This window comes from Apteryx mantelli, chromosome 6 (assembly GCF_036417845.1).
Source record: "Apteryx mantelli isolate bAptMan1 chromosome 6, bAptMan1.hap1, whole genome shotgun sequence".
NCBI lineage: Eukaryota > Metazoa > Chordata > Aves > Apterygiformes > Apterygidae > Apteryx > Apteryx mantelli.
In genome coordinates this window covers 32,684,407-32,955,390 of record NC_089983.1, presented here as the reverse complement: position 1 = coordinate 32,955,390, position 270,984 = coordinate 32,684,407, and the positions used below count along the sequence as shown (strand labels likewise).

At 60.1% G+C, this 270,984-nt stretch overlaps 9 protein-coding genes and 1 non-coding gene across 14 annotated transcripts; 4 read left to right on the top strand and 6 right to left on the bottom strand.

The window, feature by feature from the left end:
- Positions 1-6,960: 6,960 nt before the first annotated feature.
- Positions 6,961-23,688, top strand: WNT6 (Wnt family member 6). 2 transcript variants are annotated; one of them, XM_067298570.1, is made up of 4 exons: positions 6,961-7,109; positions 18,043-18,263; positions 22,291-22,592; positions 22,962-23,688. In XM_067298570.1, the coding sequence occupies exons 1-4, from the start codon at positions 7,033-7,035 to the stop codon at positions 23,421-23,423; spliced, it is 1,062 nt and encodes a 353-aa protein (XP_067154671.1). In that variant the 5' UTR covers positions 6,961-7,032; the 3' UTR covers positions 23,424-23,688. The 2 variants fall into 2 exon arrangements, with proteins under 2 accessions (XP_067154671.1, XP_067154672.1); XM_067298571.1 differs by having other exon boundaries at positions 7,073-7,109; positions 18,048-18,263.
- An 11,008-nt stretch (positions 23,689-34,696) lies between these two features.
- Positions 34,697-57,657, top strand: WNT10A (Wnt family member 10A). The gene is made up of 4 exons (XM_067298569.1): positions 34,697-34,913; positions 38,073-38,335; positions 48,475-48,851; positions 56,875-57,657. The coding sequence occupies exons 1-4, from the start codon at positions 34,855-34,857 to the stop codon at positions 57,340-57,342; spliced, it is 1,167 nt and encodes a 388-aa protein (XP_067154670.1). The 5' UTR covers positions 34,697-34,854; the 3' UTR covers positions 57,343-57,657.
- Positions 52,307-52,379, top strand: TRNAV-GAC (transfer RNA valine (anticodon GAC)). Its single transcript has one exon. It is a non-coding gene; the product is annotated as a tRNA-Val (tRNA).
- Positions 57,658-93,399: 35,742 nt separating the features above from the next.
- CDK5R2 (cyclin dependent kinase 5 regulatory subunit 2) lies at positions 93,400-94,673 on the top strand. The gene has a single exon (XM_067298568.1). It carries the CDS (start codon positions 93,491-93,493, stop codon positions 94,442-94,444), a length of 954 nt encoding a protein of 317 aa, XP_067154669.1. The 5' UTR covers positions 93,400-93,490; the 3' UTR covers positions 94,445-94,673.
- Positions 94,674-104,186: 9,513 nt separating this feature from the next.
- On the bottom strand, positions 104,187-110,747 carry FEV (FEV transcription factor, ETS family member). Its single transcript, XM_067298634.1, has 3 exons — positions 110,731-110,747; positions 109,020-109,345; positions 104,187-105,895 (listed from the first exon to the last, which is right to left on the bottom strand). Exons 1-3 carry the CDS (start codon positions 110,745-110,747, stop codon positions 105,384-105,386), a joined length of 855 nt encoding a protein of 284 aa, XP_067154735.1. The 3' UTR covers positions 104,187-105,383.
- Positions 110,748-115,174: 4,427 nt separating this feature from the next.
- On the bottom strand, positions 115,175-118,592 carry CRYBA2 (crystallin beta A2). Its single transcript, XM_013960547.2, has 5 exons — positions 118,529-118,592; positions 117,919-118,089; positions 117,331-117,472; positions 115,671-115,813; positions 115,175-115,380 (listed from the first exon to the last, which is right to left on the bottom strand). The coding sequence occupies exons 2-5, from the start codon at positions 118,074-118,076 to the stop codon at positions 115,233-115,235; spliced, it is 591 nt and encodes a 196-aa protein (XP_013816001.1). The 5' UTR covers positions 118,077-118,089; positions 118,529-118,592; the 3' UTR covers positions 115,175-115,232.
- A 17,870-nt stretch (positions 118,593-136,462) lies between these two features.
- CFAP65 (cilia and flagella associated protein 65) lies at positions 136,463-170,928 on the bottom strand. The gene is made up of 32 exons (XM_013960543.2): positions 170,841-170,928; positions 170,353-170,494; positions 169,560-169,662; positions 167,931-168,097; positions 165,806-166,005; positions 165,122-165,267; positions 163,657-163,879; positions 163,063-163,328; positions 161,932-162,132; positions 161,133-161,495; positions 159,943-160,080; positions 158,812-159,057; positions 158,155-158,379; positions 157,332-157,484; positions 156,229-156,394; positions 154,850-154,978; positions 153,752-153,971; positions 152,710-152,838; positions 152,193-152,369; positions 151,446-151,512; positions 147,359-147,469; positions 146,371-146,562; positions 146,052-146,210; positions 144,571-144,714; positions 144,003-144,119; positions 143,256-143,393; positions 142,629-142,694; positions 140,903-141,117; positions 139,810-139,959; positions 138,934-139,233; positions 138,122-138,259; positions 136,463-137,125 (listed from the first exon to the last, which is right to left on the bottom strand). Exons 1-32 carry the CDS (start codon positions 170,926-170,928, stop codon positions 137,089-137,091), a joined length of 5,316 nt encoding a protein of 1,771 aa, XP_013815997.2. The 3' UTR covers positions 136,463-137,088.
- A 4,129-nt stretch (positions 170,929-175,057) lies between these two features.
- LOC106499078 (motor neuron and pancreas homeobox protein 1-like) lies at positions 175,058-185,873 on the bottom strand. Of its 2 annotated transcripts, none has more exons than XM_013960446.2 (3): positions 185,220-185,873; positions 176,337-176,497; positions 175,058-175,588 (listed from the first exon to the last, which is right to left on the bottom strand). In XM_013960446.2, exons 1-3 carry the CDS (start codon positions 185,653-185,655, stop codon positions 175,271-175,273), a joined length of 915 nt encoding a protein of 304 aa, XP_013815900.2. In that variant the 5' UTR covers positions 185,656-185,873; the 3' UTR covers positions 175,058-175,270. The 2 variants fall into 2 exon arrangements, with proteins under 2 accessions (XP_013815900.2, XP_067154668.1); XM_067298567.1 differs by having other exon boundaries at positions 175,058-175,570; positions 185,220-185,727.
- Positions 185,874-199,578: 13,705 nt separating this feature from the next.
- On the bottom strand, positions 199,579-212,003 carry IHH (Indian hedgehog signaling molecule). The gene is made up of 3 exons (XM_067299185.1): positions 211,686-212,003; positions 205,390-205,651; positions 199,579-201,705 (listed from the first exon to the last, which is right to left on the bottom strand). The coding sequence occupies exons 1-3, from the start codon at positions 211,986-211,988 to the stop codon at positions 201,044-201,046; spliced, it is 1,227 nt and encodes a 408-aa protein (XP_067155286.1). The 5' UTR covers positions 211,989-212,003; the 3' UTR covers positions 199,579-201,043.
- A 5,899-nt stretch (positions 212,004-217,902) lies between these two features.
- NHEJ1 (non-homologous end joining factor 1) lies at positions 217,903-269,610 on the bottom strand. Of its 3 annotated transcripts, none has more exons than XR_010884496.1 (9): positions 269,549-269,610; positions 268,877-269,062; positions 268,033-268,242; positions 265,272-265,410; positions 263,354-263,412; positions 219,029-219,146; positions 218,664-218,767; positions 218,166-218,299; positions 217,903-217,982 (listed from the first exon to the last, which is right to left on the bottom strand). XR_010884496.1 is itself a non-coding variant. In XM_067298566.1 (9 exons), the coding sequence occupies exons 2-8, from the start codon at positions 269,060-269,062 to the stop codon at positions 218,219-218,221; spliced, it is 897 nt and encodes a 298-aa protein (XP_067154667.1). In that variant the 5' UTR covers positions 269,549-269,610; the 3' UTR covers positions 217,904-217,982; positions 218,216-218,218. The 3 variants fall into 3 exon arrangements, 2 of the variants coding, with proteins under 2 accessions (XP_067154667.1, XP_067154666.1); XM_067298566.1 differs by having other exon boundaries at positions 217,904-217,982; positions 218,216-218,299; XM_067298565.1 differs by lacking the exon at positions 217,903-217,982 and having other exon boundaries at positions 218,137-218,299.
- Between the last annotated feature and the right edge of the window lie 1,374 nt (positions 269,611-270,984).

The following is a 270,984-nucleotide window of genomic DNA, read 5'->3' as shown; positions in this document are numbered from 1 at the left end:
GGGACCTGTGGATGCAGATGCCCCTCTGGTCCCTCTTTAGGGCACTGTGCTGAGCCTGTGCTGCTCCGCACCTCGGCGAGGGAGACCCTCACCCCCAGCGAGCACCCGCTGTTCTAAATGCGGCCGCTGGGGACAGAGCAACAGCCTCTTTACGTGACTTGCGCAGTGTCACCCAGGAGCTGGAAATTTTCCCAGGGCTGCATGTGTTCCCTGCCTCGCTCTCCCACAGCCGGGGGGGCAGGACGTCCCACAGGAGGGCATCCCCTGAGTCACCCCCAGGAAAGCCCAGGCTGTGAGAAGGCTGAGGTTTGGCTCCCAGGGACCATAAATAGCCCATGGCTCTGTAGCTGGAGATGGCCCCTCACGCCATGCAGCTGTGTGTCACTGCACTGTCATCACGTGAGTCATCAGCCACCCCAGGACCTCTGACTGCAGAGTGCTGGGGCTCCCCTGCTGACCGGGGGGACATGGGGACACCTGGGGGGGACGGGGACAGATCCCAGGCCCAGGAGTGACTGCTCTCCTCCATCCCAAGAGGGACCCTCGTGCCCCTCTTCGGGGGCTGTCCGGGCCCCAGAGGTCCCCATCCTTGTGTTTCCCTTCATCTGGCAGGGAAGACCCGTCTGGACCTGGGCGGGGACTGGGGAATGGCGCAAGGTCTCAGCAGCGAGCCCTGCTCTGGTCCCCGCTGGTTTGTGCCCCACAGCACCCTGGGGGTCCGGGGCCTTTCTCCAAGGCAGAAGCCGGGTGCTGGAGCTGGCCCGGGGATGCCGGCCCCGGAGCACAGGCGGCTTGTTATCGCGGGGATGGGAGGCAGCCCCGGCCTGCTCTCAAGTGGGCCAGGCTGATTAGTGACTTCAAGTGGCTACAGAGTTATTCTGAGTCAAGTAGGCACGGAGGGAGCTGACCCCGCTCCTGGAGAGCCTTGTCCTGGGGTTGAGACGGGAGCGCGGAGACGCGCGCCTGGCTCGGCCGGGACGTCTCCCCCTCCCTCTTCTCCCTGCAGCTCCAAACAGCCCTTCCGAGGCGGAGAGGGGCTCCCCCACACCGGTCGCTTCCCGCTCTCCCTTACTCCCGCTGCAAATGACTGTTTGCTCCAGCCCAAAGCAAACCTGATTTTATCTCCCGACTCCAGTTCCCTTGGCTGTGGGCCACGGTCGATGCCTCCTACGCAGGACTTGTAAAGCCCATTCGGGGACCCGAGCACAGAGCAGGCTGTGTACGCTCCTACATGACATCATGTTTACAGCCCGCGGGGGCCCAAGGACACCCCCTCCCAGCAGCATCGCTCCCAGCCTGCCCAAGCGATACGTGTCCTTCCCGGTCCGTCACTGCGCGGTTTGGCCCTCAGCTTGGTGTCCTCTGCTCCCTGCGCTGGGCCGACAAATGTGCGAGGAGCTGGAGGGAGCAGGACTGGCAGCAGCATTGCGCTTGCCTGGACCGAGGCAACCTGGGAGGGTTTCGGCTCCACTTCGTTGCAGGCAGGTCACTCTTGGCCTCTGTGCCTCAGCTGCCACCCTGGATAGTGGAGAGCAGATCCCGTGTTAGCAGTAGGTGTGGACTGCTGCAGCCCTCACTTCGTCCCTTCCCTCCCAGGACAGAGCTGGGCCTTGACTTCTGTCTCATGAAATGGAGGTTGCTGGGAAAAGCAATAATATTCAAAGCCACAGGGGCTTGTGAAGGAGTGCTCAGGCCATCCATCCATCCACACATGCATGCATCTTTCTATCCCACACCCATCTCTCCATCCATCTACTTAGCCTTTTATGCACTCACCCATTCATCTATCTTCAAAGGCATCCATCCATCTTTCCATCCATCCCCACACATACCTGCCCATCCATTCATCTGCCCATCTATCCATCCACCCAATCATCCATCCATCCATCCTCCCATCCATCCATCCATCCATCATCATTGGCCTGTCTGTCCCTGAGGGGTGGGTCGCCTGTCCAAGGTGCGCGGAGCCAGGCACAGTTCTCACTGTCCAGACCTGCTGGCAATGGAGGGCAGGCGCCTGCTTTCGCCCCAGGAACAGGGAACTCTGGAGGGGCAGTGCCAGGCTCCCACTGGCACATTGGGAAGCTGTGGGACTATCCCTCCATGCCCATGGGTGACCAGGGCTAGCTTCCCAGCTTGGACCATTTTACGTCCCTTCCTTGAAGACTCCCCACAGCCTGCCAGCATGCACCCAAATCCACAGCACCCAGCGGGGTCCGACCTGGGGTGCCCTGGGGATGAGACCTCTCGGTTATGCCGGCTCTGCACCCTCCAGGGCGTTTGACCCCAGGCAGCATCGCTCAGCCCCGGCCACCAACCATCCCTTCTCGGGGGGGTGCTGTGTGCACATGCACGTGTGTGTGTGTGTGTGTGTGTGTGTGCGCGCGCATGCGTGTGTGCCCGCGTGCCGTGGGACACAGCGGCTGCGTGTGTGGTCGGGGCATCGCGGGCTGTGCCTGGCCGTGGTTCCGGGCCGGCTGTGGGGCCAGCCATGGGGCAGGGGCCGAGGCCGCGGGAGCACGGGGAGGCGGGGAGGCGGGGGACCTGTCTAATTTAAGAACGGCCCCGCGGCCGCTGTCAGCGCCGGGCGGCGCTCTGATCTGGGGACAGGTCCTCGTCAGCTCCGCTCGCCGCCCACCCGCCCGACATGAAAGGGCTCTGCGCCCCGATAAGGCCCCAGGCACTCAGCCCCGGCGGTGGGCAGCGCCGTGGCCGAGCCCCCTCCTGCCCCACGAGGGACCCTGGGCCGTGAGCCCTCATGGGTCCATCTCCAAATGTGCTGTCATCTCAGCGCCACCCAGCCCAGTCCCTGCCCGTGTGGCAGGGACCGTCTCCCTGTTTGCACACCAAATAGTGCCACGCGTCACCGCCTGCTCCCCGGGGGACACGTCTCCTGGGGGGGGTCTCCATGCCCATGCAGTGTCCCTGTGGCACGTGACCCCGCGTGCCCCACACGCAGCCCGACCCCGCCGCGGCGTCACCCCCACCTGCCCCGGTCCCGGCTCCCGCCGGCCCTGCCGCAGCCTTGCCCGCGCCGGAGCCCCCGTCCGCCCGCCCGCGGCCGCCGCCGGGGACTGTGTTGTTTTAATAAGATCATTCTCCTCCTGCGGCGAGGTCGCAACCCTGCGCTGATGACATCACAGCGCGCTGCCATGGGGACGCCGGGATGTCACAAACACAGCTCGATGACCTCACTGCAGGAGCGGGAGATGGGGCCAACGCGGGTTTGAGCGCCAGTGTCCTCGGGAGTAGAGGAGGGGAGGGACGCTGGGAAAGTATGCGGCTGCTGAGCGCCGGGGTGTTTGCGTTGGAAATCGCCGCGTTTCCCCGCAGCGGGAAGGGTCCGCTTCCTTTCCTCCCTGCGCCTGCACGGCCCTGCGAGAGGGCGATTTCCTCGCCACGGCCGGAGCCCCCAGCTTGCGCCGCGGCCCCGGGGCTGGCGCTGGGCTGGCGGAGCAGGACGCCCCCAGCCCTGCCCTGGGGGACGAGAGCCGGAGGTCCGGCGCCCTGCAGCTTCCAAGCCCGGACCCTAACGCACCCACCCTCCGGCCCTGCCCTGGCACCCGTGCAAAAAGCCCCGATTTCCCCAGCCCAGAAACAGCCCCCTCCGGGGCAGTCCCCTGCCAGCACCAGCTGCCCGGGTGGCCCTCGCACCCCACAGCCCAGCCTGTCGTCCCCTGCCGTGTGTGGCCAGCCCTCGCCACATCTGGGTGCGAAACCACATCTGGGTGGGGGGCACACCTGGGCCCCCCTGTCCCTCCCGCAGGGGTGCAGGGGTGTCCGTGGCCCTGCTGTGCTCCCCATCATTAACTTCCATTGGTGGCCGAGCGGGGCCGGGGCCGCCCAGGGGTGGCCGAGGAACATGGCGCTTTCCCCTGATAGCAAAAATAAATACATTAAAATTCTTGCAGGAGGCAGAAGAATGCGGGACGGCAGGAAAAAATTGTTTTATAATTTGTAATAACACAAAAGCCGGGGCGGGGGGTGCTGAGCTGCGAGAGGCGAGGGAAGGCAGAGACAAAGGATCGGCTGCAGCACGAAGGCTGCTTCGCGGTGGCGGCGACAGCCCCGCTGCCCACAGCCCGGGCTCAGCACCCCTGCCGCAGCCCGGTGCCCTGAAGGATGTAGCCCTTGGGGTCTCTTTGCAGCAGCGGGGCGAGCAAGGCTGGTCCCGGTGCCCTGAGGGGCAGGCGATTGCCCCCAGGCTCCCGTGCAGGTCTCAGCATCACCGTGCCTCAGTTTCCCCTCTCTAAAGGGGGATCTCTGTGCAAGTGGGGCAGGCAGGGGCTGTCCCAGGGCGTCCCTAGGGCAGCCCATCTCAGCTCATCTGCCGGCCACACGCGCACCAGCGGCCGGGAGAGCCGACCTTTGCCCGTCCCTCTCCGTCAGTCCCTCTTCCCGGTACGTGCTGACCCCCCCGGCACCGCTCCAGCCTTGCGAGGGGCTCGTTCCTCCTCGCGCCCGGCCGCCTCCCCCGGCCGCGGCGGCGCGATAAGGCCAGCCGCCGAGCGCCAGGCGCACCTGCTCGCCGCGGCTCCCCCTCCCTCCCCGCTCCCCTCTCCGGGGCGAAATCAAAGGGATTTTTCTGCCATTAGGAAATCAGATAAAGGGTTCTCACCTGCGCCGCGCTCCCTTTGCGGCAGACACGGAGCTGGCTGAGCGGCCTGGCCGTGCGGGGCGGGGGGACAACAGGCACTTTGAGCAACGCGGCAGATGAGCCTCACGTTTCAGCACTCGGTGGCGGCGCGCTCTGCCCGCGGGGGCCGGGCACAGTGTCGGCGTGTCCCCAGCCTCGGCGCAGACGTCCCCTCCATGGAGTGGCAGTGGGGGCCTTGCCCGGTGCCGTGGCTGAGGAGGCGAGGCAAGGGGGGGACCTGCGTCGCAGAGGGGGACCCGGGCATGGATGCCCCTTGGGGCAGCTGGGACGCAGGCAGATACGTGATACGTTCCCCGGGCACCAGACCTGATGCTGCAGCCTAGTGTCCCCGTGCTGGCACCGGCCGGGGCCTGGCTGGGGCAAGGACAGCTCTACCCTGGTCATCATGTCAAGAGCACAGGCTTGGATCCCAAAAATTCTGTGGGATGGCAGGGTAGGAGCAAGGGGGAAATGTCAAAAGATGGTGGGAGTCTCTTACCTTCCGTGCCCAGGATGGGAGAGGAGAAGCACGCCAAGCCACAGACAAAAAATGAGTCATTCACCACCAGCACTACTGCAGGACGAAAATGTGCCCAGGGGAAGGGGAAGACATCGCCTGCGATGGGGTCAGGGGAGCGCTGCTGGGCAGCCCAAAGGCTGCAGAGATGGGCAAGGGGTGGAGGAAGCAGTACTCTCCCAGGCAGGGGAAGCGAGCCCAAATCTCTGCTGGAGGGAGGGGGTGAGCTCATGGGCAGGGAGGATGCTCTGGTTTGCCCATCGCTGGTGGCTGGACCCCCTGTTTCCCCCAGGTGACCCTTCTCCCCTGAGCCCAGCAGTGGGGTGGCAGGGTGCTCAGTGGAGGGGGTGACAGCCATGGGGGCAGGGGGTGCATCGTGGCCCCCAGGCGGCTCTGTGCCAGCCCTGCATGGAGGGATCCCTGGCCCTGGGCTGCATCCTCTAGCTCTGCCGTATGCCATGGGCCTGTGCCAGGGCACCCTGTGGTGCAAGAGGAAGGGCAGACCCAGGGCCCTGGGCTGAGCCCAGGGAAACTGCTCCTGTTGCTGCTCAGGGTGCAGAAATGGGTGTAGGCAGCCTAGGAGCACTGGTCCCTTCTGTCTCTGGCCCCCCCAGCCCCGGCACGTCACCCCCGTGCATCTCCCAGGCCCCTCAGCTTCCTCCTGCCCCAGGCAGCTCCCTGCTGCCTGGTTTGATTCTGTGCTGGGGGCTGGGGATCCCTTCTAGGTCCCGGCTGCACCTGAGATGAGATCACCAAAAACAACCTGGCCCTCCCCACACCCCTCTCCTGCTCCTTTCACTGTCTGTTTGTTCCTGGGGCTTGCTCCCATCTCTCCACCTGTGTCTCCTGCTGCCCCAGGAAAATGTCCCCAGAGCAGCGCAAGTGAAGCTGCGAGGGGGGGATGCTTGGGGGAAGGGGGAGGTGGCTGGGGTCACTTCTCCAGGGTCCCCAGGGCAGCCTACTCGGCCAGGTTGGGCTAGCCGGGCTCCCTGGGCACAGCCAGCCTTGCCAGCTTGACCACTCATGTGCGGCCAGCCCAGAGAGGCTGCTCTGGGGGGGAGGCGGAGGAGAAGTGGGAGCAGCCAGGCGGGGACCAGTCGGATGGCTGGGCTTGTGCCAGGTCCCCGGGGCTGTGTGAAGCTCCATGCAGCCACGGCCATGGAGCCAGGCTTGTGCCAGGTGGACCCCGATAGAGACGGGGACCGGCAAGGCCGGGCTGGGCGGGCAACGCCAGGGACCCCGAGCCTGGGCAAGGCTGTGCCAGGACCCCGCCAGGCACCCCAGGGCTGTGCCAGCACCCCAACACCGGGCACAACAGGGCTGCGCCAGGCAGACCCCGCTAAGGGCCTCCAGGGCTGTGCCAGGCGCGCTGCCAGGGACCCCCAGCCGGGCAGGGCTGTGCCAAGCGCGGTGTCAGGAAGCAGGGCCGCGCAGGGGGCCGCAGCCGCCGTCGCCCCGTGCGGAGCCCGCGCCCCGCGGCATGCCCACGCCGTGCCCGGCGGCAGCGCCGTGTCGCCGGCTGCACGCTCGGAGCTGCCGCTTGGCATCCAGGAGTCCCCCCGCCCGGCCCGCCCTGTCCGTCCCCCCGGGCTCCGGTTTCCCTGTCGGAGGCAGATGCTTTCGCAGCCCTGTCCCTCCTCCTCCTTCTCCGGAGCAGCCTCCGCGCCGCGCTCCAGCCGCCCGCCGGAGGTGCCTGCCCAGCCGGCCCGGGTGCCCGCCGGCCACGGCCTGGCGGAGGGAGGCAGCGGGCACGAACCGCCGGGGGCACCGGCCAGGCCCGCCGGCCGGCGAGCAGCCCCCCGCCCCGCTGTCCTCGGGGAAGCAAGGAGGGGGCTCAGAGGGGGCTCGGCTCCCTTACCTGCCCCCCACCGCTGGCACGATGTTGCCCTCCTCCCGGACCCAGCTGGGGCTCTTCTTCATCCTCCTCTGCCCCGCCAACATCATCGGCCTCTGGTGGTGAGTAGGACATCCTGGGGCTGGGTGCGAGGAGGGCACGCGGGGATCCTCGCGCTCCGGGGACAGACCCCCTCTTCCCACCTGGCAACCGAGTCTCCTATATCCGGATACCCCTGTGGTGGGGACCACTGCCCCATGCTGGGGTAGATCCAGCTGGGGCTGGCAGGCTTTGCCCCATGCTGTCAGGGTTTGCCCCGAACAGGGCTCACGCATGGCCAGGGAAGCTCAGCGCGTTGGAGATCGGCTGGGGGGCAATGCTCTGGGGGGGCTTGGGGAGACACACCTGGGCACCGAGCACGGTCCTCAGCATGGCTCTGGCGGGGTACGGGGCACCCAGGTCCTGCAGAGAGAGCTGCAGGCTCCGTCTCTGCACCCCAAACTCGCAGCCCGGGAGGTTTGTGCACGTGTGGGGCAGCGAGGGGGAGCAGAGCCTCCAGACTTCTCCAGTAAGTCAACTTTAATTAAAAGCCTGAGGGTCCCCACGGTGTCCCCTCCTGAGCGGTGCCCCTGGACGCGGCGGGGACAAAACCCCTGTTTGTAATGGTGCCTTCATCAAAGGCAGAAACGGTGCTTTGCAGGATACCGGAGGGGGTGGGGGATTCATTACAGGCACAGAGCTGGGACCCAGCCTTGGAAAGCCCAGGTATCTGTCGAAACATGAACTATTTAAATCTATTAAGAATTTCACCCAGCCTGTCTTTATCCGGTTTTAAGTGCTTAGATTCCAGCTCCCCGGCGTGCTGTCCGGGCTATCATTCATTATCTGAGGCTATTCGTCTCCACATTGTCACACTCTTTTGACCCCTAAAATAAAGCTCTCCATAAGCCTTTCCCCTCCCGTTCCCCCGCCTGCCCGGCAGTGATTTATTCTGCGGCTCCATCTCCTTCACTAGCTCCAGCTTCAGGGGCACGGGGCGAAGGGGGGCCTTGGTGGGCAGAAATCAGTGCCGTTACAGTCGGCTTTACATCAGCGGGGAATTTGGCCTGGCACTAAGTGATGTGTTTGTTGCCAGGGAAGGGGTTAATGCAGGTCTGAGAGGGGCTCGCGCTGGTATTTTGCCAGAGGACAGGATAGCGAGAGCATGTGTACGGTACCACAAGCCCTGGCCAGGGCAGGGTCTGGGTGGAAGGTCCCCTTGCTCCCCACCACATGCCTCTGGATACCTGCGCTATCCCGGGGCATGGTCCCTCCTGATGATTGACAAGACTTGTGTTTTTCCCTGGCTAATTCTCAGGCTGTCTCTTGATCTGCCCCTGTTATCTTTGCCCCATCCTCATCCATAATTGCCTGGCAATCCTGCGGTCCCCAAGCTCGTGCCCTGCACCCCAGTGTGTCCCCATGCTCGACCAGCTCTGGGAACAGTGATGCCATCTGTCCCATGGCCAGAGCGGGCAGGGATAAAATGGGAGCTTGCTTTGCCTTTGATGTGGGGGCGGGTGGATGGGACCAGCATGGCCAGGGTGCTGGGGGCACCGCTGCCCCCTGCTCTGGGTGCTCAGAGCCACTTCTCACTGTCAAACACAGGTCACATTGGTGCTGTGACCTTGCCGTGCGTGTACTGGCATCGCTGGCTTGGGGAGATTAGAAGGATTTGGCAGAGGAGGGCAAGGGGTCAAACTTGTTTTTTAAAAAACTTAAAGAAGTTTTAAAAGAGCTTAAAAAAGAAAAGAAACCTTTAATTTAAGAATAATAACTCAGCTGCAAACAGCATGGCTGAATGCACTTGGGCAGCATAGTGGCTGCAGGGGAATCACCAGCACGCACTGTCCTTTGCTCTGGAGCCTGGAGCAAGGGAGCCCAGAGGAGGCGATGCACAATGAGGCCAGCCAGCACCACCAAATGGACATGCCAGGCATCCTAGGACAGGGCACTGTTTCTAGCCCAGTGCAGAGTGATCGGCTGATTCATGAGTCGGTTCCCCCTGTTACTTAGAGCTCAGGATCTTCTGCCCCTGGCTGAGATCATCCCTCATTTCCAGGGAGCTCTTCCTGTGCGGGGGAGAGAGCTCCAGGCAGTGCCCGGCCCTCTGAGCCATCTCAAGATGGGCATCTTCCCACATGCCTGCACCTGGTGCCTGGCCCCTCAGCCAAGTTTGGGTGGCACCTGGCTCTGTTGGCTTTGCTCTTGCTGAGAAGTGGTTTGGGATGAAGCTATGTGTTGCACCAGGCTCCCTGGGGCCCCAGGGGCTGGTGGCATTGGTAGACCTGTTTCTTGCTATCTCTGTCACCTATGCATGGGGACTTTGGTGTCATGCCTTCATCTCTGTGTCTCCATCCACCCTCCTGGGGTTGCAAGAGACTGCAGGGGCACACATGGGTGCTTAGACAATGCAGGAAAAGAAGGTGTTCCCCTCCCACTGCACCATCTGCGGTGCATTGGATGTGCAATGGAGGGGGACCCACGGGGCTGCCTGTCCCAGGGGGCTGTTTGAGGGTTTTTCCCCACGATGGTGACAGAGGAACTGATCTGTGAGTAGCATGGCTGGGTGACAGCCACCAGCTCAGTCACACAGCAGGGCTGGGTCCCAGCGGGGCATGGTCCCCAGCCGGAGACAACAGAGCTTAGCCTCTCACAGATGATAACTGCTGGTTGGGATCCTGGCAGAGATTTGCATTTACGGAGAAAAAGAACTCTGGTTTGGGTGTGATGTTAAAGGAGTGACTTCATGCTTCTCTGATGACGTTGTAGCCTGAGGAAGAGCATCCTCATTGCAGCAGTCCCCAGACAGGTTTCTGAAGATGCCACTACCCTCCTCCTATACCCCCAGTGCCCCTGTGTTTGAGACAAGTCAGAGGATGGGGACAGGCAGACACATGGATGCTCCGTGGTGGAGGGGAAGCTGGCCACGCTCAGCACCGGCAGGACACACGTGCCATTCGTGGCTACAGGTCCCTCGGTTAGCGCCAGGCTGCAGGGATTAGGCCTGTCTTGCCTTCACAGTCCCTGAGAGATCTGCTTCTTTCTCCTCCCTTCATTGTTTCTTCTCATTTCCCACCTGGCTCCCCGTGCAGTGGCGGTTCCTCCCCAGGCAGAGCAGGTAGGGACCATTTTGGGCTTCCCATCTAGCCTGGATGGCGTAAGGACATGGGGCTGGCAAACCCAGCGTTTCAGGAGCCCTAAGGAAAAAGAAGTTGGTCCAGGGCAGGACTTCAGCAGGGTTTCACCTGAGATGGTTTGTGTTTGGGGTCGCTTGGCCCGCACAGGCATGGAGTCATGCGTGGCTGGCACGGGAACCTGGCCCCTGCTGTGCACACGCTTGTTCCTGCTGGCATGTCCCCACCACACTCACCATCCGTCCCACGTGCTGCCGTGCCCACACGCTGCCAGCACAGACGTGCGGGCCCAGTGGCCCCACTGCCATGGCCAGTGGGTCACACCACACTCAATCCCCCGACTCTGTCCAGGAGCTGCAAGCCTGGAGGGAAGCTCTTGCAGGAATGTGGGGTGCCAAGAGGGAAGGGAGAAAGCAAAGCTGGGCTTCCGCCATTGCCCGAACGCCCATCAGCTCTCCACAATGCTGCCGTGCACGACTGAGTGCCGCGGTGGTCAGGAGGTGGAAGAAAGAGCTCCGGTGTTAGAGCAAGGAAGAAGCGGGGAGACGTGCTCGGCTCCAGCCATGGATCCGATGTGGGCTAGAGGGATGGAGCCCTGCCGGGGCACCTTCCCCATGTTCCCTTCCCACATATGCATGCAAGTGATGTGCATTCCCCAGTATCTCTGACCTACACTGCATTCCCACCTGTGTCCACAGCACCCCAGACTGAGCCCCTGCTCTTCCAGCACTCGTTCACCTCGGCCTCGTCTCCATCCAGCAGGCAGGTCTCAGGAAGGACCTGGCTGCTGGCATCCATGGGCCCTCCCTCACCAGGGAGCCGGCTGCGCTGCTGCTTGGGAGAGCAAAGAGGCTCCCAGCCCCGACCACCCTGCAGCTGCGCTCTGGCTAGCCCAGCACACCCTGGCGCAGGTTTCACGCGCCAGTGGACTCCCAGTCTGATCAACACCCGCCAGCGACCGCAGCCCGCCGCCGAGCCTGTAGGGACAGGCTGCTGGGCTGTAAAGCCCTGCCTGGCATGCCTTTGGGGCGAGCGTCGTGAGTCACCCGCCAGGCTTGCGCCAGCCTTCCGCTGACCCACACCTGCAGCCCACGGCCCTCCACCTCCACCGGTGCCCGGCGGGCTGGGACCGCCCCGTCGTCCCGGGCATGCCCTCACCCCCGCTGCCCCAGTGCGGAGCAGCGGGATGGGCTGTGAGCTGTGGCAGGCAGGAGAGCACCTTGCAGAGCTCGTGCCCCTGGCCTTGCAAACCCTGACTCCCACCCCTGCCAGGCAGGCATCAGAGGGTCCCCTGCTCAGGCTGGAAACGTTTCCCTCATCTCCAGCCAAAATGGCCATGGGAGGATTTCGGGAGGCCAATTCCCAGCCAGTTCAGGAGGGTTTCCGGATGCTGCCTATTTGGTGCTCGTCTTTGGGAAGGGCCTGGCTCTCCCTCTCCCTCTGTCTCAGCCAAAACATCCCTGTGTGTTCCTCCCTCATGCCATCCCTTGTCCCTGCTCCCAGTTTCCCCGACTCTCCTATGGTGACCCCACAGGGTGCCCAGGCGTGCCCTGTGCATGCACCAAGCTCGAGGGTTCAGTCAGGCTCTGCATCTGGGGCTTGACCCCTCCAGATGCCCTCCCAGGCCTCCTTCCCATGCAGGAGGGTGCCAGGTGCTGGCCAGAGCACCCCAGTATTTGCTCAGGTGGGCTTATGGGCACTCAGGGTCCTACAGCCATATGTGGCAACTGTGCTTAGCAATACATGGACCAGTCTTTGCGCCACCCCAACTCCAGGCTCTCCCAGCGACCGAAAGAAGGACACAGCGTCCACTAGTGGCAGACAACCCGGTTAAACTCCTTTCCTCTTATCCCAGGGTTTTCAGGGCTTGGCCACCGCTTTGGGACTGCCGCACTGGGGCAGCTCAGTCTCAGCATCACCCTGCAGCAGGCAGCTCTATGAGTTGATGCCACGCCATGCAAAAGCCTCTTTCCTTTGGGCAGCTTTCAGTAAATTTGTGTCCCTTTCTTGCCATATGCCCCTGGTCCTCTGAGGAGGGCAGGGAGTGGGGTGCCCCTGCTCTGCCCAGCCCCATGGGGACTTGCAGCTCCCTCCATGTCCCAGGTGCTGCTGGCAGCCGAGCCGTGGCCATGCCCCCCAGGCCTGTGGCTTGCTGCTTATTCACTCCCCTGCGTTCCTGCTCTGCTTTCAACAGCCGGCTGCCCCGGTTAGCAACGCCCCTCCAGCGGTGCGCACGCACCTCCCCGGGTGAGGGCCCGGGTACCCGCCGCACGCCTGCAGGGGCTGAAGGGGAGCTGCGCTCTGCCAGGGCTTGGACTGGCAAAACGTCATGCCCTCCGCCTTGCCCCATTTGCACATCGTGGGCAGAGACGGCCATGTCTGCAGGCACAGGGAGAAGGAGGCAGCGCTTGGCACCCCGGCTCCGGGGTTCCACTTTCTCACAGGGATGTCACCGGGTTTGCGGCTTGTGGGCAGCCTGAGCACGTGCCTGGCTGCGGGGCAGCGTGGATGGGGATTGCGGGGTTACCCACACCCCAGCTGTGTTGGGCTGCCGGGAGGTGCTGCGATGTCTCCCTGGGGTCTTGTGTCTCCGGGGCCCATGTCCTGTGGCTCTCACCTCTCTGAATGAGGGTGCAGAAGTGTCTCTGGTCTCAGGATGGGTGGCTGTGCACCTTGGAGCCCTGCATCCCCATCGTGAAGGCACCCGGAGGCTTGCGTGGAGCCCAGCTGGGAGGTGAGCGGGGTTCGCCCGCCATGCGGGAAAGTCCCGGCAGCAGCACACAGCAGGCACAGCTGCAGCTGATCCCACAGGGAGCTGGTGCTGCACAACCAAAACCCTTCTTTGGGCAGCTCCGGCTGCAGGCAGACGGCAGGCCTGGGAGCGCGGTGATGGGCAGAGAGCATCCCTCTGGCTACTCCCCCTCTCCCTTGCATTCCTTTCCTCCTTGCATCCAGGCCTCTTCCCACCGCCTCTCCTGCCCCACCTCTGCCAGGGGCCCCGTTGCCTGTCGGGACTGAGACACCCTCTGACTTAGCTCACATCTCTCCTCCTCTGGAGCACACCTGCAGAGATGTCCCCAGGCCACAGCTCAGCTCCTGGCCACCATGAGATGGCTGCCGCTCCATCCTCCAGGGCTGCTTGCTCAGAAGTTTCAGGAGAAACATCAGCAGCAGCAAAGGAGGCATTTTTCCAAGCAAGGTACAGGAAGAACATGTTGTCCTGCCTTCTAAAACTCAAAACCCTGACAGCAACCTCTTTGCTAAGAGAGGTTGCTGCTTTGGGGGCCGTCCCCACAAGCTGGCAGCAGGGCGAGTGGGAGAGAGACGTCCCGTCCGTTCGTGTGGGCTGAGCTGTTGCTGCTCCTCATCCCGCCCTGCTGCAAGGATGGTGGCACAGGGAACATGGGCTTTGGAGGAAGGAGCGGGGAGAAGGGAAGCAGAGCACATAGTTAAATTGCACCTTAGCATCTCTGCTGCCAGGAGCCCAAGCACAGGTATATGGGCAGCCTCCACCCAGCCGTTTCTTCCTTTTGGGAGGATTTAGCACACTCTGGGAGCCAGAGGCTGTGGCTTGTGGTGGACCTGCCACTTTTCTCTTGGGCTACCTCTCTCTCCTGCATGGCCCATTCCATGCAGATCTGTTTTCCTGGCCTTGCTTAAGGTGCACGTGGCATTTGGGAAGGCCAACCATCCTCTTCCTTGCTGCATGGCTCTGCCAACCTACCCGGCTGCTCCCTACAGACTGGGACCCCAGCTGCTCCCCTCACACCGGGACTGCTGACAGCAGCCAAAAGAAACCCTGCTCCACACCATCCGTGGTGTCCGAAGGGAAGATGGGGATTTGTGCCAGACTCCTTGGTCTATGATTTCGACTGGGGACTAGGCTGGGACCTACTGGAGGCTCCGTGACCCTGAGCTGAGCCGGAAAAGCCTGCGATTATGTGTCTTATGAGCCCCTGGCTCTGTCGCAGCAGAGACCATGTCCAGAGCGCAGGGATTGCATCAGAAACGGGAGCGAGTCTTCTTTCCCGTATGTCATCGGGGCCGGGGTCAGGCTGCGGCTCCAGGAGCCAAAGGGCTGCGGACAGAGGGTTGGCGGGGCCACGGCTTGTGTTCCTGGTCCTGTCATTCCCTGAGCAGCCCTTAGGGCCAGTCCAGACCCTCTTCTGCGCCTCAGTTTCCCCTTTTGGCAATGGTTTTTCCCTGCAAAGGGAAACAGGCAGGACGGGGGTGGTTCAGTGCCAGGTCCTGCGAATCACTGTGGAAAGTGGGGCTCATCGTCCCGGCTCCTTTTGGGGAGAGGGAGATGGGGCAGCGACCCAGCAGGCTGTGCCCGCCCGTGCGCCCGCGGCAGCCCCGTTTTGGAGAGCCTGGCAGCCCGGGGGAGGCCGGAGGGCTGCTGCGAGGGGCCTCAGGGGCGATGGCGGCTGGGGGCAGAGGTGCTGTGGCCAGGCACCCGGGCGGGCTGGGGGGCCGCGCTGGCGACCCGGCTCCCCGAGCAGGGCAGGGGGAGGAGAGCCCAGCGGCAGAGGTGGGGCACCTTAATTGTAGATGCGGGAGGCCTTGGAGCAGGACAAGCTCAGGCAGATCTGGGCCCCGCGCCGGAGCCCTTGCCAAAGCAGTAGCAGTTTGGCAGCATTTTTCTTGCCCTTGTCCCCCCCCCCCAACCCTACAAAGCAAAACAGCTCGCGGGCTCCCAGCAGCCTCCCCGCGCGAGAAAGCAGAGCCCAGCGGAAATTAATATTGCGCCGGACTTAGGCAGCCCTCCCCGCGCCTCGCCAGCGAGGCCGGCGGGCTCCCCGCGCAGCCCGGGCCGTGGGTGGGGACCACGCGGTGCCGGCGAGCCGCCCGCGAGCCCCCGGGCCCTCCGGGGCTGAGCTCTTCCATCCTGCCGGCCCGTCTGATCCGGCGGGCTGGGGTGAGCCGCAGTTCAGCATTTGATCTGACGGCCCGAGGGCTCGCTCCTCGTTTTTATAAGAGTACAAAGAGTCTTCTTTTAATGAAAAGTCCCATCCCGGCTCCCCTTCTGCCCTATCCCACCGGATCAGGCGGCCAAACCTCGCCGCGGCCGACCTCGGGAGCGCGCGGCCTGGGCAGACCCCCCGGCCGGCGCTGGCCGGGTGCACCGCGGCGGGGGTGCGTCCCCGCGGAGGGGCGGCCGGGCTCAGGGTCGCTGCTAAGGCTGGCGGCGCGGGTTCGAATGCCGACGCGAGCGTCGCGGCGTGGGGCAGGCTTGCTGCCGGCTTTCCCCACGGGCCTCAGTTTCCCCACCTGCAGGACTCTTGGGCCGGCGGCTGGGCTATTTCTCAGCGCGGCCCCGCAGCGCGGAGGGGTGCTGGAGCTGGGGGGCGCTCCGTGTGCTCGCACCCCGCGGCCTGCTGGGGTGGGAGAGGGACCGCCGTGGCGTGGTCAGGAGAGCGAGGGGCTGGCGCTGCTGGCAGAGGGGAGGGCGACGGCGTCCGAGGACGCTGCCCCAGCTGCGCCTCCGTCCGCAGGGCTGCTGTGCGGCGTGCGGCGCTGCGCATCCCGGGCACAGGGAAACGGAGCTGCGGGGAGCAAGGGAGGCGGGCGCTCCCCTGCAGCCATGTGCGCTCGCCTCCGTTTCCCCGCTGGAGGTCACCTTTCCAGGCCGCATCTCTTGACTGAGCCGTTTAACGCTTTAGCCCTCATCAGGGCTCTCCTTGCAGACGGGTCCTTCCCAAATCCAGCCCCGCTCGCAGACGGGTCCAGCAGCTGCTTGCCGGGCTGCCGGGCAGGCAGCGTCCAAGCGGGATCTCCCCATCCCAACACCCTGTCGCTGCTTGTCCCGTGTCCCCTGGCTGCCGTCGCTGTGAGAGGCTCAGAGCGGCTGCACATGCGGTGACAAGGCTTGGTGGCAGCGTGCCCCAGCCAGCCGTGCCTTCCCCGTGCGACTGCTGGATATGGCCCGGCCCCCAGGCAGTCCCGCACTCTCCATCAGCCCCACATCTTGCAGGAGGGGCCCTGTAGGCTAGTGTGGGGTCTGTGCTGGTGGGGAAGGCCGTGATGCTCCATCAGCTGCCCCGGGGAGGAGATGGGAGCTGCACAAAGCTCAGCCTGGCCCTGACTCTGCTTTCCCTGGCTTGGATGCCGAGGGATGGCTCCTGGTGCAGGGGAGCGAGGGATGGGTTTGCTCAGTTCAGGCTCGGGAGCCTGACGTGGGGCAGGGGGCCCCTGGCAGGTCCTTGAGCTGGGAGGGGGCTGCATGCTGGGTGGGTTTGCAAGCAAAGCCCTAGAGGCTTGTGTCCCAAACACAGCCAGAAAACTGCAGCCCCCCCCAGCTGCGAAAGAGAAAAAAGAAACTCAGAAGATGTTTAAACACAGAGATTCATCTTGTGATTTTCGAGCCTTTGGGGCTTGGCCAGGCTATAAAGGCTTGTCGGGGTTTGGAAGCTGCGAAGCGCCCTGCGCTCGTCCGCTGCGAGCAGCTCAGGCGCCTGTCCCTGGGGGACCCTTGGGAGACATGGCCAGGAGCCTCTGCTCCCGGGAGGGGAGAGAGGCTGCAGCAGGGCCGGTGTGTGAGATCCGCTCGGTGCCGGAGACAAGGCAGCTCTGGCTCTGCTGTCCCAGCCCCGGTGATCCTGGCATCCCACATCCTCAGCAAAGCATGCGGTGCTCTGAGAGGCCGGGAACGCGACGGTGCCCTGTGGCAGGGCATGGAGAGGCTGGGGGTTTGCAGCATCTCTGGGCAAAGGGGCTCCGGTTTGCAGGGCAAAAGACCCTCAAAAGTCCTGCAGGGTCCAAGCTGGGCTCCAGCCTTCTTGTAGCCCTGGGGGCCACGCTAAATTCGGGTTGTCCGCGGTCGTGTGCCGGCTGAAAGCGTCTCTGAGCTGCAGGACGGGTGGCGTGGGCAGGAGGCACGTGGCACGCGGCGCGCCCGCCCTCTCCCTCCGCGGCTCTCGCGGTGCCCGGCGGCTGAGCGGGGCCGTCGCCTGCCCGCCACGGGGCCTCGCGCCGGCTCCGGCGGCTGCGCAGCTGGGACGAGCCACGCTTCGGAGGGCCCTCGAGGCTGAACGAGCGGGGAAAGCGGGGAGTTTCTGCAGCCAGCGGCGTGCCAGGGAGCGCGCCGTCGTGCTCGGGCTTTGCCTCCTGGCCCGGAGAGCCAGGCACCTCGCTGCAGCTGTGCTGGCGAGGCGCTGCCTCGGGCGCGGGCCCAGGCTGAGGCTTGCCCTCCCGCGCCGGCATCGGCAGGGCTGGCGACGCCGCGCGCGGCCCTCCCTCCGCGCACGCGGCAGCCCGCGGCGCCGTCCCCCGAGGCCGGTGCCTGGGCAGGGGGAGGCGAGCGTGGGAGCTGGGGAGGGACCTGGCCCCCAGCCAAGGGGCTTTATCTCCGGCAAGGTCACTCGGCTCGGCTCCCACGGGGAAAAGCAGCGCGGTGCCCCCGGCGTGGGGGGAGACGGTGCAGGAATGCGGCCCGCGGCCGGGCTCTGCCCTGTGCCGTGGCATCGTGCCCGCGGGGCGCCGGGAGCAGGAGCGGACCCCCGTATCGGTCACCGCTGCCCCTGCACGGCCCACCTCCCACGGGGGCACCTCCGTCACCCCCCGGGATGTCCCCAGAGGGGAGCGCGCTGGGAGCAGGGCCAGCGCCGTCCTCCAGCCTGCCCGGCCCCTGCCCCCGTAGTGGGGTGTCTCCCCCGCTCCCCACCTGGCTGGGCAGGGCATGGTGTCCCCATGGGTGCTGGCGCCCAGGTGCCACCCACACCGCCTGTGCTGCCCTCCCCCCACACGCGCCCCGGCTCCTCAGCGCCCACGCTCAGCGCTGCCCTGCGGTCCCCTCTGTCCCGGGGTGCCCCCAGCGCAAGCCAGGGCGCCTGGCCCGGCCCCGGCGCTGCTTTTGCTCTGCTCGCTGTCCCTCCTGCAGGGCAGTGGGCAGCCCCCTGGTCATGGACCCCAACAGCATCTGCCGCAAGACGAAGCGGCTGGCAGGGAAGCAGGCAGAGCTGTGCCAGCTGGAGCCGGAGATCGTGCAGGAGGTGGCCAAGGGCACCAAGCTGGGCGTGCGGGAGTGCCAGTACCAGTTCCGCTTCCGCCGCTGGAACTGCACCAGCCACAGCAAGTACTTCGGCAAGATCCTGCAGCAGGGTAAGGCCACTGCCCCGGCCCCGCCACTTCCCCAACCTCACAGCTCCTGAAAAGCAAACCGCAGCCTCCGGCCACGAGGCCGCAACCCCCCCGGGACACCTGGAGCAGAGCCCTGGCGTGCATCTGTCTGTGCGCACGCGCGCGCGTGTGTGTGTGTGTGTGTGTGCGCCTGCAAGCTGCACTGGGCCGGGTTTGCAGCGGGAGCGCGGGTGCGATGCCTGGTGTGTGGCCGTGCGTCCACGCTTGGGTGTGCAGGTGTGTGCGTGTATGTGTGTGTGCGTGCACATCCGTGGCAGGGAGCTGGATGGCAGCTCAGCCCCTCGGGGGTGTGTGTGTGGGGGTGTGTGTGTGTGTGTGTGTGTGTGTATGTGTGTAGAGGGGATTGCTTAGTGCTCCACAGCGCAGTCATGCTGAGGTTTTACTGCCGGGACATGTCTCCCCGTGTTGTAATGAAGCAATTACCGATGCTCCCAGACAGCGCGGGGCTTCACAAAGCCCAAGAATGCACCCTCGTCTGGCAGTGATTTACTGCTCCCCCAGGACCCCACTGCGCGCTGGGGGAAGGGGTCTGGGTGGGAGGCAGAGTGCAGGCACTGGGAGCTGCCCCTCGCCCCACAGGTGCTCTGCAAATCCCCTCTGTGCTGGCCCTGGAGGGAGCAATGGGGAGGAGAGCTCACCCGTGGTCCCTGAGCCCTCGAGGTGGGCACCCAGACGTCACCCCTGCGTGCCCTTCCCGTGCCCAAGGGAAAGGGGCTGGCTGTCAGGGAGGGACAAGCTGGCCCTAGGCAAATCCACGGGGATGCCCAAAGCTCCTTGCCTGTGCTCGGAGAGCTGGTGGGGCCACTTGCCTGCTCTGCCAGCACCTCTCCCAGCTGGCCGCGCTGGGCCTGGGCGCGTCCGCCAGGCGAAGGCAGAGTGGGTAAGCCCTTGGGCCTTGCAAGGAGCTCGGGGTGGCTGTGTCCCGCCGGCGGGAGGCTTCCTCCCTCGGAGGCGCTGGCAAGGGCAGAGCGCCCTGGGCACCCCCCGGCTGCAGGCACCAGCGGGGGGCAGAGCAGGGGCAAGATGCAGCTCCCCAGGAAACTCTCCCCGCGGCACAGAGATGCTTCTCATTTTTGTCGAGCCGGGAATCTGCTCCAAGAGCCGCCCGCCAGCGGGGAGGGAGCAGCGTGCCACACCTGGGCCCTGGCAGCGCCGAACACGCTGAGGCAGGGGAGAGCGGAGAGCTCGAGGGGGCCACCCACCGCTGTCCCATGCGCAGGGGCACGCGACCACGGCACTCCCCTGTCCCCAGGAAACTGGCCCGTCTCGGGGCGGCGGTGGTGCTGATTTGCAGCTGTGGGTTCCCCCTGATCTGGAGAGACGTATTCAGTCCTGGGGCAGAGAGCCAGGGACACCCGGGGGACAGTCCTGCCTCCGGAGTAACCTGTTTGAACGCCGTCCTGGCAGTGAGGCAGGCAGGATCTGTGCCAGGAAGGGCTCCAGGCTGGAAGCGGGATGTGCTAGGCTGCCAAAGCCAGACCAGATGGCGAGTGGGTGATGCTGGCAGATGAACTGTCTGGTACCCGGAGGGAAGCTCGGGTTGGAAGAGTCACAGACACATCCGGCATGGGGATGCTGAAGGAGCTGCCAGGCTCTTTTGACCCAGCAGCATTGCTGGGGTCGTGGATATGAGCAGTGTCCTGGGGACAGTGGTGAGTCTGGGAGTCCCTGGCCCTCTTGCAGGAGAGAGGAGAGGCTGAGGGTGCGGGAAATCCCAGCTGAAGGTGCAGAGCTCCTCGGGGCTGTGGCCGTGGGCAACAAGCAGAGAGCATCTCTGCAGGCAGGCACCAGCCTTGCTTTAGCTCTGCACAAGCCATCCCGGGCTTCCCAGCAGCCCTGGCATCTCCTGTTCAGCAGCCTCCTCTTTCCAAGCAAAGATGCTGCAGCTAGCCCTGGTTTCCAGCCATGGCCTCCCTGGTGCCCCATGGGGAGCTGGTCCCATCCCACGTCACAGCCCCGCGTCCCACCTGCCGTGTGAGCGTGGGGCAACCCAGCTGGTTGCAAAGTGCCGTATCATGGCAAGCACCCCCCTCCAAGATGTGCCTTCCTCCTCCGCGGTTCACTTGCCACATGGCCCCGCTGGACGGGCCCCATGGTGCGCTGTGGTGCTGCAGTCGCAGCCATTCCCCTTTCCCCCCCCTGCCCACTGCCCATGTGTGCCAGGCACAGGGCGCCCATAAATGCTTGCTTGGGGGCAGCCGCATGCCTGGAGGAGCCGTCGGAGGAGCGGCGTTCCCGCCAAGCACCCTCTATGCTGAGCAGCCCAGCTAGCTGGGCAGGACGGGCAGCTCCGTCGGCTGCAGGATGCCATGGAGGATCCTGCTGGCCCCACACGGGACTGGTGACTTAGGGGGCAGGAGGGCACCTGCTGGAATGGCACCCATGTGCCCAGTTCCCATCAGACCAACGGTTGTTGAGTGCCACGTGGGCAGGCGGGTGGGCAACCCATGGAGCCCATGCCAGGCATGCCAGGAGCCCCCTTTCCCCAGAAGCCCCCCAGCTCAGAGTGCGTTTCAGGGCACGTGGTGGGGAAACAGCAGCCCTTCTGCATGCCAGGGCCCCGTCCTTCCAGCTCCAGCCCATCATCCCCATCACGCCTGGCACGGCACTCCCCCGACACACTGCTGGGACATGTCCCTGGACCCACAGTGTCCCACCGCCTGGAGGCAGAGTGACAGCAGCTGGGGATGCCCCCCTTCCCAGGACCCCTCTTTTGAGAGCTCCTGGGGTGCAGGTGTGCACACGTGCTCCTGTGTGTGTGGAGACGTGGTCAGGAACCTATTTGTTGCACATGTTCACCGCACGTGTTCTTTGCACGCGTGCACGTGCCTTGCGGTCCCGCATGGGCTGCCCGAAGCCCAGAGGTGCACGCGGGGTTAGGATGTGACCAGGGACGCATGGCAGGGGTGCTGGGCTGCTTCTGGCAGGATGAGGCCCCCAAAAGCTGCCATGGGGCTGCGGGAAGGGGACGCTCAGCCCATCCGATTCTGCATTTGGGGCCTACGGCTGATCCCGGTGCCAAGCCGGGGGTCTAGCTGGGGGTGGATATCTCCCCCCAGCCCCCTCTGTCCATCCCTATGTGGGCTGCAAAGCCCCCCCATCCCCTCCTGCCATCCCTCCACGGGCCGTGCCACTGCCCTGCCACGTCCCCCTCCGTCCCCATGCCACAGGCACCCTCTGTGTGTCCCCACCCTGGGCAGGAGCCCGCCTGGCACGGGGGGAGCGCAGGAGCCCCCCGAGCAGGGCGCTGCGCTCCCACTGCCAGAATCCCCCGCTGGCTGCGGCTGCGAACGGCAGGTCCGGGCAGGGGAAGGATGCTTGGAATTTGTGTCCCGGAGCAGAGAGAGACAGGAGCAAATACTACTAATAAATAATCCTGCAGGGTGGAGGCTGTGCTGGCGGAGGGAGGGGGGCAGGCATCACCCCATGGCAAAGGGGGTATGGGGGGAGCCCAGGCAGGACTGCTTCATCACTGGCACCCCGCAGAGGGGCAAGCAGCACCCACAGGGTGTCTCCCAGTACCATTGCCCTTTTCTCCTCTCTGTGGACCAGCTTGCAGCTGGGGGTGGGATTTTTACAGCTCTGGGGGATATAGGGGGACAGTGAGGGGGCAGTTACCCAGCACCCCTCCTGCTTACCCCACAGGTGCCCCAAGCTGCCCTCCTGTCTATGGGGCAGCACCAGTCCTTGGAGAGGGAGGCGTGAGGTTTGTTGCCCTACTGGTAGCCCCGAGGACACCACTAATGGGTGGAGGATCAGCCCGGCTGCCCCCCAAATCCTGCCTTCCTGCAAACCTGCTTGCAAGAGGCAGCCCCTGTCCCATGCAGCCGGCGCTGGGGTGGGCGCATCACCCAGCGAGCAGCTCCTAGCGCAGGGGAAGGGGCAGAAGGGAAGATCCAAGGACCTGGGAGATGCAGGGGGGTTGCTTTGCTTGCAGGGTCTTTGCCAGAGCTGACCCCGCATCCTGGACCTGGTTGTTCCCCTGCAGATATCCGGGAGACAGCCTTCGTGTACGCCATCACGGCGGCCGGGGTGAGCCACGCCATCACGCAGGCCTGCAGCATGGGCGAGCTGCTGCAGTGCGGCTGCGAGCTGACGCGGAGCCGGGCTCCCCCCTCGCCCACGGCTGGCCCAGGCGCCGAGGGCACGGCCTGGGAGTGGGGGGGCTGTGGGGACGACGTGCAGTTCGGCTACGAGAAGTCCCAGCAATTCATGGATGCCAAGAGCAAGAAAGGCAAAAACGACATCCGGGCCCTCATCGACCTGCACAACAATGAAGCCGGGCGCTTGGTAAGGACCCCTCCGCTCCCTGCCCTCCTCTGCGGACGGAGCGGCTGGAATGGGATCCCCCCATCGCCCCCCACGCTCCCCACCCAGCTCGACCCTCATCGTATATCTCCCCCACAAAGCAGCTCTCCCTTCCCACGCACTGCACAGGCACCCACGGTGGGTCCCCTGCCAGCTTTCTGGAGGAAATATGGAGCAATATATTTAAGCAGGCACTTTGGAAAATCCCTCTCCCCCCTGCACCCTCCCCTGGGCCAGGGCAGCACCCAAGAGCCAGGGGTGTTTGGATGGGGGGTGCCGGGCAGGGGATGCGGGTGCCCAGGAGGTGCACAGAGGGGACATCCCGAGCTGAGCGTCCCCATGTCTCCCCAGGCGGTGCGGAGCTACATGAGGACAGAGTGCAAATGCCACGGGTTGTCGGGCTCCTGCACCCTGCGGACCTGCTGGCGGAAGATGCCCCATTTCCGCGAGGTGGGGGACCGCCTGCTGGAGCGCTTCAACGGCGCCTTCAAGGTGATGGGGGGCAACGACGGGAAAACCCTCATCCCCGTGGGCGACAACATCAAACCACCCGACAAGCAGGACCTCATCTACTCGGCCGACTCACCCGACTTCTGCTCGGCCAACCGCAAGACGGGCTCGCTGGGCACCCGGGGCCGCGTCTGCAACAGCACGGCCATGGACACCAGCGGCTGCGACCTGCTGTGCTGCGGGCGAGGGCACCGGGACGAGACCGTGGTGCTGGAGGAGAACTGCCTCTGCCGCTTCCACTGGTGCTGCGTGGTGCAGTGCCGCAAGTGCTCCGTCCGCCAGGAGCTCAGCCTCTGCGTCTGACAGCCCCGGCCGCGCCGCTGCCTCCCCGGCATGCCCGGGGCCAGGCCGGGACGCTTTCGGGGCCACCCCCAGCCCTGTGCCGGGGCGCCGGGGCTGTGCTGCGGCCCCAGGACATGGACAGGTCACCCCGGAGAGCAGGCTGGGCTGGTGGCAGGGACAGTGCGGGGAGCCCAGCTCTCTCCTGCATCGTCCAGGGGACACTTGGGGGCTGCCTGGCATCCCCACGGCCCCTGCGGTGGGGGCTGCGGGGACAGAGCTTCCACTAATAAAGCTATTTAAACCCGCGGTCCTGCAGCGCTTGCTGGGGAGGGCTGGGAAGCGCTGACTGCCGTACTGGCAAGGGCAGAGCCCAGAGAGCCAGCCAGCCCCCTCGGCGAGTCCAGCTCTCTCCAGCCTCCTGCTCGCACTGGCCGTGCGGCAGAGCCAGGCTTGTTTCTCATCCACTGCCTGCTCTTCTCCATGGTTTCAGACCCAGCGTGGCCCAGGAGTGTGCTGGATGAGGCCAGGTGCTCTCCTGCCCCGCTCCGCAGCCCCCTTGCCGGGCTGGTGCTCTCCTCCCTGCATCCATGGTCACCCTTGCTCAGAGATGCCAGTTTGTGTCCCCGCTTCACCTGACCTGGGATACCTGTGATGAACAACCTCCTGCAGTCCGTGGTCCCCTCCACGCGCCTCCATGCAGGAGGTATTGCTGGCCACCTCTCGAAGATCTCCTGTATTTTTTTCCTCTCCATCTTCAGCCACTTTCGTTGCAGTTCCTGCCCCGGGGCTGGGCATGGAGGAGCGCTGTGCGGCGCTGGCACTGCCTGGGTTGGTGGCATGCGAGGCATTCGCTTGGCATGCCGTGGGCCGTGTGCAGCCTCACCTGGCCGGCACCACGCCAGGCATGTCTCCGTAACCTGATCAGCCCGTGCTCCCCCGGGCAAACATGAGGCTCGCAGCAGCGATGAAACCCACGAGGCCAGGGTGAAGCTCACGGCGCTGCCCACGCCGCCACGATGAGGGGTGCCACGCAGCGGGGCGGAGGCGATGCCCACGGCTGCCTGCTCCCCGGGCGAGAGGCAGAGCCCCTGGGGGTCCCAGCTCGCCCGCCTCTGCCAGCGAGCGGGGCAAGGCAGGGCAAGCAGGGTGCTGGTGAACGATTAACTTGGCCCGGTGAGCGCCAGGGCGGGAGCCTCTAAATCTGTCAGCTGCAGCTTTACAGCTGGAAATTCCCTCCTGGCTTGCCCAGAGCAGCGCTTGGAGAGGGGAGGCACGCGGGGCTCCCGGGAACTCCCAGCCACGCGCACGCGTGTGCGAACACGGCAGTGCGTGCGAGCAGGGCTGGGCGGCTGCGTGCGGAGGCATCTGTGCATGCAGGCAGCTTGGTGCGTGTGTGTGTGAAGGTAACGTGCCTACACGTGTTCGCAACGCTGTGTGTGCAGGCGAGTTTGCGTGTACCCCTGTACTGGTGTGTGCGAGCCTCTCGCATGCGGGGGAGCAAGTTTGCCTGTGTGCCTGCGTGCATGTCTACGAATACACTGCAAATTGTCACTGTGTGTTCGCAGGTGACCCTGTCCCCATGTGTGTCTGCACGAGCATGTTTGCTCACACGTGTCTCGATGTGTTTGCGCAGGTGTGCCTGGGACAGGGAGGACATGCATGGGTACAGGAGGGCCCTGCAGCAGGGGAGCACTGGGGACGCGGGGCCTGTTTGCTGGGAGATGGGGGAGCCTGTTTGCTAGGCTGTGTGAGCGGGGCCCTTAGAAACACTGGCGCGTGTCTCAAGCCCTGGGCTGCCAGCAGGAGGGTTCAGCTCAGGCAGGTCCCCTGGACCTCTGGGTCACCCCAGCTCCCTCCCTGAGCCACCCTGGACTGTGGCCCTTGTGCTGGGGTGACTCTGAACACCTCTGTGAGACGTGAGAGCACAGGGGTTGAACCAGGGGCTGGGAACCCGTTTTCTGGCTCCGTCCCAGCTCTGGCCTTCAGGAGCTCCTTCCCCGGTGTCTGCCTCAGTTTCCCCACAGCGGGCAGCTCTCATGCTCCTGGCTGCATGGACCTGGCTTTGGAGGTCTGGGTCATGGATAAACCCTGGGCAGGCCAGGTTGTTTGTGTGCATAAGGGGTCAGGACCTGTTCCCAAGCTGTCCCCTCCCTGCCACTGCCCCAGTTCTAGCTCCTGGGGGCTAGATGCCACAAGAGCCAAATGTGGATGAAGGAAGGTAGAAAACAGAGCCAGGGCAGGGCCAGGAAAGGTCCTGCCACTCAGAGAGAGGCACCCTCTGCATCCCCCAGGTGCCCTGCTTGACTATGGAGGGGGGACGGCGGTTTTGGGGGGGGGTGCTGACTCCTGTCACTGCCGGTCCTGAGCTGGCAGAGCCAAACCCTTTCCCTTTGCACCCAGGGGAGGCCCTGGCACAGCCCGGCGATGCCGTCGGCCAGGCAGGGAGCAAGCCCGGTGCGGGAGGCTGGGGCAGGCTGGAGCAGGCTGGGCAGCCCCCCCTCCCAGCCCCCTAGCGGCCCTCCAGCCCCCCGGGAGCCCCTCGGGAGCCCCTCCATCGCTCTAGCAGCCCCCAGCTCGCCATCCCCTTAAGACCCCCCCGCAGCGCCTCTGCATCCCTGGCAGCCCCTCAGCCCGCCAGGAGCAGCCGCCGCGCCCCGCCGCGCCCGCGCCCCGCCGCGCCCGTGCCCGTGCGCCCGGCCGCCGCCAGGGGGAGCCGCGGCGCGGGCGCGAGGGGGCGCGAGGGGGCGCGAGGGGGCGCCGCGGCGGGCCGAGGGGGGCCGTGGGGGGCAGCCCCATCCGTGCATCGGGATGCATGCACGATCGGGGGGGCTGCATGGGAGGGGGCATGGATGTGTGCGTGCGGGAGGCCGTGGGGGCTGTGCATGGAGGGCGCGCATGGGGCCTGGCCCATCGGGGGTGTGTGTGTGGGGGGGTGCCTGGCACAGTTCATGGAGGGCCATGGGTCGTTCATGGGGGCCCGCGGGGGTGCAGAGAGGTGTGCGCATGGCAGGACCATGGAGGGGTGCATGTGGGTAGTGCACGCGGGGTGGCAGGAAAGTGTTTGAGGGGGCACGGGGCTGTGTGCGTGGGGTGTGCCTGGGGGTGTCTGTGAGGCTGTGTGCATGGAGGTGTGCATGGAGGTGTGCACGCCGGTGTGCTTGAGGGTTCATGGTGGAGTGCTTGGCGGGGTGTGGGTGTGTGTGCATGGGCGTGCAGTGGTATATGCAGGTGTGCATGTGGGTGTGCACAGGGGTGTGCATGGGCATGGGGGCAATTCATGCCAAAACGCACGAGGAGATGCCAGGGCAGTGCAAGGGAGAGGGTGCCACAAAGCCTCCAGGATCCTGCAAAAGCATCAGGGGTCAATACTGAATGGTAGAGGAGATCTCCCAGCTCCCCTCACGCTGTTGGCCCTGTGCTCTCGGGAGCAATGCTCAGGCGTGACCCATTTCTCACGGCTGCGGTGAGCGAGGGGTACATGGTCGCGGCTGTGTGGGCTCCCTGAGTAGCCGGAGGTCCAGGGAGCACAGCTGTACATGCGTGTGTAGCCCAGATCCCTGGTGCTGGGCAGTTTCCATTGCAAAACTTGGAGCATCTTCCCAAGGGAAAAAAAGGAAGTTTATAGTATTTGGGTTTAAAAAAAAAAAAACCCAAACCTCTGTAACATTAATGGCTTAATTTTTTTTTTTTCAAATGGCAAGAGCACAATTTTCCCTTCAATTGCCCAAGCTGAAAACAGCCGGACAGATTAATTCAATCAAACTTTAAAAAAAAACAAAAACAAACAAAAAAAAAACCCTCTCTGGACTGAGACCAAAACCAGACTGTTTTAGCCAGAAAAAGAACTTTTTTAGGAAAGTTCAGAGTAATGTAGATAGGCCTGTAAGGGGGAGGCTGAGAAACCCAGACAGCATCTCAGTTGCGGGAAGGCTCCGACGGCAGCACCCGGAACCTCTGACGAACCCATTTCTTGAGGTCGCGGCGGAGCACTGCGGAGAGCGCCGCGTCGCGCTCGGAGGGGTGCGGAGCGACACGGGGCCGCGGCTGTCGCGGGGGGCAGAGGACAGCCCTGCGCTAAGGCGCCAGCAGTGCCGTGCCCGTCCCCCCCAGCAGAGCTGTGTCCCGGAGCAGAGCACTTCCCGAGTGGCAGGGAGCTCCTGGGCCCCCGGGCGGGCGAAGCCCTGGCGGCTGTGTTGTGTCACCCTCCGGCAGGACCCTGCGCTCTCAGGAGAGGGCCTGGTCCCGGCCCTGCACCCCGCACGGGGACGCGGCCTGCTCTGCCTTGTTATTCCTGGCTGCTTAGCAAGGTTGCAGGCAGCCGCAGGGCGACGCCGAGCTGGTGGAGCTGGGCCTCGGCCAGGGCTCCCAGCTCCCTCCCCTGTTCCATGGAAGGGCTCCGGGCAGCAAAGCCCAGCAGTCCTTCCGCCTCCCTGCTCCAGGCTTTGCTGCTCCCTCCAGAGCTGCCTGCAACCATCCTCCTCTGACCCCACTCTCTCTGGTTCCTGGGACATCCATGAGGGACCGGCTTGTCCCTCCCTGCTGCGGGCGACCCTGGGGGGCTCTGCCCATCCGCACCAGCCCTGGCTGCTCCCAGGATGGCTCTGGTGCCCACCGTGGGCATGGCTGGCCCTGGCAGGGGGGGATGAGCCTGCGAGTGCTCGGGGAAGCTCTCTCTCGTCCTGTAATGAAAGCAGCAACGATACTCTTTTTGCAGGAAGGGGGCTGTGACGCTCCTGGAGGTGGGAGCTGTGGGAGAAGGTGCTGCTGAGATGGCTCCATGCCCTGCTAACCCCAATGGGGACCAGCACCCCTCCGCCCATCCCCGGGGAAGTGCGTCCACCCTGCAGGGGAGACTCACCTGGAGACGCGCTTGGTCAGCCCCATGTTGGCCACCTCCCCGCCGCCCCAGCTCGCAGCTTGGCCCCAGGCTGGCCCTTCTGGGAAATGCTCTCCTTCCCAGCAGCCCCAGGGCTGCCGTGGTGTGCGAAGGCTTGGGGTCCCCCTTCCTGGTCGTACCAGCATCCGGACTGTCCTCCTGCCCCGCCAGTCCCCGTGGTGCCGGGGAGGCTCTGCGCAGGGCAGCCCAGGGAGGCAGCGGAGGTGCCTGCACGAGCCCAGCCCATGGGATGGTACCCACAACTCTTCCACCCTTGAAAATCAGTGGGGGAAGGCAGGAGAAACCTGCCTGGGAATGCAGGAGCCAGGGAAGCACAGCCCTGGGAGCTGGGGCAGCACAGAGTCTGTGGGTCCAGTGCTGCTGAGCATCCCTGGCTCCTTCTATGCCCACGTGCCTGTGCCCCGGCCATGCCCATGCCATGCTGCCCTGGGGCCTCTGCCCTCTCCTCCTCAGGCATGATCCCAGCTCCTTGATAAGCCCTTTCCGAGGGGCGATTCCTCCGCACATGTCAGGGTCTGGAGGGCTGCCCTCCGTCCCCGCACTCGGCATCCTCCTCGGCTCCGCTGCTGACCCCACGGTTTCTCTCCCGCCTGAGATGGAGAGGAGGGAATAACAGTGCCTCTGCTCCGTGAGCTGTGACTGCTCCCTGCCCAAACCAGGGTGCAGCGTGGCCTCGACTCCCTCCCACATCACCAGCTGATGGGTGCTGGGAGGAGAAGACGAGCTGTGGAGCTGCGCGCTCTGCCCCACCGCTCCAGCACAGCCTCGCTCCAAGGATGCTCCTAGGGGCGGCCGGAGCCTGCTCCTCCACCCCGACGCGAGGGGCAGTGCGGCCGAGGGACAGTGCCGGGGCTGGTGCTGGCGCTGGCGCTGGCACGCACCCGCTGCCCCGGGCCCTGCCTGCGCCCCAGCCCAGGGCAGCCAGGAAGACAGGCCCGGCCGGCCGGGGTGGCCGTGTGGTTTGCACCTGACTCACGGCAAGCAAACTCAGGCAGGTCGCCGGGTGTGAGACACCGGGAGGGCAGAGATGCTGGGGGCTCTGATGCAGCTGGGCTGGTGCATCCTTGCGCGGTGACTAACGCTGCCGCAAAAGGCAGGGTCGCCCTGCTGACCCCACCCCGAGGCCTGACTCAAGCAGCCGCCGCTCCGGTCCCGTGGGCGCTGCCGGGCAGGGACAGCGAGGAGAGCCTTGCTGGAGGACGGCGAAGGCTGAGCGTGAGGTTGGCTTTGCGTGCTCTGAGCAAACCTCTTCTTCCTTCTCCTCCTGCCACTGGGCTTGCGGGTCCTGCTGCAAACTGCCACGCAGCTCCCAGCACCCTTCCCCACCAGGGCTGCCAGCGTGGGCTGCTAGTGGAGGTGGTCCCAGGGCAAGTTGGGGCCCTCATGACCCCTTGGTGCACAGGAGCTTGCCGGGCATGTCCCAGAGCTGGGGATGCCCAGACGGGAGTGAGGTGACATCCAGAGAAGGCAGCCCATACAGCCCTGCCACCAGCCCTCCTGGGTGCTGCCAGGTGTCCCTGCTCGACTTCGCCCATCGCCCTGCAAGCTGGGTGCCCGCAGCACACAGCTCCCCGCCACGAGCGCTTGTGCTGCAGCGTGGGCATCTCTGAGGGGAGGGTGAAGGACAGACAGCACCAGTGGCCTCGAGGGGCTGGTCTCTGCGGGGCAGGGCTAGGTGTCTGTCCTGGTGCTTCTCCATCCCTGTGCATCCTCCTGCTCCCCAAGCTCTGGGGTTCCCCAGGGCTTCCCCCCTTCTCCCCACTCCATGTTAGCAGAGCTGCCCTGACCTCCCATGCCTAAACACAGACTAGCCGGCCCCAGTGGCCCTGGGGACCGTCACCCCTCTGCAGCCATGGCATGGCCTGGGCTGCTTTCGGCTGCAGGAGGGAAGCCTGGAGCAGGCTGCAGCAGGCCGGTCTCTCCTGCGCCACCCACTGCTCTGCTCCATGGGCCAGCAGCCGGTCTGTGAGACCAAGCGTGAGCAGCACAGATACAGCACAGAGACTGCAACCCCTGTCCCCACGAGATGGAGGTGACAAGAGATGAGCCAGCCCTGCTGTCCCGGGGGGGTGTGGGGTGCTAGGCAGGGCAAGGTGGGAGCAGCCAGCAGGATCCCATCCTGCATGCGGGAAGGGGAGGGGAGCAGGGGAGGTGCAGGCGGGCTGGGAGCTGGGCAGGGGGATGTGGTGTGTAGATGGAGGGATGGAAAGATGGAAGGATGGCTGGAGGTATAGAGGGATAGAAGGATGGAGGGCAAGAAGAAAAGATGGAGGGACAGAGGAGAGGGATGGATATTTTCCCAGCCCCCTGCACAAAGCACATGTCCAGGTCCCCCCTAAGCAGCTCTGGAGAGGGAATTCCCTGGTCCTTGGCCTGGGCAGGGGAGTGCCGAGAGGGTCTCCCCACAGAGACCTGTGCCAGAGACCCACACAGGGACCCTCAGCACCTTTCCTGCCCTGCGTTTGGGCAGGAGCATCCTTCATGCCGGCTCTGAGTTTGCTTTTCCGCATTGTGGCTGGTTGCTGGTGAGGCAGAGCCTGGGGCTGGCAAGGGGTACGAGGGACTGGGCTCCTGCATGCCCGACGGAGCTGATGATGGCTGCCTGCACAGGGCTAGCCCGAGCCCCGGCCTGGCACCACCCACTGTGCCAACATGCTGGAGGTGGCGGGCTCAGCTCCATGGGAGAGAAAAGTCGCATTCGCTGCATGGGAAAGGAGATGGGAGAGAGTCTGGGGACCGGCAGGTCCCACAGCCCCACGTGTCTCAGCTGTGGCACTGTGGCAGTAAGTCCACCTGGTGCTCGCAGGAGGTTTGGCTCCTCCAGCCCAACCTGCATTCATTCCTGCTCCGAGGGGTCGGATCCTGTCCCTTATGCCCCTGGCAGTTGTCCACAATTTGTTAGACCACTACAGATGCTTAATCATGTGCTTTTGGTCTTCACTGGGGTGATGCAGAGGAAAGGCTGAAGTAAAGGGCTCTCCTAGCCCTTTTCTGGCCCAGGGGTGTTGCTACAACATGAGGAAACAAGGATCCTCCTACCTGTCCCTCCTGCAAGTGCTGAGACCGTGGGACAAGGCTCCTGGCCCACTCCCTAAGCCAGCAGGAGGGTGCTCTTGGAAGTGATTATGTCATTAAGGGCTGGAGGAACATGGAAGCGTTTCCCCCTTATTTGCCTTGGCATTTATTTATGTGCAAGATCCTAATGAACACACAAACATCTGCCTTCCCCGAGCCCGGGTGCTGGGGACCTCGGAGCTGTGGAGGTTGCTTCCCGGGTGGGAAGGAGCCTGAAGGGAGCCCCGAGGGCACAGTCCCAGCCCAGTTCCCTGCTGCCGGGTGCAGGCTGAGGGCATGGCGTGCCTGGCGGAGAGGGGCTCTGCGTGTAACCCTGGGGTGGCCTGAGAAAGCAGGGGGTGGCAAAGAGCCGCTTGGCGCACACAACTACCTCCCGTCTGCCCGCCTGCCGCGGGGCATCTCCCCGCTCCATCATTGCCGGGCTCCAGCCAGCCCACACCGGGGCTGGGAGGACCAGGGAGAGCCGCAGACATGGGGGGAGTGGGCTGGGTCCTGGGGGGCTGCTACACGAGGGGCCTCTCTTGCACTCAGGGCATTGCCTGGGGGGCAAAAGGGTCCTGGACCAGCCTCCCGCCAGGCCGTGTGGGCAGGAGTGCTGGAGCTGGCCCCTGGTCCCCTGCCCGTCCTCCCACCTGCCTTGCTGGATGAGCCCACCGGGGAGAGGCGCTGGGCACAGGAGAGCAAACGGCACCCCCAAAACCACAAGAGGGCATTAGGGGGATGCCACCCCCCAGCTCCAGGAGTCCCGGAGGGGACAGCACAGCCTTTGCGCCCAACCCCAGATTGCAGTTCATTTCCCAAAGGAAATGCATTTTCCTCCCTGGTGCAAACAGGAACCGACACGCACGCGGAGCTGGCAGCCCCCACCAGGGTGGCTCTGCGGCGCCCGCCCGGGGGGAGAGCACGTTGCCAGCTGCCGCACAGCCAGGTGTGGTGCGGACGCCAGTGTGCTGTGGGCCGCGGCTGCAGGGACACCAGGGCCAGCCACCAGCACCCGCTGGCTCCCAAGAGGAGACCCCCCTGGTCCTAGGGCAAGGAATCAGCTTGCTGCCCTGGGCTTTCCCAGGGCCACCCTCCTGTCCCCAAGCCAGGCCCAAGGGCCAGCGCAGCAGCGGGACAGCCCACGAGGCAGGACGCCGAAACGCCACTGCACGGCAGGCTGGCAAACGTGATCCCCCCCCCCCCCCCCCCAGCACTGGGGTGAAGGAGCCCAAAATGGGGCTGCCACCTCTAGCTGCCGGACCCAGGTGCACTGAGCCCTCCCCATCATACCCCCAGCACGTGCCCTTCACAGCCACACCCCGTGCACACCCTCCTGCCCTCCCCCCATGCAATCACACCCCTGTGCACACCCCTAGGCACCCACGTGCCTTGTGCCACCCCCCACGGACACCTCTGCGCACACCCCCAGGCCCCATGCACACCCCACGACACCCCTGTGCACACCCCATGTGCTGTGCACCCCCCCTCACATCCCGTGTACATGCTGTGCACGCTTGGTCCATGCACACCCCACGCCACATGCACACTCACCCCACACCCCATGCACTTACCCATGCCGTGCACACTCATCTCATGTCCTGCACACCCCCACTGAGTGCACACTCACTCCACACCATGCCCTTTCACCCCACAAGGGTGCACACTCACCCCATGCGCCAGGCACACTCACCCCCTACACTGTGCACACTCACCCACACCACACACAGCATACCCTGGACATGCACACTCTCCTCACACCCCATGCACACTCACCCCGTGCTACCTACACACTCACACCACACCCTGTGCACACTCACCTCATGCGCTGTGCATGCTCACCCATGCTGGGCACAATCACACCATGCACACTCACCCTACACCCTGCACGCTCAACCCCCCCATGCACATTCACCTATGCCCTGTGCACACTAACCCCACACCATACACTCACCCCGCCACACACACTCACCCCACTCCCCATGTGCACACACATACCTGCCACACACACTCATCCACATCAAGCACGCTCACTCATGCTGCTCACACTCACCCACACCCCATGCACAATCACCCCACACCCCATGCACACTCATTCCATGCCATGCACACTCCCCCTTACTGTGCACGCTCACCCATGCACCATGCACAATCACCCACACCACGCACACTCACACTACACCCAGTGCACACTCACCCCACCTACTGCTCACACTCACTCATGCCCCATGCACACTGAGGCCATGTGTTGTGCACACTCCCCCACACTGCACACTCCCCCAGACTGGGCACACTCACCCTACTCCCTCATTCACACTCACTCACTCAGTCCCCATGCACACTCCCCCATGCTGTGCACACTCACCCTACTCCCTGTTCATGCTCCCCCAAACTGGGCACACTCACCCCAAACCTCAAGCACACTCACTCACTCGCTCCCCATGCACATTCGCCCGGCACTCTCCCACGCCACTCACTTTCACCACACGCCCTGCGCACTCACCCCCGCCTTCCACACTCACCCCACGCACCGCACACACTCACGCGCGCTGCTCACTCTCCCTGCGCGCCCCGTGCACACTCCCTCCCGCCTTCCACGCTCCCCCCGCGCCCCCCGCACACCCACCCCACGCCGTGCAACTCCCCCCACGCTCCTTGCACACTCCCCGCCGGCTCCCCGTCGCCGCGCGCCCCCCACGCCGCGCCCCCCCACGCCGCGCACCCCCGCCCGCTCCTTCCCCGGCAGGCTGCGTGCGACACGCCGCCTCCCCGCCCCGCTGCCACCCTCTGCCCCGGCCTTCCCCCGCGGGCTCCTGTCTGGACGTGTCGGGACTCGGGCTCCGGGCGCTGAGTAATGCGCGGCGCAGCGCGATCCCAGGCAGAGCCGCCGCCGCCGCCGCTCCGCGCCCAGCGCTGCCGGGGCGCTCCGGCCGGGACCCTGCCCGCTCCGCCGGCGGCCCGGCGACACCGGGGGGCGGCGGGGGGGCCGCGGCCGCCCATGTGCCTGCGGGCCCCGCGGGAGCCGCAGCGCCGCTCGCCCGGCGAGCCCCCCCGGGCGCCCTGCCCACGCCCGCCGCGGCACCGGAGCCCCGGGGCGGCGCGGGCGCCCTGGGGAGCGGCGGCGGAGCGCGCCCCGCGGGCCGGGGGCGCGGCGGCCGCCCCCCCCGGCCCCCCGGCGCGCCCCCCCATGGGGGGCTGAGCCGGGGGGCTGCGCGCGGCGGGGCGGCGGCGGGCAGGGCGGGGGGCGCGCGGCCCTCGCCGGGCTCGGCGGGCGCTGGGGCGGCGGGAGGCGGGGGGGGCATCCCGGGAGGATGGCAGAGCCGCCCCGGCGAGCCGAGCCCCGGCGCGCAGGGAGCCAGTGAGAGGGAGGAGAGGGGAAAACACAAACAAGCAAACAACCCACAACAAACAAAGCGGGCAGAGAGCAGCGCCGAGCCCCGCCGCCCCTGCCCCAAAGGCGCCCGCCCGCCCGCAGCCCGCGCAGCCGCTGCCCCTGCGAAGATGCGCCCGGCCCTGGCCCACGGACTCTGCTCGCTGCTGCTCAGCCTCTGGGTGCCCAGGTAGGAGCTGCCCCGCCGCCGCCGGGCCCCGGGGGGTGCTGCCCCGGGGGGAGCTGCTCCGCGGGCCCGGGCCGGGTGGGGGGAGCGGGCCGGGAAGGGGGATCCGAGGGGCCCCGCTGCCCGCCGCGCCGGCCCGACCTGGCCCGGCCCGGCCCTCCCCAGCGGCCCCGGACGCCGGGGTCCCCTCCTCAGGGCGCTGTCAGGGCCGCTTCCCCCGCCGCCACCTCCCCGTCCCGGCCGGGCGCCGCCGGGATGCGCCGGGAGCCGGAGCCCGGGCGGGCAGCGGCGCCGGCTGGCGGCAGCGCCCGGGCCCCGCGCCGGGAGGCCCCCTCCGTCGGGGGGACGGTCCTGGCTGGAGCCACCCCGGCGCTGGCCCTGCCTGCCTCAGTTTCCTCCCCTCCTGCCCCGGGCTGAGGACGGGTCTGGCTTTCTCGGGGCGCCGCGGAGGGTGAGGGGATGTGGGGAGCACCGCCGGGTGCTGGTGGCGCCTGTCATGGGGACGGGTGCTGCGGGATCAGTGCCTTCAGCCTCGGCACCGGAGGGACCTGCATCGGGGTATAGGAGCCCCTGGGTCCCTTTCCCAGCTCTGCCGTTGACAAAGGCGAGGCGGAGAGGTGGGAGCCGGCTGCCTTCCAGAAACGGCCCCCCAACGTTCACCACCTCCTTCCGTCTCTGTCTGCCCCCCTCCCCGGTGACTGGGAGCTCCCCTCTGCCAGCGCCAAAACTTGTGCACTGCAGGCAGCCAGGGGTTAATTCTGGTGCTAGTGTGGGGGGGTCCCCCGCCCTTCCCCCTCCCTCCAGCCCCTTTAAATATAATTTGTTAACGTTGGGACTTGTATTAATTAAAGCAGCAGCCGCTGCAGCCTGTGACCTGGGGGCTTGTCACCGTGAAATCAAGTTTAAATCCAGATTTCAAGGGAGGAGAGAGCTAGGGGGGAGTGCTGTGTCCTCCTAGGGAGGGTGACAGTGACAGTCCCTTGTGAGTCCCTGGCCCCCCTGAGCCCTGGGTGGAGGAAGAGGGGGGCAGACCTGTGCTCCGCTCTCTGGGGTCCTGGAGAGGGCGCCCTGCCTCAGTTTCCCTGCTGTGCAATGGGAAGAATGACCATATCATCCCCCTTTAGGATACCCTAGGAGCTGGTGGGTGAAGGTGGCAGGTGCCGTGGCTGGCTCAGGACAGACAGAGGACGAGGTCCCTGCAATGCTTGGGCCAGGAGCTGCTGGGCTTGGGGATGCTGGCAGCCAAAGAGGTCTGCAGGGACTTGCTTCTCCTCTCGCCTCAACCAGGGCTTGCTCCAACAGTGTAAATGATAGCAGGAGCCAGGCATAGGATTTCCCCTCATGTGTAGGAGCTTTAGAGGGATGAACCTCCCCCTTCTCCCTTCCACTCTCCTCCTCTCTGCTCCCACCTTTCTGACTCTCCCTGTCAGAGTCACTCTGCATTTACTCTGGAGCAGACCCACAGATCTCCCCATGGAAGTGATGGGATGAGTGAACTCTGGGTGTAAACACACATGGGGAGTTGGAGAAAGCTTGTCCCTGGTGACAGGATGACCGTGACAGGTCCCCTTCCCCCCCCTGAGCAAGCTATAATTCAGCAGGGACCTTGGGGCTGAACCCTTCCTCCAGAGCAAGGGGAGCACTGGGGAATTCAGTCCCTGGCCCCCGAGCTGCTTCTGTCTGTGCACCTGGACCAGGCTTGCAGAACCTGGGGGAGCAGAGAGAGAGCAACCCTTCCTCCCAAGGCCTGGCTGCTCCATAAGGCAGCTGCAGTTCCTCCTCCAGCATCCTCCTCCAAGTCTCATTTCTGTGATCGAGGTTCAAAGAACTCCAGTTCCCTGCTCCTCCCAGGGACCCAGCCCCTGGCCGGCAGAGGGAAGAGGGAATCCTGCCTGGAGAGAGCTTTCAGCAGGAACTGAGCAGTCCTCAGCAAGGAGTGCAGTTGTGCTGAGCTCCTTGTGGACTCTGCTGCAAGCTGCAGGGTGGTCCTCAGCATCCTGCTGTCTGCTGCTTGGTTTGCGGGTCCTCTGTTTGGATGCTGTGGGTCCAAGGGTCCTTGAAGCCACACCCTTGTCTCCTGGATTTGGGAAGGCTCTTTCTCCTCATCCATCTCCCTCCCCACATCCATCTGTCCTATGTATACCTCTCTCTCAACTCCAGACACCTCTCTCTGGGCACAATTTATCCATCTCCCCACACTCCATCCATCTCCTGCTATCCCCAGACAGCATCTCCACTGTATAAACTGCATCACCTCCTTGGACCGTGCCCTGTCCATGTGCCTCCCTTGCACTCATCCATCTGCTGGTCTCCGTGCTTCTGCTCTCTGTGGTGACAGACATCAGGTCCAATGCGGCTGGGTTATGAGTGTGGACAAGGCTTTGGGTCATTGCTAGCTGAGCATAGTACTGGGAGCCTGTGGTGGAAGGGTGCTTGACAGGGTGCTCAGCTCCTAATTTACAGGAAAAGGGTGGTCCCTTTGGTTACATCCCTTGTTCAGCAGTGCCAGGGAGAGGTGGGAGAGGCAGGGAGGGGATCACCCAGCAGCAGAGATGGAGCCACATCTAGGGTGGTCTCCTGCTCCAGGGTCCCTGTGGCAGGGGAAGCCCAGGAAGAAACCCATGCCGTGTGGGGACAGCAAACCAGGGCAGACTGTGTGTGAGACAGTAGCCAGGGCTGGAGAGCTCTAGAAGAGCAGGTGGAGGGGTGCAGCCCTGGGAGTTACTGGGCTCTGGAGGCAGGAGGGCCAGATTTGGCTGCCACAGGGCACAGGCTGCCTGGCTGCCGGGGCTGTGCTGAGGTGGCTGGACAGCGCTGCAGCTGCTGGGGAATCTCCGCCCAGCTGAGCCTGCAGGTGTGACCAGGGGTTTCGGAGCCTCCACTCCAAGCTCCAGCTCAGTGGGAAGGAAAAGGGGCAGATCTGGCCTGGGGATTCCCTAGCCTTTGGGGCTGACCCTTTTCCAGTGCCCCTCATCTTTCCTCCTCCCTCTCTGCAATTCCAGCATGCCCTGGTGTGTCATCCTTGCAGGCAGTGGGCACAGTGTGGGGAAAAGGGTGTCTCCCCTCCCATGTCCTCCCCAAGCTCTTCCTCCTCCCTGAAAGGGAAGCAAATGATCAGCACTTTGCTTGCTCTGAGCTCACAGGCTTCCCTTTCCCTCCAAGCTCCTGCTCCAATGAAATCCTGGGCCTGAAGCTGCCATCAGAGCCGGTGCTGAATGCCAACACAGTGTGCCTGACCCTGCCGGGGCTGACCCGGCGGCAGCTGGAGGTGTGTGTGCGCCACCCTGACGTGACAGCCTCGGCCATCCAGGGCATCCAGATTGCCATCCACGAGTGCCAGCACCAGTTCAGGGACCAGCGCTGGAACTGCTCCAGCCTCGAGACCAAGAACAAGATCCCCTACGAGAGCATCATCTTCAGCAGAGGTAAGGGCCAGTCAGCCTCCTTTCTCTTCCTTCGCCCAGCTGCCGTTCTCTGGAGCCCATACAGGCTCCTCTTGGGCCCTGAACTGGTGCCCACAGCTCTTCCTTGGCTTATAGGACCAGGCCAGGTTTTCAGCATCCCCCTGGGTGAAGGCAGACAGTGAGCCAGAGCTTGAGAGACCTTTGGGTCTGCCAGACCAAGCAGCTCATCTGCAGCAGTGTGCTGGAGCACAGCTGGCCTCTTCACCATGTGCCTTTGTACCTACTCTTGCTCTTGTCCTGAGCTGTTCCTCCATGCCTGGCCCCAGCTGTGCCCCAGGCTGCTTCCAGACCTTGCTGCTTTCCAGGATCTTCCCCCATCCTGAGTAGATCAGTGTTCAGAGCAGTGTCATGGGGAGACTTAGGAGAGGATGTGTAGCACAGCTGTAGAGTCTGAAGGCAGGTGCCGTGCTCTTGGGATTTGGTTTGTTGGACGCTGTGAGCTTCTTGGCTCATTCACATCTTGTGCCTATGGGGATGGCATTTCAGTGCATCATGGTGATGAGGCACCCACCTGGCTAGTGGGACATAGCTCTGCGAGCCCATCACCGTGGTGTCCTGCCCTTATGTTGGGTCCCCAGTGCAGAGATCTGAGGCTGTCTGTTTTGTGAGACCTGGGACCCTGGAGCATGGTGGCATGGTGACCTGGGGGGGGCACAGAGATGGGCTGTGCTGGGGGCTCACCTGCCTGCAGATCCCACAGCCAGCACGACTGGAAGAGGTCTCCTGCCCAGTGCTTCACCCCAACTGCTTCCATAGTTTGCCAAGCCCAGGTGCCAGGTTCTCCTCATCTTCCTTGCAGGCATGGTTAGCTCTGGGCATGTCAGAGCCTCCCTATAGACCTCATGTTGATGCTCTTTCCCTCAGCAGTAGACTCTGTGGGTGCAGAGGGTCTGCCCTGCACGGGGTAGGTCAGGGTCCTGCAGAGGTTGTAACCCAATGGACCTTCTACAGGACCTGGTCCTACTTGTAGGTCTTCTCATCTAAAAGTACCCTGCACGAAGCCTGGGCCTTGGCACAGATTGAATCACCCATGTGCCCCAGGCCATGGGCAGGAGAGGCCAAGGTGGTGCCAGTGCCAGCCTGACAGGGTGCTGAGGGCAGGCAAGGTGCCCTGCAAACAGTTTGTTCTTCCAGCTTCTGAGGAAGGAGAAAACTCCCAAAGACCCCACTCATCTGCCCCCTCAGGGAGGTAAGCTAGCCAGGCGCCCAGAGAAGAGATGCCTCTGTCATCCCTTCCCCAAACTTCCCACTGCATCCTTCAGCCTCTTATCTCCCTGCTGCAGAGGGTTCCTGGGGAGTCAGATCTCAAGATCTTCATTTTGGCAGCTTGAGGCTTAAATGCCTTTGAGGGGGATGCACTGGCATGAGCCCCCAGACAGCTGTGGCAGATGGGGCTGGTAGGGAGATGGCTGGGGAGGGGAGCACAGCTTTGGTGCTTGTAGGTCCTGTGTCCAGGATAGATGAGCCATACTTTTCTGGAAGGGCTGTTTCCTTGGAGCAGATGCAGTGCGAGGGCTGCAGGCCTCTCTGCGGAACAGCTGTGTCCCCCTTGACGTGGAGCCCATCAGCATGCTGGTGCCTTGAGAAGGGCAGCATCTCTTCCCTCCGCGAGCTGCATGGAGGTTAGGGCCTGGCAGGGAGGGTGGGGACTGTCAGCCCTGATAAGCATCGCGGTATTTCCGGGTCCTCTTAGGAATGTGGTTCACTTCTAGCCTCCTCAGGCATCAGGAGACACGAGCTCACTGGCTCACGCCACTAACACACCCAGGCTAGCTGTCCTCCTCCCTTTGACAGAGTGGGTCCCATCAGGCTGTTAGAGAAGCTTGGTCAGCAGCATGGCAGTGCAGCGAGTGGTGGGGAAGCCAGCGGCTGGGTAGCAGGTACCCACACAGGCTGCAGCGCCAGGACACAGCAGAGCGCAGGGCTCGGCAGGCTACGGGGCTCTGGCTTCCCCATAGCACTGTGCAGCACAGCCCCTGCTCCGTCACCAAGGCCAGGGAGGCTCCCCCAGTGCATAATGATGGGTGAAAAAGCTGGTGGAGCCTTGCCCAACACGTGTGAAGCAATTGCTCCATCCACAGGGGCAAGGGGATCCCTCCATCTCTTGGCACGACTGAAGATCAGGGTGTTTACTAAAGGCAGCTTTCGGGATGTTGATGGCATCTCCATGGGAGCCTCTGCAGTGACCCCTGGTTCCAGCTCTTTGAAATGATTTGCTGGTTTGGAGAGAAGGAATTGGATGAGGGATGACTGGAAATGGTAATGAGAGGAAAGGAAAAACTTGCAGGCAAGGAAGGGGCTGCTGATGCCCACAGTGCTGCAGGGCAAGGTAGCTGGGCAGAGGACAGAAGGGTGCAAAGCCCAACACTTGTGTGGTGCCTGCAGAGAGGGCAGGGAAATGCCAGGGGCTCCCACTGCTTCCTCCTTGCTGTGCTCCAGCACTGACTTTCTGCATCTCTCTCTGAGCCCACCAGGTCTGGCTGTGGCTGGTGACGAGGGGCTGTATCCAACCCACCTGCCCTTGTGGCTCTCTTGTCTCCCAGGTGCCACTGCAGCCCTTCCCAGCTGTCAGGGCTGTGACGGACGGGTGCAGGACCCCCTGCCTTCCTGGACTGTGTGTCCGGGCCTCATGGTTTGTGTGGCGGCAGGGAGGAGTTGGGCTGGTGTGCCTTGGGGCAGCCCCATACGCCGGCTCCCGGGAAGCTTGTGGGCATGGCTCAGCCCAGGCATCCAGCACCGATGGTATCCCACCTCCTGGCCACACCTGGCCAGCTGTGCTGGAGTCCAGGGCCCAGCACTGGGCATGGATGGAGATAGGGATGGAGAAGCAGAGCAGATGGGCACCTCACAGCCTTCCTCTTTTAGGGGCAGAGGGTGCAGGATGAGTCCCAAGCACTCAGGCCATCTTGCGCAGTTGCTCAGAGCTGTTTTGGCACAGAGCAGGCCCCAAGGCTGGTGTCCTGGCTCATTCCCAGCCCTTCCATGCCCTTCAGTAAGGGAGCCAGCGCTGTGAGCGCCGCCTTGCAGCTGTTACGGACACAGACAAACAGACCAGCCATTAGAGCAGGGATGCTGGGCATATCTCCCGAGCCCTGGAGCCGGGAGGAGAGGGAAGCGGGGGAAGCAAGGGGTGCAGGCTGCAGGCATTAATGCATCTGACCGTGGGGGACCAGGTCTCTGCTCCGCACCCTGCCCCATCCTCCCCATGCCTGGGAACGCAACGTGCTCGCAGGATCATTGTTTGTAACCCGAAGTGACAGACGCCTTTAATCTTTCATTCCTTTTCCCACTTCTTCTGCCATCAGTTCAGCCATGCGTGAATCTCACTTTAAATTATTTGTAGCTGGCTTCTCCCTCCCGCTTCGCTCTGCTCCCGTCCTCCTGCATCTTGCACATCTTCCCCAGCACAGGCGGTGAGCTCTCCCGTGTGCCCAGCTCCACTGGCCACCCGCCCCGGCTCTGCCCAGCAACCAAACGCACGGCAGAGCCTGCGGGGACCCAGCCACAGGAACTAATTGAACCTGAGAGGCAGAGCAAATGACAGTGGCGAATGAGTCCCCATCTCCCAGTCCCACTGAGCTGGTCCCAGTAAGTTTGACTGCAAGTCCTGGGTAGCTGGAAAGGAGCTATGAGGCTTCAAATCAGACAGGGGTGGGAATCTGGGGGGGGCTTTGGGGAAGAGCAATTGGGGGGAAAGGGATTCTGATAGCACCCTGGACGCAGTGCAGACTTCCTGGATGTGGCAGGACGATGCAGCTGTCTCTGGGGTAGGGCACAGCAGCTGCAAGGCAGAGGTGCTCAACGGGTGAGCGGTGGGAGAGCAGAGACGCAGCCCAGGGACTTAGCGCCCCTGCTCTCACAAGCAGAGCCCCTCTTCTTGTGACACCCCCGTGGGCAGGGCTGTGGGTTTTGGAGCTTCAGTCTTTTGATGTTGCACCTGTGGGAGTGTGGGGTGTCCCTTGTACCCCTCGCTGAGCCTCCAGCACCATCTGCACCCCGTGTCCTCCTTGGCACTTGTTGCCTCCATGTGCATCCAGGCTCAGCTCTGCCATTGCAAATCCTCCTCACAGCCTTCCCGGCTCCTTGGCCAGCTGCCTCTGTCCTTGTCACCCTTCCTCCCATTCCTTGAGACTGTCACTCCCCTGCTGACACCCTCTGATCTTGTCCCTGGTCCCCTCCATCCCTGCAGTCCCTCTCGCTCCCTCCACATAGTGGCCTGGCCAGCAGAAATGTCATCTCCTTGACCACGGGGCCAGTGTGCAAGGATGAAGTGGAGAGATGGATGCAGGTTGCTGCATCTGCACGAGTAACTGAGACTGTGCCCTTTCTCTGGCTCTGAGTGCAAGTAGCATGGTTGCATCTACATAACTAAACTCCTCCCCACCACAAAGAAGGTGGCTGCATCCAAACTGCCTGTTGGGAGCAGCCCCTGGTATGTGCCCCCCCTGCCTCCAGCCTCCTGGGGCTGCTGGGCACCATGGGTTTGGCTGGGCTGAACTGTGTCAGGAGTGTGCCAACAACAAAATTGTGGATGGCAGTGGGTCACTGAGCCCTTGTCATGGCCCTGCTTGTGCATCTAGTGCAAACACGCTCCCTGAGCTGGGTGCAATGCCAGCAGGGCCAGGACTGTCCAACTGCCAGACAGAGGCTGCTGGAGATGTGGCCGAGGGATGCAGCAGGTCCCTCTGCCTGGAGCATTACCCCTTGCTCATCCCAACCCTGTCCCCATCTCTTATGGAGCTGTGAAAGAAATGGGATCTTGGCTGAGTGGCTGGGCTGCCTTGGAGGTCCCTGAGGCTGAGGGGCTGGAGGGGATGTGACTCTGGTGTGCAGGATCCCCCTAGCTGTTTAGAAGCCTTTGGTGGGATGGGTGAGGTTTGCAGGCTCTGCTTCTTCCTTAGAAGGGCTCCCTGGGGCAAGGGGGCCCATGGGTTCATAGCTAAACCTTGATTTCTTACAGCAAGAAGGGGGGAACTCCCTGAAGTGCTGGGAAAAGCCAGGTCCTGGGGCTCAGCCAGCTGTGAGCCAAAAGTTGGGGCAGGTTTTGCTGTGTATGAGTGAGGCAGGTGTTACGGCTACCCAGAGAGATGCTGCCGAGCTCAGGACCCTGGTGCCTGGCTCTGCAGTGCCCCAGCCAAGCCCTGGTGCCCGCAGACCACAGTGCCTGGCCCTGTGCAGCTGCAGCTGGGCTCCTGGCAGGCTTTTCAGCATCCCCAGGCAAACTGCAGGCTTAGCTCACCTGGCCCCAAAGCACAGGCAGGTGCTGTGGAGGAGCCCGCCAGATGCTCAGCTCCATCCCCATGGGTGCCCGCATCTCCTGGACTTTCCCCCAGTGGATGGGCACAAGTGGGGCCCCAGGGATAAGGCAACATGTGGAGATGCAGGGGTGAGCCAGGCTCCCTGCAGCCCACAATGCGGCTCAGGCTCCAGCTCGGAGCGCTGTGGGCGGATGTGGAGCCACGTGCTTGGAGCAAGGGCTCCAGGCTGTCCCCAGCACACTCGGGAGGCGCAGGGAGGCAAGTCGCGATCTGCAGAGAGCCGTTTAGTGCCTGGCGCGGGGCCAGATCCTGGCAGGTTCACCTGCAGTTTAATTAGGGAGAGGGGAGGGAGGGAGCAGGCCAGGGGAGAGGGAGCGTGTTGGGACTGGCTGGCTGTGCAGGCGGTGCGGGAGGCAGTGGGAGAAGCGCTCCTCCACCTCACCAGCCAGCAGGGCTGGGGTGCGGGGCTGTGGCGTGCCCACATGCCGGGTCCTGGACTCGCTGGCAGCAATCCCCAGAGTCACGGGGGCACTGCCGGGCAGAGGGTGGTTGAGCATCCCAAGGGTGCCCCAGGGCACCCCCGTGCCAGGGTCCGAGAAGGGGCAAGGCCTGTCCTGATCAGGCCCTTAATGCCACTCCGGCAACACGTTGGCAGATGCAGGGAGGGCTGCAGGCAGCGGCGCTCCCTGGGTGCGAAGGTGAACTGTGCGAGGAAGCTCATGGCTGGGACAGCTGGAAAGCGACCGCGGTCCAGGTGGCCATGGCTGGGAAGGACATGTGTCCAGGCAATCGCTTCCCTCCCAGTGGGCAGGAGGTCTGATTTGCTCCTAGGATTTGCTTTACTGTGTGGAGGTGTGCAGCTCTTGCTGCTCCGGCAAAGCTGGGAGCCCCCACCAGCACCTGAGCCAGGTCCGCTACCTTGGGCCCGCTGCAATGTCCCCGGGAGAAGCAGGGCCAGCTAGATCCTGGGGTCCTGCTAAATGGCCCCCCCATCTCCTAATTGGGTGGATGCCTGGAGGGCAGTAGGTGCCTTGACAGGAGACGTTTTCCCTTGCTAAGAAAGCTGCTTTGGGATCAGAGCTGGGGCCAAGATTTCAGACCCAGCCTCCTTGTCTGAGGGCCATAAAGGTCTTTGGGTGGGTGTCTGGTGCAGTCTTCAGTATATGGCAAGCTGGACCCAGGCTGTGGTGTTGGGGATGGTGTCCTCCTTTCCCTCTTCCCAGCAGGATGCATTGCTTCCCACAATCCTCCTCCTCTCATATCCTATGTCTGCAACATCCTCTGTGGTCTCTGGAGGGATCCAGTGACTCAAATGTCGCTGCTGAGGTCTTAGGTGGCTAAGGTGAGCAGACAGCCTCCCTCCAAAGGGCTCGCTCCAGCCGGTCACTGGGGCCGTCTGATGCACGCCACGCTCTGCCATGGTTCCTGGAGGTTCCCACCCTGCCGAGACCATGAGGCCAGCAGTTGTCATCTGCAGCCATGTTGCTCACTCCGTCGCTGTAGTCCTCTGGGCTCTGGCATGGCCTGGGTAGAGCAGGGAATGTAAACTGAACCTCGAAGCAGCAACATGCCGGCATTGCTGCTGCGGCCCCGTGGGGCGGCTGTGCTCGTGGGAGCCCAGTGCTACCCTGGCCCCATCCTCCCGATGATTGCTCGCAGCTCTCTGTGGAAGCATGGCGGGGCAGGAGGGAAGAAGGCAGGGAGGTGTGGTGAGGCCAGGCAGAGAGGTACCATCCCCAAGCAGGGCCACGTCAATCCAGGAGGTGATGCTCAACAGGATCCGTGCCGGGAAATGACCACATGGAGTTGGGAACAAGACTCCCAGAGCTGGGAGAGGTCAAGTCCTGGGGGACCAGACCATCCTCTGCCTGCCGTGTAGGGGATGGCAGCTCCAGGGACAAGGACCCGTGCTGTGTCCTTGTTCCTGGATGGCTGGAGAGCAGCAGAGGAAGGAGTGCTGGGGCCTGACCCCAAGAGTTTCCCAGCTGTGGAGGGCCCCAAGCGAAGCCGGCCTCTTTACCTGTAAGGAGACGGGTTTGCAAGACAGAGTGGGTGGGGTGGAGCTTCTGTCTGGGCTCCAGAAGGGATTTTAAGGAGATGCAGCTTGGGAAAATATTAATTAGGCTGGGGAAATGTGTGAGAAAGAGGCTAAGGCAAAGGCAGGGCTGGAGAGGAGAGCGTCGCCAGGTGGAGGGTTTGCTCCTGCCGTCCCCGGGCACCGGCCGTGCAAATAGCCTGGGCACGCAGCTGGGGAGCTGGCCTGGGAGGTGCCGAGCAGGGCTGGTGTGAGCGGGGCAGCATGAGCGGCGTCGGCCCTCCCAAGGGTGGCAGGCCGGGGACCTCGGGGGCCCCACCGGCCTGGGGAGGCCGTGAGCTGCCTACACAGTGTGCTGCTTCAGGAGGCAAAGAGTTGCGCTGGGAGGCGTGCAGAGGTGTCAGGGTGTGACGTGTTCCTGCCTTCGTGCAGGGCCGTGCTCGGGTCTGGCCCCAGGCCGGTGAGGGGTTGGAGCTGGAGCAGCCCCAGAGAGCAGGAATAGCCCAGGAGAGCTGATGGGGCAGCTGGGAAAATTGGGGATGCCGGGGACTCCCTGTGCTCCTTCTCCATCCTGCAGCACTTGCTGGGGGCTGAAGTTCCCTGAGTTTGGACTGGGGTGAGTGTCATGCCACAGATGCTTCCCGAGTGGCGATGTGGGTGTGCTGCCGGCGCTGCATCCCAGTGCCTCGCCAGGGGAGGCTGCGCGGTGTGCGCGTGAGCAGCCCCATTACCTGGCTGGTGAAAAATGTTGTTCAACTTGTGCATGGAAGGAGACAGGCTCAGAGCAAGCTCGTCTGACACTGAGGGGAAGCTGGGAGAGGCTCCCGGTTGCTTTTAAGCAGCACCTCGTTAATTTTTTAAATGCACTAGTGTCAAATTAACACACAAAAGAGCAGCATGACTTTAAATGCAGGTTCCCGAGATGCGTTTCATTTTCCTTTAATAAGATCATACCATTTGCTCAGCAGGCGGCAGTGAACCATTGAGGAGACATGCGTGTTCGCGAGCGCTGCTAATGACAAGCGAACACGCCGGGGAGCATTTGCGCGGCGCTGGCAGAGGGCTCCGAGCGAGCGCTTTCACCTCCTGTGACTCGTGGCGCAGGCTGGGGTGGGTGTGTTGGGGCGCTACCCAAGCCCCCCGTTTGCCAGCAGGGAGCTCAGCCTGTTGCAGGGCCCCAGCGCTGGGGAAAACGCCCCAAACCTCTGATCCGTTCGGCTGCAGCAAAGTGAAGGCTGATCAAGCAGCTCTTGGCCAAAGGAGGGTGGGAGACTTGCACATTTGATCTATTTATTTATTCACGTGTGAAGCCGTGGCAGCAAAGCTGGCCCTCCCTCCTTCCCCTGCACGTGCTGGGGCTGTTCGCTGAGTACCGAAGCGAAGCGCACTGCGGGTTTCCTGCTTGGCCCAACAACAGCAGGAAGAAAAATATTAGTTTGCGTTCAAGAAAAAGAAGGTTCCCAGGTAGGGGAGGCTCCTTCCCTGCCCTGGCCGTGCTGGCAGCAGCGCTGGAGGCCCCGGGCAGCCCCTGCTTGCAGCCGGCAGCAGGGTTGGCAGCGTCCTGCAGTGCCCGGCGCGGCCCTGGCCCCACTGCGGGGAGCCGTCCCTGTCCCCTTCCAGCCCATCCGGCGCTAATGACACTGTTGCTAACGTCCTCGCTCCCCGGCATTTAACGACAACCAGCTGCCGGCCCTGGCAGCGTGCGGTGCGGTCGCGCCACGCTCTAACTAAGTGGGGATGCTCGATTTTTCCAGCTCGGTATCACATTTACAAGATGTTTTAGGGCCTTGCGACAGCCGGCGGGGCTCGGGGAGGGAGGGGGCCGTGCAGACGGATGGGGCCAGACAGGCGCTGCCGCATGACCCCTGTCATTACGTGGTCCTGAGCCCTGCACCTAAGCAGAGCCAGCTGACGGGGTTTCCCACCGGAGGCGGTGGAGGGGGAACGGACGCATGCTGCGTGGATGCAGCCTGGCAGCTCCGGCTCCCGGTGCCGGGATGGCAGGTTGGCTGGGGTCCCCAAGGCCTGGTGCTGTGCTGCGGGGGGACCTGGGCGGGTGGGGAGCAAGGCATCCCCCGGCCGGGCGGCAGCAGGGGCAGAAATCCTGCCCGGCACGGTCCTTCCCGTGGTGTGACCCAGGCAGATGTTCACCCCAGCAGATTGCAGTGCTTCAAGTCCAACTGCCCTGCTGGGGAAGCCTTCTGCATGACTCCCCCATGCTTCCCGGTGCTGAAGAGGGCTCAGGAATGGGACATTTCTCAGCAGAACTGTTCCTCAGCCAATGATTTTTTTGATATAGTGGGAAACTCTGAGTGGGGAGGAGGGGGCAGGAGATGTTTCCCTCCCCGTCAGACCCGCGAGACTCCTGCTGGGGGCCTGAGCTCTGCCCTGGTGCTGTCTCCGCAGCTGGGTGTGAGTGCAGCGTGGGGCTGGGAGCAGCGAGAGCCCTGCCCGGGGCCAGGCTGGGGGTCCCAGATGCAGCCAGTGCAGGGCAGAGTCAGCAGAGCTGGGATTCAGGCAAATCCAGAGCAGCAAAGTGCCCCGGGGAGAAGGGGGCCGGGGGCAGGAGGTGGTGCAGGGCACCACCGTATGAGGATTTGCTCGCGGTCCAGCACAAGCTGGTGCAGCAGGACCAGGCAGGGCACAAGCGGGGCCTCAGGCTCTCATCCTGACCAGAGCCTCCCTGCACCTAGCGCAGTGCTGGGGCTGACTGGCCAGCAAGCACCAGGGGCCGAAACCCAGCCGCTGCATGCGGGTGGCCATGTTCCCGCCACCCCACCTGATCCCTGCTCTCTCCTTCCTCGCAGGCTTCCGGGAGAGCGCCTTTGCCTATGCCATTGCCGCTGCCGGCGTGGTGCACGCTGTCTCCAATGCCTGCGCCCTCGGCAAGCTGCAGGCCTGCAGCTGCGACCAGAAGCGCCGGGGTGATGAGGAGGCTTTTCGCCGCAAGCTGCATCGTCTCCAGCTGGAGGCCATGAACCGAGGCAAAGGCATGGTGCACGGGGTGCACATGGAGCACATGCCGGCCGAGACCCCCGGCCTCCAGGACTCCTGGGAATGGGGAGGGTGCAGCCCCGATGTGGACTATGGGGAGAAGTTTTCCAAGGACTTCCTCGATTCCCGGGAAACCTACAGGGACATCCACTCGCGCATGAGGCTGCACAACAACCGTGTGGGCCGGCAGGTAAGCGGCGCGGGGCGCTGGGCAGGGTTGCGCAGGGCAATTGTGGCATGGACAGTGTCCCTGCGCCTGGGGCGCACACAGGATGTCTGTGAGGGGCTTCTGCTGAGACATTCATTGCTGTTTTTTTCTCTGTTCCCCTTTGCAAAATTCTGCAAAGCTTGTGTTTCTAGGGGAGGGAAAAATCCATTTTCTCCCCTATCTTCCCAACTCAAATTGTGCCTTCTCTTTCCTTCTGTACCAAAACAGGGATCATAGGGAAATATGTAAAAGTGACCATGTCCCCTGTTCCCTGCTGATGGGAACACAGCGTCAGAGCAAGGCGGTGGAGCTTGCTGCAGAGAGCCTGACCATGGCCAGGGTCGCATTTGGGTGGCCCATGTTGGCTGTGGCAATCCAAGGGTGCAAGGCTACATTTGCCCCAGGCCTGAGACATCCCCTCTCCCCAGTTTTGCAGCTGGGCAGCTCACCTGACTGTGTTGCAGCTGGCAGTACGGGGATGTCACTGCAGTAAATCCAGCCTTGGCCATTCAGGGGACAGCCGGCACCTCGGGACCCAGGGACTGTGTCTCCTCTGGATGAACTCTGTGTCGGGCAGGCTGTAGCGGGAGGGTGCTGGAGCACAGCTGCAGGCTTTGTGGACAGGGAGGAGACAGTCTCTGGTGCCGCGTGAGAGGGAAGGGTGCTGAAATGCTCTGGTCTCTGCGAGGGGGCACAGTGTGGGCTCCCAGCACCCGGCTGCAGCCCTGCCTCCGGAGAGGGAGCGAGGTGGTGCCACGGGAGCTGCTGCCCTGTGTGAGCAGGGCTGGGCTGGATGGGGTGGGCTGGGCTGAGCTGGGCACCTGTGCCGGTTCAGCCGTGTGGCATCCCCTCGAGAGCAGAGGCGAAGGCTGCCAGCCTCATCCCCCAGGCCCACGAGGTGGGGGGCTGGAGCCCGCCCAGCCGAGGGGAGCATCCTCCCCTCCATCCTTATGGTGTCGTGTCTCGTTAAAGGTGCTAATTAGGAGCTTTCTGCTTGGAAACCGATGTTTAAAAGCAGCCTGACATTGGAGATGACAAGCGTGCAGGCAGGACAGCTGCATTTCCCTACCCAGCTCTGCCAGAGCAGGTGCTAGGGAGACCTGCACCGCTGCTGGGTGCAGGGGAGACCCTGTCACATGGATCCAATGTGACATTTGTCCCTAAGATCCCTGCCACACACTGCCAGGACAGCACAGGGAGGTGTGAGGTGGCTATGCATGGTCTGCGGGCTGTCCACACAACAGAGGGGTGGCAAGGCAGACCCCCAAGCTCAGGCAGTTGTTGCTGACAGCCCAAAACCAGACACACATCTGGTTTGCTCAGTGCCCCCTTCCCATTACCTCTGCGTCTTAAGATGGGGGCAAAGTGAAGGCACAGCCTTCCTTGGAAGTGCTGGCCATTTCCCAGCAGAGAGAGGTGCTGGGCTCAAAGCGGAGCAGTTCCCCAAGTACCAGCCCCTTGCGGGACCCCAGCGGGGCTCCCAACCCGGCAGCGCTGGGTGCCGCGCGGTGCCCCAGATTGCGCCACCTGGCTGCCCTTGTTCAGGCTGGGCGCAGCCCTGTTTCTCCAGGAACATTTCCCTGCGGAGACGGGGCTGCCGCAAGCTCAGACTCAGTTGCTTTTGTAAGGTACATTTGACTCATTAATCCCGGTCTCCCGACAGCAGCAGCCAGGAGTTTTGCTGCTACAGAGCTGCGCTTCCTCCTGAGACAGTCGCTGGTGCTCACAGCACATCGCTGCTTGTAGCCAGTGCAGAGCCTGCGTTGCCAAAGTCCAGTTTCCCCAGTGCGGGGCATCCACCCCAGTGTTGCTGCTTGCTGCCTGCAAGCAGAAGGGAGCTACACTCGACCCAGGGCTTGCTCCTCCTTGCCTTGCCATGCCGACCACCCCAGCCTTTGAGGTGCTGATACACACAAACCCTTTGGGTTGCTTGGTGTTTCCTATTTAAAACCCTGCTTTCAGTTGTTCACAGTTTTGCCAGATTTTGACCTTTGGGGTGAGCATGTCACAGGCCGCACGAATAAGTAATTAAAGATCAGAATTACATAGGGAGTGTTTCCCTGGGACGACTCAGGCAACTGGATGTGCCTCTTGGTCTGAGCATGCTTAAAACTGTGAGCTGGGGACACTGCAGAGCAGGGTATTGATGTGTGCCTTTCCCTCATGCTAGAGCTGTGCTTTACTGCCCCGAAAATCTGTTCCAGTTTGGCCAAGCTGTGAATGCGTGGGGAAACCCAAAGCTTTTTGCTTGTTTTGCTTTGTTTGTTTGCACATGGCTCAGCACTAGACAGCTAAATGCTGCCCAGGCTGCTCTGCCCCAAGCCATGAGAGACCCCCATCCCTCCTCTGGCTGCAGGGCTCGTCCTGGCTCCCCTCCAGCTCTGTGTGTCCTGAGCTGCCATGGGTTCTCGGCAGTGCTCGGAGATTTGGGACCTGTTTTTCCATCTCCCGAGGGAAAACAGACCCCTGCAGAAGGAGGGGATGGTGGGAGCCAGGTCTGTGCAGAGGGGAGATCACCATGCAGCTCCTTTGAGGTCCAGCAACAGCAAAAGTGCACCAGGTCTGCTTGTCCTCGAGTGCAGGAAGGAGGTGGCACGGGACTGGCAATGACATCAGCTCTTGGTGGCTTCAGAGGCAGGAGCTAGACTGAGGCAAGAAGCTTAAAGGGTGTAAGTGGAGGGAGAAGAGGACCAAAAGGATATCGCAGGGGCTTCCCCAGCCTCGGGCAGGGAAGCGTTGGCTGGACAGGGTGCCCAGCTCAGGGACCCTGTTGAAATGAGGGTGTGAGCCAGTCTGTGGGTCAGCTGCCTTCCCGACATTGCCTTTGCATGGGTTGTGATGGTCGTGAGCACCGTGCAGGGGAGCAAGGGTGGTGACACAGTGCCTGGCCTGTGTCCTTTGGTGCCGGGGTTATTGCCAGGGGCCGAACCCAGCCTTGCACATTACCTGGGGATGGGTTCTCCCAGCCCGATCTCTTAGCTGCGCTGGGTGTCCCACATGCACCTAAGCACTCCTCACTCCTAGGACCTTCTTTCTGCAATAACAAGGAGCAATCTCCTGGGATTTCCCAGAGGGAACCTGTGAGGAGTGGCCATTCTGGATGCTGCTGCTCCATGGTGCTCTCCCCACACGGGTCCCTTGGTTGGTGTGCGAGCCCTGAGGTTTGGACCCCTCCAGCAGAGCAGTGGTGCGGCCATGCGTGCTCTGCCCTGCCGCACACCTTCCCTTTCCATGCACCAGACTTAGTTGCAGTGCCCAGAGCTCTCCAGCATCTTGGTGAGATGGTGCTGAGCACCCTCTCCATGTTCCATGAATGTCCCAAGGGTGCTCTGTGTCCAGATAAGGCCAGTGCATGCCTGGCTCCCAGTTCAGACACTGCAGCACTAGAGGAGGTGACAACCACACAGGTGGCTGCTCACAGAAACCATGGGATGTGGGTTTCTGTAGTGTAGTGGTTATCACGTTCGCCTGACACGCGGAAGGTCCCTGGTTCGAAACCAGGCAGAAACACACTGTCTTTCCCCTTTTAAATCACAGCACCCTGCCACAAACCTGGGAAGGGGGGATTGCATGCTGCAGGCTGCATGCGATGCAGAGCACCCTCTCGCCTGCCTCACTCTGATCTTCCCAGCCTCCTCCAGGCATGGGGCAAGTCAGATTTTCTCTTCTCTGCTGCCCACCCCAAATCCCCTCTGATGCCAGGCAGTGAGAGCAAGTCACAGCTCTGGGTAAGCAGAAGCAGGTTGCGAGACTTAAACCTCAGATGTCCAGCCCTGCCCCACACTGGCTGCTTGGGTGGCTGCTGCCTGCTCTGCCAGGGCAGCCAAAGGCTTGCAAGAGTGCATGCAGGTGGAGAAGCGACAGCAAGGAGCCAAGCAAGCACAGGGATCCGCGGTGAGTCTGGCTGCTCCTGGAGCGAGGACATGAGGTCTCAGCTCTTCCTTGTGACACAAATGACCCAAAGCTCCCCATGACTGGTGGGGCTGATCCAGTGAGTGAGGAAGGACAGCCCAGACAGGCGCTTTACAGGGACTTCCATCGCCAGAGCAGAGCTGGCTTCAGGTCTGAGCCTTTCATGTGTATTATAAGGAGCAGTTAGATGGTCGGACAGGACTTTCCCAATGTGGCTTTGCTCAGCCTGGCTACCCTAGCATCCATCCTGTGTGGTGCTGAGGGATGGCGATGAAGTGTGGCCCTGCAGAGAGCGGAGGATGCCTGTGGGGATGCCTGGAGCTGTCCCCCACCCGAGCCCCGCTCCGAACATGTAGCCAGTCTCCAGCTCTGCTGAATGCTTTCTGCAGGGACTCAAGGAGGGAGTTTGCCAGGCTGGTGGGGGTGAGACGCTGCAGTCCTGGGCAGGCTGGGGACAGCCAGCGCTGATAATGCCTGCAGGAGGCTTCAAAGCAGCCACTGCTGCACCAGGGGAGGATGCACCCCGCCAGGAGGGTGTCGCAGCACTCCAGGGTGCCCTCCCTGCCCTCCCCAGCCCCGTGGGGAGGAAGGGGCTCCACACAGGGGCTGATCCCTGGCGAGGAGCGGCAGGCTGGGATGGTGGCGAGTGTGCAGGAGGCTCTGCAGGTCCTCCTAACCTGCCAGATCAGAGCAGGAGAGGATGAAAGGGAGCCTGGAACTACCCATTACCCTCACAACAAAGGCCTCCGATAAAGCGCTTATGAGCGTGTCTGGGAGGAGCTGGGAATGTGTGAAAGAAAGCACCAGCGAGTCCGGGCATGTGCCGAAGCCAGTGTCTGTGAGATGGGGAAGGATGTGGCCAGGTAGGGGTGAGCGGAGGAGCAGCCCGGTCCTCCCTGCATCCTTGGTGCCCCCATGCCTGGCCTGCCCTGGGAGCCACGCTGGACTAGCAGTGGGGTCCCATGCTCCCTGCGCCAGCCGTGGGTCATGCCGTGCAGCAGTCTGGAGGCGCAAGCTCGGCTCTTTTGGTCCCTCTGCATAGGAGGAGGGAGAGCAAACTGTCTCTGGGCAGGGATGGGTGCTACGGTGCCAGGGCTTGGGATGCCCGTGGTGAAGGGTCGGCGCAGTCTGTGCCGGGTGATGGGGACAGCATCCACACACTACCCTCTCCGGCCCTAGCTGAGACCATCTGTAGCCCCATTTGAGCTGCTGGCTGCCTGCACTGGCTGCCACGCCATGGTACTCTCCATCCTGACGGGGATGATCCCAGCCGCAGCCTCTGAGCAGCGCCACAGGGATCTTCCCTGCCGGTCCGGCAACCCTGGAGCAGGGAGGGGACGCGGGAAGTGATGGGATCCTGGTGCAAGTGTGTTCCCGTGGACTGCGGCAAACAGCCGGTGTTCCCTGCTGGCACACCCAGGGCATGGCAGAGAGGGCAGGCAGCTCATTACCTGCGAGGTGGAGGCTGTTCCCAGCAGGAGACAGGACTCTCAGCAGGATGAAAGCCAAACTCCAGCCCAGCCCAGACCTCTTCACCATGTGCCCCAAGCTCCAGGCGTGTTTTCCTGACCTGTCTTCATTAACATAACTGCTTAGCAACGACAAGATTTACTTAAAAACAAGAAAACAAGGAGGAAAAAAAATACCCATCCCTACCAAAACAAGGCACTCCTTGCACACTCATTCCCCCCAGGGAGGGGGCAAGAGCAGGCAGCATGCGTCAGGCGCTAAGCCGGGCAGCTGGGCACGGCTGGCATCATGAACCGAGATCTTGCGGGGGGCTGCGAGTGCCCCGGGGCTCCCCCGGAGCCCCAGTGGGTGCCTCTGGGTGGTATCAGCCTGCAAGAGCGTGGTTTGCTCTGCTCCAGCCCCAGCTTGGCTTAGCCCCACTCGGCAGCCGGAGGGTGCCATGGGAAGGGGATTTGCTGGAGCCCGTGCGAGTGCGTGGGCCCCGGGGCACGCGACCCAGCAGGGAATCCCTGTCCCTGCTCGCAGAGGCCAGAGCCAGGCAGGAAATTGTCTCCTAACCACCACAAAGCTGATGGCAAAGCGCTTCAAAGGGCCTGCTGCCTTAAATCTATCCACGCTCTGTAATTTGGGGCTAATTTCCCTTATTACGTTGTTACTGTCAGGCAAAGGGATGCTAAGGAGGAGGACGAGGACAGGCCTGCTCTCTTTCTTGCTGCTCCCTGGGGCGGCTTGGAGGAGGCCATGTGTTGCCCAAGGCAGGGACCTCTGTCCCCACGCGGGGACAGAGCAGAAAGCAGCTCCCTCCTGGGCCATGCACAGATATGCAGCCGCTCTGTGTCCCTGGAGAGTGCTGTTCCCCTGGGCACAGCCAAAGCAGCATCCTTTGCAGGGACAGGGGAGCTGGGATACCGGCATGTGGGACCCACCTCGTCTGCCCTGCAGTGTGTGTGCGCTGGGGCTCAGCACCTGCCAGCAGCATTGCTGCGGTCACTGACAGCCTGTATCTTTAGCTGGGAGAAACTGGGTGGAGGGAAGGGGGTGAAATGTGTAGACCATATCATATTGCCCTAGTGCACAGGGACAGCAGCGTCTTGCATGCTTGGCTTGCTCATGGTGATGGGATGAGGCCTGGATGGAGAGAGCAGGGCCCCCTCTCCGCTCTGAGTGGTTTCAGGTACCTCTCCACACTGGGAGGGAAAGCCGTGGCCAACACTTCTCTGCCTGAGCCCAGGTGCACAGAGTCACACAAGCAAATGTCCACAAGCCGCACGCAGCCCGGCTCCCACTCCAACCATTCAGCACCTGCCCTGGCTGCCGGCACCCGGTCCTGCTGGTGTGCCGTAGTCCCCTCCTCCTTGGCCTCCTTGGCACGGCTGCCTGCCCAAAGGTCCTTCTTGCCCGCGCACTGGCCATGTGCCCCTGTGCAAATGGCGCTCTCTGGCCAACACAAACCACAGCTGCGGCCAGCCCACGTGTGCTGCCCCTTGCAGAGGATGGACGTGTGGCAATGGCCTTGCTGCGGCCTCCCAAAACCACAAGTCCAGGCTGCGAGCATCTCTGGTCCCTGTTTGAAATTCAGCTCTCAGTGTGACGGCAGGAGACAGCTCTTCAGCCCCCTGGCGCTGCACCCAGGGCTCACTCAGGAAAACAGGCAAGAGTCAAAAGCCAAGATGCTCCTGAGAGTCCTGGAGCTTGGGCTTTATGGGTGGCACCTGAGGTCTGCAGAGCTGCCAGCACCAGTCACTATTGGAAAACCCTAGAAGGTTTTTATTGGAAAATCGAGAAGGGGAAAAAGATCATCCCCCAGCTCACAGACCAGTGCACAGAGACCCTGCCACAGTGCTGGGCTGGGAACGGGCAGAGCTGGTGGGGGCCAGCGCAGGAGAGCAGGAGATGGGGCTGCTGAGGAAGGAAGAGGGGCTGGCTTGAAGGCAGCTACGTACATGCATGGAGAAGGTGGTGGTTTGGGACTTTCCTGGCCAGGAGAGGGTTTTGCAGAGGTGAGCTCTGCCACTTAGCCGATCAGGGCTGCAGAGAGCAGCTCACTCACAATCTCAGCTTCCCCTGAAGCCCAGCCAAGGCTGGGCTTGTAGCACAGGGCAGAGAGCGCTGAGGCCAGGGTCCCCAGCAGCAGGTCCTGGCTGGCAGATGCTTGGGAGACCTCTGTGCTGGTGCAGGAGGGCTGCTGGGAGCCCAGGTGCCCCAGGTGAGCTGGCAGAGATGTGGTCAAACTAACTTTTACCTGGGTTTCAGGGGCTGTGTTGGTGCTTCTGAGCCCAAGCAGGGTTGAAAACTGGGTCCCAGGCTCCTTGTGCCTGTTGCTGCTACAGGCAGGGCTGGGCAGCAATCGAATAGCTCACCTCTCCTTTAGGGGTCGGTCCCATGCTGGAGTAAAAATGCAATTTGGTACTGTCAGGATGAGTAGGAAGAGAAGCCTGGGGTCTCGGTCGCACTGGGCACAGCCGTAGGGTGCAGCCTTGCTGGCTTTGCAATTCTGGGGTCTGGGAGCTGCTCATGCCAGTCCACGGTGCTGACACACAGTGAAGCCACAGCAAGTGCTGGGCAGCTTCTCTGGCCCCCATGCACTGTTTCCCCCATGCTAACCCCTCATCTGCTCTCCCAGGTGGTGATGGACAACATGCGGAGGAAGTGCAAATGCCATGGCACCTCGGGGAGCTGCCAGCTGAAGACCTGCTGGCAGGTGACACCTGAGTTTCGCCTTGTGGGATCCCTGCTCAAGGACCGCTTCTATGGGGCAACCCTCATCCGGCCCCACAACCGCAACGCGGGGCAGCTGGAGCCGGGCCATGCTCGGCACCGCCGCCGGGCCAGCATCAGTGAGCTGGTCTACTTCGAGAAGTCACCTGACTTCTGCGAGCGGGAGCCGGCCCTGGACTCCTTGGGCACGCAAGGGCGCCTGTGCAACAAGACCAGCCCGGGCATGGACAACTGCGAGAGCCTGTGCTGCGGCCGCGGGCACAACATCCTGCGGCAGACCCGCAGCGAGCGCTGCAACTGCAAGTTCCACTGGTGCTGCTTCGTGGCGTGCGAGGAGTGCCGCATCACCGAGTGGGTCAGCGTCTGCAAGTAGCCCGGCAGGGACAGGCGCCCGCCCCAGGGTGCCCGGGACAAGCACGCCTGCCTGGGGCGGGAGGGAGACGGGGACCAGCGCTGGGAGGGAGATTGAGCCGCGGCACCCGCTTCCCTCCACGCCGGGCCAAGGCGAGCAGGAGAGGAGCTGCTCAGCACGAGGGCGGCCTGGCCCTCCAAAACCAGCACTTTGTCCTCACCCAGGGAGGGCAGGGCTGCCCACTGCCCGCCCAGCCTCGCACCAGAGCACCGGGGCTCCCGGCCGGGGGAGCGCACGGTCATGCTATACAGACCGCCGACACCAGCACCACTCGGGGGGCGGAGGGTGGGCACGGGAGGGGGTGACTCACTGACACCCAGCGGGATGGGGCAGGGTGGGGTGGGGACCGCAAGGCATGGGGAGCCCGGGGGGAGGGTGGGGGGGGACACTCTGGCACAGTGCACGGGCTCCTCCGACCTCGCGCAAGGCCGTGCTCCAAGCGGGATGGGAATGGAGGACAAGCATCCCATGGGACAGAGACGGGGCACAGCACTCCGTCCTGGAGCCCGCCTCGGCCAGGGCACAGCTGGGTCCAGCTTGGGCTGCAGCACGGAGGATTTCCACAGGGGCTGGAGGGAAGGGTGCCCGGGGCCGTGCTGTGTATGCCTGTGTTATTGTATGGTAAGTTATTTCCTGATTGTGAATAAAAGTGGATTGGAGACAGCACGAGGTATTTCGGGGTGCAGCACCGTGCTCTTCTAGCTCGCCAGGTCCCTCCACTCCTGCAGGGTGCCCAAAGGATGGAGGGGGACCCCAGGTGCTGCCTACCCAGTTGTGAGACTTTCTCCCCAGTGATCTGCTGCCATCCCATAATAACAGCCCCAGGTGCTTTTCACAGAGGGGCAGGAGGTGGGGACCCCTGGGGGCCTCCCACACCCTTGCAAGGTGGCTGGCTGAGAGGGTCCCTGCCCTGCCGGACACGTGCTGGACCTGATCCAGCTGGTGGAAATCCCAGCTTTTGGCCCTGGGCCCGTGGCCGTGCGCTCCTCGGGGGGACAGTCGGGCCAGAGAGCACGGAGAGGTGAAGGCAGTGAGGCCGGACCAGGCGGTGGGGACCCCCGGGCTGCAGCCTGCCCTCCGCGCCTGGTGCCCAGCGCCCAGCGGAGGGGAGGGCGCCCATGCCGCTGGCAGCCTGCGGGGGCCAAGCAGTGAATCATGCTGCTGGTATCTCCCGACTGATAACTTTGCCACTCCTCCCACGGCTTCGCGCCCCTTGGGGCTATGCAAAAGAAAAAGAGGGGAAAAAAAAGAAGAAGAAAAACCGAGGAGGAAAATACCAGGCTGGAAGGAAGCAAGCACCTGGGGCCCAGCGGGGAGGGGCCCCTTGTCCTCGTTTCATAACACTTCTCCGGGCACCGAGGAGCTGCCTCCCTGCTCCGCTGCGCGCCTGGACGTGGCCAGGCCATGCCTGTGGCCCAGGCATCGCCCCCCTCCCAGCCACCGGCTCCAAGCTCAGCCTGTGGGAGAGCCACTGCACACTGAAGCTGGCTGGGCTCCAGGCCCATGGGTCAGACGGCTGCCAGCTGCCTTTCGCCACCTCCATGGCCACCATGCTGGGTGCTGCATGGAGGCAGGGCTTGATTTGCCTCTCCAGGGTGGAACTGATAGATGTCGTGCTTGCCCCCAGCACCAGCTGTGTTTCAGGGGGTCAGGAGAGAAGGAGGGTGGTGGAGGTGATGGAGGGAAGCATGGGAGCTCCCAGAGCTCAGCTCGCATGTGGCCTTGCAGCATCTGCATGGTTCTGTCCCTCTTGCCTGCCACTGCCTGGGCCCCCACTGGGAAAAGTAGCCTTGGTGGGGACAGCAGGGCAGTGAGCTGCAGACACAACTCTGGGGAGCAAGGAGAGACCTGCAGCTGGTGATCTCGCAGGGATGGGATCTGTGCTTGGGACTGAGGATACCTGGGTTCACCCTGGGGGGCATGAAAGCAGCGGGGCTCCCACAGGGCATGTTTGCTCTGGCAGAGCAGGTTCCAGCATTTCAGTGAGCCCTGTTTCTGCCTGGGGTCCTGCTTTTTCACCCCCACAATATCCATATCCAGCATCCAGGCCCTTTTTCTAAATCCCCAGGCTCCAAGCCCTTTGCCTTTCACCCTTTGTCCAAACACCACACTAGGATACCCCAGTATCCCTGGCCACCCCATCTCCCCCTTCCCTCCCAAGCTAGCCAAAGCCCTGTGTCCCGGGGCTGTGCTGCCCGAGGCAGAGCAGTGGGTCCCTGCACATCCATCATGCTTCGGCACTTTGTACACGGTGTTTGCTTCCCACCTCAAAGGGGCTGCTGTGTTGGAGCGTGTGATCTCAGGGCTGCCGCAGGGAATGACTGACTCACCAGTGAGATCATGCCGCATGGGTATCTTCGCTCCCTGCTTGCTAATCCCAGGTCAATTGTGCTGCAGCAGCTGGATCCTGGTTCACATGGCTCACCTGGCTGGACAGAGCCAGAGAGGGGACCACAGCAAGGACAAAGCATCTTTGAAAACATGGCAGAGGTGATATAGGGCAGGGCTGTTCCCTCCAAGCACAGCTCACATCCTCCAGGGAAGGACCGGCCTCTGAGCATCCCGGGGCTGCAAATGGGGCAGGTCATTCTCTGCAGGCTCAGCCACCTTCCACCATTTTGGGAACAGAGCTTTGCAAAACTATCCACCATTAATGCCAGAACAGCTGGGGTGAGATTTCCAGTGTGACCTGGCCGTCAAGCTGGGCGTGCCACAGTGTCCAGTGCTGTGCGATTCTGCGGAGACCTGCAGATCTGAGACCATGAGAGATTCAGGGGAAAAAATAAGAAGGTCCCTTGATCTGGGGGTCTTCCAGCTCTGTCTGATGGCTCTGCAGGTAGCAAGGATGCAAACACCGTGTGTCCGAGGTACAGGCAGTGTGCACCAGGTGCAGGCAGCGTGCTCCAGAGCACAGGCTCCTTGGTTGTAGGAGTTCATTCCCTGCTGCGGCCAGCTGGCTCCCAATGCCACACCAGCATTCAAGATCTGCTCTGTGGCTTCCCTTGCTGAATGCCTGGGAGCCACAGGCAAGATGTCAGAGTGCCTGTGGTTACAAAGAAAGTGTCCCCATGCTTCTCTAACTGGTAACCAGCCACCAAGCAGCCATCCTAACAACCACTCCACCAGGCAAGAAAGTGTGTGGGGGATACCTCCTATCTCATGACTACTGCTCAAGCCTTGACAGCCCGTTCCCAGGCAGGACTCAGCTCCCCAGGGTCTGTGCATCCCAAACCTGCCCTTCCCACCTCTCTGCCACGGAGTTTGAGTGTGGCCTCCCTCCTTCCCCAGGAAAGAAACCCTCTGCATGTTGTGCCATGGCCTGGGGAAGGAGGTGATGTGTGGCTTTGTGTGGTTGTGGCCATGGAGGATTACCAGGGAGGGGAATTCACACCCTTTTGGCTTTGGGCATTTGATGTAACTGGCTTGTCTCTGGGGGCTCCTTCAGTGTCCCTCTGCCTGGCTGACTCGCATCCTTCCTGGTCCACATATGGGATCTGTCACAGTCCCACACATTTGCATGGAGGGACTGTCCTGAGGCAGCCAGCCCCGCTGAGCTGCGCTGGCCTTGCAGCTTCTTGTGCATTATCCCCCTGCCTTGAGAGGGACACCTCCATCCCACAGGGCATCACATGCAAGGCCCAGTGCTGAAACAGGAAGGTTCAAGATGCTACGCCCAAGAGAGAGGTGTGAACATCAAGGTGGAAGAGCCCAGGCATGTGATGGAGGAGGTTTCCAGCAGAGGTGATCAGCCTTTTCCAACACTATCCCGTCTCCCCTCAGAGAGAAAAATGGCTAAAGAAGTTCCAAAATTAAAAAAAAGGGGCCATTTCTTTCATGCGCTTGCCATGAAAAGGGGAGCAAAGTCTTCTAAAGCCAGCAGCAAAATTCATGCTGGCAAAAACAGGTGGAATTTATCACAGTTTCACCAAGAACTTGGCCCAAGCTCTAGAGTCCTCCATGCCCAGGTGTTCCTGCTGCAGAGGGGAGCCCCACCAACCTAATGGCTCTGCTAGAGCCATGCACGATTTGATGATTTTCTAAAAGTTTGAACTCCCCAGTCCCAGGAGGAGGAGAGCTTTTCAGCTCCTTCAGAAAAACAAAAAGTAAATCTCACTTCTTGCCCATGTGGCTGTGGGAACCGATGGGAAAACCTGGCCTGAGTGTGACCACCAGAAAGGCAATAGAGAAACCTGAGCTGGGCCGATCATCATGCACTTCTCCAAAATATGAAGCCAGATGCAAGACTGTCCAGATATGGATACCCTGGTCTGATGCCCTCTCAATCCCTGACCTTGCGCCCATCACCAGACGCAGTGTGGAAGAGCCAGGGGATCCCCTCCAGCACAGCAGGTTGCTCTGGTCCTTTCTCCTCTCTCCCAAAGCCCCAGCTTGTCTCCTGCTTTTGGAAAGCTCCAGCAAGGGTGGGGAAGGTCTCTGGGGGTGGCAAGGGGGATTGGGGGGGCTGGGACTTTCCCCAGGAGATCACAGGAGGAACTTTGGCTGGAGGGTGGGGGGAACCAGCAAGGAGTTGCTACATCATGCCCTAGTGCGCCATGAGTAACTCCTCTGGTATTTATTCCCCGCTCAGAACAGTCATCAGAGCCAGATTCTGCCCGAGGGAATCTCTATATGGGAACGCCCAGCCCCATCCAAATTCCATTCCTGCTCCCAACAGAGTCGATGTGAAGCAGAGTCATGAGGGAACGTTTCTCTGGAACCCCCTTGTCCCACCCGCCGGGGCTGGAGGTCAACATGGCCACCAGCAGCTCGCTAGCCAGGTTGCTGTTGCTAGCAGGCAGAGCCTGCAGAAGCAGCCAGATATACCTGAGCTATTGGAGTCACTGGAGAGCAAAGTCTTGTTGCATTTTCTGATCTGAGGGGAGAATGAACACAGACCCTTCCTTGCCTTCATCTGGACAAGTCACCCCCTGCCCTCCTAGTGCTTTCTTTGGTTGAGAGGCAGGTGCCCATGGTTTGAGACCCTTCCCAAGAGCCTGACTGGCAAAATACTACAGCTTGAGCTCCAGAGCGGTGCTCAAAGGCTTTCCTGAAGTTCAGTCCCAACATGTCATGCTTGGCACCAGCACCAGTTCATCACCCCCACCCCACCCCCCCAAAAAAAGAGTTTGGCCCTAACTGACCTGCCTGGCAAGGCAAAGTACCTACAGCGAGGCAGCAGTTGACTCAGGACAAGAACCCAGAAGTCCTGTGCTCACCCCTCCAGGCCCAGCTCCCTGCCCATCAGCACCTGGCACAGTGTCCTGATGACATCACCCTGCGTGAAAAGAGTCAGGTTGCCTACCCAGCAGAGAGCCTGTAACACCACCATGTTGAACACATTGAGTGACCAAACATGCCGGCAGCAGCCTAATTCAGCAGGACTGCCCCCGCTGCCTGTGAGGACTTCAGCCTCCTTCCTCAGCCTGCAGTGGCACCAGCCCTTGCTACTGCACGGCTAGGTGCCCAGGACACAGGGCTGCTGTGTGCTTGCAGAAGGTGTCTAGAAATGGGTGGGACATGACTACTGAGCTGCTGGATACAGCAAGCAGAGGGGGGTGCTTGGGCTGAAGGCTGTGATGGGGCTGGAGTGGCTCCAAGGGCTGGGGCAGGAAGAGCAAGGGCTGGACTGCAGCAGGGCATGGGGAAGGTAGGCACCTGATTCAGTGGAGGGGTGCTCTGAGCAAGCATGAAGCAGAGTTCGGAGTGCCCTGAGCCTCTGGGCAGAAGCTCTGGGTGGAGGCAATGGGTGCAGAGGAGCAGGGTGGGTACACTTTGGTGTGAGAGCAGGCAGGGGAAACACATTAAAAAGGGAGTTGATAATGGGGCCTTGAAGAAGGTGATTTGGAGGCCCTTCACAGTCCAAACCCTTCACAGGGCTGAGATCCCAAATTAAACAGATGGGCACTAAGTCTCCCCAGGGAGCCTGTGGAATCAAAGGAAATGCTCTAACCATTAGACCACCTCACTTGCAACATGCACCCACTGCAATGGTTGCTGGCAGGTTTGGGCCCAAACACTCTCGGCTCCATCAATCCTGTGCATGGTCCTCTGACCCCCCAGCCCTGGGCAAACACCAAAGAGACCCCAGACCCATGGTGATCATGCAAGGGACACCAAACCCTGGCACAGATCTGTGACTCAAGGGAATGGGGCACCCACTACTTTCCCTCATCCCTTGACCAGGGGTCTTCCACTGGTCCCTCTCAAGGGGGATGCCTGACCCCAGCTGCTGCAGGAATGGGTGCTTTTGCTCTGCCCCCCCCAGATGGAGTTGAAGAAGAGGAAGGTGGATGTCAGGAAGAGGGATGGGTCTACCAGCATCTCTAGCACAGAACCTCCATGAAGCAGATGCACGGGGCAAGGAGATGCCTGGCTGTGAGCGTGCAGGGCACATACAAGGGTGGGGTGGCGCTGAAAGCAGCCTGGTGGGGACAGCAGGGAAGATGAGGGAAAGGGGATGTGTGAAAAGCTCTTGGGATGGGGAGGGAGAGCACCAGTGGGGGGACTTTGCCTATGCCACCCTCTCCTTCCCCCCATGGCAATGAGAGGTCTTGGGATGGGGAGGGAGAACAAGGAGGGGCAGGATCAGCGTCAGATGTGGGGGGCAGGAAGCCAGCGCAGGGGAGGTGGGACCTGACAGCTCCCAAGGCCAGGGGATGAAAGTGCAGGGTCCTGGTAGGGGGGGACAGGAGAGGTGCAGAGGCAGCCAGCACAGCCAGGTGCAGCGGTGAAAGGGGTGGGGGGAAGGCAGGGAAAAGAGGCCAAGTGCAAAGAGAGCAAAGGCAGCGAAGGAAGAAGAAAGCGTGGCCAGAGAGGCAGACATGAAAGGGGGAGTAAGGCAGGGGAGAGATGAAAGGGCCACGGTGCGGGTGCTCCTGACTCCTCCCCATGCTCCCAGGGCTCTGTAATCCCTGGGGAGCTGGCTCCTCTCATGTGGTGGCCCGCAGCTGTGTGCGGTCGGTTCAGCCCCACCGCTCCGCACAGGGACTTTCCAGGAGGGGGAGAAACCCAACACAAAACACATGACTTAACCATCGCCTGCGAGGCCCTGCACATGCGGGGACTGGGGGCATCTTGGCACAAAGCCTGCCCAGGGACACCATGGCCTGTCGGGGCCAGGACCTGCCCTCAGTCATGCTCTGTTCTGCCCTGGGGAGAGGTGGCCTGGGAACACCAGGGCAGGGTGAAAGGGATATGACCCCAAGCCAGTTGATGGGCAGAGATCCAAGGTGGTTATGCATGCAAGAGCCAGATTGAGATGGAGAGAGCCTGAATCAAACACCACCCATGGGGATAGAAGCCTGGTCCCTTCAGTGCAGACCCTTAGGGGACAGAGGTGGAAGGGTGTACAGGTCCCGTATACGCTCAGTCCATCTGCTCACCCTGTCAAGTGCCATATCCCACCCCCTCCCTGCTGGGTTTGGCACTGGGTATCAGGGATGCAGCAGGACTTGGCAGACGAGCTTGGCACCCATCCCGCTGGGTTACTGGGTCACTTGTTTTATTGCTCTAAAGCAAACCAGGAACCCAGGTCACAGCAGATATTGAAGCAGGACTTCCAAGACATTCATGACCTGAGATATCTCTATTCTCCATGCCCAGTTAAGGCCACTGGAGGGGGGCTGTTTTCCACAGGAAAGGATTTTGCTGCTGGGCAGCCTCCTTTTTGACGCTGTTCATTTCTGGCAACCCAGTCATGGGGCAATATCTGGACAAAATATAGCTGCAAGGCAGGGATGCAGGTCTCTGAAGGGATGTAGATCTCTCTCCTTAACTTTGGGGCTGGTTCCCATAGACAATCCCCCACACCACTCCCTTCCCCCTCGTCTCAGGTCTGTCTGTGCCAACCACCTCTGTATGTCCATGTGTGACCTGGTGGGCTCAGCTGGAAGTGGCTCTGACTGAACCTGGGCAGGTGCTGCCTCTACCCTGCTGTTGCAGGGCTCTTCCCCTTCCTGAACCTGCTTGCAAGATGAAAGGGGACGGGCACTTGGCAGCACAGCCAGGGTGCTCCATTGAGCCGCTGGGGAGTCTCACTCTCTGCAGGACTTTCCCATTCCAAAGGCTCTCAAGGATCAGGGTTGTGTGATCTCCTTGGGTATCTCCCTGCTAGGGAAATCCCATCTAACTCCATCTTTTTGGGTACATCTGGAAGCGTTCTGGCTTCCTCCAGAATACCCCATCCCCCCCCCCCCCCCCCCCAGTCTCATCCCCTGCAGTTAGGAGCTAAGAAGGGACTCACTGTGAGGGAATGATGTCCTGCCCAGCCCCAACATGATTTCTCTGCCCCTGCCACATCCAGGGGCAGCGGGGCAGGTGCAGCATGTGCCCCCAAGCCCTGTGTGCACAGCTCCCACTCTGCACCTGCCAGGGAGGGTCGCACCACCCTTAGCCACATACACATGAAAGAAGGGGTGCAGCTGTGCTAGGGTGCTCTGCACGCCTGCACAGGCGCCCTGAAATCGGTCCTGGGAACCACCCCCCATGCCAGCTGGGAGTGCTGCAAAGATGCCAACCTCCCCTTGCAGTGCCCTCTTTGGCAGCAGCAGGCCTCCACTGGAAAGGCTGGACTGCAGAGGGTGCTGCAGTGGGGAAGCACCCGGGGAGCAGGTGTCTGGCCAGCCGCGGCCCCCCAGCCCTCCCAAAACGAGCCAGCCCTCCCCAAAGGAATGCTCCAGGACGGTTGCAGCTGCAGGGAGGGGAGGTGCTTGCAGAGTGCCGTGGCATGAAGGCATGATAGGGCATGCTTCACCGGACCATGAATACCTGTCCCAGGCGGTTAGAGGCACCCAAGGCGTGTACGGATGGCGCAGTAACACACACCTCATCAAGCCTGGGCGGTGGTGCTCCATCGAGAGAGGAGTCCCTTTCCAGTTTGCCCTCCCACTCGTGCTGGTGAATGGTGAGCTCCCCCCACCAGCAACCCGCTTCCCCATCACACTCTGCACGTAACGCACAGGCCTTGCGGGGTGGGGAATACCCCTTTGCTACCTGGCAAACGGAGTGCAACTGGGCCTGGCCTGAGGCTAGGAGCTGGGCTGGGTGGCCTCACTGGGTCCCTCTAGCCTTAGCATCTCTGCTTATATGAATTCCCAAGGAAGCCGCCAATGGAAAGCAGGCAGGAGATGTGCAAGGCAGTAAAAAGTAAAAAGAGAAGCATAAGTAGAAATTCCTGGTGACTAGCCCCCATTTTCTGCTTGCAAGAGTGCATGGCTACCATGGTCAGCATGCTTGTTGCATGCACAGGGTCACATCCACGTGTCCCTCGTCTCTGCTGCTTGCTCACACCTCACTGTGCCCCTGCTGCTACAGGACCCTATTGCCTGAGGCTGACTGCACCCCTCTGCCAAGCAGCCCCCCGTGATGGAGCTTTGCAGGTAGAGGTAGCACTGACAGTGTGGAGCTGGTGTCTCTACTGCCAAGTCCACTTATTCACACTCTGCACCAGAACAGGAGCAAATGTCATCCCAAGAGATTCCCAGACTCTCTACTCGCTTGCTGCCTCAGTCCAAACACCAATACACATATTCCTGGGGTCATCCTAAAGGGCTGACTCAGAGCTGAGTATGAGGAAAAAAGGCAAAGCCAAATTCTCCAGCTGTTTGAGAGAGCTCCCTGTAAAAAGTGCACACTGCAGAACGACACTGTTGGTGAAAAGCTTCTGCCGTGACCAGAGCTGGCTTGGGGGCCACCTTCCTGCATGACTCCAAAACAGCCTGCTCCTGAGCAGGGACGCATCATCAAATCTGAACTCAGCGAGGAACACAGTACAATACCATGGGCCAGACAACAGCATCCTGCAAAGAGCAGCCCTCAGCAATCACAGCCTTTCTCTGCTTCCCCCAGCCCTGTTGCCATCACCCCCGTGACGGGCAGGAGTCTCCCGTCTTGGTTGGTGCAGAGCCTCACAGACTGCACCAGTGACACTGTAGGCACAAAGTCTCTGGTGAGAGCTCCCCAGGACTCACCGTCTCCTGCCTGGCAGCAGCCTGCTCCCTGGCTGCATCCCAGCAGGGTGAGGCCTCTGCTGATGTTCTCCCAGGAGGGAAGCACTGAGCGGCCTGTGAAGATGCACGACAAGATGGGAGCAATGCAGCCACAGGGAGAGCTTGTAGCCCATCGCCAGGTGTCTCCTCTTGCTTGCACTTCCACAAGGTGAGCTCCTTTTCCACTGCTCTGCCCGAGCACAGCTGGTGAGTCCATTTGGGCTAGAAAGGAGGCGCGTTTCTAGCAGTGAGAATGATTTAGTGCTTTGGGCTGAGTTGTCTAGGGTTGGGGAGTGGGAAGTCTGCAGTGCCAGCAGGGTTTGAGTCAAACAAGGCTGTATCCTTTGAGACCTGCTCCAGTCTGCCAGGAGGTTGGGGCTGGTGACAGGAGAGGTGTGAAATTAGGAGAAGAAGGCTTCTGCCATGTTTCTCCAGGCTGGCCAAGACAGGGTTGTTGGATGACCCAGAGCAGGCCCAAGTCAAAGCCTTGGGGAGGGGACATCCTGGACTGACTTTGATGTGGCTACCTGGTAAAACCGCTCATGCATGGTCCCTGGACATCAACCCTTCCCAAGGGGTGGACACCTGCAGACACTGCAGGGGCTTCCCTTCAGACTGCATTGGTGAGGCTGAAAGGGGACCCTGGTGCCAAAGGGAAAACCCGAGATGTGCTGTATGATAAGCAGTCTTTCACTGGAAGCATTTCACAGCTGGGAGCTCAGCCCTGCAACCTGCCCACAGGATGGATGCTGTCAGCTTGGGTGCCACAGCATGGGTGATCCCACAGATAATGCATCAAGAAGTGGCTAGGCTGGGAATAGGACCCAGGAGTCCTGCTCCCACTGCTGGACAGTGCCACTTCCTTGCCGCATGTCAAAGACTAAGAGGAGCCTGGTGCCTGTGGTGCCTCTGCTGCTGCTGGAGGCAGCCAGAAGAGATAGATTTCTTGAAGAGATGTCCCTGGAGGCATCTCAGCCTGTAGTCGGGAAGTGCTCGGGACTGGTGCACCCCAGAGCAAAGCCTAGCACTGAATCAAGGCTGAATGCAGGCAGAGAAGTGGGGCATTTTTGCCAATTGACTTGGGGACCAGAAGCTGGAGAAGGGACTTATGATGGAGTTTGTCCCCACTCAGCCCATGCACAAGGCATTGTGGGGCGTCCAGGCCGCAAGAGGCTGAGCCACAGCCACAATCAGCCTGTGTGCTGTGCTTGTGGTTCCTGGGGCTGCCACTGGTGCTAGCAGTGCTGGCGCTGGTTGCAGTTCTGCTGAGCACCCTGCCAGCAGTCAGCTCTGCTTCGGGACTCTGGTGGCCTGTGTGCCCCTCGCAGCCTTTGGGAAGCGTCCCCTTGCCCTGATGCCATGGGCAGACACTCTCTCCCATTGCTGCCCACTCAGCACTGCAAAGGGAGTGCCAGGGACTCAGAGCTGGTCACAGCCATCCTCCACGCAGACAGTATAGGCCCATCGCCGTAGGACCAAGACCTCAGGAACGAGGAGGTCCACGGCATGTGAGGATGACTGAGCCCTTAGAGGGTTGGAGCAGGAGTGACTGCCATGGCTAGAAACCCCCTGTGCCCATGAACGCTCACTCCACATGCAGGGTCTCCCTGGAGCACATCCTCCCGGTGCATCCCAACCACGCTGGGTACCCATGGCGGGATGCCATGGGCCACATCCACGCTGTGCTCCCACCTTGTCATTGCCATGGTGACGGGACAACTGCAGCTCCCAGCTCCCGATTGCCACTGTGTTGCCACGGTTACAGCACGTCAGGATTTGGGCATTTGGCTCTATCCCTGTCCTTGCAGGGGAATGAGGGCTGCCATTTCCCATCAGGTGCCGGTGCTCGCCCACTCTCCCAGCCCCGACAAAGCCCCAGGCTGCCTTCACTCCATGCGTACACAGGGACCCGCAGGCTGCACAGCGTCCCGCGGCCCTGGCAGCCCTGGCAGCCCACGCCACGTGGCAGGAACGAGCCAGGCTCGGCGGGAGCCCAGGCTCAGCAGGAGCCCAGCTCTCCAGCTGCCTTCCCTCACCAGCTGCCTATGTCTCAGGCTGCAAACAAACAAACAAACACCCAGACCCAGCAACTCATCCCCTCCTGATGACTAATTATGGCAAGGCAGCTGGTGAGCGGTGCAGCGCTTGAAACCTGGTGTGTAAACACGGCGCGGCTTTCTCTTCCACTGCTCCAGCAAAAGCAACCTCCTTCAGGGGAGCAGTAATTTCAGGGCTGGCAGGAGGGGATCCACATCACTGCGGTGAGGGCTGTGGCTGGAGACTTTCATCTTGGCCTTCTGATGCAGGGCAGGAACAGAAGATGGCAGCCGGCAACAACATACTTACTGCGTTGCCTGCTCCAAGCCATTTTCCACCTACTGGTGGGTAGCCAAGTGTCCTGGCCCTTCCCAGCCCCAGGGCCAGCTGCCAGCTCCCTCTCCCTCACCAAGATGGGTGAAAGTGGACAGGGACTCTTGCTGAGCCTGGACAGGGCTGGTCCCAGTGGTCCAGGAGTGAGAAAAGTCAACTCATGTCTGGAAGAGCTGGTGGCCTGGAGGCATGAAGTGGTGGCTGAGCCACGTTGCTGCCTTCCTGGCTACCTCACACCACCACTTCCAGGACTGTGGCTGTTCTAGAGCCAGCTAACCAAGAGTGAGTGCTCAGACATCTCAGTGATGGGCATCCTTTGAGACCGACAGGATCTTGGTTGCCACAAGATGAGGTGACTAGAAGCCCTCCAGTGATGTCACCTCTTGCAGAGTGAGCCCAGACTGTCCCCTGTAAGATGGCCAAGATGCACAAGTACACCACACCCCTGCAGCATCCCACTGTCCTGTCCCCTCCTCCCAACTCTCAGCCCTGTCTGGAGGTCCCTTGGGCACCACTGGAGAGGAGAGGAGGTGCGTGAGGAGCAGAGTGGAGGGAATGGGGTTTGAGGAGGCCATTTGGAGTGGCTGTGAGGGGGAGGAAGGTCAGGAGAGGTGATGGAGTAAAGGAGGGCTGTCTTGGTTGGAAGACGAGGCTGCAGTGAGATACCTTGTTCACTGCTTTGCCTCCCAGCCCCTCCATTGTTCCCTGATGCTGCCAGGTCAAAGCTTTCAGTTGTCTTCTAGCATGCCAGTGCCCCCTGGCCATAGAGGGGTTCCCAGGGGAGGGTACGCACCAGCAGCCTGGCCGGTCTCCTGCTCTGTGACCTTCCCTTCCCTCAACTGAGGGAGCGTGTGGCACTTCAACCAAGCACACCGGACACAGGAGAAGACTTGGAGGCTCTCTGCCTGAAAGCCCCCCATGCCTTCCCACTGCCCAGCACCATGCCTCATCTGGAGATGGTGGCCATGCAAGAAGGAGCTCCGCCACGAGGCATCAGTGGGGATCTAGCACCTTGCCCTGAGTGCCCAAGCCCTCGAGCTTTGGGGCCCTCGGCCCAAGCACTTGCTCACCGTCATCGTGTAGCTCCTCTGCTGTCCTCTGCGCTCCGCTCCTGCCGCTTGCCCAGCCTATGAGCTTGCCATGTTGCTGACGTGAGACAACTCCGGTGCCCACCCGAGTGCAATCGGGTCCCTCTGGGAAAGGAGGCGGCACACGGCTGGCCAACATCAGAAGGAGTGTTGTTTTCCTCCTGCAGTGCCAGCTGAGTGTCCGGGCTGGAGAAGAGGGAGGGACGGGACAACCGGCGCTTGCAACAGTCGCCTGACAGCAAAGCCAAGCTCAGCACTCATAAAACAAGTGCCACATGCCAGACGGGCTAGGCTCCGGGCACGGCTTTCACAGGACACGCGGTGCTGTGACTGCTCCCAGAGATGGTTAGTTTTACAAGAGCTGTCCATAAAGCCCTGATAGCATGTGCTGGGACATGTGCATGCAGGAGCAAAGGGACAGCCCTGGCACAAGGGTGGTGGCTTTCAGACACCTCAGGGATTTTTGGGGCAGTGATACATGCCTGGCTGTTAGCTGAGGGTGGGCAGGAGGCTCACAGTCCTATGGCTGGATCAGTCTCCCCCAGCATACCTTGACAAGGACTCTGACCTCTGGGGGTGGTTACTGGCAGTGGTGGTTATCGGATGAACGCAATGCGAAACCCTGCCTTATGCAATGGTGCCTTGATGCACTTGTACATCCAGAGCCAGGGTGTTAAATCCACTGCTCTGGACTAATTCCAGCTCAGATAACTACACCTGTTAGAAACCCCTTCCTTGCAATTTGAGTTCAGGGCACTGCTTTTCCTTTGCTGGAGGAGAGAATCTTTGCCTTTGCTGTTGCTCTTGGGGGGTGCCTAGCTGCGACACTGATGCCTGGGGAGGCACGGCATTAGCCCTGGCAGGACCAGGGGAGGTGCCGGCTGCTCCCAGCCTGCCGGGCGGGCAACGCTGCCAGGCGGTGCGTGGAGGATGTGCGTCCAACTCCCCGCTGACGTAACTCCTGGGAGTCAGCTGGGACTTGCCAGCGGGGAATTGGCCCGCACCACTTGGAGCACTTGGGGAGCCATGCAGAGAGGAGGTAATTGTTAAATGCAGGCTGAGATAGGCTGAGCGCAGAGGGCAGAAGGCCAGGGAGGTGGCAGACACCTCACCAGCGCTGGCTTCATTTACACAATTTGGGCTTTGTTCATTATCTCCCCAGGCTTTCATGGCTGTGAGTTAACACCCCATGCTGCTGTGATTACAGGGAGCCAGACGGCTTCTTTGCAGAGCCTTGCAAAACCTTCCCTAACACCCTAGGCTCAGCATGAGAGGAAGGGGGCGCAGCGGGGCTGTGTCAGGTGTATCCCAAATGCTGGCACTGACGTGCCCACGTGAGCAGAACCCACTGCGAAACCACAGCGTTGCTCACCGCAGGAGGGCAGACCCGCAGCAGTGCAGGCCAGAGTGCAGAGCGGTTCTTGCAGGGATCACATGGGGAAATGTGGAGCCTCCCCACCAACACTGGGGGTGGTGGGCATTGCCCAACCGTGTCCTGGGCCACCTTCACTTGGAAGTCAGGATGGGGGAGCAGGACCAGGCTGGAAGCTGTGATGCCCCCAACTCCGGCCATGGCCCTGGCTTCCAGCAGTGCCAGCCCCCTGGAAAGGCACTGGGCAGGCGAGAGATATCCCTGGTCCTGGCTGAGAGAGACAGGCCCTTTCGCTTTCAAGCCTCCGTATGAGGAGGAGTAAGCTTTCCCACTAGAGATGATGTCCTGATGGCTAACAGTGCTGGGACATAACCTCTCCCTGCAAGGGGAAGTGTTTGCTGTATTCACTGCTACCAGCCAAGAAGGGCATACCCAACACTGCTGCCTCCCTTGGACAAACAGACCGTGCCAACTCTCCTTGGCACTGGAGTACGGCAGACATCTGGATTATGCACCAAGGCACAATTGTCCCCCATAGGCAGCCTCGGCTCCCCTGTTTTTCCAACAGCCATGGTATGCCCCTGCCTGGACTGTGGGTGTCACCTGGCTCAGTGCAGCGCTGGCTCCTGGACACCTGGGGCCCTTTCCACAGTCGCACATCTCCAAAGTGGAGCCTCCTGTCCCACAGCTATAACCTGCCTTTGTCCTCCCCCCAAAGCTGCCTCGCACACGGCCATGGTCAGAAGTGGTAGCCGGGCTCTGTCTTGCTCACTTGCCAGCACCCTCCAGTCCGCACATCACCTGCAAACCTGATGGGCCGTGACACTACCTTCCTCCTTGCCAGTGCCTCAAGCAAACCAGCAAGTGTCTTCAGCACTCACCAGCAAGGGGTTCATATCCCTGTCCATGCTGCCTTGCCTTCTGCCTTGCAGACTTCCATCCCCAAGCCCCAGGCTGCTGCACATCCCCAGCACAGCCCTGACACATCCCCGACACACCCCCTGCCACGAACCAGACACAATGCATGTGTCTGCACTAAAACCCTGCAAAAAAGGCAGAGAGCACAGAGCTGGCCAGCCTTGCATGCTTACCCCCGCCAAGCCAGGCTGGGTCTCGTTTTCCCAGCAGCACAGTTCCCCTCCCACCCTGCGACCTTACATGCCAATGCAGCCCCCATCTGCTCCTCAGCTGTGCTGGGCACAGCAGAGGTCCCAGTGCGGGAGAGATGCCTCTGGGCTCTTCCACTTAGCACGCTCCTGCGCTCAAAGCCGGCCTGAGCTCAGCTCCTTGCTTAGCTGCAGGGGAGTACGTCAGCACCTCCAGGGCTGCATGGCCTAAGGCATTGCCGGCTCACACGGGGGAGAAGAAGCAGAAGGGTCTGGCTAGCACTGTGCAATGGCCTCACAAGCTGCAAGAGGCTGCACAGCATCTCATGGCATCCCTACACTTCCCCCCAGGCACCGCCTTGGACTCTGGGGTCTCTCTGAACATCCCCGCTCTGCAGTGCAATGCAGCCCCCGCACCGGGCCATCCTCCACCCCAGCACCTCGGCCTCCTCACAGCTTGGTGTTTGTCTCTGTCTGGGCTCCCCAAGCTGATTCCTGACCTGTGCTGTCTTTTTGCCAGCCTCCTGCCAGCTGATCCTTCCCAACAGATACAGACCCTCACTTCTGGGCTGCCTGCCGGCTGTCAGCAGGTCTCCTGTAGACCCCTCACCCACACCCTCATCCTCCCCACTGACGAGCATGAGGCATGAGAGCCCCAAGTCTGGCAGGCTGCCGGGCTCACTCCCCTGACCCTGGTGGGCAGTGAACAATAACTCCTTTCCAGGGCAGAGCTGAAAATCTGTTTTCCTTGTGATTTGGGGCAACCTCTTCCCCTCCAGTACTGCAAAGCCCTCCATGAAAGGGAAAGATGAGGAAAAAATACATCCACGAACAGAAGTCTCTTGCGCTTTCTGCAGTCAAGTAATATCTGGCAGAGCAAAACAAGGAGCCTGGGAACGGTGGGTCTGTACCTGCTCGCTTCCTCGGCCATGGCTCCTCAGCCATTTGGCTCCCTGGCCTGCCTGAGCCCAGCACCTGCCTCTCCCAAAGCCTGCAAGCCCTGGGGCAGCGTGCAAGGAGTGACAGGTGAGTTGGCAGGAGCTGGGCTCTGGGTTCCCTCAGCACTTCTTCAAAACCAAGCCCTTCACACGCAGTGTTTCTGCCGTGACAAACCAACAGACATCAAGGAGAAGTAATTTGCTGGAATTCTTCTGGCCAGGCATGTCCCAGCGCCCACACACTGTTCTCGCCTGTGTGGACAGGAGACACGTGCTCTGATGTTTCGCGACACCCGGCACTGCTTCTAGCTTGTGGTCTCTGGAAACATTCACAAGGGGGGTTCGGTTTATTTCTATCCACACGCCAGCTGTGAGCTGAGACCTTGGAGTCTGTGTGTGGGTATTAGCTTGGGGTTTGCTCTTCCCAGGACAGGGGTCATGAGATATCAAACATGCAGGCTTTTTACAAAAAGTCCCAAGCCAGGTACGCTTTACTTCAGACAAAACAAAACCAGCTCTAAAGACAATATTAGTGCTCTGACCTTCCCTTGCTCATTGACCCCACAAGTCTTGAGCATCCTTTGGCTTTTGGCAAGTCCTATCGCATATCCAAGCTTCCCTTCTCTTATTGTTGCTCCGAATCACCGAGTTTGTCTCTTGCTGCCTCTCTGGTAGCTGATATCCTTCCTCAGCAGAGCCAGGAATAAGCCCTCTGTTCTGCCTTCCAGGTTTCCCCGGTTTCCCTGGTCCCTGTAAATCCCTCCGAGCTTTTAATTCCTGGTCCCAAAGCCAAACTGCTCTGTTGTGCTTCTTGCATTCCCTGCAGAGGTAACAGCCCTGTCCCACAGCGGAGCTCTGGGTGGTGGCCACATGGGGCTTGTGCAGCAGGTCCCAAGGGAGGGAGCTGGCAAGGGGGCTTCACTCCCCTGCATCATGGTCCCTTAGCTGGGAAATTGTCCTTTGAGGCCTGGTGTCAGCTGGGCCCATTGCAGAGGTGGGCTGGCACTCAGGGCATGCCTGGCTCCCGCTGACCCAGCAAGACTCAGCACTGGCCCAGATCTGGCCTGGGAAGCAGTGTGCAGGGACAGAGCATGTCGCACTCCTGGCATGGAGTCACCCAGCACCATACCCCATCGTCTCCCCTCTACCGTGCATGGCTGCGCAGCCGGGGTGCGTGGCCGGGGCTCTCCCACTTGGCCAGGGCCTTGTGGCAGAGGGCAAGGGTATCTCCCTGGATAGCTCTGCGAGGCAGCAGCGCTGAGCCTGGCTCCTCAAACAGGGCCTCCCCAGGATGGGCAGCCAGCAGCCTCCTTTGGGCTGGGCTGGGACTCTCTCCTCCAGCTGGCGCTGCCACAAGCTTCTCCCGCGGCCCAGGAAAGCCGCGAGGGGACGGCTAGTGAAGGCGTGCATACCCCAGCAGCTGGCGAGGCTCCGGCACGCTCAGCCGTAGCCTGGGCTTGGTGACAGCCGGGCTCAGCCCAAAGTGCTGAGTTGGCTGAATGCAGGCCAGGATAGCTCCTGCCCTCCTGCAGCACGCGGAGAGGCTGAGAGCTACCCAGCCGCAGCCATCGGGGATCAGATGGCAGCAGCAGCATCCCACCCGCCCCCCGGCTCCCACCACCCTCCTTGGGCCCAGGCTCGGCTGCAGATGGGGGCGGTGGGGCTGGGGGCTGGGGGCTGGGAACACCCTTTCTGCGGCTTCCCTCGTAATAACGAGAGGATGACGCCATGTGCGCATGCTGTTCCTAAGGGAGGAATGTCCTTTTTTCCCGTGCCATGTCGTGGCCAGATAAGTACAGGCCTTGGGCTCAGCAGCCTCCACATGGCTTGCCGTCGCAAAGTGTACCTTCCACATCTGGCCTGAATGCGCCACAGCTGCCAGAGCTGCCCCCTCCCTCTTCCCAGCACATCTGGGCTGGCCAGCACAGGGGTGCTGAGGCCGGAGGTAGAAGGGCCAGCAGGGGAGAGGCCGGGATGTGCTGGGAGGAACCGGGGTGTGCTCTCCTGCAGCGGGGCGCAGGCGTGGGACAGGAAGCCCTATAGCTAGTCTGAGGTAGCTGACCCTTCTGCAGTCTGAGAGAGGACCCTCTGGCTGTGTCACGTGCCTTATACCGCAACAGATCCCCTCTTACTTGGCTATATTGCCCTTCTATAGGGGACCAACCATAGGGGACCCCCCACACACACCTTTATATAGCTGTAGGGGACCTTCTTATCCTCCTATAGGGACCCTGCCTTTTACCCAGTGGTCTTCAGACCTTTCCAATTCCCTGCATGGAGAGGGTCTGCCCCGCTCCATGTGCCTGCATCTCACTGCTGGCGGCAGAGCTCTGTGGCCCCTCTCCTGGGACCCCACGTGCAGACGGGTCTGAGCCTTGCGGGAGGCTGCACACGTGCACATAGGCTTGGCAGGGCTCATGCAGCGGCTGCAGCCTCGCAGCATGCTCAGGGCTCTGCCAGCTGCTCCCCCACTCCCCTGGGGAGAAAGGTGCCTAAGCCCTGCCAGCCCTGGCCTGCCGTGAAGACATGTCACCTTCAGCAAGAGCAAAATGTCCCTGGCTGAACCTGCCCCGCGAGGCCAGTGCAGTGGCAGCACACGCTGCACATACAGGTGATGGCCAGGGGAGTGTCTGCTGCCAAGTCTCCCCCTTTCTCAGTGCTGCCTACACAGGGGTCCCACTTTAACAGCCCGCAGCATCGCGTGGCCCCTCTCCCTGTATCCCCTGGCCTCTGTGCTGCCTTTTCTAGCATGTCTGGGACTTAGAAGCACTGCCATGGTAAATGTGCCATGCAAATCAGCCACTGGGCATCAGGCGAGGGGAGGGAGAAGGCCTCCAGCATCCCTGACGTGCAAGGAACCCCAGAGTCAGGCAGGGATCTGCAGCTGGCAGCTAGCTGCAGTGTGAGCAGGTCAGCAAGGAGCTCACCTCCCTGGGGCTGGAGGCAGCCTGCCATCCGCAGGGAGCAAGGGGAAGGAAAGGGAGCCAGGCCAGGATCAGAGGCGCGGCTGGAGCATGGGAAAGGCAGCACTGGACAGGGCAGCTGTGCATGCGTGCCGGGGCGTGTGAGGGTCCATGCATGCATGCACAGGTGCGGATATGCATGCATGTTGAGTGTGCAACACAGGGGTGTGTGTGTGTGTGTGTGTGTGTGTGTGTGTGTGTGTGTGTGTGCATCCACTGCCCCCTGCTGAGTGAGCCTGGGCAGCTCATCCGCAGCTGGTCTCTCCAGCACCTGAGCTGAGCCCCGCATCCCATGTGTGCTGCCTGTTGGGGCCAGGTTGGGCAGCTGCACATAGACTGTCCTGGGCACAAGCAGGTTTATTATGGTCTGGTTTTTGCCTCCATCCATCCCATGTTCCACTCCTGGCTGCTTCCTCTGTGCCATCCAGCCACGCTGCCTTCTGCTGTGGCTAATGTCCCTCCTGAGATGTCCACAGACCTGGCCTGTCCTGGCCTCACCCTGTGGGCTGCATCTCCTCCCCTGGGCCCTCAGCATCTCAGGGGTCCTTGGCTAAGGGGGTAGCACTACCTCTCAGCTCCAACTGGAGTCCTGTTCCCAGGGGACACCTAGTCCCTCTGGGTGGGCTCTGAGCTCTTTTCTCCATGCCACGGGGTTCCCATCTGATCTCAAGCCTCCATCCCTGTAGCTTTTCCAGTTCCCCACTGAACTGATCCCTCTCTTTTCCCCTTCCCATTATTTGCTGTTGGGGAGGCAGTGCAATTATTCAGTCAACTTTGATTTCTCCCAGCTCCAGCCAAGTTGATCCATATGAATTAATAACCAGGAGTTGGGGGGTAACGATGGGCTGGCTGTCAGCAGCCACATGCAATGGGATACCAGCATACCTGCCCAAGCCAGCTGCACTGAATGGTGCTGGAGAAAATTAAACCACTGCCTCCAGCAGCCTGTGCTCCCCTCTGCCATGTGCCAGAGGCTTGGTGCCCAACCTGTACAGCCTTCAGTCGGGTTGTGCCAGCGGGGTCCAGCCAGGCACAGTCCCTGTGTGCTGGCAACCACAGCGATGCTGAGACAGGGCAACAGGGAGGCAGTGAGCCCGGGGCCAGCCTCCCTTCACTGTTCGCCTGAGGACTGCAAGAAAACACTTTGCTCCCTGAAGGGTCTCTGGCAGGTCTTGGTGTGCATCTAGCTGCCAGATGGGTTGGGGAGGGGGCAGACAGCTGCTCCCCTCCCCACATGCAATGTATTCCCTTGCCACCTCTCTGTAAATGGTCCACTTAATTCAAAGCCTCTGGAGGAAAGGAGGGGGTAATCTCTGGTTACATCTATGCTTACAGAGCAAACATCCCCGGGCATTCCAAGGCACGGCAGTGTGACTGTCCACATGGGATTTACTAGCCCTGCCCTGGTGTGATTTTGATTTGGGTCAATTAGCATTGATCCAGGCAATTCCAGCTCGTGGTTTGAGAGCTAGCCTGAGTCAGGGACAGTCCCCTGCCGCACAGGTTTCCTGTTTGCAGGATGCATTTAACAGTCTGGGGGTGGGCTGGTCCCTGGCAGAGGGCTTTGGGGCCAGGGAACAGTCCTGGGGCTGTTTAACTTATTGTGCGGCTGTAGCCTTTGTGTCTAGAGCATCATTCTCAGAGACCCTGGTGATGGGCACTCTGGAAATACAGACCCAAGGATCCTGCCTGCTCCAGGCATGCAGGTGGGTCTGTGGGGAGAGGAACTTTTGCACAGGGACAGGAGAGGGACTGTCTATCCCCGATCCTATGCAAAGTCAGGGATGAGATGAGGGTTGAGGAGCTGGGCTGCAGGCGAGAGGACTCGGGAAGGGCTTGGGAAGAGACCACCATGGGTGGGATGGGGTGGGGCTGGCCTGCCAACATGATACACAGGGTACGAGTTCCTCCATCCAGGATATGGGAGAGGCAAAGCCCATCTCGTCCCATCCCATCTCCCCCATCCATCAATACCAATGAGGCTTAGTCACGTATTTAGTGGAACATTGCAGCGTCCCCAGAGGGTTCACACTGGGACCTTGCCAGGCATCGTGGCCCTCTCCCACTGTGGCTGAACATTAAGGAGCATGCTCGCACAGCAGGGCGGGAGGACGGGTGTGTGCGCGTGCCTGTGCACACGCGCCCGCGCCGGGATGACTCCCTTAGCCTGCCACGCGCCTGTGTTTGTGCTGCGCTTGCCATGTGCACTGCAGGGCATGTGTGCTATCTGGCAGCCTGGCGTGAGTGCGTGTGCTTTGCGTGGGCTGGGTGTGTTTCGCTCAACACATGCCTTCATCTACGCTTGCGGTTTTGATGCAGAGACAGACCGTTCTTTTGATGCCTGTGTGTGTGTGCGTGCTGGGCTCCGCAGGTATTTCAGACACGCTGTGCACCACCTGTGCGGTGCAAGCATGTGTGAGTGCACATGCATGTGTGTGCACACGTGTGTGAAGCATGAGATCAGTGTCTCGGCCGGCTCCTGGAATCCCTGCCTCCCAGGCCGCGTTATAGATGACTACACTTGAAAGCATTTTTTCCCCCTTAGCCACCAGATTTCACTCTGAGAAGAAAAGGAACTGGGCACTTTATCTTCATTAGCAGCTGGGAGCCTCTTGGGGCAGCTTTTGTCTGGGCGATGCTTCCTCCGCCCCTGCTCTTAGCCCGTCCTCACTCATTAGCCCTTATGAGCTGGGAAAAGGGGCTGGCTGGCAGGGTCCTGCGCTCTCCTGCTCTCCTGCCACCCTGGTCCTGGTAGCCACCAGCATGCCCAGCCCTGTCAGCTCCTCCAGCCCCCTCCAGGCAGCGGGGCTGGGAAGGGGAAGGGAGATTACCTTTCCCTATCTACTCTGAGAGACCCTGGAGTCATTTTCAGCCTCAGGAGGCCTCTTTAGTTGCAAGCTGATCCCATGTCTGGGTTTGGCCAGTGCTGGCTGGGGGTCTGGAGGGGCTGAGGGGGGTGAAGGTGGCTCCATGGCCATGGGAGGACTGGAGAGGGGTGAGCCAAGGGCAGCCCTTCCCTTCAGGAGCTGTTCATCACTGGGAAGCACTCATGCCCTCATCCGTTAATACCCAGTAACCATGACAACTGGCACGGAGCTGTCATCCTGTCCCCAGGCTGGCTGCCACAGGAGTCCGAGCAGAGGGGAGCAGAGGGGTCTCAGGGCAGCAGAGGGGTCTCAGGGCAGCAGCTTCCCTTCAATTGCTGCTACGTGCGGGGTGGCGTGTGGGTGGCATATTGCCCCGCTGCTGAGGCTCGGGGCAGTTTGTGGCAGATGCAGCACCACTCTCCGCAGGGTGCTGGGCATCCCCGGGCTGGGCCAGGGTGGCTCCTGCTGGGGCCAGGGCAGGGTGCTGCGGCCGTGGGGAGGGCTTTGTGGGAAGGTGGGGGCCGAGACGGCCTCCACTCCCCTCCCGCTAGCCCAGATGCTGGGGGTTCAGCAAGACTGCGAGGCGGGGGTGTCGGGGGGCCGCCTGCCTTAGGTAACATTCCTTCCCACTTAAAAGGAGCCATAAATCACTCACTCTTTATTAAAAGCCCTGCCCGACTGGGAGAGAAACGTCAGGAGCATAAATCAACTCCACTGCTCTCTTGCAAGGGTCCTGGCTTGCCAAGGGGGTGCAAAGCAGGGACTGCTCCCTCCACTGTCCCAGGGAGGGCACGGCATGGTCCTGCTCTTTGTCCGCATCCCCATGGACAGGGGAGGGGGATCCAGCCCAAGGCCAGTGACAGGAGCTTTGGAAAGTCAGGCCTCCCTTTGCAAAACCTGGCCTTAACCAAGGGGTAGTATGGAACAAAAACAGAGCCCACAACCCGTCCAAGGGCCAAGGGCTGTCCTTTTGGCCCAGACTTGCACCCTCTGCTCCCTCCTGCCTCCCTGGGCACCCGCAGAGGCTGGGCAGCATCCCAGCCAAAGGAGAGGCAGCGGGGACCCGCGTCCAGGGGTGCCGTGTCCAGGATGCTGCGAAGGTCGCAGTGCAGGTCCTGCGGTGGCGAAGGAGTCCCAGGGATGGGAATAGCTGGGAGGCTGAGCCGGCGCAGCTGCAAGCAGAGAGCACCCTCTCCTGGGGCCGCGGGAAAAGAAATCCTTTCTCCCTTCAGCCTTCCCGGCCAGCGAGTGAGCTGCCAAGGACCAAATGATTGGTGATAAGAACTGACTTTCCCCAGCCACTTGGCCTTTGGTCAAGAACCAAAGACCCCAGCTGAAGCCAAACAAACACAACCCGAAAGACCATGATTTCTTGCTGTCAACCAGGATTTTGGCCTAAAGGACAGGGACTAGACTCATTTTGTCATTTCAGCAAGCTCTTCTGCACATCCTAGGACCAGGACAGAGCTGGGGGACCCTGGGCTGCGACAGGCAAGGCTGGAGATGGAGAAAAAAAAATAAAAACACTGTAGCATCCCTTCCCAAGGACCAAGGACTGGATACGCTTTGCAGGGATGCCTGTGTCTGCCTCCTGCCTGCATGGAGCAGTGCCAGGTCTGGGGCAAGATGGCAGGACGGAGCCTGGCCAGCAGAAGGACTTGCTTATGCAGCATGAAAGCAGCCTGCACAGAGGTAGCTGTACTTGCTGTCTCCTGTTTTTCCAGTTAGATGTGTCGCTTAATATAGCAGCACTTATGTTGTAAAACATCACTCATAAAATACACAGGATGTGCTGTGTGGGAGCATTCGCAAGCCAATCCCCAGCTGCTTTTTGATGTCGGCTTGGAAATCTCAGCGTCCTGGCAATGGCTGCTTTCTGGGTTTTACGTGCAGCGGGGCCAAATCTTCCCTGGGTGTAAGTCTGCAGAAGTCTCCCAGCTCCAGCCGAGCTTTGAGGATTTGCACCCACCCTGAGATGTCTGCCCAGAGCAGAGAGACAGAAGTGCTGTTCCTGAGTGGTGCTGGTGCCAGCCTGCCCGCTGGTGCTCCGGCAGGAGCAAGGCAGAGCACTCTCGACTCTCCCCTGCAAGCGCTGCAGCCTTTGGGAGCTGCCGCGGGCACTGAGCCCATTGGAGCAGCCCGCAGGTGGGATCAGCCCCGTTTCCAGCACTCTGTTTTCCTTCTGTTGCCCCATAAGGGCCTGCATGGGGTGAGCTTGCCCTTGGATCCACAACAGCATCTTTGGGGCATTTCCACAGGTGTAACCACGCTGCAGTAGGATGGCTGCCGAGCCCTGGGGCCATGCTGTATACAAAGGTGCAGAGGGTCCAGGCCTCAGGACATAGGAGATGGTTGGTAATGGGAGCTACTAAGGGGCTCCGGGGGACTCAAGTCCAAGCCACTAGCACATCTCAGCCCATGCTGGCTGGGAAAAGGCAGGGCTGGTGCCATCGGAGACTTTCTTTAGTGAGCAGCAGCAGGTACAGCAGACCACAGGGCCCAGGAGATGCTCGACTGGGAGGACAGGCAGCACCCAGGGCAACTACTGGCACAGCCGGCACTGGCTGTGCATGCCGAGGACGCAACAAGTGTTTCTGTGATGGGCTCAGTCTCTCCAAAGATTCAGGCCCATGGCCACACGCTCCCATCCTGGCCCAGCTGTGGCAGTGGGGGAAATCACTGTCCTTGCCTGTTCCCAGCCATGCTGACCTTTCTCACAGGACTTCCCAGAGAGGGAGGAGGCTGGTTCAAGAAAGTTTCCTGGGCAAAATCAGGACACATTCAGGCAGTTTCTGTGCGGTCAGGCATCCCCACGTGTGGATGCTGAGTGCTGGGGGCCCCATCCCGCATATAGAGGAGGGCTTGGCTCTGCAGGGTACCACAAGGCTGGAAAAGAAGAGGCAGCCAAGGAAGGCTGATCTTCCTACCTCAGCCCCAGCCTCAGCTGGAGGGCAATGGGCTGGGGGGAAAGAAAGGGGATGAGGGGGAAGGAGCCGAGATCTTCTTGCTTGGGAAACTGCCGGGACTCTTCCTTCAAAGGGAAGGAAGCCCTAGGCGAAGGGCTGCAAGCTTTCATGAACCGCTTGCTGCAAACCCCGGCCCCCATGAGTCTGTTTTTCCTGGCACAGGATAGCCCATAAACTGCAGCCCTGACCCAGCCTGTGGAGTGTGGCTTTCCTCTCTGCTGCAACCCAGGCAGCGGGGCTGGGACGCCTGCCGGCCAGGGCCAGGACGCTGCAGGGCAGGCAGGGGGGCCACGAGCAAGGCACGGCTGCTGGCTTGTGGCCAGTCCGTGGTCAACGCCCGGCTGGGGTGAAGGGGCCAGATCCACAGAGCTGTAGCCAGCAAGGAGCCCTTCTGCTCCCATCTACCTCCCTCAGCTCTCCAGATCCCCGCTTGATTCTCGGTCCCCAGACAGCGTCCTTGGAGCAACTGAGGGTCACGGGCGGCAGCAACAGCCCCCAGCACCACGGGGTTTTGGGGTCCCATCTCGGCTGCTCCAGTGCCTGGAAGCAGGTCCCAGCTCCAGGACAAGGGAGAAGGAGTCGCGCTGGGCGCCTGTCGCCACGGTGGGCTGGCTCACACCCCCAAAGGGCCTGCCCACCCCTTTTAGTGTCTCTCGCAGCTGAGCTGACCCAAACTGCCCTGTAGTTTCCCACGTTCTCTCCTGCCTGCCACCGTCATATTTTGGATTTCTCCCTCTATCTTATCTCCCCGCCGGCTCACCCCTTTGCAGCTGGGCTCTTGTTTTCCCTCTGCCCTCTCTCTTGTGCCCCAGCCCCACCTGCTCCTGCTCCAGCCCAGCTCCCGTGCTGAAGGACCTCGAGGCAGGCCCCTGATAAGGGCCAGACCAAACAAGAACCTTTTGTGCCACACTGAGCTCATCCGGAGGAGCTGGGCAAAGGCCTGGTCTGGGCAGAGCAAGAGCGATGCAGGAAGGACCAAGCAGCGTGGTGCCTCTGCACAGTGTCAGACATGCAGCATGATGTCGCAGAGGGCTGCCTCGGTTTCCCTACTTCTCCAGCAATCCTTCCTCTGCCCGTGCTCCCAGAAGCATCCCTCCAGCAGGGGAGGGAGAAGGGATCTTGCTGAGGGCTGAGCCAGGGGAGGGGGCCTCGGCAGGGCCCTGGGAGCTGTGTGTTCCACTGAGAGCTGCTGTCAGCGCTGAGCCCTGTGTGCACAGCGGATCTGGCAGGCAGCAAGTGCAGGGAATAAAGTTCTCCCCCCTCCCAGCCTGCTGCTGGGTTAATATTCCCTCTAACGACAGACGGCTCCTTTTATCCCCTCTCGCACTCCCGCCAGTGATTTAATCTTGGAACAAGCCGTGATTATTTCCTGTACAGCTGCCTCCCTCGCTTCCAGGCCGGACCAAAGACCCAGGCTTGACAGCATCCCACCGGGCAGGGAACAGACCCTCCTCCAGAGCCCCAGCCCAGGCAGGACCGAGGGCAGGAGAGATCCTCTCCAGCTCCCTGCCTGCTTGGTCCCCTTGCCCTTGGCCCCCTCTTCCCTGCCTGTCATGCACAGCATGGCCAAGGGCCCAGAAGCCTGGACCAGGGGTGCCACGAGGGGAGAGAGGAGGGGCAGGCTGGGCTGGGACCCCTGCATGGGGCTGATGAGCATCTGGGGTGCAAAGGGGCCAGGAAAGTTTGTGGGTCACTTGAACAGAGTGTCTTCCGAGTCCCAGCAACCCAGCTTCATGGGCTGTGAGAGGTTGAAGGCTGCAAGAGGACAGTGGTGGGTCTCAGACTGGCTCCCTGGAGTCAGCACAGTGCCAGCCCTCACATCACCCCCGTCATGCTAAGAGCTGTGGAGACCAAGCCAGCCCCTGGATGCTCAGCACAGGGCCCACTGAGCCCCTTGGCTCCAGAGCTGGCGGAGGCCACGGGCATTGGTCTCCAGCAGGAAAAAAATGCTGCTCTTAGCACAAATGCAGCAGCTCTGCCCAGCCGTGGAGGCTCTGCCCAACAGCCCAGAATCTCCCATGTGCCGATGCCTACCCCAGGACCCCCCCAGATGAGCTCTGTTCCCCAGAGAGAGATGCACCCGCAGGCAGCGGAAGCAGGGATGCTGCAGGTTACCGGTGGGGTACAGGGCAGCTGCATCTCAGCCACCCAGTCCTGAGCTGCCCCAGTCTCAGCCAAGGCTCACAGAAGCAGTGGGAAGGCAGGCGAAGGATTTACCACCATGCTTCTTTGCATCCCACAGGGATGCGGTGCTTGAGCAGAGCAGATGAGCCCCAAGCTCAGGAGTGCTGCATAGTGCACAGGCTGGGACTTCCCAGGTAGCCCAGCAACATCTTTCCTGGCTCTGAACAAGTCCCAGGAGCACTGGAACCTGATTTTCCTGCAGAGAAGTAACTCAGCACTAAGCAAGCTTGTATGACCTTATGACCTGGGGTAGGGACACCGTGAGCTTCTGGCTAACTCCTTTCCTCTGTAAGCTTCTCCTGCCCCAGGGAACATCAGGCATCCATCAGGGCATCATAGCAATGGCCACAGAAGATTTGCTGGCATAGCCTGCAGCAGCCTCGACAACCTCGGATGGTCAGGGCTCCTCGGGGACCCATGCACAGCTGGAATAGGCAAAGTCTGCTTTACACAGAGAGCTTAGCAGGGGCTGGGGCTGACTCCATCCTGATCTGTGCTGCAAGTGTAGTGAGCCTCAGGCACTGGGAAAATGCAGGACCAGAACATCACCATGGGCAACTCTCCCAAGTCTCTCTCTGCCCAGGCTGTTGGGAAAAAGTGTCCCAAAATACTGGGCCAATATCTGCTGTCTACCTGCAAGCAGGCAACTTCGCTATGCTGCTGAGCAGATGGAGCTAGTGGGGGTCAGCACTGGGGACTTGTGGCCTGAGCATCTGAGCAGGACACACATGCTTCTCCTTTGCCTGTTCACTGCTGAGAGGGCTGGCAGGGGAAGGTCAGGATCCCTCCTTGCTGGGCAAGGAAAGGCAGCCTGAGAGAGGGCTGGCCCAGGGCCACCCCAGAAGCACCAAAGCACAGGGGTGCAGCTCCACCTGGTGGGCAGCAAGGGCCCCCCCCGGGGTCCCAGGCCCCCCTGGCCACAGGTGTGGGGACAAGGCACCTCGATAGCCAGAGCCCACAGTTCTTCCCTTGTCACCACTGGGAAGCAGAGGCAGGGGACAGCAGCCTCACTGTCACCACTGGGAAGCAGAGGCAGGGGACAGCAGCCTCACTCTGGGATTTTGTGCAGCGCCAGCCTGCAGATGCATGGGCAAAAGCTGCTGCACGCACACACACATGCATCTCTGCACCCACAGCCTGTGCAGTGCACAGCTGGGCAGCGGGTACAGAGCCAGCCATGCACCTGCGACCTGGGCTTTGCAATGCTCCCCCCAAACTGAGGAGGAGGTCAAATGAAGGGAGCTGTCTTCATGTTTCAGATCAATGGGATAAAAGCTCCAGATGGGAACAATCCTCAGGGGCTGGACTGCTCAGCTCCTGCTGGCCAGGATGAAGGGAGGTGTGGGAACAAATCTAACCAAGTACCCAGGAATCCTGGACTCAGCACCCAGCCTCCTATCTGATCTTGGACATGCCCCCTACCTGATCCTGGTCCCTGCTCCCTGCCACGAAGGAATATTTGCACACGTTTCTTGTCCTACTCTTCCCTCTGCCGTCTTCATCAAGCTCATTCATTCCAGCACAGCCCAGCAAGGAGGCCTCAGGCCCTTCACCCATAACCGGAGACATCCCCCTCTTCTGCACAGGCCACAGATTGGGAGCTCCTGGATCCTGACAAACCACCGCCACCAAGACAGCAATCGAACGCTTTCCCTCGGACATGTGGCACCTTCTTCCAGCTGTGCCGGTGCTTCTGACTGCCAGAGAGCCTCCACAAAGGGGGAGCAGAGAGTATCCACTGCAGAACTGTCCCCAAGGACACTGGGGCAGAGCTGTGGTGATGGGCTGGGTACGGGGCCCGGAGCCCCTGGGCCCAGTGTGTGCCCAGTCTCAGCCTCAATCTGGGAGGGGGACCCACAGCAGTGCAGGGCCCCCATGTTCTGCCGTCTATTGGTAGCAGCATAGCCAGGGCCCCCGGGGCCATCCTGCTCCTTTGACGGCTGTGACGACACATCCCCCGGCTCCCACAGTCCCTTCTCTCTCCCAGTGGGAGCCAGGTATGTGTGACCCCCACCAGAAGGGAGCCCAGCTGTCCCCAGCTCTGGGGCTACTTCTTTCTGCGCCGCAGTGAGGCAGGCAGGGCGCAGGGAGCCGCTCGCAAGGCAGCGGCACTGCAGATCCGCAGTGCTGCACCAGAGGGGAGCCCTGTCCCCGAGGGGGACACTGCAGTGCCACCTCTCCTCCCAGGCTCGCCCGGGTGCGGAGCCCGGGGGAGCCCGGCTCGGCCTAGCCGCGGAGGCGGGTGGCCGGGGCCCCGCACGGCTCGGCAGCCGCGAGAGGGCAGCACCGCCCCGGCCTTGGGCGCCGCGGGCAGCCCCGGCCCCGCCGCCCGCTCCGAGCGCCTGGCCCGGGGCGCCGCCTTGCACCGAGGCCCCTGCCCTGGGCTCTCTGCGGCATCACAGCGGAGCTGCCGGGGCACGGGGCAGCCTGGCACCACGGAGGCGCGGGAGTCCTTGTCCTCCTCCCTAGTCCTCGGCAGCCACCCCCTGCCTGGCTCCTCCTGCACTGCACGCCAGGCAGCCCATCACCCAGACAAGTAACGGCGCTGAGCATCAAGGACTGGGGAAGGGGCACGAGCAGAGTCCCAGAGGAAGGAGCTGGGCACCCACAGACACCTCCTCCCTGTATAAAGTCTCCATTACCACTTGCGTAATGGGTCCTTCCCAGTCCCTGGTAGGGATGGAAGGGATCTGGGCCTGCTCCACACCTCCCAGGGGCCAGGCTGAGCCCCCATAGCAGGTTCCCCTCTGCTCCAGCATAGTCCTGCCACCCCTGTCTGCCCAACGAGCACAGAGGCTTACAGGACCCAGTTTCACCCCCTCAGGGGTCTCCAGCCCAAGGACCACCTGCTGTATCTCCCCTCCATCACTGCTGCCACCAGCACAGGTCCAAGGGCTGTGTCCCAGCCTGCAGCACAGCCAACTTGGAGGATGCTGGTTTCATGGAGGCTGTCCTATTGGAGCTCTGCCTTCTAATTGCTTGCAGCAGAGATCATTAGACCCTTCATTAACCTCTACTGAGCTGTAGCTGTGTGGACTTCACCACCACAAGCTCATATGAATGTGATGACAGACATCTGAATGGCTCAGGGCTACATGCGAGCCTTCCCAGTTATATCAAACTGTCCCACTCAGAGCTGAGAGCTTCTCCTTCCCTTGAGTGCTTTGGCAGCACAGTCCTGGGAGGGATGCGGGCTGGGGACATGGCCCTAGGAGCAGTCCCCAACCTTGCCCCATGCCAGTGAGGGGTACTCACCTCCCCTCCACAACCCCAGGGGCTGCCCAGCACTGTCTTGCACTGTGCAAGGGCCCCTCTCTCCGCCCAGGGATCAGGAAGTTGTAATGTGTTTTCTTGCCGATTCAGGGCTGGCTGTATCTCGTGTGGTTTCCACCCAGAGGAGCTGTGTACCTCTGGCTCTCAGAGCCATTCCTAGTGCTGATGTTCAGCAAATGGGAGGACAGAAATAGCTTCTCTCCAGGGGCTGCAGCCAGGCCACTCTGCTCGTCTATGCTCTGCTGTACTCTGCTCTGCTGCATGAACCCAGGACTGACCTCAGAGCAGGGACTGGGTGAGCTCCCATAGACATACAATCTCCCCCCACCCTGAACCACACTAAGGCACTGGGTAAACCCAGATCAGCCACAGGTGTAGCCCCTCTCCCTTGAGAACCATCCTGATAAAAGGAGGGTTAGAGAGGGCCCACTTGATGTTTAAAGGAGAAGAGAGGAGTACTTGAGCTGAGGTCAGTGGCTGTCAGGGTACTCTAAGGCACAAGCTGATTTCTCCTCCCTGAGCTCTGCAGAGCATCTGTCAACTGGGCTTCCCAGCCCCAAGATCCCAGCTCAGCCCGAGGTTCAGTAGCTCTGCTGCAGGCTATCCTGCCCACTGTGTGTGGGGGGTGGGTGTGTTGTGGATACCGGAGCTGTCAGTCCTGCTCATCAACAGCTCCTGAGAGGTGGGCTGAGATGGTGAGCTCCGTTTCTGTGGGTGAAGCAGCACAGCCCAGGTGCTGACTGCCCAGCCACTGCTGGGGAGATGCAGTCCTTTCCCTGGCTACCTGTGCTGGTGCAGACAGGCCAAGGCACAGCAAGAGAGCCTTAAAAGACTAGCTCCAGCCAGCAAACACGTGCTTATTCCTCATTCCGGAGTGGGTAGGGAGACATGCCAGCTGCCTCCAGCCAGGAACCCTTACAGGTCTCATGACCAATAGCTCTACAGCCTGGAAGGGAGCTGGGATCAGAACAGGAGCCCCAGGACCCTCTATGCCTGGGGCTTTCCTGTGTCCTGGAGGAGCTGTCCGCCCCCAGGCTGTGAGCTTATGCATCTCTGAGCTGCAGCCCCGGCACGGCAGCATCATGCAGAGACAGCTTGGAGATGATGTAAGAGGTGGCGCAGGCCTGACCTCACCCCATATGCCCACCTGCACGTGGGCAGACAGAGCTGCACAACTCTGCCATGAGTGTCTGAGTCCTTGCTCAGGGCCTGACCCTTCTGCTTCACCCAAGGGGAAACTCATGCTGCACCCAGGCCCTAACAGGAAGAGCGATTTGGTCTGAAGCAGTTTCCTGGAAGTGAACTGGGCTCAAGGCTGGCCTGAAAAGAAGCCCCACTCTCTCTTCGCTGCTGTCTGTAGCCTTGTCATGGGGAGTAGGGTTGGAGACTGGCTGACAGGCACCTGCAGATAACTGTGCAGTTCCCACAGGTAGGAACTAGCTCTTTCAGAGCCTTTTGGTGATCCTGGATGGTTTTTACCCCCATTCATTTTTTACCCCTCCCAGTGTTGCACTCTCCCTTCCTGTCTCAATCCCAGAAACCCAGTCACAACTTTCCAGCCTGCCACACTGAGTACCAGAGTGCTCCAGCTCCCCATGTGGAACACCCCTGATTCAATACCCTTTTACACAGTCCAAATTAGGGACTGGACCAGCAAGCCATCCCATTACTGGTGCTAACATGTAGCTGACGTGTGTGTTATCCCAGCTACGGTGACCCTTAGGAGCAAGGCTCCTGAGTATGCCAACAGTATCCCAGCAAAGTCAAACCATTAATGGCTGAAGATTTGGCCAAGGGCAGGTACCTGAGAACAGCTTTGAGACTGATGATGGCTGGAGCTCTTCTCCTTTTCTCCCTTGCATCCCTGGATGTATTGTTCCAGCTGCCTGGGGCGAGAATCCCAATTCCATGGAGCATGGAAAAACTGCCTTTTCCTCCTCCTCTCAGCCTTCCCATGCTGCTCAAAGCTGCTGGGAACTGAAGAGTTAAACCAAGGCCGAAGGGAAGAGCCAAGCAGAGATGGCCCCAAGGCTACAGCTTATGCTGTATCATTGCTTGTCATCCTCAGGGCTGGGGCCTGAAGAGTAAAATTGAAGAGGGGGAGAAGATCCCCCCCCTCTTTCACATGGTGGAGCAGCTGGCACTCACATAAGCTGCAAAGCTGCTTCTTTACCTGTGCAAGAAACACCCCCCTGTTCTCATAAGAAGTGCATAACCTCCTAGTCCCAGAGGCCTTGCAGGAAGCCTTCACCACCACCAGCTACCTCTGAGGCAGCAGCACTGGCCTGGGGAAGGACTACGTACCCACCGACCACCTATACCCCAGAGCTGTTCCTTCAGGACATGATCTGCTCAGGAGAGACAGCTACAGGCAAGAAGGGAATACCTGGCCCTGGAGCTCTCATGCTGCTCACAGCTGGGGCCTTGGGCTGCATCTCTGAATGGCTCTAGGCTGGATTTTTAAACAGGCCTTGGCCAAATCTCCCCTCCTGGGAGCAGTAGGAGACTCACACACACTGAACTGCTCAGTGCTGGTAACCGCAAGCCCAGCTGGGGGAGGCAGGGGAGCTTTCTGGCTTGGTCCTCTGTGTAAATGGCTGCAAAACCCAGCTCATCTCTGCCGAATACAAATAGCCCTTCTTAATGAGTTCAGGGAAGCCAATTTGGGAGAGCTCACACAGGGCGGGGGTGGTTTCATCTATTTCAGATGAAGCAATTTGAGAGCAATTTTGTTCCAGCAGGAGGAAGCAGTATGCAGGAAGAAGGTCTCAGTTTCCTCACCTGCAAAATTCAGCTGTGGGTTTTTGCTGAGACCATGTTTGTGCATCAGAAAACCAGTCCATCCTCAAACATGTGAAGAGAGCAGGCTTCTTCCCATCCCTTCCCTAGGGCCAGGGCTCCTCCATCTTCTTGGTTAGGTTGAAGCCAGCTCTGAGTCCAAAAGAGCTCATTGGGCTTCATCAGGAATCTTGTCCTGACTTCGTCCCTTTGTGTTTTTATCCCCTTTATTCTGTATTCCTCTTCTGACCTCAAATCCTACTGGATATTTCAGCCCAACCCTTGGGTGGGTGATGCTGGCCCAGATCTGCTTTGATTCTGGCCACCTGTGACCTCTGTGTGTGTTTGTGTGTATGTTCTGTGCAGAGGCCACTGAGGCCTCCTGCAAGGAAACAGCAGCACTTGGCTGGTCACAGCAGAGGAAATGCGGGAGTGGGACTTTGCTCCTCTTCTCTGCTGGCGCAAAGAGGGCACAGCCTCTGTCCTGCCCCCAGATTTGACACTTCAGCCCCAGGCACTGGGAGGCTGGGTGGAAGTATGAAGCCCAGCTCTGAGCCTGCGCTTTCATTTCAGACACCTTCAGCATCGGCAGTGCAGGAGGAAGTGGGGGGGCTGGTTTAGCTCCTCCTGGCTGATAATTCATTACTGCCTGTTAGCCCAGATCCATCCAGCATCAGCTACATCCTGGCACTGACATGTGTTAATTTCACACATAAAATGCTGTATCAAAATGCATCATTGATACATTCTCCCTGAAACATTTCCCAGCTGCCTCTCCCTGGCTCTCAGTCACTTTACATGCAGGAGCAGTCCAGGCAATTGGGGCATTTTGTTCCTAATGGATGCCTGGCAATAGCTGTAGAAATCAGAGCTGCAGGATCAGTCCTCCAGCTCATCAGAAATATGGGGAGGGAGGGGTGTTCTTGCAAGGGGCAGGGGAGACAGCAGGCAGGGGGTGCAGATTTTATCAATGACGTGCTCAGATCTGGAGAGGCAGAAGCAGCATCCGGGCACATGGCTCGTTTAATGCATACCATTTTGCAATGATGCAGAAGTGTAGCATCTCTCCCATCCACCCCTGAGTGCTCGGGGAGCCTTGTGCAGGGGGACTGGCTGGGGTTGTCTCAGGGACCCAGAGGAGGCCCCTTTCCCCTTCTCCAAGGTCCCTGACTTTTTCCCAGCACTGATAATTGTCAGCATAGTTGTAAATCTCCTTTCCAGGGCTGAAAATGCAGGGGGGGAACAAGAAGGGTGGGAGGGGGAAACAACATGTTTGCACAGCATGTGCTGGGGCTGCTCTCCCCAGCTTGGAGCAGGCCATGGAGAGCTAGGCCTCACCCAGAATGGGGGCAGCAGGTTCCCTGCAGAGCCATTCCCAGGGACCATCTCATTCTCAGGAGAGCTGGGGGCTTCCCACCAAGACCAGCCCCTCCTTGGGGACTATTGAGTCATCAACCAGCCTTTCCCCAGCCCCAAACCCTCTCCAACTGCTTCCCCCCTGATGAACACCCAACCAGTTCTTACAGTTTTCTTCCTCATCCTCCCCTCGGGGTTTGCCCAGGGTTCTGCCCCACTCCTGTGGCCTTGGCCGCCTCCACAAGGTGCCATGCACCCCTTTGGGGTGCTCTGCAGGGCTGGAAGGGTTCATCCTTCACCCTGTGAGTGATGCAATGCACAAGCCTCCCCTCCAAGGCCCAGCCAAGCTCAGGAGAGCTTCCCGACCCCCCCTCCTCCACAGCTCCTCTCGGTCCCCTCGCCAGGCACCGCTGCCTCCCCGTTTCCCTGCCAACAGGGCTGAGGGTCTGTGCCTTGCGGTGCTGCCCCGGCCCCCGCCTCCCCCCGCCGCGGCAGCCGCCCGGCCCCGAGCTCCGGGCGCAGCCCGCCGGCGGGGGCTGGGCGACGGCGGCGGCGGGGAAGGTCACGCCGGGGCGGCGGCGGAGCCGAGTCGGGCCGGCCCCCCCCCACCGCCCACCGGCGAGGGGCGGGCCGCACCGGGCGCCCGTCGGGCGCCGATTGGCTGGCGGCGAGGGGGCGGGGAGCGGCGGGGCCGCGGCTGGCTGCAGCGGCGGGCGCGGAGCCCAGAGCGGGCGCGGCGGAGCATCCTCGGGCACCGCGGCCCCGGTGCGGGCCGCCTCCCCCGCAGTCCCGCGGCCTCCTATGGGCGGTGCCGGCGCCCCGGCCCCCGCGGCGCTGCACGCCCGTCCCGCTCGGCCTTAGCATGGGCACGGTGCTCTCCCTGTCCCCCGCCGCCTCCTCGGGCAAGGGCGGCGGCGGCGGGGGGCTCCTGGCCGACAAGGCGCCGGGAAGGGTGCCGGGGAAGGGCGAGAGCCGGCTGAAGCGCCCCGGGGTGCTCATCTCGGCGCTCACCTGGAAGCGGCTGGTGGCCGCCTCGGCGAAGAAGAAGAAGAGCACCAAGAAGGTGACGCCGAAGCCCGGCGGCGGGGCCCCGGGGGGGGCCCCGGGCCAGCCCGACCCGCTGGTGGTGCAGCGCAACCGCGAGAACTTGCGCAAGTCGCTGGGGGGGCCGCCCGACGGCGCCAAGCAGGGCCCGCTGGCCGTGCCGGTGCCCACGGTGCCCTCGGCGCCGCAGGAGCTGCACCCGGGCTCTGGCGGGGGCAAGCCGCCACCGCCGCCCGGCAGCCGCGCCCCGGGCTCGCCGCGCCGCGTGGTGGTGCAGGCGTCCACCGGCGAGCTGCTGCGCTGCTTGGGGGACTTCGTGTGCCGCCGCTGCTACCGGCTGAAGGAGCTGAGCCCCGGCGAGCTCATCTCCTGGTTCCGCAGCGTGGACCGCTCGCTGTTGCTCCAGGGCTGGCAAGACCAGGGCTTCATCACCCCGGCCAACCTGGTGTTCGTGTACCTGCTGTGCCGGGAGGCGCTGCGGGGCGAAGACATCGGGAGCCAGGCCGAGCTGCAGGCCGCCTTCCTCACCTGCCTCTATCTCGCCTACTCCTACATGGGCAACGAGATCTCCTACCCGCTCAAGCCCTTCCTGGTGGAGGGCGACAAGGGGCGCTTCTGGGAGCGCTGCCTGGGCATCATCCAGCGCCTCAGCGCCAAGATGCTGCGAATCAACGCGGACCCGCACTACTTCACGCAACTCTTCCAGGACCTCAAGAGCGAGGGCGAGGGCGGAGACGGGGCCAAGCACTGGACGATCAGCCTGGACCGCTAGGAGGTACCGGGCCCCCGGCGCCGGGGGCGGAAAGGGCCGCGCACCGCGGGGCGGGGGAGGCGGAGGACTGCCGGATCCTTCCCCCCGCCAGCCTCCGTGCCTCCCCCCTCCCCGGCCGCCAGCTCCGCGGAGACGCTGCCTGGACCCTCCCTGCTCTGGATCCGGCCGCTGCCCCGCTCCCAACCCCAGCAGGGGGCTGCGCTCCGGGACACCGAGACGGCGGAGAAGACCGGAGTGGGGTGGGGTGGGGGGTCCCCTTCCGTCTGCGCGATGGGGAGGGGGGGAGGCTGGCGGGGAGCGGAGGCTCCTGCACGTGTTTTCTCTAGAAAAATGGCGGGGGGGGGGGGAACTGCAGCTGGGGGTTTGGGGCACGCGGAGGGCCTGGCTGGGCTGGGGGAGAGGATGAGGTGGGGGTTCCTAGGTGCTTCCCGGCGGGGCGCAGCCCCTGCATGTGAACATGCCCCCGCCGGGGCGGGCGGCGGGCGCGGCCCCCTCCCCGCCCCTCCCCGCGCCGCGCCGGGGCCGGCGGAGCTGTCCGCGGTGCTGGAGCCGCCGCGCCGGCAGACAAAGGCGGCCGCGGCCGGGGCGCCCCGCCGGGCCCCGTGTGCCACAGGCGCTGCCTCCGCCGGCGGCGGGGGAACGGGGCTCCTTCACCCCGGGGGTCCCACCGAGGCAGCCGCCCGGCCCGGTCCACCCTCGCCCCTTTGTTCGCGGCCGCCGAGGGGGGCGCCCAGTCCCTTCCCGTCCCCCTCCGGGTGTTGCCCCCCTTCCCCGGAGAGGGGCCCGTGGGGCTCTCCTGGGTGCTGGTGATGTTCCCCCCGCCCCCAAGGGCCGGCACACAGCCCCACTGCCTCTGCCTCACTACGGGGAAAGGTGTCTGTGGCAGGGGAGGCTCAAGGGGCCGGGAGGGCAGGGGGCTGCTGGGTCGGGGTGGGGGGTTCCTCTCCTCTTGCTTTGCTTCACTGGAGAATAAAGAGGTGGCCTGGATGGGCCTGTTGGTGGCTCCCTGGATTTGCTGGGCTGAGGGGTGTGAGAGGGAATTGGGGGGGAGTCTGAGTCATGCCCCCCTCCTCCCCCAAGGGACATGGAAGGAAAACCCTCTCTGATAATCAGCCCCCCCAAGTGTAAGTTGGGGTCAGAGGTTTGCTCCCATTTGTTGTGCATGAGGCCAGTCCTAATCCACCCGGGTGCCTCTCATTTGCCCTGTGAGCTCCCCTTGCCTCCTCCATTACAGCTAGAAATGCCTGCTGTCTGTCTGCTGCACTGATCTGAACTGGGATCCCACAACCTGTGTTAGCTTTGGTCTCGTTTCTCCCTGTTTCTGCTCTGCAGGGTCTGGCTGTCTCCTCCAGCAGCAGCAGGCTGCGGGAGCTATGTTGCTAGCCCAGTTACCAGCCCTGTGCTTCAGCAAACCCCAGGGAGTGGGGTGGAGAAGGGGAAGGCTTTGCATTTCTCGTAGCTGGTTGCTATGCTTCTGGCTATTGAGTTTCCTGGGGTTTCTTTAGCAGGATCTGCAGCACATGCTCTCCTGTTGGAGTCTGTGTTCAGTGCTCCTCAGCCCCTCTGAACCAGACAATCAGGCTCCCTTCAGCCAGGAAGAGCTGTGCTGGCTCTGCAGGTCACGAAGGGTAAGCTGGATTCTCTACCTTTGTGTGCATCAGCAGAGCTGCTAATTAGGCCCAATCTGGCTCATTCAGGCAAAGCTGTGCAGCCAGGAAGACAGCACAGATGTCCCTGTGACAGAGTCTGATCTGGCAGGGTGCTGTGCAAGGCTCTTCTGTGTCTAAACCCAGTGCATAAACCCACTCAGGCCTGTGATACTCCCATTCTCCCTGTCCCTAATGTGCGGTCTTGTTCCTTCCTTGACATTTGTGTGACCTTGTGATAAGCTGGTCTGGAAGCTGGGTGGGCCAAAACCTACTCACTCCCCCCTACATTTGGATGGATCCTTGTGAGGGAAGGCAGCATGTAGCAGTTCTGATTCACCCTGGCTTAAACAGAGGTGGAATTGGACCCTTAAAGCCACCGTAGTGCTGCAGAGGGGCTCTTTGGCTCTTCACTACTGGTATTTTGCAGACAGGGAGGCTGAGGTACAGTGAGATGAAGCAACATGCCACAGCCTCACAAGAGGGGACCCCAGTCTGCAGCACTGCAGGGTAACACCCATCCATTGGTGCTAGCTGTCCTCATCCTGAGCCAGGCATGTTTGCAGGCCCCAGTGACCACTATGCCTCATAATGGGGCTTTTCTGCCTTTAGAGTCTCTTTATCAGAGCTAAACATCTGCAAAACTCATGGAGTATTCCCACCCTAAAGACCCCCTGACAGACACTCTCAGGGTCCTTCCAGCCCCAAGGCTCTGCCTTTTAAAATGCTCCCAGCTGCAGAGAGGCTGTGTCCTTTCCCTCCTTCCCTCCTTTCATTGATTAAGAGTGCTAGGCCTCATTGGGGGATTTAGGAAGAGCTAATTGCAGACTGGTAGTTGAAGACAGGCTGGAGTCTCTGGAAATGTCAAGGAATGAGAGACGAGCTCAGATGCTCCCATGCATTTAAATATGCATCACTGGCTCAGCCAGAGCTTTACTGAGGGGAGAGATGTCTGGTTTCCCCTCTCCCAGAGGAACTGTGCAGTTCCTTGGGCAGTTGCTAGGATGAGCCGGTGGGGAGCACTGACCCTACCTTGCCTGGGTACCTCCTGCTCCCATGAAGGTAAAGGGGAGGAGGGAGGACAGAGCACAGATGGATGCTGAGGATGGGAGTCCTCAGACATGCTTGTGAGTTTGGTGTTTTCTCCTCTTAAAAGCTGAATGCTTTAACCTGCTAGACCTCATCTCCAGTGTATGATACCACTGGAGTCTGGGCTTATCCCACAGTGCAACCTTGGCAGTCCCAGAAGCTAGCTACAGGGCAGCAGTGGAGGAATGGATAGAGCCCGTCCCCAAACCTGTGAACCTTGCAGCCATGCAGCACTCCCTGAGGAGCGGTGAGGGGCTTAGACTGGGAAGCCCTTTCCTCTCAGCTGCAAGGCCCAGGAGCGTGTGGTCTTCCAGGGATGTTGAAGTTGCATCAGGTTTGGGGGTCAAGGTTGTGTGGCAAGGTCAAATTCACTGCCACAGGGCCTTGATGAAGGTTCCCAGCTCTTTCCTAGTTTGAAATTCCTCTAGCATCAATATCTCTCCCCACTATGCCTTACAGTAGAAGCCCTGTCCACTACACCCCATGTTATACCAAGGTGGGCGCAAACTGTGCAGTTTATAGTGGGCTCAGGCCCTGCTGTCTGTGGGATCCCCCCAGCCCTGCTGCTCTGCTGGCAGTGCAAACGACCGTTGCTCCATGTGCTGTACACGCAGGCCATGGCAGTGGGGCATGGAGCAGCAACGGGTGGCTGCACCAGGCTGGCCTGGCAAGCTGTCCCGCCTCCTGCCGGATAAACAGCAGGAAACCTGTGTTTTTGCTATTAGAAGTTGGCAGCATCCCCCAGAGTGACTTGGAACTACTCTGTGGGGAGAAAACATCTCCAGATTATGTGGGCCCGATGCCCATGTGGATGTACTTATGGCTGGATAAGGACCTGCCTCAGCCCAGCTCTGCACACAGGCCTTTTGCCTCGATTCAGCTGCGGAGGTGATGGACAATGTTCCTCAAGACAGATGGAAGCAGGACGTCTCTTCTTCTGCCTCTGTGTGAGCTGCCTGGATGCTGGCTCTGTCATAGCTTCTGGCTGCTGCTGCTCTGGTGGTTTGGGGGCTATTTGTTCCATCAGGTTTCTGGACCCCTCCCTGCTCCATGGTACACCAGTCACAACTGCAGGTGGGTTGTCTCGGGAGGAGACATAGACAAAGTGACCCAGGGAGACATGAGCAAATGGCAGAGAGCACATGAAGGGCTTTAGGCCAACTGGCTGATGAGGAGTTCATGCCTGGGGAGGAGCAAGAGCGCTGCCACTGTGTCTCAGTTGATGGGGGCCACATCCAGGCTGGGGAGGTAACCTGCACAGAGGCAGGAGGCTTTGAGCTATGATGCACATGCCCCAGGACAGTCCTGTGGCAGGCAAGGGAAAGAGGGAGGTGGGATGGCAGCCAGTTTTGTCCCTGACATAGCCAAAACATGGCCTGTGGCATTGCCTGGATGGTGGGCATGGGACTGAGGAGCACAGGTTTCCTCCGCTCCCCGGGGACAGCGCTGAGCCAGAGAAGCTGGGGAAGGTGGTTAAGGGGAACCAGATGCTTGGGAGCCCTGCTGTGGTGATTAGGCACTTCTGCCCTGGAGCCTTGCAGAAGAGATGGCCTGGACTGGCAGAGGAGAGTGTTACCTCCAGCCCACTGCCAACTGAGGGCTGAGCGTGGGGGCTACTGCATGCTGTACTCCCAGTGCCATCTGTCTCATGGGCCTGTGTCACCCCTGAGGACCGAGCTCCTTGCAGGACAGGCAGACAGTGCTGAGCTGCATCCCAGGGAAGTCTGTGGGAGCCTGTCTCAGGGAGTGCCCCCAGGACCAGGCTGGGGCTGAACTGGGTGCTGCTCCCTCATCAGAAGCTCTGTATTAGTGTTTAATCTGGCATTAGTGCATTAATCCAGTCCTCCCTGCTGCCCAGACCGTGCCCTCAGCAGAGCCCAGCCCAGGGTCTCAGTGCTGCAGCTGGGCAAGAGCAGCACTAAGACACAGCCTCCCCTGACAGCCCTTACCTGGACACCTGAGTCCACACAGAGTCTGGGCTGGTCTCTATCCCCCTTTCTTCTGGACGCTTGCATGGGAGATGCACTGAAACAAGGCTTTGACAGGCTCTTCTGCTGGTGTACTGGGCCCATGAAGAGGCTTTGGGAGCATGGGAGAGGTTCGAGATAGGAATGGCCCAGGCCTCAGCCCTCGATTTAGATCCCATTTCAATGCATGGGTGCTGAACATGGTCTCACACCCCTGGATCTCCACCCCAGAGCGTAGATACCTCCCCCCCCAGGGTCTGTGCCCAGGCTGGGGGGTGATGACAGCAGGTGGCAGCAGGGGCATGGTTTGGGGATCCATCCAGCACAGCCCTGTGTCTGGTGAGGGCAGTGAGCAGGGAAGAAATCAGAAGTGCACAAACTCCTCCCACACACATCCAGGACCTGGGGGAAGAGAGTCCCTGGCAGTTACCCTGGCAGTACAGCCATGGCAGGAAGAGGGACAGAGCTGAAGCCCCGTCTGCAAGGGGCTGGAGGTGGGGGGCACTGGGAGCCAGCTGGCTGAGGGAAGCCCCTCCACCTCCTGGCACAGCAGCTGCCTTTGGCTTGCCTTGCTCTTGGAGATGGACTTGAGTAGCTGTCTCTCTGCCCAGGGGCTTGTGGCCCTGCTCTACCTGCCCTTCTGGATCTGAGCTTCCCCTGGGCTGACAGGGTCAAGGGTGAAAGGAAAGTCAAGCTGTGCTGGATGCATTGGGCACTGAGGAGGAAAGCTGTCCCCCCTTCCTGGCCAGGCAGGGGTGAGGCTGGCCTGCCAGTGCTCTGGGGCTGCTGGGTGCTGGGATGCCGGGGGCTGTGAGACAGAACCTGGTGCATCCACTTCAGGGATCAAGACCACTGGAAGGGAGCAATGGGGGTGAGTGGGACAGGAACCAGAGCAAGGTGATGCTCTGGGAAGGAGTGCATGAGCCCTGCAGCAGTGAGTGCAGACCCCAACTCCCACCTGCTATGGAGAAGGGCAAGAGGTCAGGGCTTGCTGATGCTGTCTCCCCTCAGTCCTGGCAGTCCAGACAGGTACCAGATCTCCAGGGAGCCTCTGGTGTGCCCCAAGCCCCAGTACTTTCGCAAGGGAGAAAGAAGCGTCTTAGAAGCATTGCAGCTGGTTTCCTGGAGGACCTTCACACGGGGGTTCAGAGTCTGGCTGCCTGCACCTGCAGGTCCCCACTGAGCCACACTAAGTCACGAAGCACTTTGCAGGGAGCCAGGCCAAGGAAAGGTGGCATCTGGAGAGAGGATGTGAGTCAGCAGCTTGGGGGTGGGGCGCGAGTAGAAGAGTCAGCGAAGGGAAGATGCGGAGAGGAGAAAATAGGTGGGAGCTAGGAGAGGTGGAGGAGAAGAAGGGGTGGGCAGGGAGACAGCCCTTGGCCCCTCAGGGCAGGCATGACCTGGCTGTGCTGCAAAGGCTCTTCCCAGCACGAGAAATCAGGCTCATGGCAATGTGGCTCTGCAAAAATAAGAGAGGGACTACACCCCCACTCAGATCCCTTGCTACATGGCTGGGAGTCTCTGGGGGAGCTGGAGAGGTCCCTCTGCCATCCTGTCAGGGGACTGAGGCGAGGACTGGGTCCATTCCTGCCCCTCTTTCCAGCTAAACAAAGGGAAAGAGAAGCCAGACAGAAAGTTTTTTTTTTTTTTTTTTTAAGTAGGAAAAAAACCCTTCTGCCTTTAATCACAAAGCAGCACAAAAAGCTCCCAGGCCACGTGCTCTGCTTCCTGGCTCTTCCCAGCTCAGCGCAGGCTGAGGCTTTTTGGGACTGCGTTTCCCACCCCATCTCACCATTTACAGGGCACCCGGCAGCTGGGGGGGCATTCTGGCTTGCAGCAGAGCAGGGTCCTGCAGGTCATTGCAGCCCCCCAAGACCATGAGGTCCTCTCCACCTCACTGTCTGTTTCCAGGGAGCATGTTCCCCTCAGCTGCCAGAAGGCAGCTTCACAGGGTCTCCTTTTAGCCCTGGATCCACTAGCCTCACACAGCCCTGACGGGGGGGAGGACCAGAGGTGCTGGGAGCTTGCTAGTCGTGTGCAGCCAGGGATCAGGCTGGGTACATCTGACTGGTCCCAGCACAGGACCCCACTGTCTCGAGACCAGCCATCCCTGTCCCCTCTGCAGAGACAAGGCTAGGCAGGGACACATGCAGCCCCTGGGAGAGGAGTCCTGTGGGGGGACAGGGTAGCCTTTCTGTCATGGCCATGCTGCAGAGAGAGTGGGGGAGGTTCAGGGAGGGCACAGCAGGTTTGTGGGGTCTCCTGAGATGGCTGTACCCTTGGCCTTAGGGGTCGGTTTGGGCTGCACCAGTTCCTGCTTCTGCAGTGCATAGGTGCAAAGTGGAGCAGGGCTGCCCAGGCGGCAGGGAGGTCTGGAGCCTGCGGGTGCTCTAAGCCCCGGCACCCACTGCCAGCCACCTGGGGTGTGCTTCCGCATCAGCAGCCCAACCTTGCACCCTGCTGCTGGTTGCCAGGGCTGGGCACTCCCCCATCAGCTGCCAAGGCTGTGCACGCACCCCCGTAGCCCCCCCCCGGGCTGGGCACCCCTCCCGCCAGCTGCCCTCCCCATGCACCCCCTGGCAGCTCCCTGGGCCGAGCACCCCCCAGGCAGTTGCCGGGACTGTGCTCCCCTGCGCAGCCGGAGCAGTGCCGGGCTCAGCAGCCCTGCTCACCCATTGGCAGGATTTTGCTGCAGTCTGCTCGGAGCTGGTGGTTTTGGTGGCTGAAGGGAGCAGCGCTGCTAGGGGGCTGGGTCAGCCTGGGGCTGTGGGATGAGGGGGCTGTGCTGGGGGGTGATGCTCTGCTCCCCCCCACAATGCTGCCAGGAGGCTGCTGCCCCTGGGGATGGAAGCATCCCGAGTTGCCATGGTGACACCAGCTGCATCCTTGGGCAGGTGAGAGCATCACCGCAGTCCTGCATGGACATCCCCTGCCTGGTGTCCCCCAGGCCATGGGGGAGCACAGGGCTGACCCCCTGATTTGGGGTGCCACTCTGGGGACAGCGTGGGGGGATTGTGCCAGGACATGTCAGAGGGGAGCTAAACCCTGAGCTGCAGCCTGTTGCATCCTGCCACAGGGGAATGGGGTGCATGTGGTGGTCCTCCCTCTCCTGAGAAGGTAACTGCCCCCCGGCACGTCCGGGTCTCTGAGCCAACAGGGATCTGGGCTTACAGGGCTGGGGGATGAGTGGGAGCCAGACTCACCTGAGATTTCCCGGTGCAAGCACTGGCAGAGGGATGGGAGGCACAGGATTGGGGGGGGAGGCCCTACTAGTGACCCATATCTCTTAATCTGTGTCCTGCCCTGCGTCATGCCATTACCTAAGCCCTGAAGCAGGCTCTGCCAGCAGGGATACAGCCCCCTGCCCTGGCTCTGTGGGGCCCCAATCCTGCTGTGTCCAACCCTCCCTTTGCCCTTGCAAGGCCAGGCACAGGGGGTCTCCAGCCTGAGCGGTGCCTGCTTCTGGCACAGGGGTAACCAGTCCTCCTCTCTTCCTTCCCCTCCTGCAGTCTGTGGGGGCCAGGCTGTGCAAGGTGCAGGGCCCCTGGAGGAAGGGAGACCTTCCCACCTGCAGCCTCGGTCTCCCCCTCCCAGTGCACCAGCAGGATCTGCCTCAGTGCCCCTCCTGCCCTGCAGCCTGAGCCCTCCCTGGAAAAGGCATCGACATCAGCTCCCCCTCCCTTAAGCCGATTAGGGCAGCAAGAACATGGCCGAGCAGATGCTGCCGGGGCCATGAAAGCGACTGGACCACAGAGGGATGTGGAAGGGGCAGCATGGAGCCACCACCCCAGGTCCCATGGCTGCTCTGATCTGGGGGGCAGAGAGAGGAGCTGGGGGCTGCCCACCCTCTCCCTGGTCTGCGTAATTGTATGCCACCCCCCTACACACCCTATCTCATCCCTGGCCTAGGTCTAGCCCCCAGCCCTGGCACCTGGGCCCCAGATGGGAATGGGATGGGGAGCACTGCCCCAAGGACAGAGCAGGCACAAGACATCCCCAGGCACAGCCCCTGTGCCCAGAGGCCTGCGTGCTGCAGCCTGCTTGGCGGACACTGTGCGCATGTGGCCACGCTGCTGCACCACCAGCCCCAAGGTGCCAAGGGACCCAGGCTGCACCGTGCGCATGGAAACACGTTCTGGCCTTGCACTAGTGTCCAGCACCAAAGGAGCCAGGCTGAGCCCCAGGACAGCTTTGAGAAGGTATGCAGGACTCCTTGGCCCCCAGATTGGCCCTTTCCCTCTCGCTGGGGCAGCAAGCAACCTCAGTGGCCCTGCAGGTTCTGCTTTTACTCCACTACACAGCAGAGCCTGGCTCTTTGTCCCAGACCCTGCCTGCCCAGTTGACTGCGAGCTGGGCTGCCCCCCCTGCACGCCCTCAGGCTTGGTGGCCATGCCTGGGGCCAGAGGACACCTTGTGGCCTGCCCTGAGACCACACCAGGGACTGCTGGCACTAGCTGGGCATGCTCCTGGAGCTGGAGGAGGGGTGAATGTCTCACTGGAGCCTGGCTGCTGCAAGCACCCCTGCTCCCCCCATGGCCCCATGCCTGCCTGCTGTGCCCAGGGCAGAGCTGCTGATGGTCCGGGCCTCCCTACTCTAAGCACAGAGCAGCTCAGGAGGCCACTCGCTGCCAGATCAGGCCATGGTGGTCCCAGTGCATTGCCCTAAGCTAGCTGTGCAGTGCTGTGGGGGTCAAAAGAGATCTGGCGCCTGCTCGTAGGATTGATCCTAAACTCCCCTGGACACTGGCAGGGTGGTGGATGTCTTGTCAGTCCAGCTGTGTCTCCTCTTTTCTTCCAGCTGCTCTAGCCCCTTGCCAGCTGTGAGACAGGGTGCACAGATGCTCTGAACGGGTGGGAGCTGTTTCCCAGGTGCCCAAGGGGTTCCCAGCTCTGCAGGGAAAAAGATGGTGTGCAGGACAAGGCAGAAGAGCAATATTCTCCCCACCCCAGGCCTGCAGGTGCTCTGGCTCAGGGTAGCAGTAGGTTGCTGGGTTGTTCCACCTCCTCTCTCCACCCGCTATGGACACAAGCAGACATAGGTTGCAGCACCTCTCCATTTTATTGAAGATAAATCACTCCCCCCAGCCTGCGCAGAGCCCAGCATGACCAGCTCTTCTGCCACTGAGCCACTTTTGGCCACTGGGCCAAAGTCCTACGCTGGAGGATGGGGGCGCTTCCATGGATCCAGGGCGAGAGACCCAGGCCTGCGCCTCAGTGCCTGGGGCTCACAGCCTGGTATTGGCCTCTCTCCTGTTCCACTTCCCCCCCGGTCTTGCACCTGGGGAGTTCCCCATCCTTGGAGGATCTCCCACCAAACCCTGCATGCAAGCGGCTAAATCCACAATAAAACAAGCATTAACTTTATCTGGAACAGAACAGCAGGGCGAGGGCTCACATGCAGGATGTCTGGGACCGCCCTGATCTGCAGCATGGGCCTCATGCACTTGGAAGAGGGCAGAGTAGCAGCTGCTGGGCTCTGCTCCCTCCAGGCTTTGCCCTAGACATCAGTGCCCTCACACCTGTCCCAGCACCTCTGCCCCAGAGCACACCCACCCCGGGCAGCAGTTAGCTGGTGCAGAGGACCTGCTCTCCAGACCAGAGGCTTCTCCCATGGTCTAGGGGAGGAGATGGAGCAGGAGGTGTAGGAGGGGTGGCAGCCTACGGGAGGAAAGGAAGGGCTTGGAGACAAGGGTGAGGGACCACAGAGCTGCAAGGAGGATCCCCTCCTGTCTTTGCACAGTGGGACTGTCACCCACGGATAAAGCTGTCATGATGCTCCAGCTCCTGACTCCTGTGGGTTCAGACAGCCATGAGGGTCTCTATGGGGAGACAGGAAGGCAGGCACAGGCTGAGAGCAGAGCTAAGCATGAATGGGGTTTATGGGGTGAGGGGGATGTTGCAAAAGAAAGGGGAGGATCTGGGTCCCTGCTGGGGGAAGGTCTATGTTTTTTCCTTTCATTCATGCCCCGTTTTGAGGTGTCTTGCCCACTCCCAGGGTCATGGATCCCTCCTCACCCTTGATTTAGATGCCTTTTGCCCTATGACCACCTTCATAGGAGAATAAGCCCAGCTACCCTGCAACCACCCAACTCCTTTCACGCCACTCTTCAAATCGAAGAGGGGGCAGCTGAGAGCAGGGCATGATCCCACCCCCCCATCCCCTCCCAGTGAGCCCCCCAGCCTGGCACAGCCCCACGTCACCAGGGACAGGGAGGTCCGCTTGGCGCAGCTGTGCCTCTAATGGTAATGGTTGTTCATGTTGTTGAGATGGGAGGCTGCCATGGCACTGAAGGGGGCAGAGGGCTGGAGGCTGTGCCCAGGGTAGAGGGATGGGCTGGAGCCAGGCCAGTAGGAGAAGCCGGCCGGCGTGACCCCAGATGTCATCAGGTTGAGTTTGGAGATGCCCGAGAAGGGCAGCGGGGCCAGGTTGCCCTGGAATTTGTAGAGGGTGTGATCAGGGGCGGCTGGCTGGCACACCTGCGCCAGCCCGTGGAAGTCGAACTTGTAGGCATAGCGCTTGCCGTGGACCTTGGTCATGATGTTCTTGTCGTAGTAGTAGCGTAGGGCCCGGCTCAGCTTGTCGTAATTCATGTTGGGCTTGCTCTTCCGCTCACCCCAGCGGCGTGCCACCTCGTCAGGATCGATCAGCTTGAATTCTCCATTCGTGCCTTCCCACGCGATGCAGTTCAGGTTGGCCCGGTCCGAGAGCAGCTCCAGCAAGAACTGCCACAGCTGGATCTGCCCGCTGCCTGCAAGGCCATGCCCCGGAGAGGTTAAAACTCCCTGCCAGGGCACGGGGAGTGGGGCAGGGTACACCCCAATTCCCCCCCCCACACACTATGTTGCCCTCTCCTGGCCCCAGCTCTCAGATGCCCCTCATTGCATCTTACACTCTAGAGGCAGAAGATGTTAGTGAGGCTGTGTCTCTTTTGCGACACCCCTACTCCATAAGTAAGAGAAGGAGAGGAAAGCAGAGCTGGGCCCCTTGGACAAGGGTAGGAGAGCCCACAGGCGAAAGCAGGTTGCAGTGGTGCCTTCCCTAGGGACTTGATCCATACTCCACATGTCCCTCCTGCCCTCATTCACACTGCGCTGAAGCCAAACACTGCTCACTTGCTTTGGTAAGAAGCTCTGGCCTGGTTGTTTGATCTGTAGCCCCAAGAAGGAGGTATCATGGCAGCACCTGGATCCACCCCATCACCCACATTCCTCACCGCCACCTCTGCTTGAAGCTGGGCCAGTGTCCCTAGAGAGCCCCTGCCCATCTCCAGGGATACCATGGCCAGCAGGGATCTCTCCACAGCGAGCTGATGGCTGGGACAATGCTGCTCTCACCTGGACTCCTGGCAGGCCCAGGGCAGATGCAGGGAAAGAGACACCAGGGCACTGAGCACTTGGCAGGACCTACTGTGGGTTTGAATCGGGCACCAATGTTCCCCATTTCCATTGGAAAACTGTCCTCTCTGAGCCATCCATGGCCATTTCACCTGCCAATTGGACTGAGCAGCGCCCATGGTAGGCACCCAAGGTGCTGTGTGTTGGACTGGAGGTGGCCACACACAGGAGCTTAGCACACCTGGATATGCCCATGGTGAGGTACAGGTAAAGGGTCCACCAAGTCTGGCCAGAAGTCACAGAAGAAAAAGGTCCCTGGGCCCTAGGGTGACTATCAGTCCCATGTCTGTGATTCCCCACCCTGCAGAGCAGCCCTGTGCTTACCCTGGCAGAGCCAGACACCCCCAACTAGACCTCCACATTCTCCCATGGGAGCACCCTGGCATGGGTGCACCCACTGCACATCACTTGCTCCCAGCCCCAGCCTTTGCAGCACAGGGACTTCCTGTGACAAACTGTCTTTGCATTTCATCCTCCTCCCTGCTTTCTTCTGCAGCTGTTCTGTCTAATGGTGCTTGGGGTCCCATGTAGGTATTTAGCATCCACTGCGGCAGACAGTTCCACAGCTCAGCTGTGTTTTGCTGGAAGAAATGCCTGCTCCTGCTTGTTTTGCACCTGCCTTTTTCATTTGACCCCCCCCCCCCCCCCCCCGGTTCTTGTCTTGGAAGAATCAGTGAATTACCACACACCTTTGCTCTCCGCAGTGCCCTTCTCTGCCCCTGTCTCCAATTTTACTATGTTCCTTTAGGGATGTAGGGGAAGAGGGACTAGTGCGGCACTCAAGACACAGTGCACCCATTTAGTCACTCAGATCAGTGACCCAAATTCCCACACAGAGGCGTGAGCTGGTCTTAAAAACTCTAGGAGTTACCAGTTGGCCTGTAACTCATAGCCACTTGCTTTCACTTCTCTCCTTCCACTGCAGCTGAGGAGTTGTCACCTCCAAACCAGCCACAGCCAGGCTGTTGGCAAGGTAAGGACCCCAGCTCAGTACCCAGGCAGGTCCTATTCCACCATCTTATACAACTGCTGCTTTGTTGGCCCTATCTTCACTGTCTGGGTGGGGGCCACAAGTGCCCCCATCCTTGGACTGGGGTGGGGGGGGATCTCCCGTCTTTATGGCGTATTCACAGCCCTCATCCCACCTCCACACATGCAGCCTCCACCCTGGATTTCTGCAGGAGACTGAAGCATGCTATCCCCCCATCAAGTGCGAAGTGTGCTCCCCTCCACAGGCAAGGAGGGCACAGAGGGGCTGGGCAGGGGGCAGCTGCCTGATGGGGCACTGAGGCTCAATCCTGCCTGCTGCATGGTGCTATGCTACAGGTCTCTGCAGCTCCCCAAGGAAAGCTCCAGTGATCAGGAAAGCCCCTTCTTATGCAGCACAGTGCATAGAGTACAGCCAAGACAAGGTCCATGATGCAGAGGCACAAGGGCCCTTCCAGTCCCAGCTTTGCCCATAACCCCGGCACTCCCCTTTTCCTGCTCGGAGCAGCCCCTGGCCCCATCTCCTTGCCATATAGGCAAGCTGCATGGCCCAAGCCCCATGGTGCTGGCCCCACACTGCGCTCCCCAGCAAGCTCCAGGCTGCTCCATGGCCAGCCCTCGGCACATCCCCCTGGATCCCTGGATGGCTTTCCCCGGACCGACGGCTGCTAGCTCCTGATGGATCCATTGTCTCCGAGCCGACCTGTGCCCCTGCCCGAGCTGCATCCCTGCACCGGGAGCTCCCTCCCGAGGGGCATCTCGCCCCCTTCCTTCCCCTCTCCGGGGCACCCAGCCCGGATTGGCCCCCCTCAGCTCCCGGGCTGGCTGGCAGCTCCCTCCCCGTCGGATCTGCCCGGGGCGCGGCTCGCTGGTGCCCTGCCGGGGCTCGCTGGGGGACCCGGGCTGGGACTCCGCGCCCATCCCGCAGCCGCCCGCCCCGCCGGGGCCGCTCCCCGGCCCGGGAGGGAGGAGCGAGGCCGCGTCCTGCTGCCCCCGGTGCCCCGGCTGGCTCGGCCGCTGCGGGACCCCGGCGGGCCGCGGGTGCCGGCGGCCCTCGGCGCCCCGCTGCCCCTCCGGTGCGACGGGAGCGCCGCGCCCGGCGGCGGGGTCTCGGCCGCTTCCCGGCCGGGCTTGGCTCGGTCCGCTCCCAGCGCCGAGCCGGGCGGAGGAGCAGGCACCGAGCGAAATGGGAGTGCGAAGCGCCGGGGACTCGGAGGCACCGTGCCACGGCGCACCGGGGCCGGAGCTCCGCGGCGGCGCCTGCCGGGTCGTGAGCGCTGCGGGGCCGCTGCGGGGCCGGGGACACGGCAGGGAAGCGCGTCCCCGACGGCGGCGGGAGGTCCGTGTCTCGCCGGGCGTCTCTGCTCCGGGCGAGCCTGGGGGCCGGCAGGGGCCGGGGAAGCGGAGCCGCCCCCGGGGGGCGCCGGGCTGGAGGGCCCCGAAGGCGCCGTCCGCCCCCCCGCTGCGGGACGGGGGCAGGAGTGCTCTTACCTTTCTGCACGCCCGGACTGAGGGACCCCCACGCCTGGCTCTTGCCGTCTTTGAACAAAGTTTCCCCGACTGGATCTGCGGGAAAAAGGGGCGCGGGTGGGGGGGCCTGGGCCAGGCGGGACCGCGACCCCCCGGCGCCCGCCCGCAGGCAGCCTCCCCGCAGCCCCCGGCCGCTCCCCCTTGCCTGCCCCGCCGCCGCGGTGAAGCCAGGAAACGCGTCCAGGAAAAAGGAAATCCGATTTCCGACAGAGCCGGGGAAGCTTTTAAATAGGAATAGAAAATCCCGCGGGCTGGGGTAGGAGAGCAAGAGGGAGAGAGGGAGAGATCTGCAGGGCAGGGGGAGAAGGAGAGGAGGCGGGCAGGTTGGAAGGATGGATGGAAGGACAGGCGGATAGAAGGAAGGATGAATGTAGAAGAAGTGCTGGTTGTGAGTGGACAGATGGAAAAAGGAAAGGATAGTTGGAGAGATGGATGAAAGGAAGGAATGATGGGTGGACAGACGGAAGGATAGAAGGAAGGATGTGTGGATGGAGGTGGAATGACAGATGGAGGGAAGAATAGGAAGGATGGGTGGGAGGTAGAAGAATGTAGGGAAGGGCAGGTAAGTGATAAAAAGGTGGAAGAATGGATTGATGGAAGGAATGGTGGATAAATGGAGGGAATAATGGGTAATAGGGGTGGAAAGAATGATGGACGGATGGGTGAGTGGGGGTGGAAGGATGGATGGAAAGACAGGGGAAGGGTGGGTGGATGAGGGGTGGAAGGAAAGACGAAAGGAGGGGTTGGTGGAGTTGGAAGGACAGAAGACTGGCTGTCTGGATGGAAGGACAGAGAAAGGGTAGGCAGATGAAGGACAGAAAGAAGGACAGAAGGATGGATCTGTGCGGGTGGAAGGCTGGAAGAGAGGCTGGAAGGAAGGATGAAGGGATGGGTGTGTGGGGGGGTGGAAGGATGGAAAGCAGGCAGGAAAGGAGGATGGATGGAAGGACAGGGGAAGGCTGGGTGGGTGCTGGAGGAAGACAGAGCAGAGGAAGGGCCCCAGGGCAGCAGTGGGGCAGGGTGGGTGGGGGCTGGGGCCCGGGGTGCTGTGCAGTGCGCGGTGCGGTGCGCAGTGCTGCACGGTGCGGTGGGGCAGTGGCCGGGGGGGTCCGCCCGTACCTGGCAGGTACATGTTGAGCAGCAGTGGCACCGCTCCGGCGCCGTGTCTCATGGCAGCTGTGGGGGCGGCCCGCGGGCTGCATGTTTTAATATTCCTGCCCCTATTATTATTATTATTATTCCACTTTATCAGGGAACAGCTGATGGCGAATAAATGGCAGCGGGACGGGCAGGGGACGGGCAGGGGCCGGGGGAGGCGGGGGGGGGAGTTTCCAGGCAACTCGCAGGGGCTCGGGGCCCCGGCTCCAGCAATTTCCTCCGCTGTAATTAAAGCGGGCGCTGCCCCCCCTGTCCCCCCCCCCGCTATCGGGCCCGCATCAGACTTTAATCACGGCCGCGGGTTTCTATGGAGAGCGGCTCGGGCCGCTTCCTGCCTCTTCCGCCTCCTTAACTCTTCGCAAACACGGCGCTGCCATCCCAGCTGTGAGCACGGCTCGGACAGTGCCTGGAGACCGCTTGGGCCTGGCCTCCCCACACTCCCCGCTCCCAGACTCGCATGGCTGGCCAGCGGGCACAGCAGCCCCTGCACTGCCAGCACCCCTGGGCTCTCTACGTCTCACCACACGGCATCGCCCCGGCTGCCTCTGTCCCCCCAACCCACTTGGGTTGCTGGCCATGGAGATCTCTGCCTACATCCTCACCAGCTGTGAGGGTCCTCACCCCAGTCCTAGGGCCCCTTCGCAGTGCCCAGAGCTCTGGGTTTTGTAGCTGGGTCCCTGCTATATCCCTACAGCTCTTGGACCCCCGGTGCCATGGTCTCTTCACAATATCAGAGCTCTGGGTTGGGTAAGTTGGGTCCCCATCATGTCCCTCCAGCTCTTGGACCCCTGGTGCTGGGGTCCCTTCACAGTGCCAGGGCTCTGGGTTGGGTAAGTGAACCAGGGGTTCAGGGCACTAGGACAAACCACACATCTGTCCCCTCCCTTGCTCCATGGTGCCCAGCTGGACAGTCCCTGCCCTCGGTAGGTTTAGGCCTGTGGCCTTCCTGGGGTCCTTAGCCCTGTCCCTACCTCTGGCCCAACTCTATTAGGGCCTGTGCAAGCTGTGTGACCCCACACACCTACCCAAACCCACATGGCCTCACATCTATCAGCCCCTTCCAACCTGGATCCTGACAGCCTCTTCTGGCCAGCCCTGAGCCCTGCTCCCCAACAGCTCCAGCCCTGTGTAGTGCAATACTGGCTCCTGAAAATGCCAACACTTGTTGGCCAGGTGCAGTCCAGTTTGGCACTGGGAGAGAGACCTGTCAGTAACCATAAAACTCCACAAATGTTTTGAAGACAGGGTGAAGACAGGAGGGCAATTAGGGAACAGACTTTTAATGGAGAAAGGGTCTGATGCAAACGCAGCTCCCAAAAGAAACAGCTGGCCACAGATCTGTCCCCACCACCCATGGCCACAACCCCAGTGTGACAACCTCCCCTGCCCTCTGGACAAGTAAATAGCTACAGCTGCTAGGTCCAAGCGCTGTCTCCGTCCCCACGGGTAAGACCTGACCCTGTTGTGACACTGTGCAGCTCAAGGCGGTCAAGCTAGTGTGACAGCAGCAGGCGCAGGGATTTCCAGCCCACTCCTGCCCTGCCTGGGTGGGTGACCAGCCTCCCAATGGGACAGCAGGGCCAGAGAGGGGAGAGTGCTGGAGGCCAGAGCAGCTTCCTGGACAGGAGGCACCTAGCCCTGAAGGTGCTGGTGTCCAGCTTGCCCTGTGCAGAACATGAATTCAATGCCTTAAAAATACCAGCCAAGCTGCTCCTCAACTAGCAACCTGGTACTGCTTCATTTCATTGATGTCTAGTAAAAGGATGAGCTCCGGTCTTAGGAGAATCTGTTTAAAGCATTCATCACGAGATGTGAATCCAAAGAAAACCAGGATATGTTCATGCCAGAACCATGGCTATTATTTATACTGCAGCCTAAATGTGCCCTGCATAAAAAGAAGCCACAGCCCTGCCATACAGTGCACAGGGCACCCTGCGGGGAGCTGGAGAGGGCGAACACCGTGTGCATGCACTCCAGGTGCAGGGCTGGGGCGTCCCATGGCACATCCCTTGGCCAGGACATCCTGGCTCCTTCTGCCCCACAGGCCAGCAATGGGGCTGGCGGTTCCTCCTGGCAGGGGAGCCCTGCGTGGAGATGCCCGATGGGCTTAGAAATGGTGCTGCCGGGAGCCCTGCTCTTTCCAGGGTGAGCATCTCTCCCCAGTGGTAGGACAGCAGCAGTTGCCATAGGTGCTGAGCCCGGCCCCAGGCTTGCTGCCCACGCTGCCCCTCTCCGAGGGCCCATTTGGATGTAACAGCCCTTGCAAAGCTTTTCTTTTGCCACCTTGTCTCCTGAGCTCCTCTGACAGCCAGTGCCACAGTGTATCACATCTCGCACAGTCCTCCAGCCCCCTTGCTGCAGCCACGAATGGTCCTGGCTGTTCCTCCCGCTCCCCGGCCCCCCGAGTCCCCCTGCCCACAGCGCCACCTTCCCCAGCAGCCTCTCCACAGCCTCCCAGACTTGCTTTCGCTGCCTGAGTCACTGGAACAAACCTCAGGCAACGGAAAACAAGCCCCGGACACAGTGGGGTGAGAGTGAAGAGGGGGCTGAACCCATGGAGCCCTCTCCCCTGGCAGCCCCAGTGGCCGGGCTGGCTCCCCCTGCAAACCTGTATGGCACCGGGCTGGCTGGTGGGGCCTGCATGTGCCAGGGAGGTGGGCTGAGCCCAACTCATCCAACTTGGTGGGACTCCATGCCACCTGGAATGGGGCTGGCGGTGCAGGATTGGCCTGAGAAGCAGTGTTGGGGCTGTGGGAGCTGGGGATGGGGGGCATTGGGGATGGGGACTCCTGGGTCCCTGGGAAAGCCAGTGGGTGGGGGGTTGCAGGTGGCATGGGATGTAAGGGTCCGGGGGGGTGAAGGGTGCAGAGGAGCAGGGAATGTGGGGCACCCAGGTGATGGGGAGCCTGTGTCCACGGGGAAGCTGGAGGGTGAGGGACTGTGTGGACCCAAGGAGATGAACTCGGGTGCATGGGAGGCTGGGGCATGGGGGCTAGGACAGACCAACGCGATGGGGGCCCCGGGTCCATGGGGGATCCAAAGGTGGGGCCCAGATCCACGGGGGATCCAGGGGATGGGGCCCTCCATACATGGGGACCAAGCTGGCAGCAGCAGAAGCTGCAAGCAGGTAGCTTCCCCCCACCCCAGCCCAGCACCCTCCCCTCCTCCCCCCCCCCCCCCCCCAGGACAGGGCAGCAAAGGCCCTGCATTTTGCTGTGCCCCTCATGGCTCCCCCCATCCCAGTCCCGCGGGCTGCTGCCCAGGGCAACTTCACCTGCGTGCCAGCCGCGCGGAGCGGAGAGCCGAGCTGACGTGGCCTTGGGCTCGGCGCAGCCCAGGCCTGTGTGCAGGAATGTGTTTGTGCAGGGGGAGAGGCCGGGCTGCTGCCGTGGGGCCGAGGCGGGGTGGGGCCAGCGGGCTCGGAGGGGACAGGGAGGGCGTGGGGACGGCCTGGGCGCTGCCAGGCAGCGGGGATGCCCTGCAGCCTGGCACGGAGAGGCTGCACGAGGTGCCGAGGCGTTTGCACAGACTGCACGAGGGAGCGTGGGGAGTGCTTGTGCTCACTCCTGTGCACGCTTGTGTGCGAGCTCGTGTGTGCGACACACACACACACCCCCACACCCACACACACCCCCACACACACACACCCACACACACACACACCCCACGAGCCAGGACTTGGACCTCCCCGGTCTTTGCACAGCCCTGGGTGCAAGGCAGGCACACGCTGACACTGAGGCGAGAGGGACCCCCAGCTCAGTCCTTTCGGGACTCCCACCGGGCCAGCACCCCTCCAAGGTACCCACAGCCCCCAAAGCCATGTGTGCCTCCAGCACGGCAGGCAGCCGGGCACCCAGGTGTCCAGGCCGCACGGTGTGCTGTTTCACCTTCCTGTGGCTTTAGAGGCGACACCCTGAGCGCAGGGAGCACCTTGGGGTGGTGAATGGGGGGGCTGTGCCCTGATGGCACTGGAGTGGGACGGGAGAGGAAGAAGAGGCCGGGAAAGGGTGCTGGAGGCCGAGGAGGGAGGCAGGGTGGGGCTCCGGAGAAGTGTGTGCCCGGGTGGAGCCGGAGCCGGATCCTGGCACGGATGTGCTGGTGTGGCCAGGCCGGGGAGGGGGGGCAGGGGGTGGACCCTGGAGGTGCTGGGAGCAGTGAGCCAAACCCCCAACCTGCGAGACACTGCCCCGAGGACCCCTGCCCCTGTGTGTGCTCAGAGAACAGTCCCCTGGGTTGTGCCCCCCCGAATGTCCCTCCTGTGCACCCCCTCGGGCACCCCCTCCTGCCAGCCCGTGCTCCCTGCACCCCCCCTTACCCCCTCTATAAGCCAATGCCCCCAGCAACCCCTGGTACACCCCCTTATACACCCCCTCCTCTCGTGGTGGCCCCCCGGATTGTGCCGGACACACGGACACCCAGAGCAGCCTGTGCCCCTTCCACACGCACCCCCTGGGAGGAGGACCCAGGGCACAGATACCCCCCGGCTCCGGCCCCGGGTCCCTCGCTGCCTGGGCCCCTGCCCAGTAAGGCCAGTATGTTCCCATCTCCCTGGGCAGAGCATCCCCTCTGCTCCCTGCGCATGGACCGGGGAGCCCAGCCGGGGCGCAGAGCGCCCAGCCTGGGTGGAGGTGGCCACCTCAAGGCTCCTGGGAGGCCTGCAGATGACCCCAGACTGCTCCAAAGGGGATGGGAACAGCCCACTGGCGTGGGCCCCCTGGGCAAGAGGAGGCCGTGGGTCTGACCCCAGCTGGGGAATAGGAAAAAGCCTTTCCTGATGCCAAGAGCTGGGATCACTCCCTAGGGCCTGGGGCCAGAGGGATGGGGCAGGAGTGACCCTGCCCCCAGCCCCACATGGGGACCCCAGGCCCTGCAGCCCCCCAAGCAGGGAGGAAGAGGAAGGAGCACCTTTTCCTTTTTTTCTTTTTTTTTTTGACAAATGCCTTTATTTGCTACCGGATTCAGGTCTATTGCACAGCAGGCCCCGGAGGCTGCGGGGGCGCGCGGCCCTGCCTCTGCTCAGTGCTGGACGCGGCGGATGGATTGGATCTGGTTGGTGTGGGCCTGGCTGCTGTATTCGTTGTACTTCTTGAACTCGCCGTTCTGTCTGTCCCGCTCCAGCACGTACTGGTAGCCCCTGTATCCTGGGTACTGGTATGCCACCCACCTGCAGGGAGACCCCCCCTGGCTCAGAGCCCCCGGCCAAATCCTCCCCCCAGGCGTCCCCTCTTCTCTGTACCACTGTCCTCCCCAGCCCCCAGCCCTCCGCACCCCCTTTTGGCCCCATGTTGGGGGGATGGAGGTGCCCCATGGCTGGGGGTGGCAAGGGCAGGGCAGCAGGCAGGGTCCCCTCCCTTTGGGGGTGCCCCTTCCCCATCCCTGCGGGATGCCAGGGGCTCTCTGGGAGGGACGTGCGTGGCCCCTGCCACCCCCCCCCCCCCCACCGGCGGGACTCACGCTCCAGAGTTCACTTTGATGGATGCCACCTCCTTGTTGCCCCAGCCCATGGCCTGCAGCGAGGGGTAGTCGTCGCTCAGCTCAAACTTGCGTCCCTGGAAGTTCTCCGCCTCGTAGAGGATGGCTTTGCTGTCGTTGTGGTTCTGCCGAAGGAGCGGGGAGCGGGGTCAGCTCCCCTTGGCCTTGCAGCCCTCCTGCACCCCGCTCTGCTGCCGCTCTTCCCATGCCGCGGGGCTGGTAGAAGGAGGGAATGCAGCAGGCCGGGTGGAGGAGTGAGGGGCCAGGGAGGGAATGGGAGGGGGCGCTCCCCAGGGGCAAAGCCGGACATGGAGAAGGGCAGCAGGAAGAGGGGGAATGGGGCTGTGGGAGGCTGTTCAGCCACTGCTCCCACGGCCCTTCCCTCTCCTCTGGAGCCCTGCACAGCCCCACAGATCCTGCCCCGCAGGCAAGGAGTTGTGGAGCCAGGGGGACGTGCCAAGGCACCGAGGGAGGCATGGGACTGTGGCCGGCTTTGGTGCAGGGCTGCGAGCACACAGGGGAGCCCTTCAGCCTGGCACCCCTCACCGAGATGCCCCAGGGCTCTCCAGAGGATGCTGCTCCCGGTGTCCGGGTGCTACCAGTGCATGGCTGCACAGGGGTACCAGGCTTGGGCAGGGGCCCGGGATGACAGCGGCCAGGTCTGCAGCTTCCTCGCCGCCGCTGGAGGTCGCAGGGCAAGGCAGGCTCCTGCAAGCCCCATCCAAGTGGTCCCCCCGGCTCTGCAGGGCTTTGCTGGGTGCTGGGCACCGAGGGGTTAATTGTTGGGACACTGAGCGATGCGGCACTGTCCCCCCATGCCCAGCCCCCACACGCATCTATCTGCACCGAGGAGCAGTCCTGCCAGTGAGGAGTGATCTTATCGCGTCCCCTTTATTAAAGCCCAAGCGTATCTGCCTGGTGATTATTAAAAATTGGGGGGGGGGGGACGGGGGGGACCCTGCTCGGAGGCGCAGACGTGCCGGTATTGCAAGCACCAGTGTCTCTGCAGATGGAGCGATAGAGGCCGCGTCTGCAGGGGAACAGCGTGGGCACCCCAGGCCGGGGGGCGGGGGGACAAACCCCCGCAACCCCAGGCACCCCTTCGGCCCTCCCTGGCACCTGCCCACCAGCTCCTCTGCTCGCCCCATCCATGCGCAGCCAGGCTGGGCTTTCGGCTGGCTCTGCCAGCGGGGTGGGGGAGGCAAGGCATGGAGACCCCAGCCGGCAAGCTGGCTCTCGAGTGCATAAAGCAGCCAGTTTATAAAAGGAATCGGGATGGCGTTTCAGGCTAAATTTTAGCCCTAAAGAGCATCTCAGTGTCCTATCATTGCAGAGAAGTGAGAATCAGCTGGTCCATCCACTGCACCTCTAGCCCTCACTGCACCGCTCTATCCCACAGCAGCTCTGTGCATTCCTCATCCCTCCATCCTGCAGCGCTCCTCTGTCGCTCCCTCCATCCCTGCACCACCTCTGTCCCTTCCTCCACCCCTCTGCCCACCACCCATCACTCCATCTGTCCCTCACCCACCCCTCCGGCCCCAGGTCGGCAGGCAGGATGGCTGCTCTGGCTGCCCAGAGCTCGGGGCCCGCGGTGGGTGCTGGCCTGGCACCTCCTGCTCAGCCATGGGTCCCCGTAACTCACTGCGCACTTGATGGGCCGGAAGGAGAGGAGGTGCTCGGTCCTGTAGCCGCTGTTCCCGCTCCAGGCCTCCCACCGCGGGTAGTCGCCCTTCTCCAGGATAAACTGCTGCCCCTGGTACTCGGGGTACTCAAAGCCCACCCAGCTGGAAGGGAGAGGAGGAAAGCGCTCAGGGACGTGGGATGCAGCCCCGGGGACTTGGAGCAGGCCTGAGACATCCTGGCAGGGTGGGGGGCAGCCCTTGCCCACGGGGTCTGTTGCAGAGGTCAGGTTCTTGCTAGCAGCAGAAGTCCCTTCTGGATGCAGAGCAGGAGCCCCTCTCTCCAGGGCCGTGCCGTTGCCTCCAACCTGCACCCCAGCTCAGCAGGGTTTCCCTCTCTGCTATGCAGATGGGGAAACTGAGGCACCGTGCAAGCAGCGCAGAGGGGGAGGTCAGGCAGTGACACTGCGGCAGAGCTGAGGAAGGACCCAGGTGCCCTGGCTCCTGGGCAGCTCCCGACAGTCTCCGGGGAGCAAAGGGGTTTGCAGGAGCAGGGTGCACCACGGGGAGGGTGCCCGGCGCTGGGGCCATGAGGCTGGCGGGGCACTTACGGGCCGGACTCCACCTTGATGGAGCGGATCTTGCGGAAGCTGCGCTCCATGATGCTGGGGCACTCCATGAGGAACTCGCAGCGCTTGCCCTGGAAACTCTCTTCCTCCCACACCGTGATCTTGAACTGCCCCAGGGTGTCCATTGGTTCGCTGGTCATGCGGAGCGCTCCGCTGCAGGCAAAGCCCACACGTCAGCCCAGCGGGAGCTGCCGCCAGCCCCCGGCCTCCCCTCTGGCTGCCTCTGCGCACCCCTCCCATATCCCATGCCTGCTGCTGCTGCCGCCAGCCCCTCTCCCTCCCATGGGATGGGGGACACTTCCCCGTGCCCTTCTCTTGGTGCCGTGGGATCTCTGTGTAGTGTCCTCTGAGGCCTCTCCGCTTGCAGGGGGCACTTGCAATGCCCACGCTCTCCGTGTGAGGCGCCCAGTGCCTGGGGCTGCCTCAGTTTCTCTGCTCCCAAGCCTCTGGCAGCATCTCCTGAGACCGCGGCACTCGGGAGCGTGCCCCTTCCCCAGGGCATGCACCATGGGGGGGCTTCGTGGGGGGGCAAAGGGAGCGTGGCAGCGGCTGTGCAGCGGGGGCGTTTCGGGGCACACAGCCTGGTACTTACTTGGTCTGCAGGGCGCGGAGACGAAGGTGGCAGTGCTGGGAGCGGGTTCGCCCCGGGGCCTTTATAGGAGGGCGGCGAAGTGCCGATGGTGCACAACGGCGGGGCGCTGTGTCAGCAGCCCGGGGGGGCGCGGGCCGCGCGGGGCCGGGGCGGCCACCCGCGCCAGGCTCCCGCTGTCCATTCCACTTAGGCAGCGTGGCGAGAGCGGCCCCCCCGCGCCCCGCGGGGCTCACAATGAAAGTGCTGGGCCGTGTTTGCGCAGGGGCTCAGGGCACAATGGGCAAAGGCCCTGACGCACCGCTTTCCTTTCTCCCCCGACAATGTCCCTGCTTGGCCGGGGGATTAGGGACGCCGCCTTTCCCAGGGCACCCGGAGCCTTTGCCAGGGTCGCTGCTGGCTGGAAGGAGGTGCCAGGGCGAAGCAGGAGGTGTTGCCAGCGGGGAGCACCAGGGCGCCGATGTCCTTGGACCGGGTCACGGGGCTCGCCTGGGCCCCCGCCTGCCCCGTGCCTGCTGTGCTGCCAGCACAGGTCCCTCCTCTGGCCAGGCCCTGCCTTGCATGTCCCAAGCTGGCAGGACACGGCAGGGGCTCGGTGCACCCGGGCAGGCTGCACGCAGGCACAGAAGCTGACTATGAGCAGGTGAAAAGAGAGGGATGGAGGAGGGCTGGGCACAGCCACAGCTTGGTGGCTCCATGCCCTCAGAGCCGTGTGCGTGGTGCACATCCCTGTGCTAGCTCTGGACCAGGCACTGCTGAGCCCTGGCACTGCTGAGCCCTGGCACATTACATGCTCCTCACTTGCAACCCCCTGGGCATGCCCCTCTCCAGCAATCTGCCCCCCACCCTAGGGAATGGTGCCCCCTCCTTCCTGGGGGGACAGCTTTGGGGCAGGGCTGTGTCCTACCTCTGGACGGCGGGAACAGCCCTGCCTGGGATTGCACCATGCCGTGCAGATATGCCCCCCACACACCCCCACCACCCCCGGGCTGGATGAGGCCACGAAGGCTGGAAGGGAGGATGAGTGCAACTGCCTGTTCAGGCCATGAAATCCTGGGTCTCCTGGTGGCAGCACTTCTTGCACTGTCCCTGCTTAGTCCTTGGTGAGGCTGGGCACTCCCCAAATCCAGCTGGGCAGGAGTCGCCTGGCCTCCGGGCAAAGGATGGCCCAGAGCAAGCCAAACCCCCCAGGAAAACCCCGGTCCTCTTGGGGTCCTGAGAACAGGGTTGGTGTCCAAAGAGAGCCTGGCAGTGCCGGCGGTGGACGGCCCAGTGCGGGGACCAGGAGGCAGAGGCCTGGTGCTAGGATGCTGGGCTCTCAGCAAGAGGGACATAAGGGGTCAGAACAGGGCAGGGCTGGGGCCAGGACACCTGGGTTCCCTCCCACGCCAGCCAGCATTTCCTTCCCGGCTCTGAGACTCAGTTTCCCCAGAGAGACGCCTCCTCCTTTGCAGGGCACTTGGAGAGCCCCTGCTGACCCCGCTGGCCTCCTCCGGCCCAGCCTGCCTCAGGGCAGCGGTGACATTGCCAGGAGCAGTCACGGCCCTGGCCTGGCTGTCCCCTGCCCAGGCAGTGTCACCTGGCTGACTGTGCCGATGCCTCGAGGTCCCAGCAGAGGGTGCAGCCTGGCAGCGATTGGAGCTGGCTCCAGCACAGGGACGCTGGTGGCACTGGCAGGGGACAGGCACTGGGGTAGGAAATCCTCTGCTTGTGACCCCCTGGGTGCTCTGCGCAGGGGGGTGAAGGAGCAGGGGCACAGCGGGACCCCTGGAAGTGGCTGCAGCTGCCGGTGGGAGCAGGGGATGGAAGGAGGGATGCAAAGTGCTCCCGAGTGGGATGGAGGGCAGCAGCTGGGGCAGTGGTGCCCCATCCAGCAAGCCCAAATCTCAACCCCCCCCTTGACAGCGGCCAGAGATGGCACGGCCTGACTCCATCCACCTGCCTGTCCTGGCTGGTCCCCACATCCATCCCACCATTTCCCCTCCATGCCTTCCCCCCCCACCTGACTGAGTCTCCTCACTCAGCAGCTGTGTGTCGTGGCCATGCCCTGGCCTCTCCGTTGGGTGCACCAAGGACCCCCGAGCCCCTGGAGTGTGACACCACCACACGGGACAAGGGACATGGCGTGAAGATGCTGTCCTGCTGGCAGCCCCCTGCCTTAGGGGGGCCTGGGGTCATGCCCGAAAGGGTCCCCCCAGACCACGGCTGCCCCTCGCCTGTGCTGTGCGAGCAGAGGCATGGGGCAGTGACGGATGCGGGGCAGCGCAGGGTGTGCTGAGGGTGTGGGGGCAGTCTGGGGCTCTGGGGTGTGGGGCACGGCGGGGCGTGCTATGGGGTGTGTGGGACTGTTACAGGGTATGCAGGGGCACTGTGGGGTGTGTTAGGGAGTGTGGGGGGTGCTACAGGGTGTGCTATGGGGTACAGGGGCACTGTGCGCTGTGCTATGGGGGGCAGGCAGGTAGCTCTAACAGCCCCCCATACAAGCGTTGGGGTGAAAGCACCATGGGGGGGAAGAGGCACAGGGAGGACCCCCCCCCAACACTGGCTGGACCCCATCCTTGCTGCACAGCCTTGTGCCAGGCTGCCGTGTCCTACGTGCTGGCCCCCTGGGCACGTTGGGGACAGCTGCATCCAAGCCCCAGCCCAGCCCACACCTGGGGACAGCGGGGCAGCCCAGGCTGCCACAGTGGGGCTGTGCCCAGCGCCCTTCCCCGCTGCACCCCGGGGTGCTGATGCAGCTCCCAGGGCATCACCCAGCACCTATGGGCTGTCCCTGCCGCCAGCCGGCATCCCCGCGCAGCTCTGTCACCTGCCAGCCCACAGGCACACCTGCCCGGCCGGCTGGGGACACGGGCAGGGGGAGGCCGGCGGCGGCAGGGGCAGGCAGCAAGTCTGCTCCAGGGCAGCTGCTAATATCGGCTCTGCGAGCTGGTTAGCGCTCGCCCAGGGCCTGCTGCATAGGCTAATTTAATAAGGGCCCCGCGTTGCTCCCGGCTCAGCCTGTTCCCTGCGCTAGCAAAACAGATCGGGTTTCACGGTGCCAGGCCCGGGCATGGCGCTCGAGGCCGGGCGGCCGGTGGCCCCGGGAGCCTGGGCACGGTGGCAAGACGGGGTCGTGTGAGCACCCTGTGCCCAGCCCAGACCCTGCAGCGGATGGTCCCCCACTGCCAGCCGGGCGTTTATGCCCCTGCCTTGTGCTGGCACAAGTGCTGGGGCTGGTGTGCGGATCAGGGAGCTGAGCAGCCTGAAAGTCAGCCCCAAGGGAGGGGACATGGGCACTGCAGGGGCATCCTGGTGCCAATGCCACATCTGGGGCACATCTGTTACCCTGGGGCTCAGGGCAGCACGTGCTCTTCCCCACGAGTGTCCAGGTCAGCACAGCAGCCTGCGGTCCCGGCTCTAGCAGATGCTGTGGCTGAGCCCTGGTCGCCTCCCCGAGCCCCGCAGGCCCCCTGCCCTTGTCCCCGGCCCCCATGGGGGCTGTGCTGTCACCCCAGGGGGCTGGAGGACCAGGGCCCCGGCTGAGCGGGAGCAGATGGAGCTGGTGCCGGGCCCTGTTTGCCTTTCTCCCAGTTGCCTGGTGCTCTGTTTGTTCTGGGGATGGCTTCCTGCTGCCAGGGTAGAAACAGGTGGCTTTTATTTGCAGGGTCTGGCTGATTAGATCAGCACGTCATTCCCCCCACCTAGCCCCACAGCTCCCTTTTCCCACCCCCCCTCTTCCCCCAGCCTCATTTCCCTGGGAAATCATCCTCGGCAAGGATGCAAATAACCCCTTTTCCTCTCCTCTTTGGGACTGCTCTGAATGTGGCCACAGAAGGATTGGCAAGTCCCAGGCAAAGGCCACACTACCACCCCCTAGACCCCCCAAATCCCATAGCTGAGGGGCTTGCTGGAGTCACTGCTACACCCCAGTGCCGCTTGTCCCCACACACGTGTGCAGACACACACACACGGCCAGCCGCAGGGTGTGCGCACAGGCACTGCAGGAGCACCCCTGGCTGCTTCCCCCCAGCGAACGCTCCCTTGCACTAGGAGCCCCGCACACGCCAGCCGGCCGCACGCACATGTTCACTGCACACACCTCCTGCCCCCTTCCCGCAGCCGGAAACTCCTGGGATCGCAAACAGCCTGGCAGATGTTGCCAGGATTAGCTCCCCCGCACGCACGCACGCACGCACGCTGTAGGCTGCGAGCGGCTCCGTGCCAGGAGATGCTGGAGAGGTCCCAGCCACTGGGACTCCCAGCGCTGGGGCAGAGCTTGGCTTCGCCAGGGCCCCTGTTCCCCTGCCCTTCTCCCAGCCCTGGTGCTGCGTGCTGCTTTTGTGTCCCCCACCCCACGCGAATGCCCCCTGCGGGTGCTGTGCCCGGGTACCCGTGAGAGCTCCTGGTGCAGGGCAGGCTGGCTTCTCCTCGGTGGGCACCACACACCTTGCCATGCACCAAGGGCAGGGTGAGTCCCAGAGTTAGGAGGCAGTTGGCAAGGGGCCGCAAGAGCCCCACCAGCTGTGGTTTGCCAGCTAGAGCACAGCTGGGAACCACGACCAAGACACCAACTGGTCCCTGGGTGCTGCCAATAGCCAGAGAGGAGCAGGGACCCCATGGCAGAGAGGATGAGCGCAAGGAGCACCCAGGTTTCGCACGTGTGCCTGCTCACAGCCAAGCCTTGCAATCAGCCAGCCGAGGTGACCGTCCACGCAGCCCCACCAACGCAGCCTTCGCTCCCCCCACGCGCACATGGCCCACAGCCAGCCACTGCTACTCGCCCTGGCACACTAGGTCCAGCCACCCACTGTCCCCATCGGCAGGCGCCCTGGCCACCCCTCGGCACGCTGATCTCCCCTTCCTGTGGGACCATGCATGCCCGCTCTGCCCCGTGGCACCCATAGCCCCGCTGGAGGTGCACCCACACATCCAACAGCCCCTCACCTCGCCCCATCCACAGCACTCCCTACAGCATGCACGGCTGGGGGGCATGGGGGGCTCCCACCAGCCACTGCTCACACCCCCCCAGGGCTGGGGGCTCCCACTAGCCACGGCTCACCATTGCGCACTCCCCACGCTCCCAGGGACACATGCCCACCCTCTACCACCAGTCCAGGAGCTGCCCTGCGCAGCCCCTGCCTGGATCTGTTTGCCTGCTGCCCCCCAGCCTGGGGCGCGCTCAGGGCCCCCAGCCCTGCCAGCCTTGCTCCGGTCCCCCATGCTGCCTCCAGAGCAGTGGCCTCACCTGCCGGCTCCCCGCTGTTCCCATGGGGACTAATCCCACCTGAAGGTCAGGGAGGCTCCACCAGCTGCTCGCCTCCTGCCTGTGGATTACAGCCTGGGTGTGAGCAGCTGGCAACCGCCGTGTCCCCAGGCCCTGCCCTGGCGTGGGACTGACAGTGCGACAAAAACCTGATGGGCTACTCAGAGAGGGGCCCCAGGGCAGCAGGGCCCTCGCAGCCTTGGGGAGGGCTCGGGTGTCCCCTCATGTTCTTCTCACCCTGACCCTAGGAGTTGTCCACAGGTGGGGATGCTAAGCACTGGGGCAGAGGAGCAGGTGTCTGGCACTGAGGTCCAGATTCTAACTTAAAACTGGTGCCAACTGCTGCAATCCCCTGCCTATTCCCCCAGACGATCCCAGTCCGGCATCCCCAAGGCAACCCCACAGCTACAGCATCCTGGAGAAACATCCTGGTCTCCCCAGCAGTGCCCAGTGCAGACCAGTTCCTGGGGAGCAGTCCCAGAGCCTGGGTCCTGGTGGGATGGCTGGAAGGAGGCTGCCTGTGACCCTGTGCCAAGCTCGACCTGGATGTGGTCCCAGGTGCATCTCCTCCAAACATCACAGCATATTTGGAGGGGTGCTAGGGGGTGAGCACAGCTTCCCAGGTCCCAGCTTTGCCTATAGGTGCAGCCTGCCCGGGGAGGGGCAGGGTCCTGGCAAGGGGCAGCTCATGCCTGAGCGGGAGAAGCGGGCAGCTAGAGACAGAGACGGGCCGTGGACAGCTAGGGAAGAGAGGACGGGGTCAGTCCTGGCTTTGCACCTGTGCTTTGAGTAGATGGAGGGTGCCTGGGGGGGCCGCGGGACAGAGGCAGGGGCACCACCCCAGTGTTGGCAACACCTGCAGAGTCAGGCACCCGAGCCAGGGCGACGCTCGTCTCGGAGACGGGAGAAAAGCCTGGCAGGCGGCGTCTGCCCTCCTCCAGCAGCTATGAGGCCCGTGCAGGCGGGGGCCGAGCCAGGCGCTGCGGCGAGAAGAGAACATCCTGCCTCGGGGCTCCCGAACCGGCAGCAGCCGGGCCAGGAACGGCAGCCCCAGCAGGTGCTGAACCCACCCGCGGGCAGGCTGCCCGCACCCTCCCCTGCGCCGCTGGCTGGCCCAGGAGGGGGCCTCCCCATCACGCACCCCTTCCCTGGGGGCAGCGTGGCGCCAGGATGGGGTCGAGGCACTCCGAGAGGCAGGGCTGGGGCAAGCTCTGGGTTTTATCCCCCAGCCTGGTACCTTGAGTCCTTGGGCAGGTCCCCCCTGCCTTGATGCGTTTGCTCACAGAGTGTTCAGAGGCTTCTGCTAGGGGCGATGGGGAACCCGTCCCCTCACCCAGGGGGCTGTGGGTGCGGTGCGGGGAGGGTGCCAGGTGGTACCCACACTGCGCCCGATGGAGTCTGCCACATGGGAGGCTACTTCTCCCCACGCACACGAGCCTTGTGGGGGGGAGCATGGGATGGACCCACTGCCTGGGGAAGTGGTCTGGCCCTGTAACCCGCTATGGGGAGTACAGCACCCCAGGACAGAGCCAGGGCAGGTCCCTTGTGCTCCCTGTCCCCATCCTTGCCTTGAACAGGTTGGGAGGCCAGAGAGAACGGGGAGCATCAGCAACCCCCCGAGCTGCCACGACAGCCCAGCCCCGGGGGTTTGGGTAGCCTCAGGGCTGGCATCTCCTTGGCCCAGATGTTATGTGAGCTGGCTGGGCACCGCAGCAGTGCCAGCGCGGGATGGAGTGACCTTGCTGGGACAAGGAGTGCCTGCTCAGCCTGAGCGTCTACTCTAGGAGGGACAGAGCCACAGCAAATATGCTGGGCTGGGGAAAGGTGGGATCTAGGGGATAACGCTCAGCCCCTGGGGTCCCCCCGTGCCTGCTGCCCCCACACAACCCCAGTGCCACCGAGGGCAGCTGGCAGGTCCCCAGGCCGATTCCCCCCAAGTGGCACTGGGGTGCAGAGGACAGCCTGCTGCCGCTGGCACATCCTGCAGCAAACCACTGCCTGCCCTGGGAACAGTGCACCACAGCTGGGCTGGCTGGACAGGACACACAGCCCACCAGCAACACCTCCCACACAGCCAGCAGCAGCCCAAACCTCTGCTCACACCCGTATGTTTGTGGCACGCACAAACGCTAGCACACGGAGCTGCAAACGTGGCAGGGAAATCACCAGCTCCACATGTTCAGCCCAGTGGGAGTATAGAGACATAGACACATGCACCCACACATCCGCACCCACAGACACACACACATGCAAACACACTCATGCGGACACACACACACATGCATGCACACGCACACACACACCACGCAGAGCAGTGAAAGCACTAGCAAGATGCACCAGCTCCACACTGCATGCCTAACCCAGGGAGAGCACAGACTCGCATGCACAGCCATGCACAGCTGTGCATGCACACACACGAACACACATGTATATGCAAATACACATACATATGCATGTGCACACCCATGCACATACACACACACACACACAAACACACATGCATACATCCATATGCATATGCACACACAGGCACACATGCCGTCTCAGTGCTCCTCCCGCACCTTGCTCTCCCCATGCAAATCCTCCCTGTGCAGAGGTGCACATCAATCTCCCTGTCCTTCCTCCATGCAAATCCCCGGCCCAGCTCCCCAGAACACAAAGTGATGCAAATCCTCATGCAGGGGCTGGCCGGGTTAGGGGGAGACACCAACACACAGCACAGGCAGCAACAGTCTCCCCTACACCTCATCCCCTGCCAGCTTGGCACAGACCTTGGCACCGGCACTGGGCTCTGACGTGGGAGCCAAGGTCTGGGGATGGTGCATGAAGGGAGAAGGCTGAGAGCCAAGCAGATCCCTGGTGCCTAAAGCCCCAGAGGTGACTTTCTGCAAGATTTGAAGGGGAGAGCATGTGCAGGCCCTGAAGGTGCCCAGCAAGTTTGACACCCTATTAGGGCTGTCTGGCCTTGGAAAGTGAGCCAGATGGGCTCAGGGACCGAGCAGGATTTCTATCTGCCCAGAAACCAGAAGACAGCACAAGGCGACGGTTTCCCCCGCTCTGCCAGGTGCCGGGATCAACTCGCCCTGGGACCTAGCCCTCCAGGCTCTTGGGTGCTAATCCTGATTAACGGCCATTCCCCTGGCAACACAGCCCGTAGGTCATCACGGCTTCCCATGGCCACCCGCAGCATTGGAGGATGTCACAGCTTCCCAGTGCTCCCAGCTCTGCTGCCGCTGGGCTAACAGGGCTGGGACAGGGAGAGCAGGCTGGGGAGATTGGGGTGCGGGGGACAATTCCTGGCACCTGTGTCCCCAGCTGCTGCCAGGACACCCCGAAGAACCAGAGAGGCTTTTCTGGAGCACCTGGGATATCTGCAGGCTGCAATGTGGATCCCGTCAGGCTCTACCAGCCCCAGGGGTGCCAGGCTCTGCTCAAGGACCACGCAGCCCCGCAGCGCGTGGGGTCACCAAAGGAGAGCAAGGCACAGGGCGGCATGTCCCCCGGCCCTGCTCGGCAAGATACCATCTACCGCTGGGCTCTGCCCCTGTGGGCAAGCACGTGCAGCGGCTAGAGCGGCACAGGCAGGAGGGTCTGGCTTTGCTCAGCATTATTAATCTTGCTGTGTTTGATCCCAGCCTGACTGGGGTGGCTGCAGGGGGTTGTGTGGATCAGGGGATGTGTTGTGCTTGGCTTTTTAACTTTGTTGGGCTTAGTGGCAGGAGACAGAGCCCAGAGGCGTGGTCCAAAGGGGCCTGTGGCTGTGTGACCATGACAGCCAGCGCCGTGAGGCATCAGTGCACCATGCAGTTGCTCCTGCTGGGCTGGGACAGGGCACTGGGCTCCTGGGAGACATGGGGAGCTCGGCACCCCCCAGAGATGCTCTTGGAGTTTGGTGCTTTTCAACACCACCTGTTGGAAACTTTCCAAGCATCTGCCCAGGCAGGGAGCTGAGAACGTGCCTTATCTCCATCCCTTGCAAAGCCACTGCAGGGATGAAGTGGGGCTGTCCTGCTCTGGGCAGGGGCTGCTGAGCCTCGTCCTGTGCACGGATCAGCTGCAGAGGAGAAGGTTGCTCCAGAGCAAAGCGCAGCAGGAATCATCCCTTCCCTCCCTGGCCTCAGCACACAAGCGCTGCTGTTCCCTCTAGAGCTGTGCTGGCTGCACAGCCGTGGCAGAGGGGAAGGTCCTGAGGCTGGGAGAGGAGAGAGTAAAGGCACTCACAGACCCAAAACATCTTCCCTTAAAATTCCATTTCCCAGGTGTGTCTTCTCATGCCACTCTGCCCAGGTTGCTGGGGGACACCAAATGGCAGAGGGGAGAGTGAGGGAGAGCCAATTCTGCAGAGAAGAGAGACACAAGTCTGGCTTTGCCCATCTCCTGGGCTCCTTTGCCTCCAGCCCCTGCTCCGCACATGCTCTGCGGGACTGGGCTCATCCCAGGTTATTCCACCCTGGCAGCATTTGCAGAGAGGCTGCAGGAAGGGCCCAGGGCTCTCCTGCAACCTTGGAGCAGCCCGGCAGGGCCTGGAGCTGGCCCCGCTGACCACAAGCTGCAGCCAGTTCCTGTGCTGCCGGAGAAGCACGTGTGCCTGCCGGGAGCACCTGGGAACAGAGCATCCTCAGGGCAGGACAGGAGCGTTCCCAGGGCTATTGGAGAAACCACAGCAGGAGCCTGGCATGGCCGGACAAGGAGGCATGAGGCACTTGGTACCCCCCAAAAGACACTGGGCTCCTAGGGGTGGAAAGCAGAGGGTACATCGCTGTCTCCAGGACTCCCCGCTGTCTGCACAGGGCGAGGGGCAGCCCTGGGCTCCGAGTGCCTCTGCCCTGGCCAAGGGGGATGGGAGTCAAGCTGGCACCCAGCTGCTGGCTCTGCTGGCTACACTGCTCCCAGTAGCCCCAGTTGGCCCAACAGCCCTGAACCCTGAGGTTCTGTAGTACTGAGCTGATCGCTACACTGCTCCTCGAGAACAGGACGGGGCTGTCCTGGGATAGACCCCCTGGCTCACCAGATTCCCCCGACCCCTCCACGGCAAGTGCAGGCAGCAAGGGACTACCACCAGGAATGGGTACCTGGCCTGCACGGCAAGGGCGAGAGGCAGGGCACTGCCTGGCCCAGGGCAGCCCAGTGCACGGACAGACGGACCCTGAGAGGGCTGGGAAGTGCAGCTCCTCATTCGGCTGCCTGGGCACAACACAGGGCAGAGGTGGGGGGGTGCCAGAAAGTATGGAACCCCCCAATTCTCTGCCTTGTTCACCCCCTGCCCACTCCCACTCTCCCTCCCCATTTCCTGTGGCTGTCAGCAGCTAATGCTGCCACAGCGCCAGTGGACCGTTGAGACCTACCTGGGCGTTTGGCAGAGCCCGGAGAGCTCCACCCCGGCCAGCCCTGTGCCAGGGTAAGGGAGCGCTGCCAGGGCTCCCTGTTGCAGCCATGTCTCTGCAGAGCTGCTGGGGTGCAAAGGCCAGGCTGCCCCTTCCCCACCAGGCTGCTGTAGGCAGAGGTGACAGCCGTGTGGGATGTGTGTCCCTAGGTGTGATGTGTGTGGGGCTTTCCTACCATGCCAGGGGCACATATACTCTGAGTCCTGCGTGCCACAGCCTGTAGGGCATCAAGGCAGCGTGTGCATCTGCTGCGTGTCCCAAATGCCATGAGCGCAAATGCCACGTGGGTCCCATGTCCTGTATGTGTGCAGGTCCCATGTCTTCATGCATGCTGTGTGCTGGTTGTATCTTCTGTGTGTGCACTGCCTGTCAATCGCTTCATGCATGTGCCGTGCACAGGTCACATGTCATGCATGTGTCTGAGTGAAGATTGCATGTTGTGTGCATGTCCCCTGTGTGCCCTGCACACAGGCTGTATATTCATCATGTCACGCAGGTGGCAGGCCAGGTTGCATGTCACGCATGAGTGCTGCATGGCCGACGTGCTCTCAATGCATGAGCTGCGCGTCTCAGGTGTGTGGGACATGCAGCACTGGTGCACGGCTGGTGTTGCATGTGTGCATGCCTGTCACATGCTTGCAGACGGGCTGGACCTGCCTAACGCGAGCCGAACGAACAAAACGTTCAGGTCAGGTCTTGCACGTGGGGCTCGACGCCAGGCAAGTGCAGAGTTGCTCCGGGCTTGGACGGTGTGGGCTGGAGGGTGCTCTGTTGTGGGCTGCTGGGAGCCCCTTCCCCATCTTTCCTACCGAACTGGGTCCCTCCAGTCTGGGGAGCAGATGTCCCAGCTGCACCCGCTGCTCTGAACTGGCTCCTCCAGGGGTAAAGTCCGGAAGGTGGATGCTTGACACCTGCTGCCTGGGAAAGCCAAACAGAGCAGGGGCGGGTTAAACTGGCACAGCAGGGTGGGGAGGGACCATGGAAAAATAGAGAAGGAAGGAAGAAAGAAAGAAAGAAAGTAAAAGGGGGGGATAGAAAGGAAAAGAAAGACGTGAGAGAGAAGGGAAGAGTTAAGGGAAGGGGACAGCTGGGACAGCATCCCCTGAGCCCACCCTGCTCCCTCCCAGGAGTTCAGTGGGTGCCACTGAACTCCCCATCCTGGTCCCCAGGGAGCCCCAGGGTATCCCCAGGTAGGAGCCCCGCATCCCGGCACCCTGCTCCCAGCCAGGCGCGCAGGACCCTGGTGCAGGTGTGTCAGGCTACAGCACCTCACCTGACTCCGGTGACACGTTGGCGGCTCACAGGTGAGCGGCTTCGCCTTCTCCCTCCGGCTCACGAGCAGAAAATGAGGGTGACGCCGGCTGGATGGGGCTTTTATAGCCCTGATAAAAATAGCTCTGGCTGGCCAGTGATCGGGGGGCCGGAGAGATGTGAGCGAGCAGAGACAGGCGAGAGGGCTGGGCTGTCCGCGGCGAGCCTTCTCCCCAGCGCACCTGTCACGGCTCCGTGTTTGCTCAGCACAAATATTGACCCAGGGAAGGCAGGCTGGGCAGGGGAGGCGATTAGCCCACCTAGATTAGAGGCAGAGCAGGTCTCTATGCAAACTCTCCAGGGCTGCCTTTGTTAATGGGAGCCTGATGGGCTGATAGGAGCCAGGAGCCTGGGTGCTGGGGCGGGCGATGGGGAGGAGGAGGAGGTGGCGGGGGGGAGAGGAGGAGACATTCATTAACCTGCACTGGAACAACACCAGCTGTCACTTTTCCACCCACCTGCCTGGCTCACTTTGCAGCCAGGGGTGAGGGGAGAGCAGGCTGGCAGAGGAGGGGGGCCAGGGGAGGCAGGTGTGGGGGTACCCCACCTGGGCGGCTCTGGGAAGGAGCCTGCTCATTTGCAATGCTTTGGACTGCTGAAAGGTGAGGGAACAGCAAGATCCTGGAGCAGGAGAGCAAAGGGGGAATCTCTCTGCTACCTATCCCAAGCAGCCTGACACTGAGTGCCAGCGATGGCAGGGACCACCTCGTCTCCCTCCCTGCTCATGCTGGGGACCCCTGGGCACACTGGGGCGATGCAGACTTCATCAAGAGGAGCCCACAGACCTCTGAGCCAGGCAACAGATCAGAGCTCCGCAAAAACACCTCTGCTCGCTCTCTTCAGGAGTGTTTCCAGCACAGCCACGCTGGCCAGGAGCCAGCTCTACCAATGCATTGACAAGAACAGGATGTGTTTCACTCTGTGTGCACACACCTTACCTTGGGGGCACTTCATCCCAGAGTTACACCAGTCTCCAGCATCAGGGATGTGTTACCTGCCCAGCATGGGGTAACCTGTGCAGACACTCTGAACGTTGGGTCTGGGGGCAGTGTGCAGAGCTCACAGGGCCAGGAGCAGGTTAGACATGTTCTTGCGGCACCCAGCCACACCACTCAGTCCTGACAGTCCCCAGCTGATCTCACCCGCAACCAGCGCAAGCCGGGATATCTCTCTGGGTTACTCCGGCACCCGCAGCTCCCTGGATAACAGAGCATGAAGTGCCGTTGTGGTGGCAGGAGAAGCTCCTTTGTGCGAGTGCACTGATGTGTTTGTTTGTGTAGATGGGTGTGTTTGCGGGTGAAGAAAGGGGTAACACTGCTTTAACCCCCACCACGGACACCTGCAGGGCTCCTGGATGCGCGTTAGAAACTGCCACTGTTGCCCCTTCCAGAGGCAGAGCACGCCTGCAGGTTGAAGTAAATGGATTCCCAAATGTAAGTGGATATCCACAGATCCTTATCAGGCACTGCCACCCAGCTCTTCTTCTTTGAAGCCTTGGCCCTCTCAGAGTCAGGATTTTGAAAAACAGGCTCCATCCCTCCTCCTCAATGCCTGCCTGCTGCTGTCTCTGGGATCCTGTGTGCCCCTAGCCCAGCCCTCTGACCAGCCAGGTCTGGCACAGCAAGAAGCCAGAGGGATGCCAGCATACCGTCATTTATAGCCCTGACCCTCTTTTCAAGTAGTTTTGCCAGCAAGGAAAATGCAGAACTGCTGCTGCCCTGGGTTGTAGCACTAAGAGGAAATGTGATGTTCCTTCTTCTTTTGATGCTGCACAAGCCTGACACTTGGATTTTCCCACTTCTGTTTTCCTGGCATGGGAAATGTGCTGGGCAGGACTCTGGTCTCTCACTGCTACTCCAAGATGAGCAGCAGGTGCCCACACAGGCTGCCTGGCTGTGCCTGATACAGGAGAGGTCTGGCCACCCTTGGTTCTCATGCCCTGGCGAGGTGGAAAAAGCTTTTCCCTTTTCTGGAGAAGCCAGAACCCCCCAAGCAGCCATGATTGCTGCTCCAGCTCTGGCAGACTTCTCCAAGACACTGCTATATGCTCTGCCAGAAATGCCTGCACCTCCATCTCTTCCCAGCAATGACAGGGCCCCACCATGCCCCAAACAGCAGCAAAGAGTGCCCTTGCAGGGCTGCCTTATGGAAAGCAAGAGAAAAGCAGGTGCCTCGAGCTTGCAGAGTGCCCTGTGCCAGACAGCTATGCCAGGGAACATCTTCCACCTGTCCTGCCCAGGGGAGCAGGCTCCAGGGCAGCATTTTACCTGTGTGTGCTCTTCCCTAGCAGGCAGGCAGTGCTGGCAACCAGCCCTTAGGCTCTGGACTGGGTTGGCACCAGCAGGGGCAGGCCCAGCCTCCTCTTGCAGCATCCAAGGGTTCATGCTGCATTACTGTCCCACAAGGAATGACTAGCCCATATCAAAGCACCTCACAGCTGTCAGGAGAATCCTTTGGTGTCCTGGTCTGACCTGAGCATGGAGTAGGACGTCTCCCAGCCCAAATATCAAAGTGATGCAGGTGAGCCAGCAAAGTCCGGTATCTCAGATATGGGAGACCAGAGATGAAGGGTATTTGCCCACTTCTGCCATGGGCCTCGGAGAACTCTTTCACCTTTTTGCTCTCTGGCCTTTTCCCTGCCTGTGCAGACACCACAGGCAATTCAGGGCAGGGGGTCTCCTCATGCCTGCCTAACACTCAGTTTGGGGGGAGAGTGGGGGCTGATCTCAGCCAGGGGCTGTGCGGACCTGGGGCAGGGCATCCAAGGGACTGTCCCCTAGCACTGCTGCCTTACCAACATGGACAGAGGGTCGCACCAGAGGTGGGGTGCAGTGTCTTTGCAATAGGTTCAGGCTCCCCTAGCTAGGGGACAGCAGAACCTTGCAGACACCCTGGCAAAGAAGACAGCTTTGTTCTCTTCCCTTTATCTCCCAGACAATGGCACGATTCAGCAGGTGTTAAATGTTTTAATGGGATTCAGGATAGCTTCTGTTGCCCACCTGCCCCAAGGCCATTTCACCCCTCCCTAGAAGCCAGGACTAACAGCCAAGAAGAAAAGGCCTGTTGTGTGTTGCATTAACTACCTGATGACTGAGCTCTCCTGATAGCTAACACAAGGAGGAGGGGAGTCCCATTAGCTTGGCAAGCTCACACTCAGCCATTCAGACTCTGGCCATATACCTGCAGGCCACCAGTCTTTGCCATCCTGCCCCCCAACCCCAGCATCCCAGCCCCAAGGGACCATCACCTAAACACCAGTGAGAAGGAGCTGGACCCATATCTACAATACCTGTCTTAGAGAAACGTACATTACAAACATGTATGGTGCTGGGGCAGGTCTGCAGAGTGTGGGCTGGGGCCCAACCCAGCTCTGGACACTAGTGCAGCAAAGCTATGGCTGCCGGCTTCCTCCTGCTTGAGACCTGAACATGGTCAGCAAGAGATAGGGCTGCTCCCCATCCCTGGGAGTTGGGCTGTGGGTCTGGCACTTCTACAGTCCTGCTCCCTGGAAACCTGCAGGGCTCTGCTTCATGGGCTAGCCAGGCTCGTCACAGCCTGCTGCAGGGGGTAAAGAAGACAGAGCCTCTTGCTAGGGCCAAATCCTCCATGCCAGTGCTGCACATCTCTATCCACCCTTTACACTGCTGCTGCCCCCAAGATGCGAGTGGGGAGAGGAGCAGTTGGGGGCAGTGAGACAGCAGCAGGGAAGCATCAGTGGAGTTGTAGCTGGGGCCAGGGTGCAGCCCTGGGGCAGAGCCCCCAGGGGTCAGTTGGTTGTGCTGGGCTCTCCACCATCCATAGCTCACCCAGAGCAGTGCCTGTGGGTGCTGCTGTCTTCTCCTCCCTTTGCAAAGGAGGACAGCAACGGGGACTCAGTCACCAGGTCCTTTGTCACCCCTGGGCTGACTCCACAGAGCCCTTGAGCTCATAGAGCTGGCAGGGCACCTGCCGCAAGCCCCACCAGCCAGACAGCCCACCATGCACTCCAGCCTGCCCGTTGCTTTCTGCACAGCTGGGCTACAGGTCACTACCTCAGACCCAGGGCTTTAACTCCTGCTGAGCCAGTCCCAGACTGCAGGGACCAGCTCTCCAGCAGACTAATAGCCTTCCCCGCCCTCCTGCAGGTGCACAGCTCTGCCCAGCTGTCCCCAACACACAGGGCTGTGCACACGTGTCTTCCAAAACCAAGGCCCAGATCTGTTCCCAGCTTGAGAAGATGAAGTAGGATTTTCCCCAGTCTGGGGAAGGAACTGTCCCATACCTATTTTTAAGTTAGGATGAGGATAAAAAGAAAAATAGGTGGCAGCTACTAATGGCTTTGCCTAGTGCATGCTGGGTAGACAGGAACTGGAGAAGACCTAGAACAGAGGGGACACACAACCATCTCACACTTTGTACAAAGAGCCAAGAGAAGAAAGATTTAGTCCTCAGATCTATAGGTGGGTCTCAAAGCTCTTGTTCCCTGCTGACTTCTCCGACTCCCCCATCATTGATGGCACTGTCTCAGGGCTCTCTCTCCTACTAGAGGAACTCTATAATCAGAGAAGTGAATTCACCTCTGATACTACTCCAGCTGGCAAGCACACTGCCAGTTTCCTGTTTCCTCCAGGTCCCTGTTGTGTTCAGCCCTGGTGAACAGGGAGAGGGGAGAGGATGTGAGTTTTAATGACAGGAAAACCATTCCCTGTACAGGTGCCTGCATCCAGGCTACATCCACTTGTTGTTACACCAGCACGACACATAGCATTTCACACATTGACCCATCAATCCCGTGAGGCAGAGGAATTAACAGTGATGCAGCCCAGATAGGAGGGCATCAAATCATGCAGCAAGTCTGAGGAGGGACACACTGACAGGCCCCCATCTCTGCCGCTCCAGGCTGCCCTGGGCTCCAACAGGGAGCTGAACTCAGCCTGCTTTAGGAGGATGGTGAGGCTCCAGCCGCTGCCTGTGTTAAATCGGTGACACTATCAGCTCGGAAAGTCTGTCATGGGAATACAGAGCATCTGGATTGAACAAATCCCAGTGAGGAGCCTGAACTGGGCAGAGTTACCTCCAAAGGGACTGAACAGCCAGTCCCTGCTCTTAGGCCACTGCTCCCTGGAGCTGGGGAAGAAGGAGGCGATACCCCACCGTCTGCTCAGCACGATCCAATGTCCAGAGAAAGACAGAAAAGCTGCCATCAGAGAACTGCAACCCAACATGTTGGGGAAGGGGGAGAGGGGCTGCACTCCTTGTGAGATGGATCCGGGACCCACGTGGAAGCCCAGGCACCCAGGCTGAGCTCCAGAGCCAGCAGAGCCTTTGCTGCATCTCTGACAACAGGAACAGCTCAGCCCTGGGGCTTAGCAACAGTTACGCACACAGGGCTCCTGCACAGAGCAAAGTGCTGGGATGGCGCTGGGAGAGCTGCAGCACTTCCAGGCACAGTGGGCATCCGCCCCTGCCAGGTAGGGCAAAAACCCTCTGCAGTTCCCTATTTTTGGGCTGCAAGGGGAGAAGGTGCAATTCCCATCCTGGCTGGGTCCTGGCACTGGGAACACAGGGCAGGAGGGTTTGGAGGGGAACGCCAGACACATCAGTGTTGGGCACACACCCTCCCCAGAGCAGGGTGCCCCAGGTGAGCCCCATCTAGCAGAGCCCACCAGGCCTGCACAAGAAGGGAGGCACGCCAAACCCAGCCATGCTCCCTGGCATGGCCAGCCTGCAGCCCTTGCCAGCAGAACACACAGCCCCTGTGCAGCACCAGCCACAGCCCTCAGCTCCAGCCTGGCGTGTGGGATTTCTCAGAACTAACACTGCCACCTCCCGGCAATGACTAACCCTGCTTATTCACAGCAACACTCCTCCCCACAAGGCCCCTGCACTGGGCACACATTTGGGCCAGCCTGTGGGCACTCAGATGGCAAGGAGGACAGACCGACCAGCATGCTGGGCTCAGGCTTGAAGGCCTCCCCCTTCCCCAAGTGAGAGCCTTGGAGCTTTAAAAGGGGAGAACTGGGGGGTGTCTCATCCAAGGTGCTACCAAACCAAGATGCATCAGCTACTTTACGCACTGGTGTCTTTGTGCCTAGAGGCCAAGCTCCTTTTATTGGGCTGCTGAGTGTGCTGTTGGGCTGCTGAATGTGCTAGATGTAGTGCTGCAGCTGCTCGCTTTGGCTGGATTGCTGTATGTGGGACCCACAGGGCTGCCACAGGAGCAAGGAGGGAAGGAGGATTCAGTACCTGCTTCCTATCAACCTCAGCAGGGGCTCAGCACTGCAGTGCCAAGTGTCAGTTCTTCCTCAGCCACATTTTAAAGCAGACTCCTCTCCCAGCCGTGGGCAGCAGGAACAAACACATTTGCTGTTCATATGCTCCCTGTAGCGTAGAAAGGTGCTTCTCTGATGATGTGGCCAGCTACAGAGGGGAGAGGTTTCACAGATTCTGCTGCAGAGTTGCTGGAGGATTTAAATTGGAGCTGAGGACACAGCCAGGACCAAACATTCCTTGGAGGCAGCCAGTGTGCTGAGTTCAGGTAGTGGCCTGTGAGGATCAGGGTTGGTCTGGATATCACAGGGGCAGGATGAAGAGTAGAGACCCTTGATGTGTTTGCAGAAATCAAGCAGCACAGAGTATAACAGCTATGCTCTTGAGGGTGGGGGCGTTGGGTTGGTATTTCTGAAAAAGAAGATATTGCCTTTGGAGCAGGGAGAGTACAGCCTGCTGCCTCTCCCCAGGACACCATTCCTCCCCAAGGGATCACAGGGAACAGCCACCATCTGGACAAGATTCCTGCAGCTCTGGGAAGGATAGCTCCATCCAACAACCCTCCCCCTTTCTCCCTCCATCCCATTTCCTTCCACTTCTCCCCAAACCTGGACAAATCCTCATGCTGTAGCCTCAGCCCCAAATCTGCCTCCCCACGTATGGCCCTTCCCGCAGTCTAACTAGATGGTCTTGACATCTTCTGGCCACACCATTCTGGAGGCCAAGTGGGCACTGGTGGGGAGAGCTCAGGCCATGTGGAAACCCAGTCACACTCTCGCACTTCCCAATGGCAGATCTTTGTGGATGGGCTGTTCCTGGGTCAGACAGATGGACAGCAAGGTCTCCCCTGAGACTCTGCAGTAAAGCACAGATGGCCCAGAGGCTGAAGCCCAATTTGCAGTTTGGCATACCTTCAGCAACTGGGGGCAATACCTCCATCCGACTCCCCTCGAATACATAGCAGAGGCTACTCAGCAGTGTGGGATCAGGAAAGCTTTTCCCCTTTTCTGCTGTCAAAGGCCGTGCTGCCTGCACCCTGAATGAGCTCCTGCCTCCTACTCCTGTCCAGGGAGCGGGCAGCATGGAAGAGAGCCTTCTTGGGCTGGGATCTCCAGTGCTAGCATCCTCTGACAGCCATTCACTCACAGGACTCTGCCCCAGAGTCTGCACACTAGTGTCTTGCCCACAGGAAGGCTGCAGTGTTACTACCTCTGGTCTGTGGCTCAGGACAAGCCAAGAAAGGGCAGAGGGGCTGGAGGTAAAGGATTCCCCCTTTCACACAGACAGCTTTGTCACTGATAGGCAGCAACCCAGCTAATCCATGTGGTCTAAAAAAAGGGCTCTGCTGCAGCAAGACTTATTAAGGACAGGTTCTGTCCCCACCACAGTACAGATGCACTCCAATACCTCTGGAAAGGGCTGGGAGGTAGAGCAATGACCCTGGGCCGGGCTGTCAGCACCACCTCCCCACGGCTGGCTTCGATGAGGATATTCTGCAGTGTGTTTTCCAGCACCAGCTCCACCAGGTTCCCAAAGGCCGGCTGCCTAGAGGGACAAGAGCATAGATGGACGACAGTTATCAGAGAGCCGATAAGGAAGGCTGCTTGCTGGGACTCCTCCCAGCACATGTCAGACAGAGCAGTAGAGCACCTACTGTTTCCTCCATGCTGAGGCCAATGAACCAAAGATTTGAGCAATGTGGTGCTGACCCTTCTCCTAGAACTGCCACCAGCTGGGATCAGACCCTGACCTCAGGCAGAGATGGGTGACTGTGGTTTTACTGGTTTCTCCCTCCAAGCTGTGCCACGGTGAATATTTGTGCACATACTTGCGGCTTGTAGCAAAGTGCCGGGATATAGCCACAGCAAATACGAAATAATGCTACACTGACGTAAAAATAAGAGCTAAAGTAAGCGCACACTGCACTCTAAGGTCTAATGGCCAGGAGTGCACCAGTGCAAAGCAGGCTTCACTCACCACCAGCATCCTGACACCACCCAGTGCTCAGCTCAGGACACAGCAAACCTGTACCCTTCACAGACTGCACTTGGGAGATGGTGGCTAGGCAGGCTAACATGGATTTCCCCACAGAGCATGAGAGGCAGTCCAGCAGAAACACCCCAGGGCAGAGGGAGAAATGAGTTTCTGTCCAGGCGGTGTGCTGCCATGGCTGTTCTGCCTGTGAAGCTCTTCCCTTCTCTGTGTGTGCTCTTCCTCACCTCCTCATCATCTTCTTCTGCTCCCTTAATTTCTCGTGACGAAAGAGATCACTCATCCTCTCCCAAGACACCAGTGAATCATTGCTGGAGGAGGTTTCCTGCCTCGTTTCTTTCATCCCTTCATCCTCCTTCTCAAGGTAAAGATCTGTGGAAGGAGAGACCCTGGAGGGGACCCTGGAGCTCTGTCCCCTGTCCTGGGGCTCTGCTGACTCTTCACACCGCAACTGGGAGAAATATGGGATGGGCTCATCCAGACTTCTGCTCACTGTATCATGGAACTGGCTGTCCTCCAAGAGGCCCCTGGGAGGGAGAAAGAGAAAATAAGGAATGAGACCTGGTAGATCAAGTATCGGTCCCAGGGGACCACCACAAGCCAGTACAAATCAGAGGAAAATCCTGGCTGATGTCAATGGACAGTCTGGCCCTTCTTGCTTTCTGGGCCTAGAGGAGGCAGAAATATGGGTTGAAACTACATTTGCCTCCTCAGCATTGCTTCCTTAGATATCTGCAGCTGACAGACAAAACAGGTGAATCCCAGAGCAGCCTATTCCCAAGGTGCCTTGCTGGCTGTCAGCAGGGCAAGACCGTGGCAGGGAGAGCACCCTGGCTCCCAGTGAGAAACACTGATCGCTATGCAGAGATGGACCCAGTCCCTAGCTGGGGAACAAGACGCTGCCTTTGGCTGTTACACCAGGACTCCTGAGCTTGCAGTTCCCAAGGCAGGCTCCTATGCATGCTTTTTGCAGGCTGGATTCCCTGTTTCAGCACAGCATGAGTGCACAGACTCCTTTGGGATTAGCAGAGGGGCTGGCTGTGCTGCCAGCACTCCGCCAGGAGAGAGGGGCTCAGAACGGGTGAGGGTGAGAGGACACACACCTGATCACACCTGTGAGTATGTCCGTCAGTATCTGCATCTCCTGTTTGGAAGCAGCAGCCAGGGACAGCCAGTTGGGGTCCATGACTATCCTATCTCTGACCCTACTCCCATCCACAGACTCGCTCTCTGATAGCTGGTCCTTGAAGGAGCTGTGAAACAAGGAGTTGTTCCATGAGTGGCAGAACTACTGAATTTGATTTATTTCAGATTTGAGGCCTATGTGCCCCAAAAGAGCCTTGTGACTCCCCCAGGTCCTTCCTGTGTCCCCAGGAAAGGAAAAAAGTAGGCTGAGCTGTGGCTAGCTAGGGCCAATGGACCAGCTAGGTGATCTCATACCTATCAAGTTTTTACTTCATCCTCCCCCTGGGCAGGGCAAGTCTACATCACACTCTGGGGACACACTGGGAAAACTGAAGGAGAGAGCACTTTGTGTGCCACATGCAGATGTGGGCAAGGCAAGCAGTGATGGTGTCCCACAATACAGCATGACCAGAGCATCATTATCAGCAGAGGCACCTGCATCCTCCTGGCTGAGACTCTGAACAGCAGCACCGCATGCAAGTGGGGAGCTGTGCAAATAACTGGTGCTGCAGCAAGCAGGGGGAGGAGTGAGAGTTGATGCACACACGAGAGCAGCAGGGACACTCTCACAAGAGAGGAACGCTCAGCTATCTGCTGGTATCTCCCAAAGGGCTACTTCATCTCACATCCCTCTAAAGAGCCACTCCTGGTTCACACCAGCGTCAGCAAGTGGCTACAACATCCCATAGAGGCTTTCCCCAGCTTAGTAGTTTCCCAGAAGAGCATGTTGTTAAATAGTCCTGCCCTCCCCATGTATGGCACCGCTGACAACAATTTCAGCTTACACTTTGTCCCATAAGTATCAAGGCCTCGCACATAGGACTGTTCCCCTGAGGGAGGGACAGAAATAGGTCCTGTCAGTCAATGCTAGGGAAAGTGAGGCATCTCTTGCCTAATACCAAAGCACTGGAAAGGAGCAGGGCAGAGCTACAAGGATGTGGCTTAATGTGTCATAGCACAGGCAGCCCTAGTTTGGATGAAGATGCCAAGCCAAGGAGCTGAATGTCTTACCAGTTCAGGAAGTACTTGGGGAACTCTGAGGTGAAATTGCTGAAGAAGTCTTCAATGGAGTGGGACCTGGCTGTCACACCAAGGTGTAAGAGGATGGGCTTGGGTGGCTCTGGTTTGTCCCACAGCCTGCCAGCTTCCTTGTCCAACAACTGCCTCCTCTGAGAGCGGCTGGCAGGTGGATTGGGCACAGGGTGGTTTCCAATAGGGGGCAATGTCTATTGGAGAGAAGGAAATAGAAGAATGTTTAGTTCCTCCTTTGGCCCAAGTAGTCTAGTGTAGGTGTGAGCACAAGCATGGGAACTGGAATGCCAAGCAGTCGGAGCCACCAGATCCTGGACAGGAGACAGCATCAAAATGATCTCAGCGCTGAAGTGCCCTGACCAGGCATGAGTAGCCACACTGGAAATCAGGCCTGCTCCCTCCCCGCTGTTTAGCGCTGCACCAGCCCTGAGCGTCAGCAGGGCCTCAGGGTGATCCCCAGGGCCCTCAGGGCTGTTGTGCTTCAATCTTTCTCCAGGGAGACTCCAGAAGATCATCTTTGCTCTTCTGAGCACACTGGGAAGGCTGTAAGAGACCACACATGTAGGATACATGCTTAAATCATCCCCTGAGTCTGGCCTTCAACACCTCTGACACAAACACAGCAGGCCATTTCAGGCTTCAAGTTCTGACCAGGAGCTAAAAGCCTAGAGCACCAAATGGAGCTGTCTTTATTTTTCCCCAGCCATCCTTACGTCTATCCCAGCCTTGACCTCACAGTCTCACATAGCCCCTGCATCCCTGATCAAACATAACAGCACAGTGCAGACAGTCCAAGCTAGAGTTGTCCTGAGCTGATACATTCACACAGCACAGTGCAGGACATGCATGGGTACTCTGCAGGGTCCCAGAAGCACTGCCACAGTCCTAGCATGGTGGCAGACCTGAACTAATAAGTTGTGTCTCCTGGCTGAATTAATCTGCTCAGACTCAGCCTCACATCCTTCCATGTCTTGAGTTAGCTTGCTCTCCACAAGTTCTGTCATTCCTGCCCCACATACTGCTGAAGACTGTATACACAGCATGGTTCTGCCTTTGGGCCCAGACAGTTCTGCAGAGCATTCGCTTGGACCTTTCCTTACACCTTGCCACCAGTGCTGGAAAAGCTGTCAGGGCAGCTAATGTGTGTGTGTGTGCACATGTGTGTGATCTGAGGGGAAACACAGAGTAGGCTCTTTAGTGCACCCTAAGATAAAGCTGGCAAACTGAGCTTTAAACCTCCCCTGTGCTCTTAAATCAAGGCAGTTCCTGCCTGCTGCTTCTCCCGAGGCACAGAGCACAGCACTTTTAGCAGTCTGCACAGCATTACGCCAGGGTCCTGCTTGCTTTCCATCATGGCACACAGTCCGTCGTGGCCTCAGAATGAAAACAGTTCAGGTACTAACTGCCCTGCCCATGTGCATCCTTTCTGCCTATTTGAAACTTTAGCCCCTTTCTCCAGTCACTGGTGCATGTTTGGTTCTAATTTCACTTCCCATTCACCTCAGCTGGAAAGCTACTGCCCACAGGTCACAGCCAGACTGTCTGATTCTTCTGGCTCATCCAAAGAGTCTGTCTCCCAAAGCCTTGAAGCTACAAATCCTGCTGTGCTCTCTGTCAAGGCTCTCACACCATGGTATCCAGCATCTGCCTCTTTCCTTAATGCAGCCAGTTTGATTCCAGTATGGGTGAGACAGCCCTGACTTACCTTGTACTTTCTGATCACAGCTGAGGACTCAGGAAGTTTTTCCATCTCAGCAGAATCTGATGACCTCTACATAAAGGAAGAGAAATCACAATGTAGGAAAGTTGAGAAGCAGAACGAGACTCCAGGATCTTGTTTTACATTGCCCCAGCTGAGAGCCAATGATCTCATCCCCCTATTCTTTACTCAAGGCCAAATTCTTCATGGTAGTTACACACTTAGCTCCAGTGTTTACCCATGCTTAAAAATCCAGTCATCAATTTCCAGAGCCCCTGGCTTTGCTTTTCCTAAGGTTTCTCATGCACTTCCAAATTTCAGATGATCATTAGCAAATTTGAAGTTTGTAAGGTGACCAGAAAAATCATTTTCATTCCAAGTTTCCCATCTGCCATCTCTTTGCTAGACATTAATAAGAGAGCAGAGGATTCTGCTCTTGTGTGTGAAGCACAAGGCTAGAAGCTAAGCTCTCTGTTTCCACTATCCACAGGCCAGTTGTGAGATCTTGAGTAGATCAGAGCCTCATGTTCTCCTATGAACTTACCTGGACTTTCTTAAAGAAGGTTTCCTGTTGACACCTGACTGCTGTTTCTGAACTGAGCTAAGCTGGTGTAAAGTTCTGGCAGCACTTACTCTTGCAGGTGACTTTGGCTTCTTCTCAGCCCTCAGGTCCTTCTCCGTGATGGTGAACTCCACAGCCTGCTGTTCCTTCTCCCTTTCCCACTCCTGTAGGCCCCTCTCATACTGAACCAGGGACTCCTGAATGTACACCTACGAAGAAAAACTGCAATTGCAGGGAGCAGGGCAGAGAGGAGCAGCAAATAACACAGAGCATGTCAGACTCACCCCCTGGCCCAGCTCCATGCCTGTCACTTATTCCTCCATTCCAGGAGGTCCCAACCAGAGTCCTTTCCATGTCTCCCAGTTGCAGGAAGGGAGAACAGTGTTATAAGACTTATACACAGAAGATACAATCTCCTACCAGAGAACACATGGAAAGTGTCGGCCAGAGGGAGAGTACCACAAGTCTGTGCTGCCACTGGTATTAAAGAAGCAAGACTTGCTTTTTATGGATATTTAAGTCTCTGTTTCCCACTGAAAGCTACTCCCATTCAAACCCTGGCTTCTAAAAACCCAGTTCAACTCAGAAAGCCATGTGTTGCACGAATACATCTCATCTAATGAGCCACAGAGACAGACACACACTTCAGGCATCAGCAGAGATGAAGCTCAGTATTGTTACCATTGAGAAGTGCTGGCCAACATTGCAGAGCTAAGAAGGATTCCTTCAGCTGGAAGTTAACTGTGGGGGCCAGCCATTTGGGAACTGCAGTGACATGCCCAAGTGATGATAATACACAAGTACCTCCTGGGTCTCACCTCACACACCAGATCTATGCTGTAGAAGGAAGCACTTCCTGATGCTTGCAGCATGATGAAGCAGGGGGTGCTCTCTCCAGGCTGCACAACCCCCAACTCTGGAACAATCTGCAACATCTGGAATAAAAACCCATGGAGGATCTGTTTCTCTGTTCCGTACCCTTGCTGTGTGTCCTCCCCAGCAGGACACACAGTGTTGTGGGAATTCCCAGCTCCAGCCCTTTACAGAGGTATGTGGCATGAGAGAGATGCAGTCCCCTTGTCCAAAGAATGACCATGAACTTCACTGGTAGATGGGATCCTGAGGTTCATTACTGCATGCTCTAGTTCCAGGTTCATGTATCCTCACTGGAGTCTACAGACTTCCCTTCTGAATTTTTTGTCTTTTCCTTCCATCCAAACCCTTGCCTTCACTTTTCTCAGCCCTTTCCTTGCATCTGCTAGTACAAAAGCCAATTCCCTAGGATTGTTTTCTTGAGAGTCCAGATGGAAACAGAGAGGAAGCTCCTCTCATGGCACAACAGAGATAGGCAAGAATGCTGCAGAGGAGAGAGAAGGAAGAACTCACCCCACTGTCCTTAGGAGTGCCTACGTGCCAGGCAAACACAACAGCCTTGCTCTCTGAGGTATTGTTCAAAAAGACAAGTCGACTAGCCTTGATGCAGTCTGGGATATTTCCGAGGCAAATCCTGTGGTGTGATAAGGTGGCTACCTGCAGGAAGCAAGTAGAAAGCAGAGGCTGCAGTAGTAATGAAAGATGGGATCTGGCCCTTGGGGAAGGGCAGTCACACAGCCATCTTCAGGATGCACAGCAATTCAAGGACAATATTTAGCCCATTACATTTACTATAACAGCTTGAGGGGGTGTTTTACTTCTCTCATTCTTGCTCTGGTTAAAATGTCTTTTTGCTGTAAGAGGACAGCTGGGCTGCAGTGGGGTTGAGAGTACAATGAATAGGACATTATGCTGATGCTGGGGCAGGAGGGGATCTCAGGAGCACAGAGGACTAGTAGCACTCAGCTCCTCTTTGCAGCACTTGCTGTTCAGGCCTTTTCCTCACTTCAGTGGGCAAAAGTGTAAGCTCTGTGCTTGGGCAAAATCCCCATCAACTTGACTGTGAGTTCTGGGAAACTGCTGCCTAAATCACCTTGCTACTAGTATACAGCCTGTCCCATTCTCCAGGCACAGCACAAACTCTAATTAATTACACTGATCATTAGAGAAGCTAACAACTCTTGGTTACAGACATCAGAGCCCTAAGGAATGGCATCTTCCTTGGCAGTCTGAGACAGGTTTTTAATCATCTTCTATTTGCTTTTCCCAGGAATGCAGTCTGCCCTGTTGAAAGCCAAAGAGCATATGAAGCCGTTGCTGGGCTCCGGAGAAGGCATGCTAATGTCACTCAGGATGAATCCCTTACCTGCTTGGAGTATGCCTTCACTCATGCTGTTTAATGCTGATTCGCTACTCTTGGATCTGTGACTTGGGTTTAATAACAGATCGTCCAGACTGGCAGGCCAGTTCTAGCCAGGCTAAACAAACTTCTGCTGACCTAGTGATGGGTCAGACAAGTGCATTCCTCTTGATATGCCTGAGCTGGTGATCATCCTGCAGTCTGTGTTCAGGTTATGCATTGCCTGGGTTTGGCTGTGAAATGGATGCATTCAGGCCCTGACAGGCTATGTCATGATTATAATGTTCTTTTTGTGAATAAAGTACCAAGGAAAAAGTATTTTAGCTGAAAATCAGAATGACAGCTGTGATGGGGAGTAGCTTTTAATGGGAAATTCAGAAATGAACAAACCTCAAAACTTTGGTTCTAACGGCAGTGGAAGCAGCGGGCTGGGAGAAAGGCATCTTTCAGGACAACTGCTTTTATGAGTTGGGCTCTAGCTGATCTGCTGAAAGGGAAATATATTGCCCTATCTCATGCCAATGAACTCCCCTGCAATGCAGGTTACTGCTAGAAGGGGCCACCTGCATATTTCAGTCCTTTTCATGCATTTCTGGACTGATCATATTGCTCATATCACTATATCTGGACTTACCTGCCCAGGAACAGTTAGTTTGTTAGAACCTGGAATGACTGAAGGAGACAAGACTTTGTTGAATGTGGCAGTCTCTCCCATGATATTCGGGTCGTAGCCTACTCCTTGGAAGGTGACCAGAGCTGAGTCACCCCCCAGGATATGGATGGGAACATCAACCTGCCTTGGACAAGATAAGAGGATTAAATCCAGAGTCATATTTGATAGTGTATTTGCTAAAGGACTAAGGGACTGAAACTGGACCTGTCTCACAGGGTGATCTGCTGCACACTCTCCTATGCCCTCAGAGTCTCAGAAGTCATGAATAGAAAAATGTTACCGAGTACATTCTCGCTTCCAGTGGCGAGAAGATCCACTCAATGTGACCTGTTGTGCCAGGGGGAATCTCTCCTCTGGGAGTCAGGCAGACAAACACAGGATGCTGAAAATTCTCCTCCTGAATCTTCTCAATGTTGTCCAGCTGGACCTCAAACATCACAGGCACAGAGCCACCATTGTACAGCTCATAAATCTGGGAGTGAGTCAGAGAGAGCGGTGCTTGTTATACCATGCACAAGTTAAACTAGTTAACACTTCCCAGAGGACTCTGATAAGCACTAATGCTTAATTAATTAGTCAGCTTGTCTGTTAAGAATGAAGATACCTCATAAAGTCAGGATTTATCACTGAGGATCTGATAGGAGACTGTACTGAAGGTTTATCAGCACACATGTACATTGATGCCTATACTGCCTCTCCAAATAGTGCCTGGTGAATTCAGTCTTGGGAAAAATTAATACAAATTAGCTAAAGGGATCACTGTAAAGTGGATTACTTAAAATGCAAAAGCACTTTTATTAAAGCGCTCTTAATTCAATTCAGACTTGTTCATTTCCCAACTAAATTAGGCTGAACAGAATCAAAGCCACCTTTTTTGCTGAATAAGTGTTTAAGGAAGTTTAATTAATTTACTAATTAAGATTTATTTCCAGAGTGCCTGAAGCAGATAGACAAGTCTTCACTGAGATCCAATGTAAGAGAATAGGGGAACAGCCTTACACACCTCATAAGGATTCTGGCTAGACTGAATGCCAAATCTTGTACAATTGGAGATAAGTGCTACTTTCCCTATTACCATCCTAATGGCCACCTCCAGGCTTTGCCTAGTATTAGTCTCAAGGTTTTGCTGTAATGGGATTCCCATAACTTCTTTGGGGAGACCATTCTGCTTCTTGGGAAATGCTTCGGACACTGCCTGTCCTTGGGACACAATGACATTCTAGCTAATTCCCTCTGCTTGCTGCTGTTTTTGGCCCCAGGCTGCTCACCTGTGTAGGGGGGTGAGGGCTCCCAATGGCAATGGGCGTGAAGAGGTGCTTAGTGGATGTAAAGTGAACATATCGCTGCCCCTGTTCCACTGTCACACCGCTGAAGTTTAGCTACAGCAAAAAGAAACACAGTTACATTCTCAGAAAGTCTTGGCCCTATCACTTACAAATACACAAGGAATCTGAAGAATTTTGCAAGCTAACTGTATGCAGATAGGTGCAGTAACAGATTTAAATTGGTTATACCAGGGGAGTGTGTCCTAAGACATAAGCAAGGAGATAGAGAGCTTACTCAACTGTTAGCTCTTCTCTGAAAGTTTTCTTTCTTGTATCAGGGAGATGGTACATTACTCCTCTCTAAGTCAGGCACCAGTCCCAGTGTCACATGCTTCCCTTTGCAAGTATATGATAGAAATTCTCCATGAAAGAAGGTGTCTGCACTGCAAATGGGAGAGTGTACAGCTGTGACAGCCAAATCCTTGGAAAGCCAGGATTTTAGGTAAGCAATGGCCTCTTCTTAGAAGGGACCATCTGGATGTTCTCACTCTGGAGAAGACCCTGCTCCAAGAATGTGTCTAAGAAAGATCCCAAAAGCTACAAGAAGATCCTAGCTGAATTTTAAGTGATCAGCTAATGATCAACAGTGTGCTGTCAGCAGAGCAGCAGCCAGGCACTTCAAGCAAAGCAGAGGGATTTATAGAGGTATTTCATGGAAAAAGAAGAGAAACAGGAGTCTTAATTTGGAGAAAACTGGAATCAGGCTGGAGATGTGTCATGTTGCATAATTTCCTGCAGGAGCACCCCAAAACACCCCTGAGGTGTCTGCTGCCTGGAGAGAGAGGCTAAAAAGCAATCTCAAAGCCAGTAATGTCTCTGCCTGGGCCGTAGGGAGCGAAGTCACTGCAATTCACAGTTAAATAGTTAAGTCTCAAGCATGGCCACATTTTTCAAGTGCAAATGAGGAAGGAGAAGATGCTTGTGATGGTAAGCTGGGCAGACACCTGTAGGAGATACTGTGTCAGCTGCTTAAACAACAGCAGAGGGTGCCGATTCCTCCAAAGCAACTCCTTTCAAATTCAGCTCCATAAGCAAAGTAAGGAGGGAGAGAGGACTAGAAAGACAGTGATACCAAAGTCACACATAGGATATCACCGTTTCATCTTTTCAGAGCGCTACATGAGAGTTCAGCCTCCTGAGGGCCTCAACAGACCAGATACAATGCAAATAGAACAGGAGCTGACAATTTCAAACAGCAAGGGACACAGGAACAGGATCCTCCTTGAACTTTGGGAGTGAGACACCTGTTTATATTACTGGAGTCAAAGAACTGAGCTTACAGACTTGTGATTCCACTGGACCACAATTGCTGAGGAAAGACTGTTATCAGCTTCCTTGGACACAGGATGCTATGACTAGAGGATTATCTGATAAAGTGAGACAACTGGAGAAACATGAAGACCTGCTGCAGTCAGTTCCTCCAGTGTGCACAGACATCATCCCATAGGAATGACTTAGAGCATGAGAGGATGGGGATGTCAGAGCACCCAGGGAGAAGAGCTGCCTGGAGAACACATGCTCTGTGTGACAGCATCTCGCAATACCTAATTAGCAGCTATGAAGTGAAATGCAAACATATCCATTTTATGGATCTTGTGTGCTAGGGGATTCTCCCTAGGATCCAGCCGTTCTCTCCAGTGAGTTCTGGGAAGCAGCCTGCAGCCACCTCACAGCCCAACACCTGCAGCCTGCTGGGCTTTTCCTATTGAAACTGCTGAGGGCTGCAGATTCTGTCCAGCCAAACTATCCCCAGGCTCTGAGAACAAGGTCACAGCTGCACTGCTACAGAAAGGCTGTGGTGATGAGGCAAAGAGCAACCTGTGAAAGCTTTAGACAGCAAGAGGCCCTGTTTCCCTCCTGGACAAGAAAGTGGGCAGCACACAAGCTGCACAAAAATTTGCTCCTGCAGCCTGAGGAAATTTCCAGCAGGAAATTGGTTTGGTTCCTTCAGAGCACCTATAAATCTAGTCATCTCAGTGCTGAAATTAGGCCACTGAGTGGAGGAGTAAGGAAGGGAGGAATTTTGTCACTGGGCAGGGGGAGGAGCACAGAGAAGTGGGAGGTCAGAACCTGTTCACATGGGTAGATCCATCACAGAGCTGTGATGGACCCCAAAAAAATCATGCATTGGCCTGCAGCTGGCTAACATCACCAATCTGAAGCCAGGCAGCCTGCTTTGCAATCTGGAACTGGATAGAAGCACCAAGCAATACCCTAATGGTCTCCAACTCAGCTTACTGATGCTGTTCCAGATTTCCAAAGCTTAACTTTTGGGGTGGCATTACAGCATTTTCTTCCCTTAAGGTTAGCATGTATTCTGCAAGCTTCACTGAATTTCAAGGGGATGCCCAGCCTTGCTGCTCAGCCCTACCCTGCGAGTGCACTTAGAGCAGTCTCTGTCACACGGACTGGCAGCTCTGCACTCTTCATGCCTTGATTGAAAGGGATGAAGGCACAGTGTGCAATCCTTGCCTGCCTCTTCTGCACAGGAGGAGTCTCTTCAACTCCTACTTTCCAATAGTAGTATTTCAGTACTGACACTGTGGAGCCCAAAATGCAAAGGAGAGGTGACCCCTACAGGTCACCACCACCAGGTCTCTGGATTGGCCTCTGCAGCTCCTATTGCCAGAACACCAATGGATCCAGGTGTCCTTTAGCATCCTCAGGGCCTCCCGCTCCTTTTTAGCCCCTTCTGCAGTGATAGTGCGGGGTAGGGTGATTGCCTCTGGTAGCCACCAAAGCCATCAGTTACTTAGCAAGGGAGGGTATGTGCCCCACAGGCTTCTGGTGCTCCAAAGCCTAATCTCTCACTGGCCAGCTGGCAAAATGCTTGCAGCCACTCTCAGGATTGTGCCAGGCAGGCAGAGCACAGGGAGCCCATCCAAGGGCTTTGAGGGAAGGCACAGTTAAGCCACTGTTTGAACAGCTTGGTCAACGGGTTGGATTTTCAGCTGACAACAGTCCTGAAAGAAAAGAAAAATAAAAGAGATGTGTGAACACAATGGTCTCACAGGAAACTTTAGAGACAGACAGGAAGGCTCAGCTGGGCATGAGCTGTGCCCGGCAGAGCACAAGGTGACTGACTCTAACTGACAGTTAGAGAGAGGGAGGGAGAGAGAGAGAGAGAGAGAGAGAGAGAGAGAGAGAGAAATTAGTTCCAAGCCTGAGGAAATGCTCAGGGAAAACACAGAGCAGGACCAGCTCTCAGATGCTTTAGTAAGCAGCAAAGCAGGAAGAATGAGTGGGAAGCTCCTCAACGATTGGCAAGGAGAAGGAAATGGGTGGACAAGGGCATCAGGGCTGCCTGGGAACAGCCAACCAGGAAAGCAAGGACTACCTTCTGGGCTTGGTGAAGCAGCTGCCTCCACACCTCCAGAGCCAGAGGATGTTCTGGCCAGTCCTGTGCCAACATGTGTGTCCAAGAACTGCAGCCAGTGCAGGTGGTACATTTGGAGAAAAGTACATTCCAGGGGATTTTGAAGAGAGGGGAGAGGTGATGAGATGGAGAGATTCAGGAAAGCTGGATAAGAGAGAAGTAGAATGGGCTGCAGAGCTGAACTCTGGGATCATTGCATGGAAGAACTTCACTGTGAGGCAGAGAAAAGGAGGGAAAGCAAGCAAAGAAACTCTATCCATGAGATACATTCAGGTGTGGAAAGCATGCTGGGAACGTAGAACCCAGGAGGGCTGTTTTGGAGTTGCTTTGGAGGAGGAAGCAATTCTGCACTAACAGCATTAATAAAATACACAGGTTAAGAATCAAGGAACTGGAGAAACCAGTGGATACTACATCCGAGGGGGCATTTTGCCAGTGCGCTGTCACATCATACTTTGCTAGAACCATGAGTTTGTCAGGATGCTGATTTTATGTCTCTGCTTGGCCCCATGTTACTGCCTGGTCAATGCAGACTCCTGGGGAAGACCACAGCTTCCTGCATGCCATGCAGCTTCTGGGGAAAACACCTAGCTGTAATTCAGTTCCTACCTGCTGCTGCTCTGTAAACGGAGCAAGACATGCATGCTACCTTACCAGAATCTCACGGCCATGGGAAACCTTCAGCAGAACAGGGAGGTGATCGGTGCCAATGAAATCATGTCTAGCAAAGCAAGAAGAGAGAGAAAAACATCAAAAACCAACCTTGTGCCCAGGGTGATAGAATCAGGGTCACACGGTCCATTAGAGACAATTCATTTCCCTGCTAAAGAGTCAATGTTGCGTAAGGGCCACTGAGACAGGGAGGGGAACAGTTGTGTTTGGGTGGGAATGAGTGATGCAATGTTGATTTTAGTCACACAATGATTTAGAGACCTGAGTTTATAGGCCAAAGCCATTTGAAATACCAGCACTTCTCAGGTCAGGACTGCTGTGAAAGTAGAGCTGGTTAGATTCCTTTATACACTCCACAGGCACTCAAGAGCTAGGAGCTCTAGCTGATGACAAAAATGACTAGGTCTGTATGGTCAAAGCCACAGGAAGTGCAGTTTCTTGTTCATCTCCTCAACTGTCATGTCAAAGCAGGCCAGTGCTCCCAGTATGTCACCCTAAAGGTCTCTTGCAATCTAGTGTTAAAGGACATTAATAACATTCCCTGGAGGAAGAGAAGGTCTGTGGGGCCCAGAAACAGGACAGGCTCAGAGACTTTTTACTTACCCAGTCTCTGCTGGGCAAGTGGCATGAGAGGGGAAAGGGTCTGCCACGGAAACCCAGGGGGTTCCACTGGCACGTGTTGTCCTGGCACAAAGCACGAGGCTCTGGAGAACAGGTAGTTGCTGTCACCTGTGTGAGAGCTGGACCGATTCCTCCTGTCCTGGAAGAAGTTTCCCCGACTTTGGGGAAATGCTGAAGAGCTGGTTATCCTGAATTCTCATCTGGTGCAGCTCATGGGGGCTAAACTCAGCATCCTCTGCCCAGTGCTCCATGTCCATCTTCTGATCAGAAGGGAACAGGAAGACCCTAGGGATCCAGCCAGCTGGTGAGCAACAGGGACAGAAAACCTCCCCAGGGACACAGTAAGCATGTTCAGTCCAGGCAGGCTTAGCACAACAGGACACATGACATTGCATCTCTGACTTTCTGCCAAGGCATGTCAGGTCCGACCTGTACAACTTTCTGCCTTCTCTTGCTTGCTTCCCCACCCAGACTCACCAACAGATCTCAGTCACAGCCCAACAATACAAGCCAGACCTATGAAATACACCCCATTAATCTGAAAATGCCCCATGGCCCTGCGAGCATTTCTGTATCCCCAGACAGACCCCAGAGGGAAGGTTGGGCTCCAGCAATCACTGCTTACCACTCAACTGGCACCACACCCTTGTTCACCACCAGGAGCATCACAAGGGTAGGTTCTGAATTTATCGGGGCAGCTCCAAAGTTGAAATCCAGCAGGACAGGGGTGTACACTGGAGGGATCGAGCATGTGCTGGTCACAGGAGAAAAAGAAGAGATTAAATTGAGACAGGAAGAAGAGCCAGCAGGGCATGACCAGGGAAAGGGTCATTCTACATTCGCTTTCTTCCTTATAAATTTTCTCTGACCTTATGTTGCTGGGTCTTGTTGGAGAAAGGACACTGGGTGGAAGGAAGACCTTTGGGTCTTCTCCAAACTATCTTTTATATATGCCTAATGGGAATGAGTGGCATACATGTAAGTTCAGAGTCCTGTTTAGTTCAGTTTTGGGTTCCCCAGTAAAAGAAAGACATTGGCACACTGGAAGAAGTCCAGTGGAGGGCCATCAGGATGGTCAAGGGCTGGAGCACTCTACAAGGAGAGACTGAGAGAACTGTGTTTGTTCAGCTTTAAGAAGAGAGGGCTCAGAGCAGATCTTATTGCTGTCTACAACTACTTGATAGGAGGGTGTAGAGAAGATGGAGCCAGACTCTTCTCAGAGGTGCACAGGGACAGGATGGGAGGCAATGTTACAAGTTGCAACACAAGATAGATATGTTAGATACTAGGCAAAAAAATTCACAATGAAGGTGGTCAATCACTGGAAATGTGGGCACAGGCAGGTTGTGGTTTCTCCATCCCTGGAGACACTCAACATTGAAATGGACAAGGCCCTGAGCAACCTGACCTAGTTGGCCCTGCTTTGAGCAAAGGGTTGGACCAGAGACTTCCAGATGTCCCTTGCAATTAAATTATTCTGTGATTCTGTGGCTTCTCTCTAGGGAGGATAAGCAGAGAAGAAGAGGTGAACAGCTACCTGCACAGGGTTGGGATGGTATAACAGAATGCCAGGCAGCAGTGAGCTGCAAAACAAGCTAATAGTCACAGCAACTCTGTCTGGCTTGTGCTTGTGTTGAGGCTAAATGCAAACCATCTCCTCCTCTCACCTGTGCCTTGTGGGAACTCTGTAGGTGAGCTCCCTGGGAGTTGGCTCTCGCTCCAAGTATTCGTTCAGTGTGTCCAAGGAAAAGAGCCTCCAGAGCTGCAACTTGCTGATACCGCTGGCGCTCCCTTCTGAACAAGCATCTGTGATGCAGAAAGTTGGGTAGACGCCTGTTGCTACTATGCAGCAGAGGGGTTGCTGTAACTCTTTGGTGCTCAGAAGATCTGGAGAGAGAAAGAACAAAAAGTAGTCATGCATCATTAAGGGACAGCTATCTGGGACAGCAAACTGGAGAGCGGCCCTACCTGGGCCAAAGAAAGAATGAACAGGACTCATACACAACAGCTTCTGAAAACCTCTAAAACACTGATTTCTAGCTGTACCATGACTTCTGATTTAAAAATCACCAGAAGACTATGAACATAGTCCTTTTCGACAGTATATTTCCACAGTTTAGTTCTGCACTGTGTGGAAAAGCCTTTTCCTTAATTTAAGCCTACAGCCTAATCATTTTATGAAGCGCCCCTTGTTTTCACACTGAAAAATAATGAACAATTGTTTATACCCCATCTTCTCCATATCATTCATGTGTCATTGCCCTTCTCCACTGTTCAAGCTGTAAACTCCTCGTCCAACTCACCCCTTCCCGTATGGATGTTGTTCTCTACCTCTGAACGTTCCTGTTGACCCTCCCTGTGCCTTTTCTAGTTCTATTGTATCCTTTCTCATACAGGCACTGGTCAAGATCTGCAAGAAGGATTCCAGCTGCCTAGAACTGGTTGCATGAAGCTCTCAAATATGTTATAAGGTACATCATAGGAGGCTATGATCCTGCAGAGGAGTAGGGAATCTTGTGACTAGAACAGCAGGAAACTTGGAGTTCTCCTTGTCTGTGTCTCGTGGGTCAGTCCTATCTAACACAAAAACAGCATAGGAAAGGGAGACAGCAGGCAGGACTGGTTCTGGTGAATTGCTCAGCACAGATATTTCTGCAGGCAGGACTCATACACTGGGAATTGTGCAGCTCAGCCTGTTATGGCACAGTCTGCTTGGCTGGAAGGGGATTATTTTCTCCCCTTTCCCCAAAATAGCCATCTCTCACCTGTGGGGGTGCAAATAGCATGTTTGATTGACCAGGTATAATGCAGCTGACGGGCTGGCTTGACTGTTATTCGGACAAAAGCTTTTGACCTTGCAGGGATTGTCCCTTTGGAGTGTTCCAGCTCTAAGGCTGCAGAAGAAAGGAAGTGGCATGAGCTCTTGGCACCACTGATCTCTCTTATACCACACATGCATTCAGCACACCGCTCCCCAAGCCTACCTCCAGTTTAGTCACTGTCCCCCCATGCCTAATTCTTTCAGAACTTCAGACACCTCGACTAGGACCACAGGCAGCTCTACAGGAGTATCCAGGCTGCCTTCAGCAGGCAACAAGTAGGGAACTTCACAGAGGGTTGGATTCCACCAGTTCTTCTGGGAAGCTACTCCTTTGTTTAACTCCCTTCTCTGCTGGGAAATCATATCTTATTCCAAGGTTCAAACTGGTCCAACTTCAATTGCCAAGCTCTGGGTGATGTTTTTACCAGCATGATAGAAGAGTTACCTTTAGCAAATCCCTAAGCAAGGATCAGACACTTCTCAGTCATCAAGGGACTTCTTCCTTCAGCACACACACAAGATGGTGCAAGTCACACATACCACCAGCTGTGAGTGTGCACGCCCTGCCTGCACTATTTGAGCAACTGTCCTCTGCACTCCTGTGCATCTCTGCACAAAAGCACCTTCACATCCTTTGTGAAGTGCAAGCAGCTACATTGCACTCAGAATTATAGTTGCCATCTTACCAGTGCTGTGCTTGGTGGCATGATCCCCTTTGACTTCTCACTGCGATGCTTCGTTTCTGCATCCCAGAGTCTGGGTAACCTTTTTCACACTGGATCACACAGGAGGCTCATGTGGAGGAAATTCTCCCCCTGCTTCTTTCAGCCTCTAATAGTAGCTATTAAATAGTTTTGAGTTGGGTCTTTACAATGCAACAAGCAAATAACCAAAGAAAACCACTTTCTTCTGTCTTTAGTAAATGTAAAAAAATCTTGCTGCATTGATTTTGCTCAAAATTACACACACACAAAATAAACTTTGAGCAAAAACCCAGCACAGACATTTTCGACTCATTAAGTGATGGGAACAGGAATCTACTTATGTTTTCATAGAAAGATTTTGCAAAGTTAACATGATAAAGTAATATTTCTAACATTTACCCAGTACAAAATAAGTTGCTTGTGTTGTACACACACACTGATTGTCTTATGTCTTCTCAAGCATATTTCTATCATATAAAACATGGGTAATTCAAGGTGCCCATGAAAATAGTTACAAGCTAGCCAGCAAGCAGCCCAACCTTTGAGCTCATGCTAGAATTATTTTGCAAAAAAGAGAGGAGGCCCAAAGTCCCATCCCATGTGAATCTCCTCACAGTACCCAGTGGATCACTGCAGACTTCCTCAGGATCACAAGGCCCTGTGATCTGTTGTTCCACGCTGAGTATGTAGTTTAGAGAACAGATCCCATCATTCAGCAGTACAACATCGCAGCTTTGCAGGTCACCAACCAGAATATTTCCAAGGTCCAAGTGCTCATTTTGCGCCTAGAATAAAAACCCGCCATGCAGAGGTTGCTGGTATATGTCAAGCGTAGCAGTCGAGTGTAGTGGTCACTTATCTCAGACTGTTGATTCCCTTGGCACGCACAGTGCAGTGCAAAGGGTTCCCTACTTTTTATGGGGCCCTACATGCCCAGGGGGACATTGGAACATTGTACACTGGGAGCAGGACAGGACAGGACTGCAAGGAGCTCAATCCCTCCTTCCAAAGCCCCTCTCCTACTGTTATCTGAGCTGTCAGCTGGGTAAGATTCAGCTCATTCAGGGCTGTGCATATACTAGCTGGCTAACTGTGCTTGGCACAAGGGCTGAGCTCTGCCTGCCTGTCCTTCCATGACTGTATTAAAAGTCCCCCTCCCTTCTGGCTAGTCACCCACTTCATGCAATTTATAGTGACTAAATACCTCTAAGATCATTCTACCCATCTGTTCAACATTGTTGACACTGAGCAATGACTTGTAAAGTATTATTTTATTTAGTTCAGGTTCCTTAGGAACCATGCCTAAAAAATAAAGGCAGCTGCACAGATCTGCAGATAATAAGAGAAAAGGCAGGTGGATGTATGCTGGCCACGTAGTTAGTTAATAGTCAATTCTGCTACATTTAGAAATAGGACTGACTGCAGAACAAAGGGAGAGAGAGAGCAGACTGAATGATGGAAGAGAGTTGTAATTCCCAAGAAGCCAAAGAGCTTGCTCATTTCAGTCTGGAACAGAGCATCTGAGAGTGATCCTGAAGGATTCAGGCAGGTTATAACTGAACTGACAGGACCCTTAAAACATGCAGTTGCCGTTAGGCTACCAGAGTCAGCTCTCCCACCTCTGGGAAAAATAAAATAGTCTAAGAAAAAAAAGCCCCCAAAGTAGCCGAAGTTCCCCATCCCATCCCCTCTTACATTACCTAGTAGATCCCAGGTCCTTACCCTGATGGTGCCCAGTGCTCCTTCTCCAACAACCCTTAAGGTGTAATGGACACTTTCGGGAGACATAGGGACTGGGCTTTCCCTGCCCACAAACACCACAGCTCGCAGGAGATACTTCATCTTCTTGTCAGGGGCAAAAGTCCAAGCCTGAGCCTGAAACCACAAGAGAGAAGGTGAGCGCTCAGGAGCTCCAGACCAGAGTCAAGCCTATACACAATAATGGTTGCATTCAATGCACAGTCCCTTCCTCCATCACAGCTAGCCTACACTGGAGACACTCTCCCACTTCAGTCCTCCACTGTTGCTACCCATGTCAGAGGTTCATACTGGGAATACATATTCAGACACTGAAATCCAGGCCTTGGAGATGTGCTGGTCCTTGCCATTCTCAAAAGGCACTAAGGGAATGCAGTAGAGGTTTAGAATAGGCATGAATTTACAGGTGGGAGAACAGCAGGAGAAGGCCATAAACTCTCTTGTACTCTCACTTCTCCACCACCTATTAGCATTTCCTGGTGCACAACCCAGTTGCTACTGTGTGATCACTCAGAGTCATCCAGGGTAATCAGTATCTAATCCTTGTTTAAGACACCTTTGGTCTTGGAGTCAAGGAGGATGTGATCATGTTTGGGCAAATCCGCATTATGGTCACCAGCACATTTGCAGATGCTGGCTAGCAACCCAGCCCGAGACAGTGACTGGTATTTTCCAACCTTGGCATTAATGGCTGAATGACTGCAGTCCTCACAGTTCTGCCTCAAACACTCCACAGTTGCATCATAGAGAGCAAAAATACAATGATTTTGATAGAACACAAACTTGCCATGGCTTCGTAGGGCTGGAGGAGCCCTGTGGTGGGGGTGACGGACAGGATCTTGCGATCAGATTGATGGATCTTCCATGTGAAGACCATGGGGAGCCTTGTGCAGTTCTTTATGGTATACATTCGAGTGGAAGAGGCCCCTATATAGGTAGGCTTGAAGTATAAATTTCCATCACCTTCTAAGAGCAAGTGAAGGGACTCCCCACTGCTCCGGATGGCAATTTCCTGTGGAATTCATGGAGAAGTAACAGACGTTAGAATCCTCAACCGACCTTTGGAGGGACATCACGAAGATGTTGCTCCTTCCAAAAGGGAAGCAAGAACAAACTGAGGCTGAAGGAGCAGTGGAAGGACCTTGGATTGGGCTGTCAAGGTGCGGTAGACAGTATAGTGCCTTCCAGGAGATGGAGACCCAGAGAAACAAGCGGTACAAGACTTCTGGCACTATGATGAAAGTGCACCATGATGCACCTTCAATCTGCAATGATGATCCCACCTTAAATGTCAAAAATATTATTTCATTGCTATTTCTAAAGATAAAAATCTAGACTAATCATTAGGAGATATAATAGGGGTCACAATGAAGGTCACTACAAAAAAAGAGAAGAGTACAAGGGAAGAAACACTTCTAACTAGCTTCTACTTCCCTCTCCTTACCTGGGTGTAGCCAGGACAGGAGTTCAGCTGCAAGGGCAGGACATGCTGCTGTGAGTCTGTGTTAACTGCATGAGTAGAGAGAAAGAAAATCTGGTGACCTCCTGGAATGATGTGTCCTGAGCGAGGCTTGACCAAAACAGAGGGACAGGCAGCTTGGTTCACACTGAAGGTTATCATTGAGGTGCCTGTGTTCAAGAGCAGCATGCTGCAGTAGGTATCAGTATTAGGAGTCACGGCAGGAAAAGTCTGGCGGAGACAAGCAAGAGAGTGGTGTTTGCAATGAGTTTTGAAATCAAGCTTAAAGAAAAATCATTTGCTATGTTGAATCTGAGTCCCAACAAGCACCATCCTAAGCCCATGGAGAACTCTAACTGTTTCTCTTCAAGGAAAGGAAGAAAAATCACCCAAGGGTACACAGGGTATGGTCCTTTCCCTTCTCACAGTGGCCCTCCCCTACCATAGGCTCACGGGACCAATGAAACTACTTTCCATTATGCAATGCTCTTCCTCATCCAACAAAGAAGCTGCTTACTGGGGCCTGCAGTTTCTGCACATATAGTAAACTCCTGGATTAAGGACAAAGTGAGCTGGAATTTGCTCTGGTTTATGCATACCAGGTATAGGTTTTGTGCCCTTAACTAAGCGAGGAGGTTTTTTCTGAGATGTTCTGGAGACTTCCTTACTTCCCTGGGTCACATCTCACTTTGCCTCATAGGAACAACATTCTCTTATGCTACAGAAACAGCTGTGAGAGTCAGGGAATAGCCTGGATGCTATTTGCTGCCCTCCACTTGTCTAAGTACATGCAGAGAATCTGAGGCATCTGGGAGGGGACTAAGCAACTCTTGCCAGTGCCTACAGCCACTTAGAAAGGAGGGAGGTCCCAAGAGCTTTCCTCTCAGAGCTAAAGAGATCATCAGTGCAACCTGAGACATTGCAGTCTGGGAAGCTAATGCAGGAGAAAGGGGATCCTACAACTGTTCTAAAGCACGAGTCTTCATGCCACTAGAAACTCCCAAGACTCTGTGTCTCAGGATGGTGCAATGGGAGACAATGTAAAAATTTCAGAGATAAATCCAAGCATCTCTGCAAAGATCCAAACCACCTGAAGTATGTCAACCAGTCACACACCTTGGGGACATCGAGTAGGTACTGTGGGATGAAGTGTTCCCGTTCTGCTTCATATGTGTGTGCCCTCAGCCTGATGGTCAGGCACCAGGATGGGCAGATGGTGGTGTCCTCCTCAATGTTGCTGTAGTGTCTCAGCACCTGCAGGCACACAAGGGACAGAACAGAGCACATTTGGGAAGAGAGTGTGGCAATGTGCCTTCAAGTGTATGTACCATCACAAGCTGCTATTTGTTTCAATGACAACCCTGGGGCTGGGGAATTGACTTTCTCAGGGAAGAAGTACTGACCAGTGCAAGATCAGGAACAAGAGTGAACTGTTTTCCCAAACAGCTACACTTCAGATGTGAAAGACAATGGAGTGATTTTTAAGCAGAAAGATGAGCTAGACAACCTTTCTCTGTCCCTTCCAACCCAAATTATTCTGTGATTTTACAATAGCTGCCTTAGGGTAGAAGGGTCTAAAGACACTCTAATGCAGTTTGAGATCCTGCAGATCCTAAACTAAGCAAATAACTGTGGAGTTACTGAAAATAATCATCTATCCTTTACCTGAGCCTAAGATACTGCTAAGATTACTCTCAGATAACCTCCACACTGTCTTAGATGGAAAAGACTGCAAATGTAAGCAACAATTTAATCAAGATATCTCTTGCTTACCAGGAAGTTTCAGGATGCTGAAACTCCTTCAACTGAAACCTCATGTTGTATGAATCCCACACCATGTTGGGGGAGAGGCTGCAATGATGTACAGCACCCTTATCAGCTTTACTTATCGGGGAACAGAAACAAAAACAAGTTACTGCCCATCACCCAGACCACAGCAACCATCCTTGTGCAGGATCCCACATATAGTAACGGTGCAGTAATTCACAGTAATTCCTCCTTCAGAGAAGTGTGAGTTACTTCACATTCACTGTGGCATAAGAGCAGCCATAGACGTGCAGATGCACGAGCAGCCAGTCTGTGGCTTATTTTCCTGATTTATCCTTGCCAGGACAAAGATGAAGGAGGAGAAATTTTAACCTGCCACTGTACCAAAACCCTGGCCAAAGGAGTTAGTAGAGATGTAGGTTTGCCAAATTCAAAATATAGAGTTATCTTTGAATTTTAGGTGCCCCAAAAGCTTTTAGCTTGCAGACAGGGTTTTGCTAGGCTTTTGCTGGGAACTGGTCCCACTAATTCCTACTAACCTTGTAGAAGGCAAAGCCTTCCAGCTCCGCTGCATAAAGACTGTTTAGCCGAGTGGGCTGAAAAAGGACACGGAAGGCCGAAGACTTCAAAGGCGGGATGTCGCAGACTTCGGGGGTCACTTGGAAGGCACTGCCACGGCTTGGAGTCCAGGCAACAGTGATCTTTCCTTTGGTATGATTGGTCACACAGAGAGGAAGCGGTTCTACTTTGTGGAGTGGCACACAGCAACCAAAATCATACTCCCTGGGGCTGACGCTAACATGAGGGGGAAACAAGGCCAGGTCGCTGCTTGTGCCATCATGGAAATATTCAGTCATGGAGCTGGCCTCAGAATACTCCTCGGGGGGCTTGTCCTGAGGAATCTACAGGATGGAAACATCTCAGTGTGAGCAAGGAGAGCATGCCTGTGCAAGATGCCAGGCACTGCAGCCCTGTCTGCCTACACGAGCAACAAGACATGCAAGATGCACCTCAGTAATAGTCCCCAGGACAGCTCAGAGTCTAGGCTTCAAGGATCCTCTTATTTGCAGCCAATCCTCCATCTGAAGCTGAACATGGCATAAGAAGACCCAGCGATTGAGCTAAAGTCACAAAGCAGAATAGTGGCTGAGTCTGGGTAAAATCCAACTGAGGCAGAGAGTGTTGGTATGTGCTGGGCATATTAACAGCAGAGTTACTAAAGAGATCAGGTTGACACCTGCAAGCTCTCCTAGATCTCTCTGGCCTGTGCAAGGGCAACCTGACATCTGCAGAAAACAGCGCCAGGGCTGCTTGGACTCCAGTAAGGTCAGTTCATACCTCAGGGGGCAGCATGAGGGCTCTCTTTTCATCCATCTGCAGCTTCCCATCCTTCAGCATCATGCTCAGGATGTCTGGGGGGTAGAAGGTCAGTCCCCTCACTAGGTTAGTTCGGTACCAGGAGAGATGTCTTGCCCGAAGAATGGCTGGTTTATCTGTGTCTGAATGGCAGGTACCAAATAAGTCCACATATATGGGTTCCTGGGAAAGCACCAGAAAGGCTTGTAAGAAAAAGCTGCCCTCCTGTGATTCCTTTGCCAATTACACCATCCTAGCACCTCACTCCCAAAACCACACCTGGGAACACCTTAGTACTGTGTGACCTTAGACTGCTGTTTATTTTATGTGTCGATGTGGCCCAGGAGCTTTGCTGAAACTGGAGGGGAAGTAGAAGGCATTCAGTACATTGCTGCGCAGCTAACTTTTAATCAGAGATCTACATGGGATCAGATGGAAACAGCTGAGAATGGACCTTGCCACCCTGCAGGCATTACTGACTGTCCACATCAGACCTGTACTGTTGAACCTGGGAGAGGGCACCATGGAGACCCTGCTCAGCAAGAGCCCAGGACAGGAGTCACTAGAAAAATAGTGATAACAGATTTCCAGGGCCTGCTAAGTGATACAGGCCAGCCAGAGTGGGTAATACTGGGAGAACCGGAGATGGGAGAGTCCTGCAAACCAAGCTCCTAGCATAGGAGCAAAGCTGCAAGTAAGACAATATGCAGCTGTAGCATGAAATAGCTACAAATAGAGGTGTGCTAACAGAGCCTAGGTTTGGCATGCTGTGTAGGTGTTTAAAAGCTCAGAACCAAAATCTGTACTCAAACAGGAGTTTCAGTACTGGGTTTGCTAACTGACTTTTGTTTAAAGCTGCCTTTGAAATAAGGTACTGGTGCCCACTGCAGGTGGCTGAGGCAAAGCCATAGCTGTACACATACCAGCCAGCACATCAGCACTAGGCATCATCCTTCATCCCAAAGGCTTCTTGCTTTTAAGGAGACACGGCGCCCAAATCAAGCAGGGCTGAAGTAGTAATATTTCTTCTTCTTAGATGCAAGATCCCACAAAAAGAAAGTTTCCTTCCCTCTCAGCTACCACAGTGGTGATACCACCCTTTGCCTCTCATACCTGATGGTGGACAAGGCACACCACTCTGCGGTAATAGCTGATGGGGTGAGTAGGCCGAAAGGTCACCTTCAGTACTAGTGTCGTTGTGCCCTCCAAGACTCCACAGGGGCGATCAAAGGAGAAGACACTCCCTCTGCCATCAATATCGAACTGGTAATAGGCAGGGGCATCCGAGTTGTTGCTGATTTCCAATGTCTGCATCAAACTTTCCCCGAGATTGATCCAGTCAAAGTCCATGGAAAATTGATGCACGGACACAAATGGACCTAACACAATGCCAAGTAAGACAGAGCTGTCACAGCTGTTTCTGTCAACATGCCACAAGCCACTGCTGCACTTAACTGATCTTCCCAAACCAGAAGCACCTCATCTGCAAACACACCAGCCCTAGCAAACAGCTGGACATTCACCTCCAGCAATCTCACGCCTGTCAGGAGAAAGTGTTAAACCCCAGCAACAGCTAGATGCCAGCAGAAGTTCAGTCCCTGGCCAAGGGCTGTGACAGTCTCTAATTCTTCCCCTGGACCTACCCCTTCTCCTACAGTGCTGAGAAGAAGACAGAGAGAAACAAGGAAGGCTTTCATTGTTTGATACCTTTACATGAGCCAACCACCTTCAGGACAGTTTGCAGGAGGCACCCAGCAGATATGACAGTGAAATAGTCGGTACTGTGCTTTCCTACTGTCTGCGGCTGAAATCGCATGCACAACACCAGCTTCCCTTTGGCAGGGACAACACCATTGGAGATATCACAGGAGAAAACATGATCTTGAAGCAGAGGGTCTTTTGCTCTTTCTATCCTAAACGGGGCATCAACCTGCAAGTAGAAAAGAAATAGGTTAACAGAGGAGCAAACAGAAGTGAGGATGGCATGGCTCTGAATACAGTCCCAGCTGAATTGCACTAATCAGTGAAGAACTGCACTATTTCCAGCAGAGCTGACCACCACCAAGAACTCTGAGGCTGCTGCGGCCCAGCACAGAAATGCTGTGCAAACCAATACAATCCCATCCAGCCAGGAAACTGAACAGCAAGCTCCCACCATATGCACAGAACTCTGGGCTGCAGCAAAATATCCTGGGGATCTCTGGGGACAGAGTGTCCCTCCTGGTAGGACAAGGATGAGGCTGGCTTGAGGTGCCCCCAAGGGCTAAGGTAGTCACAGTAACCACTGTGACCAGGACAGGTAGGCAGATCACTTATTTCCCTCCATTCACTGTTCCACCTTGTCTGGGACTTGTCATTCCACAAAGGGCAGGACTGATGCTCTGACTCCTTCCTCAGTTCCCTGAAAGAAGGTCCCAGTCTTTGCCTGGGGTTGCTGGACACCATTGTGGTTCAAGGAATGACAGTGCCACAGTTGAGTCTCTGCTACTCCCAGGCTTTAGCGCCTGCAGGGGACTCGGAGCTGTCATCATCCACGTCAGCAGCCTCCGAGCATACCCAGCCTTTAATTGGGCTGGGATAGGCTGAGCTGGCACTGAGGAAACAGTGCTCAAATGCAGCCCAGTTGACATTAAGAGGAATACACCAGCTTGCAGTCCACTGAGGACCACCACAAGACCCATCAACTGACTGGGATACGTGAAGGCCAATTTGGCTGTGTATCCCGGTCAATCAATGGATCTTCTGGTGTCCTCAGCAGTTTGGGGACAAGAGGCTCAGGCCTAAGGTAGCAGATAGCAGAAGATCTGCTAGTGAATGACAGAAGGGTGTTTGTGCACCACACACATAGGACTGATGGGCATTTCCATGGTGAGCAGGTGAGTTGCAGGATGTGAAGAACCACAGTGGCTGCCTGATCTGGACCAAGCGCAGTAGGAAGCAGGCAGGTATGACCCCACTGTGCTGCAAATGGATGATTTGTTAGTACTGCAGCTAGAAGGCAGGGAGCAAGGGCAAACAGACTGTCTGGCAGAGGAAGGCTCATCATCTTTATACACGCTCTCCCACTTGGGATATTTTCACAGCATTAAGGGAGAGACTCAAGACTACATCGCACAGGGAAACATGCTAGCAGGCCAAACCCTCACAAGCAGCAGTCTACTTCTACACATACCACGGACATGTTGCAGATTTCTACACACTTCTCCACAGTTGTGCCCGCTGGCACTGATCCAAAGCACAGCACATCCCGAAAGTTCCTAGGCTGCACATCTTCACACAGTTCCCTTGGCACATTCACCCGCAGGTAGGGGTATTTGGCTGTTAAAAGGGATAATATTACTGGGTCAAGAAAGAGAGGTGGAATCTCCATCCTCAGAGATATTTAACACTCAACTGGACAAGCCTCTTAGCAACCTCAGCTAACTCTGAAGTTACTCTGAAACTGTTGTGGTTATTCTAGATCATGGCCTGCTTGGATCCAGAAAGCTTTAGAAACCTCCCTCTGGCAGGGACAGCCAGGAGAAACTGAGTGCAGACAAGACCAACAGTTTCTGGAGGTTTTTCCATTGTGCCAGTGAACTCATCTCATTTCTTCCTGTCTGTCAGCTTAACTAGGGAGCAGACGTGCCACTCTGGCCAGAGTATGCCACAGGCCCTGCTGTCTCTTCAGACCATTATTTCCAAGTTGATAATAGTATATTAGAGAATTTCACAGGCCACTTTCAACCCATCAGTGCATTGTGCAAGCTGAAGCATGGCCTCAGAGCACAGTGCATTGATGTATTTCTGTGGAATGAAACTTCACAGTTCTGGATGATACACATTTCTTTGAGTGCTAAATGCAAAAATGACTCACACAGGGCTCTTAGCTGAATAGTCCTCTTTTGTTCCTCTTCCTCTCCAAACCAGCACGTTGCTGCCACATCATACAACACAGCTGCCTTGGGCTGGAAGACCACCTTTACCATGCACTCAGCACCTGGGTTCAGCATGCCACAGTCAGGAATCATGTGGAAAGGGCTTGGTGTCTTCCAGGCAAACACAGTAGCAAGATCACTAGAAAACAGAGATATGTTTTAAGCAGATGAATGGATTCTTTGCTGCTTGTGCAATCATACATAGGATGGACATTTCTCAATGAGTCATTCATGAAGCAACTAACGTCAAATGGCAGAACTCCTAATGCCCCTGACCAAATATAGGATGCTGGGAAGGAATTTGTCTCTAGTCTCAACAAATGCTCTGTTCATACTTTAATCAATCTTAGTCATTACCTCTAGGAACCTTATTAATGGCCATAAAGTTTCAGTTTCATCATATGACCTTCACAGCAGATAAATCAGTTCCAGAAAGAAGTATTTGCTTTTCCTGTATCTAAATTTGCTGCCACTTAATTCCAAATGAACATTTGTTCCTCTGTTACAAGCGCAGGCGACAAGAAAGGGCTGAGCTGTTTTCCTTACACCTCAATTCAATTCTTCTCCAGAACAAACTCCCTTTACTTGTTTGATTTGTGCAAAGAACACGACATATCACCAGCTTTTTATATTTTATTGACTCCAAGCTGAGCACTACTTATCATCCAAATCCTCCACCACCCCAGATCCATCAGTCAGCACAAGTTTCTCAGACAGGAGAATGAATCACTTGAAACAGTTTCTGCCTAATACCTTGCTCTGGTGAAGGTACATGTGCCCTCTGACATTTCCACCTTTCTACCTCATCCCTAGCTGGCTGCATTTAAATGCACAGGCCATTTTCCAAGTAGTAAAGACCATTTTGCTCCCATTATCACTGTCACTGCAAATGGCTTGAAGTACACCTCCCTCTTACCTGGACATTTCTCCATTGCTTTCCTTTATACCATACTGCCTGGATTCCTCTCCTTCCATTACTAAAATAAGACAGTCCTTGGTAACAGGGAACAACCTTGCTCCTAAATGATGACTCCAAGTCACAGAATCCTGCCACTGCTTTGAACAACTCCACGAACCTCCTAAGAGCAAGCACTTTAAAGACTCTTCCTTCTCTATTTTTGCCTCCAAATCAAAGAGGTCAGCTCAAGGCCTGGCAACTCAATTGCTGTCCCCATGGCATGCCCATGCCAGGTGAAGAGAGGCCAAATCACAGAAAGGCTAACATGTTTTCTGCTGTCAGGGGGCAGGTTGCCTCTGACTAACTAGAAGCCCAGGCCTTCTCAGTGGACTTGGGATGTTCTCAGTGGGAGACAGTGTCAGTCCCTGACTATTTCCTCTGCATGAATAGGTCTTAGAGTATGCTGTCAACAGACAAAAGTCAAGTGCCCAGAGGTGCCCACAGTGAGATCTGATTGGTCTCTTTGGTCAATTTGATCTGTTTTGCTACCTTTTCTGCTGTGAACTCAGAGGCAGCAGAGACCAGCTCTTAAGGCAGCCAGCTGAGCCTGGAAAGGTGAATCCCAAATTGTACTCAGCTAAGCACTGAATAATGTGGCCATTTCAAGGAAGGACATTGTTCTGGAGACAAAACACTGAATTACAAAATCAGTGGCTCACAAATATATCAGGGAAAGCTCCAATTCTAGTGAAATTTATTCTACAATAGCTTTTCCAGTTCCTTCATGTCTTCCCTGAAAATTCTTTCAATGCAGACACAACTCAGCAGAGGGCCCATTACCTAGCAACTTTGATTTGGAAGGTTGTTTCCCACTGTCAGCTCCCAGATGCAGGCAGTCTGCTTCAGCAGACAGGAATGTGGCAACAGACTGCTTCCTCTTGATGGAACTGGGATCTTAACCTCCAGCGTGCACCCCTCTGAATCCTCCCTGGGTGTCTTGACAGACTGGTGTGGAGATGGGATATTTCTGGAAGGATGATATTAGCCTAAGATCAAGGCAAGATCTAATAACAACTGAAATGAGCTGTATTCATCTGAGGGTCCAAGGAGGTGACCTAACACCTGACAAAACAGAAAGAGGGTCTACTCAGCCATGTCTCACTCACCCGACATTTCGCAGGGGGAACATTGCCTCCGTGACATTGTAGACAGCACAGATTGGCAGGTGGATAGCAGCTGGGAAGAACAGACAGTGGCGGGGGAGTGTGGCACGCAGGGTAACAGAGAACTCACCCTCAGCTTTCTCAAAGCAGATGCTGTCTTCATACTCCCTCTGTACAGAAAAGCAAGAGGAGACAACAGTTAGATGGGCTCCCAACTCTCAGGGACTGCGGCTCCTCCCATGAACCCCATCACTCAAACCTTGTCTCTGGACAAGTGTTGGGAACAAAACATGTGTGATGAAGGCACCAGGGAAGGCATCTGTGCAGGACAGAGAACATGAAGCGAAGCAGTGAGTAAGGTACTCAGGCATACTCCTCACTGTCTCGGGGAACACACAAACACTCAGAGAGCGCAGTTTAAGAGTACAGTTGTTTCACCTTATTTGTTTTGATGCAGAGGGATATTTTTCAGTCTTTTCAAGATTCTGATTCAGCTTAACTGAAGCATGCACAACCTGTCCTTGTTCTCCATGAGCACAGAAAAATTAGTCTTTCATTAAGTGCTTTGCCAGCTAGAGGCTTAAGTGGATAACACACCACTTAAAGATGCAGTGTTGATACCACTGCACACAGATAGCCCCAGGATGTCTGCTAACTTGCTAAGGCAGAAGGAATTGTAAGATATGCATCTTCCGAGCTCCCCCATCCTCACTCTTGCTGAGTACCACTTATACAGGTAAGGAAGGACCTTGGGCACTGCAGCACATGCAGTCTTTGCTCTCTCTACCACAGGGAGCCTCCTGCTCTAGTGACTGATGGGGTGCAGACAAACTCTTCACTAAAAACGGGACAAGGCCATCAGCTTATTTCATAAAGGGAACACTGAACAGTCATCAGAAAATGGTGATAATAAAAGACCAGGGCACAGGAAATCTACCCAATGATTACATCCTACACCTAGGACAGAGATACACATCAAAGACATGGAGCTGTGGATAGGAGCCAGAGATCAAGACTCAAGGCCAAGACAGACACCAGAAGCAAGACGAAAAATCAAGGGAAGAGACTGGGTAAGAAGAATTGTTGCTGTCAAAAACGAAGCTTAAATGATCCCACTCCATTCAAGAAAAGGGAGGGCCTTGACATACCCCTTATAGAAAAATCAGTAGCCGTTGAATGTACCCCAAGGCAAGCAGCTTTGTGCTGTCCTGTGACAAAGCAGAGAGCAAGTCCCTCAACAGTTCTGTACCAAAACCACCCAGTACGGGCTTCACAAGATCAAAGCTGGGGTGGGCAATTCAAGTTCTATATCACAGTCAGAAGCAGCGTGTGAAAAACAGAATGCTTTTTGTGAGGATCCCTCTCATAATTACTGACAAACTCTGCAGAGAATTCAGGGATTCTGGCTCCCTCAGCTGTTGGAGGTGCAGGGAAAGCAGGAAGGCCATGCTGTGCCTCCGTTCAGAGGACAAGCAGAAGCTGTCGCTCTCCAGTGTTTCCATGCTAGAACTTTCCCTAAGGACAGATTCATTGAAGTGAAAAGAGAACACAAATGACAAGACAGACAGAGGCCAATCACCCTCCTGGAGGCCAGCCTGAACACTGAGAGCAGTTTTGATGTTGCTACCTTACCTTTTCAGTGGGACGGAAAATGATGGGCAGAGTTAAGGACACACCAGGGCTCAGAACAATCGGCTGTGGAAAAACAGTGATGAAGACTCGTGTGGAAGGACATCTAGAAAATGAGAGCAAAACAAGAGATTTTGTTTGACAGCTTACAGCTGTTCTTATGTTAGACATCAGAAAAGAAAATGCCAAGGAGAATCAAAAACTCCAGGCCCCCACAATTAGAAGCAACTTACAAACCTAACCCTGAGTTTACCCAGCAAATCCCATAGGAAGAGAACTCAGGTGTGTTGAAAACCCATTCCCAAGCCTAAATACGTATTCCTTTTTTGAACAAAAAGGAATTTTACATTCCCAAGTCATTCAGCATGAGCCAAACACTTATTAAGTTCAGAAACATTTGTGCTTCAGAGCACAGAGGGTCACAGGGAGTGCTGGAGTGGCTCAGCATCCAGTGGGACTCCTGGGAGCAATGGTTTCAGGATTAGTGACTGGCTGGCATACATCCACAATTAAAATCTCACTAGACTGGAAATGGCCCACAGACAAAAGTATCAGCAAAATAGAATTTTAAAAAGGCATTTCGTTTAAGAAACTCCTGCCAGAAACAAGGGCTATGTGACTGAATTAGCAGGTTTCTGTCCTGTGCAAGTGTGTGCGCACTGTGTCCAGCACATAGCCCAAGGGAGAGGGGGTAGACAAATCCAAGAAAGCATGCTAAGGTGATTGATATAGCAGGGGGGATAAAGATGCAGTGAGAGAGGAAGGAGTACAAAGGAGAAGGAAACTTTCCACACACCTGTAGCTCAGCTTCTGGGTTTTCACATGAACATTTTTCAGGATTAGATGTTTGATCATCTCTTTTCCAAGTTCCCAACCATGCCAGCTGAGTGTTTCTGCCACCTCAATGCCCCAAAATATGCCCTTCTTCTCCTTGGCCTTTCTTGCAGATTGTTTTGGAAGTTGCTGAGGGGTCACTAGCCATTTCTGAAAGAGGAAGGAGAAATCACTCTTTTGTTTCTCTGTGCCAGAAGTCTCTGACTCTGGCAAAGAATAGGAGGAGACACCCTGTGGCAAAGCTCCAGGAGTCAGGCAGAGCACTGACATGAACTCCAGATGCCCTGGTCCACAGTCACTGAGGGGACACCTCCAGGGCACAGCCCAAACCCTATACATGCTAAAGAATGTCATGAACTAGGGGAGCAGCAATGGGAATTTTTTTGAAGGTTTTTTTTTGTTCCCCCCTTGCTCTGCCAGTAAACCTACCCATGACAATGGCATCCTTTGCTCTGCCACTCACCTTCCTGGTGCGGCCACAGCACAGCTTCCGGAAAAAGCCAGAGCTTTGGTGCTCCCAATGCACCTGAGCAAGCATCTGGAAAACAAGAGGAACAAGTCCTCACACGTGCTGCTCCTGTGTCGCTGGGACCCAGGAGCTCCTGGAGACCTGTTCCAGTCCCTCCTTGGGGCTCAGGGCAGCACAGCAATCTGCAGGGCACATCCACACTGCAGGGTCCCCAGCAAGGTCCCCACTTTGCCAGCTGAGGCCAGCCTTTGCCACAGACCAGGCCATCCCCAGCCTGGCACAGCCCTGCCTTCAGCAGTCCCTTGGCACAGCCCATGGCCCCCACCTCACACCACCTGCAGCTCAGCCCCAAGTAGCAGGGCACTTCCTGGGCCTTTATAGCACAGCCCTCCCCAGGCCACTATAGCCTCACCCAGTCTCCTATAGCAAAGCTCTGCCTGGACCCCTACAGTTCGTCTGGCCCCTTATAGCCCCACATAGGTGCCTGTGGCACAGCCCTGTGCCCTGCAGCAAAGCCCTGCCCAACCCCCCGTGGCGCAGCCTGGCCCCCACAGCCCTGCCGCCCCCTGTAGTGCAGCCCTATAGCATGGCGCAGCCCGGCACCCCCTAGCACAGCCCCGACCCCGACCCCGCAGCCCTGCCTGGGCCCTGCGGTCTGGCCCGGCCCGGCCCGGCCCGGCCCGGCCCGGCGCGGCCTGGCTCCCTGCAGCCCTGCCCGGGCCGCTGGAGCCCCCGCGGCCGCGACCCCTGTAACGCGGCCCCTATAGCACAGCACAGCCGGGTCCGTAGCCCGAACCCACCCCTGTGGTCCGGTCCGGTCCGGCCCCACCTCCTGCCCCGACCCCGGCGGCGGCCACGAGGCGGCGGCGGCGGCGGCGGCGGCGGCGGCGGCGGCGGCGGCGGCGGCGGCGGCGGCGGCGGCGCGTGTTGCTATGGGGACCGGACGCGGCGGCATCTCCCGGAGCAACGACGGCGGCCGCCGAGGGTCAACCCGCGCACCGGGCGCAGCGAGCGGCGGCGGCGGCGGCCGCCAGGGGGCAGCAGAGGGACGCTCAGGGGGCGCGGGGGCGGGGAGGAGGGTGCAGGGGGTGGGGGCGAAGTGGGAGATGCAGGGGGAGAGGGAGGGGTGCAGGGGATACGGGGGGAGATGGAGGGCTTCGGGGGAGATGGGTGATGCAGGGGCAGATGGGGGTGCAAGGGATGCAAGGGCAGATAGAGGGGTGCAGGGGCAGATGGAGGGGTGCTGGGGGGCAGGTGGAAGGATGCAGGTGGAGGGATGCAGGGCAGGATTCAGGGGAAGGGGGTGATAGGGTTGGGTGCAGGGGGGAGGAGATGGGGTGCACAGTTGGGTCAGCGAAGGGGGTGCAGTGAAGTCCTGTGGGTGTGAGGGATGAGTGGAGAGGAGGCCATGGGGCTAAGAGATGGGGTTGCTTTGAGGGCAAGGGCACGGGGTGCAGCAGGCTGGAGAGTGCCGGGATAGACATGGGGTGGCACCTTGACGGGGCTGGGACACCCCCCCCTCCCCCAGGCTCCTTGGAGCGTCAGTGACCCAAATAACAAGCTGTGACCATTGCTGAAAGAAGCTATGGGGCCAAGGCTGGTGAAGGGGTAGGGGCACACAGACAGGCAGCTGGGGCTGCACAAGCCAGTCAGGCGTCCCAGGTGTCCCCACCACCCCTGTGGGTCACTCCTGCCTCTTCCAGTGGTCCCAGATGTCCCTCAAGGAGGGGGAGACCCTTGTGTCCCCTGTGGGAAGGGCCAGCAGCATGCCTGGGGGGCTGACGGAGAGCAGGGCTGGCCTCGTCCTGCAGACGGTGGGGGGGTGAGGGCAGAGGCACGGACGAGATGCAGCTTTAATGGCATTTGTCTATGTTTACAACATGAGTCATCCAGCTAAGCAGCTGTAAATCAGCCCCCCAACTCCTGGGCATCGCTCATGCCCCCTCCTCTGCCCCCCCGGCTCCTGCAGAAACAACCTCATAAATAACAGCAACCAAATAAACCCTCCTGCAGCCATGCAGCGCCTGCGTGTACCAGACGTGAGATGAACGCCCCCCCCGCCCCATCCATCAGTTTAATGGTTGTACTCTGGAAATTAAACCTGTCATGGCCCATCAAGGTGAATGTTTTAAAACTGTGACACCCCTTCAGCTCCCCGCCTCCTTCCTGGCACTCTCGTTTTCTGCTCTCCCTCTCTCCTTTTCATCTCTGCCCCTGCCTTCCCTGTCCTTCCGTCTAGCCACCCTCCCCAGCATGGCATGCCCAGTCTGCGGTCCTCCCATGGCTCCTCGTTATTGTAAGGTCAGGTTGGACATTGGATGGGAGATGTATTTGGTGTGCAGGCTCCTGCAGCCACAGGATGGCATCTGCCACCGTCTCAGGAGTCCTGAGCACCTGCCACGGGTCCACAGCTCCCCTGGGGCAATGGGTCTCTCCTGCCCCACTGTCCCTGCAGGGCAATGGCAGGGCTTTGGGTACCGTCCTTCCCTACTTCACCCACCCCTTCCTCCTTTCCTTCTCTTTTTTTCCCCCCCTCCTTGCCCTCATTTATTCCTCTCCTGCTCCACACTACGCCAACCATTGCAGCCTCCTGGCATCTCCACACTGGGCACGGCCACCTGGGGCCGGGGGACCCACACCCCGAGGACACCCAGCCTCCAGGCCGTGCACCCGGGGGAAGCTGCTGAGCTGCCAGCAGCCACTGCGGGTCACTGTCACCCCGCGCAGGATCGTCGCCTGCCCGCCTGCCCGTCCATCTGCCCGTCTGTTCCCACGCTCCTCTCGCCCTCAGCATCCAATTCACGCATCCGTCCTGCTGCCTGAGTAGCGCCCATCTCCTGGCACCCAGCCCCTGCCCCCCCACCGGCAGGGCTCGGGCAGAGCCTGAAGGCAGCCCTGGGGCTCACCCAGCCCTGCAAGGGGTGCCAGACCCGCGCCAAAGCATCCCTGCCCCGTCCCTGGGTGACCGCCTGCCGCGGGGAACCTGCGGCTTCCCCAGGCTGCACCCCAGCTCCTGCCCCACGGACGTCTCCAGGGGCAGTGCCGGCGGGGAGCAGAGCCCCGGGGTGCTGCTGCAGGGTGTCCCCGTGCTGCGGGGGTGCTGGGGAGGCTGGGCATTGCCCAGCTGGGTCCTCTGCCTGGACGGCCAGCTCGGGATCCCCTGCGACAGGCCCAGAAAGCGTGCAGGAGGCAGAGGAGGTCTCCAGGACCTGCTGGGACCCTCCAGCATCCTGATGGCAGGGACAGCCTGTCCCCGAAGGGGAGCAGACCAGGGGATAAGCCAGGGCTTCTGGGGAGGTGGCAGAGGGGTCTGTTGTCATCTTGACAGCAGGGGTCCATGTGAGCCCAGCCAGAGCGAGCAGGGCCCCGAGCGGGTTGTGGCTTGAGCCCAGAAAGGTGCTGAGAGGGGTCGGACAGCCCCATGGGAAAAGGGGGGCTGGCCGCAGCACTGATCCCCCACAAGCACCACCCGAAACCCAGGTGGGCTCCAGCCCCAGCCCAGTGCCAGCCCCTGTTTCGGGGTGATGCCACACTGCTGCACCCGGGCTGACTGCGACACCGCAAAGGGCGGCGCTCGTTGGCCAATTAGCTACCGAGCTCTGCTCTGCAGGCCCGCAGCCTCCGGCCCCGCTCTGTGCTGGCGTGGACAGGCAGTGCTTCCTGCTGCGGGGCAGAGGGGCTGCATAACTGGGAGCAGTGGGCAAAGGCGTGGGTGCTAGGTGTGCCTGGCACCCCACGAGGCTGGGAGCAGGCTGCTGCCCGCTCCCCATCCCCGACCCCCTGCCCATGGCCAGCGCGGCAGCACACAGGGAGGCCCCGCACCCAGAGGGCTGCTGCTCCTCGCTGCCTGCGCCGGCACCATCCTGCCCTGCGAAACGCAGGAGCCACCAGCAATGCAGCAGCTGCAGGAGGAGGCAGGGCAGGGCTGGCACGTGTCCCGCGGGCATCCTCCTTCCTGTCCTGTCATGCCTCCAAGGGGAAAGGTGGCTGGCACCACGTAGGGCTCAGGGTGCCCTGCCCTGGGGACAGTCACATCTGCAGAAAAGGGGCAGCGCATGGTCAAAGCCGGGGTCTGTCCCCTCCAGCTGTGTCGGCACGCTGCCAGCTGTGCAGTCTGCTCTACCCGCCCTGCTCCCTGGGGCATCGTGGTGGCAGGAGGGGGCCAGAGCCTCCCAGCCCCTAAGGAAGAGCACAGGCATCCAGATAACAGCTTTATAGGGGAGGGATGTGGGGACTCCCCCAGATACACACAGAGGAATAATTACGAGTTAAATAGGATCCAAACACACATAAGTTAAAGGGGGGGCAGGAGCCCTGCGGCCTCCCCTGCTCTGCCCGGGCACAGTCCATGTCTGCCAGCAAAGAGGCCCCCGAAGCCTCAGCCCGGCCCCGGCCAGGCTCCAGCCGCCTTTCACAACACAGAGCCGATCTTCCTCTCCGTGGCACCCATCTCGTCCTCCTCCTCTTCCTCGTCCTCCTCGCCGCCCGAGCAGGAGGAGTCCGGGCCATAGCCCAGCTCGGCGGTGCTGCGGTGCAGGAAGCCGGAGCCGGCGCTGCGCCCCACGAACTCGGGGCCTTCGCCTGCCTGTCCCCGGGGCTCGCTGGGCAGCAGCTTCTCGCAGGCTTTGCTGAGCCCTCGCTGCTTCTCGGCCTCCACCTGGGCCACCTGCTCCTTGGCTTTGCGGCTCCGCTTCCACTTCATGCGGCGGTTCTGGAACCAGATTTTCACCTGCCGAAGGAGAGCCCCGGGAGGAGAGCGCCCACAGCATGCTGGCACACGAATGCCCAGCGTGGCCCCATCCCGCAGCAGGGTGGGCATGGGGGAGATGGATTGCTGGCACCCAGGAGGGGCTGCGTTGGACCTCAGCAGCTCATTGCTGTGTTTCAGCAGGTGCACAGAGATTGAGCAGTGGTCCCAAGGGGAGAGCATGTCCCCCCGTCCCCATCCTATCCCCACTCACCACCAGCCTCCCCTGTATCATGGACCCCCACGCAGCTCTCTGTCGCAGGTGGTCCCATGGTGCCAAAGGTGTGTGCAAGGAGGCTGAGGACACCACAAGGAGAGATGTACCCCAAGGGGCTGCTCCCTTTTCCCCTTTTTCCAACCTTGCTGGTGGGGGGGATGAAGAGGACCAGCAACTGCCCAGGATCCCAAAGGACTTGCGTGGGGTCATCAAAAGAGGGACACTAGCTCCACAAAGAGCTCCATCCCACAGTGCAGGGAGGGACAGGAGGGATCTGAAACCCGGTCTGGGGGCATCAAGGAGAGGAGCAGGTTTTCTGGGGTGCTCTTTGCAAGAGAGGAGCAGGTTGATGCCCTGGAAGGGCTGCCAGTGAGGGCACGGGATGAGGGCTGATGGAGTAGAGCCAGGAGGACCAGCGCTGCCCGTGGCCTTGGCACCCCACCGCCCAGCTCAGCCCCCCACCTCCCCGGCAGCCAGCTGGTGCCATCCTCCACCATCCCAGGACCCAAGTACCTGCGTCTCGGTCAGCATCAGTGATGTGGCCACCTCAAAGCGCTTGGGCCTGGACAGGTACTTGTTGAGCTTGAACTGGTTCTCCAGCTCCAGGAGCTGCTGGCTGGTGAAGGCCGTGCGAGGCCGGCGGCATTTCCCCATCAAGCCGGACTGTGGGGTGGCTGCAGGGCAGACAGCGGGCTGGGGTCAGGGAGAGCAGGGCCGGGGGCACAGCCTGCGGGGACCCCTTGCAGCAGGCCCAGGGCGAGGAGGAAGGCGAGTGTCGCCTCCATCGCCTCCCGCCCCAATAATGGCTTTATTGCCCGACTGATACGAACCAGTGAGATACGTTATCAAGCCTCGGTCTGCAACTGGGATCAATCCTGTGACTGAAATTAAACCTCCTTTTATTGCTGGGACGCGCAGGTGGCTGCCCAACTGCCAAGGTCTGCGACGGCAGGAGCAGCAGCGGAGCCCGGCTCAGGGCTGCTATCTTGCCCTCGGCCCTTGAAGGCAGCGCGGCGCTGGATCGGGAGGCAGCACGAACAAAGAAGCCTTTGAGAGTCCAGCGCGGGGTGGCTACCACGCCGTGTTTGATCCCCGCTTATCTCCTCTCCGCTCGCTTTATTGTCCCCCCGGGTTCAGCTTTTCCTGCTTCTCCCAGCACCGCAGCAGCAATCAAACTCAGAGGTTTGCAGCTGGGTGTAAAGTGCAGGAGCGCCACAGGGGCTTTGATGGGAAAAGTCCTTGGCACGTCCCTGCCAAGCCAGCCCACTGGGCCACAGCTGTGGAGGGGGACACGAGCTGTCTGGAAACCCTCACCGGCACCCAGCCTGGCTCATCGGCAGCCACCTCGAGCCTGGGCATCAGCCCAAACCCAAAGCAGGGAATTTCCACCCGACCCGTGTCCAGGAGCTGGATGAGGAAGGGGGGACTGACGTGCCAGAGCATCAGGACAGAGCTGCATGGGGTGAGACAGAGCTTGGCCACTGGCCCTGCTTGGCCGTGCAGGACCAGGGTAGGGCTGTCCATGAGGGAAATGTTTCCAAAGAGCCTCCTGTTTCCCACAGAGCTTTCAGCCAGCTGCCAGCTCCCCTGGTCCATGCAGCATCCTGCTCAGCAGGGTGGGCGAGGGTCGCTCCAGCTCACCCTCTTGGTGGGGCATGGGGCACCATCCGCGTTATCTCCCTCAGATTCCGGCTTTGATCCCGACCTACCCATCTCCTGGAGGTGTCCACTGAGCCCTTCACAAACACAGCAGTGACGCATCATGAAGGAATTTATGAAGGGGACATTAACCGAACGTGATCCAGGTTTGATCCCCGGTACCTGGACACTGGGTGGGAAGGGTCAAACAGGCAGAGCTCAGGCTGGGCTGAGACTCTGCAAACTCCTCATGAGAGCAGGGCTGGACACAGCCCCTCCTGCTCTTACAGCTCACCAACCCACCATGCAAGGAGAGAGCCCATCAGCCATCTGGGACCTGCCTCACACGTATGGCAGCTGCTGCCTTGTTAAATAGAGACCGAACACAGAAACACTGTGCCAACAAATTTAACACACGTACATGCAGAGTGTGCCGACTTGGGGATCTAACATACATGCACATAAAACAGTGCTGCAGGAATGTCAAGGCTAAAACCAAATGAAAGGCTCGAAACATTACTGGGACAAATACAAATGTCGGGTGAAAGATGGCATCAGCTCTGCAGAGCTCAGCTGCTGTCCAGTCTCTGACCAGCCATGGATGATGTTGGAGACCCAGAGCTTAGAGCTGGCTACAGATCCCTTCTCCTGGCCCTTGTAGACCCCCATCTGCCACATCCTGTCTGCACAAATTGTCAGCATATATACGGTGACCAAAAGGACTTGGGAAGTATCCTTTCTGCTAAGAAAAGGAGGTGCTGTGGAGACTGGCTCTCTAGGGGTATTAGTATCCTCAAGGAAGGGAGCAGCCCAAGCTAATGACCCCTCAGTTGGGGGGAAGCCCAGAGATGTGTCAGAAAGCACCAGTGGGAAAATTCATTTGTTTGCCTTCAGCAGGGAGCATAACACAGCGCACCTCAGGCAGTGCCCCACAGGCTGTCGGAGCCAAGGGAGCCCAGCTCCCACCAGCCCATCTCCAATGCTAGAGATGGGAGGGTACATGGGGCACCCAATGCTTCGGTCCCTCCCTGAACCCAGGGCTGCTTTGCACAGGGTGTCCATACCAGGTTGGGGAAAGGTCTCCTTGAGCAGGTCCTCTTTCTGGGCATAGTCTGTAGTAGATGCTTAGGGGAAAGAGAAGGGAACAAGGTGCACCACATCCCAGCACCCCGTAATCAGTGATTTTTCAGAGCTGGAGGTTGTACTGCTGGGGCAGAGGAAACATCCCGTTCCCAGTCTGAATACCGCCCCCCCCCCCCCCCCCCCACCACCAGCAGAGAGTGCAGGGCCCAGCCCTTGGGGAGCACAGAAATGGGCATGTGCCTTCGGAAGCACAGAAATCCTCCAGACGACCCCAAAAGGCTCCTCTGTGCCTCCTCCTGCAAGGCCAAATGTAGCCAGACTATAAACAGATGTGGGAAGAGCGCAGCAGAGCAGGGGCACAGGAATGAGTCTCGACCCCAAGAGCTGGGGGACCTCAGTTTGTCCATACTCAGAGGAGACTGAAAGGCAGTTTGCTTTATTGACAGCCCCTCCAGGGACCCACTCTCCTCCAAGTAAGATGCTGAAGACTCCTTGGTCTAGCAGGGAAAAGCAAAACAGGAAGTGCTGCCCAAAAGCCAGATAAACCAAAATGGGAAGTAGCCCAAATTGCTACCAGTGCAAGGGACTGAGCACTGGAGCAAGGTCCTTCTGTCAGTGCCAGGTTCATCAGCTGTGTCCCCAGTTCAGGCGTGGGGCTCAGTACAGTGGTGCCCATTACAGACCATCACTTCCCTAGAAACCCACACTTCCTCCTGTTCCAGGGCTAGCAAAAATAAAATAAATAAATAAATACCCCCCCCACACACACACACAAAACTAAAATCTCTCTGATGGTGTTATCATGCAGTTCAAGCCACCTCCAGTCCAAAGCCCAACCATGATGTGCCTACACCAGTATGACTGGCCACCAAACCTGCAGCCTCCTCTAAAAATACACCCAGTGCACCACGGCAGCTGCTATTACCCATCACCACTGCTCCTCATGTGGCGTGTCCAGGCTGCAAATGTCTCTGGCCTCAGACCTGCTAGCAGCTTCACTGAAGGGTCCTGGCTCCTTTATGCAGGGAGGGTGCGGGGGAAGAGCGTCTTTGATTTCTGACTGGCAGAGCAGCAAAGAGAGGAGGAAAAAGGGGAGTCTGATGATATGAGACAGTTTCCAGCGCAAAGAGGAAATGATGCCTTGCGGCTGCCGGCAGCTTCACCCTGTCCTGTCAGTGTACTTGGTGGAGTCCTGTCCTCCCCTCTCTGTGGCTGTCCATCACGCAGCACACAGTCAACATCCTCCCAAAAGACACAGAGGGAGAATGCCCCAAGGACTCACCTCCCACTGTCTTGTGCCAGCCAAGTTATGAACCCATCTCCACCACAACCAACGTCCCAAAACAAAGAACAACCTTTCAGGAAGGGTCTTCCCTTTTCCAATTCCCACCAGGAGACCAACGACTGCCTCAGCATCACAGCTTTGCTTGAGAAATGACTTCCTATCTGCCCAGCCATCTCCTCCAGTGCCACATTTGAGATCAGAACTGTTGTCTGATATCCCTTCAGCCTGGCAGAGCTTGGACCTTCTGATGGGTGCCCAGCATTTGGCTGCAATATCAGTAAATAAATTGATTGGCCTGGAGCCGGGAATCCCCTCCGAGTTTGAGGCCAGGAGCGCTACAAGACAGCTGCTTCCCAGATAATTAGATAAAGCTTATAAGCAATTATTGGTTTATTTGATACAGTTCCGTCTACTTGATAACGAGGCTAATCCATGGGTTGATATTAACCCACTTGGTTTTAATTTGGTTTGCTTAGCCATAGTTCACTTAACTTTGTGGGCTGGCAGATAAAGGAGAGGAAATTAGCACCCTGTCTGCACCAGAGGTGTCTCCCCAGATGTCAGGACTGGGAGGAAGGGAGAGGGTATCACCAACACTCGGGCCATTACAAGGCCTTTCTTGGCCTGCTGGCAGCTGTGACCATTCTCCATGTGGGCTAGTGCATGTAAGGCACTTCCCACCTCTGGTAACCTCTTGGTTGCTCCACCATTGGCTCCTGATTGCTCTTTGCCAGTCGGTTTCCAGCTTCCTGGTGATGCCAGACCACTGCACACATAGTGAGCCCAGGAAGGCATCAGCCAGGGGCAGTCCCCAGCAGCTCAGGGGGAGCAGACCTGGTGGGTGATCGCTCCCCGTGCTCCCTCCCTTGGTCTCTGCAACCCAGCTTCGCTGACAGGAAGCCAAGTTCATTTTTTAAGCAGGACAACACGATACTCAGCTTGGCTGCCTTAGAAATGCCTGGAGCTGTTCTGCCTACATTGCACATCTTGCAGAGCCAAGCCTGCAGCCTGTGGGAGAACAGGAACACGTTTGATATGACTTATGCCCAACGGAGCTGCACCACCCAACAGCCTGTCATCCTCACCCAGCACAACCCATCAGCAAACTCACCACCATGGAGTGGCAGGGTCCAGCTTGGGCTCACATCCCTGGGGCCTTGTTGGTCTGAGTAACTCTTTCCTTTCAAGCAATATCCAAAGGCCATCTCCAGAGTCACATCCCCACCACTGCACACATTGTAGAGCTCCTGGCCTCAGTAGACAAGATGCCTGATGTGGGGGGGATGCCCACAGAAGTGCTGCCCAACTCCCTCAAGCCAAGAGCAGGCACCTCTCTAATCTCCATCAAGTTGATGAGCAGGCAATGCATACAAGCAGCGTCCCAGGGAGACAGCTGGGCACCAGGTCCCCAGCGGGGAACGATTCACACCTTCCCGCATCCCCCACTCTGCATCTGTATCTTACCACTCTCCACTTCTACAAATCTTGGACATGGTAGGTCTCTGTGCTTGGCTCCCACCACCACACTGCATTTCTACACCGCTAGCCAGGGCAAATAAATCACAACTCACAGAAGCACCGAGACATACAGCACCCCAGTGCCAAGTGCTCCCCACACACAGCTCAGGAAGGCAGACACATGCTCACAGCAGGCCTGCAGCGCTAGGATGCAAATACAGCTTGGGAGCGGAGGAGCCCTGGGTGGGCTTTGCCCCCCCACCAGCTGCAGTGAGGCAATGCTTGCTTCGGCACACTGGCCTTGCGCCCGGCCCTTTCGCTCTGCATTGCAGCAGATGCACAGAGGCCCTTGCTGCAGCTCAGTTAAGCAGGAAAGGACAGTATCTGCTTATGCTGCAGCGGTAGCACTTGAATAACCCCCAAACCCAGGCCAGGTTTGTAAGGATAACTACTGCCTCCCACCACAAGCATACAAAGGCAAGAACAGGGCAAGTGTGTGCAACACATCCCCTCAGAGCTCACTGTTTCAGTTCAGGGGGTGTCCTCCTTCCTCATCCTGACTGTCCCCAGGAGAGCAAACAAACCATGCCTGCAAAACATCTCTACACATGCAGCTGAAAAAAATGTTCAGGATTTTGTCCTGGTGCCTCCCATGAATAAACCACAAGGATGACCTCCCTCTGGGTTGCCCCAGAACATGTCCTAGGAGGAAATCATGGGCTTCCAGATGTGTCTCTCCCAGATATCTACCTACTGCTATCCAGAGAGCTAACAGGACCAGCACACAGCAGTATGGAAACTTGTGCTCAGTCACCCTGGACACCTCAGCCAGGCAGGGTCATCCACCTGAGCTGGGCAATGGGACAGGGCAGCCAGGAACTACAGGCAGCCTAAGGGCCCCTATGCCAACAACGAGATGCTCCTGCCCAGCCCACCACCCTCTTTTCAGAAAGCAGGAAGGGTCATGCAAGTAGTGTGCCCTAGGCAGGACACAGACGCCCCTTCCTGTAGGGACAGCTGTATCCACACTGCTGTCCCCATCCCCATGTGCTGGCCAGCACAGTGGGGAAACATGAGCCCAGACACAGCCAGAACTTGCAACTAGGCCCAGTCCCAGTGACTATGGGGGCTGGGCAAGCTGGAAAGAGACCTGCATTTGAAGTCTGCTGCAAGCCCACAACAGACAGGGCTGGGGCACAGCTGAGAACCCAAATGATCCTGACTGAGAGACAGAAACAAGGGTCTGAAGAGAAACAAGCTGGGATTGAACAAGGACCAGGGTCTACATGTCAGCAATGTCTGTAATGGGACAGAAGGACGAGAGGGGCAGGAGCCCTAGGAGAATGGACACAGAGAGGAGAGCAGACCTGAAGCCAAGTGAGAGCCCCCCCAGGTCAGAAGCAATATCCATGTGGAGGATTCAGGCAGGGGAGCAGCTGCAAACCCACAACTCATCATCCTTCTGCTCCAGCAAGGCCTCGGCTGGAGCTCTGTGTCTAGCATCGGTCTCTGTGCTTCGGGGGGGGGGGGGGATCACTTTTAAGGAGTTTGGAAGAAAGCCTTGAAAGCATTCAGGGTGGAAACCCAACTTGGAGGAGTAGCTGGGCTGCGGGGAAGGCTGGTAAGGAGCTGCAGACCCTCAGTGTGTGCAGGCCAGGCAGGAAGACCAGAGAAAGATTTGCTGTGTTCAGGGTGAGAAATCTTGGGAACAAACTGTAGCAAGAAAAGCCTCTAGTAAGAAACCACTGAAGTATTAAAATGGACAGCCCAGGGAAACACAATTCTCCCCAGCAAAGGAGTCTCCAGAACTGTGAGCAAACACCTTTTGGGGAGAATCTGGGTTGGGGCAATGGAGTGGGTGACTGTGATTTATAAATCTACAGTTTTGGCAGCTTCTGCTCTCTCTTGTAACGTCTCCATGTCTCCTTAGCTCTGCATGGATGCAGTCCACCAATACTTGGTTCAGAGACTGTTTTTTCTCCCTGAGCTGTCCCAGGAGCCCAGCTCATTGTTACTCAATGCTTTCCACAAGACTCGCAGGCACATTGTTCCCATGCATCCTGGAACAGCTAAAATACTCCCTCCACAGATCATTCTCATGCCCATGATTTAGGATCCATCTCCTTGTAGCAGGGTTTTGGAGACAAGCACTGGAGCTGATCCTGCTCTTGGGAGGGATGGGGCTGTTGAAGCACAAACATCCCTACCTTATTCCGGCCAGAAGTTAAGCTCAGAGCATGGGGCAGTTGCAGCGGTGTGATCCCACCCTGGTGAAACGCACCCCAGCACAAAGCCACCGGATGCTGAGACACCCCGACAGACCTAGACCCTGCAAGGACAGTGAGGCCTTGACTCCCCTCTGCAGAGGGGCAGGAGGGCATTTTGCCACCCAGAAGAGAGGCTTTTTTTTTTTTCCTGCTCTCAGTGACCCACTTGCAGGGTGCAAACAGAGCCCCTCAGCACTGGAAGCATATTCTGCACCCCTAGGCACCACCAGTATTTCACAGCCGGATCTATCCTGCAGCCCGGGGGAAAGCCAGGGAAAAGGGAAAGTCTAGATAAGGGAACAGACCCTTTTTCTTCAACCTACCCAGGTGTAATTTGAGGAAGGAGCAACGAATCAGATGTTTCATGTTAACTCTCCATTTTTGCACTATTATTCTTCTGGCCAGTTTATTAATTAACCACCTTATCCAGCCATATTTTTTGTAAATGGGCTCCCAGGTAATTAGGACACTAAACTCGGCTAATAAATCCGGACTCTCCACCAGCAGCTTATTAACACACCACGCTCATTTTAGCACCCATCTTTGCGATGACTAGATCTCCATTCACTCCAGTCCCAGCCAAGCACAGGGCAGGGTCCTCCAGGGGAGCCAGCGACGGGTGCTCTGCTCTGCCGGGGACCATGGGGGGAGTGGGACAACAGCCTGCACCACTGATGTGCCTGGAGCTAGTCCTTGTGCTGTCCGTGCCCTGCAGTGCAGGATCCGGTCCCTGCCCATCGCTCTGGTGCTATTCCCTGAGCAGTGTGCGCTGTGCGGGGCCCCCGGGCAGGGTCTGGGCTCCAGCCCGGGGCGACTCGGCGGCACTAGCCGCACGGAGCCGGGCCCGATGGGCTCCTCGCACCCCACGAGCCGAGCAGCCGGGACCCCCAGCCCGGAACCGGCCGCGCGTCCCTCCCTCCCTCCCTGCCCGTCCCCGCCGGGGGGAGCCGGCCCGGTTCGTTCCCAATCGCACCGAGCGGGTTTTATTCGTTTCCCGGCGCCGGCTCCGCTGGCCGCCTCTTTATTTTCGTTTTCTTCCCGCACCGGCGGAGTCCAACGAGCCCGGAGAGGCGGCCCGGCGGCGGGGTCCCGGCAGCGCGGCGCGGCTCGGCCCGGCCCCTGCGCCCCTTCAGGGAGCGGCTCTGCTCTCCCGGGACCGGGAAGGGAAGTGCCCCTCGGTGCGGTCCTGCAGCATCCTCCGGCCCCGGGCCGGCGGAGGATGGGGGGGACCGTGGGACCTTCGCCTTGCGGCTCGGGTTCCCGGGCTCCCTGCAGCCCATGGAGGCTCCCGGGTCGGGAATCTGCCCCCTCGGGAATCGCCGCGGGACGGCCGAGCCTCGGAGAAGGGGGACGGGGTGTGCAGCCCTCTGGGACCTCGACGCCAAGTCCGAGCAGGGAGCGGGCCGGGGCGCAGCGAGCCCCGCACTGGGGCCAGCCCCGAGGACTCACCGCCACCTCCCCGACCCCGACGGCCGCGGTGCCGCGAAGGGGCGGCCTCGGGGCGCCTCAGCCCCCAGCTCCAGCCCCGAGGGGACCCCCGCCCCGAGAGCGCAAGAGCCGGCCGGCGGCCACGAGGGGCAGAGCCCTCGGGCGCTGGGGGTGGCAAGGAGGCGAGTGCTGCGTCCCGCCCGACGGGACGGACGGTCCCGCTCCCGGGTCACTCACCGTGGAAGTCGGAGAGCCTCGGCACCAGCATCCCGGCTCGGATCCAGTGCTCCAGCGGGAAAGAGCCGGCCACGGCCGCCTTCAGGTGCTCCGAGCCGGGCGGCGGCAGATGGGGGAAGCCGGTGTAGGCGAAAGCGGGGTGCTGGCTCCCCAGGGCCGGGAGCGGGTACACGGTGGGCGGGTAGAGGGCCGGCAGGGAGCTGAGTCCGGGGCCGGGCAGGTGCAACAAGCCGGGCTTGGGGACGAAGCCGGCCGGGGCCAGCGGCGCGGCTCCCCGCGGCGCCCGCGGAGAGGGGGTGTCGGAGCGCCCGGCGGGGCCGGGGCTCCCCGAGGGGCTCCCGGGGCTCAGCCCCGGCGGGGAGGCGCTCCGCGCCGGCTCTTCAGCCAGGAGCGCCTCGATGCGGAAGTTTTGGGACTTCTCCATGGGCTTGTGCATGGCCCGGCCCCGCGCGGAGCCGCCGGGGCCCCCCGGCGCGGCACGGCACGGCGCGGCTCGCCCCGCCGCTCCCCTGCCAGGGCAGAGCCCGGCCGGGCAGCCCCGGGCCAGCCCCGCCGCCGGCACCGGCTCCCGCACCGGTGGGCATCCACTCGCGGGGCCCCGCCGCGCACTCCGCGGGGCTGCCCTCGGGGGCAGCCCTCCTCTCCGCTCCTCCTCTCGGGCACTCGCTCGCCCGCCGCCTCCGGGGGGGTTTTAAACCCCCCTCCACCTGCCCCAGCTCCCCATTGGCTCCGCGCCGGCCCCCCGCCCCGCCGCCCCGGCCTGCCTCCCCGCGGGCCCCGGGCTGGGCTCCCTGCCGGCCTCCCTCCTCCGGCTTCCTCATCCCCCCAGCCGCAGCGGCGAGGGACACAGCGGGGTCCCACCCGGCCGGTTCTGCCCCTTCCCCAGGCTTTCAACCCGGCCCAGCCCTGGCCTGCACCCAAGGGGTCCTCCCAGGGTACAGGACTCACTGACCACGGCACCGAGCCCACCGTCCTGATCCCCAGGCAGTCTTGCTTTCGTTGGAGACTCAGTGGGGAAGCAGTTCCATGGCCACACTGACTGGAGGGGATATGGATCTGCACAGGCAGGGAGAGACTGGAGGGACTTGAGTGAATATATATGAAGCCCTGATAAGCTCCGTCGCTGCCCTGGCTCTACAAAGTCCCCCAGCACTTCGGGGCAGACCACCTGGCTGGGAAGGCAGCAAGAGGCGCTTGCTTGCCTACTGGCTCCTCTGCACCCCCATGCACTGGGGAGCCCCATCCAGGGCCAGTCACTCTGTTCCCCATTACACCCCTCCACACTGGGGGGAATCAGCAAACCAGAGCCAGGTGCACATGGGGACCATCTTCCTGCATCACCCATGTCTGTCCAAGATGCCAACAGAGCAGACACCTGCCAGGAGGTTTTCATGTGTCTGGTCTGAACTTTTCTGGACAAGACGTAGCTTGGAAAGCATCAAGAGGACAGGGCAGATAGGAAAGCCTTCACTGATCTGGGAGATGTAAGTGAACAGGAGCGGAGCTGGCCCCAGCCCCCTGGCACTGGCCCTCAGAGAGAAGCAGAGCATGCACACAGGAGCATGCCTCTGGTCTCCAGCACAGGGGGTCTGCATCTGTCAGTCTCTAGGTCCCACCTTTTTGTGTTATCCTAACGCAATGAGACAAGCCTCTGCTTGTTCATGTCTGAGGATGGGTCCTGCTCTTTGGAAGGCAAGCAAGGCAGCTACTGTTGTCCTGTTTAAATATTATAATGGCTAGAGGGATCTCCCATCTCTGTGTTTCTTCCCCCTTCCCCATTTACAACACTGCTCAGTCCCCTGAGGCTTTAGAGCAAGGGACAGGTCCATCCCTCAGTGTCTTGCCTCCCACAGAGGCTGCAAGCAGTCACCCAAGGAGGAGGAAGGCAGGAGTGTATGGTGATACTGAAAGTGGAGCCAGGTAACCCTTTCGCTCCCATTACCCTGTGCCTGCCTCTAGATCCTCTCTCCACCATCAGGAGAGAGGAGTAAAGAAGTCCCCAAGTGTCCCCAGTCCTGCCCCCTCAGTGCTCCTGGGACACAAGCCCTTGTCCTTGCCAAGCAGAAGGACTCTAAGCCCTCTCCCTCCCCTGGAGTAGCCAGCTGTGCCAAGGGAGGGGCAGGACAGGAATCGGTGGGGGAAACAGGGCAGTCTGGCTCCCCAGCACAGGAAAGAACTGCAACAGGTATTCTGGGAACAGAGGGAAAAAGAGAGACAGGACAGCCCTATCCCTGCAGGTGAGCAGCCTGCAATGGTGACAGCAGCAAGGGAGGAGCCACCCATTCCTTGTCATGGTCCCCAGGACTGGCTCCAAGGATTGCAACGGCTTATTAGCTTTATACAGGGGACATCTCTGTTGTGCCCCAGGTATCAAGGTAAGTCAACACCATGTTGCCTAATGTGGGGTGGAGGACAGGCAGCTGGCCAGCCAGGAGGGTCAGGGTAACTGCTGCCAAGTCCAGGGCCTGAGCAAGTGGCATTAGTGGCTGTCCTGACAGCAGCTCAGGCAGTGGGAGCAGACCCTGAGAGGGACATGTCTGAAGGGAAAGAAGAGCTCAAGCAATAATGCACAGTGAAATGAAAGTGTACCCTGAAAAACATTCCCCTGGTGTCCATTTTCCAGTGCTTTTTATCCCCCCTCCTCCCCCAGCCACACACACTTCCCCCCTCCCTCTTTTTCCTGCTTTTTGCCCCTATTTGTGCTTGCTATTTTTGAAGTTAAATCCACGCCACCTCATGTTTTCAGAGTGAGAGCAAAGGCACAGCTCTGGCCCCTGCATGTGTTGCAGGCACACAATAGAACCTGCCCCTGGCTGCTGTGCACATCTGGCCACAGTGCACATCTGGTGACATGTCAAAGCCCCACCAGCCATAGAGCATGTGGTGGCCAAAGGGACCAGTCCCATGTGCTCATATCAAGACTTCCCACACTGGGTGCAAGGATGTAGCAGGAACTTTCCCAGCTTGTTGTGGTCTCAATGTTTTTTTTTTGTTTGTTTTGTTTTTTTTGGGGGGGGGGGGGGGAACAGATTTTAGTTACTTTGTAGGTGTCCTGCTCTCAGGGTCTGGGCTGTAAGAGACTCACTGCACTGGGTCACATCCTTGGTCTCTTCAGGGAAGTCCCCTGCATTACCCCAGGTGGCTCTCCAAAGAGAAGCAATTTCTTCAGGGATCAACAGCCCAGGATGACCCAGCCCGTCCAGTCCCATTCACCTTGGCCGCTGATCCCATGGAAAAGCAAGTGCAAGAAGCCAAGCTACTGCCATTGCACTGCATAGGTGAGAAACAGTTCTTTGCAGACAGTAGCCATAAAATCTGGTTGGAAACATCCCAATAAAGACACCTGGGAACAGCATGGCATAGCTCCAGCCTAGAAGCAGACAACCTCCTCCAGGTTGGCAGAGATGAGCATTGCCCATGCTAACACATCCCAAATGAGGTCCATGGGACCCCAGCAAAAGGGAGCCCCCTCTTCCAGGTGAGTCAAACCTAGATCCCAGGGCCTGTGGGGAGAGTTGCCCAGGGGTGGAGGGGCCAGCGCACAGCCCACACCAAGCAGGGAGGAGAGCCAGAGCCCCAGGCCTGCACACAGGCGAGCCGCACCAGGCAGAAGGGGCGGGATGCAGGCAGTGATAGATGCCAGGGTGCTGATGAGTTCACAGTCTTCGGGGTCATTAATCAGATCAGAGTTGGATTAAGGTGTCCGAGGTCTGATTAGCTTCATTTCCCGCCTCAGGAAGGAGGAAACTTGCTTCCCCATCCATCAGCCCCACTGCTGACAGCTCACCTGGTTGCTAACTAGATCAGAGGACTGTAACAAGTGAGTGCAGTTGTGGCCTGGCCCCTCACCTCTGCCCAGGGCCCTCCCTCTACAGGAGGGTTTTCACACAGGATCTGAGGCAATCCTGAGCATCATCCACAGGCAGCAGATGCCAGGATATCAGCTAGAGAGACAACTCATTCCCATGGCCTGGTGGTACAGGGCACTCTGCAGATGAGAGAGCAAAAGCCTCCTGCCCCAGAAAATGACTCCAGTTCAGAAGATGGAGCTTGAGGGATGATATTCTCAGCCAAAACCATATTGCCAACAGTCCTGGCTCCTAATCCACGCACAGCTCACCATGTGCTGTTACTGCAGGGCCTCTTCTGCTTACTCAGTTGTATCAGACCCCCACCAAGGGGGCAAGCTCTGTGAAAAAGGCAGCAGACACTGCCTTGCTGCTGTAGAAGATCTTGGGCACAGCCAGGTCAGACCTCTTGAGCTGGATTCAGGGCTACATGCACCAGCTCTAAAGCCCTGAACAAGACAGGGTGCTTCTCCCACCTTCAGATTTCCTGCTGGTCAAGCCCACCCCACTAGCACCTGCAGCTCCACTTCATCTGACCCCTGCCTGAGGCACCCCATATTCGTGGGGAACAACTTGGCCCTAAAGGTGCTTCTACTCTTAAACACCTCATCTACTCTCATCCAGGAAGCACAGCCCAGCTCACATTGCCAGGGAGGTGTGCACTGCCCAGGCAGCAGCGAGGTTTCTCAGCTCCATTGCCCCTCGGCAAGAGCTGTGCCCACAACACACCTCGTGCAATGGATAGCGCCAGGAATATTCACACAGTCCACTGCTTCCTGGGACTGGTTCATTTGCCAGATATTTTGTCAGGGATTTTCTAGAGGTGCTTGATGTTTAAAAAACACCTCATCTGGACATTCACAGCCCTTCCTTCTTTCAGCCACCTAAAACCACCAGTCACAGTAGCACTTAGTGCCCAGCTACATAAGTAGAGCTCTCCTTTTGCAGTGTTCATAGCCCCACATGAATTTTCTCCATGCAACTTCCAGCCACATGAGGCCAAGCAGCAGGAAAAAAACTAGAAGAACAAACACCTACATGGCCCCCAAGGACACCCAGGAGCACCCAGTCTCAGTGCACATAAATCTGTAGAAACCCACAATACTATATCCAGCAGTTCTCATACTTTGCCAGATCTAACCTGCCACCCACAGTGCCTTGGCTCCAGCAATGAGCCATGGGGGTCACAGGTAGTATTTGGGGGCACAGTTCAGTTTTACAGCCCTGCCATTTCCTCAGTGTCACCTTGGGCAGCAACGTAACATCCCTCAGCAAATCCAACTGCCCCAAGATCAAAGCCAAGGGTGCCGAGGAAAATCCACGCTCTGATTAAAAGTTGCCAACCGGGACCAGACTTTCGCTTTCCCAGGATCAAGTCCTTATCCCAGACATCATCACTGTGTGAGGACACAACACATGCTGGGGCTGTGTCTTGATTTCCAGCTAACGTGTTGCTTGGCTATGTCTAGACGTAAGATTTAGCATCAGGCCCTTCTGGTGGGGCAGGGTCATCTCTTGACTACAGTCAATGGAAGTTGCCTTTAAGACAGGGGGGTTATACAGGGATCAGTCCCAGAAAGGTGGCAGGCACCCAGATTTCTGGCCTCTTGTTCCTGGCAAAACTCAAGCTTTTAAGGCTTGCAGTAGCTCCCCACAATGCCACCATCCCAGGACAGCAGTACACACTTGCGAAGGTAACAGCCCCCAAAGCCTCCCACCTTTGGGAATTATTTCCTTGTCAAAGGTCTAGGGAGAAATCCCTGTTTTTAAACTCTCTACCAGGGAGCAGCAGTGGCAGACCTGACTGCTCTGTCCCTTCTGCCAAAGGTCATCTTGCAGCACCCAACTTGTAACTCCCAAACCACCCAAAAAGGCTGCAGGCTCCAGATGGAGAAATACGGCTGGGAAGCACAACCTGCACTGGAGGTATGAGCCATAACCGTGCCTGCAGGTGTTTTCCCAGCCATACTCCCATGCAGGGGGTCATAGAAGTGCCCCACTGCCATCTGCGCTTCGCAGCCCCTGGCCCAGAGCAGGCTGCACCCCTGCTGCAAAGCACTGGGTGTAAAAGCACCCTGGACCTGCCACGTACAAGGTGCCCCAGGCTTTGTGGGAGCTGTACTTACAGCCCCTCAGCAGGATGCTGCCCTTCCCTTACCCCTCGCAGCAGGGCCACCCGCTATCTTTGGAGTCTGGGAAGCCACAGGAGGCTGGTGGGGAAGGTAAATAAACTGCCAGCCCTGTGGTGATTTGTGACTAAATGAACTGTTGAGAAGTCACCTGTGAGCAGCCCAGGCCCCGTTGACCAACCAGATAATGGCTCTTAATCAGCTCTGCAACGGTGGGAGCTGGACCCAGCTTGTGTCATTCCTGGCACAGCCCAGCTCCGGGGTCCCAGGCTGCGTGGCTGCCGTTCCCTCTGCAGAAACACCGATAGAGGCGGCACCTTACCTAGCTGGCCTTCACGCCTCCCTCTCCAAGCACCTGGTACCTGTCCCAAGCGAAGGGGTTAACAGGCAAAGCAAACACCACACAGTCCCTCTTAGGCAGGCCTCCTGCAGGGATTTCTGAGCAGCTGTTTATTTAGCCAAGCAATTCCTCAAATAAGCAGCCCCATCTCTAATGGGACATGGCGTGCTAACAGCTACGATCCTGGAGCAGGGAAGGGATGGCAAACCAGCACAGGAAGGCCTGGAGGGCAGGGAGGGTGCCCACCCAGACCAGAAACAGAGCAGCGCTGAAGCATCGCACCTGATCCTGCCCAGCAGACAGACATTGCAAAGGGCTGTGGCACCTGTGTCCTGCAGGGCCAGGCCCGTGCAGTGACCAGGGACAGGCAGGGGGCCCACAGGACTCCCCTCTGTCAGCAGCTGTTGGCTTGCAGGGCTGGTTTGGGGTCCCGGGGTGCAGTGACACACTGCGGAGGCACTTGGGCTTGGGGGAGAGCTGGCTGGCACCTGTGTAAAGGCAGGACTTGGAGAGACAGGGAAATGCAGACAGCTCAGATGCATTTCTTGCAAGGACCCAGCATCTGGCTGCTCCAGTTCCATCCCCATTAGCCCTTGACCCCTTTCCTCTTAGGTCCAGAGACACTATGAGCCCACAGCACCCATCCACAGGTCATCTCCAGCCTGGTGCCCCAAATAAGCTCTGGCAGGACCTGGGCTCAGCCTCACTCTCCATCCTAGCTCCAGGCATTGGCTCTTTTGGGAAGAGGCTGAACAACCAGCACCTCTGGTAGCCCAGCATCATTTAAGAAACCTGGGGAGTGGCTGAACTCAAAGAGCATCAGGGAGCATCCTCCTTTTACCCTCCTGTTCCTTGGGCCCCTGCCCCAGCACAGTGCCCCAGTACACTCTGCCCAGTGCCACAGCCCTGGCACTGCCAGGCTCTCCTACCCCACTGCACCCGGTACCCCCATCACTGGGCACACTGGAGGACTCCTTCCCCTGATTTTTCACACCAACTCCAGGATCCTCTTATTTTGTTTTGTTGGGTCTTATACCAAGGCTGTTGCCTCCAGGGCCAGGACCCAGGGCTGGGCTCTGGGGCAGTGCAGAGAGGTGCAGGGTGACTGCCCCCCCCCTTAGCATAGCCTCACCTCTTCCCTGTTAATGGACTTTCCATGGAGTCGGCTCCTAACCTGCTCCCAGGGTGACCGGATAAATCAGCTGCTCCTCCCAGGACCTTGGGCTCTAATTAATGTCAGCTCATTAACGAGATAACAGCCATTTATTACCTTGTCTCCCTGGCTGCTGATTAACCCTTTCCCAAGGTGGGGGCAGGGGGCAGAGATGGTGTGGGTCAGGGATGGCAGGGAGCTGGTGATATTTCTGCGGTGAGACCTGGGGGGCACCTCAACAAGGGGGGACAGTCAGACAGGACCTCTCTCAGGACTGCAGAAGGGGCTAAGGGAGGGGTGGATGGGAGAAGGGGGGGTCAGGACACCTGGGCTCTCTTCCTAGCAGTGGGAGGGACTCAATGGACTGAAGCCTTGAAGGAGCTGCCGGGACACCTGGGTTCTCCCCTTGGTTATCACCATGGCTTCCAGCCCGTCCCTGTGCCTCAGTGTCCCCAAGCAGCCCTACCTCAGCCCCCTGGGAAGAGTGGGTCTGAGCCCCTGGGCTCACATGAGACCCTCCAGGCAGCCCTGGCCCTCTGCCTCTTTTTTAAGGGGCTGCCCCCCACAGTCCTGCAGCCTGGCCAGGGAGGTCACGGAGGTGCTGGTCCAGCCAGGCTCACTGGAAACCATCAGCATGTCCTTGGTGCAGTGGAAAGGAAGGAGCCAGAGGGTCCCCAGAGGAGGGACATTAATCAGCTGAGTGCCAGGCCCTCATTTGCCCATCCAGGCACCCGGACGACAAAGACACCCCCAAAGCTAACCAGCAGTGCTCTCTGCCCCTTGCCCTTCGGCGGGCTGCGCGCCCAACCGGGTACACCTCACTAAGCTGGCGGGCTGCGAGGCTCTGCACATCCCACGTCCTGGGGGACAAGGACAGGACAGTGCTGGGACAGAGATCAAGAAAGGCATTAGGTTTTCCCCCACCCAGCACCAGGGCACAGTGGGCCTGCACAGGACTGGGAAGGGCTGTGGATACGGGTGATATGGGGCGCTGGCATCTATAGAGGCAAAAGCAGCCGCAGCTCCATTGCCCAGCCTGCACCCCTGCGGCAGCCCAACACCACAAAGCAGGGGACAGGATGGTCCCCCTCCCCGGGGAAGGAGGGAGCCCTTGGCTTGCCTTTGGCCTGTGCCTGGACACGGAGGGCAGGAGCAAGGGCCTGAGGCAGGCACGGCACCCGCTACGGCAGTCCAGCGCCAGGCTGCTCCGGCTAATGCTCCCGGTATATCAATCATGCTGCTCGGCGGCTCCCTATTAGGGGGAGCAGTGGCTGGTTAATCAGGCTGAGGGCTTCGGCTCGTTAAGCTGACACCTTCGTTGCGAGAGTGAGACATGGGGGCACGCAAGGTGCCACTTATTTATTTTCTTCTTTCCCAGGGAATATATTAAACAAATTAAATTCCTGGAGTGTTGGGTCAGCACAGCCCGCTCTGCGCCTGTCCCAGCTCCACCTAGCTCAGCCACGGGGAGGGGACTGCCTTCCCCAGCCTGCTGCAAGTCCCCCGCACCACTGCACAGCCCCAGCCCCCTCCAGGCCTGCCCCAGCCCCTTGCAATAAGATGCAGCCCCCCCTTTTCCCCCTATTTCCCTCCCCATCCCCCTCCCAGGGCACTGATCGGAGCCTGCTCGACAGTGCTGAGTGCGGTTAGTGCATGGGCAGGAGATCTCGTAGAAATGTGGGCCATGGGGTGATGTCCCACAGGGACGTGGGACAGGGAGGTGCTTGTGGGGGCAGAGCACCCAAAGTGTGTTTTGGGGGGTGAGGGAACACCCTTCGCAGCTGATGCTCTCGGAGGAGCGCAGGGCTGCAGGGCTGGTGCAGATGCTAGTCTCCAGCAGCCTGCCCCCTCCCACTCTGCAGCGGGGAGTTTTTGCCCTTTGGGGTGAGATACAGCACTGTCTTGAGCCTCACTGCTGCCGTTTGGCCCTGATGGTGACGGAGTCATGCTGCTATAGACTGCCAGAGCCCTGAGTTGAGAATTGAGACCCTCCATCACAGGGATCCGGGAGTTGGGTATCCAGAAAAACACTGCTCATCCCAAGAATAGCTTTCAAACTGGGAGCATTAACAACACGGGCATTGACCCCAAATCACACAGGGCTGTCCCTGCTCAAATCCCCTGGAGGGTTCAAATGCCTTTTCTTTGCTGCCAGGATGCTTTGCTCCAGCCCAGAGCTGGCTGCATTTCAGCCCAGCTCCAGGTCTGATTAGGATGACAAGTATGGATTGGACACTTGGTACAAAATTAGTCATTAATCCCCGGATTGGTCTGTTTATTGACCATTTGCAGCTCTTCCTGCCACCATCACCTTTCCCCTCTCCATCCCTCTAGCACAGCCAGTGGCAGCCTCTCCCACTCTGCTTGTCCCGTCTCATCCCATTTTGTCATCCTCATTCCTTCACAAGAGACCAGTCCCTTCCACTTAGCCACAGTCCTTCAAGTGCCTCTTTATTTCAGTAGCGGACCCGTCTCTTGCTGGTGGAAGGGTGACTCCCTAGAGGTTAGTGAAGAATTAGAAATAATTTAATTTACCTCCCTGTTTGGGCACTTTGATGAGCTGAAAGGCCCCTTGTCAGGCAGCGAATCCATCTTCCTCCAGCCTTACATCAAATTTCATTCACTAATTAGAAACTCCTGCCCTGGTGCGTGCTGCCCCCACCCTGGCCACCCCTTCTCCCCACCAGCACCATTATGAAAATAAATCGTTCCATTAGGCGCATTGTTGTGGCGGTGGGGCCCAGCCGCCGTGAGTTATTAGAGCAGGAGGGAGGGCGTTGGATTAAGAGGAATGATTTATTAAGGAAAAGGGCCCTGATTAGATTCTTAGCTGTCCCCTGCGTGCATGCGCGTACTCACGCCCCCGTCCCGCTGCCTGGGGCACCCCAGCGCCCAGCGCAGAAGGTCACCGCGGGATCACAGCAAGGGGACGCAGCCTCCGCTGGGCTTCCCCCAGGGCAGTGCTCTGCTGGGTGCTCCTGCAGCACCGGGACCCGCAGCTCCCCGGGGATCTTGGGATCTGGGACGTGCAAGATAACAGCCTATGCCTGCTGCCGGGCCCCCTGCACGGTCCCCGGCCGTCCCCTCATGTGAGGAGGGGGGGGGACACCAGCATCACCTCTGCCTCTGCAAGCCCTGCAGCCGGTGAGCAGGGACCCACAGCGGGTGCTGTGTGGGCCCCGCTGCCTGGAGAGGGGCTACGGGAAGGGGAAGGGGGGCTGGGGGCAGTCCGTGAGCGCTGCACCCCGCGCTGCAGGAGAAGCTGCTCAAGGGTGCCCTCTGGCACCAGGCCCCGGGCTGGCAGGGCTCTCCGGGCTGGGGGGGAGGATGTCAGCCCCGTTCCTGGGACTGGGGTGCTCTCTCCAGCTGGGAGGCAGCGGGTGGCTGTGGGTGCTCAGGTGGGTCCTCACAGTAGCCGTGCTGTCACCATGGGCAAGCCCCTGCCTGTCCCCAGAGGGAGCGGGGCAAGGTGAGGGCAGGAGGCAGAGCCCTGGGGAGAGGGGGACTCCCAGGTGCTCTGGACACCACTTGGGATATAGCACCTGGGCTGGAAAGCGAGTAATAAGAGTGCTTGGACCACGATGCTGAGAGCCGGTCCAGTCTGAACATCTCCACCCCCGCCCAGGGGAAACTGCGCAGAGCCCTGCCAACAGGAGCTGCTGAGCCCAGCTAAAGCGGCTCTGGGAAGCGGCAGGCAGCCCCTGCTATGGGGAAGGGGCTCCCAACACTGTCCCAATCTTGGATGCCATGCAGGGCTGGGAGAGGGGCAGGAGTGGAGGGCTCGGGGTGGAGGAGACCCTGGCTGACGTGCTGCAGCACAGGGTGGGCTCTGCAGCCCGCACTGCTCGCCCTCTTGGGGCTCCCGTTGTCCCAGGGCCAGCACCCTGCCAACGGTGGGATCCCCACCAAGTGCTGCAGACAGCAGGGTCCTGCCCCTGGCTCCCGGAGGAGCAGCTCTCAGAAAAGTCATTAAGCTAAATTAAGCTAATGAAATTGGGAGCAAGAGGTTGGTACAGGCTCCCTCTGTAGGCACCTGCAGCCTGGCAGCACCAGGAGGCTGCCCAGGGTGACCAGGCTGGGCAACCTGCCCTGGGCTTTCTGGGGATGCTGATGGCTTTTTTTGCCCCCCTGGGAGGGGGCATCCAAGCAAACTGCTGTCTGCACGCCTGCAGGCCCGGGTGTTTTGAGGGGGCCCTCCTCTGGAGCCAGCGCAGCCAAGGACATGGGGTGCACCCGGCGCACGCCAGGCTAGAGCCCGGAGGGGGGGGAGCTGGCGCTGCCACGGCAGAAGGCCCTGGCGCGAGGGACAGACGGGAGAGGCGGGGATGGGGACGGGGTCCCCCCTTGTTAACAAGGCTGGGCTCTGTAGCCTTTTCAAGGCTCTGAATAGGGGGTGGTACTGCTCCTCCCCTGAGTTTGGGCCTTGGGGGGTGTTGGCGCTGGTTCAGCACACCCAGACAGGGCTGGATGGGTGGGGGGGAGAAGGCTACCCCAGATGGGAGCATGTGGGGGGTTTCCTCTCCCTCCCACCCACTATTCGCATGGTAATGAGGACAAATTGATGGAGAGACATCCATTGTGGTGCCCCTACCAGCCCGGCCCTTCTGCCGGCCACCCACTGGCAGCCCCATCCATCACTGCCCAGCCGCTTGGGGTGGGAGGGGGCCCTGGTGGGACCCCCCTGCCGTCTGCAGAACATGACTGCTTCAGGTGGCTGGAGAGAGGACCCCCGTCCTGGTGTCACCGAAATCGGGCCTTTGGTAACACTGGGAAGCAAGAGCCCCCCATGAGCCCTGTCTGTCACCTGGGCATCATTTTGTCCTCACTATCCCGGCTATGGGGTTTATGGGGCTATGGGGGATCCAAGGGGGCTTCAGGAGGGGAGAGACCCCAGAAGCTCTTTTATGAGTTCCTCACTCCCTCCCACTGCCCTGGGGCTGGCCCAGAGCCAGGACCCCCCCTTGCCCTGCTTATGCCCCAAAACAGCCCCCCCGTGACCTGCAGCAACCTTCTAATGGGGCAAAGACCCATTGCCCCATGCCCAGTGACACCCCAAAAACCTAGGCCTGGAGACAGGGCACCTCACAGCACCATGGGGCAGCCCCAAAGGGCACAGCTTCTTCCCACTGCCTGGTGGCCCCGCAGGGCCACTGGGGCTGGGATTTCCGGAGGGCCAGCAGCGCCCTGCTCTCCTCTGCGCCCCGCAGCCCCAGCAGCTGGGGTGCCGCTGAGCTGCGAGGGGGCAGGCCCCAAACTGTCAGGGCACGGCCAGAGCATCCCCTCTTGACGGGAGCCCATGCCTCGGGCTCCCCTGGCTGCAGCGGCAGCCTGATTCAAATTTCACTCCACAAAGTGCCTCTCCAAGGCCTGACCCCACGCCCCCCCCAGGGACCAATTTGTCCTTCCCTGTAATAAGAACCTAATTAAATTAGCCAAGCCGCCTCACAGAGCCCTTAAATTAGCCATGGTGACGAAGGCCCTCACTGACAACCTGCTGCTGGGTTGCTCCGCACTCGCTGTGCTGTGGGGTCTAGGGAAAGGCCCTGGGGGGGTACCCCAATCCCAGTCCTCCGGAAAGGTGGGAGACTGGGGCAGGACAGTTGGAGACGGAGCAGGGGTGCAAACAGGGGTGCGTGGAGCAGGACACGTATGGTGGGGGGCTGTGTGGGGTGCTGGCTGGTGGCCTCCCCCCAGAGCACAGGACACACAGACAGGGAGGTGGAGTGGGTGGGGGGACAGACCCAGCGGCGGCTAGCACTTGGCTGATGTGGCACTGGAAACCCAATGTGCAGGGTAGGGGGGGTCCATCTTAGCTGGGAGCACTGAGTTAGTGGGTGTTGTGATGATGAAGAGGGTGGGGAAGGGTGTCCCAACCTGCAGGGAGCTGGGGTGGTGAGCTAGGACGGCAGACACGCTGGGCAGCACCAGCCTGCAGGGACCTGGCTGCGGTCACCAGCAGCCTCTTGGTGGCTGTCATTCCCGTGTCCAGTCCCTATTGCCCTCATTTCCAGGTGGTGCTGGTGCACAGCTTGGTGGCACAAGTCCCACATAGGCCCCTGCGCAGACTGCTGGGGGGCTGGCTACCTCCACGGGGCTTGGAAGAGTGGGGAGGAAGATCTGTCCCTTAGTGGTGGCTGGCATTGGGGTGGCCAAATCCTGCCCCTAGAGAAGAGCAAGACGCTCTCCCACCCTGCCTTCCCAGTTTCTGACGGGCACTATGTGCCCCCCAATCCCTGCCTACCCTCTGCTTTATGGCAGCCACGGGAGGTGCTGGCCCAGCTCCCTCTGCTTGGACAGCGGGTGCTGATGCCAGGAGTAGCATTTCAGCCAGGCAGGACACCCCAGCGCCTTGTGCATTGAGGCGATGGCAGAAAAAGCACTGCCAAAACACTCTGGGGCTTTTCCAGGGAGGCGGGCAGCCTTTGCGTCCCGGTGCCTGCAGCGCCGGTCGCTGCCGGAGGGTGCTTTGCCTGCCCAGACCATGCAGCAGCTCCCAGGCAGCGAAGCAGCATCGAGGAGGGCTTTCAGCCCTCCAGCGAAAAATGTCCAGGCCTATGGCTGCACCCTGGGGACCCCCTCCATGGGCACCCTGCCCTGGGCTGGGGGCAGGAGGCGGAAGGTATTTCCCCCCCCAGGTCCAGGCTGCCCGCACACCAGAGCTCAGAGCGCCCACCTGGGAGAAGATAGATTTATTGGGCCGTGTCCCCGACCAGGAAAGATACATCCAGTGAAGAGACAAAAAATACACCTGTCCTCGACTGCGCTCACACTCTTTCTGTGGACAACAATCACTGTAAAAACTGTGCTTTAAAATAATCTTTAAATAATTTCTGCTTTTCTTTAAAAAAAAGAAAAATCCCTCCCCCCCCCCCCAAATGAACATCTTCCCCATCCCACCCGCTCCCATCTTACCCTGCACGCGCCCACGATGCCTCCTGGCTATGGTACATACAAAGAGCAGATAAATAAATAAAGACACGTGATGCTGCAGGGGGGACGTGGGTCACAGCCCCCTGCCTCTGCTAATGCGGAGCCAGGGGAGGCTGAGGCTCTAACTAGGGTTTGCTGTGGGGGGCCGCGGCTGCAGCTCTGTTGGGACCCCCGTTGGCCCTGGGAGCCGGTGAGCAGCAATGAGTTACCCTGAGGGTTTGGGGGGCCGGGACAGGGTAGGTCAGGCCAGGCAGGGCCCTGGTCCAGCGTCTGGGGAGTTTCTATTAGCTTTGGGGTGCACAGGGAGCAGATTTGGGGCTGAGCCATCTCAGGGCCTGATGCAGCGAAGGCAAGGGAGGAAGCACATTCTCCCCAGCTGCCTTTCCCTCCCCTGGCTCCAGCGGGCTGGGGTCGCATCCCTAGGTCTCCCCATTCCTGCTCCCCACAGTGACACTTGCACCTTCCCGCCTGCATGCCCACCCTCCCTGGGGTCAGCAACCCCCTCGTGTCAGCCAGGGCACCCTGGTGAGGAGAGCAGTGGGAATTCGCTCTTTGCCACCTCCCGGAGCAGCCTCCTTCCCATGCTGTTGGGCCCCCCCCCCAGGGGTACACCCGGCAGGGTGGCTACATCCCAGCCTCACGGGCTCGCTCTGGGCTGGCTTTGGGCAGCAGGGCAGAGCTCGGGGTCCCGCTTCCCAGCCTCACCACTCTCCTTCCACAGGCACCAGCACCACCGAGCCACGGGCCTCGTGCCAGAGCCGTGCCAGCCCCTCCGGCCCTGCCCGTCCCAGGCACCCCAGGCAGACCAGGGGCTGGCTTCTGCACCCGCTCTCCGGGCTTGGTCCCAGCACCTGCATCACTCTCCTTCCGGCTGCCGCGTCCCAGGGTGGGGAATGGCATCGTGCTCCCTCACGCCCTGGCTGGCCAGCAAAGGGCCCCGGGGCTCCTCTCCCAAACCCTCGCCACTGCGTTCAGGCAGGCTGCAGCTGCCAGGGCAGCCGGACCCCCCGGGAGCTCCCGGCAGCAAGGGATCCGCTCTCCTCCGCTGCCTCCCCGCCACCGGCCGCACTCCCCCTCGGCTCTCAGACCTCAGTCGTTAGCTAGTTCTGCACACACACACGCACATCACGCACACACGCACATCACGCACACACACACACACACACACACACACACACACAAATAGCAGCATGTGGATCCAGCTGGAGGCACCCCCAAGTCCGTGGGGGCCCCTCGTGCCGCGCAGCCCCCAGCCCCGAGACAGACAGGGCGGCCCCCCAGCCCCGAGCAGGCAGAGCAGGTGGGCAGCTGCTCCGGCGGCTGCTCAGCCCCGTGGCGCGCTGACCCCGCCACCCGGGCACCCAGTGAGCCGCCCAGCGGCCACCGCCGCCGCCAGCACCGCGGGCTCCCACCGCCGTCCACCCTCAGCTCTCCACCTGCGCCGTCCCCAGCGGGTGGAAGCTGTCAGGGGGCAGCAGCAGCCTGCCCAGGCGGTAGAGCAGCCCCGAGTACCAGTGCACGCCGTCCGCCTGCGCCCCGGGCCACCCCACCAGGCTGTGGTAGAGCCGGAGCGGCCAGAAGGCCAGCTGTGCCAGATGTTGCTCCTGCACCAGGGCGAAGCACGAGGCCACCACGTCGTCCACCACCAGGGTCCCGTGGCGCGTCAGCGGGGCGTAGGCCCCCACGTCGGTCCGGCTCCGCACGCCCACCACCTCGGCGGGCTGCAAGCCGGCTGCGCCGGCGGCCACCAGCACGAAGTGTCCCGGGCGCACGCGGCTGGCGAAGGTGGGGCGGAAGCGGGCAGCGGGTGCCGTGGCGTTCTCAGCCACGAAGAGCAGGTGGGTGGGTGTCAGGGCCAGGCGCCGCGGTGGCTCCCGCGTCTCGATGACGTGGAAGGTGGTGAGGGCGCGCGGCTGCTTGTCCAGGAAGGCCAGGAAGTCACTGTAGGTGGGCCGGCCCGCCCCATCCATCGCCAGCACCCGCTGGCCCGGGCGCAGGGCCCACAGCGGCGTCCGGGCACCGTTTTCCAGTGTCGCCAGCGCCCGCCCTGGGAAGCAGCCCCCCGTCTTCGCCGCGGCCGAGTGCTCTGCGTGGGGAGAGAGAGGAGAGGAGGGTTAGCGGGCTGCAAGAGCCCCAGCATCCCCCACCAAGACGCATGGAGACCCCTCCACCCTGTGCTGCCGGTCTTTGCCCGCCCCAGGCTGGAGAAACAGGGAATAACCCTGCTCTGGCATCACCGACGTGCACGGCTCTGCTACACACCCCACCAGTCACGGGTTCAGCACAGCCTCCCGGGGCACCCCGCGCCCCCAGCCGCGGTGGTGCTGGGGGGTGGCCCTCGGGGGTCCATCCCTCCCGGTAGCGCCGTTCACGGCAGCGCCCGCTCCCCGCTGCTGGGCCGAGCCCCAGGGACTGCCAGGCCCTGAAAGCCGGCACCAGGAGCAGGTCACAGCCGAAGCCTCTTCCCCAGTGCAAAGTGCAGGGCAAATACACAAGACGGCGACGGGAGGCACCCGACACTCGCAGGAGGGGGGGCAGAGCCCCAAGCCCACAGTGGCTGAGGGGAGCAAAGTGCCGGCTCGCTCTCCATATGCCCAGGCACGTGGGGACCTGCCTCCTCGTCCTCTGCGGCGCGGGGACTGCGGCGTCACAGGGCAGGATGCTGCAAAGAACAGCTGAGGGTGCAGCGCGCCCCCAGCACACACATCCCACTCGGTGCTGCTGCAGCCCCCGCTGCCTGCTGCTCACTGCCTGCTCGCCCCAGCGCTCCCTGGAGCGCTGCTGCCAGCCAAAGCCCTCTCTGAGCCGCAGGGGTGTGCTGCGGCCCACGGCCATCACCAGGCACAAGCCACCAGCCCCCAGGTCAGGGCTTTGCCAGCAGTGGCCACAAGATAAAGCACCCAAGCACTCCGGGGCCTGTCCCCTGGGACGGTGGCACAGCAGTCCTGCCCCGGCCCCAGGTGAAAGCATGCAGGCAAGTCACCTGGTGCCCCCACATCCAGCCAGGCGCTGGCACCCAAAGGCTCGCTCAGCACTAGCGGGGAACCCTGTCTTCCCAAAGAACGGCACTCAGCTCCCACGGGAGCCCTGGCTCCCCTGAATCTCAGCCTCCCCTGGCCTAGGACCTATCTGATGATCTCCCATCTCCTGCCAGGGGCATCTCTGCTTGTCCAGGCTCCCTGCTCCCAGCCCTGCATGGCCCCAGCCCTCCCCACGGCTCCTCTCCCGACTCCCCCACCCGAGTCACAGCCTCCCCCCTACTGGGACTCCCCCCAAAAAGCAGGGCTGCAGAAGAAGGGTCAGAGGATCGCACTGCCCCCCATTCCTCCCCAGTTTCGGGCAGAGCCAAATCCCAGCCCCAGGCCCCATGAAGAGAAGCATCCAGCTTCAGGACAGAATTGTTTTATTGCTCAGACGAGGTGCAGTGTCAGCCCCATCCCTGCCCTGGAGGGCAGGTCCCAAATCCTGCACCCACATCCCCTGGCGGGTGGCAGAGCCATGGGGAAGGGCTGGCAGGAGGGTGAAGGGGCACCCGGCAGAAGCAGGGGCACAGGCACCGGGCATAAAGGGGTGCACGGGTGCAGGGGGAACCGAGGAGACGCAATACATACAACAGGCCACGTGGCCATCCGTACAAAAATAAAAGCCATTTACTAAGAGGCAGGGGCAGCCCGGCTGCCCTCTGTAGACAGCTCTGGGGGGACTAGGAGATGTGCCCCACAGCCCCTTCCAGCCTTCGCCACGCACCCCCCGGCTCCCCGTGGCCACAGGGTAAGTATGGGGTGCCAGAGCCATGGGAAAGCCGCTGCGGATGACTGAGCCCTGGCCAGCCTCACGAAGCCCTCCAGGGCCTCGGGAGCCGGTCTGCAGTCTGGGACGCGGCAGCTCTCTTCAGTCAGTCCAGGGGGGTGGCCCAGGATTCAAGAGCCTTGGTGCTTCTCCGGGGGCGCAGCCCCACTCCTCTGGCCAGCCCCAAGGCACCGGGGTCTTGCTCCTTGCTTTGGGGCCTGGCCCCACTCCTCTGGCCAGCCCCACAAGGCGCCCCGGGGCACGGGAGCCCTGGTCCTTCGCCCATGGCTTTGTCCCTCTTCTTCGGGGGCGCGTCGCTCCCTCTCTGTGGCGCGGTCGCCCCACGTCCATCGCGGGCCGGAGTTGTGCCCGTCCTGGCATCGGCACAGGGGACCGGGTCAGCGCGGGGGCCCAGGCTGGCGTCTGGGGGCGTCAGGCCGCTGACTGCGGGCTAAGGCGGTAGGACAGGCAGAGGGCGGTGGGAACGGAGCCCGGGCACTATCCGCAGCGCACGGAGGCAAGAGACGCGGGGCAGCACCGGTGCACCGACCCCGGCGCCACCCGGCCACTGCAGCTCCTCTGGTCTCTCCACCCCGAAACACCTCCGTGCAGCCCCAGCGGCACGCATGCAAGCGCACAACCCATCGCTGCACGGGACAGTGTGCATCTCTGTGTGCATGCGTGTGCGCATCTGTGTGCAACCCTCTCCCGGTGTGTGTGTGTGCACGCACATGTGTCCTCTGTGCGCAGGCATGGTCCTGCACTCACGTCTGTGTGCAGCCACAGCCCTCTCTCAGCGTAACTTTCTGGGTGCGCGTGCATGTCCATGTACCAGCACGCCCTGGCGTGTGTCTGAGGGTGCATACACATGTCTGTGTGAAAATACACCCATCTCCTGGTGTGTCTGTGCATGCACACGTGTCCATGCATACGCGTGGCACTCTCCTGGCGTGTCTCTGCGTGTTCATGGCCCTCTCCTGGCGTGTCTCTGCCTCTGCACACGTGTGTCCCTGCGCGCACATGTGCCGTGCATGTGCCACTGCTGCCCTCTACCGCACACAGCCAGCATGGCTGCCCGGACACCTGGGCCCTCACTGCTGCCTTTGCAGCCCAGAGGGGTCCGGGCAGGCCCTGGGAACTGTGCAGGGCCCTTGGCTATGGCAGCCGGGACTGTCCGAGTTCACAGCCAGGCACAGCCTCTGCCCTGGCCGGGGAGGTCCCTGGCACCGGCACCAGCAGTGCGGCACCCGCACAGCATGGCACGGCTGCGGGCCAGGGCTGAGAGCAGTGCTCACCCCTCACAGCACCGTGTGGGGGGAGTCAGCAGGACCAGCACCCCTCGCTCTAGTCCAGCCTCCACCAGCCCAGCCCACGGCTCCTGCTGCCCCCAGCTCCCCACTCCGGCTCTGCTCCCCCAGCTCAGCTCCCCTCTGCAGAAGGCGCTGCCGAGCAGAGAGCTGATTCTGGGGCGCTCTGCCCCGGCCCTGCCTGTCCCCGGTGCACAGCGCCCCAACAGCCGCAGGAGACCCTGGACCGTCAGGGCTGGACGGACACTGCTCTGGCAGTGGGAGCTCAAGAGCAGCCTGCGGCGGAGGAGGGCAGGGCTGGACGGGGCTGTGTGTGGGCGGCTGGGGACTAAGGGACTGCAAGGGCAGGAGCAGTGGAGACAGATGCCATGGACAGACTGGGGGGACAGGACGGGGGAAAAGAGGGCAGAGGTGGGGTGGGAAAAGTAGGTGGGTAGAGAGGTTGGCTCTGGATATGGGTCTGTGGGAGAGGACGGGAGAATTTGCCCCATGGCACTGCTATTCCTAGACATATGACTCCCTCCCCACTGCGACTGCCTGCCCCAGATAGGGAAATCAGGCCGCGAGGGCCAGCACCCCGCTGGGAGTACTGCACCCAGCCCGCCGGGCTCCCTGGGCACACCGCGCCAGGGCGGCTGGCCCCCTGCCCCGCTTGCCGCCCCTCCTGGCCTTACCTGACTTGACGGAGCAGTGGATGTGTGCCTTGGACTCGTAGTAGACCCAGTCGAAACCAGCCTCCACGGCCAGGCGAGCCAGCATGCCGTATTTGTTCCGGTCCCGGTCCGAGGTCGTGATGTCCACGGCTCGGCCCTCATAATGCAGTGACTCCTCCGAGTGGTGCCCGTCCTCGTCCCAGCCCTCCGTCACCCGCAGCTTCACCCCCGGCCACTGGTTCATGACGGAAATAGCGAGGGAGTTCAAGCGGTCCTTGCAGCGCTGTGGGGCAGAGAGGCAGAGTCAGTAAAAGCTTTTTGGGGAGTGGGGGCAATTTAGCAGCCTGGTTTGTGCGTTGTATCCCACCACACTTCCACAAAGCTGAGGAACAGAGAACAGTGTGACGAGCAGCCAGCAGGACAACCCATGGATGGCAGGATGCCTGCCTTCCTGAGGTGCATCATACCACCTCCGTCCAGCCCCTGCCAGCCCCTTGCTCGGTCACACACGGATATGTCTCTCACTCCTGCCGCATTCCCAAGTCCTTCCTCCAGCCCAGCCCCCATCTTCTGGTCCCCAGACCCTTTGGGGACTGGCTCAGCAGAGAAAGGGCCCCTGTGTTGCCCCAGATCTGAGCACCCAAAATGCTTTGTCCATCCTGTGCCCTCCGGATGCTCCACAGTGATGCTCAGCACCCCCGTGTTTGACTCAGCATCTCCCAAGCACTTGCATCCCAATAAGTTAACCATCTCCTTCCCCATCTCTCCCCCACTTTCCAGCTCACCGAGGAGCCCGTCAGGATGCACAGCCTCCTCCAGGACAGCCCAGGATGAAAAGCCCTCTTGGCTCCCAGGACAACTCCCCTGCACTAGCGCTGCCCAAGAGGCTCCAGCTCACATGAGGGGGTTGCAGGAGCCAAGACCCTGCTGCTGTCCCAGGTCCCCTCCTAGGTCCCCAGCACAGGGGTTCCCTGTGCCCCATCTCCAGCCTGGGTACCTCTGCCCCAGCTCTCGCCTGCCCTTTGGAGCTGGGCACCCTGCGGGCTCTCAGAGCCCCCAGCCCTGTGCACCCCCAGGAAGGCACTGGGTGCGGGGCACTGCTCACCAGCACAAGTGAAACAACCTGCCCAGCCCTCAGCACACCCTTGCTAGCATCTCCCCTCAGGCTGGTCCTGAACCCCAAGGGGCATAGCACCAGGGCAGACTCATAGTCCCAGCCGTTCTCTGCTCATGTGGCAAATGCCAAACCCACTCTGGAGCCCCACTGCGCTGGAGAAGGGGTGCTATGGGGTGAAGTCCCCTCCACCTCTTCCACCCCCCAGTGCTGATTCCTGTGGGCGCCCCACTGAAAAGCCAGGGCTGAGAAATGCCAGCAAGTTCCAAAAGCCCCAGGTCTGGTGGCCAAAGAGGTGCCATGGAAAAGCCGATTACCCTGCCTCATCATACACCACTGCAGTCTCCCGCACCCCAGGACTCCCTGGGCCTGATGCTGGGCCTGAACATCTGTGTATGAACACTGCGCTCCTCCAAACCCCACCCAGTGCTGCCAGTTCCCCCAGAGCAGCAGTTCAATCCACAGCCACATCTCAGGATGGGATCAAGCCTGGTCCAATCCCATGTAACCCCCTTGCGTGCTTGGCTTGTGACTACAGCCTGCAGTTCTGTTCTTTTCCCCCCACTGCAAAAAGGATGGAGGAGAGGTAGAAAAGGCGCAGAAAAGGCAGCGCAGGATGATGAGAGGCTGAACAGCTTCTAGACAAAAACATGCAAAGGGACGAGGACTGTGCAGCCTGGAAAGGAGATGGTGGGGGGAGAGGTACAAGAGAGCTCTATAAAATCACAGAGAGGCATAGAGCACTCATAGTCCTGCATGATGCAAGTCCTGGGAAATATTAAATAAAGCAACTGGGCTGCAGGCTGAAAACAAGCAGTGTGGAGGATGCTTTCATGAGGTGTGCAGTGACGCTGTGGAACTCCCTGCTGCAGGACGTCACGCCAGCCAGCGCCAGAAGTGGGTCACAGGGGACTGAGACGCAGTCGTGGAGAGCACGAGACAGGGCTATAAAACCTGATAGCTGTAAACAACCCCTGGCTCGGAAAGGCCCTGGTGCTGCTTGGCGCTGCCTACAGGGAGGCTCTCCTCCAAACATGTGGGCTCTTGCCCTGTCCCCCAGGACCTCCTCCTGTCCCTGGGGAGGCGGGTGCTGGGACCCCTGGCCCCACTGTTCTCCAGGAAACCCACAGTGTACTTGGCATGGTCTGGGCCCCAGGAGGTGTAGTGCCAGGCAGGCCTTTGCCCTGCATGGGGCGGTGGAGCACCCCTGCCCTTGTCCCTCCCCAGCCACAGCTCCTTGGGTGCGGGGAGATAAGCCAGGAAGGTGTTGGATAAACAGTTCCTCAGTGAGGGGAGGAGGAGGGAGGGGAGCGACTTTTGTCCTCATGAAACACCAGCGTGGCGCCACTCGGCACATGGCACAAGAAGGCTCCCAAGGCCCCATCCCTGCTGAGAAGGGCAGCAAGGGGCAATTGGGGGCAGGAGGCAGGGAAGGGGTCTGCCTGCGGAGGCAGGCAGGGAGCCCCACCGATGCCCCTTGGGTGCATCGCACAGCGGGATTGCACGGCCTCCTCCAGGACGGGACTCCAGACTTTCCCTCACTGCTCCCACGAGAGCACCCTGCTCTGGACACCCCTCCGTCCTCACCGCCAAACCCTGACAGCCTCTGGGGGCACCCTGCCTGGCATAGCCCCAGCCCAAGAGACCCCCAGCCCTCGTCCTCCTGTCTCCCTGCCAGGGCCACCTCTGGCCACCGGCCCGGGGAAGGGCCATCCTCTCCTAGCCGGACCCACCTCTGCTCCCGCAATGCCCCAGCCCAAGGGACGCACCTCACCTGGGGCAGCCCCCTGCTGCCCCCTGCCCAGCCAGGCCAAGGGGGCAGGCAGGAGACCCCCGGAGCACCTTGCCGCTGGGCTACCGAGACGGGTGGCTCTGCCTGTGCCTTTGGTGGCCAGCAGGTGTCAGAGCACGGGCAGGAAGCAGGCAGGGCCAGGCTGGGGTGCAGGCACCCGAGGCCCGTGTCCGCGGGGCTGTCTCCGTGCCCCTGGGATGCTGCAGGGAGAGCCCATCTCCATCCCCCCAAGCACTGCCCAGAGGGGTCAAAGCACCCTCGGGGAGCAGGAGGGGGGCTGGCCTTCCTTCGTGGGATGGCCCCCCCTCCTGCTGCGGGGTGAGCCAGGTCTCAGTAGGTGACAGGGAAGATGTGGGAGTGACACCACTGCCCTCCGTCCCGATGAGGCACTCGGGGCCCTGGGGACCTATGGGGCACGGGTTGGGAATGCGATGTCTGAGCTCAGCTCGGCTATATGGTGCTGAGTTGCGGCTCACAAGCCAGGCCCCATGGGGCATCAGTGCCAGTCGCCCCAGCGCTGCTCCTGCGCCCGGCCAGGAGGAAAGCAAGGCTGAAATCCATGAGACAGACACGCAGCAGAGTTTGGGGAAAGGCATGTGTGTGGTGACAGTGTGTGGAGGGGGGCACAGCCTGTCCCTATAGTGTCGTGGGTAGCTGGACACCCGAGGCCATGTGAAAAGGCAGGACTGGACCTATTGCACCATGCTGAGCTCGGTGGCTCTGCACTGCCCCACAGCAGGGCATGTCGCTCCCTCAGCCCATGCACAGCCAGCTGGGGACAGGAGCTGGGGACCCCCTCTGCCCCACAACAGCCACAGGCCAGACTGTCCAGAGCAGTATGTCAAGGCACAGACCCTGGGGATGCAGGGCTGAGCGGAGATGTGCTCCCACTGATGGACATGGCATCACTCCGTGCTCATGCCCAGGCCTGGGGGCAGGACATTGTCCTGTGGAGAAACCCAAATCCCTTTTGGTAATGCAGCAAGTCTGGAGGGAGGGCACAGCTCCAAGACAGGGGACAGCCTGGACCCAGAGTCTGCAGGGACCCTGGGGCCATCACAGGGGAGGTGCACAGGACACTCAGGTGTGACCAGAGCCTCCACACAGAGGCTGCTGGGGTTGTGGGTGGGAGCGTACTTGGCCACGGCTGCTCCACACTCAGTGCCTGGCCAGGAGCAGAGGTGGCCCACTAGCATCTCCCACCCAGGTGAAGTCTCTCCTAAACTGGAGCCCAGTCCCCAGAAGAGGGTATGAGGTCCCCGTGAGCAATCCCTCACCACCACAAGGATGGTCTCCACGCCAGTTAGGCCTACAACGGCTGCAAGGGGGGATGGCTGGGGGTAGGGAGAGGCTTGGGGTTGGGACTCCGTGGGGGCAGGGGACCGGGGACATTCCTGGGCCAGGCTGCTGGGGAGAGGTGAGGCGGGCTCTGCCTCCAGCCTTATCTCAGCACCTCCGAGTGGGACCAGCGAGAGCAAACACACTGGAATTCTTGAGGAAGATGAAACGATAAAGGAAGGCGGGCAGAGAGCAGCACTACTCCCCCCCCCAAGGCAGGAGGCATCTTCCGGTTGCATGGGACACCCAGACCCTTGGACTTGGGGAAAGAAAACAGGTTTGAAGTGAGTCAACGGCAGTAAAAGCTAGCACACTGCGGGAAGGGAGAGGGAGTTGGGTCAATGGCCTTTCCCAGCTTCCAGCTGCATAGGAGCATGGTGGAGCCAGAGACCCCATGCCTTGGGACATCTCCCATGGCCAGGGGCCACTGGACAAACCCAGAGGGCCCTGAGAGAGTGTGAGCAACCAGAAGTCATGCCACCTCCTTGGCAAAGGGGACTACTGCCCTGCAGAGCTGCCCAGGGCACCCCTCTGTGCATGGATGTGCAGGGGCTGGGGACCTCACTGGGGTAAGAGCCCTCATTTGGGCATTGCACGTACCCCCCGTCCCAAGAAGAGCGGGGAGCTTCCTTGTGCCCCTGCCAACAACACTGTAGGACAGCAGGAAGTGCAAGGCTGGCAGGTGGGATGCAGAGCCCTCCTTCTCCTGGGGTGCCACTGGGAGCATCAGATGGGTGAGGGCAGGCAGTGGGAGCACTGTCAAAAGCAAGTGCAGGTGGGAAGCAGTCTCCTGCCTCTAATCTAAGCAATGCGATGCCACCACTTCCCCGATGCACGGACCAGCCGAGCTCACCACTTCCTCAGTATCCCTGGACACGAGTTCCCCAGGGGACGCAGGCTCCAGCCCAGCCCCGGGGCCCTAGTGACCAGCAACTACAACTTGTGCAACACTCCGAGATTGGTGCTGCCTCACAGGGGAGCCTCGGACCCCTCTGCTGCAGCCCCCAGCCTGAGCCTCATCCTGGGTCATGGCCCCCTGCCCTCAGGGTGCTGCCGCTGGGGCACATGGGGTTATAGAGCTGTCAAGCCAGCACCTAAGCCACTTCTCGGCTTCCTCACGTTGTTACCAACACTTCGGCCAGAGTCCACTGCCAGAGCCCTGCTCACTGCCTGCAGCCATGGTCGTCCCATGCTCACCCACCCACCAGCCCCAAAGCAGGGGGTGCTGTGGCCACTAGGGCAGCCCCGGCCCCCCCCCCCAGCTCCCCCCGAAGTTCCCTCAGGCTGTAACCCAGTGTTGAGGCTGGTGGCCAGGTTTCTTAGCAAGGCCGTGTGGCTCCTTATCTGCATTCCTGAAACCCTCAGGCATTCTCCTGGCAATATTAAAACACAGAGTAACCTTCGTCCAGCATCACCACCCCCCCGCCGCCGTCCTCTGTCCCCCCCTCCACCCCCCTTCCCGCTGGCCCAGGGCACTTTGTAGGCCGGCTGCAACAGGGCATTTGCAACAGCAGGTTGTCTCCTTCCCCAAACAGGGCAAGCCGAGGGCAGCCCCCTGCCAGGCACCCTTCACCATCCCACCCAGAGGCACACGGAAGAGGGGGCACTAAGGGATGGCACGGGCAGGGTGGGAGAGGACCAGCCAGGTGCTCCTGGACCCAGCTTGCTGCACTGCTCGCTATCCCTCCCCACCAGCCCAGCGGGCCGCGCCGTGTCCCTTGTCCCCAGCGGGCACGGCTGCCCTCCAGTGCCCGGGGACCAGGGCAGGACGGGGCCAGCGGGGCAGGGAGCTGCCCGCTCGGGGATGAAGCGCGCAGCGCGGCCGAGCGGGGAGAGCTCTGCAGCGCCCGGCGGAGGGAGCTCAGGTGCCCCCGGTGCACATCCGCCGGCCGCGCCGCCCGGGGGAGCGGGGCGCAGGCCCGGCGGGGCCGCGGCTCCCCGGGGCGCGGGGCAGGGCGCTCCCGCAGCCCCGGGGCGGCTCCGCAGCCCTGCGGGGCGCCGGGGCGGGCAGGGCGCGGGGGCGTCAGGTGCCCGGTGCCGGCGGGGAGCAGCGGGGCGGCGGCGGGGCCGTACCTGGGTCATGAGGCGGTCGGCGCCGGTGTTCTCCTCGTCCTTGAAGATGATGTCGGGGTTGTAGTTGGGCGTGAGCTCCTTGAAGCGCTCCGAGTTGCGCGCAATCTTCCCCTCGTACCGGCCGCTGGCCCCCAGCGTCTTCTCGGGCACGTTGGGGCTGAACTGCTTGTAGGCGAGCGGGATGAGCTTGCGGGGCGGGCGGCGGCGGCTGCCCACCACCCTGCCCGGCCCGCAGCCGCGCACGGCCGGCGCCAGCAGCAGCGCGCACCCGCTCAGCAGCAGCAGCAGCCGCGCCGGCTTCATGGCGCGCCCGGCGGCCCCGGGGCGGCCCCGGGGGGCCGGCGGCTCCGGGGGCGCCGCTAGGCTCGGCCGCCGCTCCCGCCGCCCGCCCCCGGGCTCCCCATGCGGCGCGCAGCCGGCGGGCAGGTGCCGGCGCCGGGGCCGGTGGCGAGGCCGGGGCCGGGGCGCGGCGGCTGCCCGGCGCGGGTGCGCTCCGGCTGCCCGGTGCGCCGCGCCGGTGTCGGGCCGCTCTGAGCTGCCGTGCCCCGGCGGCGGCAATAAATAGCGAAGGGCCGTTTGTTTTGGCAGGCGAGCGGCCGGTTGCGGGGCGCGGGGCTCGGCGCTGCCGGAGCCCCCGCGGTTTGCGCCCTGGCGGTCAGCTCGGCGGGGCTGGAGCCGGAGCCGGAGCCGCCGCTGCCTCCGCTCCCCGGGCAGGAGTGAGAGGGGAAATTGAAGAGATCCGGGACCGGGAACCGCCAGGACCGCACCCTGCCCGTGTCCCAGCCTCCCAGCGCCCTCCCTCCCTCGCCTCCTCCCCGCGGAACCTGCCCCGGGCCGCCCGCAGCCTCCTCCCCCCGGCCGAGCCCCGCAGCCCACCCCGCCGGGCCGCCCTCCGCCACCTGCCCCCGAGGGCAGCCCCGCCGCCGCCCCGAGCCGGCCCGGCCCGCCGCCCCCCGGGGCGCCCCGCGGGGGCTCCGCCGCCGCGGCCTGGGCGCAGGGTGGCACCCCCGGGGCTCCGGCCCCCGCCGCGCCGCCTGCTCGCCAGGGGCCCGGGCCTGCGGGCGGGGATCAAACAGAGCAGGGAGGCAGCTGGTTGAAATTTAACCACAATATTCTCGCTCCCCATTGTTTCCAGGGAGGCCCGATATTTCCACAACAGGATTATGGCATCTGATTAACTCGCTGAGACAACAATGAGGGGCTGGGATGGGCTTCCCCTTCTAGCTGCCAAAAGGGGAAAGTAAATACAACACCCTGATTTCAGGAGCAAGGGCCTGTGCCCCCCTCCCCCCCCCCCGCTTCTCCCCCAGCTGTGCCCTGGGGAGGGGTCCTGCACTGACTCTGCCTGCACCCCCTCTGACTCCCTAGGACCTTCCCAGGTGAGGCAGTGCTTTGGGGCATCACTGTGCACATAGCCCTCAGGGATGTCCCTTCACTAGCCTTGTGGTGGGCACAGGGCACGGGCTGCTCCTGGGGATACACCGGGAGTGCCAGGCTGGGTCCCTGGAGCTGCCCAGCCAGCTGTCCCGCTCTGGCTGCAGGGCTATGCTGTCCTCAGGGGGACTGGGAAATCAGGGCAAGAGGGATGCAGGCTGAGGAGCCAGCAGCACTCACGGATTTGGGATGCTGCTACCCAGCGGCCCCCATGGACCACTTCTTTCACCAGGAGCTGCAGGCACAGTTCAGCTGGCCAGAGCTATTTCTGTCAGGTTTTCATACTCAGTAGCCACACACCCAAAACCAATGCCCAGAGCCTCCGTGAAGTCCTGCTACTGTGCAGGATGGAGTGGCTGTCATGCTGCTCCTGCACAGGGTGGAGCAAGAGGGCCTGGCCAGCACCCCAAGGCTATCTCACTTCCACATCTCGCAGGCTGACCTTTCCAACAGAGCATCCTACAAGCATTGGCAGAGCAGAGGAGACCTGCCACAGCATCAGGCACCATAAACCTTCCCCATCCCTGCATCTGGCTTCTCCAGGGCTGCAGAAGGGGAACATCTCTATGTGCAGCCTACCACAGGCAGAGGAAAATAGGAGCCTGGGCTGGGTCCGCAGGGTGCTCCAGGCTGGTTTGTACTCACGGCACATTTGCTTTGACCCCACTGAGGGAATGAGGCCAGCTGCTCAGCTTGCTCATCACTGCTGTGAGGGAGGGCAGTGGGGAACAGGATCATTTGGGGTGGTGCTTGATTTTGAGTGTGCAGCACATCCCCAAGGAGAAGTGCCCTATGGCTGCCAATTTGACTGGGATCCAGACCTCCGAACAACCTCTACAGCCTGCCAGCGTGCAGCATGCATGTCACAAGGGTCTGTCACCCAGCCGGCAGCTCTGGGGCTGACAGCAGCCTGGCCCTGCCCTCGCTGGTACAGTGTCTGCACCCCACAGAGGCCTGGGGCTGCACACAGGAGTCCGGGTTTGGCTGCGACTGTGGTTCCTATGCCTGCAAGAGCCAGGCATCCTGCACCGGCTCTGGCCGCATAGAGCAGTGACAGCATCCTGTCACGAGGTGACAGCTGGGTGCAGAGCAGGGACCTGCTGGGCTGGCCCAGCTCCTGCAGGGGAAGCGGGGCACAGGAGGATCAATCCCGCTCATTAACAGCCCAGTGTTGATGAAGAGCAGCCCCCGCTGGGAAATGTCCCCTCTCCGAAAACTCTATGTCCTGCCCTCCAGCACTGCCTGGTGCTGGTCGCAGGGGTGACTCTGCAGCTGGGAGCACTGCCCCAGCTCTCTGCAGCCCCTCCTGGGGGGCTGAGGCACCCAGCACTGCTCGTGGCACCAGCTCCCCTAATGCCTCCCTCCCTGTGTCCCTGCCAGGCAAAGCCCACCAGCACGTGGGGCTGAGTGGGCCAGGACCCCCAGACATAAGAGGGCAGCCCAGGGCTGCATGTGCGAGGAGGTGGCCATGCCCTGGAGCTAGAGGCTGGGACAGCATCTATCCAACCTGGGGCAAGCAGGGATTTCTGCTCAAGTGGTATTTCTCCTCAGGGTGCTGGTGAGAAGGGGCGTTTGCTGCTACCTGCAGCAGTAGGGCACAGGGAGGAATTACCTTCCAGTGGAGCTGGGAGAGATGTGGGGTCCATCCCTGCATCCCAAGGCATCTCCCACAGCATTCAGCCACTCTTAGGCACCACCGGGACACCTGGTCACCACATGCTATTCCTAGCTGTGTTCTGACCTTGCCCAAGTCCCTCCTTCCTCAGCACCTTGGTTTCCCCCACTGGGAAAGGCAACTGCATCCCTGTGCCCCTGCCCTGACAGGGAGAGCAGCATCCTACAGACACCTCCATGGGCTCCGGAGGCTGCCGGGAGCAGGGGGAGTGGGGCAGGGGCACAGGGCTGGCAAAGGCCCCGTAAGCCCGCAGGGGAGCCGGGCACTGCGCAGGGCGAGCAGGCGGCTGGCGGCCGGCGGAGCCGGGAGATGCAGTCTAGGTGGTGCTATTTCTCTATTTTTGCACCAGACGGGTTTGGGATTTTCCTCTCCCAGTTCACTGGCTTGGTCGTCTTCTTCTCCTCTCTCTCTCTCTTTTTTTTTTCTTTTCCTTTTCTAAAAATACTTGACAGCGATTGAAAGGTCCCTTTAATCGAGGCCACAGAGCCCTTATTAAGGGCACGGGTCGGGGTGCTGGGCCGTGCCCGGCATAACGGCTTCATTAAACCCTGCGAAAACTAATATTTATGGAATCAAATTTATGGAGGCCAAGGCCGAACTTGTGGCCTTTAATGTGTGTCAGAAGCTCAAATCCAGGCGGCTCCAGGGAGGAGGGGGTGGGGACAGGGCAGGAGACCCCCGAGGGACAGGACGAGACAATGAGTGGTGACACTCCCCAGAGCCAGCAGCAACCTGGGCGAGGGAGGCCCCGGCAGGCCCCGCGCTGGAGTCATATGGGTCTGGGGTCCCTGCTCTGGGCTGGCAGGAGGCTGTGGGCCAGGCCGAGGTATCGGCAGAGCTCTTTCCCCCACCGATGCCTTCAGTCTCCTGCTTTTGTCCAACCCCATCCCTGATCCTGCGTCCCCAGCTTCTCTTGCCAGCCCTCCCAGGTGCCGCTGCCTGCCCTATAGCTCTTTGCCACACCACTGCCATGCTTGCTTCCCTGTGGGGACGTGGCAGAAGGGCAGGCCCACTGCGGGACTCCATTTGTCCCCACAGAAGCACAGCAGCATGCATGGGAGCAGGGTGAATGAGACGGGCTCTGTCCTTACAGCGGGTCCTTACCCCAGCGCCAGCCCTCCGGGGTGCTCACTGGCTCCCTAGGGCGCAGGGCACCCCAGGGGTACTCATTCTGCAGAGGGACAGGGCTCTTGGGCAACAGTGCCACAGCATCCCTGGGGCTGGACTGGCCCACCTGAGATGAGCGTCCTGGGAGCGGTGGAAACATGGCCTGGGTGCAGCTTGCAGCCGGGACAAGCCTGGGGTGCAGATGCTGTTTTGCATCACCCTCTCCTCCATCAAGCCCACCAGTCATGGGCACAGGCAGGGTGGGAATCCTCTGTCCTCCCCTGCGTGATGTCCCCTCAGCCCCCAAAGGGGACAGAGGAGCCAGATTCCCTCTCTGGGGTCATAGCCCCTCCTGCAGGTCATGGCTTGCACGGGGGAGCAGCACCAACCCTGGGCCCTGCAGGGAGCAGGGGGATCTAGCTTGGATGAAGCAGCTCCCCCTGGCTGCCCCTGGCCAGGACAAGCACCCCAGGACAACAGAGGCCACGTGGGTGGGGCTGGGGTTGCACCAGGGGACAACCTGGTGGCAGAGACAAGCCCTCCATCATGGGCACACAGCCAAGGGGCTCTGGAGCAGGAGGAAAGAAGACACATGGAGCAGAGAGCTGCCAAGCCCTGCAGAGACCTGCTCCAGCCCTGCCCCATAGCAAGACCTTTCTTGAGGGCTGAGGAGGGTGCAGATGGGGTGCATGTGCCTGGCTGGCAGGCTCAAAGCTGCCCGGCAGTGCTGATCCAAGTCAGAGATGGAGCACAGCCCCAACACTTCCACCCAGGAGGAAGCACCACAGCTGGGAAAGCCCAGGGAGCCCCAGAGCTCTGTCCACAGATCCCCGCTGCCTCCCTGTATGGTTCCCACCGGCCTCCATCATGCCACATACCCCTGTCCCAGAGGCAGCTGCTCCCGGGACGTATTTACACCACGTAAGATGGTAGTGGATGGGGGAAGGCAGGGTATAAGCCAGCTAGGGCAAGGGTGGTTGTCGGTACAAGTTCCTCATGGCTTCCCCTTCCCACCACCCACCCTGCCCTGCACACTGCTCCCTCGGAGAGGAAATATAAAAAGCACCAGGCTGCTCTTGCTCTGGGACTAGCTGGCCGCGGCTCAGCAAAGGCCCTTTCATTCCCCTTCCACAGACACAGGGGCTGCTCCGGATGTTTTTGTTTCCCCCTTGCTGCCCGTGAGAGCAGGCACCATGACCGCAGCCAGCCCAGTCCCGGGGAGCAGGGCAGTCAGGGCCATGGGTCCCGGTGCCTGCAGAGTGGCACCACGCGGTGCAGCCTGCCTGAGGCAGCATTGCCAGGCCCTGGCTGCTCTTTTAGGATCCGGCTTGGGCACAGAAGTGGGGTCCCTGCCCCAGAGAAGGGACATGGACACAAGGGCAGGAAGAGGAGAGCGAGGGATAATGGATGGATGGACGGATGGATGGACGGATGGAGGAGGTGTGGAGGGACAAATGTGGTGCACTGTGTCCAGGGAGCATCTGTAACTTGCTCCAGGGCCTGGGAGCTTTCAGTGCATTAGTGGCTTGGTCAGCCTTTGCCCCTTGGAGGCTAGAAAACGGATTAACCCCCTATCACCTGCCCCCTAGCCCTCAGGGAGCTATCTATACATGGAGGGCATAGCCTTCAGCATGGTCAGGCTGCTTTTGCCAACAAGTAGGGCTACACCTGGCTCCAGGCAACAGCAAACAGTGTGTCCCCAGTGTTGGACATGGGAAAACTGGGCTCCAGCCTCCCCAGCGTGCTCTGCTCCCAGGACCTGGGGCTGCCCTCCATGCACAGCCACAGCAGGACCAGCCCTGAGGGACCCACCTGCACCGGGGGACCCAGCTGCACCAGGAGCTGCATCCCTCTCCCAAAACTGTGGGTCCAGGTGGGACAAAGCAGGAGAAGAGTGAACCTCACCCACACACAGCCTTTTATTGCAAACCGACCCAAAAGCAGGGTGGGTGGTCGTCCAGCCAAAACCCACAGCCCTGTGAGAGCACTGGCTGCCCTGCATTCACCCAGCAACATGCCACCAGCTCCCCGCAGGTCCAGCGCTGGCTCCACTGTGGGACAGGCTGGGCATGAGGCAAGCTCTGCACCAGAAAAGAGGCAAAAAAGAGATTCCTGAGATACTGGCAAAGGATAGAAACACCCCATCTCCCTGGCACAGCCCATTGCTGCACCAGCTTGGGATGGGAGATTGCCCTGGGCAGAGCCCACTGGGAGAGGCGGGAGAGGAGGCAGAGGGCAGAGGACATGTGGGTGCTCTGCACAACCTCTCTCAGATGCTGGGGGAGCAGGGACACTCGAGGTGGGTGGCAGCGACCTTTCAGCTGAACAGCCCCTTCGCCTTCTTCTGCTTGGCCTTGGCCACGGGCAGCCGGAGCTTCTGAACTGGGGAGGAGGCCAGCTGGAAGCGAAGGGGAGGCAGCATCAGTCCCCCGTGGGGGCTCACGCAGGGTGGATGTGCATGTGCAAGCGGTGATTCCCCCCCCCCCCCCCCCTCGGTGGGCTGCAAACAACACACACGTGTGCAACATGCCCACACACTGCCCAGCCAGTGTGCACAGGGTAGGACAGGCTAGGCACCAAGCTGAGACCTCAACCTGCCCCAGAGGGGCACCGGGCTGGGATGCAAGGAGAGAAGGGCGGTGCAGGAAGGCCACAGCCAGGGCACCAAGGACAGCGGGAACAGGCTGCTCCGTCTCCCTGCCAGCCTGGGAAGCCCCATCCTGCCACTGGTACGGAGAGGGTGTTTCTGGTGCTGTGCTCACCGTGGCTCCCTCGCTGGAAGGGGCTGTTTCATCCTCCTGGGTCTGAGGCGGCGGGTCTGGGTGCCCTGGGGTTTCTCCAGCAGGCGCTGGATCCTCAGCATCCCCTGGTCCCAGAGGCAGGAGAAGCAAATCAGGATTAAGGGAAGCAAGGCCAGGAAGAGGGGGCACATAGCACTGCTCAAACCCATGTGAGAAACTAGTCCTGGATGGGGCAGCTCAGCCCTTGGGAGGAAAAGGATAGAGGGAGACTTGCACGGGATGAGCTGCACCCAGGTCCTCCCTCCCATTCCCTGGTATGGGGGCCCAACCGCTGGGAGAGGGGGTGTTTCACACCTTCCCCACTGCACAGTCGAGGAGCTCCTCACCCGAAGGGTGCCGTTTCCGTGCCTGCTTGACCTCTTGCTGCGTCACTGCCACGTAGAGCTGCCGCAGGGTGGAGGCGAACGCCTGCCCATCTCCCGCACTGCAGATCTGGGGCAGACTCTGCGGGAGAGACCAGAGGTACCATCAACCCACCAGCACCAGTGTGGGAAATTCCCACCCTCTCCAAAATGACCTCTCTTTGGGAACAGCACCACATGCCTGCAGGGACCAACGGCTGCGATGTGCATGACAACGGCACCCTCCAGATTCACAGCTGGAAAGCAAATTGCTGCTGGGCCACCCTGCCGCGAGGCAGCAATGAGTGCCAGGCAGCAGAGAAGGTGCTTAGCACCCTTTTGCCGTCCCTGGAGGCACCGCTGGTCGGGCACCCTCTGCTTCCCCCCAGGGCGGCCGGGCCAAGGCACACGCAGGGCTCCTGCCCAGCACCCCGCAGCCAGCCCCGCCGGCACGCTGCACAGCGCGCGGGGCTGGCCAGCGCTGGCACTTGGCAGGATGCTGCTCCTCCCCAGCTGCGCACACACACAGGCAGGCGCGCGCGCCCGTGCACACGCACCCTCACACCTGCTCCGGCCCGCGGCTGCCTTCCCATTCAGCAGAGGGTTGCAGAGGCCGGGGCCGGGGCTGCGGCGGGTTGTGAGCCATTCATGAAACGCTGCAGATAAGATCGCACGGGAAGGGCTGCGGCTTCCCCTGCGGCAGCAGCGCAGAGGCCACGGCTCGCCGATAAGGACAGCAAACCTCTGGCAGGGGCAGGACCCTGGACATGAGACGGGGATGGGGAGCCCCCGCCTGCACAGCCACCTCCGGTGATGTCTACGTGGGCAGCACAAGCCCCCTCCATCCTTGGTGGCCCCGTGTTGGCCCATCGGCCGCCCCAGCACAGGGCCCAGGGGAGCTTGCAGCTTCCCGGCAGGGAGGCGGGATCGGTGGACAATGCCGCGGAGGCAGGAGGGATGCCCGGATCTGCAGCCCAGCTCCCGGGCAGTCAGAGCAGCTCCAGGCTCCCTGCAGGCATTCGGCTTGCGTCTTTCCAGAGCCAGGTCTGACATGGGGAAAGCCCCCTCCTCCTGCCCATGCCCCCTGCCGGGGCTGCGTGACAGCGGGATGCTGCGTGATGCTGCTCTCACCCTGATGGTCTGGCCGTGGCGGGCCATGCCGGCATGCGCAGGGGGCATTGGTTCCTGCGACGGGGAGGCTGCCAGGCTGGGCCAGCGTCATGCGCTGCCGGGAGCCTAATGCAACGCACGGCCAGAAAACAAACACTCACCCCAGCTCGGCTCAGCCTCTCCCATCACCCAGAGGACACAGCCAGTCCAGGTGGGAGCACAGGCAGGGCAGGCAGCAATGGGGGCTGGAGAGTGACAGAAGAGGGTGCTTGTGCAGGGATGTGAAAATGCATGTGTGCGCTGGAGAGTGTGGCTGTGCGGGGGCAAGCGTGCTGCTGTACACATGCATGTGCACAAGTGGCCGTGCATATGGGTAGGTGAGTGTATGCGTGCATGTGCATGGGTGGCTGTACGTGTGTGTAGGTGAGCATGGTTATATGTGCATGCACGTGTGTGGTTGGTTGTGTGTGTGTGTGTGTGTGTGTGTGTGTGTGTGTGTATGTCAAAGGTCTGTACACTGATCTCTGCTCTGCTCCACACCCAGACAGCAGGAGAACAAAGTGTAACAGATAAGGCCAGTTCCTCTCCGGGCCAGGGAGAGTGGGGACACTCAGACCCACTCAAGGCCAGAGTCCAAAGCCTGGGCCCGGCTTCCCAGTGGTAGAAAGGGCACGCCGAGACCCCCTCGGTGCTCCATGCCGGGATGGGGAGGGAAGGCAGAGCTGATGCCAGCGTGGTTTGACTGGTCTCAGCCCTCCTGCCTGGGGCGGGCTGGAGCGCATCCCCCGCTCTGTTGGCAGGGGCATGGAGGGCCCCTCAGCTGAAGGGCACACATGCCACTGGGGGGGACAACTGCTTCTGGGCATGGCGACCAGGGGCTAGAAGCCAGGCTGGTACCCTGGCCCAAGCCACCCAGGCACAGTGGGGAAGGACAGGGCAGCAGGAGGGAAGAGACCCCGGTCCCTGCAGGGACACCCCCTGCCTGCCCCTCTGCCAGCCCCAGAGCCCACGCCTGGCTCTGCCCTGAACTCCTCCGTCTCGAGGCACTCAGCCAGTCCCGCCACCTCTGTCCCCACAGCCAAGCGGGGTCGGACTCAGACCCTGCTCTGGGGCAGGCACCGGGATGGGAGCACAGGGCCAGCTGCCCCTGCTCCCCGCAGTTCCTAGGGCAAGCGAGGGCAAGGGGCAGCCACGAGCCATGGCAGTAGGGGCTGTGCTGTGCAGGGAGCACACCCGCTTCTCCTCCATGGTCAAGCAGCAGGGTCAGCCCCTCATATCCCCCCATCCCTGCTCTGTGGTGCTCCAGGGCCAACTTCTGTGCAAGACCTCCTGTGTCCCTGCCCACTGCCACAGGAGGGAGTGATGCTCTGGTCCAAGCGCCCTGCTAGCATCACCGGGATTGTTTGCCACTGGGCAAACACATGGTTCAATGCCTCTTTGCCCTGCCTCCAAGCTACAAGCTACACTGGCCCATCACCAGGTCCCCATCACCATGTCCCAGGAAGGAGGAGGGATGCTGAGCACTTTACCCACCACTAGGATGCTCATGTCTTGCCCTGGATGTCTCCGTCCCACGGGGCCAGGGTTATTCCTGAGGTTGCAAAAGCAGTGTCCGAAGACAGAAAGGCAACTGCACTTCAAAGGCAGCAGAGGGGCTGGCAACAAGTGGCCCGACACAGCCCAGATCAAAGGCACAAGCTGGAGTCATAATTTAGAGAAAAGCAAACAGCAGCTCCCAGGAAAGCCGGGCACGGTGGTGCAGTGAGCAAAGTGTACTAGATAGCACTGCACGGGTCAATGCCCCGGGAGGGTGGGAGAGTCCCCCGCAGAGCCACCCGGCCCGGGGTGCTGCTGCCCACTGCCCCCACCTTTCCCACCGGCAAGGGGTCCCTGGGAGGGCCCAGGCGCCGCGGCAGGCTGTGCACCCCAAGGGGCGGCAGGCGCAGGGCACTGCCCACCCCCTCGCTCCAACCCAGCCGGGACCCGGGCTCCACTGCTACCCTCACCCTGCCGGGAGTGCCCGGGGGCCGGCTGTGCTGGGCCGGCGCGTGGCTCAGCAGGTGCAGGGCCCCCACTGCCCACGTCTCCGGGAAGGGTCCAGCTCTGGCCGCAGCTCCCAAAGGCCAGGGTGGAAACTGGGAGTCAGCAGCCACCTCCTGCCGCTGCCCTCCCAGCGGCACTGAGCAGCACTGGAGGCGGAGGAAGCCGGTGGCCCTGGAGTGGGCAGCCCGGCACGGGAACGGCAGCCCCGCAGCCCTGCAGCCCCACAGGGAAGCAGGTTTGTAACCGGAGTCGGCAACGTTTCCCTGCAGAGCCGGGACTCAGCAGGCAGCAGAGCGTGCTGTGCCAGCCACCGGCCACCTGATGGCCCCGGAGGATGGGAGGGACGAGGAGGTGTCCCCAGAAGGGGCCGGTGGGGGACCCCCCCGGGTGCCAGTGGCTTCCGCTCCCTGCTTGCTCCATGGCCTCGGCACGTCCCCCAGCTGAGCCCTGTTAAGGCCAACTCGCTGCCCCGCCGCGGCTCCGGCCCTGGCCCCCGGCTGCTTGTTTTTCTTTGGTTACTAGTCTCCAGGGTAAACATGATGCACAAGGCCCAGCAAGCAGCACGGGTGCAGAGCGCAGACCCGGGGGGGCACTGGCTCGGCAGGGCCCAGCGAGCCCCCAGCTCCCAGCCAGGATGGCCCGCACAATGCAGGCAGCGCCTGCGACGGCCGGGCCAAGGGGACCGATGGCCCCCGAGGTGGCAGGGGCGCACCCCGGCCGGCACGGCCCGCGCCAGCCCTCCGCGGGCTCCGGCCGTGCCAGCCCGGGTGCAGCGCCGGCGAGCGGGGGTTGCCCCGTGTGTTATGACTACCTGGCCACAAGGCCAAGCGCCGTGCCCCGGTATCAGGAGCGCCTCAAGGCTGCGGCGCGGGCCCCGCAGCACACCCTGAGCCGCGCGATTAGCCGAGCCGGGGGGGCTCGCCGACGGAGGGGGGCGGGCGCCTGACCTCGTGCGCGCAGCGAGCTGGGCTCGATCCAGGCAGCGGGACCAGGCAGCAGCAACGGGCAGGGTACGGCACCCAGGGGTGCTCGCAGCGCCTGGGGGCACCCCTCTGTCCCGCTGCCTGCAGCGCCGCGGGTGGAGGGATTTGGGGCTGGGAACACGTCCAGAATCATTCCCCATCTGCAACATGCGTGCCGCATTCAGGGCACGCTGCCCTCCCTCCATCTATCTCCCTTCGTCCAGAGGAGACGGCGGTTTCGATGTCCTCTTGACAGCATGACCAGGAGGGTCACGTCCCCCAGCACGGCACCGTGCCACTGATGCAGAAGCATCACTTTCCCTGGCACTGGCCGGGAGTGGGTTTGCAGGCTGGCTGGACCATGCTGGGCCCCCACGCCGGTGCCAGCCACCAGAGCCTAAATCGGTCGTGCTCAAAGCTGGGGACTGACCCTTTCATTATCACACCAGACGTTCGAAGCGGTTACAAACATTCTTCGCTACAAACCCCACATTCCTATTTTTTAATATATTTTTAACTGGAAAACACAGCGAACAGGGCCTGTTTGGAAATTACAGCCTGGCTGCTGTGGCTTGTATGTCAGATCTGCCCACATTCCCGTGGCCAGCCTCAGCACATGCTCCGCAGGGGCACACTTAATAATTCCTGCCGGGGCCGGGAGCCAAGGGGTGTGGGCTGGGGGCGCATGGCTTCCCCGGGCTCGCCCTGCCGGCGGGCTCCGCGGAAGCGGCGTGGTGGAGTGGCGGCCCGGGAACGGCGCACTGGCCATCCAGTGATGGACACGGCCGCCGCCGGTCTGGCACAAGCGGAGCCTGGCAATGCTGCAGCGAGCCGCGGCGGGCAGGGGAACGGCTCCGCGCTGGGGCGTTCCCGCGCCTCGTGGCCGGGCCCTCTCCCCTGGCACCGGCTTTGTGTGCTCCCGGGAACGGGGCTGGCATCGCTCAGGGGATGCACATGGGGCATCTCTGCCCGTGGTCCTCCCAGCACCGGCCGGGCTGGGAAGGGACCCACGCTGGGATGCACACAGGCGAGCGCTGATCTGTGCTTGCCGCTTGCCCAGCCTATGCCAGCAGGCCCCGTCCCGGCTCCCCGGGGGGACGGCGACGGTCTCTCTGGGGGAGAGCTGCTCCCAGGCACCCTGACGCCCCGCATCGCACGGTGACACCCCACCCCGGCTCCCGCGCAGGGATAGCCAGGGCTTCCCAGGCACAGCGCCAGCGCTCCGCACACCTGGCAGGAAGCGGCTGCACGGGCCAGGAGAGGCAGCCGGAGGGCTGCCGGGAGGTGACGGGGTCGCCCCGGGGAAGAGCGAGCGGTGAGGCCGGGCCGGCGAGACAGGCAGCCCATGCTGGCACGGCCCGGCCCGGCCCGGCCCAGCCCAGCTCTCCTCCCAGCCAGCCTTTGGGCCCTGCTGCGGGCGATGTTTTCCTTTCCCCTGACTTTCGGGGCCTTTCCAGCGAGCAAATGTCAGGCGCATAAAGAGCGGCACTGTGAGCGGAAGATGGAGCGAGAACGCCTGCCCGCGTCCCTCCGTAAGCGCTGTCTCGCACTTCATCAAGGCAGCCTTTGCAAGCGAGGCACCCGCTTAACAACCAGCGGTCTATGCTGGCCGGAGACCGCAGCAGCCTGCCGCTCAATACGCTTTTCTTTTCCCCTTGTGCTGTTTCGGCGGCTTGGGTTACAGCCCTTCTCGCAGACACTGAGCGGAGGGGTGCGGCGAGCGGCGGGGGCTCCGCATTGTGTCGCCTCTGCGTTGCGGTGGCTGCAGCTCCCCCGCGCGGGGACGCCGGGGGGTCCTGCCCCTGCCCTGCCCTCCTGCAGCTCCTTCCAGCTCCCAGGGATAAATCCAGGGGAGAGGAGGGCCCTCAGCAGCTCAGGTGTAGGGCAGGAGAGCAGGCGCTCCCGCAGCGCGCCTCTCCAGCCGGTGCAAGGATCAGCCCGGAGGGACCAGCTGGGGCTCAGCAGAGGGGCTGGGGCAGGGAGAGGGTTTCTGGTCCCCCAGCGGCCACGGTCCCTTGCTCATCAAGCCCGAGAGAGCCCAGGGATGGCTGCCCAGCTGCCGGGGGGCAGCTGCTGGCAGTGCCTCAGCTCCGTCCTTGCCATGAGCCTGAGCCCTCCCATCCAGCAGCCCATGGGGCAACACTGGGAGAGGAGCAGCTGGAGCTGGGTGCCACTTTGGCTCCTAATGGGAGCTGGGCAAGGAGGATGCCCCAAAGGGCAACAGGTCCAGGCAAGCCAAGGCCTGTGAGGACTCACTGCTGGTTTCCAGGAAGGCGGAGACACGGGCTGGTGGCACCTAGGGGCATTACCTCTGCCAGCCGGGCCCACCACCAACACGAGGTGCCTCCTCCAACGGCCAGGAGCAGCCAGGACAGGTCCCAAGCAAGCCTGGGAGCAAGAGGCGTTGAGAGCTGCTCACCAGGTCTCCCCTGACCCCGGCAGCCAGACTGCTCCCAGGAGGGATGGTTCAGGGGCCCCTCTTCTCTGCAAGGAAGTTGGGTGGCTCACGCTGATTGTTATGCTGGGGTGGCTCAGCAAAGCTGGACACATCACCCAGGTTTATTATTGTAGGGTTGCTCTGCAAAGCACGCCAGCTCATGCTGGGTTATTATTGTCTGTCCAGGAAAACTGGACACATCTCCTGGTTTGTTATTGTAGGGTTTCTCAGGAAAGCTGGCCAGCTCATCCCGGCTTGTTATTGCTCAGGGCTTACGGGGGGCTGGCCTGGGGCTGCCAGGAAACTTCCTGCAAAGTGGGGTGACGGAAACGGAGCCACACCTGATGAATCACATGGGTGCCACACGGAGATAAGGGACAGTGACGGGTGGGATCCTGCACCCCAGCTCCACCCAGCAAAGACAGGCCACTCATTCACGGGAACAAATACTCACAGTTCCCCTGAGGCGCAGGGCAGGCTGAGGAGCAAGGACTGTGGGTCAGGGCTGGGGCCACCGGCTGCAGCCAGGAGAGCACAGCCATGGTGAAGCCCGTGTGCGGCACCCACCTGGCGAATGGCAGGGGAAAGACAGAGCAGCCCGCGGCCCCTCGCCCAGCCCGCAGCCCCCTCGGAAAGCAAAGCCCCTGGTGCAGCGGCGGCACTGGGACAAGCACGGAGAAGATCAGGGGACGGACCCCTCTGCCTGGCTAGGGAGACACGGGTTTGCGTGACAGCTGGCTCTGGGGCAGGGAGCCAGTCCCTGGCAGGCTGGAGGGCAGGGAGAAGGGCCCTGCAGGACTGCGGGGCAGGATGTGGGACCCAGGAAGACCATGGGGTTCGGAGCAGGGTCCTGTGGGGCGGGGAGCAGGACCCTCAGAGACGGTGGCTCCAGAGCTCCCATGGGGGCTGCCGGTGGTAACAGGGACTGGGAGATGGCCAGGGGACCCAGTGGCCCAGTGTGGACCCGCACCCAGCATGGCCCTGAGCCCAGCGCACAAGGGATTAGCTGCTAACAGGGCCCAGAGTGGGAGCAGCCTGGGACTCAGCTGGGCAAGATTAGGAGCTTTGCGGGGAATCTGGGCATGTTCGGGACCAAGGCGAGCTGGAGGCAGGGGCCGCTCCACCCCGGCAGCTTTGCAGTTCCTCCCAAGCATGGGCGCACCCATCCGGATCCCACAGCATGGCGCGGCCGGAGGGGCAGCCCCTGGGGACGCTCCCCCCACTGCCCCATCGTGACCCGAAACTGGAGCAGGAAGCATCGCTGTGTGGGGCAGAGCAGGGGATGGCAGGGCTAATCCCTCGATTAACTCAGGCATCTCCTAGGCTGGGCCCAACGTGCCCCAACGGCCCTGGCACCGCCGCTGGCACATCCACTGAGTCACTGCCACTTCCCCCTGCCCTGGCATGGCCTCTGTCTCGCAGCCCCGGCAGCCTGCAGCCCGCCTGGCATGGTACCACAGCCATGGGGCAGCACCTGGGAAAGAAGGGTGTCAGGTGCCCCTTCTGGATGGTGACCAGCTGAGTCTGGTGGCGGGTGTCCCCTTTAGCAGTGCCCAGATGTGCCAGGTGCCCAGGTGTGTCCCTGAGACATCACCCAGCTGTGCCAGGTGCCCAGATGTGTCCCTGAGGCATCGCCCAACTGTGCCAGATGCCCAGCTGTGCAAGGTGCCCAGATGTGCCCTCAAGGCATTGCCCAGATGTGCCAGTTGACCAGATGTGCCCACAGGGCATTACTCAGCTGTGCCAGATGCCTGGATGTGTCCCCAAGGCATTGCCCAGCTGTGCCAGGTGCCCAGATGTGCCCCCGAGGCATTGCCCAGCTGTGCCAGGTGCTCAGGTGTCCCCACAGGCATCACCTAGCTGTGCCAGGTGCCCAGATGTGCCCCCAAGGCATCGCCCAGCTGTGCCAGGTGCCCAGGTGTCCCCATGGGCATTGCCCAGCTGCACAGCCCAGATGTTGGGCGCTGGCCAGGGAGCAGGATTGAGTGTCAGGCAAGCTTTCCATGCGCAGCAGCAGCGGCAGGAGGCCAGGCTGCGCTGTGAGTGCACAGCCCCTTCATTCATGGCAAAAATAGCCCCCCGGGGTGTGGTCCAGCCTGGAAAAGCCCCCTCCAGCCCTGGCCAGCCCATGTTTATTCAGCACGGGGGACGCGCTGCCCTCCCCTTGCCCATCAGTCCTGCGTGCTGTCTCCGTGCCAGAGCGGCCGTTCTTGGACGCAGTTCCCTGGCTCCCCCCCGGCCAAAACATACAGGCTGGGGTGGGGGGGAAGGGCAAACCCCTAAAAAGCACTGGGTTTGTCTCCGGGAGGAGCAGCTCCCAGTGATGTCATGAGAGTTTGCAAGCGGCCACATGAAAGGGACTCGCTGCCCAGGAAATCCACGGGCCTGCTGCTCCCGGCAGACAAGCCAGGGATTCTTCAGTGGGCCGGGAAGGAAACCTCGGGGAGCCAGAGCCAAGCCTGCCTTTGCCCCAGGGCCAGAGCCTGCTCCCTGCCCCACAGTCCCCCAGGGTCCCTATCGCTGTCTTACAGCCCCTCAGCACCCCAATCTCCATCCCACAGAACCCAGCATCCCAGTCCCTACCCCAGAGACCCTCTGCATCCCAATCCCTGCCCCAAACCCCCAAGGGTCCCAGTCCCTAATCCACAGTCCCCAGGACTCCGGTTACTGCCCCGTAGTCTCCAGCATCCCAATTCCTGCCCACTGGCTCCCGACCCTCCCTCTCCAAGGGCAGGGGAGGGGCAGCACCCCCATTTCCATGGTGCTCCTTCAGGCTGGGAGCGGCGGGTGATTTAGGGCCAGGCGGCGCTGCCGGCAGACAACACGGATGCAGCAGGGCAGGGGATTCTCTTTCGCGAGGGATTACACTGGGGACAGCTGGGAACACACAGACGCAGCCCCCGCCTCCCCCCCCCCCCCAAGAGGCGGCCGGGATCTCGTCCCGCTACGACAGGCACTGCAGACAGCAAGCTCTGAAACCGAGCCCACTGCCAAGGGCCTCCCTTCGCTGTTTCCCAGGGGCGCAGGGCACAGGCTGCAGTGCCTGGCGAGATGGGGAGTCCCTGCCTTCTGCCTCCTCCCCACGTGGGGAGACACCCCTGGGCTTCGATCCATCCCCCAGGGCCCCAGCTCTGCACCGCACACACTGGCTGCGTGTCTCCTCCCGGCCAGCCCGCTCCAGCACTGCAGACCCCAAAGTGCACGGGAGTGGGTGTCAGAGTCCCATGCCCTGCCACATCACCTGCTGAGACCCAGGCAGAGCCCTGGAGGAGCGAGGGAAGATCAAGGACCTTTTGGCTTCACACCACCGGGCTCCCCAGCACCTCCCATGCACCGTTTTAAGAGGCTGCAAGCATCCGGCCAGCCCACCTGCAGCTTGCCCGCGGAGACACCCATCCACCCTCCCACTCCACTCGCTCCGTATCCCACCACTGTGTCCTGCTCAGATACAAGGTGATGAGACCTCTCTGCACCCCGGAGGGACACGGTGCCAGGGGAGCAGCGCACATGCCAGGCTGGTGCTGCGGTGCAAGGGGACACCAGCTGGGAAACCCTCCGCAGAGCAATGGGCACGGCGCAGTCCTGGGGGCGAGGGCTCTGCGACAAAGTTCCCAGCGACTGAGACCTTGTTGCCATCCTCAGCGGACAGAGGCTCTTGGAGAAAGGGGCGGCTCTGAGAGGACCTCAGCCGCAGCCTGGGCCACCTCCGGGGCGCCAGAAGGGCAGGGTAAGGCTGCAGGGCATCTCCCTCCTGCTAGTACCTGAGTCTGGCCTCAGTTCCCCCAGCTCTACAGTGCTGGGCTCATGAAGGGGACCAGGCCAGTGGAGGGGAGACCAGGGAGCCCCCAGGGTCAGCATAAGGCCTTGCAGGGCCATTCCCGCTCCTCCCGGGACAGGGGGGATGCTGCTGCCGCAGGTCCTGTCCTGGTGACAAAGCAGGGGCTCAGTCTCTGGGGCTGTCAATCAGGCAACTCTCACCAGAGCTAAAAATTCACTTCCAGAAGGAAAACAAAATAAAAACACAAAACAAAACAGAGAGGTGAAAAATTCCTTGACATTTCTCTCCTGTCAGTCCCCAGGGCCAGCAGAGAAGCGAGAGCCCCCGGAGTTTGTCAAGCAAACACTTTCACACCCTCGGCCACGCTCGGCACGCTGTCGCTGGAATGCCAAATATATATTTAAGCCCTGCTCATCAAAGGAGCCTGTTCGGAGTCGGTCTCAGGCAACGTGCATGTGGGTTTGGCCAGGAGCGAAAACCAGAGACGCTGAGAACATTTCTTGGGGATGGGAGAAAGCGCAAGTGCGCACAGACACACACACACATCGGCACAGGAGATAAATGGCAACCTTCAAGGTCATGCGTCTGTAAGGTCGCGGGCTGGGCACAAGATACCTGCCCGCGCCGCGCATTCATTCTTATCAGCCCCTGTCGCGCAACGGGGTGGGGATGTTTAGGCTGGATGGAGGCCAGCGGCGGTTCTGCATTCCTGCGCACTATAAACCTAGTCAAAGCTAAAGGAGCTCAGCCAACAAAGCCAGGGTCCAGGGAGACGACCAGGAAGTGACACTCTGGGAGAGGACAAGCCTGCCGGGCCGTGGCACGAGGGCGGAGGGGATCGGAGGGCTGGCCCGGACTGCGCACGCCAGGAGAAGTTCCAGGCCTCGGTGCGCAGTGATACGCGGTGGGGGGAGGCAACAAGTGTCTTCAGTCCGGGCACAGGGCAAAAGCTGTGCAATGCAGAGGCACAGATATAGCGCTCCTTCTGCAAGTGGTGAGCACCGCTAGCAGCACAGTGCAGGCAGGAGGCCATCCCCGTCCCGCGTCCTCGGCACAGCCATCCCCAGTCACGCACAGCGGAGATGGGGAAGCGAGACCCTGTGGGAACGGCACCACACACGGCATCCCTGCAAGCACCCAGCAAGAGCATCCGCGCGGCAGCACACGCTGGCCAGGCCAGCATCGCTGCAGGGTGCGCTGCATCCCTGGCAGCTCAGATGTGCACACCATCCCTGCTCTGCATCTCCCAGGCAGCCCGGCTCTGCAAGGGGAGCTGACCCCCAGCCCTCCTGAAGGCTGCTCGCCTGCTGCGGAGCTCCCCCTTCCCCTCGCTCTGCGGAGCCGAGAGCAGAGGGACGCTAGCTGCAGCCACCCCACACCTTGCCGACCCACAGCTCCTCCACACCCAGCACCCACAGAGCTTGCAGCGAGGCCACATCCTTGCCGCAGGGAGCTGGCTGAGCATGGCAAGCAGCGCTTTCGGAGCAAGGGGGGCAGCGTCTCTGCAGGGACCGCTCCTGCTCCTCAGCTCCCTCCGCAGATCCCTGTGCAGCATCCCCTGTGTTTGCAATTTGCCATTGCAAAGCCCTCGTGCTGGCAGCAGGGCAGGAGCTGAGATGCTCCTGCAGCCATCCCTGGACACTGGTCCTGGGAGCGGCCACGCGCAGGAGATGGAGGGCAGAGCAGTACCTCCATCTCTGGAGATGATGGGTCAGGCTTTCCCTTCTCTGTCATTACTCCAGCCAGGAGCAAGCAAGTCTTAGCCTAAATCTTGTGCCTAATCCCAGCTGACAGGGCTGCAGGTCGGGGGCTGGCCAGGGGCTGCAGCCGGCAGGGCCGGGAGAGATCATTGCCATGAGCAAAGAGAGCACGCCGGCGCTGTGAAATCACGCATTATGCGCCTGTCGCCCGTGGTGGGACCAGTCCATCAGGCTGCTGGCGAGCCAGGCGCCACGTGCTCTGGTTACGGCACGAGTAATCCCACCTCGGGAGGCAGTGCCGGCCTGGCACCAGCCGGGCCTGACCCCACGCAGCCGTGCCCTGGGATCATCTCCAGCTGAAGGCAGGGAGTGCTGGCCCGCGCCTTGTGTTTCAGGCACCTGCTGCTAATAAAACACCCTGTCAGGGCATCTTCACCCTCCTGTCCGCTCTCAGAGGGACGGGGTCCCTGCGGTGCTGGGGACGGGGAGCACAGTGGGGTGGGAGAGCAGGGAGCAGCGTCCCGGACCCCTCTCGCCCCACGCCGCTGCCCTTCACCCAGCGAGGAGCCCTCCTGCCGTGGGCCATAATGCCCATCCCTCGCTCCGTCACGGCGCCTGGCTCCAAAAAGCACAGCCGGGCCACCCGGTGCTCCGGGGGATGGTCACGTCTGCGCGAGCGGCATTCCCGGCCTCCACAGGACTCGGGCAGGGATGGCAGCCGCCCTCCCCGGCACGGTGGTGCAAGCACCGCCGTTTCCCCCGGCCCGCTGCTGCCACCGGGGAGCGCGGGGAGCCCGGAGACCTCAGCCGGCTCCCTGCGCCCGCTGCACCAGCCAATGGCTGCAGGTCATCCAAGCTCCTCTCAATGATCCGGGGACCTGACCTTTCATCTGCGTGACAGCACCATCGTTCTGCTCCTGACTCCAGGCAGAGCGGAGGCACTAACCGGCCTTTTATGCATTGCTATGAGGGAAATAACACCCCACCCCAGCATCAGGCCTGGAGAGCAGCCAGGATTTTTTCCTCTTGACGTGCTGACGTTTCCTCCCCAGTCCTGAACCCTTGCTTTGCTCTGGTGGCTTTAGCTTTGGAGGCTCGGCACTCTCTGTTCACATGCCCCCTCTCCGGCCCCCTGCCCGCTCTTTACACTCTCTCCATTCGGAGTTGCCTTGCTCTGAAGGGCTTCACCCACACCTGCCTCCTCCTGCCAGCAGAACTGTGGCCTTTGGCCAAGCACACGCTTTCCTTAAAAGGCTCTCCACTTTCATCCATATTTTTCTGGCCAGATTTTCTCTTCCATGCAGCATCACTCATCATCGTCAGTGCTGCAAAACAAGGTCTTAACAAGCACCCAGGGTCCCCTTCACTCATGACAACCACCATCTGCTTGCAGTCACTTTCTCCCAGACCAGCACCACCACCTTCCAGTCCAGCAACTGGGCTATCTTTATCCTTAATAAGATGCTCCAGTATTTATTGTATCCTATAAAGCATCAGGCTATAAAACTCTCCTTCATAGCTTAAAAACCCTTCAGTGATGTTTTGGTCCTGGTGGCTCCAGCTGGGTCTTCAAGGTGACCCCTCCCAACTCCTGCTGCCCCTTTCTCCCCACATCAGCTCCCCTGTGGTTGCCATCCCCACAGATCATTGCTGCTCTCTGCCAGTCTCAAAGACACTGTTTTTTTCCAAAGGAAGGAGGGCTCAGCAAGCCAGCCCACACTTGCTCCTGCCTCTGCTCCCCCCTGCTGGACCCCAGAGGCCCCAATTTCCAGAGCTGCTGGGCACTGAGCAGAGGAGACCCTCTCCCTCCCCAGCCATGTCTTGCTGGGGTCTCAGGAGAGAGGGGAACATCCGAAGACCCCTCTACATTGCCATCAGCTGCCACCATCTCAAAACACGAGCCCATTGCTGGAAGACACAGCAGTGACACTTGGGGAGCTGTTTCTTTGCTCACCAACAGCGCCAGCTCCTCCAGCAGCCCAGAGACAACCAGGGAGACAAGGGTGCCCTCGAATCCCCTGTCTCCGGGAGTTGGGGTTGCAAAAGAAATGCTCTGAATGCCTCGAAACTCAAAATACAACAGTCAAAATGGATGTCAGCACTGAGCGGAGGACTGGGCTGTGTGGGGCCCCCGTCCCGCTGGGGACCTCGGGGTTGGGATCACCTCACCCTGCCCCGGGCTGGCCCCCCAGCACTGGCGCCGACAACGCGGTGCCTCCTACCCCGCTGCACATCTGCTGTCTCGGCCCTGAGCAGGAGAGCAGGAATCAATTAAAGGGCTGGCAAAGGCAGGGCTCCTCCAGGGCTGGCGAGCGGCACCGGCTGCAGCGGCCGCAGAGCAGCGCTCGAGCGCACGTGGCACTGGACGCCGGGCGGTTCCTGGGACATCTCCGTGCATCTGGCCTGAGCCCCGGCTAGGGCTGAGCCCACACCACCTCCGCCGTGGCCAGCCTTCGAACCCCTCCCCAGGAAAGCAGATGTACAAATGGCTCATGGGGAAGACACATGGGAACCACTTGAAAGCCATGGCATGAAAGCGCTGGTAAACCAGGGCCACTCCCCTGCTCCTCTGGCTCCAGCCCTATTTATAGCGCTCCCGGTGCCCATCCCGGGGGGGCTCCTGGGGCACAGCCTTCTGCCAAACCGGCCATCCTCTCCCCTGTGCAGCACCCAGGATGCCCAGCAAGGTCTGCAAAAGGCCCTGGACCCATGTGACAGCCGGGATGCTCTAGGGAGGGCTCTTCTTCCCAGGTCTAGGAGCCCAACCAGCCACTGGGCTCATGGCACGGCCGCACCAGCCTCTCTGGGAGAGGGCGGCTGCCCTGCTCCGGGCCGGGCTGCTCCCAGCACCCTTGGACACCCAGCACGTACAGCAGGAGCATACATACATACAGAGCCCACCACGCCAGCCTGGAGACAGGAGACCCCACCAAGCCATGATCCATCCTTGGAACCCCAACATTAGCAACACAAGCATCTGCGGCCAGGCTGGGGGAGACATCCCTGCTCTCTCCAGCCACAAAGCACCAGCTGGATGGAAAGGCAGGGGGAGACTCCCCTCAAGCTCTTTGGCTGGTCTCCTTGTTGCACAGGAGAGGATCAGGCCTTGGCCCTGTGTCCCGGCAGCCAGCACCTCCTGGGCATTTGCAGGGGCCTCCTGAGTCACTGCAGGCAGAGGAGAGCTGAGGTTGGGATGGTGAAACGTGTTTTTGGTAACCCTCACCAAACCGGGGCTGCGGGGATGGATACCAGCACCCCTGCAATGTGCAGTCACAGCAGCCAGCCACCGCGGGGGCTGCCGCCCCTCCGCCAGCCTCCGCAGCAGCGCACATCCAGACACCCATGTCCAGCGCGCGGTCCCGCGGTGCAGGACAACCACCGCTACCCTGCCATGCCGGCAGCGGCCGTGGCACGAGCCAGGCAAGCGACTCAATGCCAAGTCATGCAGTGACAGCCGGGACGGGGACCCAGGAGTCCGGGGGAACCAACGTGGTGGCAAGCCCCTGCCTCACTCCCCGGAGCAGTGGTGCGGGGGCTCTCGGCGTCTCCCAGGTAGGCTGGGAAGGATGCTGCATGCGCAGCCCACGGCCGCGTGCGTCCCTGGGCAGCCGCAGCCGCGGGGGCGAGAGCAGGCTGGTCCAGAGCAGGTGCTCGCTGCCGGCACTCCCTGGCCAGCAACCCTGGAGGAGCTAGACTTATTCCCTGAACATGTAGCCATTGGGGGGGCTTGGGGGCTCTGCCAGCCCCATCTGCCCTCCCGCCCCATGCACAGTCCATGTCCCACCGCCCTCCTCGGCGGCCGCCGTGGCTGACCCAGCCCCGACACCAGTGACGGGAACAGAGCCCTCCTGGACCGTCTCTTTGGCACCCGCGAGTCCTGATTACTGGCCCTGAGCGGACCCAAGTCTTTCCTCCCCCGACCACAGAGGGAAAAGTTTCCAAATTAAAAACCTAAAACTGGCAACAAGGTGCCCATGGCAGGAACCTTTTAAACTGGCCATTAAAGTTTATAAGTTAGACGGGCACCAAAAGCGAACGCCGAGCTGCAGGAAAACAGCCGCTCCTCCTCGGGCAGCCTAACCACGGCTCTCCCCAAAGCCGCAGGGCTGACGTCACGGCATGACTTCACCCCGGCACCCACCGCCCGGCCAGCCCCAGCCCCGTGTTTACCCCTGCCCGTCCCCGCCGCTGTCCCTCGCCGCCCGCTTTCCCTTTGAGGTCGGCAGCCCGGGGCCTGGCGAGGAAAAGGAAAAGAACAGAAAGCAAGAAACCAAACCTCAGCGCCCACAAGGCGGGCTGCAAAACACGGAGCCCCGGCGGCGGCCGCGCTGCGGGGCCGGCGGCGGGCTCTGTCCCAGCCCTCCCGCCTCTCCCCACCGCCGGCCCCGTCCCCTGCTTCCCGCCCCAGAGCCGCTCGGCCCCGGGGTGGGAGAGCAGGAAAGCGCCGCAGCGAGCGGCAGGGCCATGCGGGGGTTGTGCGGCGCAGAGCCCTCGCTGCACCTGCGGTGCTCATGTCCTGACCGGCCCGCGGCGGCCAGGCTCTCCCTGGGGGCCAGCACCGGGCCGCTGGCCCCATTCCCGCTGTTATTCTCCCGTTTTCCCACAGGCGACCCACTCCGTGCCTGCAGCCAGGCAGGCGGAGAGAAGGTGTCTGACCTGACCCTGCCCGGGCTGCTGGGATGCCCAGATGCCCTGCCGGTACCCAAGCAGACCCGGCCCCATTTCGAGGGGCCGAGATGCTATCGGGCGGCTGAGATGCGCAGTCTCAGCCTCTTCCCCGGTCGCCGGGGTCCCAGCTGGGGCAGGGCAGCCAGCCCCGGGGCGAAGCACAGCATCACCCAAAAGGAGCTGTTGGCTAGAGGAGCTTCAGGACTAGCAGAAACACTAGCCCCAGATGCCTTGGTGCAGAGCGACACCAGGGCTGCACCATTCCCTCCCTCTCCCCTTGGCGCCGCGAGGGCACTTGGGCTCCAGGCTGTTCGAAGAGCCGTCAGGCTTGGCCAGGTCTTGCAGGCGCGCACAGGGTGCGGGTTTGCTTTGCACGATGGGGTGGCAGTGCAGACAGTGAGGGAGGAAAGCCAGCAGGCAGCGATACCGGAAGAGTCCTGCCTGCCTGGGAGAATCACTGCAGCTGTTTGCAGAGCACGGGAGCAGCCAGGGGATAACGCCGGACTCTCCAAGCCCTGTGCAAAGCGACTGTCGCAAGCCTCAAGCTACACTGGTAGAGGAACGGGCCCGAATGACGCACTCAGTCTGGAGAAGCACATTGCCAAAAAACAGGTGAGAGCCACAAAAGCCACTTGGGTCCACAAGGGGATGGTGAGGGAAAGGCCAGTGGATGCACAGCCACACGACCGCCCTCCGCAAGCCCAAGGTGGAGACGCTGCCCTGCGGGCAAGGAGCTGGACAGAACAGGCTGGGAAAGCCACCGTCCCCATCTGCTGTTGTTCAGAGCCGCACGGGGCACATGTCGCCCACTGCCACCCCCAGCAGAGGTCTGTGGGTTGCATTTATAGCCTCGGCCACAGGCCCTGGCCACACAGAGCCCTTGTCCCCTGGACCGCACGAGGCTGCCCCTGCATCCGCTGTGCCGGAGCATCTCCGGGAGCGGGGAACTGCATCGACCCCCTCTGAGTCAGTGCACGCACGCAAGCTGCTTGCACGCCTCCCTGCCAGCTTCGATCGATGGGGAAACACAAGGAAAACACACACACACACACACACACACACACACACAGGGCAGCCTCTGCAAACAACTGCTTGTTAAGTTAAAATTAAACTCTGCACAAATATTGACCTTTGGAGGGACACAAACTCTGCCGATATATTTACCAGCTTTATAAATGGGCCTGACCACAGTGCCCTATAGGCTGAGCCGGCGGAGACAAGGGCTGCGGAGGGACCCAAATGGAGCCTCTCCCCCGAACGGGGCTCCCCCCGGGCAAGGCCACCTTGCCCCCCGGCCGCCCCCAGCCCTCCCAGCCAGGGGCTCGCCGAGTAAGCCCAGCCCAGGCCCCGCGCCAGCCAGGGGAGGACTGCAGGAGTGAGGATGGACCAAATCTAGTTCTCCCCCTGACTCGCGATGCTTCGGTCGTGGGCTGCAGGGGCGGCTGGTGGGCGGCAGACCACACTGGGGGAGCCCTGGGAAGGCTGTTGTCCCACATGGGCTAGGGAAGGGCACGTGGCCCCAAAGCTGCCCCTCATCTTCCACCCTCTCCAGGCCTCCGTATTGGTCAAAACGTCGGTGCCTGGCAAGGCTGAGCGGCTGGGGACCATGCTGGGTCAGCACGGCACACGCTACCCAGGCCCCCAGCTCCCCAGCACCTGAACGGGCTGCTCTGCCTGAAAGCACCATCCAGACCAGGGAGTCTGTCCTGCCTCCGGAGAGCCCTTGGCACATCATGGTGCTGCCGCATCTCTTGAAAGAGACCCAGAGCTCAGGGCCCCGGCTGGGACAGGCTCTGGAGCTCCAGAAGCAGTGGCATCCTGCAGCCAGGAGGGCCAAAAGCACCAGCTGACGCCCAGCCTTTCCCCGGCCCGGGGGAGCGGATGCATTTGGTTCAGTGGGATGTGCCAGCTGGCAGAGCCTGCTCAGCAATGGTGACTCATGCACTGAGTACAGCAGTTCTCAGCAGGAGCGCTGCCCAGCAGCTATGGGCTGGTGAGGGCAGCATGGAGCAGAGCTGACCCCATCCAGCATGCAGTGGGAAAGTCAGGGCCACAACAGGGCTTCAAGCTCCCACCGTCCCTGCAAAGGAAGCCGAGAAGCCCTGTGCTTCTGGGAGAGGAGGAAGAGCAGCTCACAGCTGGGTCTAAAGACACTTTTAACCATGCACTCAAAGACTGGAGCTCCGCGAGGGCAGGGCAGCGCCCGTCCTCAGCCCTGAGAGTGCTGCCGGGGCTGCGGGCATGCAGCACAGCGCTCCGGGAGGGCTCCAGCCAGGGATGCATGCACACAGCTGGGCAGCGTCCGCAAGCCGGCACCAGGAGGCGTGAGCCGAGGAGCTGTGTGCACGCCAAGGCACCGCCGGGACGCGGCAGTGCCGGCACATGGTGAATTGCCACGTGCACAGGGGTGTGCTGGGGTGCAAGGGGGGTGTGCACAGACCAGAGAGCACAACGGAGGGGAGAAGGCCACAGCAGAAGAAAAACACATTCTTTGCAGCAGGGCTCATGGGGACAATATTACGCTGGGGATGCAATTGAGTGAGACTGAAGGGTCAGGAAAAGAGGTCTGGGAACAAATCAGTGAAACAAATATTAACAAATGGCCAGGACTGGACTGCCCACAAGCAGCCCATGAGCTCAAAAGGGACACAGGTACCAAACTGCTCTAACCCATCACTCAGGTCAGTCTCTGACAAGAGGAGAGAAAAGCATCAAGAGCGACTCCAGTCCTTCAAAAGGGCTCTGAGGGGTTCGAGCACATCTAAGTCCTTACAGCAGGCAAAGACAGAAAAACTCATAAGCAGAACGAAGGGGCGCGCACAGAAATGATACGAAGAGGAAGACACTGCAGTGGGAAGTCACGTCTTGCGAAGCCACTGGAAGGAGCCAGCGTGCCCAGGTGAGCACACGGGGGCAGAGGACTTGCACTGGGAAAATCCATAGGGCAAAGTCTTTCCCCAAGGACTCATAAAACAACGTGGCTGTCACGGGAGAAGAGGCAAGCTCCTTGGTGTTGCATGAAGCACAGGAGTCCAGTTGGAGTAAATGGTGGCTTTTGCAGAGGCAAAGGGTTACGCATGCCACAGACATCTCTCCTAAGGCTCGTGTGAGTCAGCAGAGGCAACACCATTTGTCAATGATACTAAACTATTCAGGGTAGTCTAAAAAACTGCTGAGCACGAAGAGTTGCTATTGAGCGACCAGGCAAGGAAGCAGCCGTGAAGTCCAGTGTCGATAAACATGGTGTAAAGGACATGGAGAACAACCACAGCTGCACAGCGCAGTGACGGAGAAATCCCTGTTACAGCCCGGGGAACACACCACCTCGGGGACCAGCAGCAGAGGAAGAGACCCAGCGCATCTGGAGGCACGAGGAGAACAGGACAAGCCCAGCGTGCCCACGGCTGTCGCTCCCTGGCAGGAGAAGGGTGACGGGCAGCAGGCACCAGGTCTGGCCAAGCCGGGCAGCAGTGGGCAGCAATGCTTGGTGTGCAAGAGAGGTGATGGAGGGCAGACTCGGGAGACAGGCCCAAGAAGCTGCATGTGTAATACAGAGGATACATGTAGCTGGAAGAGGGGTGCAAAGAGCGCGTGCACACACCAGATGCAACTCCAGTGCCGAGAGCGGCATAATGCACAAACCAGATGGCAGGGGGAAGGCTTGTGCCCATGCCCGGCCACCCTGTCCCCAGCCCGGGAAGCAGGTACAAGGAGGGAGGAGAGCACTATACATACAGCAGGGGATGCCCAAGTTCCAGCTCTCGGAAATACTGAATAGAGTCTTATTCAGGCCGATGTAAAACACTGTTAAAACACACAAAAATCCTTTGAGTAATGGGCGAGCGGGAAAGAGGCATCTATAATTAACAGTAACTGTTCGAGACGGTCGCTGCCCAGAGACGTGTACTGTGCAAAACCACTTGAAAAGGCCCCGTCTGAAAGGCGAAGCCTGGGGTTTTTCAAGAAGCCCGTCATGTAACGATCCTGGCCCTTCCAAAATAATTCTGCCATATTAAAAAAACCCAAAACCTCAGCTTAATCGCCCTGCAGCACTGGGACTGGAGAGCTCTGAGAAGAGGGGAAGGGAAGCACAACCGGCTCCAATTAGAGCCTCGTTAGAAAGAAAAGCTGGGGAGCTATTAGAGAGTGGGGCCGGGAGCGAGCCGAGCCAGGCCGAGCCGAGCCGAGCCGAGCCGAGCCAAGCCGAGCCGGGCCGGGCCGGGCCGGCTGCTCCTGGCAGGGACCCACTGTGGGAGAGACGTCCCCATGCAGCCCTGACCCTTCTCCGTCCTGCTGGGCATGCTGGGGACCCCAAAGTGGCAGGTCCCAGCCTTGGGCACTTGGCCTGCGCACCCAGACCAGTGGCATCCCTCAAGGGTTGCTGCCGTTGCATGCCCCCCACGAAATCCTGAGCCCACGTGGGCAGGGTTTGGGGATGCTGCTGGTGCCATGCAAGCTGCAGGGAGCTCCTGGGCCGCCAGGGAGATGGGAGAAGGAGGAGCTGGTGCTAGAAGGGTGTTGAGGCTGCAGCTGGAGAAGGGAAGTGCGACAGGGACCCGCGAGCTTTGCTGCCTCCTTCCCACCCTCAGAAGTGCAGAGCCAGGGCCAGAGACCGCCCCAGCCCATGAGTCCCCACGGTGCCCGGATGGGGGCTCCTGTCCACATGGGAGCATCTCTGCTAAGCCCTGGCTTGCAGCTCCAAACACAGGACAGTCCTGCTGCAAACGCATGTGTCCTCCTGCCCTGTGCACACGCACGGCACTCACACCTCGCCCGCTTCCCCAGCACCCTCGGTCCCCTGAGCCCTCCTGTCCCCTCTCACGCAGCCAGGGTCTCCCCAGCACCCATCCCTGCATCCCGGCATGCTCTGCAAGCCAAGGACGGCTTGCTTCCTGGTTGCAGCTGAACACGGAAACGCCAAAGCCCCATCGGCTTGGCGCGAGCACCAGGGCACCGCCGCACAGGGCAGCTTTGGCCGCAGCGTCCGCCCCAGGCAGCGCCTGGGCCAGGCCGTTTGCTTCGTTGGCTCGGGCTTTAATTGCGCCTGTTGGGCCCCTGCCGGCCCGGGGCAGGGCACTGGGCACCCGCCTGCAGCCTGGCTCCGGGGCCGGCCGGCCGGGCGGGAGGCACGCTGCCCGGAGCAGCCTCCCCTTCCCATCCCACAGCCTGGGACCCATCCAACACAAAGTTAATTTCTAACCATGGGTAACCACCAATGCCCGAGCTGGGATGATTTATCCCCTATCTGCCGGGGTCGGATTTATGAGCCACACATCCCCTAGGCTGCGATAAAGGCCATGCCTGTGCTCCTCCGGCCCCCCCTTCCCGTAGCCCCTCCGTGCGGACTCGCCGCCCCCCCACACCCCCTTTGCCAGCCTGCCCCCGGCGCGGAAACCTGACAGCCCACAGAAGAACAGTAAACAGCACAGAAAATAACACACGCTGGAGGCCAAGGAGAGACGCGCCGGCCGGGGAAGCCACAAATGGTTGCTGCTTTCGGGACCTGCTCAGGAAAACAGAGTGGGATGTAACCTGGGCTCCCACCGGCCTGCGGAAGGGGAGAGGGGAGCTGCTATTAATAGCTGGGCCAGGGCGCTGCTCACGCACAGAGCTCGGCCGCACGATGCCGTGGCCACGCCGGGAGCTGGCGAGGAGCAGTCCCGGTGGCATTGGCCAGAGGCAAGGCTGCTGGGAACGGGCATTTCCCCTGCAAACAGGAATTTGTACATGGGCCGGAAAATTCCTCGGCACATCAGCCCAGCGTGAGGCCGGGAGAACCCAAAGCGGGGCAGATGCTGCTGCGTTTGCCCCCAGCTGAGCACGGGATGCCTCGCAAGCACTTGTCCCTTCTCCAGCCGTTGTCAGCCCATGCTCTGCTGCAGGATGGGCTTCCCAGCCCAGCACCCCATCTCGCTGCAGCGGGAACACCCCAGGTTTGCACCCCATCTGCTCCAGGGGTGCCGACAACCCCCATGGCAAGCCAAAACGTGCAGAGAGCTGAGAACCTCCCTGCACCTGGATCAACTTTCCGCCCCTCTGCCAGCCTGAGGCCACCTTTCCTAAGCAGGGATACTCCGCGCACACCCTGGCAGCCGAGGTGCCACCAGAGCCCCACGCGGCAGTGTCACGGCCCCTGCCATGCAGGCTGCAATGCTCCAGCCAGGACAGCATCACCCTTATGCACCCTCACTGAGATTTTGCATCTGCGGAGCCAGCCTGATGCTCAGGCCGGCAGCCCTCGGGGTGCAAGCAGCCAGGTGGACAAAGCTGCGGGCAGCATCGCGGCTCTGGGGGCAGGCCCCCACCAGCCCCCCGCCATCCCCAAGCGCTCTGCGGCACTGATAGCGGCAGCCCCGGCGAGGGAGAGAAGAGAGCCTTGTTCTGGGGCCAAGACTAAGGCAATTCAGTGCTCAGCTCCCCTGAGGTTTCTCAGGTGAAACCTGGCTCTGTAATGGCTGTGTCTGTAAAACGTATGGAAATGCCCATAAAACCTGTATCAAATGCTAAATGGATATATATGGATATATGGAGAGAACTATGAAATTAGGAGCACGTGGGGAATTGGGGCAGGACAGCTCCCCTCCGAGCCGTAAACACACACAAGTGAAAGGCACCGAAGGCAGCGGCTCCCGGAGCTGCACAGACAGGCCGGCACGGCCAGGAGCCAGGGGAAGGGCTCCGTGTCTCCGGCCGGAGCGGGGCTCTGCAGATGCACGGGTCTGGCAGCGATCTGCATGCACCACATTAAGGAAAGCCACCACGACAGAGGGACAACGTGACGCTCAGCCCTCCCTGTGGGGCAGCACGGGGACAGACCCCTGTGCGGGGCTGGGGGGTCTCTCACCCCAGACCCTCACTGTAGGCAGGGGCGGGGGGTCCTGGCTCTGTGGAGACCCTGCAAGTACCCAACAGCTTGAAGCAGAGCTGCCAAAGTGATCAGCAGGAGGCTGGAGAGAGGAGTTGCACATGGGGAGAACGGGCAGGAGCAGAGCGGTTTCAAAGACTTGAGGGATGAAACACCATGGGAAAGAGATGTGGGGCTCAAGGGAAATGTGGGGACAGAGGCCCTGAACAGGGAGCCGGAGGTGGAATGGGGGCATGGGTAGCTGGGCTAGCGTCTGCCCCACAGGGATACTGCCTCTTTGCATCTTTGGGGCTGATCAGCATCCCCCCAAACCGTGCCGGGTGCACAGCCCTCCCCACGGGAGCCGCAGAGCTGGCAGCAAGGAAGGAAGGATAAACACAGATGCCCAATGCCAGCACATGCTGCAGCATTACATGACTCAGGCGCATCCATCAGCCAGACCCAAAGAAAAGCCCTGCAATGCCTGGAAATACCAGGGAAGCCCTTTGCACCTTGTCGCAAGTGCAGGCTTTGGACAAGTCGAGGAACGCGCAACCCACATGCCGCACGCGGGTGGCTTTGGGGAGCCCCGCGGGAGGCAGCCGCAGGGCACACTGCCTCCTCAGCAGCTTTCTGGGCTGCTCTGAACACAGACGCATCGTCTGCCCTCCAGGTCCCATGCACACAGTAATAACTGCAGCCGTCCCCTGGAGCAAGCCCAACGTGCAGCTGGCAAAGCTGGGGCTTATAGCAGGGGAAAAGACCCCAGCAACGATACCCCATGCATGGAGAAACCAGGCCATCGCACGCTCCGCAGTGAGGGGACCACACAAATTCCCTGGACAAGCAGCAGCCCACTGCGTTACCAATGTCTGAGAGCCATCGGGAGCCTACGGTGAGGGATCAGAGCACAGAGGAGAGGTGCAGGAGCAGTGGGTAAATAACTGCTGGTTCTGGTTGGAAAAGGGAGACCCTGTGGGCCAGAGCCAACTGCTTTTGAGGTGCACAGTGCCAGAGCTCCTGCTCTACAAACCCTGCCACATCCTCACACTGGGTCCCCACAGGAAACTTCCCAGCATGAAGGTTAGCAGGTCTCTTCCAGGGAGAGCAAACGCTTGGAGAACTGCCAGGACCCAGCACAGCGTGGAAGGGCAGCCCTCAGCCCGACAGCAGCCCCAGAGACGGAGCGATCTGTATGCTGCTTTGGAGATGCCCCTTCCCAAAGGGCGAGTTCCAGCATGAGAAGACGGCACGGCATCAATTAGAGCAAACGACTTCTATTTTTACTCCAAGGGCACACACAAAATGCAAAGCACATGTGCAACCCCAAACACGCAGAGCTCATGAGATGGGCCCACAACACAAGGAGCTTTTGGGGTCTCTTTACTCGCCTCCTGGTTTTCAGCTTCTCCTCTGCAGGGGTAGGAATGCAAGGACGCAAGGCAAAGGGACATGCTGAGCAGCGAGCAGAGCTTTGCTGTCATCAGCATCCTGTTGTAGAAATCTGTCATGGACCAGAGGAGACCCTCCAACTCTGCACAGAAGATTTGCCTTCCCCTATGATCCCATGACTTCCAGAGCTGAGGTTTTATGAAAACACCAAATATCATCAGATTTTACAGCCAAATTACAAATAAATGAGCAAACGGAGGATGCTTTCCTGGAGTAAGCAATAAACCATGAAAGAAGAGCTGAGCCGTGGCACTGTGCTGTCACCACTGAAGCTGTTCACTCCCTGCCCCGTGCCAGGCAGCACCTGGTCGTCTCCGTCCCTCTTCCCTGGCACCAGCAAAGGCCAGGGAGCTGGACTCCTCACACACAGCCCTCTGCTGCTCCCACTTAAACCTTTCCACTCCTTTTAGCTTTTCCAAAGCAGAGGACAAGCTCAGAACCCCCAAATTTGGGGACTAACCCCATTTGGCTGCCCTGACCACTTCCTGTAAGAGTAGTGAGCATAGAGGCACCTGTGCACCATTCAAGCCCTTGTACAGCAGGGAAAGCCAGGGCAGGAATCAGCATGAGCCTCAGGCTTGCCTCTGCTCCAAACCCACAGACGGCAGGTAGCAGGCGGTGTCCCGGCTGCCCCCGGTGTGGGGCAGATGCTGCAGCGATGGGGAAAGCTCCCTGGCCCCTCCACCCTGCATCCCTGCTACGTGACAGCCGCCACATGAGGAAGGGCTCTCCCCACTGCACTGCTAACTGGGGTGATGTGCCTCCTCAAGGCATGAGGCTGGCATCTGCCCTGCTGCCCAGGAGCATCCCTGCCCCGGGGGCTGCAGCCGGGGGGGGGGGGGGTGTGGAAATGCAAAGCCAGAGGTGCGGAGATGCAATACTGGGGCTGCAGAGATGCAAAGCCGGGATGCAGAGACGCAATGCCAGGCTGCAGAGACACAACGCCGGGGCTGCAGAGATGCAATGCTGGAGCCACAGCCCCATGCAGCTGGGAGCTGCGGGCCAGCAGCCGGCTGCTAACCGGAGGCAGGGCGCCATCTGCCGTGTCCCTGTCACACACCAATGCGTGGCAGGTCCCCAAATCCACAAGCATGGAGACGGCCACGGTACGCAGCTGGGCCAGCGCTGGGAACCAAGCCTAGCCCAGCTGAGGGCAGGGAACATGCTGCCACTCTGCTCTCCCTCCTCTCCCCAGCCCCTTTTACCTGCATGATAATCAGGACAGGTCACAGCCCTGCACGGGACAGGTGCAGTGAAAGGTTTGGTGCTTCTGGGGTGCAAGAGCAGCTCACAGCACCCTGGCAGAGGGTGATGGTGCTAAGCTAGGGAGCTCTCATCCCAAGGGGTTGCAGGTCTAACATCTTGGAGAGCCTCAGTCATCTCCCTGGAGCTCTCTGATGCCCAGGGCACCTATTTTCCAGCAGTGTGGCAGTGATGAGGGTGCAAATGCCTCCAGCCTGTCTCCTTTGGTCTCCAAGCCCCTAGTGCTTGGAGGGCGGAGAGGGAGTTGGGGTGTCCCACAAAATAAATTAGTGAAGCACCGTAGTTATGTGGCCATGCAGGGGGGGAACATCATCATCAGAAACTGTCAGCAAGGGCTGGAGAGAGGGATAGGGATGGAGGGGAGTGGATGGGAGCACTACAGGGGATGGATATACCTGTGACCCTCCTGGCACAGCCTATAACTCTGCTCTGTGTCACCAGGCTCAGACCCTGTCAAGGGCCTCCAGAGGCAGAGGGCAACTTTTGAGGATAGGTTTAAGTGGGCGTCCTGCCAAGGCGGGGGTGCCAGGCAGGAGCAGGGCTGTGCCAGGCTCCATAGGAGAGCAGGGACACTGGAGCATCCCCGTTCCCAGGTGCTCCCAGTGGGTCTGCCTGGCTCCCAGCTCTACCAGACGGCCACAAAATGGGGCAGCGCCCAGGGAGAGCCGGTGCCCAGGGTAACCCCACATCCCCATGGCAGGGGCACCCCGCGGCACAGCCTGCACCAGCACCCGGGGCCCTTGCTCTCAGCAAGGTGTGCTCTGCCCTGACCAGCGGTGGGTTGGCATCTCCGTGCTGGAGCTCCAGCTCTGCACAGAGCTGCCTTCCCTGGGCACCAAACTGCCAAGCAGGTGAAAAATACACTGGGGCCGCGCAGTCTAGGGAAAAGGCATGAATATGGATGAGGCCTGGGGGGGGCTCATGAATATTAACGCACATTGCGGCTTTCAGGAACATCAACGCAGTGCGAAGATCTAATATTACTCTTGGCCCCGCAAATGCAGCAATATCCTCATTCAACCCTGGCTTCCTGCTGCCAGGACCATGCCAGGCGTGCCCCAGCCGGCATGGCCAGGGTTGTGTGCCTGTTCCCCGGCTAAGTCCCTCAGCTCTGCAGCAGCCTGGATGAGCGGGCCATGAGCCCGCCATCTCTGCAACCCTGAGGTCCCAAAACGCAAGGAGCTGGAGACAGCCAGGCAGGCAGGCGAACGCTCTGTGATCGCGGCACCTGCCCCATGCCCAGGCGAACACGGCCGCGGCACCTCGCGAGCCCGGCCGGGGCTGCTGGATGTGGGAGCGGGTGGGTGCATGGGCCTGGCACAACCCACTGCTGGGGAAAATTGCACTGAGTGGCTCCAGTCCCTCCGGGCAAGGGGCAGCCTAAGCTGGCAAGGTCCGTACGGGCCAGTCACACTTTAATAAGTGCCTTTGATGGAGTTCATGCAAGCCAGGGAGCAGATCCCTCTGGATGCTGGGGGTGGCTGAAGCATCCATCTGGCCCTGCCATGGGCCGGCGCCAGGGGAGGATTGCAGGGGATGAAGAATCATGAAATGGAGCCAAACAGGCAGTGGGGGGGGGGGGCAACGGCCCTCTGGGAGCAAACCCCTGCGGAGGCGGGCACAGCTGGGCACAGCTGGGCACAGCAGCCCAGAGGCTGCTGCAGGAGGGGGCTGTCGCCTGCACCCACGCAAGCGCCCCGGATGGGAGGCGCCACACCCTCCGGCACGGCAGAGCATCCCTGCGTTGAACACGAGGGTGGACCCCTGGAAGGTGCCCCGAGCCACCTGCGGCCCCTCCGGAAGGCCGGCAGCCCCGGAGCCGGGCCCAGTCTCGTGGCCGGGGCCGGACGGAACCCGGCGGAGGTTTCTGGGCACGCCGGCAGGCTGCTGCGCGCTCAGCCAGTGCAGCGCGGGGTCACACCCAGGCCCGTGAACCCGGGCCAGGCACAGGAGGAACCTTCTAGTCGCACAATTACTATATTATGTAGCACTAATAAAAAAAAAAAAAAAAGAAGGGCTTGAAGTTTTCTTAGTGCCACATAGTAAAGTATTTATAGAATTCCAGGCGTGAATGGGCTGCTCACAGGCCACACTCCTCCTCGGCGTCAGGATCTCCAGGAATTATTCTGTGCAGTCACATTGTTGTATTCACCCAGAGATTGAGTTTAATTACAGACACCCGGCCGAACAGGCTGTCAGTGTTCCAGCCCCGGAGCCTCGCCGGGGAAAGGGCAACTGAGCTCCCTTTAATGAACGGATTTTAAAAAGACTCAGGGTTGAAATAGCGAGGGGGAGGCGGGGGGGGGGGGGCTGGCAGAGCCAGCCGTGGGGATGGCGGGGACGGGGGAGACGCGGGGGGCTGCAGGGGCACCGGCGGAGCCGAGGCGAGGAGCCGGGGCCGAGAGCGCGGCGCAGAGGCAGGGACGCCGGCAGCGACTGCTGCATGCTCCGCGCCCAGATGTGCCCACAGCTGCTCCGAGCGCCCCCACGGGGAAAGGACCCGGGGCCCAGCGCGCCCGCCGCTCCGGCGGGTGGCAGATCCCTCCGGAGACCCGGAGAAGCTTCCCAAAGCAAAAGGGGGGAGGTGGGGAGGGCTCCCAACTTATTACAGAGCAGAGTATAAACAGCACAAATAAATATAGAGCTGCTTTATTACAAGGCTGGCCAGCTCTGGTGGCTGGCTGATTACAGGGCAGGCTGCTGCAGTGCGACACAAGCCCAGACCTCAATAAAGGCCAGATTGGGACTGCCTTTTGCTCATTTACAACTCCGGCGCGCTCCCGCCGGGCCGCTAGCTCCGGCGCGCCGCCGGCTGCCCCCGCGCCAGAGCAGGGCGAAGGGCCGCAGCGGCGGGGGAAAATAAAAGCTTAAGCAAATAGTGAGTAAGCGATGAGCAGGGGCAGGAGGGATCGGCAGCCTCGCAGACAAGCACTAAAAATACGGTTTATTTTCCAAAGGGGCCAGCAACTCCCCAAACTGGAGATTAAAAAAAAATTTAAAAAAAAAAGAGAAAAAAAATAAAAAGTCATAAGAATTATACATCCACCGCGGGGGTGGGGGGAAGACCCAAGAACAGGGAAAGAAAAACACACGGATGAGTAAGAGGCACGCATGACGTACCTAAACACATCAAGAGGGAAACGCGTGAGCCTCCGGCATGCACCCCCCCCCCCGGCACCCGTGCCCGGTCCCCGGCCCCCGCGGGGCGGCCTGTCCCGCTTGCGTGGCGGGGACGGGCGCAGCCAGCGCTCTCGGCGGGCGCCGGGGCCACGGGCACGCAGCTCGGCGCACGCACGCGGCTCTCCGAGCCCCGGGCTGAACGGGCGCCTTGTCTCGCGGTCCCGCGCGCGCTTCGCCCCCGGGCTCCCAAGCCGCGGGGGGGCTCACACCGCCGCCTCTGGGCTCGGTGCCCGGCACCCCGGCGCTAGCCACCGACCCCGGGGGCTCGGCGGCACCGGGAGAAACCCGGCAGCCTCCCGGCCCGGCCTCAAGGCAGCCGATTTAGTATTGTTCCACCCGCCCCGGATCGGATCGGGCACTTGAGCGGAGAGGGGAGGTTGCCCGGGGTCATCCCGCTGCTCCGCGGAGCCCGTACAGCCTGGGGCAGGGGCTCTGCCGGGCACGGCTTGGGGGCACCTCCAAGGACGCTCGTCCCCCGGACCTCCCCCCGACACCAGTCCCGCCAAAGTCCCCCCGGGGCCACGGCACTGCCGCACCGTCCCCGCGGGCTGAGCCGGCCCCGCACGGGAAGGTGCCGCAGGGCACCGGGATGGGGCCGGGTCAGGTCCCTGCACCCTCGCGGGCGAAACCCGGCCGGCAGGGACGGCCCCAGAGCGCTTCGGCACGGGGCAGAGCGAGGCAGGGCAGGGCAGGGCAGGGCAGGGCGCCCCAACCCCCCCGCAGCCCCCCAGGGGATGCCAATGCCCCGGCCACCTGCCACCGCCGCACTCCTCGGGCCAGGTCCCGACACCGCCGCCTGGGGCCGGGTGTCCCCGCCGTGCCCGCGGGGCAGGCGGCGAGGGAGCAGGCTGCACCTCCGTGCCCCGGCAGCCCCCCCGGCCTGGCCCGGCCCCGGCCCCGGCGGAAAGCGGATCTCTGCAAGGGCAGCTAATGCGGAAGCTGTTCGCATCCCGGAGCGCGGGCCGCCGGGTGAGGAGGAGGGCAGCCCCTGGGTCGCCGGGTTATCGGATGATAACAAGGCAGCACAGCCCGAGCACGCGACTTCCAGCAATGCAAGGCCGCTTCCTTTGTTTTGGGAAAACAAGAGGCAAACGAGACCTTTTCTGGCACGTTCTTGCCCTGCCTCAAACTGTCCCCCACTTGCACCGGCTCCGAGAGGAGCCGTCCCCTGCGTCCCGCGCGGTGGCGGGAGGCGGAGGGTGCCCCGGGCCAGCCTCTGCCCTTTTTGCCTTTCCCATCTCCAGCTGGAAGCCTCTGCCAGCCCGGCCGTGCCACAGGCTCGCAGCCCCGGGTGCAGCGGGGCTTTTGCCCCTTCGGGCAGAGCCCATCTCCCAGCCCACCCTTGGCACCCGGGGAGAGCGATGCTAAGGCTCGGGAGGCCACGACTCCCGCGCTTCGGGCTGCGGGGACCCTGCTGCCGTAGTGGTATCTCAGCGCCTCCCGAGCACGCTTCTCCCATCCCCAAACCCAGGGTGAGCCCCTATCCACGCGGGGCAGCGGGACGAGGTGCTGCCGGCCCCTGGCGCCCGTCCCCTCAGCCTGCGGACCTGCTCGGTCCCCGCAGCGGTGCCCAGGGCTCCCCAGAGAGCCTCCGAGGGCTGCGGGTTTGAGGGGGCTGTGGGAGACCCCCCCCTTCCCCGGCGGAGGAGGAGGAAACATAATAAGAAAAATAAAATTTATAAGCGAGGCAGTAATTACAGCATGGCTACAAAAGGCTGCCTCCTCAGGGCCATCATTATGTGGCTAAATTTAACGCCCCGCGCGGCTGCTCCGGGGGGGGAGCCGCGTCCCGGGGCCCTGAGCATCCACACAGACGCCGGCTCCTGCTACCTTCCCTCCACGCCGGCCAGGGCAGCACAGCTGAACGGCAGCCAAGAAAGCCATAAAGCAGGTCAGAATTTTTTTAATAGTCTATTTACCAAGATGCTGTTTTTACTGCCGAGGTTTCTCTCGTTTTATCTCTGGCTTTTTTTTTTTTTTTTTCCCCTTTTCCCCTGACTCCTGAACAGACCGGGCTGTATTTTCTGTTTTAGGTTCCTCTCTCTCACTTGCTCTAAATACTATTTTCAGAACTCTAATTTTATATGGTATGTCCCTTTTTTTCCTTTTTTTTTTTTTTTTGGTAAATATTTGCCATGACTAAGCCAGGACACATCCCGTTTAAAAGGCTCCCATCCCACAAAACATCAGCCCTTTAATGACATGAATCTCATTAGCTCTCCCCATGAAAAGAGGTATAGAAAGGGAGCATCACTCAGCCCCTCTGAATTGCTGTATCTGCACAGACATATATTTAGCCGTGTGTACTGTACAGTCACAGAAGGGGACAGTCTGGGCGCACGCACACCACCTCATTCAGCCAGAGGGACCGAGAGCGGGGGCCCTCGGGACAGATCCTGCGGCAAGTGGGTTTTGGGATATCTGTCTGTCTGGGATGGGGTTTGGAAAGGCTCTGGGCCCAGCAGAGGCTGAGCCGATCCCTGGGAGCCCGCGGCTGGGCACAGAGGAGCCTCAGAGCCTCTCCAAGATGGGCTTTGGGCTCCTTTGAAGGTGCTTTTCCAGTCCATGGGGTCAGTCGTGTGGAGCCCATCAGGGCAGGCCCAGAGGGCTTTCCTTACAGAGGTGAGGGTCTGTCTATACCGCACCTAAAGACACCTATACACCAGGGATAGCAGAGTGTCTCCCAGGTGTGAGAGCAACATCCCTGAGGAGCAAGCCGAACTCCCAAAGAAGGCCAGGCTCTTCCAGCCTTCCTCCCACCAGGGCTGGAGGGCTCCCCAGAGACCACTCTTCTCCTAAATCTGCCCTCATCCACAACAACACCTTCTCTTGGGAATCCTGTCCACCCTACAGGTCCTTACTAGGCATAGTCATCCCTTTCCTGGTATATTCATCCCTTCTTTGGCTTGGTCTTCCCTTCCTGAGCATGGTCATCCCTTTTTTGGCATGGTCTTCCCTTCCTCATCATGGCCATGCCTTCCATGGCATGGCCATCCCCTTCCTCTTGGTTCAGGCTCTTGGCAGCTGTTTGGTACTGGAGGGTGAAACCGCAGGAGATGCCACGAGCCTTGCCATGGCTGAGATCTCATCCACAGCACCTGAACTCAAAAGCAGCAGGAAAGGTCCATGGAGAAGAATTTGCCTTCCTACTCCAGGGCTCAACATCTATGCACACACAGCCAACATCTGCTCGGTCTTCTTCCCTTCCTGCCCAGTCGTAAACCCTGTGCTCCCCCCCGCTCGTGCCCAGAGCCTTCGCCTTCCAGCCAGTGCTGCAGCACCTGCCCCAGGTCTCTGCATCAAGGACATGCCTCACCCCTCTCAGATCCTCCCCAGGTAAGGTGCTCTTTCCCAGACCCTCTCTGCATTTTTCCCCCCATTTCTACTCTGCTGTTGGGGGAGTGTGTTAGCACGGCCTTCTGCCCCTCCTTGAGAGCTGTCGCCTGCAAGTAAGAGCCTGCAGCGGTCCGCTGAAGCAGGACAAGGCTGTGCTCACTGCATTCACGTGGGCGCACCTTTGCATTTTGGGGAAGACATTCAGCAAGAGAAATAACCCCGAGAAGGGCTGCAGATGGGCAGCGCCGTGCAGAGGCCAGTGCTGCTGCAGACACTCACTCCTGCACTGACCAAGCAGCACAAGCTTTGCAGCACGTAAATAAAGGGGGGGATTTCATTTCCCTGTTGTTTTCTTGAAATTGCTTTAAAGATTTCACGTGGCCTGTCGGTTTAGGCAGCTGAGGAAACCCAGCAACAAGTGATGACACCAACCCGAACCACTCCAGATCACGCAGCAGACCCCCACAATCAAAAGATCAATGCATCAGCATGGCTTGCATGCTCGCTCTCTAGTTCGGGATCCTCTCCCTCGCAACAGGCGCACGTTTCCAAGCTCTTTACCACAATCCAGAGAGCTTATTTAAAAGAGAAGAAAGAATGGCAGGGACAGTCACACCTAAGCACACGGCTCCCAGAGCTGGGGCTTCCCAGAAACCTGCAGCTGTGCCGAGAGCTGGAGTCGTACCCCAGGCTGGAGCACGTGTGCCGAGAGCAGCTCGGCACGCGCATGCCCTGCTGAGCCACACTTCCCCCCCACGCACAGCAGCCAACATTAATTCATTAACAGCCCCATTAACACCCAGCTGTGGTTTCCCCCCAAACTCAGGCAGGGACCCGCTCCCCTGTGACAGCTGCTGACAGGCCAAGTTTCCACATTCAGCCCTTCTGGAGTTCTGTATAAAAATAAGTGGTGCTTTTTTAAAAAGGAAAACTGTATTTCCCCTATACGCACACCCGCACGCGCGCACACACGTGCAGAACTCAGCAGGAATTTTCTCAAATTTCCCCCACCCACAAACACATCTCCTTTGGCCAGCGCCCAAACATGGGCATTTTCAGCCCAAAATATCAGTTTTTCAGCATCCAGAACACAAAAAGCTGGTGTTACCATGAGCTGGGCTGAACACAGCACCTGCCCTCTAGCCACCAGGGTGCCAGGAGACCCCGCGGTGTGCCCTCCGTGTCCGGCAGCGCTGGGCTGGGCCGTGCCCCTTCCCTGGCAGCGGCACAGGCACTGCGATGGGCCCGGCTTGGTCCTGCCCCGTGCACTGAGCTGGCCACCAGCGACCTGCCCCTCGTCAGCCCAAGGTGGGGAGCCCGCTGCATCCCCCCAGCTTGTGCTCATCCCGCAGCCCCAGTGCTTCCCAAGGTGATGCCTTCACAGCCTGGATCTGGTACCCAACACTCATATTCTCCTTCTCATCATCTTCCTTAGACAGCCGTGAGCACCAGATGCTCTGACGCTTCCCAAGGATCTGCCCCCACAGTCCAACTGAGCATCCCACTCGGGATCTGGTACCCAATATCTATTTTCTCCTTCTCCCAGTCCATCACCTTCCTTAGACAGCCATGAGCACCAGAAACTGTTCAAGAAGCAGCTCCTGACTCTGCAGAAGCCCTGGACTACCCAGTTTTCCAGACAGTCTGAAATCCTTGCTCTAATGCATCTGGCTGCACAGCAAGCACAACAGACTGTATCGGAGAACAGGAGCTCAGTCTTTGGCACTGTCACAGAAAGACTGGCAACGGGGGAGCAGAGGCCTCCAAAACACAGCCCCCGTGTCAATCCTGGGCCGGAGGGATCAGAGCAACGCTCAGGGCTAGCTGGGTATGCAGGCAGCCAGGCGATTTCTGCTCCCTGGAGATGGCAGGGAAAGGGCCATATATTTCCCAAGGTGCCAGGCCTCTAGCAGGACATCCTGCATCCCTTTGATACAGAGGTGTTTGGCTCACCGGGAGCCCTATAACTACTTGTACCTTTAAATAGCAAAGCTCACAACTGCCCTATATGGCTCTGGGTCTATAAGTTGTCTATATATTTGTGTACACACATGCACACAACACACAGAGATTTATTCGTGTTTTCAGAGTGGTTCAGGATACATTCCAAGACGAAATTCCAGCCAGTGCTGGAGCCAAGAACATCAGTCGCCCCGGCATACGCTGCCCCCTCTGCCTATGCACACACTAAATACGGAAAGGGAGAGGTATAAATAGAGAGCGAAATACATGAATGGCCCTGTTTCCTTACACAGATAGATATTGCACAAAGGTCCGAGCGGAGAGGGAGCAGGCGGCCTCAGGAATGCTCCGGCAGCAGTGCTGGGGCTGTGCGGACCCGAGGGGCAGGCTGCACCCCACTGGGATGCAGAGCATCCCCCAAGGTGCTGCCTCCTGCCCAGATGCGCCCAGCGGTTCTGCACCATGGTCCCTACTCTCTACATGGGTTGGCACAAACTGGTAGAGGCTACCTGGGGCTTTGGGAGGTGGCAGGAGGGAGAGGGAGGAAGCAGCTTTCAGAAATCCAGGGAGCAGCACGGCTCCTCTGCCACACTCATTTAGAGGCAGCCTGGCCATCCAGGCCGGGAGGGATAGGGTACCCGGTCCAGACCCGATCAGCTGGGGATGGAGAAGCCGCCACGTCCCTCACTGACACAGAGCAGCTCCTTTACAGCCCCATCAAGGTCCACCTTGTTCTCCTCCCAGAAAGGTCCTTTGCTTGGAGGACCTGCTGCCACATCCTGAGCTTCCCCTGGGCTGGGAAGCAGCTGCCGAGCCGCTGCAGCGCTCCGTCCCCAAGTCCCGCAGCACGGCAGCATGCAGCCCTGCAGGCACCACACGGCCTGCCTCACCGTAGCAGAGCTTCGCCCTCCTTCTCTCACATCCCCTTTTTCTCTCCTCTCCTCCAAGGCAAAAAAGGCTCCACTGAGCTCACACTTCCTGGGGGTGAGGGAGCTGCTGGCAGGCGCGGGACCCAAAGGATCAACATCTGGGAGTGGGGCCGGGGGGCGGCAAGCGGCGGCTGGGGGATTGCCCCTCACAAGGCGCTCCAGTTGCACCACTTTCCGGAGGGGGAAGGGGCTCTCCCCCTTCAATGCTCCTGTTTGAGCTCAGGCCTGGCACCGGCTCAAACCACCGCTCGCTGACATGAGATCAATCATCCCCCAAGCGGCTCCTCAGCAGCACCGCGCAGCCGGTGCCCATGCGCGGCAGGCTGGGGCCTCTCCCGCAAGAGCAGGGGTCTGGCCCTCTTCTGCCAGCCTGCCTGCGACCCCCTGTCCTCTGCCAGCCTGCAGTGATGCACTGCATTGCATGGCACAGCACGGCATTACACAGCATGGCATGGACGGCATGACACAGCATTGCATGGCATGGCACAGCATGGCACTACACAGCATGGCATGGCACTTCATTGCATGGCACAGCATGGCATGGCACGGCATGGCACAGCATGGCATGGCAAGGCATGGATGAGTAAGACACCGATCGCAGAGGAAGGGTCCCTGCACATGCCAGACTGGCTCCACATCTCAGACCGCCTGGCCGCTGCACACCCCAGGGCCATGTCGTGCCCCGGGGATGATGCCCACTACAGCCCTGGCCTGACCTGTGCAAGCCCAGAGATGATGCTGGGCTGATGCCGGGCTGGCTCCAAGCACGCAGCTCTCTGCGCCCAGCCACGTGCTGCCCGACCTCAGCGCAGACCCGAGCCAGGGCTGCGGCCAGGCGCAGCCGCAGTCACGGGGGGCCAGGCAGCGAACCCCCACGTTGCCCCGGCAGCTGCGGCTGGCACGGCATCCCGCAGCACTCCCAGCACAGCCAGCCCGCTGCCCGCCGTGGCTCGGCCCCCGGCCCCAGGGGAGGCACTATGGGGAGATGCAAGGGCCGGAGCAATCACAGCCCTCGGGCGGGCAGCCAGCCCGGCCCCGGCGCTGCTGCTGCTGGGGGTTTGTTCCTTGCCCACGGTCTGGGCGCTATTTCGGGCAGCCTGCTGCCCTGGGGCGCCCGTGCCAAGTCTGGTTTTAGCAGTGTGCAGCTCCACTGACTCACTGCTTGTGTAAGCGGCCTGTGGTTCCCGGCGGCGGCCCAGCAAGCGCGCCCTGGCTGGGGCCCCCCTCACCTGATTATGCCTAAACAAATAAATAAATAAAGCCGCTCCGCCATGTGTCTCAGTGGCAAACCTGTGGGGAGGGCCAGGCCCCCACACAGCGGTCAGCCCCCAGCACGTTGCACCCACGCTCACCCCAAAGTGCCCTGCACCGTCCTCGCTGTTGCTCTGGCACGGGTGCAACGCACCAGCCTCCTTTCCCCTGCTTTCGGGCACAAACCGCTGCGTGGAGGAGCCTGCTCCTTGCACGCGCCAGGGCTGGTGTGCACGCTCATGTTCTCGCACACGCGCTCATCCCTTCCCCGGCGCTGCAGCCCCCTGCTCCTCTCCAGCAGCTGAGTGGCATGGTGTCCCCACCAGCCGGCCAGCCTGTCACCCCCACTGCCCAGGATTGCGGGCAAGCGAACAGGTTTGCTGACACCCCCATGCACCACAGCGCAGCCCCTCGCACCCCTGCGGGCGCAGGCAAGGGGGTGCTCCCCGGGCAGCGTCTCGGCTCCCTGAGTTTGCAGCACGGGAGCAGGACCCCAGGGCAGGGATGGGACACGGTGGCCGATGCTCGCTTGGGAACGAAGCAGCTCCTGCTGCTTCCAGCACTGCGGGGCAGCAGGACGCTACCCGCCCCGGCCAGAGCCCACCTCGCTCACCGCAGCCTCCTCCCCGCGAGGCCCCGCGGCAGCCCGCAGCCTCGTGCGCGGCGGAGGCGGGCGTGCGGATGTGTGCCGGCACGGCGCAGCGGCCGCAGCTGCCCACAGGCGGGCGAGTGATGGGGGGTAACCCCCTGCCTGTGCAGGGACAGGACCTGCACCCCGGTTTCTCCCCGGGGCCGTGCACGCTGCATGCAAGCACCAGCCCCGTGGCCCGGCACCGTGTCCTCGCCGCAGGCGCCGCGCTGGCCCGGTTGCAGCTGCAAAGCCGCAGCTACCTTGCGCTAATTAAAAACATTCCTTGTAGGAAGGAGCCAAAGGGCTGCTTCCTCCCCCCGTTGCCCCGCTGCACGGCGCTGGCTCCGGTTTAAGGGCCGCCGTCCCCGCCCTGCGTAACCCGCGGCCCACCACCGCCTTCAGCCCTTGGGCAAACAGCGGCAGCTCCTCTCCCCAGCCTTATTTTTAGCGCCTACTAAAAGGGGGAGGCAGCGCGCGGGGCAGCCGGGCAGAGCGCAAGCAGGTGCCAGGCCGGACCCGCCGGCCGACGCAGGGCTCTTCCCCCCTGCGGCACCCACGGCCGAGCGGGACCCTTCCCCGCGCCGCCAGCCCGGCCCTGCGCCCGGGTGCCGGGAGCACCGTCCGTCGCCCCGGCACGCGGGCGCCTCAGCACCCCGGCGCCTGCCCGCCTCCACCTGCCCCGCGGCTCTCTCCCCAGCCCCGCCGGCTGCCCTCGCCGGTCGGAGACGGCCCGCCGGGCCCACTTGGCCGCTTTCCCAGCCCGGTCGCCTCCGAGGCGGGAACAATGTGATGGGCTCTGACCCTCGAGCTCCTGACGTCAGCGGCGATCGCCGCCGGCCGCCCCGCGAGCTCCGGCCCGGGGTCCCCGCTCGCCCTTGGCCAGGGACACGCTGGAAGCCGGCTGTTTGTTTATCTTCCTATTCAGCGTTGCTTGTTTTGATGGCACATCCTCCTCGCCGGGCCCGGGTCGACCTGTGAACCCTCCGCGTCCTGTTTGCCGAAGCCCCTCTCCGCAAGCCAAGTGCACGGGGCGGCCGGAGGCGCAGCACAGCCGCCCCGGCGTGCACGGGCACGGGAGATAAAAATATTCAGGGTGAAACATCCTGGGGCGCAGGGGGCTATATTTGAACTGATCGTATCTGCGAGTTTATCCGAGTGGTTTTGATTGCTGCTCTATTGAGTCCAAGCAGCCAAAACAACCGCGGCTCCAGCAGCTCCAGCGTTGGCCGTAGGGCCAGGGCTCCTTGCAAGGCAATGCAGCACCACTCTGCCCACTTGCACCCAGACTAAACCACAACCACTGCCTGTCCTGCCGCCCCAGGACTGCACATTGCAGCCTGGGCAGGAGCGTGGTGCGTGCGCCTGAGGTGGAGAGTCAGAGCCTTGCTCCCTTTGCAGCGCTCTGGCAGTGAAGCAAGGAGTGAAGCTCTGCAGACAGCAAAGTCAGGGCATGGAGAAGCCAGACAGGTCCCTTGGCAGGAGCTGGACCACACCAGGAGTCTGCTCCTTTTGCCATGAGGCCAGGGAGGAGGTGGGAACCGGCCAAGTGGGACCAAAGGGACGCTCAGCCTGGCTTATTCGCTGCGGGGTGGGAGACAGCCCTTGCCCCAGCGAGCGTGTGACCACCCCATCACCTCATGTGTCTCTCCTGCATCCCTGCCCTGTAAAACCTGTCCCTGTCCTCCATGAGGTGTGTGATGGAGGCACTGAGCCGCACTGCCCCTCTGCCTCTGCCCCTCTTGGACCTGGGCCCACCTCGCCAGCCCCATGGCATCCCCCAGCCCCTCTGCTCTCCTCCCATCTGCCACAGCCTTCTCCAAGGGTAGTGACCAGTTGGGCAATGCCAGGGAGAGGAACTCTCCCCTGTGTCTTGCACACATGCCAACACACTCATGGGAGGAAAATCCACCTACTAAATCCAGAGACCCTGAACAGCAAAATGCTGGAGCCTGGGGAAGGGCTCCATGCTGCCTCAGTCCTTACACACCCACTCAGGACAGCACCAGAGTTGGGACACGGGGCTTGCTGGACCTTCGGGAGAGCCAGCACAGCCAGCAGAAAGTCCTGCCTGTTTGGAAACAGCATCAAAGCTGGTGTCACTGGGAAGCTGTATCTGTGCACTGGTTAGTCCGTAATGAAAATACCAGCCACAGCTGGGCCAGGGCAGGCTCTCAGAAACTACTCATGGGTATCCCGAATTTGCCCCAAGGAGTCATCTCTGCAGCATGCAGGGACACCCAGGAACAAAATACCCTTAAACCACCGGCCCTTTGCTGCTGGGCTGGCCGCCAGGGCAGCCCCCGAGGTGCTGAGCCCTCTCCCGGCACGCACGCCGCACTCCTGTCGCCTTCGCTTTCCCCTCACGGCGTGAGCACCTTGGCTTGCCAATAAAAGCTGCTGGCTTTGCCTCAGCTCGTGCGCAGCCGGTATTCTCCCTTGCAGCTCTGCCCAAGCCCAGGCAGCTGCTCAGAAATGAACTCTTGCCAAAAACTGCATGTGTGAAAGCGTCGTTTCCTAAATGTATAAATATTCCCAGGGCTTTGCTGGAAAACTCCCCATGATTAGTTAAAACACCCTGGACGGCAGAGCGAACACAAGCCCAGCGAGAGGGCATGTTTAAAGAGAGATGGTCCAAGCAGCACGCAGGAGCGCCCGCGCACAGCACTGAGCTCGGGGACTGGCAGGTCCTCTCCTCTCAATGAGGGATGTTACAAAGGTTTGGGAAGTGGAGGTTTTCCAAGCTGCCGTGCACTTTCTTGCATCCAGCCAGCCCTGTACCACACTATCACAGCTCCCTTCCCACCGGGAGGCACTTACTGCTGTTGTTATTAAACATCCACAATTTGAAGCTCTGTTTTATAGAGGGAAAGGATGGAAGAACCATCAGATCTCTCCATCTGACCTCTTGGCCAGTAGTGTTTAACCACACACACCCCAATACTGAGCCCAGCAATTTGGTTTTCTTCCAGGCAGGCTCCCAGCCCACTTTTGGAGACATCAAGAGATGGAGAATCAACCACTGCCCTTGGGAGCACATCCCAGTAGCTAATCGTCCTCGGTAGCAAAACCATGTGCCTTATTTCTAGTTTGAATTTGTCTGGCTCCAGCTCCCAATCACTGGCTCATGTTCTGCTGCTCTCTGCTAGATTAAAGAGAGCCCTTCAGTAACCAGCATTTTCTCCTTGTAAAGACCCTCACGCACTGTAATCAAGGCCTCTCTCAATTTTCTTTCTGATAAGCTAGACAGAGCTCTTCTCTTCCAAGTCTCTCAACGCTGGGCTCTCTCTCCAGCCCTCAATTCATTCCTGCAACCCTGCTCTGATTGTCCGGCGTCTTTTTTAAAATCCAGACACCGGAGTTGGCCACAGCATTCCCAGCTCCCCATGGCATGTACAGGGGGACCCCGTGTCCCTCCATCCCATGGAGAACTGCTCCCAGTGGGGATGTGTGCCAGGCTCATGCCTTCAGCAAGGCGATAAGTGAGCTGGGAAAGGAGGCAAAGGTACCAGCTGAGCCCAGGCACTACCAACACTTCCCCACGAGAGCTGCCAGAGCGCTATGACACCAAGCAACAAAACAGTGGTGCCACGCAAAGCCAATATCTGCAAAGTAGCTATGTGGTCCCTGAGAGGAGCCCAGCATCAGCTCCTGCCAGGAAAGGAGGTCATCTCAGTGTTGCTGCCAACAGATCTCTAGAAACCTCGGTTCAAGCTCAGCCATGGCCAGAAAGGTAAAGGTAACATCAGGAATGATTAGGGAATGAGGAGAGAACGAGGCGATAAATATCGTTGTGCCTTGGGGCAAAACACTCCTGTGCCCCGACCTTGAATTCACTGTGCAGCCCTGAGCCTGTTGCCTCTCTGAAAAAACACAGTTGAACTAGAAAGATTCAGAGCAGCAGCAGAGGTGAGCAGAGGTGTGTAACAGCATCTCTGCCAGGAGGGATTAAATACATGCAGATTGTTCGGCTTGGGAATAGGACAACCGAGAAATTCTGGTAAAAATCCTGTAAAATTCACACCATCATTTCTCCATGAAACTGCGTGGAAAAAATGAACAGCACATTGGTATTTGTTGCCCCTCATTAATACAAGACCTAGAAGGCATCAAGTGAAACGATGAGGTATCAGATCTGAAACGAAGGAAGCAGCTGCTCGCACACAACACCTCTCCACTGTGGAGCTCACTGCTGCAGGACATTACGTGGGCCAAAAGCATCAGTGGGTTTAAAAAGGGACCAGACAAATTCAGAAAGCACAGGTCCTTACTGGCAGAGTGACCACACAGCTGTGTCCCTCAGCCAGGCTGTCCCCGAACTGCAGATGCTCAGGCACGGCTCCCAGGGGGCAGAGGGTGAGCATTACCCAGATCTTCCCGTTCCTTGTCCGATGCCCCAAGATGCTGCTCCTGGCCACTGCTGGGATGGACACTGGACCAGGCAGACCGGGACCCCGCTCCGCACAGCCATTCTGACGCTCTTCCTAGTCAAAGTTCATCTCTTTCACCCAAATACTGCCAACACTGCACCCAGGGATCTGAGACTGAAGCATTTCTGCCTTCAGGAGACCTAACTCTGCTTGCTGCAGGTGGAGAACAGGGTGGTTGGAGATGCTCAGAATCCCATGGCCCACGAACCAAAGTTTGGGGCAGGGTGTTCATTTGCAAGATCCAGGGACAGGAAAAGACCCTCCACATAGACATGTTTTCACATGTGCACACACAGCCGTGCAGGTCACAGACTCCAAACTCTTTGTCTCCAAAACCCTGCTGGACACAACCCTTCCAGGCCAGGCCGGCTCAGGACACCACCCCAGCAATTTCTCTCGGCCTGGCACAGCCTCGCCCCACACAGGCAAAGGGCTAGCTGGCACACATCCTGCCACCGAGGAGCAAACCCAGCTCACCAGTGCCTGCCCCAAGAGCCACGGCGCCAACTGCACTCCTGTCTTTTAAGTCTCTATTTGACGAGTGCTCCACCAGTCTTTTTTGCACAGCTTTGCACAGGACTGGCTGAGTTACTCCTCTCCTGCACATCCCACCGCACAAGCGGTCGCCTGGCACCATCAAGCACCTTCACCCACACCCCAGGCACCCCCCACCAGCTCTTGGAGAACTCTCAGGCTCAAGCCTGATGTTCATCTATAGCAGATGTTGCTCAGCAGTCCCTTGGACAAAGACATACTTCATCACCCCCTGATACTGGCACATCTGCCCGCATCCTTCCAGCGACAGCACAGAAACATTTATTGAGCACTTCTGCCATGTCTGCTTGAGTATCAATCATTTTACCACCTCCATCCACTAATAGGCTTATCCCATTGCTGGGAGTTTGGGGTTTCTTTCTTAATACACTAAATAAAATCCTTTCCTTCTGTCCTTAGCCCTGCTAGTCATGATTTTTCCCTGATGCCTTTAGCTTCTGTTATCCATTTTCTACACTTCATAATTTCTAATTTATATTGATTGCTATCTACTCCCGCTTTCCCATTTGTTATAAACTGCTCTTTTATTTCTAATTGCTGCCTTCACTTCACCACTGAACCAGAACGGGCTTTCAGCCAGAGCTGCCCTCTTTCTTGATTGTGGAATTGTGGCTTTTTGTGGCTTCTGAAATTCTTCTGAAAGAGCTCACAATTTTCATTCACATTTTTCTATCTAAATGTTTCCTCCTAGCTGATTTCACTCATAATTTCCCCCTGCTTTGGGAAATTAGCCCTTTCAAAGCATGAAGGATATAAATTACTGTTTAGGAATGTCCTTCCTTTGCCCAGGGTGAATGTAATCTGGTCATGATCATCGGTCCCTAGGCAACCTCCAAGTTTCAGTCCAGCAATGAATTCATCTCTATCCATCATAACCAGGGGGAAACGAAGGTTGCTTGTGCTAGATGCAATATCTTTCATGTAAAAGAGGGATCGCCTCTAATTTTCAGAATCTCTGCAAATGGTTTATTGCTGGCTGTGCAAGACCATCAGCATATGTCTCACAAAGCAACGTCCTGTCCAAGCAACACGACCTTTCTTTCCGCGTGATGCCATGGACTCCCTGCATTCCCACCTGACTCCCTGGTCTCCAGCAGACACCACTGCTCCCCACTCCTGGGCTCTCACAGCTAGCACAGAAACCCTCAGGAGCATCTTCAAACCCTGCCTCATTGCATCAATGGGCATCATTTTTTTCTGATGTTCCCACATTGTTTTGAATCATTTCAGTGCTTCTGTGATTGTTTCCAGCAATGAAGAAGGAGCAGGGGAAAGACTCTCTACTTCCAATCCCGATTTCTCTTAAGCACATCTGCTTGGCAGAGCCAAACACCACTGAGGGGAGAAGGGGGGACATGACACAAATAACAGGACAAAAGCCACTCGTCCCCACGACAAGCCATTGCAAAGCCACTCTTAAAAGCAGCAGAAGAACCAAAAGGAGCAGCTGACTGAGCAGAAGCCAAGTCCTCCCTGCTAGTGTTTTAGGCACAGGGCAAGTGCAGGAGGCACACAAGGACTCCCCAGTGACCCCATGCTCCCGTGGAGCCCTGAAGAACAGGCGCGAGGACGCAAGTGTGGGCCACAGCAGAGTGCAGCCAGCATTACTCCTCTCCAGCCAAGTCTGGCCATCCCCACCAGGGCCCATCTGTCCACGGCCCTGCACGCCAGTGCTGGCTGGCCCCGCACACCCCTATCCAGGGTGCCATACACCAGGGGTTGCTGGTGCAGGTTCCCCAGAACACCTTTGCCAAAAGAGGGAGGCTTTGCACCTCTCCTTACCTCAGCCATGAAGTTCTGCAGGAAAGTCTCCTCCTGGAAGGGCTCTGTCCGCAGGCGGTCTGCAAGAGAGAGCAGGGGTCAGCCCAGGCAGGTTTGGCCAGACCCCCACCCTGGCTTTGCCTTCCCCTTGGCCATGGGGCAAGGTGGCTGCAGGTACCAGGGGAACAGCTCCAACGCGCTGGAGAGCCCAGCCAGGCCCCTCAGTCTGGGAATACACCAGCCAGCTACCAGGAGGCGCAGGGACCACAGGGAAGTGGGTGAACAGCCCATGCCACGCGGGCACATCGGCGTACCCCAGCCCAAGGGTGCCCAGGGCACAGCAGCATTGCTGGCAGACACAGCATCCCTGCATCCCCAGAGGCTGGTTGCAGGGGCAGAAGGAGGCAATCACATGTTTTGGTGCCTTCTCCCAGCTTCTGCAGCGACTTGTCTAGGGGCCTGCAGTGACGATTTGGGCCCGTTCACACACACAGCTTGTCGGCAAGACAGCACAGCCCAGAGCTCGCCCTGCACTTGTCCCAGTGCCCTCCCACGCAGAGCCGCTCTGCAGCAAGGACCAGGGGGACAGTGGCAGGACATCTTCAGCACCATTTCCAGACCTTATGGCTTGAAAAGACCTTCTGGGCCTGGACAACATCTGGCTACACACCAGAGGACAGGGAACTGCCCATCTCCAGCTCCTTTTCTGGAGGGGCAAGCCAGCCTGTGTTCCCATCTTGCAGGACAGGGACAAATCTCTGTTCTACCTCATTCTGCTGGGTCCCTCATTCAAAGCCCTAATTTTTTCCCATCACTGGAAAGGTGTTGAGAAGCACATGGCCAGGATGTGCTCCCCTCATGAGAGGATGCTCAGGCAAGGGGCAAGAGAGGACGCCTGCCCACACCATCCCAGCATCGGTCCCAATTGCCAAAGCAGGGCTCTCCTGGCTGCTCTGAGCCCTGCAAAGCTGGCGCGCTGCAGGAGAGAGGGGAGTCTGGTTGGCTCGTGCACCTTTCGGTGCAGCTGCAGGGCGGATCTGGGCTCCCGTCTCACCCCGCACCAGCAGAAGCAGGGAAGTGCTGCAGTGCCACGGTGTTCCTGGCAATGCCACACAAATCACTGCTGACCCAGATCTGCCCCCATGTCCTGGGGCACAAGGTCCCTGGGGAAAGGCAGGTATCGTCTCCCCACTCAAGCCGAGAAGGTCTGAGCTGGAAGCCTGCGCCTCCCAACTCTTGCTCCCGGCCCTGCACACATTCCCGCTGCAGGCTGAGTGGCCGGCAGAGAGCACAGGTGGCAGAGCAGCACCGGTCCCGGCCTCCTACCAGGCCCTGGGCAGCAGGGCAGAGCACGGCGCTAACACAGGACAGCCCGAGAAGCAGCGTCCGGACAAACTCTGGATGCTGAGGACAAGCCCCTCCGCATGGTTCCTCCATGCAGGGCCTGATCCGTGTCCCCCTCGCCTACCCAAGGGGGTTTGCACCCCCCCGGCCCCCGCCGCCCCTGCCGGGGCTGAGGCAGGGTCACAGCTGGACAGAGACGCGTGCACCCGGCTGTGCTTCCAGCAGCGAAGAGCCGGGAGCCCCTGGTTGGTCTCCAAGCGCTCCACAAGCTGCCGCACAGGGGAAGGGAGCCTGCTGCGGCTCTGGACCGGCCCTCGCTGGCATCGGCGCAGGCTCCTGGGGAGCGGCCAGGTGCTCTCAGCAAAGCGGAGAGCCCCTTGGCGACTCCCCAAGTCCTCCGGCTCCCGGTCACCGGCCGCTCCTCCCCACCTCTCCCCGGGCGCTGCTCCCCAGCCTTCTGGCGACCATCTCGCTGCACATGAAACACAAGCCTCGCTGGGTAAGAGCCAGACAGAGCAGGGCATGCCAGCCCCGCGCAAAGAAGGAAATGTGTTCCCTCCTGGCTCCTCTCATCCGCCCGGGCTTCCCTCCTTACCTCTGCTCAGAGCAGCCCCGCTCTCCCTGTAGTCTTCGATCTCGGCATCTTTCTGGAGCAGCAGGGAGGTCAGCTCCTGCAGCTGGGACTGCAGCACCAGGCTCATCCTCATCAGGGGCCGCACCAGGTGCCGGGAGACCTGGGAAGGAGGAAGGATGCACTAGGGAAGGTCCGGACAGGCGCATGGCTGTCCGTAGAGCAAAGCAGTCACAGCAACGCCCAAGCGAGAGCTGCAGCCCCAGGTCACACAGAGCTTCCGAAGACATCCCCATGTCTCACTCAAGTCCAGTAGGGAGCCGTGGAAAAGCAAGAGCTGGGAGAAGGGAAGCAGGATGCCATGGGGTATGTCCCCCATCCCAGCCCTGTCCTTTCACAGCTGGTGAGGGCCCGATGGGGATGGGGAGTGAGCGATGCTTCAGCCACCATGAAAAACCCGGGGTGCAGGAGGAGGCAGAGAGCCCCTCCATGCGGCTCCCGGCTCGCAGCGAGGCCTCCAGACCCTCCCCACGGCTCTGTGCACCCCAAAGCATGTTCCTATGCAGGAAGCAGGCACAGCTGGGGCTAAAACCCCAAAGTAACCAAGCTGCCAAACTGTGGCTTGAGGAAACAGAGAGACTTTCTCAGGGAGGTGAGATCCAAAGCAGAAGGGATCCCTACCCCCAGGGCTCATGGGGGCCCCTGCCATGCTCCACATCGCAGCCCACGACACCCTCCTTAGCTTAGGGCCACATGAGCCCCCTGCAGAGCCTTGGGCACATATCCCCTGCCCTGGAGCCAGGCTGGGCCACCCTGGCCCCCCAGGCACACAAAGCAGCCTCCTGCCCATCACTTCCTGCAGCCCCTCGGAGAGCATCGGGGAGCCCCCCGCCCCGGCACTTCCCTTGTCTTCGAGCCAGGCTGTGCCTGCAGGCAGGAGGACAGCAAATACAGCATCGCTCACGAAGCCTCCCCCCTCCTGGAGGTGGCATGTCCCCGGCACACAGCCGGGGCGAGCCTGTGGCGGGGCTCCGCACCCCAAGGCACGAGCCGCAGGGATGGGGGGCCCTGGCACGCAGTCCCGCACCGCTGCACAGGCACTCAGGAGGCTGAGCTGGGCCGCAGCAAGCAGCTCTGCTTCCCAGCTCAGTTCGGTGTGCGCCTTTGCTGAGCAGCACTTGACAGGGCAGGATCAGACCCCGCGTTTGCCTTCAAGGCAGTCACATTCAGCACCCCAAGCGCTTCCCGCCTCCCGGGCACCTTGCAGACATTCGCTGTGTTTCCAAGCAAAGGGAGAGCAGCAGCTGCTGGCAGAGAGCTCAGGATGCCACTTTGCACCGTCTCGGCTCAGCCCCCGTGCTTCTTGCCCGGGGAGGGACAGCGAGTCCCCAGGGCGAGCCAAGCCCTGGGGGACCCCGAGCTTGTCTGGTCTCCGGTGCAACAGCGGAAGCGCTCAGATGCCCCACGCCGGCAGCCGCCTGGCGAGCCCAGCTCTGCTCCCCGTGACGCTCAAGCACAGCGACTGATGGTTCACATCCCCTAAGAGGGGAGAAGGGCTGCGCGGGGACCCTCCTCTCCCATCGCAGTCCCCCCCACCTCCCCCTGGCCCGGGTGACCTGGCGGGAGGGCGATGCGGTGGTGCAGAGCAAACCCTTCCACGCAAGGCCCATCACGGCTGCGGCTGCCAGGGCTCCTGCGCCGGCCCCAAGCCAGCGCTGTCCCCAGCTCCCGCCCGGCGCGTTAGCGGGTGCCGGGCGCCCTCTTGTGCGCACATGGCCGCAGGGCCAGGGTGCCGGGGCGCCGGCCCCCTCCTCCCCAAACCCACCCTCTGCCTGCAGAGCCCCCCCCCGCGGCTGCTCCTAGGGGACGGGCTGTCGGGCTCATCGGGGAAACGGCCCCAAAGAGAGAGGGGACTGAACCACCTTTGCCTGGCTCTCAGCGCGGCCATGTGTGGAGCAGGATGCTGCAAGCCTGACGCGTTTCACGAGTTAACAGGGAGATCCAATGTCTGAGCCCAGTTTTTGCAAGGTTTAAACCCTCCACTGATTGGAGTTACAGGTGGGATATATCCCAGATAGAGCCCCCAGCCCTGCTGCATCCACCCTTACTGCTTTGGGGCAGTGGGGACAGGCTGCAGTCTGGAAGAGGTGCCAGGCTGGTGAGTCCCTGCTCTAACCTACCTGCCTGTTCCTACAGCTCACCTGTGCTGCAACATCAGAAACCAAAGTGAAACCCACTGAACGTCTGAAACCTCCCTGAAACCTCCCTGAAACCCAAAATACCAGGTGGCCCTCAGACAGGAGCAACTCCCAAGAGCTGGGAAGAATCCAGTTTAATTCCCTCCTTTCCTACAGACTCCATATGGATCCTTTTGTGGTGTGTGTGGGGGGTCACTCATGCCCCACTCCCCAGCACGTACCATAGGAGAACAGCATCACTCGGCTGTGCCAGTGGGTTGGCAGGGTTGGTACATGGAGGGCATAATCCCAAAATGGACAGCCTCTCCCTGCTGCCCTGCAAGGTCACCATCGGCAGACTCCTGCCAGAGGAGCTAAAGTGTCAAAGGAAAGGAATGGGGATGGTGAACCTCAGCAGGGGCAGCAGGCAGAGCCAGGCACCCTGCCGCAATCAGCACAGCCCCAAACTTCTCCAAAGCCTCCAAGCATTAGAAGGCAGTCGTTAGCTTCAGACCGTCCCCCCTCCCCAAACTCGCCGCAGCCCATGGCCATTGCTGCCCGGCGCCCCGGAGAGGCAGGTGCCCAGCACACCCCGGCACGTCGCTCACCATCTCCATGGGCGCAGTGGAGCAGTGGAAGTCCCAGTAGAAGGGCAGTCCTGAGAGCTCGCTTTTCACGTGAACGCTGAGCCTGCCAGGCGTGCGGTGGCAGGAGAAGGAGGTGGTGGTGTCCTGCTGCCCTGCCAGCAAGGGGCACATGAGGCTGCACAAGCGGTGCAGGAAGGAGGACACATGGGCCGTCAGCCGCTTGTTCAGCTCCTGGCGAAAGGCAAGGTTAGGGGACCTCAGCACCCGAAAAAGCCAACAGAATGCCCAGCACACAAGGATCAAAACTACTTCCGCATGTCCTAGGGCAGCAGAAAGCCATCTCCGGGCCTTGGCATCTAGCTCCAGGACAGGACATTCCCCCGCAGCTCTCCCAGGCAAGCCAAGATAGAAAGGTTTCCCAGCCCAGCCAGCAGGACCAGCAGGGTCTAGGGCAGCGGTGGCCAGAGCATGGTCCAGTGTGTTTCTGGGGCTGTGCAGACAGGACATGCTGTGGAAGCCTGTGCCCTGGCTGTTAAAGTGAACGGGAGTCTCTCCGTCACTAATGGGACCTTGTTTCAACACGCTGCTAAATGCACTGGCTCTGGGGAAAGCAGCTTCTCACCCAGCCCACAAGTGAAATGAGCCTGCTGGCCTCAGCGTGCAGCCCCAGCGAAGAGGGGTCATGCTGAACAGCCTGGCCACTCTCCGAGGAGGAGGGTGCTTGGCCAACCAGGCTGACAGCGCATGGGCACGGCTGTGCAGGGGCTTTCCAGATCCGATGGCCGTCATGCTGCCGGCCAGCTCGTGCTGGGACGTCAGCTGGCGTGAGGGGAAAGGGAGGTCCCCGGACTTCCCGGACACTCACCTTGGACCTTTGTCCCACAGCCTCCGTGTCCACACTCTCGTACCAGATGCTGCTGAGGTCAGAGATCAGCAGGACGTAGCCAGAATCCCTGAAGCAAGCTTTGGCAATAAAAGCAGACTCACCAAAGCAAACAGAAGCCCAGGGCTGTGTGAGGAGGCTGCTCTCCAGCTCCTCGGAGCCCTCCATCTGCAAGAGAGTAAACAGGTCTCTGCTTCACCCCCAGCCCGGAGACCCCGCTGCCTGGCGGTGGCCTCCTAGGGACCCCCAGTCCCCGCCAGCCCCTCTGCAATGCCCACCCCACCTCACAGCCCAGAGGCGAGGAAGCTCGACCGGCTCCAGGCCACACACATCCCTTCGTAGGCACGCAGCTCTCCTGGGGCAGACGTTTATGGGAGCACTGTGCAGGGAGGTTCCTACCCCGTCTCAAAATAAGCACTGCAAGTGCACCAGGGGACACACAGGAGAAGCTTGCAACACAACAGCTGCCTCCCCCGGCAGTAACCTGTGCTTGCTGCCGTTAATACAGACAGACCTCTGCATGCAAATTCACGTTTAAGCTCCCCAGCTTGCAGCCAGACGGGCAGCAGGGTGCTCCAGCCCCGGCCCTGCCCCGAGACCCCACAGCGTGGCATGTGGGGGCCACGCGCCTTCCCCGCTGTCGCTAACGCTCACAGCCAGCAGCCCGCCCCGCGTGCCGGCGCGGCTCCTCGGCTCCTCGCTGCGAGAGGCTGCACGGCGCCCGCCGCAACGCTCCCGCGAGCAGGCGGCCCCGAGCCGTCCGCCCGGCCCGAGCGGCGCAGCGCTGGCGCCCTGCAGCCGCGGCGCCGCCGCTGAGCCGCCCGAGGCACGGAGGAGCGGGCGGCCTAACGGCCTCGGGAAACGGCTTTGCGGCGCCGAGCGAGGCCGGGCCGGCGGCGAGCGCCGAGACTACGGCTCCCAGCAGGCTGCTCTCTTCCTCGGCGCCGCTGCACGCCGGGACGTGTAGTGCCCCGCGGCACGGCCCAGCGGCACGGGAAAGCGGCCGTGCCCCTTCGCTTCCTTATGAGGTTCAGCGTCCGGGTGTGGGACTGCTCCCCTGCCCTCGCTGCCTCCCAAGGAGGACACGGCTCTGGCCTCGAGCGTCCGGCTCCAGCATCCCTGCTTTTCTCGGGAGACTCCACGGCCGAGATGCCGTGTTAAGCGATTTGGACCGGGACGCGTTAACACTTCGTTTCGCATCTGCTCCTGCCAAGAACCGCCTCGGTGCAAGTGAGAGCTGGAGCGGCCCCGCCGGGGACTGCCCTGGGGCCTGGCCGCTCTTCCCCGGCTTGACTGGGGCCTGGCCAGAGGCCGATTCACCGCAGCGGGGTGCTAGGAGAGGTGGGTGCAGCCTGGAGTGCGGGGTGGGGGGATGCAGGGGGGCTGGGGCACAGCAGGGGTGTGCAGCAGAGCCCAAGTGGAGTGCAGGGGTGTTGGGGTGCAGGACCCAGCTGGGGTGCAAGAAGGGTCGGGTTGTAGGGCACAGCTGGGCTGCAGGAGGGATTGGGGTACAGGGCAGGGGTGCAGGGTCTCAGGGCTCACCTGACCCTCAGAGAGGTATGCCCATGGCAACACCAAGTCCCTCCCACCCTCCAGCCACCTTTGGGTGTTCCCAGGCATCTGGGTGCTCCTCAGGACCTGGCTGGGGGCGGGGGGAGCTCCAGGCACAACCTGGAGCTGTGGCCGAGCACGGTGCTCCCGTGAACTGGCTCTGTTGTCCTTCCCTAGAGCTTGCACCCGTGGCCGGTTTGCAAGGCAGGCATGACCCAAGGGCTGCAAAGCCCTGGCCTTTCCTACCCTCTCGCTGGGGTTTCGTAGGCCAGTTTAGACTGGCCCAGGCTGCGCTTGCAGGCGGACTCTGATCTGCTGTAAATGCTGGGAGCTGCGGGCATGGCCAGTGCAGGCTCCACTGTAAACAGCGTAACCAGCAGGACGCCAACCCAGCAAACTGAGCTGAATCACAAGGGGTCAAAGGCAATGTTTTCTTCCCCAGAAAAATCCCCTGCTGGCTAGTTTAGCAGCACAAGCAATGCACCAGCATAAGAGAGCGCCTGATGGAGCGTTTAAGCAGTGAACGCGCCCAGGAGGTC

Coding starts and splice junctions, on each gene's coding strand:
- WNT6 (XM_067298570.1), top strand. CDS start 7,033: ATGTTGCCCTCCTCCCGGACCCAGCTGGGGCTCTTCTTCATCCTCCTC. Junction 7,110..18,042: donor AACATCATCGGCCTCTGGTG/GTGAGTAGGACA, acceptor TCCCTCCTGCAG/GGCAGTGGGCAGCCCCCTGG. Junction 18,264..22,290: donor CGGCAAGATCCTGCAGCAGG/GTAAGGCCACTG, acceptor GTTCCCCTGCAG/ATATCCGGGAGACAGCCTTC.
- WNT10A (XM_067298569.1), top strand. CDS start 34,855: ATGCGCCCGGCCCTGGCCCACGGACTCTGCTCGCTGCTGCTCAGCCTC. Junction 34,914..38,072: donor CTCAGCCTCTGGGTGCCCAG/GTAGGAGCTGCC, acceptor TTTCCCTCCAAG/CTCCTGCTCCAATGAAATCC. Junction 38,336..48,474: donor GAGCATCATCTTCAGCAGAG/GTAAGGGCCAGT, acceptor CCTTCCTCGCAG/GCTTCCGGGAGAGCGCCTTT.
- CDK5R2 (XM_067298568.1), top strand. CDS start 93,491: ATGGGCACGGTGCTCTCCCTGTCCCCCGCCGCCTCCTCGGGCAAGGGC.
- FEV (XM_067298634.1), bottom strand. Junction 105,896..109,019: donor CAGTCCGGGCGTGCAGAAAG/GTAAGAGCACTC, acceptor ATGGCCTTGCAG/GCAGCGGGCAGATCCAGCTG.
- CRYBA2 (XM_013960547.2), bottom strand. CDS start 118,076: ATGACCAGCGAACCAATGGACACCCTGGGGCAGTTCAAGATCACGGTG. Junction 117,473..117,918: donor ATCAAGGTGGAGTCCGGCCC/GTAAGTGCCCCG, acceptor TCTCCCTTCCAG/CTGGGTGGGCTTTGAGTACC. Junction 115,814..117,330: donor TCCGGCCCATCAAGTGCGCA/GTGAGTTACGGG, acceptor CTCCTTCGGCAG/AACCACAACGACAGCAAAGC.
- CFAP65 (XM_013960543.2), bottom strand. CDS start 170,928: ATGCTTGCTCAGGTGCATTGGGAGCACCAAAGCTCTGGCTTTTTCCGG. Junction 143,394..144,002: donor GCATAGATCTGGTGTGTGAG/GTGAGACCCAGG, acceptor TTTTCTTCGTAG/GTGTACATTCAGGAGTCCCT. Junction 142,695..143,255: donor AGCCAAAGTCACCTGCAAGA/GTAAGTGCTGCC, acceptor TCCTTTATGTAG/AGGTCATCAGATTCTGCTGA.
- LOC106499078 (XM_013960446.2), bottom strand. CDS start 185,655: ATGCACAAGCCCATGGAGAAGTCCCAAAACTTCCGCATCGAGGCGCTC. Junction 176,498..185,219: donor GAGGCTCTCCGACTTCCACG/GTGAGTGACCCG, acceptor TCTGCCCTGCAG/CCACCCCACAGTCCGGCTTG. Junction 175,589..176,336: donor TGATGCTGACCGAGACGCAG/GTACTTGGGTCC, acceptor CTCCTTCGGCAG/GTGAAAATCTGGTTCCAGAA.
- IHH (XM_067299185.1), bottom strand. CDS start 211,988: ATGAAGCCGGCGCGGCTGCTGCTGCTGCTGAGCGGGTGCGCGCTGCTG. Junction 205,652..211,685: donor CCGACCGCCTCATGACCCAG/GTACGGCCCCGC, acceptor TCTGCCCCACAG/CGCTGCAAGGACCGCTTGAA. Junction 201,706..205,389: donor CCACTGCTCCGTCAAGTCAG/GTAAGGCCAGGA, acceptor CTCCCCACGCAG/AGCACTCGGCCGCGGCGAAG.
- NHEJ1 (XM_067298566.1), bottom strand. CDS start 269,062: ATGGAGGGCTCCGAGGAGCTGGAGAGCAGCCTCCTCACACAGCCCTGG. Junction 219,147..263,353: donor TGCAGAACTTCATGGCTGAG/GTAAGGAGAGGT, acceptor TCTCTCCCGCAG/AGTCTGCCCCAGATCTGCAG. Junction 218,768..219,028: donor ACGGAAACGGCACCCTTCGG/GTGAGGAGCTCC, acceptor CTCTGGGACCAG/GGGATGCTGAGGATCCAGCG.